General features: G+C 38.5%; 4 protein-coding genes and 1 non-coding gene across 12 annotated transcripts; 2 read left to right on the top strand and 3 right to left on the bottom strand.

The window, feature by feature from the left end:
* The first annotated feature begins 30134 nt into the window (after positions 1-30134).
* Positions 30135-121715, top strand: TIAM2 (TIAM Rac1 associated GEF 2). 3 transcript variants are annotated; one of them, XM_027716877.2, is made up of 26 exons: positions 30135-30223; positions 31282-32484; positions 38874-39309; positions 44361-44533; positions 45572-45796; positions 55168-55353; positions 56313-56459; positions 59980-60042; positions 65011-65175; positions 67880-67984; positions 68408-68486; positions 69348-69440; positions 70480-70728; positions 89892-89995; positions 108436-108615; positions 110059-110127; positions 110501-110626; positions 111758-111866; positions 112448-112627; positions 113963-114081; positions 115181-115289; positions 117006-117064; positions 117903-118008; positions 118741-118828; positions 119446-119600; positions 120463-121710. In XM_027716877.2, the coding sequence occupies exons 2-26, from the start codon at positions 31288-31290 to the stop codon at positions 121101-121103; spliced, it is 5163 nt and encodes a 1720-aa protein (XP_027572678.2). In that variant the 5' UTR covers positions 30135-30223; positions 31282-31287; the 3' UTR covers positions 121104-121710. The 3 variants fall into 3 exon arrangements, with proteins under 3 accessions (XP_027572678.2, XP_027572676.2, XP_027572679.1); XM_027716875.2 differs by having other exon boundaries at positions 65008-65175; XM_027716878.2 differs by lacking the exons at positions 30135-30223; positions 31282-32484; positions 38874-39309; ... (9 more) ...; positions 70480-70728; positions 89892-89995 and adding an exon at positions 92198-92394 and having other exon boundaries at positions 120463-121715.
* On the bottom strand, positions 43497-43567 carry TRNAG-GCC. The gene has a single exon. It is a non-coding gene; the product is annotated as a tRNA-Gly (tRNA).
* On the bottom strand, positions 121645-147360 carry TFB1M (transcription factor B1, mitochondrial). 5 transcript variants are annotated; one of them, XM_027716879.2, is made up of 8 exons: positions 147268-147360; positions 146508-146665; positions 144828-144979; positions 141312-141420; positions 139430-139581; positions 135235-135354; positions 124829-124956; positions 121645-122572 (listed from the first exon to the last, which is right to left on the bottom strand). In XM_027716879.2, the coding sequence occupies exons 2-8, from the start codon at positions 146638-146640 to the stop codon at positions 122308-122310; spliced, it is 1059 nt and encodes a 352-aa protein (XP_027572680.2). In that variant the 5' UTR covers positions 146641-146665; positions 147268-147360; the 3' UTR covers positions 121645-122307. The 5 variants fall into 5 exon arrangements, with proteins under 5 accessions (XP_027572680.2, XP_027572681.2, XP_027572682.2 ...); XM_027716880.2 differs by lacking the exon at positions 147268-147360 and adding an exon at positions 146953-147018; XM_027716881.2 differs by lacking the exon at positions 147268-147360 and adding an exon at positions 146928-146950.
* On the top strand, positions 123165-133848 carry CLDN20 (claudin 20). 2 transcript variants are annotated; one of them, XM_039387387.1, is made up of 2 exons: positions 123165-125074; positions 130960-133848. In XM_039387387.1, the coding sequence occupies exon 2, from the start codon at positions 131028-131030 to the stop codon at positions 131685-131687; it is 660 nt and encodes a 219-aa protein (XP_039243321.1). In that variant the 5' UTR covers positions 123165-125074; positions 130960-131027; the 3' UTR covers positions 131688-133848. The 2 variants fall into 2 exon arrangements, with proteins under 2 accessions (XP_039243321.1, XP_027572687.1); XM_027716886.2 differs by lacking the exon at positions 123165-125074 and adding an exon at positions 127029-128988.
* A 21462-nt stretch (positions 147361-168822) lies between the features above and the next one.
* NOX3 (NADPH oxidase 3) lies at positions 168823-207125 on the bottom strand. Its single transcript, XM_027717047.1, has 13 exons — positions 207081-207125; positions 206316-206411; positions 206012-206122; positions 204151-204235; positions 195515-195660; positions 192290-192471; positions 190469-190598; positions 187220-187312; positions 185892-186145; positions 182464-182626; positions 174901-175047; positions 171201-171325; positions 168823-169031 (listed from the first exon to the last, which is right to left on the bottom strand). The coding sequence occupies exons 1-13, from the start codon at positions 207123-207125 to the stop codon at positions 168905-168907; spliced, it is 1704 nt and encodes a 567-aa protein (XP_027572848.1). The 3' UTR covers positions 168823-168904.
* Between the last annotated feature and the right edge of the window lie 25380 nt (positions 207126-232505).

The following is a 232505-nucleotide window of genomic DNA, read 5'->3' as shown; positions in this document are numbered from 1 at the left end:
AGCATCAACAGTTTGTTTGTCTTATAGCAGCGGATGTTTTTGAAGTGTAGAGTGGTTTCTTTCAGTGGGGTAGAAAATGCTGAGGAAAGGAAATATCGTTATACTGTTATAATACATTAAAAAGACAGTATGATTGTCAATGCATGTGTTGTTTTTATAATAATTTGTATTCTGCCAGTATCAGCCAATATATTTCAGACATTTTGTGACAGGAAGGGACCCACCTTAGAATTTGAAAATAAGGGAAAATAGCAAAAGTTTAATCAAAAGATGTGGACAGGAACCAGTTTCTCCACTGGTCATCCCCAGCACTCCAGGAACATTGTATAAACTGTAAAGCGAAAGGGCACCAGCAGTATCGAACTCACAGCTGTTCCTCTTGCTGCTAAGTTTGTTTTCTGCAGGAACGCTGATGAGTCCCCAGCAAAGTATGGTAGTTACTATGTAGGGTCTCTCAGCTTCAGAGCTTGTTTTTAATTTCTTCTTTCCCTCCCCCCCCACAAAGTTGTTGCTCTGCTAAAAAAATTTAAATTAAGCAGTCTGTGCCAAGTGAAATCATTCAATTACTGGCACTTTTTGGTCTTTCCTTTGAATAAACAGAGCCTTCCTGACAGCAGGGCAGTTCCTCAGGAATTCCTTTATGGTGAATTAGACAGGACAGTGATGAATAACTGGGAGCAAAGGAGAGTCTGAGCAGCAAACCAAATTAATTACCGAAGTCCTCAACTAACTACTTTAGGGAAATTTTGGATGGGACCGATATCCTCTAAGGCATAGGTGGAGACTAATCTCACCCTGGGGACCTGCTCTTGTTAATGTTCTGTCCTGTTATCTGCTATGCCTGTGCGCAGCTTAGGAGGGTCAGAGCTGCATAATGAATTAAGGGTTTGCAAGAAAGACCAGGAGCTGGTGTCTTTGTACAGTCATGCTCATGGACCCTTGGTGCACGTGGGATGGTGGTGACAGGACATTACTGTGACACACCATGCAGCTCCATGTCACCATCCATCTGCCTCTTCACCCTCTCCTTCCATGTGAATGTGCTCCTGCCAGGCAGCTGGTCTTGCTGCTGGTTTGACATGACGGCCTTCCCTCTTGGCACATCTGTGATGGTTCCAGCAGGCTCCAGCTTTGACAGACAGCCATTCCCCATCCAGGTGCTCAAGGGGTCCAGGAGCTGGAGACTCCAGTCCAGCCTGCCCATGCCCTCACTTACTCCTGTGCCCCAGGCACAGAGTATGCATCTACCAGAGGAGCACAGCAACACTATTTCACCATCCTGCTGTGCTTTGGCGGGAGGTTAAAGCTGCTGTAAAGAAATGTAGAAAGACCCTTTACCAATATTTTCTGTCTGCAGCAAAATTGTAAGCTGGCATATCTTGTTATAGGAGAGAACAAAGCATCATAGCACGGACTGTTTTTAAGTACACTTTATTTGGTAACAACCTAAGATGCTCTCTACCATCTTGAGAGACTTGTCATTCTCAGCAGTCCTTTCTTTTATTTTTTCCTTTAACTCATTCTGGCTACTGAAGCTATCACTGTAGCAGCAGAGCATCAAACCAGTCTATGGGAATGTAGAGCATGATCTTCCCCCAGTGTATCCCATACAAAAACTAGCAGTGCTGTCTGATCACTAACTTGAAAGGCTAAGGTGAATCGAAGGTTGTTTATTACACGTGGGTTTTTTTTCTTCCACTGTCCTTTCATCTCTTCTGAATGATCTTCTCAAGATTCATTTAAAGAATGACCCATTGTTACCCATCTGGTTGTGTTTGAAGAGGCCCTGCATTTAATATTGAGTGCTGCTCCCTGGTGAATACATGAAGATAGAGTGAGGAAATGGGATGTGGGACTCAGAATGAGAGCAGGAGGGAGTGATGATTTCAGCCATTCCTGTTTGCACTGCCAGCTTACTGGGCTGCTAAAAAGCTACTTCAGCACTGTCTGGTATTTTCAGAATTAAGTTGATGATGAAATATGCAACTTCTCTTGGAAACTATATAGACTTACTCTGAAATAAGCTTTGAAATGGATTTGGAAGCATCCCCACTGTTGCTTTCCAAAGAGCATAGACTTGGATGGATACATCTTAGTTCCTCCCTACTAGAGCAGAGCAGCAGTGGAAGTGGCAGTGGTCAGGCTGGGGAGGTTTCCAGGCAGTGGAAGCAGCCCCTTGTTCCTTACCTTTCCTCTGAAAGAAAAAAATTCAAAGGGTGCCAAGCTTCGAGGGTAACTTAAGCTCACAAGCTTTAATCAAACCTGCACCTCAGAGGCCCTATATAGTACAGAAATTCAGTGCCTGCTGGTGAATAATTCTGGGTTTTGATTATTTATTTATTTTTCAGATTTTTTATTTTATTTTAAATGGAGTGTTCTGAGGGTAAGAGGAGGAACAGCAGGTGGAAGATACACATGACAGCAGTTTCTCTGTTCCTAAGTTCACTGGTAGCAGACTGGCATGCACCATTTGGATTTGCTCTTGATTTTCAGCTTTTTGCAGTGGCAAGTCTCAATTTATCCAGCAAATTTCTGAAAGAGTAAATTTTTTCTTGGAGGAAAGAGAAAGGGAAGAGTTGAAAGAAGCTGTATTTCATTATCTTGGATATATTGGACAGAAGTGAGTTGTGACACTGGCCTCTCCTGCTTCTGGGATTAAGTTCTCAGAAATATTCTCTGGGACAATATGCTCCCCTCCAGTAAATATTTTAACTAGCTGCATTTTCATCAGAATTAAACGAGGAACTATCCTGCTGTAGATGGCACACATTTATTTTGGAATCTGTGCCTGTTGTTCGTTCAGATTGTGCAGAAATGGTAGATAATGTGTGGAGAGATGGGAAAAGGGGAAAGGCTGAGTGGGAAATAAAGTTCATAGACTGTCCAAATCCATTTTTTTTTCTTGTCATGCAGAAAGTCAGCCTGATGTAGATTTGCAGGTTGCCCGGTAAAGAGGTCACACACAGAATAGTTTGTCACATGCTAAATTTTCTATTCAGTTTTTTGCTTCTTAGCACTATTTGTTGGAGAAGTTTATGGACGGAGCATGGGAAGCTTGGCTGGGCTCTGGCCAAGGAGTTGCAGCTGGTCTCCTAATTAAAGAAAAAGAAGATGATATACAGGCCTGTGGGGATCTCTTAGACACAGATTTATTGGGCAGGATGGAGAGGAACTTAAAGCTATTGCCTCCTCTCAGTCACCCACACCCCATGTGCATGAGCTCTGAGTTTCCTGATACTTTTGCAGCCTTGCAAAAATCATCTGGAGCACCCTTATCATTTCCATTCTCCCTGGTTCCTGCCCAGTTTGCAGCTTGTCCAAGTTCCACTTAATGGCTGCATAATGCAGAAATAACATGTAAGATAAATTTATGCATATCAAAGTAAGGGATTCTGCAGGCGAGGACTTGTTAAGTGATAGTCCAATTACCTCTGCTGTCTCCTGGTCCTCCTCAGACATCAGTAAGGAAAACCACATCAAGATTACCATTGTTGAGAACAAGAAGAACCCGTGTGTGCTGGCTGCTGCAGCACAAGATAGTTGGAATAGTTAGAAAGAAAAAAAAACCCAAACAGAACAAAACAACAAAAAACCCACAATCAAATGTTTTTCAAAAGTGAAATTTGTTGATTTATACTGACTTCTGCAATGTCTGGGACATTGCAGAGAGAGGAAGAGGGACCAGTTCATTCTGGTAGATTCTGCACTCTTCTCTTGAAGGATTTTCATGCAACTTCCCAATTGGGGGGGAAAAAAAGGGGGGGGGGAAGAACCTTACAAACAAAGTTGACAAAAACCTGCTTATCATTACTTTGTGCAGTTCTAGGCTTTAGCTAATGTCCCTTGGACTTCTCATTGCCTTTGCTCTCCCTGCATAATCCAGCCTTTCCACGGGGACTCAGGCAGAGGTACGCAGAGAGGGCACAGGTTTTGTACCAGTTACCTAATAATCTTGCAACTCTGGGCACACAGTTTCTCCCAGGCTAATCTGAAGAAAATTCAAAGGCGGAAGTGAAATCTTGGCTTTGCAGGAAGTGACCTCATGCTAATTTTGGTCTAGCTGGGATTTCACCTTTAGGAATATAAAATAAAATAAAAAAAAAAAAATCAAGCACTAGTTCAAGGTACATGACATCAATAGGATAAAGATGTGTTAAAAGTTAAACTTGTGCTTGAAATGCTTTTCTGAGATTTTTCACAAATAGAAACCTGAGTGCTCCAGTTGTGTACTCTGGCTGCAGTATTCTGCAGTGTATGCACCACCCTAACACATGTTTTTCAAAGCTGGGAGAACTATTGCACATTGTGTCATTTTTTATTTCATGACACTGTTGATGCAAACCAGGACAGGATGCTGTCTGGGATCACAACATATCACTTATTTCTATTTTTTTTTGTCTCTTCTCCTTGCTTGCTGGAAGGAAAAAAGCATTAAAGCAAAAAAGGGAAGAACATGCTTTGAAATACAAGTGGAAAATGCTTCCCTTTTGTAAGAAACTGTACACATTTTCTTTAGTCTTCTGTATAATGTAACTCTTAAAGAAAAAAAATCGGAAGTAGTGTTAAAAATTGTTTTATAGCTACTGTTTCCTTTTTGACTTTGCTGCCTGACTGTGATTACAGGAGAAGCTGATCAAGAGATCTCAAGAGTTGCGGCTTCCTGGGATTGTCTGTCAGAGGAATGAAGAGCGAAAGAATAACTTTCCGTCGTGAAGTATGTGCCAGTATATTTTCAAGTGTCCTTAAAAGACTTTTCCTTGGACATAATCAAGTGGATTCAAGGACCCAAGAGGGCAGACCAACAAACAGATATCAGTCCTTAAGCGGTCTGGTTTTTTTTTTAAATTAAAGTCAGCAGTTGATCTCAGTAACATTTCCTGTGTGAAATACTGGCATGCCTTTTGGTGCTGGTTTGCAATTTGGATTGTTTACATTAGGAAGCAGAGTGACCTTTAGAATTAAGTATTTCTTTGAGGAAACATTGTTCCTTTATGGTGAATATATAAAGTCCTCCCTTCAGCAAGCAGCTGGAATCCAGCAGCAGGAGGCAGTAGGATTGATCTTCTGCTTGTCCTTAACACCCCAATCTGCTTTTCAACTATCACTGTACTGAAACAGCACTGCCTTGATTTATCTCAGGGCCAGGACAAAAGCATTTCCCTCAATGACCTTGAATTTCTTCAGACTCCATCTGCTGGTTTGATGTTTCAGGCTTGATGAGCCTGAAACATTGTCTTCCCAGCAAATGCAGAGCCCAGCTGCTGACTGGCCTTGCTTACAGTCTCTATTTGCAGACCTTGCAGCTCAGATGCTTTGCTCCAAAAGCTATACATGGATGAAGGGCAATTATGCTCAGCAATTTTGGTTAATTTTTACTTGGAATAATAATATTTTTATTTTCTTACTTCTGGCAGGTTCATTGTTGTGTAAATGCTGGTGTACATGCTTCACTGTAAATGGAATTGGTACCTAGGGTTTTAAGATGGAGCCCTTGAATGTTCTTTTCTCTACTGCTGTGGTATCTCATCTGTAGTTGAGTAGTTAGCTTCATTGTGAAAATTTTTTTCATCTAGAAAGTTAATTTGCAAGTAACAGTGCCACAAATTGATTACATCCCTTGCTCTATGAAAAGATATAAAGGGACTGTACCCTGCCCTTGGGGGGCTTGTGTGCAGTCTTTCCTTCTCTTTTCAAAATTGGGTTTATTCTGGTCTGGAGCAATGACAAAAATAAGTGTTAGTCTTCTTTTCAGGTGGATACAAGATTGTTCAGAGTTAAATGGCATTGCATATAACTGCTTTGTGAGAGGAACAGCCTTGGAAAAGGAGAGTTTTGGAGTTGCCTCCTCATGCAATGCCCGTGCAAAGAGGCCCTCATCTGAGTGCGGCTATTGTATGAGCGCGAAGCAGTAAATGGCATTTGGTCTGATTCTTATTATGCATTCTCATTACCTTCATGTGTGGCCTGGGAGGGAAGTGGGAAGGGAGGGCAGAGGAAACAAACCCACTTATCTCCCTGGTGGTAAACCAGAGTTTTAAATGTGAACTGATTTAGGATAGGACAAAAACAGACCAGCATCTGGTGTGTCTGACTGCAGGCTTTTTCTGTGTCCAAAATCCTGTACATTTGTGGAAACTGGGCTTCATCAACATGGGAGGGTTACTTATGTATGGTAGTAGTGAGTGTGTTAAGCTAAGTTTGTACTGGGTACAAATTATCCTCCTAGAGCTGGGTTGGTTCTCTATGGTTAGTTACCATGCAAAATTCTGTTTTGTAACTGAGAAGCTGTCGTCATAGTTGTCTTTTGGTTTTTTTGTTGTTGTTGTTTGTTTTTTTTTTTTGCATATCAGTAAGTTACATTATAAGGAATCATTCTTATTTATACATTTGGCCTAATTTTAGCAAATTGTTAATTTGGCACTTTTGTGTATACATTTACATCTGACATTTTCATGGCTTCCTAATCTGTTAGTTGAGTCAAGTTCTGGTTTTTTGTGTTTTTTTTTTTTTTTTGAGATTTGAGTTATATATAAAATGGATAAACGATATATTCATTTTATTTTGTTGGCCAGAATGCCTTTAATGTGGTGGCTAAAAGAGGGGAACAGAGAAAGTTTAAAAAAATTTGTAGTTATTTAACTGAGCTGGCAGAAGTTAGTTCAAAAGATACATGGAAGTGTGGTTCTGTTACCCTCCTTCCTAGCCCCTTCCACACCACACTGGTTGCTGCCAGTGGGGAGAGAAGCTAGAAATCTGCAGAGCCCTAGCCTTCCAGTCCCACTATACATAGACACTAGGAGAAGTCCTAGCCTCCAGCCCCTTATGAAAAGAGAAATTATAAGTATGGAGACAACTAAATGATACCTGGAAGCCACATGATGTTGGCCAAAGAGGAATTTATTGTGGAAGAAAAGGAGCAAGTGATGAGTGATGAATATTTGATGAGTATTTGAGGACAGAGCTGAGTAAAAAGGTTAAAATTTGCTAGGCAGAAGATGTTTTTAAAGTAAATAAAAAGGAGGCACACTAAGATATGTGGTCTGAACACCAGAGGTGTTGTTTTTTGGATTTTTTAGTAATATAATCTTGGCAAAATTGTCTTAAGTGCTCTAGAGTCCCCCTGCCCCACACTCTACAGATGTTTGTTGAAAACTTAATGAACACTGAGCAGTCCATGAATTTTGTCCAGGTCTTGACAACAATTTTATGGACTGATTAATGACCTGTGTTACTGTAGATGCAGGTTTCCTCTTCCATCTGCTGGTGGTGTAAGTAAAACTTGCAGATATGGCTTTTGCAAAACAAACCAATGAACAAACCAAAACAAAAGACAAACTACCCCCAAACCCAGAGATACCTTCTCTTAAGGAACAGCTTCAGAAGGGAAAGCAAAATGGAGAACTTTCCTCCCAAAAGCTGAAGAAGGAAGAATATGTAAGTTATAGGATCTGTAGGGTAATGTCTTGTGACCCTTAAGAGCTACTTTTTTTGAGTGCTTAAAGCAGGAAAAAGCAGAGTAGATGCCTCCCAGTGAACCAGCAGAGGAAGGAGAGCTGTGCTACTTATTTTAACTCTTGGTTAGGCAAATAGGATTAGCTATGGGGGGTTAAAATGATCAGATCTGAATTTTACTTTAATGTAAGTAGGACCATATGTCTTTGGGGAACCCCATCTGGTTTCAGGCATTTTTAGTGGGAAAATCAGACAATTTCGATACTTTTGTCATCTGTTGTGGGATTTTCTGGGATGAGTTGGGGGTTGCCACAATTTCAATTTGTTCAGTTCATGAAGATCATGCTGAATTAATATTCTGTGAGTGAAATGTTTTGGTTTTGTTTTCCCACTTGTCAGCTTTACACTGTCTTTTCTAAGGGGACAGAGTCAGCTTGAAAATAGAATGTTCTAGCAAAGACAAAGGAGACCTTTTAGTCCATCTCTTCACTTAGCCTTCATTGTCTTCAGAAAAATCTGGTGTGACCATCTTTTTGGAAGGAAATAGGTGTGGTGGTGGTAAATAATGTAACCAACTTACATAAGTCATGAAATCTTCCATGTGTTCTTGAAACACATTTCTCAGCTCCCCTGTGTTCCAGGGTTGCTTCATCTAATATACAGGGAAAACAGAGAATCAGATGAAACTCTATGAAATAGCTGAATGAAACTCAGCAAAACAACTTGGTTGTCCTTTTCTCCAGCGTTTCCTTTGCTTCAGAATAATTGCATAGATTTAATTGAAGTTACTCCTGATGTAAAGATGACAATCTGGCATTGTTATGGTTGCCTATCCTACAGGTGGACTTGTAGATTTTAACAACCAATTTGCTTCAAAATACAACAAAAGTGATTTTAGTTTTTTTAAGAATAACATAGTATTCATTTAAAATGAAAATCTTACATATGACCTCATGGTTCAGACTTAGCAAACATGTTAGTTTTTCTGAGAAGAGGTTTATCTTTTTGCTGTCTTAGCCCTCAGTTCTGCTGTTGACCTGAAGCCTGCAGGATAAAGTTACTGTTTTATCTCTCACCTCGTTTGGATCCTAAATGGCTACATCACCTCATAGAGTACAAAATAGCCATATGAAACACAAAAAGCAATACTGAGAGAGACTTGTATTATAAGGGAAAGTGAAAGGACCTGGTGCTTCTAGTCCCCAGGGATGGGAGAGGAAAAAGCAATACAATGGCTGAGCAGTACAAGCCAAGCACAGGAAGAAAGTTGCTGTTTATTGGCTTCTGAAGAGTACCTACATAAAGCTTGGTAGTATGAAAAATGCAATAATACAGAAAGAAAGGAAAAATTAATAGTTCTAAATACAAATCTGTGCATAGCAGAAAAACCACACAGTGCTTTTCTCCAGGGAAATTGCATTTCCTGGTTAGTAAATGGTACTTTTGGGGTCATCAGAAATTCTGTTTCACAGAGTAATGACACAGTGTGTGTTTCTTAGTCCATGTTGTACACTTGCCAGAAATGCCATCCTCTGAGTCTGTGCTCTGAACTCAGGTTTTTATTTAACACAGTATTTTCAAAAGACTGCTCTCCCTGATGATCATAGTTGAGACAAGCTTGATTATAACTTTTTCTTATTTTCTCAACCAATAAGAATAAATGACAGCGGCATGGCCAGATCTGCTGTTTCCACTCCATTCTTGAACAAAAACTGATTAAAACAGGGAACATCTTTCACTATCCTTTTATCTTGTGCATTCATTTATGCTAATACGAAGCAGGGGAACAGTGCTACATACTATGACAGGTTAAATTTGATGCTCAGCCTGCACTTGCAGAATAAGAGATAGTCTTCTGTAGACAGTACTTCAAGGGGAGATGGATTTCTTCAGAGGAAAAAGTTTGATCTGTAATTCTGTCCTTAGCAAATACACATGCATCCATTTGTGTTTGTTCATAACTTCTTGTATTTCAGAGCCAAGGAGAGAAAGATATTTTGCCTATTACTGCCAAAGAATGAGCTACATGTAAATAGAGTAACTGCTTTCTTTCATCCATCATCTATAATGGCCATACAGAAACCTGTAGAAAGCAGACATGAAAAAGGGCAACAGATGTTGGTAAGCCAGCAAGCTACATGTACTAGCTTTGGTTCACAGTAACACTGGGCTTTTCTCCATATCAAGGCAGAGGGGCCTGGAGGGGAGCTTTGCAGCACAGCTCTTGACCAGAAAGCTCTAGTCAGACTCCTGCTGTGGGGCTTGCTGGCACCTCCATTTTCCCATAAGCCTGTGGCTAGCAAATGGTCATAGGCATTTGGCTTAAGGGCTTCTCAGCCTCTGCTGCCAGAAAGTGTGAAGATGAGTTTCTGGTTCCCTTCCTTTGCTTGCAGGTTTCTGTGAATACTTCTGAACCTCACCTCTTCTGCAGTAACAGTTTTTTTAAGCAATAGTAGCAAAAACACCCACAAAAAAAACCCAACAAAAAAAAACAAAACACCAGACAAGCAGTCCTCCTGCTTATCTCTATCTCTAAACTCTGGTGAGGCCATACCTGGAATACTGTGTCCACATTTAGGCTCCTCAGTACAAAAGAGAGATAGAGGTACTGGGGAGAGACTGGAACACATCTTGGATGAGGAAAAGCTGAGAGCTGAGATGGTTCAGTCTGGAGAAGAGAAGACTTAGGGAGGTCTCCTTAATGTGTAGAAATACCTGAAGGGAAGATGCAAAGAAGATGGAGTCAGACTCTTTTCAGTGGTGCCTGATGTCAGGACCAGAGGCAATGGGCACAAACAGAAGCCACAGGAGGTTCCCTCTGAAAATCCAGAAGCACTTTTTTTGGAGGTGAGGTATGACCATTGATTAATTGACTGTTCTCATTTACTAGTAATGGAATTGCTCGTAGTTTAAATCATTTATTTGCGTGCACCTTGGCAAAGTAACAAGGAACAAACTCAAAAATGCTTGCAATTCTACAAGGGTCACTGCTGAGTTTTCACTTTTGTTCATGTTGAGGTGTTAGCTTTTTTGCTCTAACAGCTACAAACTTTATAACTGAAACTGACCTAGTTTATTAAAAGCACTGTACTGTTGCCACACTATTGTAGTTTTGCTCAGTTCTTCAAATGCTGGTGGCCCTAACAAGTGTCCCCACTAGAGAGGACTTGTTGCCTGTCAGGGTCATTGAGCAGTGACAGTTTATCTTAACATCATAAATACAGACTGTCACATGGAAAATGAGGTGCTCTACATGTGTTTCTCTGTGTGTGTGTTCATTTATCAGTTTCATAGTTATCATCCATAGTAGTTTGTTGTTGAAAAATGGTAAGTTACCAGAAAATGTTGCAGATTTTTATATGGACTTCCCCCCCCCCCCAAAATCTCACATTTCAAGAAAAGAATTTTATCAAACACGTGATTTTTGAAACTTTTTCAACTACCTCCACTCACTAAAAGTAGCAATTTGACCAGATTAAAATATTACACTGGAAGCACTTCGAAAATGTAGAGCTGAAGTGCAAACTAGACTGTAGAGTTGATTTATTCCAGACTCAAAACCTTGAGATCCAGACATTCCTAGTTTTTGAATATTATTCAAAATCTAAGTCCAGACATGAATCTTGCATTGGAAGGTTGACCAATTTATATACATCTCTGGAGGATATTTAACAAGGTTTGATTGGACCTGGAAGGTAATGACTACTTAATATTTTTGATGAGTAGTGATGAGTAGATGAGGAGTTAAGGATTTCCTGGGGGTGGTCCTGAGGTCATCTTGCATTTCACAAACACAACCTGCAAGAAGACGTTGCAGAGCGTCTTATATATTGCAAAACTGATAAACTCAGTATGTAGTGAGTGTCTCAGGTGAACAGAGTATTCTTTTTCTGTATTTAGCAGAGTTAAACAAAATGATAGTTTGCTTAATGTAAAATTTTCTTTATTTTATTTTTATTTATTTTTTCTGCAAATTTGAGATAATAAAGATGCAATAATCTGAATTTAAGCTTGTCTTAATATGTTGTCTCAGTGTACCTTACCAGCCTACCATAAAGTCAAGAATAAAATACCTAAAGTTAGGCATATTCTAAGGACCATTCTGAAATGAAAAGCAGTGACTTCGTCCTCTGGGTACTTTCACTGCTTTTGACCTGATCCAAAGCCCCAGAGAATTCAGTAGTTGGCTTGGTTTGGGCTCTGTCTGGGCAATGTGATTATGTCAGCAATAATATTTCAGGGAGCTGAAAAAGCAGCTTGATAAGGAGGGAGAGAGCAGGCAGGACTCAGAAATCACTACCATAGAGCAGACTGTTCACACAGGCATGAGTGTTGTTTAGGGAGCACTGAGCACTTCAGAAAAATGGATCTGCTGCAGCAAGTTGCTTAGGGATACTGAAGTCAAAGAGCATCCAAACATTGCTTTGTGAGTTGCCTTTACTGCAAATAGAGTTAATGTTTCGTTATATTTGGAAAAATGCTATAGAATTCCCCCTTGGGCCTCATGGAAAAACTGAACCAACAGGAACATTAGTTGTAACCCTCTTCTCAGATGCCAGGAAAGAGGAAAGAGTTCTCTGCCATAACGTAACAAGACGTCCTGTTGAGGTCAAGAACATTTTTTACTTCCGTGATCTCTCTACCTCAGACAAGGAGAAAGGAACTTAAATTAATTAGAGAAAATAGAAAACACAAAATGCCAATGCTCTGCTTGTTAATTCACATAAAACTGGGATACACATGGAGAAAGGCTTGTGTCTTTCCTGCAGGCTTCACAGTTGCAGGGAAAAGGCCCCTGCTCTGTGCCTGGAAGATGGATGAAAGTAGGGTGACTGTGCCTGGCTGACTTCACTCTCAGGAATGCAAAGGGGACTGGGCTAGGACCAAGGTATGCAGAATTTTACAATGACCCAGACATTATGAACTTCTGCACATTGGGGTATTAAGGATTACATCCTTAAGTGGCTTAGCTTTGAAGGCAGTAAGTATGGGCAAAGAGGGCCCCAGAAACCCCTGGTCCCTGATTCTCTTTTGTCCCTGAGCTGGGAATTAAGTCCGGCTCTGCTGACCACCACGCAGCTCAGACTGGAAGTGGGAAAGGATGCCCAGTACACAGCAAGGGAAAGAGGAAATCCCTGGCCACATGACTTTGTGCAGATGGTCTTAGGCTTCTCGCATAATCCTATGCTTTTGTTTCTTGGGAGAGACCCCACCTCTCCTTTGCCTGAGTGTAAGCATGTGTAGGAGGCTCAGTGGGGGAATCTTGCTGATTTAATCATTCCTTACATGTTGTTTGCCTGTGTATGGGACAATTGAGCCTGTAACAATCCATCTTGCATGCTCTCAAATAGGAAAATGCTACGTATGATCTAAGCTGCATGCTGAAATGTGGTTATTGGAAATGAATTTTATGGCTGAATAGGCCAGCATCATGTTGTCTCTTTGCTTTTTTGGGGCTTTTAGTTATTTAATTACAATGTCATGCCGGCAAAATATTTTATGATTTTTCATTTAGCTCGCTGACTTAATCTTCTGCTTCTGGAAATGTTTACACGCAGATGACAAAATAAAGATTTTGTAAGTAAACTGGTGGCTTACTTTTTGATCATGTTAACTGAAAGGCTTATCTTTGTGGCATCTTTTTAAAGAATAAGAAAGAAATTTTCTGAACTCCTATTATATGTGTTAAGGTAATTAATTTTGCAGTTTCTTATTCATATTGTGGTTGCTGAGAAACAGAAGTAATAATATTAATTTGGAAGTGTTCTCCTTCCATTTGTCCTTCCATCAAATTGGCAGTTCCTGATTGTTGTGTTCCGTATGGTACTCTGCCAAATATTTACATGTCTTCCCTTATAGCCTTTGAATGTATTTGTAAATCCCTTTCTTTGCACACATGGTCTGTGTTTTGGTGAAAGAGGTCTATTGAAGGCATTCCTAATTACTGCAGTAGCATTCCTTACAAAATTTACATGAGAAGCTCTGTTCAGATCTTAGGGTTTTGAAGAGATTCCGGATTTTAGAGGTCACCTAATGCTGTGAAGAAAATAAGACAGTCCTGTTGATTGTAAGATTGCTGCACTTTTTCCCACAATGAGGAAGGCTAGTATTAGGTGAGATAATTACTGCTGCAGAGCATGTTTGGTTGCTGTTAAGTGACTGAGAAATAATCCATCATAAGTAAAGCTGCTGTTACTAGCAGCATTTGCCTTCATTTCTATGTGTATAAGAAATGGGAACATGTTTGAACAATCTGACTCTTTAGGTATGAGTGTCTTTTGCCTGTAACTTCTGTGCTGTGCTACAGTAGTTTGTTTATACCTGTCATCTATCATATGGCAGATGAGAAGGAAAAAATCAATACATAGCTATTTTACCTCCCACTAACTTACCATATGTTGAGATGCTTACTGTTGCTCACTTAGCACTCAGGCTTCAAACTGTGTGTTTCAACTTTCTCTTTAATGTAATTTACTTCTCTACTTAGTTCGGTAGGTGTAGTGCTCATCAGCAAGACATATCCTCTTTGTTCAAACTTTGTTCAAATTTTTAAAAAAATGTGGAGATTATGTATCGTGCTGCTTATATTTGTGGAACCTGGCGCCCTCCATCTTTTGTAGTATGGTGGGGATAATAGAAACCTCTTGCCTGCTTAACTCATGTGATTAAAATGGGACACATTGTGAAGTTCTCCTCAATTAGCATGATAGGCTCCCGGGGAGCTGATTGAGATGGTTCGCATTTTCCTCTCTAACGAGTAGAAAGAGTCTTTTGAGAATTGCTAAATAATTCAGACCATTAGGAACCTGTCAACTTAAACAATGCCCCTTCTGACCAGAAAAATGGTTGTGAGCGGTTGGACACCCTGGCAGATGTTGAACTTGTTCTCATTGTTCGCTCTGCTTCAGGCAAATAGCTTTGCAGCAACTTGCAGTATTTCTGCATCACTCTGTTCAGGCGGTGCGTGCTGGTGTAAGCAACACATGTTGGACAGACTTCATCTAGCTTTTATACCCCAGTATTTCTTTTAGTTAGTTTAATGATACTGTAATAAGCTACTAATATTGCCATTTACCACTTTTAGTACATTTGCCAACCAGATCTAATGAAAAGCCACAATCAAGACTTTAAAAAAAAAAAAAAAAGCCAACAACCTCCCCTCCCCAAATTTGACTTTTTTAATATTCCTTTTGTTGTGTTAATTTCTTATTTTTCATTTTTAAGTGCTTCTCTACAAAAAGAATGATTAGAGATATTGTTAAGCAGAATTTTCTATATACTCATCTAACCCTAGGATCTGAAACTTCTTGGGAAACATTCATGTCTTGAAAAATCCTATAAAATCATATGCATATGCAGGACTACTTTAGTTAAAATTCATTATGCAACAAGAGTTATTTCATATGCCTTTTGCTTCATGCAATTGAAGCAAACAGTGTTTTGACACAATTTTCCTAGAAACCTTGCCATAATTCTCCTTCTGTAACATTTATTTATGTCTGCAGATTTTTCTAATTTCATTGATGAACCAATGATCAGTATTTTAAAGAAAAATTGTTTAATAAGTTGGTTGGAAAACAGCTTCTTAAAGCTTCCTGTCCCCCCGGTAACTGTTTGCACTTTTGTCTTGAATGGGTGATGGCAAATAGTCGATCTTGCACAAGCAATTAGCTGGTCTGTTGGATCAGTTAATGGAACAAGCAATGGTAGTAATGCAATGAGACGTAACATGTGTGCTTTGTAAATATTTATGTTGTAAGATCTAGTATATTGTTGTGACAAATGACTCCGCCTTCAAATATTTTTACATGTTTAATAGGCAAGATTTTTTTAATGACATGTGAGAAGGCTTCAGTTCTCATTTTTCAACCTAATGCATTCAAAAAACCTTTCCACTCTTATTTTTATGAGATTTGTCCAGGTTTTGAATTTTTGTTCCTACAAAGTAACATTTTTACATATATCTATTGCAGTAAAAGAGCTTTTAATTATAGCTCAGAAGACACAACTACCTGGTTAACTAAAATTTGTTGCTGTCCGCTGTGTATTGAAAAAGTGTATTGCTGAAGTAGTGCTTATCAAAAAAAGATGCATCAGCTCTGCTCTATTGATATTGAAAGTATTTCCCAACTTGATCTTGTGTATCAGTACTTCTCGCTTTGTGTTTCAAAAATGAAGCTTTTACCATAAGTTCTGAAGAAAAAAGACTTAAAAAGTGTGAGTCTCTGAGGCTGTGCAGGACGAGCCTGTCCATCGAGGTGGGTGCCACTGCTGCTGAGGGCAGCCTTGTTCTTGGGGGTTAACTGTTGTGAGTGCCTTGTTGGTTTCAGATGTTGCAATGAGAACCCTGGCAAAACAACCCCTCTTTTTTTTTGCTGAGCATGACATTATATGGTATGGGATATCCTTTTTTCTGTTGGGATCAACTGCTGTTGTCCTCTTGCCCAGCTGTGTCCTCTTGCCCACCCCAGCCTTCTCACTGACAGGACAGAGTGAGAAATGCAGAAATCCTTGATGCTGTGAAGGCACTGTTCAGCAGCAGTGAAAACAATGGTGTGCTATCACCACTATTTTGGTCACAAATCCAAAACACTGCAACATAGGGCCTACTGTGAAGAAAATTAGCTCCATCCCAGCCAGTCCCAGTACTGGCTTACTGATGGATCATTGCAGGCCAGGCTTCTTGCATCTAGCGTGCAAGTCACTGAAACTGAGGAGATAGATTTGCTGCATAGTTGTTTTTTTTTCTCTGCTAACTTCCCATTTTTCAGTAATCCTTATGCCACCTGCCTTGCCATCATGTGATCATGCTTTATCTTTCTTCATTTAATTCTACTGAAATTAATAAGACAGGCGCTATAGGCAGTTTGATTCCCCAACTATTCTCTGTAACACTTGAAAATAGATCATAACCACAAATAGTAAGCCCTTGTTGACAGCAGTGCTAAAGAACCATGCAACATAAAAGTAAAGGAAAAATTTCATCTTGCTTTAAACATTAAATGTGGCTAATTGCATGCTTTAAATGTTAGTGGATTCTCCCTGTTTTTGACACGGGGAAAACCCATTTGAGGGGAGCACAAGGTGTGTGTGGAGAGTGTAGAGCAGTTCCTCTCCCCTGCAGAGCTGGACAAGGGCACAGACTCTACAGGGAGGTGAGGATGGGGAGAATCCCTTGGATTTGTTTTATTACAGCATTTCAAGTGAGAACAGGAGATTCTGCCAGAAAGATAGTAGGCACTAAGGGCTTTGTTAGTCTCTGTGATAACTGAGAGTACATGTACATCACATTTTCGTTGTTTAACATCTATTCTGACCTGTAGCCAGAGCTGTTAGGCTTGTGTTGATGCTGTCATTTGGTAAATGAAATGACCTGCTTTCTGGCAAGCAGGAATGGGCTAACACACAGGCTCGTTTACTCTTTTCCCAAACTCCTCTGAATCAGAATTAAGTAATTAGTGACTTCCACTGTTTTTGTCCTTTTGTGTTTGACAAACATTTTGAGAGGAGACTAGGAAACTGAGTGCATGAGCACTGGTTTGCAGAAAGTTGAGTTCTCAGAAATAGAATTGACATCTTCTAGAGGAATTTAATGGGGTGTAAGGTTTGCCTTCACCACTTGCTCAATGGGAGACCACTGTGTTTCTTGTGCAGTTCCCCTTCAAGGCAAAAATACCAAGAATGGACCTTAAGTACAGTTTAATGAGAATATTTCTTTAGCAGATGTTGCATGATTCAGATGTTTTAGTCATGAGATAAACAAGGCTTCGAAACTCATCTCTAGTTATTATCTTGTTGACAATAACATGCAATTATTTTTTAGCATTAGTTACACTTAGTATAGCACAGCTTCCCAGCTTTCTTGAGAGCTCCATTAGAGGTTTCTGATTTGAGAAACCAAAGTTCTTACTTCAAACTTCTTTAATTCCTACACAGATCCTGTTCCAAAGAGCATGGGAACATGTTTTGGATTTCATGGGAAGACTCTGTACACATCTGCCAGTCTGGTTAAGCTACTGATATCTTTCCAGATGTGCCCATCCAGCACCCATCTGTGGAGCATTAGTCGAGAGACCTTATGGACCAGGGATTTTCACACAGCTCAGCTGTATCAGTGTTAAGTGAGCTAGGCAGGAGAGGGCCAGAGGCAAAACGACGAACTGATCTTTCAGAAATAGACTGAAGTGTGTCTAGCAAAACATATAGGGGTGGCATATGTGTATAAAAGTAAGCAGACTTTAGGGAAGGAGGTGTGTCATTATATCAGCATGAATACTGGGAATATGTGCATTTTCTATGTTTTTCTTCATGGATCTCCATTGCTTAGGAAACAAAACCATGGTGACAGTGTGATGTCCTAGAACTTTCAAAGTAAAATCTAAGTTTTTTTAATGTAAAAGTGGTAGAAAAGGTAGGTTAAATAGCTGTCTTTTTGAGAATTCATTTCTCTTCATCTATAAAAATAAGTTAGGGGCTTTAAAACATCTTTTCAGAGGGAGAGAAATGAACTGTGAAAATTAATACACAGAACTTTATTTTTAATTCCATTGAGGACTTCTCTGCACAAACTACAGTTTGTTTTTACTGCAAAACAGATGTTAAGAGCCATTAAACTAGCAGAGGCATACATTAACACAAGCTATGGAGTTTCCTCTTGCTGTATTGAAATACCCTTTAATTTCCTGTGTGACGTAGCAGCTCTCTAGAAAATAAGGATAATGGCACCCTTCTCTTTCCCAGCGATGTTGTGATGATGATACTTTTGTGGAAGATTGTGAGGCACACAAATACTTCACATAGTAATAAGAGATTAATTTATTGTTTTCACCATGGGGCTTGCCTACTCTTTGTTTATCTCCAGAGAATATCTCATCAGGTTGTCCCAAGTTGCTAATGGCAAGGCAGTGGGTGAGAAAAGGGGGACAAAGTGGATGTGGAGACTCAGTTTTGGGGATGTAATAAAGAAAGATCCTCATATTGTAACCCACAAGCTAGACTGTACCAAATAAATCAAGTAGAAGTCAGAAAAGTATGCCTTCAACATGCAATGTCAGTCATCATCATGGCTAAGCTTCGCGAACGAAGATTTGGGAAGGGCTCTACCCACGTTTGTTACAAGCGCGTTGGTGGCTGAAAAGGCCAATACGAGATAGGCACGTCCGGTTGCAAAAGGTACAGCAGAAAGACTCCTTAGGTGGTATATTCTGCAAGGCATGATTCTTTCTGCGTTGTCTTTTCTCCTCGAGAGTGATCCTGTGTGCTTTCTCAAAAGCATCAGCAGCGTTATAGATGGTGTGTCTCCAGGCCTCCCAATTGGAGGCCAGAGTAGACCAGTTATGGTGATCAATATGGCCAAGGCTGAGATGTTGTTTCAGGGAGTCCTTGTATCTTCTCTTTGGGGCTCCTCTCTTGCAGCAGCTGGTGGCAAGTTCACCATAAAGCAAGATCTTAGGGAGGCGGTGGTCCTATGAAATGTCAGTAGGCTAAAAGTAATCAGTTAAGTATGTTAGAGGTGAAATTTTGAAAATAAAATTTATTTGAAGATAAAAGAACTTGGGGTATCAACTGGAGTCTTGAGACCAAACTTAATGAATGTTGATTGCCTTGTTACAAAAAGTGGGAATGCATCAATGGAACTGGCTGATAAAAAGTGAAAGACATAGTGAATACACAGGTGGATTAGAAATAATGTAGTAAATAGCTGAATGACCCCCAAGACTGGAATGATCAGATACAGTGAACTTGAAGAAGGATAAAGTACTGGGTTGAGTGCTTTGCACTGATAGCAAGAATGCCTATTCACATTTGGGAGTAACTCTGAAAATGGAAGTGAAAGGGAATGGACAGCTTTATTACCTGTTACTGGAAGATCGCGAGGCATTAATGTGATTCACCTGGGTCCAAGGTTATGTTGGTCCAGGTATTTTTAATTGAATTGAGGAAGAGTCACTGTCATTGAAAAGGATGCTGGAGAGGCATCTTTGGGAATAGTATTTATACTTCTGAACATGCATCTTTAAGAAAGATAAATTCAACAGAATAGGTGATGATGAACTGGTTGGATACTAATTTTATCTAAGGAATCATTTGAACATGTTTTAATGACCTAAGAGATGAATTTGTGGGGAAAATGCAGTACTCTGTGTGAGAAGGGGGGTAGGACCAGAGGCCAACTGTTGCTCCCCAGAGAGACCTGGTACTTTGACTCATGAGCTGTCATTGCTTCCATGTTAGTCCCAGAACTTGGATCTGGCCTGTTAGTGAAATGATTGGACCACAGCAGTGCTAAGGGAAGAGAATATAACCGTACCGGGAAAATGAAAAAGAAAATAGTCTGCTTTGCACAGAGAGTAAAGTTGTTTCCAGAACAAGCGGATGTGAAGCCCCTGGATGTATTTTCAGTTGTAGAATTAGCAGTATGGGCATAAGTCATGTTCTGCTGTATTAGGTTTTACAAAAACTGACCTGTGGAACTCGCTTGTGGAAAACTTAATGGAGGTCAGTAAAATTCAAAGAAGGATTTAACCTTTGCTGTGATGAGGGGAGTGTATTCAGTGCTAATATTGTCGACCTGTGAAGTTTGAGAAGAGATCCGAGTTGTTGCTATCCAGTGGAAGAGTTAGGTATAACTGGGCTTTGGAGATGAAATAAAATTTTATTCTGAATTACTCCAAAGCTCCTGGGTTCTGAAGTTTCCTATGTAATGAGTCAGGATAGTGGACACAGTGGAACAGGGGTCCACTTTTAGGTGGCAATTCCTCTGTTACTGTGCAAATCATTATTTCATTTTTGTGGACATATATAATGATTTTGGGCTTTTGTGGGTCACTAATGATTTTTATTATAGTGTTCATGTGTTTCTTTTCAACTGAACACGTCATCTGCAGTGTAACTTGGCTGTATTTTCACACTTGGCACTTGAATGTAACTGTGCAATTTTATTAGAATATTTGAATAAATGCCTTGTTTTTTGGCCGAGTTTGTTCACCAACTGTTGCTGCGATCAATGAAGTGTTGAGCTTTTCTGATAATAAAGCAATTGTGCATGCACCTAACTACAGATTTAACAGCTTAACTCTGTATATTGAAACTTGGGGATTCCATTTGCAAGTAAAGAGACATTTTTTATCTGCAGTCAGTTATTAGAAAACAATTCTTTCCACGGGAAAGTATAAATGTCTGACAAAAGAAAGTAGTAAGGAAGAGAGCACCAGAGTTTACGGTTGTATACATGATGCTGTTGTGTAGAGTTGTTGAACATAACTGAGAGCTGCTCTTGAGAGTGGGTTTTCATAACTACAACATTCCCGCTGTGGTTGGAGGAATTACATTTTTGCCAGGGTGTCTCACTCAAGGATGTTGGGGATACTCACTCCCTCCTAGCAAGCTTGGAGGGAAAGAAAAAAAAAAAAAACAAACCAGGGGGAAAAAAACCCACACACAAAAGAAAAAAAGAAAAAAGAAAAAAAAGGAAAAAAAAAAAAGAGGAGACCCTGGAGCTACCCTCAGGCAGGCAAACCCTTTGCCACTGAGCAGCCTTCCAAGCAGCTTTTCTGTGGAAGCAGCTTGGAGGCTGAGGAATGTGGGGTCAGACAAGAGCTCAGTCACGGTGTATTCCCTGGCGGCTGCCCGGCATGGTGGCAGGCCGGCCCGCGTAATCGTTTCAGACGGAAAACCGTGGAAAACCACTCTCTGGTTAAGTCTGCATCATGCTGTTCCACCAATGGAAAAAATTGAACTGGAGGAGGGTGTGTAGCCTGCAGACAAAAATACATCCAGCCTCGCGCAGGATCTGTTTTTAGTTCCTAACGGCTCAGCGTTTTGAAGTGTTAGGCACAGTTTCCTGGCATGCCCAGGGCAGGGACAGTCCGTGTGTCTGCGTGTCCGTGTTCCCGTGGCAAGACTTGGGGCAGCCGGGAGTCAGCGCCCCATTCAGCTGAAGTCAGCGCTCGGGGGAAGGTAAGTAGGAGCGGGAAGTGGAACTGGAGACGGGGAAGGGGGATGTTGGGGGAGAACAGTCAGTTCTCTGCTCACCGGCTGCCAGCCAGACTTGGAGCACTGAAAGAAAAGCGGAGAAGAACTTGGGAAGCCTCTGAAACCCGAGGGCAGAGTGAGCCGCTGTGATGCCAGGACTTGCAGCCCCTGTGCTATCAGTGGCTGCACTCAAGATGAATGGTTTTCCTCTAGAAAAGAGTTCTTGGTGGTTATCTGTCAAACTCCATTAGCCTGAATTGCTAAATAAACCAGTGCTGGGATTATTTTACAGTTCTGCAATGACAAGGCTGGATTTTTTTTTTGAGGCAAAGTATGAGAAAGTATGATAGTACTATGGTTTCTGTAATGTTAAAGTGACCCTTCCAATACAGTATGTTGAATAATCCCTCAGAATCTTTTAATTTTTTTTTATTATTCTGTCTATTCTTGGTAACACTTAAAGTGATTTATGACAAATAGTGTAGCCAAGCAAGGGTGTTATGATGGCGTAGTGTTAGAGGAAAAAGTTTCAGTCAACATTACTACCAATACTGAACTGGGATGCTATGGAAAACCAAAGCTTCTGTATCTGGCAGAGGTAGGTCCTGCACAGGTTATCATCTTTCTATGTAGATTTTCAATACATAACTGTACACCACTTGTGAAAATGCTATGTTCTGTGGCACAGACAAAATAAAAAAGAGACAAATGCCCAAGAAATGGAGAAGTGTCTTTCACCCCTTCCCCCTTTTGGGTTTGTGTGGGTTTTTTTGTTTTGTTTTTCTTTCTTTGTTTGATTGGTTTTGTTGTTGTTGTTGTTGTGTTTTTGTTTATTGTTTGTTTGTTTGTTGGGGGGTTGTTTGTTTTTGGGGTTTTGTTTTTTTTTGTTGGTTTTTTTTTTTGGTTGGTTGGTTTTTGTTTTGTTTTTTGTTTGGGGTTTGGTTTTTTGGTTTGGTTTGGGGGGAGTTTTGTTTGTTTTGTTTTGTTTTGTTTTTTTAACAGGAGTGATTAATTGCTTGTGCAATGCAATCAAAGTTTGCAGCTTTGTTTATCCTTGTTGCTGATGTGGTCACTGAGTTAATTTTGTACCCTGGTGACTTCATTCTGGTAATCATACATTTCTTTCCCTTTAGGGTGGATGATTTGATAATGTTATTCAATATATAGCAAGTTACAATTTGGAAGAAAAGGCTGGAATTTTTTTTATCTGATCACCTTCAATGGGAGAAGGGTATCCATGTACCATGGAGGAGAGGACCCTCTGAATAGGGCACTCTGTAGCTCTGAAACTGCAAAGCAAATTTTTTAGTGGGGAAACATAATCCTTAGTGTACTCTTACTGTTCTTTTAATGTGTGAGTAACATGCTGGTACTACAGGGGTACAGGAAAGGAAGCCTTAAGCTGTGTTACTGCTGTAGAGCTCTTGGCATGCAAAAATCAAGATCTGCTTTCAATTTTCCAAGGAACTGTGTCTCAAGTTTACTTTCGGTGTCTAAATCCTAGATCCTCTGTCCTCTTCAGGAAGTCTCAGAGCCAAAGGTAGGAAAGCATTTACTTTGGAATCGACACCCTCGGGTGTTTATGAATGTGTAAACTGAGAGTAGAAAAGACCATCCCAAACATGACGCGGTTTCCCCCTCCCACTTGTGGAGTGGACTGTGTAATAGGTGACAGGCAGGAAGTCCAGCCCCTGTCCCTCAGCCTGAAACACACTGTTCTGCCAGTTGCTAATGGAAGTTTTTCTCTGGTGTCACGGTTAAGAGTTGGTCCGATAGACTTGGAATGTGTTGTGCCAAAAAGAACCTTTATGGGCAGAATGTGTTGATGTTCCTGTCTTGGATTGTTCATCCTTTCTACCATTTGCTTCTTGTTTTGGTAGGGTCTGTGGGGCTACTCAAGATATGGTGTTTTGAGCTGTATCCTAGTCCAAAAATAACCTTTCTCCTACCTTCACCAAAGCTGATGTTTGGGTGGGTATGCGTGAGAGAATATCCCCATAGCTACATACCAAGTATGGTTGTATTTGATATGATGAGGTGGTTATTACCAGAAAAGACAAGAAAGGAGAAAGGTAGATGTTCTTGGCAGAGCTTTGGGAATCCTGGTTTGACCAGAAAGCCCCAGTCTCCCCTCCTGTTGTTATCATAAGTGAGGAGGGCTGAGGCAGAGACCTCTTCAGGAGTTTGTCTAGGTGAAGATTTGAGCAGATTTGAGCTCAGTCTCCAAAATGTTGTTACTCCACAGCTCAGGGTGGGCAGTGATGCTGGAGCCCAGTTGTGGCTCCTTTCAGGCACACCATCCTCCCCATCTGAGGCCTCAGGCCTTGAAATCCCTTGAAAGCACCGTGTTAATCTGCATCAGGACCTGCCAGTATGCTTACAGCTGGAGTAGGTTGAGAAGAAAAGACCTTTCAGATCACTGAGTTCATTTCCCCTTCAAGGGCAGGAAATAGACCCTTTGACATATCAACTCTTTAACTACTGCAGCTACTGCATTGAGCAAAGATGTCAGCTGGCGCTCCTGGTGTTGTGTGTTTTTTGTTTTTTGTTTTTAACAAGCTTAATAGCTTTTATTTAAATGGATGTGCACTTTAGCCATTGTGTATAAATTCAATAACATTTACAAATGGTGAAATTTGTTTTTGCTGCCAAAGAAAAATAAGACCCTAGAGATTTAGATTATATCAACACTGGTGTAATATGATAAGGATCTTCAGGCTTGACTCAACCTTCCATATTGCACTAGCTTGAAAGCTATAAGGCTTAATTTAATTAAGCTACCAGTATCTTGGACCCAGAAGAATTGGGTTGAGTAAAAGAAGGAATCACATCCCAGGTAAGGGATGTGTAATTCCGTTGTGATATAACTATGATGCAGTATAGACCTGTTGGAATTAATGTTATTTTAAGAAAAGTAACCAGAAAAGGAGATTGTCCTTTTCTTGCTTCAACTGTGAAATTAGAAGTCCATATGCAATGTACTTATGAGTCACAGCATGAAAAGAATCGTCTGGGGTCATAATGGCTACTTATGTTTAATGAGAAAAACGATTGGCTTTAATTTGATCTGTAAGCTACCAAACAGTTTCTAATACTGGAAGCTAGAACTCTATAGAGACTAATGAGTCAGTGAGGAATTCTGTCTTTAAACTGAATTTTTAAGGCAAAATAGTCCTTTTTTTTTTTTAAATACAGGCATACTTGTGGTGTTTTGGTTTTTCATTCTTTGAATACAGTGATATATAATGCAAAGTATCTTGCCAAGAATACCACAGTATAATTATTATGGTATATTTTTATAATAGGAATGTGATTGAGATTGCAGGAATAAGAAATCTGCTTCTGATTTGTAGAAGCGTGTAACCAAACTGCGTAGTTCTAAAACATACAGTAAATTGTTTCCAGTAAGAAACTCCACATTTAATCCAGCTACAGTGTTGTGCTAACCTGCCCCCCTCATTAATTTCACATATCCGTCCATACACAGTCATGCAGGAAGGGGAGGGCAGGTTCACATTCTAGCATTATGTATTACTTTCAGATTAAAAGCCAGAGTAGATTAAAAGTCAATTAAAGCTTCAAACCTGCAATTCTGTATCCTTATAAGAATTCACAAAGCACAGTGATTCTTTTGAAAATTTATGAACACGTTAGTATCTGAAAGTTAGTTATATACAATTTCAAAGACTTTGTAACCTATTTAAAATTGACAGTGTTTTAACCATTAGGTGAAAGAGGATGTAAAAGTAGTTTGAGAGAAAGGGTAGGAATTGCTGAGGCAATTAAAACAAACAAAAAAACAACACAAAAGGCTTTTCCTGATGTGAAAACCCACTAGCGTAGTTGATGTACATCTAAACATGCAACATTTCTAACTTGATCTGCCATTAAAAGAAAACAGGTTGGTAATTTCATATTAACAAGGGGATTCTCTGTTTCCTTTTTTTTATTACTTTGAAATACTTTCAGATTCTCCACTACCTCAGCTCCTCTAATCCTGATGACAGTCTCTTGTGGTGCGCTTATGAGCCATGCACTCAGGGCAGCTGCGTATGTAAAGACCCTGGCACTGTGTTTTCTCCTCTCCATGCCTTCCTGCTCCACATGCGCAGTCCAGAGGTGCCATCACGACCCTGCTCTGTGATTGGGAGTCTTTACCTGCCCTTGTAGAAATACAATTTTTAAACACAGCAGAAAGCACATGACTCCTCTTGCTTCATCACTGGAGAGTAGTTGATGAGATACACTCTGCCCTTAATATATAAAGGGCCTCTGGAAAAGTAATTATGTCACTGCAGAGTGAGCTGAAGCTCTGCCTTTCTTTGGCAGATGTTTATACCCATGTGGATGGCTGTGAGGGACTGTGCCCAGTGGCAGGTTCTCCTGGTAGGAGTCCTATCCCCTCTTGAAAGGAACTGCACTGGTACGGGTAACAATCCTCTTGCTGGTGAAGAAAGTCTGAAGAGGTTGTGACATGTGGTTGCTGCTTAAGCTACAAGTGAAAAATAAAATTCTTGGCTAGTTTCTTTCTTTCTTTCTTTCCTCCCTCAAGAAAAGGCTTTCTTAAAACATTTAAACTGTGTCCTGGTGTGTCATTGTGAAGAACTAAGAAGATGGGGGTTGGTCTCTTCTCCCAGGTAACAGAGGAAATGGCCTCAGGCTGTGCCAAGGGACGTTTAGATTAGATATTGGAAAAAAAATTCTTCATTTGAAAGGTTGGTCAGGCATTGGAATAGGCTGCCCAGGGAAGTGATGGGATCACCATCCCTGGAAGTTCTCAAAAGGCATGTGGGTGTGACATTATGGTTTACTGGTGGACTTGTCAGTGATGGGTTAACAGTTCAACTCCATGATCTTAGAGAGATTTTCCAACCTTTGTGATTCTATGTGGATCTTATTTTATAGGGACAAGGCAGCTAGTTCTAGCTATTACCTATTTTTTTAGCTCTTAATCTAGCTATTTTTTAAATGCCTTTTCCTTGTTAATGATAGGAAGTTTTAAATTTAACCTCTTCTACTGTGCATGAAGATTTTTATTCCTGATAGCACTGGAGACTCTCATGAGTTCCTGCATTTCTTAATGAGCCTTCACTCAGTGGTGCCTGTTTGATGGGATGATGTTATCCTCCTCTAGACCAATCCATTCTGTTCTCTTTTTTTTTTTTCTTTTTGTCATTGTTTTTGCCACTTTTGCATGGATGCCATGTTTAGTAAAGTAAGAATCAACTTCCCTGTAAGTCTTCAGTAGTTTTGTGAGGAAGTTCAGCAGGGTTTAAATGGTTAATCGTAGATCACTTATTATTCAACTGCCAGTGAAGATTGGTTTTAACCAGCCATCCAGAGGAATTAAAGACATCAAAATACATCAGAGAGAGAGCTTCGGTACATGTGTTTGTCTCATGAGGGTAACTTTTTGATCCAGGCTAAAGTTTAACCTTGCTAGGATTGACGTTAGTTGAGCTTCTCTAATGTCCTGGATGGTGAGTCTCAGTCAGGGAAATCTGATGAACCTCCCTAGGAAGGGCATAGTCTCTTCCCTTTTAGTGACTGGTATATGACCACTGTCCGATGCTGACTGTGGCTGTGGAACATTCAGCCTGGCTCTGTGCTTGCTTCCCATCTAGAAGCTTGACATTTTCTGACCTGTAGTTTTAGAAAGTCTCAGCCTGGTTAGTGTGACTGTATGGGAAGCAGATGTCTGACAGTAGCAAAATTGTGTTTGGTATGTGTTCCCGCTGTAGCAGATGAAAGCAGTGCAGGAGCCCATATCCCTTTACTCAGATCTTCCACCAATTCATAATGCAATATTTCCTAGTTATATCTCATATGCAAACGTAGTACTGGGATATTATTGCTCTGATTCACTTTTGCTTGCAATATGGTTAGTGAGTCGTTTGTACACCTCTGAGAGATTAAGACTGGAAAGGAAAGCACCCCTGCAACTGCTGAGCACTACTTGTATGTGTGCTTACCTTAATCTTAGAAAGTAATTTTCTCATCTAACTTTCATAAAGCAGCCTAGCTGTGGTGGTAATAATTAGGGAGTATAGGTGGCAGGCGCTTCTCCGAAATGCCTGAGCTCATGTGTTTATTTTTGTAAGTAAAAAAAATCTGGGAGAACTTTACGTTGAGAAACCCCAAGGTGGGGAAATGCATTTTTAGCTCTAGGGTTATGACTGGTGTTAATGGTTGGGTGTGGTGGGGATGGTGGGATTCCCGGATTAGTATGTTTGCATAGCTGGGTTTTTTTGAATGTGTCAAGGGGAACCAGGGTGAAGACTGAAAACTTCTTTTTTAAGGAATGTGGTTATAATTGAAAGCAAATACACTCTTAATAGTCATCTTCAGGCACAGTGAGCTGCTTTCTAATTATGCTGATTATAATTGCTGAAAATATTCATAGAAACTGGTTTTGCTCACAAGAAGTATTCATCCCTCTGCATAGGAAGCAAGAAAAGCACCTTGTCTTCTGCAGTGATAGGTTACTGTGAGAAAAATAGTGGAAGCTGAACTCTCTGCCCTGCACTGTAATTTCCAGGGCTTCCACAGATCAATAGTGTAAAACACCATGAGTGTTTGGAGTGAGCACAACCAGAGTTTGTACGTGACCACCACCCAGGCCCTGTGTCACACTGCCTTTGGGTATAAGCTGGCTTGCTTTACTCCTGCTTCACCAATTGGAATTAGCAGAAATAAAATTGTTTCGCACAAATGTGAAGCAAGCAAAAGGCATGACAGCTGATTTCCAGGGTGATGGTCTTTGTACAGCTTCATAGATGCCCCAATGGGCTATCGCAGCGTGCGCGGATGTTGAGCCTATCATAGCTTTTTGGATGACCAGAATGCTGAGGAAAATCCCTTGGGGCTATTTCTATGGGATTTATTGACTGTTCTGTTGTAGTGCAGACTGATTCCTGCACAGACTGAGACACTGTTTTGTAGACATTGTACCCTGAGATAAATTTATTCGTTCATCCATTATGTGGCCTGTATATGGGATCAGACATGTACAATGGACCCTGGTAGCAGCAGCTCAAGCCTTAATGAATTGAATGTCTGTCTTTTGAGTTTCACAACAGCAGCTTGCTTACTACCTACTCTGTTAAAAGGATTACCTAACCATTGCACAATCACTATGGAGACCAGATGGTCTTTTTGCCTGTTTCTTTAGACAAATTGTATTTAGTGTTTCCTTATGAATAGATATAAGCCCTTCAAAGCCCCCTTGTTGAATGTACTTTCTGCTCCCAGATGAAGAATTCTGAACATAAACTCATTGCTTGTTTGTGGTCTGTGCCTCTTAGATATAGGAATGCAGTTTTGCTGGGTGTTCGCAATTTGTTCAGCAGCTTGGAGCTTAGGAAGTTTGTGTATTTTCTTCTGTTAACCTTGAATCAATAGTCTTTTGTTCAATCAAAGTTGTATATGACACTTTAAAAACTGTTTACATAAAGGAGTGCACTTAGCAGCATAGGCAAATCAATCCTGCAAGGCAAGCGTGTCATAAATAGCAACCTTCCAAATTGTTGGAGAGAATAAGCAAATTTAACAGATTTTTTTGAGTGTAAAATGAAAGTTCTGAGACTGATCTGTTTTATCAAATATCTTCGTGATAACAGCTGTGAATTTATCTTTATAGGTCTGTAGCATCTCTATCATGATATTCTTTTCTAAGTAATTTATTTGCTAACCTTTTTCTAGGCTTGCTGTTAAGACTGTTTTTGGTTCTAGTTTGCAACCTTTACCTTTGTTTTTGGTAAGGTTAGCAAAATACCTAGGTTACCAGTGAATTAATTTAAATATCTTCAAGGTTCTTATACAGTGAATAGCCACAAAAAGAGCAAAATCCGGCATGTTCAAATCAAGTAGGTAGTCAATTGAAAATGATGAAGAGTAGCCACGGAATTTAGGCAGAAAAGAATAATTTTGGTGGTAGTGTATTAAGAATGGTTTCTAGCTGTAATGCATTTTCCAAAACTGAGTCTAAGATGTTGTACAACTTCTTTCCTACTAATGTTTCAATCCCTACACTGCTGGTGTGTTCTGTGATCCAGCTTTGGTTCTTTTGCTGTGAGCTGCAGCCTTTGTGTGCCAAGCAAAGAGCCAATACTTTCAGAGTGTTAGGAAGAACTTGGGTCCTGTTACCTTTGAGTGTGTGCAATGCTTGGTGCTGCCTTTTTCTTGTTTTACTGGCAGATTTACTTAAAATCAGAAGAAACCTAAAGAGGGAGGTTGCTGGGTGGCTGCTGGAGTGAATTGCATGGTGGCCTTTTGCTGCAAAGGTCATAGTTGGAATCCAGGCATGGAGAAGGATAAACAGATGCTGTAGGACATTGCTCTGATCAGTTTGGTCCACATTGTAATGATCACTGCGCAATCCTGCCGACTGTAATTGGTCTTCCAAAACGAAAACTGGAGGGGGCTCAAAGTTTATCTTTACTTGTCAGTGAGAGGGGAGAAAGAAAGAATTAGAAAATAAGACACTTAGTGACTTATTTGTACTAATTCAATTCCAATTGATAAAGTATGTTTATAAAAACGTGTATCTTAAGTCCAGGAGTCCCCTTCACCAGCCTTCTCCGTTTGTAAACTCTGATTTTTTTTCTTATTCATTTTGCTTACAGTTGGAGTAAAATGTAAGTTCTATTTGACCGAAAACCTTTTTTTTGTCTGTTTGGTGTTTTCTAGGAAGGCTGCATGCAACTCATCCTGGGTTTGGCAAGCGTAGTAAATGGCCACGTAGACGATGCAGAGCATGCTAACTGCTAACCGCGCCCATGTTTGAGTGATCCTACAGGTTTGCTCTTTGTTTTATACTATACTTTTAATCTGTAAGTGCTCAGGGCTAGAAGTAGGGATGTCAAAACATACAAACCCTAGAAGATAAGAAGACTGTGCTTTCAGTGTGGCTTATTTTGATGAAATTTTAGTGAGGTGGCAATGTATTCTCCTACGGGTGATAGTCTGAGATCCAATGTGTAAAGCAGCATAGTGCCAGTGGAAAAAGTACATTAATGTTGTTTCTGTAAATTGCGAACAGTGGAGATTCACTCCGAGTAACAAAAGGAACAGAACAGTTTTTTTACTTTAGGGTGCACTTCATGTAGGTTTGAAATCTTCAGTCACCTCACTGGGGCAATGTAACTGCTCCGCTGTGTGCCATTCACTGTGAATTCTGTGAAAAGCTGAAGAGCGTTTTACTAAGTGAACTATCGAACTGCACTGTGCTGAATGAACATAATGCAGTTTTGTGCTGTAGTGGAAGATGAGGCTATTTGCTAACTGAGTTATTTTTTGTTTGATTTTTGGCATTTTTTTTTTTCCTTTCTCCTAGATTAACTCCATTTAAGCACAAAGCTGGGGTTTAGTGAACATTTTGTTGAGGCAACACTTGGTTGCACAGAAATCAGTCAAGCTAAAACTGCAATGGGCTTTCCTCCTGGCAGAAGGGATTTCTCTGAAAGTACAGTTCACTCTACATCTAAGTTATTATTATCTTGCTGTCTCCCTTTCATTATGCCGTTGTTCTTGGGAGCCAGAGATTTTGTAAGTTATAAGGACGTTGCCAAGTGTGTGGGTGGAGAAAGGTGTTGACATGATTTCAATGGAGTTAGATTCCAGCATTATAACAGCAGGGTAATGAACCATACAGAGAATAGACTTTCCTAGGCTGCCCTTAAAATAAGTTCAGTTATGAATTTAATGTTGTAAATGGCTATTTAATGGCTTTTCTTGAAACAATTGTTTCATGTCATTTTTTAAATAGACGTTTTCCTGTGTAAAGGGTAAAAATGGTCTGTTATTTTTTGCTCTGTCTTCTAACCATTGTTTCTAATGAAACTCTTCTTGGTTTAGTGGAAAATGGGGAATTCAGAAAGCCAATACAGTCTTCAGGGATCAAAAAGTCATGCTGCTGCTACAGCTGGTGCCAAGCAGAAGCCTTGCTCTCTGAAAATTCGCAGCATTCATGCTAAAGATGAAAAGTCTTGCTCTGTGCATGGATGGGGACATACCAGCAGTGGCTCAAACTACAAATCAAGGTCCCTTGCCAGAAGCTGCCTTTCACACTTCAAGAGTAGTCAGCCTTATTCATCCAGACTTAGTGACACTGTGATGAAGGTCCCCAAAAGCAATGCCCATGCCAAACACAGGACAAATGCCTCAGGGGACTACTGCCAAGGAAATAATGCAATGTTTTTGCCGGAGAATGGTTTCCACTATATTGGCCTTCAAGCTGGAAGTAATCATGCTGCCTCTCGAGAATGCAATGGCCACATTTTAAATTGCTATGGAAAGAATGAGAGTCTTGCATCAACCTCCCCATCAGAGGACAGGAAGAGTCCAAAAGTTCTCATTAAAACACTGGGGAAGCTGGACGGGTGCCTGAGGGTCGAGTTTCACAACAGCAACAACAGCAAGGTACCGACAGAGGAGTCCAGTGGACCAGTGCAGTTGCTGAGGTATTCACCTGCCTTGGAATCTAAGCCAAATAACCTGCTGGATGTCAGGAGGAACTCCAGTGCAGACTGTTCTTCAAGCCATCGTCTGTCACCTACTGATTCAAGGCTTCGATCTAGTAAAGGAAGCTCCCTCAGCTCCGAGTCTTCATGGTATGACTCTCTCTGGGGAAATGCTGGGGACATTAATGAGCTGGATGGTTCATATTTGACCAGGAGCACTCCGGATACAAGCATTCGAGCCAGTTTCCCAGCAAGCGAAAACAAGAAGTCCTTCAACCAAAGTTCATCTCTTTCCTCACTTCGAGATCTCTATAAGGATACAAATTTGGAAAGCACTCCTCCACCTGGGATCAGGCTGTCTGATGAGTATATTGGCACTCCTGGTAGCCTAAGCAATCGTGTCTCATTTGCCTCAGACATTGATGTTCCCTCCAGGGTAGAGCAGGGAAGTCCTGCACGTTACACCTCCTACACACTCCCATGCAGGAAGTCTAAGCCTCTCAGTGAAGATGCATCCAAGAAGGATACATTAAAAAACCGAATGCGACGCATCAGTGACTGGACAGGAAGTCTGTCAAGGAAGAAAAGGAAGCTGCAGGTATGTACAAACCCCAACCTAAATGTCTGAAAATTGGTTTGTAGATTCCTCTTATAAGCATAGCGATTGCATCATGTTTGTCTTTCTTGCAGGATAATTACTTGCTTATCTCTTTTAGTACTTTGCGGAATTCTGAAAAGTACTGCATCCCTGGTGCTGTCTGAAATGTCAACAGCAAGAAAAGATATATGTTTCTGTGTGCAATTTTCCCTTCTTAAGTTAACTCCAATCTTTGCAGCCTAATGTCTCAGTGAATTTGCTTTTGAAATCATTGCATTACTTAAAAAGTGCCTTGGGAGTTTTTAAGACTTCTTTTTGTTTCATCTATGAAAATATAACGCTATTATATATGTGTTATGAATCAGCATACATTGTCTAAAGAGTGTAGAAGGAGTAGTAGAAAGAGGACATTGTAACTATCTTTGCAGATATTCTCTGTCTGTGTTACTGGCTTCACCACTCACTGTGATTTCACTATTGGTCTGTCTCTAGCAAGGCAAGCAACTGTATTGACCAGAGCTGCTGGTTCTGCCTCCACCTCCTCTGAAGACATTGCATGGAGCAACCTCCTCCTCCCTGTGTGTCAGCTTAGTTAGCCACATGGAAAAGCTTGAGTTGCCATCTGGCTCACTGGGAGATGGTAGTGTGAAGAAGGAGATGGGAAGAGGGCAAGAGGGAGAGAAAGGACGTTTCCTAGAAGAATTGAAGACTAATCCCATTAATAGGACTTTAGAATGCCTCTGGTCAGGAATGAAATTCTCATCTCTAGCTGTAGGCCCCACAGTTGGGCTCTTTAAATACCAGACTGTGCCTGGACTCTGCACATGAGTTTGCAAGCTGAAATGGAGGGCACAGACCTATTTTTGTTTTGGTTTGGATCTTTTTTTTTTTTTATTTTATTTAATCTTCCTTAGTGTTTCTCATACAGGAACAGTGACTGTGCTTCCCTAAATGAAGGGTGCTCCCTTTCAGCAACATTGAGGAGGTTCTGGCCACTTCAGAAGTTAGCAGAGAGTGAAGGGAACACCCACTTCTTCAACTTAGGCAGCAGCTAAGCAGTAGATCATAATACATGCTTTATGGGGCATGTAGAGCAAACACTGTCTCCTGTGCTGGAAATTCAGACAAATGTTGTGCTTAACAAGCATCTGTCATTGCAATGTAAAACTCTATCAGACTCTTAGGCTCAGAAATGAGGTTTGCCAATGTGGATCCTAGGTAGCAGCTACAGAGCTGGGAAATGAAAATGAAAGCCATTTATTTGGATCACTTCTTTTATGAGTTGCTCCTCATGTGTTTTATCAGATGCTATCTTTTCACCTTCTTACTCAGCTATGAAAGAGAAGGCAGAAAAAACTGGAATCACGGAGGAGCCTCAGTGCTGTGTTCCAGGATTCTTCACTGGTTTCAACATCTCTAGCAGTTCTGGATTTTACTGCCAGGCTTTACATATGATTTCTGCATCCCAGACCTTTGCCATGTATTACTTAGTTATGACATTTTCAGAATGGTATTTGTGGTGTGCGATTCATAGCTGTTTTGAATTCACTGTGCAGTGAACTGGCTTCAGACACAGCAAGGAAGTTTGGCTGGCGAGATTACATCAAGCTTGAATCAGATTCTGGTAGAGGGAGAACAGCCCTAGCTCCAAAAATGGTGGTTTCTTAGAAAAAAGCATAGGAAATGGTTAGTCACTGATTTTAATCAGACAAGTATCCAGCAACAGGAAGGACAAGAGGGAAGTAGTGAATGTTTATAGTTTTGCAGTTCCTTGTGAGGCTTGGTCGGTTCCTTTCCATCTTGCATGCTTTGAGTAAACTGCTGTCTCTTCAGGGGTTTGCTGTGTTGTAATTTGGTAATGATGATACTCTCACTAGGCCCTTTGGCTTAAAAATGCAGAAATATCATGAGTGGTTATGATCTGTTAGATGGTTAGTCCTGTTTGCAGGACTGTTCATCTCAGCAACTGTGCCTTGCTCTGAACATTGTGTCCCTTCATCGTTACATTACTAAGAACTGAATATGAGTCACTTGGGCTGAACGTAGGTGAAAGCTGGAATATTTCCCTATAAGTGGGCCTAAGTGGTGGTGCTGGCTGGGTAGATAGTCCCTCCAGCTGCCCCAGTGGAAACAAGTCAGCCAAACTGCCTGCTTCATGGGGATGCAGGACCAGGAAGCACAGGTTTGGGATATTGAGACCAGACCCTTGACTCTTGAAAGGCAGTGGAATTTAATCCTTTTTGTGAATGAATTGCAACTTAAACACAGGTAGACTTTTCCCCATCTTGAAGGCTCTTTCCAAACCCTCTTACTCTGATGCTGGCTAACTGGCAGAGTAATTGTAGTCCCAGCCAGTTTTTTCTGATGTCAGTATTGCCTGTGACATTAGTTATTTTTCCCTATTAATTAATCTGTTACAATTTATTTAAAGGGAGAAATGATATCTTTATTTGGTCCAAATTTAGGGGGCTATGCAGACTCTCCTTGGTCTCCTGTGTTAAGATAGAAAGTCTGTTTCCTTTTCCTTCTGGCACCCTTCCTCTGCACCTGTTTTAAATCATCCATAAACAGATTTGCATATGGGATATTCCAGAGGAGTCCTTGGCTGTGCCCTGTCCACTTACTTGAATGTTTCCTTATGTCTGACTTGATCTGATATATCCTGGAATTCATAGAATCATAGAATCAACTGGGTTGGAAAAGACCTCCAAGATCAGCAAACCCCACCCTTGATCCAACACCGCCGTGGTTACTAGACCATGGCACTAAGTGCCATGTCCAGTCCCATTTTAAAAACCTGCAGGTACAGTGAATCCACCACTACCCTGGGCAGCCCATTCCAATGCCTGATTACCCTCTCTGTAAAAAATTTCTTCCTAATATCCAACCTAAACCTCCCCTGGCAGAGCTTAAGACTGTGCCCTCTTGTCTTACTGCTGGTTGCCTGGGAGAAGAGACCAACCCTTACCTGGCTACATCCTCATTTCAGGTAGTTGTAGAGAGTGATGAGGTCTCCCCTGAGCCTCCTCTTCTCCAGACTAAACAGCCCCAGCTCCCTCAGCCTCTCCTCACAGGACTTGTGCTCGAGTCCCTTCACCAGCCTCATTGCTCTTCTCCAGACCTGCTCCAGCACCTCAATATCCTTCCTGAACTGAGGGGCCCAGAACTGGACACAGTACTCCAGGTGTGGCCTCACCAGTGCTGAGTACAGGGGAAGAATCACTTCCCTTTGAGCTTGCCTTTCTAATAATGGTCTTGCATAAAGACTTGCAGTTCATTCTGTTCCATGACCCAGGTTTTATTGCATGAAGGTGTCCTAAAGTGTTCCCTCAATGCATCATGGATGCTCTACTGAAGAGCATGTCCTCATTTAGTTTAATCCATGCTGAAGTGGCATTGGGATGATGCTATATCACAATACACTATGTGTGAGCTGCAAGGTGTATGATGTGATGCATGTGAGACTTGTGGACAGAATTTAGGCAGACTTGCTGCACAGTCAGATACTGCTATAGGTGGTGGTGTAAACTCAGTATGTAACTCTATAACATGGAGAAAATTAGCAAATTCTGTGTAAAATGGAAATCCAGCCACCAGAAACAGCTACTGAAGAAAGTTCTTCAATGAACTCAAATAGCCTCTTTATAGGAGTCATATCTGAAATTTTATGACTTTATAAGCCAGAGCCCTTAAGTGGTAAAAAGAGAATGTAAAAGAAAAACACATTGAGTCAACCTCTTTATTTGACTTGAAAACTGGTATTAGATTCTCCTTTTAGCTGGGATCCTAAGAAATGTAGCAGGCTGCATTGTTTCCTATGCTGTTCTTTACAGATAATTATTACATGCGTCACTTTGTCTAATTGGTATCTTAGCCCCTTTAACTTTTGTATTATCTATAACTATTCCAGAGTATATCTCAAACATTGAGAGATCTCCTTAAATACAGCTAAGCAGAAACAGTGGTGGTTTTCTATCATCACTAGATGCAACAGAGGGAAAATGGGCAAAAAGTTGCCTGACAGGAAAACCACCAGGAGCAGCAACTTGGGTCAAACCTTTTCAGCGGTGACAGATACTGCTACAGTGACAGCCTCCCCAAGAACCAACAGAGACTGCCTGACTCTGCCAATTCAGTTCTTTAAGAAAAGAAAAATACAAGTGATGTTGTCATGGTGAAGTGGATTCGTTTTGGATCCTTTGTCCATTTACTTCCTCATTTCTACACTTTCTGTGTGTGTGGAGAAAACATAGGCTGTGGATAGTGGCTGTTCATGGACAGGTTGTATCCCACCCTTTCCATTAATGTTTGTTGTTCCAGTGGTGGGTCTTCACAGCAGACACCTTCTTATGTATGTGTCTTGTGTTGTTTCTCTTACTGGTGCTTTGGGACTGAAAGAAATACATATTCTTAATAAGCTGCATGCTAATGTTTTCTAGGGGACGCTAGCATTTCCTGGAGAATAGTCAAACAATTAAAATGCAGGAATTTGGCACACAAGTACAGTGACAGTAATTAAAACAAGGGTGGAGAAAGCTGTCAGTTTCTGACTGAACTGCAGATGGCCAGTGCAGTTGTATAATCCATGTTCTACAGTCACTTTGTGGCATTAACGCATTACATGCAGGATTATTTCCTGGTTTGCCACTCCCTGTGTCTATTTTCCTCCCTTTGCCATATAAAAAACAGCTAAACCATTGATGTTTAGAGAGTTACTCCTGGAGAACACTGGTTAGCACTCTGAAATAAGATTTGAGGAAGATGCTCCATTATCAGGAGAACTGGATCCTCATCACCAAACAGTGATCTGAAAAGCCAGACTTGAAGTTCAGTGCACTGTAAGGGAACATGGTTTTCAGTTCTAACTGGCTTTTGTGAGGCCACAGCTAGCAGTGTCCTGCTGCTTTAGAAGCGGCTTGTCTGGCATTGCTTGGGAGGGTGTACAATCCCACTGTTGTTCTTGGCCGTGTGGTGGAGGTCCTGATGCTATCAAAACACAGCACAGCTTTTCCGCTTCAGTTTTGAAGAACATCAAGTAAGAAGCAAAAGAACAAAAAAGTAGTTGCTTTCAAAGCTGCTGGTGAGAACAGCTCACAGGAGACCGATGTTTATTTACTTTGTTCATGTACAGTAGTCTATGAGCAACAAAATGCTTTTAGAGAAGCAGTCTAAACTTGAAAGTATAATAGCTTTATTATTCCTGAGGGTAATAGCTTCACTTCTTGAATCATTTATAGCCATCTCTTCTTTTCTCTTCCCTCATACTTTTACTGGAAAAGGCAACGTGTTTTATTTTCTTGTGTCTTGGTTACTTTTAAATTGCATTGGCAACACTTGAGTTTTGAAGACAATAAATGGCTTCTTAGGATGGATGGTGTGGTTCTTGACAGTGAAGTTAGTCCAAGGAGCTCTGTCTTGGGTAGTACAAAAATCCTTGTCCATCACTGGATCCTGGGAGAGTGGGGAGCAGTCAGCATATCGCTGGGAAAGGCTTAAGAAAGAAAAGGTCCAGTCTGGCAACAAGGTCCCATGTTGACAAGCAGTGGCAAGAAAATCATACCATCAGGCCTGAGTATTCCAAGTAAAATTGGCCAGCCCTTTCAATCCAAGGGATGAAGTTGCACAGTGCAGTAGGAGAAAGGCCCATCAGTGCTTGATGAGATGATCAAGCTCTCAGGGGTTTTACAGCAAGTCAGAAAATACACACCTCTGCAGTCTGGAGACTGGATCCATGCCAGTCAGCAAGTGTGCCTTTCTATTTTTAAGTCACGTATTCTATTAGATTAGATTTTAGTCAATTGATCAATACTAACAATCTTAAAATATTCTCAACTTTTGACCTTTTTTTTGTTGGCTAAGCACAGCTTATATGACAAATAGAAAATGGAGGTAAAATCAGCCTTGCTGTGCTGAAGCTAAATCTAGCCACCTTGCACAAATAGGATAGCACCAAAGTATTGAAAACCCTACAATAATAAAAAATCTATTGTGACACTGTTCCTATTTGGACTCAAACAAGCATGTAAGTGGTGGTGCCTGGGTTTCAGATGGCAGATATACTTGTCTTCTAAAATACCTCAAGTTTCAGGCAGTAGAAGCCACAGTAGTCACTAATGAAATTTGAGATTATTCACAGGTGTAAGAATTTCCAAAGTGCTCAGACTTAGTAGTTGGGTTTTAATGGGGTTCTGCTGAAAAAATTGTGAATGGTGGCACTGGCGGTGTCAGTGGCTACTGAGGCAAAGCCTATAATGTAGTGGTGAAAAGAGGTGGGCCTTGATGAAGGAACTGGAAGTGGCTATTCATGAAACAAGTTTAATTGCCAAATGAGATGTGTCTTTGACTGTAGCTCTGCTGACTGATCACTGATAAATTCCTTTTATGCACAGGAGCCAAAGTGTAGAGATGGGAGTGAATACTTAGACAGCAGAACGGACAACTTCAGTACGGACACGCTGGCACCATCACAGCTCTCCAGCTTGCTGTGGTCACCTGGCTCCAACCATGTCCTGTCCCAGAGAAGCGAGTCCACCAATGCAGTCAGTAGTGATGCCTTGAGGCAGAACATTTATGAAAACTTCATGCGGGAGCTGGAGATGAGCAGGATGAACTTGGAGAATACCGAGACCTCATCAGAAACAGAAGACTCCAGTGGCGAGTCCCTCAGCTCCTTGGAGCAGCTGGATTTGTTGTATGAGAAAGAGCAAGGAGTGGTGCGCAAGGCAGGGTGGCTGTTCTTCAAACCCTTGGTGACCCTGCAGAAGGAGAAAAAGCTGGAGCTGATCACACGGCGGAAGTGGAAGCAGTACTGGGTCACACTCAAAGGTAAACCACCATGTTTATCATTCAGCTTGGCAGCAGCAGTTCTTTCTGTCATGTCTCAGGAGCCTTTCATGCATGCTGGCTTCTGTTAGCAGGTTTAAGGGGATCAGAAAATTATACCTACCTTTACAAGATCTACCTACCACTTAAAGTGGAGCATGTGCCTAAGCAGCCCACTGAATTGAGGTGATGCTCAATGTTTTAGTATTGCACATGCAACCTTGTGTTTCATACCATAGTGGGAGTTGTTTTGTCTGATTTCCCAGTTTGTGTATTCATGCAGAACTGGGGATTTAGAAGATCCTTTTGGATGTTTGAAGGTCAAAGACCAAACTGAACCAAAACTGGGGAAAATACCAAAGTTACACCTCTGTCTTGGAGGGACTCAAAACATCAGGGTCAGGAGAGGTCACTGGTGCCCAGTTTCCTGTCACAGACACACAGTTCCTTAGGCTCTTCTATGAAGTTTATTTAAAAGTAGGGTAGGTTAATATAAAAAGTTTAATTTATTTCCAGTGCTTTAGGTGGCAGTATAATGAAGAGGTGAACTCCACATGCCAAAACATTTACACAAAAAAGTATGTGGTTCAGGGCAGAGGAGACTGAAGCAGCAGCAGCACAGCAAGGCCTGTGGTGCCCAAGGCATAGTTGCCATGGACCATTCCTAGGACTTGCTTCCCATCTCTCACAGCTACTGCTGCTGTGAAACAGCCTTGTGGGAAGGCAATTCACTAAAAGGGGTGGCTGCAGATGTGATTGTACTCAGTACTGCTTTCTCCATGTATATTGATGGCTCAGAGTGTGCTGCAAGAAGTGTATGGATGTCAGGAAGTGTGAGAAGGAAAATAACATCTATTGTGGGAAGAGTGAGTTCATAGGCCTTTTTTTTTGGAATTGCATCCAGAGGATTTGCCTTTCAGTAAATATAATGCTAAGTTAATGAGTAGGGAAATGATCAAACTTAATAATTTCCTAGCATATATGGGACTAGAGGAGAGAAAATAACAACTTTCCCACAGGTTACCCTTTTCAAAATTCTGCGTGGGTGTAGACCTGAAGAAAAATGAACAGCAAACATCAAGTTCTGGTAATGTTGTCCTTGACAGTGCTGATTTAAAAGAAGCAAACTCACTAGAATGAGGCAATTCTGCCTAATAATTCGGAGACTTGTTATCAAGGAATCAAAATGTAGGCAGTCTTAACAGTTTAAATCACTTACCATGATCATCAGATAGCATGATTCATGCTTACAAGAAGTGTATACAAAGGGAAAAACAGTATCTGAATTCCACCCTCTTATTGTGTGTATTTGTGTTACCGAGTATGAATATGAGTTTGATCTGCCTCTTCTAAAATTCAGTTAGTTTCTAACAATCCTATCAAAACTCTAAACTGAAGTACATTATATAGTAGTTCTTCATGTATTTCTGGAATAATGAGGCTTTGACAAGGAATTTAGGTGCTTCACGTTCATTTTTTTGCTATAAAATTGGCTTATTGGTGACCTTGAACAAGTTACATCCCTTCTTGCTAACTGAATTTCTGCAGCTACAGGAGAGGAATAATTCTTTGTAGAAACCATTATTAACTTCTAACATTATAAGTTAATATATAAGTTAGATACAATGCTTTTTACTTTGATGGTTGATATGGCTGCATTTATGGTGCAGAGTTTCTTCCACTTTGTTAGCTGTTTTAAATATACATTCCTCATTTCCTTGATCTCTTACCTTTATTGTCTTGTGGAGACTTCTGATGCCAAAATAAACTTGCATGTCTGGATATCAAGGCATAGTTCTGTTTTCATAATATGCTATATCAAGATCAAGGCGCTTGCTTTGGTTCTCCTTATACAAGGTTTTGAATAAATCTGTATTTAATTTGTTCTTGAAGTTTAAATAGCCAAGATATTTTAAAGTGTGACTTAAAATGGCCACATATGCAAATGGAGAACAGCATGTTTCTTTGCAGTCTCTTGAGATGTGTTTAATTATAAATATGTAGAAGGCTTACAACCATCTGGTTACCTGCTAGACTTCAAAGTATGCATGTCCTGAGGCCTCTGCTCTACTTTGAGGGCCACCAAGACCTGAGCTCGAATGGTAATCCTGTACCAAGAATAACTCTCTTTTCCATCTGTCCTGTCTAATTAGCTTATTTTAACGAGGGAAATTGCTTTCCCATTGCCCTCTCCCTTCAGTTCAAGTTTTGATTAAAATGCTTGGACAATAATCAGTTCGAGTGGGTCTAACAGAGCTTATGAAGCTACCTGCTTCCAGAGATCACTTCACTTGACCTGAAGCTATACTTGGGGTGCCATACACTTGAACATACATGCATATCCTTCAAAACGTTTTATTTATGTTCATGTAAACTATCAGGATAAAATATGACTTATCTTCAATTATAGCAAGTAGGGGAAATATAGGAGTTTAAAATAGAACTTAATATGCAGTTTCCTGAAATGCAGAAGTGGAAGTGGCTGTACATTCCTGCTGCTGCTGCTGAATATAAGGAGACTTGGTTTTGTTGGTTTAGTTTGCCCTGTTATGTTCAAGTGATTACAGAAGTGCTGTGCCTGATATGCAGAGTGTAACAAACCATGTCCTTCTTTTCCAGCTGCAGAGATCTCCAAGTGTTTCAGTATCATAAAGAAGGTTAAGTGAGGGATGGCAAGGGGAAAGGATAGGACCAAATCTATAGGATTTGTTCTTACCCAAGATATTCTGCCAGACGCTTTGGACAGTAATAGGAAAAGGTGCACTTACGTAGTATAGAGACATTTCTGTTTATTGGATTCCTTCATTTGAAAACTTTTCAGTCAACAGATGATTTAATCAGTAACATCTGATATGTGTTTCCCTTTCTCTTGTAACTCTTGTGCTTTCATTGAAACTGGAGAATGTGATGAAATCCCTCTGATGGATCTCACTTTTCGTACACTTTGGATTTGGATTGTATGAAGACCAGTGTATTCCACCTCATAACTTCTCACAGCAAATGTATCCCATGCACTGTAGTAGGCCCAGCTTTCCCCCTTATCAGACAGAAGAATCAAAACTCCCCTTGATTTTGGTTCTGATTTCTGATTTTACCTTAGAGGAAGCTCCTCTCAAATTTACATGACTTTGGATGATGTGTCTGGGATTTTTAATGCAGTATTAAGTCTAAATGTTAAAAAATTATTAAAATAAAGGTTGAACTCTACTTTTACCTAACTAGTTTAAGAGCACCCACCAAGGAAACATTTCTATTTTTCAGGTTTAGCTGTGTTCCCTTGATACGTATTTCCTAGGCATATTTGCATGTGCATAAACACAAACAGTGTGTCACATAGAGAAAAAACAGCAGCCCTAAAATCAGCGAGTCAACTCGAAATCTCAGTTTTGGTGCTGCCCTGTGTTGTGTTGCCTTTTTGATTTAAAGGAAAAACAACAAAAATGGGGCTGGAGAGATGACAATGCTGTAGCCCTAGCAAACTCAGTCCTTGTATTGGTTGAATTTCAAGCTGTCTACTGGATACGTATTGGGCTTGCTGCAGTAACATATTCGTGGATTACTAGTGATCATTTAATATGACTTTCTATGTAATGCAACCATAGGTCTTCTCTAAATTCATTCCTGAATTTGAGCATATCTGTTGGAAAAGGCTTGCCTTGCTGGAGAATCTACCATTAGCCTCAGATTTTTCAAACTGCTTAGGTTATCCTCCATTTTTAAAATGTTTCTGTCGTACCTATCTGGTCTTACTTCTTCCAGGTTAAACATTCAGGTGTAGTATAGAATTTACCTTCTAAATTTAAAAAAACACCAAACCCTCTGCTGTTAAACTGCTCTTTCATTTCACAAGGGTGAAGTGAAGGTTACTTATTTTCTCTGGATGTGCAGAGAAATCAGTTTAGCCTAAGAAATTCTTGAGAAATCTAGTTTATAACTAGATTATTTTCATAGAGTCATAGAATAGTTTGGTTTGGAATGGATTTTAGGATCATTTAATTCCAAACTCCCTGCCATGGGCAGGGACACCTTCCACTGGACCAACAGTGCTCAAAGCCCCATCCAACCTGGCCTTGAACACTTCCAGGGATGGAACATCTCTGGGCATCCTGTTCCAATGCCTCACTGACCCACAAAATTTCTTCCTAATATCAAAACTAAACCTACCTTCTTTCAGTGTAAAAAGACATAGCTGCATTGGCCAGGAATTGAACCCAGGCCTCCTGCATGGCAGGCAAGAATTCTGCCACTGAACCACCAACACTGGTGTATTGTATTTGTATTTTGGTAATAATAATAGTAATTGTATTTTATAATAATAATAATAATACAATAATTCTAATTGTATTTTAGAAGTGGAGTTCAGTCTGTGACTCCTTGAACAGACAAATTGGTGCATCTCAGAGGACAGTGGATTATAACATGAGGCAGTAAGGAAAAGGCTGATGGGAATAAAGACAACGGGCCCTTCTTTAGACAACTTCACTGCCGAAGGCAACATGGCACTGTAGTCATACTGCTGTGGGCAGGGATCAGGTCTCTTCTGCTGTCTTCCAGAAGTAATTGTTACTTGGGGATTGTCATCAGCAAGGATGAAGTTTATTTTCTGAATGCAAGTTTCATACCTTAGATACTACATTATTTACAAGACTGAACATGCTCAAACTCAGCCCCTTTAAACTGTTTTAAGTTATTCAGAATTGTCTTAGTCTCCAATTTGCAGTTTAAATTTGAGAAGTTTATTCACTAAGCATGTTGTATGAAGACAAAAGATTCTGCAAATCATTTAAACAAATACAAAGATTTCTTAAATGGCTGTTTTGAGAGAGTTGGTTCAATTTAATAAACAAATACAAAAGCCAGTTTAACTAAGCAGAAGTTAATCTCTTCTACATGCCTTTACTTTTTAATAGGCTGAGCTTAATGATAGAATAACAGAATATTTCCTTTCTCTGAAGGGTGTCTTAATTCACAAAAATATTAATATAATAGAGCTCAAATGGGAGATCCAGAACTTACTTTCTCCTTATGTTTTTTTGTCCCTCTGAACTGCAAAGGTTGTACTCTACTGTTTTATGAGACCTATGGAAGGAACTCAATGGAGCAGAGCAGTTTGCCTCGGTATGCCCTGTTTGCAGAAGACAGTATAGTTCAGTCTGTTCCAGAAGATCCCAAGAAAGAAAATGTGTTCTGTCTCAGCAATTCTTTTGGAGATGTCTACCTGTTTCAGGTAACAGGATGCATGCATAACTTTGTTGTTGTTTCTCTTTTAGGATGTGTTTTTGAGTCTGCACATGCATGTATATGATTACATATGCACACACACACACACACATTATGCTTCTGCCTTTGACTTATAAATAATAGCATAATTACACTATTGTGCTATACTATTATAATATTAAGTGTATGTTTTGGTTTCAGGGATGTGATATTACACCAATTGGCTCAGTCAATAATGGTTCAGAAACAAAAGAAACAATGATCACAAATCTGCAAGACACTTTTGGTACCTGGTTGATCACAAGATTCTAGAAAATCACCTTTATTATAAAATTTTTTCACATCTATTAGCATTCCACCCTTACAGAGTGGTGTGCTCAACCCCAAGTCTGCTGGCCACAAAGAGAGTTTGCTTGAGCAAGATGCTTAAGAAAGAAGGCTAAAAATAATCTAAATATCTTGACTGCTTAAGTGCACCACTGGAAATGTTAATAAAGAACATTATTATGTGGAACTGCCTCCATAGAAACATGTTGATTCACAGGCACACTTGTACATATCTCCAGAGACACTTTGTGCAGATTGCTTTCTCTTTACCTGGATGTCTTCTCTCCACTAACTTGACGTTTTTTAAGTAAACATACCTCCCTTCAGAGCTTACATATAAAATCTTCTCTGTTGTGTGCTACTTGCAGAAGTGGAGGTTTATCTTTGAAATCTGGTAGGTTTTACTTTAATTATTTGGAGGGATGAAAGATGCAAGTCACATCTTTTCCACAGCTTATACAGCTCGGTTGTGCTTCTGGGGTGTACAGACCGTGCAGGTCTAAGAAGCAGAAGCTGAAGTTTGGAGACAAGTTATGATGGAGTGCAGGAAAGCTTACATTTCCTTTATTTACACAGTTCTAAAGAAAGCCTTATTTCACTCAGTTAAGATAAAGTGTCTTAAGATAATGAGAACCGATCAAGCACTCCATATTCTAGAGCTGTTGGTTTTTTTCTCTTTTATGTTCTCATAATGCTGCACCATTGATTGGTTTCACAGGCAACAAGCCAGACAGATCTGGAAAACTGGGTTACTGCTATACATTCAGCCTGTGCTTCCCTTTTTGCGAAGAAGCTTGGGAAAGAGGACACTGTTAGGCTGCTAAAAAATCAAACCAAGAGTCTCTTCCAGAAGATCGACATGGATGGCAAAATGAAAAAGATGGCAGAGTTGCAGCTCTCAATTGTTAGTGATCCAAAAAACAGAAAGGCCATAGAGAATCAGGTACTGGAAATAATATTTTTATAGGAACATAATTATCATTACTTTTGCTTTGGGATCTGTTTCTGGTTTCTAGGCCTGAGAGTAATTGTCTTGGGGATAGCTGGCATGGTAGTTGTAATTATTGCCAGGTTTCTACAGCAATCCAGAACAGTGCGGGAGGTAGGCTCCTCAAAGACCAATCTGTTTTATGACCACAAAGCTATTTCTTTTCTTTTCTGCAAATGAAAATGTAATTAATGTTCACTGCTTTATGATATACTTAACTGTGAGTAATATATAGCTGTTACATTGCATACCACAGAATGTTCAGTATGTTCTGTGAATAATCTAATTTATTACTGAATTGCAGAAGAGATTGAAGTATAGGTACTTAGCAATATTATTCTGCACTTTAAGACAAGACATGAAGAGTACTTAGTCCTTCCTCCAACTTTATTTGGATAGTGGCAGACAAAACCACGTGCTTCCAGTTGAAATTTAGCCATGACTGATGATCACCTTATTGTCTGTACAGTGGTGAACAAACATGAAGCCTTACTCTGCTCTCACTGCTAGCGTGTGAACCAGGAATCTCTTCACTGATACCCTATGGAAGTATATCTTGCCGTGTTGATGTCTTGCCCATGTCCCCAGTTTTACAGGTAGCAACTGGCAGATGATGTTTAATTAAACATGCTTAGCATTCAGGCAAAGACCTCACTACACAGGGTCTCTTGTGCACTGAACGTGTCTTAGTAGTTTAGCCTAAAGAAGTCTGTGAACTGAGCTTGCTGTATCCTTTATTTTATTAGGCCATTAACAGAAGACATCTGATAATATGAACTTATTGACTGGTCTTTGAGAGCCCATCCTTACCTGCCTTTCCAGTCAGAGTAACTCTTCCTCTGTCACTACTTTAGGCTGCACATTATGGCCCCTTAAGTAGCAACCGAAGTTTATTTCCTTTGAACCAACAGAGCATAATATTTTTGTTTGGTTAGTGAAACACTTGTAGTTTCAGAATCTGATGCTTATAATATTTAAAATTCTTACTGTACTGGTTTGAACTTGATGAAGAGCAAATTGACTGGTACTGATTTCACTGTCAAGCTCTTGTGGCACACTTCAGTCTGAAGCTATATGACCAGAGTTCAAATAATATGCAGTTTTGTGTAGGGATGGTGCAGATGTTCATAAGCCCTTTGAGTGCTCAGACATTCATACTTTATTTCCAGGTCACTTTATTTCATAATCCAGAGCCATGTGAGGTGAATGGAGAAGGAAATTGGAGCAGGTTTTCAGACCTAGAAGAATATACAGATTTCTACAGATTACATGTTACAGCTTGTAACATGTAATGCACTGAGGAAAAATCCTGATGTATATTAACTTAATTTATCCCTTCCCCCACCGTGCTACTAGTTGATTTGGAATCAGATGAAGAGTATTAATGATCTATCTTAATATCTGCTAATTAGATGTTCTGTCCTTGAACAACTGCTGTTGTTTTCCAGCTTTGGAGGAAGTTGGCTTCATTCTGAAGAACTGAAATCCATCACTGGGTCTGCAGAATATTTATTTCTGTTAATCTTCTGTCTATGCCTGTCTCAGAATATTGAATGGGGGCAAACCACTGACACAAAGAATGAAATAGATCATTGCAAACGTCCACTAGTTAGCAAAGAATAAATTTATGAGATTTTTCTCCATTCTTGATCTCTTTGATCTCTTTAAAATCTCTCCTTACAATTGCTGAAGTTTTGTTGGCAAAGTTGCTTCAGAGAGAAAACAAGAGATAATTGCGTTTCCTAATCTTCTGATTTGTTGTCTTAGAGATTGGCTTTTGCAAAGAAAAAAGAAAATCTTGATTTAATTAGTAACCTAGAATTCTTAGTATACTTAGTAAGCTAATGATATTGAGAAAACATTACACCTAAGGGAACAGTTTGCATATACGTAACTCAGTTATTTAGTAACTGTGGTTGTTTAGTTGTCTTTTGCCCATTTTGATTAAGAAGATGAATATAAATTCTGGGTTAGATTTTGTGTCAATTTGATGGTGTTTTCAGTCATGTGGCAGTTATGATTCCTCCATTCTGAAGTACATAATATTGCGAATACTGCAGTTTATAAGCATTCTGTACTGGAAATTTTCACTAGGGATTTATTTTGGGAAGTCAGTGGAAATAGTGTGATTGACTTCAGGAGGATCGTGGTGGTTTTTAATGCAGAAAGATGAGACATAGTCTTAATTTATTTCCACTGGGAGATTATCTTGGAAATTCTGATTTCTATAGCCTTTCTCCTTTTCCTTCCTCTTCCTCAGAAAAGCAACCACCCAACCTCAGTTGGCTATTTTCTTTCACATCTGTATAGATTTAAAACCAATACTTCTCTGCTGAAGACTTAAAAATTTAATAAAAATAGGGCTTTACAAGCAGAAAAGACTTTTCTTGTTTCACAGTTACCATCATCTGAAAGGCAGTTTTACTAAGGAAACCTAGACTTCTAAAGTTGCTACAGGTAGATATACTTATATGATTCTTTTTGGTGTTAAGCACATGGAATGGAGAAGCTCATCTTGTAAATCTGGTGAATTTGAAGGATATCAATTGATAAAGCCAGTGCTAAGCAGAAGTGCAAACAAAAAAACTACCGGGAAAATGTTGTTTTTCTGTGGAAATCATAGTTTTAGAGACTTGATGCTATCAAACAGGTTGGGAAATGTCTTCAACCTTGTGGCTTACGTGAGGGATTCTCTCTATCAGGTTTTACTGGTCCAATAATAATAACAGACTTAGTTTAAGAGAAAATGGCAGCCCTTCCCATGGCTATGGGTCATGTTGGTCAGTTTAGAAGAGATCGGGGAAGCAAGCAACTGCAACAGCAATGTATGTACAGCAGCCACCGCACTGGCAGTGTGGCTGGAAATCTCAAATCTGCACATACTACCTACAGCCACGTACATTTTTATTAGTATGTGAAATAAATATGTTGTGGGTGGTGGTATTCCCCCAGCGTGTAACTTCTCCCCTAAACCTAAGAGAATTAGGACAAAAGGTAACAAGTTTGAAAATCCCCTGGTGCCGAGATGAATTTCAAAGCCTGTCTTTAAAAAAATTTTAGTTTTCCTAGGTGTTTAACCTGCCAGAGAGACCACAGAGTTTGCTGTGAAATATGGAGTTCTGTAAAACTCGTAGGGAAGTTAGTGAAAGGGATTATTAGCATTTATTCAGAACTCTTTTAACAAAATATTGCACATTAAGTCAAAAGTGGAGCTGCCTCTGCCTGTAGAATTGGTTTTAGTGGGATGGAAAATCTCACAATGAGGGTACTGTAGCCCTGGGTATACTTCTTTTTGTACTTGGTAGATAAATCTTTCCTGTTATCTCACTTTAGAACAATAGTATGAATAATAGTTGCTTGAAAGCATCTGGAGTTTTCAGATTTTAATATGTTGGTATAATCATGATTTCCAGGCTATTCAGGTGTTTCTGAAGTGATTCATATTTTCTGTGCACATGATACTTAACTTACTGATCAGGTGGGTTTTGAACATAGGTATTTACTTGCAGACACTGAGATGATGAGGTATAAATGAGAAGAACAGGCACATGCTTGGAGACATTTTTTCCAGAAGTTTTCATATGTGTCCTCCACATAAAAGTAGTAGCCATAAAAAAAAATAAGGGGATCTGTAAGGTGGTGGTCTCTTTATTATGGGTAGTCATTAAATCCACTAGTACCTTTCTTCCCTTCCCTATAGTGGTCTTCAGCTTTTTACAAAGAGCATAACTTCATTACCTTTTTTTTTTTTCCAATTTACTTGACTCTTCCTCGTTTCTCTCACATTTGAAGGAAGATGATTGGAATGTGTCTGGGAATTTATTCTTCAGGCTCCACAAAGCCCAAATTTCATGTCTTAACTTTCTGTGAAGCATCAGATGAAATATTGTCTGACATTGAGATGAAAATTCACAGTAACAACACTCAAAGAGAATCTTTTCAGGAAACTAACGCATGCCAGTATTGCCACATACAAATTCAATTTGAATTACAGTACTCAGTAACTTTTTTTTTCTTCTATATCCTCTTAAACTAAAAAAAAAAAAATTGTCTACACTTGTTAAAACAGATCTTCAGTTTGTGTGGTCTCTGAACTGGCTAAAAGCAGAGCTCTGCTTTCTGAGAGATTCAGTACAATTTCTTTTCAGATATCACTCTTCAGTAAGGATGGTTCTTCCCTACATCATTAGCAAAATACTTCTCTTTACTAGTAGTAGACTGGGAACAAAATGAGTAGGCAGTCAGAAAGTTAGGGATGTTCATCTCCAGTCTTCCTGCACTGCAATTACTGTTTTACAGATGAGTGAAATTCCATCTTTGTTTTGCAAAAATTTGCCATAAAATAATGAAAAATTATTAAACTATTACTGAACTTGGAGTTGGATAGCATTATCTCATATGATGAAGCTGGTGGGGGAGAATGTGCAGAAAGGGCTGGAGGTCTGGACTTTGGGGAGGGGCAGCTGGGTAATAAAGTTCAGTGGCTTTCTTACTTACATCCCTAGCTATAGACATATATGTGGTACCACCAATTTCAATCAGATTATCGACAAGAATGTAAATTAGGTAGATGTACATGCACTTTTGTGCTATCAATGGTATTGGAATAAGATTTCCTCTGTCTGCTTTGGTTAGAAATTATGACAATTCTGTCCTTCCAAAACAGCCAAAAAGATGGCATTTATTGGAAAAAAAGTCTTGTTATTTCAGGAAGATATCATAACTTTTTTTTAAGTCACCAGGTAGAATGAAGAATAAAGTATTTCTACTTGTACATCAGTGTTACCGTACTCTATTATGCTGCCATTTTTATTTCTTTGAACTGAAAGTTATGACAGTATCTCAGTGGCATTTTTAAAGTAATGGGATTTCTGGGAGAATGATGTTTTTGCTTCTTCCAGTTCTCTTTAGGAACTAATGACAATAAAAATCTGTTCCTTGTCCCCAGAAACCAAGTGACTCATTTTTCCAGATGGGTACAGTATGAATTGTGTCTGAGAACCAGGGACTGGAATGCAAAGAGTTTAGTGTTGTTTGTAATGTGGTTGAAAAGCTGTGCATATAAAACAGCAGCAGTTTCTTTTCAATCCATTGAGTTCCCTACATCAGCATGCAGAGACACTTTCCATCTGGAAATAAGATGTTGTGTAGGGAAAAATTTTGAATTTTTACTGCTATAGATAGTGAATTGTGTCAGCAAGGCAGTCATGTTTCTGCATGGTATAAGAACTTTTACTAAATAAAATCAGTTTTGAAGCACTTAGCTTCATTTAAGCACTGAGAGAAGGACCTCCTCTCTGCGCATCTCTTCTTTTGTGCTGCTTTAAATAGGTGCCAAGTGAAAAACCAGTGTGTTGTTATCAGATCAGCTGTCCAGGAAGTTTCTTCCATCCTTCTTCTAGGTCCTTGAAGTATTGCTACACTGAGTTGATATAGTGTCATTTCTGGCACTGCTTTACATCATTTGCGTACTGGTTTGGGTTTTATCTCATTGAACTCTTTTTACTTTGTAGAGAACGTGTTTGAAAATGAGACAGTTCTTCCTCAACCCCCCCAAAAGATACTGTTTGCACTGTAGTGTACGAACAACAAGGAGCCACGGACTGTCCCTGCCTTCACAGTGCCTGCCCTGTTGGCACTGCCTTCACTGGAACATTGAGACCCTCCGTTTTGCAGTCTGCAAGCCCTAAAAATGTTCCAGCTGAGGTGGTGGTGCCACTGTAAATGTCAGCTGCAGAGACAACTGTATAGCACATAGGAACTATGGATACTGTCACCTCTGGAAACCACTGGTCTTTCCCAAGCTCCCATTTTAAAGTTTACCTTTAAAAAACCTAGCAGGATTATTGAATTGTGAGAGACCTGTTTTCAAGCAACTTCCTTTAGCTCCTCTGTTTCATGATTTAAAATTTAATTAATTCGCAATTTTTTCTCAGTGTCTGAATAGATTTTTCACTAACCTGGAGGAGAATTGACTATTTCTGTTCTGAAAATGATCACTGCTGCTGAAGTACTGCCAAAAATACCATGCTGATGTTCCTTTGTGTGTTAACTCTTAATAACTCATTCCTGTACTAAATCTTTGATGCGAAAGCCCATCCCCTCACATAATTACTGTCTTGTCCCTGCACCAGACTTCCTTGCTTAAGTTCTCCTGGAGTCCCAGGCTAAATAATTCTCAAGGCTTCCCACATTTTACTCCTTTCTACCACAGCTTCCTTTTTCTGTCTGCCTTACAGGATCCTATTAAGTTCAATACATTTATTTGGATGGCCTTTCCATACCTTTCTTCCAAGCTTTTTCATGCTGCCACTAAACCCATGAACCCTTGCTTAACATTTGCCTGGATTGAGAATGACATCCTCCCTTTCCTCTTGAAAAAGCCTTTAACGTTTTCACATTTCACGTGTGCTTGCTTGTTTTGGTGTACCTTATGTTGGACCATATCTCTTATCTCTTTGCGGAATCACTTCATGCTGCTGTTAACCTTTGTCACCCATTCCTACTCCCACAGCTGTCTGCTGCATCCACGTCTTCCTTTTTGCTTTTGAGCAGATTTCAAAAGGGTTGTTTTTTCTATGCATGATGAAGTTAAGTCCTTGAGCCATCTTTTGGGCAGTCCTCCCACGTGGGGCAGAGATTTACCTCACACAATAGCAGAATAAGGCTTGCAGCAGCTAGTCTGCAGGCTGTAAATTAACTTCATGGACCAGGTCGTACTGTGCTTTGAAGTTGTTGCTTTTTTATTTGTGTGCTTCCCCCATTTAGTCTTCAGGAATATAAATCTTTAGGAAGAATTATCATAGTTTAAAAGGCTTAGACAAATAGCAGCTGGTATTGGTTCATGGTCTCCAATTGGTTCCAGACGTCCCTGGTTTTGATAAGGCTACAAGACAATCTCAGAAATTCCTTGCCTACAGCTTTTACTAATGCCATTAAATGTAACATTGTGATTACCGATGCTTTGGGAGCTGATTAACTAGTATCCTGCGTGGCTGATAAACACTGTAATTTAATTATTTCTTCAGCATGCCCTAATGTTGTACCCTACTCCTCCTTCTTTGATTATCTTTATTTTGAAATATAACTTAGAACAAGTCTTTAATGGGGATTTTGAAGAAGGCCTAAGAAACACAAGTATTCCTGTTTAGACTGTGCTCCATGGGGGCAGGATGCTCCACTCTAGCAGTGCCCAGAACAAGCCTTGCTCTGTTCCTGAGGTATTAAAAGTCGACTTGGCACTGTACCCACAGCGGTTTCATCTCAAAGGGAAGGGCATCACCTGAACTTGTTGCTTTTGGCTTTGTGAAAAGCTGACGACCATGTTTTATTCTAGCTGGGTGTTGACACAGAGAAAGAGCTCATCTTGCATTCTCCTTTTGGAGTTGTCACATGCATAAAGTACTGGAAGGCAGAAAAATGCTCTGTGGGGAGTGTCTGAGAGCACAAAGAAAGCAAAAAAAAGGCAATGATCAAATAAACCTAAGGAAAAAAAAAAAGATTATTCTTTCTGAAGTGCAGAGGATGCATGTTTCGAATGTCTCTGGTAAGACTAGATAAGGCATCTTTGTTATGAATATGTCTCTGTCCTTTCTCACTGGACTTCTGAGAATTGCTCTCATTATAAGCTTTTGTAAATTCCTTCTTTTTTCCTTTTAAGAGTAGTTCTTTGAAAGATTTTTTAAGTGTATTACAAATTTGCATTTGTAGCTGAACAAAATGGAATATTGTCTTCCCTTTCTTCACCCTACCTGCCAAATAAGAACACCTCTTACTTCCAAAAGTATAGCCACAGCTGATGCCGCACTTTGTGAGCACATGCTCCTAGCTGGACTAGGAAGGGTCTCTATCAGTTGTAGCACAAACTTTAGCACTGTTTTGTTAACAGGGCCTTTTTCACCCTTTCGTTACTTACTTCCTCATTGTTTAAAGTAAAGAGGCAAGATACTTGTTTAATTTTTGGGGTATTTGGCAGCATTATAAGGAACCCGAACTGATTTTGCTTCTAGATGAGCCTACAGGTCATAGTTCACCTGTGATTTTTATATTTGTTGGTTTGTTTCCTGAGTCACAAAGGGGCTTGTCCCAGCCTTGGCTAATCTCAGTGTAAGGTGATAACGTCCTGTGCGTGCAGAGACAGGGTGCGCCAGCAAAAGATATGAAGCCAATGCTCATTAGAGAAAACGTGATGAACTTTCTCCACAGCCCTAAACCACCTGTTGAACAGCAAACATGCAGTGATTGGAGCTGACATTGGAAGAACAGCATTGTCAGGGATTTTAACAGTCTTCAGTACATAAACTTGGCATATGATAACGTAATGGACGTGGCTTTTCTGCCTTGAGTCAATGTGCTTGCTGCCTTTTATTTATAGGTACTATTTGTAGGTATTAATGTATGTTGTACATTAATTGTACAGTCTGCAGGTCAGATTGTAGCTGCAACTACCATTCTGTCATTTGGGGAAATGAACAGCAAAATTTGACTTTGATGCAGTGCATAAGAATATGTGTTTGTTTAAATGAGTGTATATTTACACAAATACTTAAAATCTGTCATCTAAACCTTGGTTCAGAACTTTGTCTGGTAAATACTTGAGTCTTCACTTTCCTAATTTTACATTGAAACTGAAATAAGTTGTTACATCTGCATGTACCTGTGTTAGATATGTTTAAAAATTGCATATATGCATTCCTGCTTTTGATCCAGTGGTCTGTATCAAGTCTATATAGCTGGTTTTTGCAGTTTGCCTGAGTGTGTGTCTTACCCTATTACTAAGAACAAGAACCATGAGTATTGTCTCCTGTTTAAAAGTTATGGAAGCCTTGGATAGTAGTAAAGAATGAGCAGGACCTACCACTGTAGTTACTTCGCTTTGCACAGTGCATTAGCATAGCTATGCTACTTTGCTTTCAGCCAGCCAGCTAGACAATCAAAGCTAAAACAACCAAGACTAATTTCCAAAAAGGAGAGAGAAGAGTGGGGAAAAAAAAAAAAAAGAAAAAAGAAAGAAAAAAAGCCTTCCTGAAGCACAAGGTTGTGTTTTTATGTAACTGTTTTTGTGGCTATCAAACTACCCGAAGTTCATGGTATGTTCATCTTGTCAGTATGCATTTAAGACCACCAGCTTCGTTTTGTTTCAACTCATCTTTTGGGTTGATGTAACACAATATGACTGGATGTGTTTTGGCAGGGAATAACTAATCTAATCCTTATACTACCAGATGAAAGTAATTTACTATGGGTTTGGGGAAGAGCCCAAATTTTCAGTGCAGGCCGCAAAGATATTTTTCCCCTTTTAATTGTCCCTTCTTATATCTAAACAGATCCAGCAATGGGAACAAAACCTGGAAAAATTTAACATGGACCTTTTCCGAATGCGATGTTACCTAGCCAGTTTGCAAGGTGGGGAGCTCCCAAACCCAAAGAGCCTTTTGGCTGCTGCCAGTCGTCCTTCAAAATTGGCACTGGGGAGGCTCGGCATTTTCTCTGTCTCATCCTTCCATGCACTGGTAAGTCTGAATGCACTTTTCATGGGTGTGTTACACAAAACCATCATTAATATTGTGCTCAGATGTGGAATTGTGCTGGGATAATACATGGCTGCACCCACATGTGTTGCTCAGACAGCCCTGTTTCTTTCTCACCCTATCTACCTTTTCTTGACTGCAAATCAACTTTCCTCTGCAGGATATGGCCATGATGGTTTTTTTGGCCCCTGGGAAGTTCAGAATTGAGAGTCCCTCCTAAAAAGGAAGTATTCTTGGAATAGGCTAAAACTAGAGACAATTCAAATTATAAGTCCCTTTTTTAAGAACTGTAGGCTGTGTTTCTAAAGAAGAATGAGTGAGATCCTAAGCTGCTGTAACCTGTTGTCACGCTGTCAGCTTTAAGGGAAGTACAGCAGTAGCAGGTTCACCTCTGCTCTTTAACCTTAATAAGGGCTGCAAGGCTGATCTTGGCAGAGAGATCTAGACCACATTTCCTGCATGTGAAGTCTGAACAGTGATACTGAAAGTCCTGCCAAGGAATGTGTTTCTCTCTGCCACTGTTTTTATCTATGTGGTTTGTGCCATTGCTTGTTAATAACTCAATGCCACAGCACATTTATCTCCTACGTTTGGCAATTTTGAGAATGTCTTCCTCTAGCAATTTTGTATCTGAATGATAGGTTATCATTCTTCTTCAGAGCCTTTTCATTAAATGCCTTTGTTGTACAGAGCAATATTTTCTCAGTTCCTCCTTTCCTATGACTTCTAATTTTGCCCCATGACAAAAAAATGTCACTACCACACCACTGGAATAACAAAACAACCATCACTTCTGAAAGTTTAAAACATTTTCCTTGTACCTTGGCATATTACATTGAGGTGAACTGAAGTAACCCTCATTTGATACCTCAGGTTTAAAAAGCTGACAATATTTTGCTGTTGCGAGAATGATACAGGAAGACCTGTCTCTGTTTAAATAGATCTGCTCCAGGGATGAAGCTGCTCTCAGGAAACGTACCCTGTCTCTGTCTCAAAGGGTTCGAAATAAGAAGGGTTTATTTTCTTCACTAAAAGGACTGGACACATTGGCAAGAAAAGGAAAAGAAAAGAGACCTTCCATAACTCAGGTAGGTCTTGCTGCAGAGAGCATAGAACGGCTTGTTTCTCCTGGAGCTCATTCTGCAAGGTGCTGTTGGTACATACAGTAGAATGGTTCAATAGGTGTGGCAGACTTGCAGTGGGATCATCACTTGTGAGTGTATATATCTAATTTTGTGTTTCTTTGTAATAAATAAGATTGGTGAATGACAGGTTTTGACCCACTAAGTTAATTAGTAGCAGCCTAAGACCTTCAGATTTTAATTTGTAACAAAACTTCTCTTCTGGCACATTGCAAACTGTTTGAAATTAGGGTTTCTTTGGAGATAGCCTGTATGCACAGTCCTTAGCACAGTGTGTGCTTGTTTGTGACTGGAACTCTGAAGTACTGTTACAATTGATTATAGAGTAACACAGGTGATTTTTCAAGGAGAAAGGAGGAGAGACTGCTGCAAAGACAGCCATCTTTGACATTGGCCTCTCAAAGCAACACTTGGAAGTACATTTTAGCAAACAGAAGAAGAATTCTGTCATGCAAGAGGTCAGCTGTTGGTGTAGGCAGCTAACAAATAATGCCAGGCCAATTTACAGCAGCTGTAGGCTTGGTGCAGGTTTGATGTTTCTGGGTCAGGCTGGCTCCTGGGAGAGGAGCTGTGCTGATGCATGGTCCCACCAAAGGGCTGCATTACTGGTGAAACCACAGCATCTCACAGCAACTTTTTCTCTTTGTGAAACTAATGGTCTGTGCACACTTTCAGTGTAAACCCCACACTCCAGGAGTCTGTGCTTTCTCAATAAAAGCACAGCTATATGTGAAACAAGCATTTGCTGCTTTTTCCCTGAAAAAAGGTAAATAAGAGCAGAAACACTTGACAGTGAGGCAGAAGGCGTAGAGGTGTACCCACACTCAGATCACTGCTGTTTTCATTAGCCTCTGCCATGTCTGCTGTTACTTCTGCAAAGCAGTATTTCGTGCGTTGTTCGTTAGGTAACTTTGTTCCTATTATTCCGTGGCCCTGTATTTTGATTTAATTAGACAAAGATCTGTGATTAGCACTTGGAAATCGGCTGTTCTTGCACATCTGCTAATCTGTTGTGGAATATTTAAACAAGCCTATCTGTACGCATCTTGCAATAGCCACAAAGCTGATGCAACAGATTCAGTGTTGCAAAATAACACATAAGGATTTTCTGGTTTAGTGGTTTGTATTTTTAATAGGTAAATATCTATGTGTTCCACAGGCATTAAGCTTCTTTAGGTGGCTGTTACACATTTTAGCATATTGATCAAGATGTGTTAACATGGTGAAATTGATTAATAAAACTCAAGTCTGTCTTACAAAAGAAGGAACTGAAGGAGAAGTTTTCTCCAGGTCATCCTTTTCACATAATTTTACTCCCTAGCAAGTGAGTCTGGTCTGCGAGTCTTGCACCTTTATTTCTTTATTAATGCAAGCCCTGAGGGAAGAGATGTTATGCCCCTTAGCTCTGTTCCCACCAGAGCTGATACCTCGCACAGTTTTTAACTGGGTAATATGTCTTCTCACAAGCTTTATAGCCCATGAAGGGGATCCTGTGGAGCTCAGGGACAGGGAATCTTATACCTGTGGCAAGACGAGGAGGTTCCTGCTGCCCTCACAGCGCTTTTCTAAGCGCAGAGAAGGGGGCTCTGTCACAGGCAAAGGTGCCCCTAGTGAATCTTCACCCTTCTTATTCCAAACCTTGCAACCAGCTGGTCCAAAAATGTGTTCGTTTTCATACACAAGCTGAGGTTCTTGACGTTTTAATTTTTTTTTAATTAAACATCCTAAAACACAATTATCCTAAAACACAATTAAGGAAATGTAAATGCTGAGTGTTGCATATGAAAAACACCATGCAATGATTCATACCCATAAAAGTGAGGAATTTTTAAGGGCATGGCTTGAAAATTGACCCATGAACCTAGAATCGGACTGAAAAGAGAGCCACATCCTTGCTCAGACTTGTGTATATACACATACTTTTATATCACAATCAGAATAGGTCTGAGGCTGACTTTCTTGTCTCTTTCAGCCCACTGGGAAGCTGGGTGAATCAGAGAAGTGGAGTTCATTTCTCTGCTCATTGTGTTGCGATGTTTCTGTCAAACAATCGATTAAAAAAAGTCTTGCTTTCTTGGATTTAAGTTCATTTGACTGTAGCTGGTATGTTTTAATCTGACATACCTTAGCTTCAAAATCAGATGGTATATTTTTCAACATTGTTGTGTCAGAGAATTTTTTAATTGTATCTTGTTTATTTTTATGGCATTAATAAATAATGTTCAGAGTTTCTGTGCTCAGAGGCTTTTGTAAACATTAATGTAGTGGCTCAGTCTTTTACAAATCAGTTAATAAAACTGCACCGTAGCAGATGGGGGATGTCTAGGCTCACATTATCCTCAGTTTCTTAAATGCTTATCTTCTTTCTTATGTCTAAATGGTGAACTGTTTTGAGAAATAATAAGCAATAAAATACTTTGATTACGTCCGTGGGTGAGACAAGGAAGTTCAGAAGTGGTACCCTTTATTTGCATTGGCAGACATTGGCTTTTGTATGAAATCTTAAGAGAGAGTTTTTTGTTGTCTTGGATTATTTGAAAGTCTTTTGCTAGTACCAAAAACTAAAAAAAAAAGCTCAGATATAAGTCTGATATTATCCTGGTTTTTTTGTCTGCAGAAGGAGTTAAAAAATGCTATTTATATTTGCACCTTGGTAATGTTATTATTTGCAAATCTCAATGTCCTGTATAAACTGTACAGATCTATCTATGTGTTTATACCAGCCTTATCACCAAAATATCTGATTGTATCCATATGCATTTATTGGATTTTAAAAATTTTCATTAATAAGTCTAATATCTTCGTGAGATGCTAGTAGTTAAGCTTCCAGATGGGCAGTGTACGTCTCAGTTTCTGCTTTCATCACTTTCAAAGCAGACACAGTAGTTAGTCAGCTATTTTCATTACTTAATAGTCTGGAGTTTGGGTCAAGTATGCCTTTAAAGCTAAGCTAAAAGTTTCAGTCAATGGTGTCAAGCAAACTGCTTGGTTAAGAGGGATGAAAAACTGTAGGATAGGAAGTTTTAGAAACCAGCAACAATGGTTTGAAATAGTTCCTTGAAATCATGATGAGATTTGTAACTGTACTTAACAGTATTCTGAAGGTGAAATTTATAGCTTCCAGTGTAGGGCCTATTTGAAGGTAAATGACTTTAATCTTATTGCTAAATAGTAGATAGGAAAACAGCAAGGACATGAATGTTTTTATACATATTTGAATATGTATGTGCGCATGTAGCTTGAAAGAGAAAATCTGCTTAAATTTTCTTTATAGATTTTATTTCTTTATTAATTCTAGTCAGAGTAAAGCAATCAAAAGTACAAAAATACCCCCTGGATTTAGCAGGTTTATATATATTTATTAATTTAATTTGTAAATTTTTTTTGAAGGATTTACCCAACACAGATAAGAAGTAAATGTGTTTATTTGTTTAACCTACTTATTTATCTGTAATATTTTCAATAGGTTTTTGATTCAGCTGGAGGACATGGATTTGCTGGTGTTCAGAATTCAGCCAACTCTGCTGAGGTAAGATATGCCTGTCCTCGTTCCACATCATCATGTTTTTGAATTCCTGAATGTATTTCATTAAGTGTATGATTGGGCTGGTTCAGAAACCCTGAAGAGGTTCATAAAATGGGGTTATTGTTAGATGACAGGATTGTAATTCTGCTAATGAAACCACTCTAACAAGTTTCTGAACGTTCATGTAGTCTTTAAAAAAACCAAACAAAACCCAAAACAAAAAACTCGTCTAGAAGCTTCTTCACAGCACTAATCTGTACAGTCTGTACACTGTCTGAGAAAGATTTGGGAATGGGATTGTTTGAAAGCATCCTTCACAGTATGGCAAATCATAGAATGGTTTGGGTTGGAAGGAACCTTGAAAGGTCATCTAGTCCAACCCCCCTGCAATGAGCAGAAAAACCTTCAACTAGATCAGGGTGCTCAGGGTCTCATCCAGTCTTACCTTGATGGTTTCCAGGGATGGGACGATACCAAAGGTATATTTTTCCCCTTTGCCTACTTCAACAGAACCTTTGTATTTTGAGTATAAAGGCAATAAAATCTGTGTAAAGTCTGTAGAGCATACCATCAGAGAAGTGAGAATTAATGTATAGCTGGAGATTGCCCAAGTAAAGGAAGAGAATGCAGCATCCCCCCAGCAGCATTATCCAGCTGTGACTGATGTTCTCTGGTGCCCAGGAGGAGGAGAGCTGCTGCTTGTTCCTGCCTGGCCTCAGTCATGGTCCCTCTCCATTACTGCAGCCTCCTTAGGGGATAGCACCACTATCCCTCAGTCTGGAAGCAAAGCAAGACACTCCAAAATACGTAACTGCATATCTGTAGGACCAGTGAATGTTGTCTGTGTGCTGCAGGGCTTATGAAGACAGTATCCTCCCTCAGTAGGCTTGTGCAGGCTCCAGATAAAAACATCAAATTAAGTCTTAGGCACAGGGTTTCTGGACTTTGTTTTCTGAATGGTATAGCTGGATTTCTTTAAAAGCAACATGTGTCAGACTCAAAGGAGTATTTTTCTTCCCATCTACCCCCTGCCCCTTTTCCTCCTTTATGCCCTGAACCAGATAGTTTCGTGATGCAGTTTAAATCTTGAAAGACTTTAAAAAAATCATTCTACAACACTGTTCCATTTCAACTGAGTTTGTATACCAGGTATTAGACAAGAAGCCAAAATCTGCATTTAAACTGCAGTATTGCTCTGGAATGAACTGTAATGAAGAGCTTTAGTGAATCTTGTGAGGAAGGTTTGAACAAAGTTCATCATTTCTCATAGGTTTTTATGAGGGTTTTTTGTATCGTTATGTAGTACATGGTTTATTTTCTCATCAAGTGCATTTTTTTAATGGCTAGGTAAGAAAGAAATGTATAATTACACAGAAGTTATGCTACTGGGAGAGACATCTCCTATTGACAGCACCTACCCCTATAATGCTGTTTTGCCTCCTGAAATTATCTTCACATTTTCTCTGTTCTTTGAAAAAGTGTATTGAAACACCTGAGGTCCCTTTTTTAATTGACCACTTGCATGTTATTTCCTGGGCTAGGAAAGTACTTAAACTAAATCACTCCTCTCTTTTCAAAATAAATTATAATTATGAGGTATTTCTGGTTGATATGATCTCCTGTAGAGAACACTTACAAATTCCTCAAGAATGTAGCTTTGGATGTGGTATTAGATGGCATCCATGTCCCATCTCGGAGACAGCAAACACAATTTGTTCCTATTCAAATCTGTTAAAACATGGAAAGGTTTGCCACGTGAGAAGTGGCAAAATCCTGTGGGTGCAGCCCCTTAAGGTTTCTCCAAAAGGGTTGTGACACCAGTCCCTCAGTTGAATGCTGATTCCTTTGTGTCTGTGAGGGTGAGGGAGCTGCCTTATGCAAGAGTATCTGCTGTGGGTCTCCTGTCCCCTGGCCTAACTGGAGCATTTGCTCTTCCTGGACCCTTCTGATGAGACAGAGAAATGTTTTGAAGGGACTAGGGTGCAGGCAGAATGAAGTCCTCTCTCTTTAGTGCTGTGTTGGTGAAGGGACAAGGTCTGTCTTCTTGTCCCAGCTCTAGATAAAGCAGCCTTCTCCAAATTCAGGTAGGGGCTTACAGCCTGTTCCCCAGGCAGAGGGGGACCAGCAGGAGGGCAGTGTGGCTGCAAGGTTTTGGGCCAGATTTTACAAATTTAGCAGGGTTGTATTTCAAGACTAGAAAAACCCACTGAATTTAGGTGCTGAGCAGAGCTCTGGAGCTAGAAAAACATCATTATTATTATTATTATCTCAACCCTATTTCTAAACCTTTTCTCAATGGGTATTAAATATAGCGTAGGCATTTTTAAGATCCTGACATTTTGATGAATCATACGACAACTCAGAAATGATTCATCATAACTCTGAAAACCGTTACTCTGGCATCAGCCTGGTTTCACTGGCTGATTAAAAATAAATAAATAAATAAAAAAACCAACAGAAACAGCATCAAAACTTTTATAAGATGCTGCCTGAGGAGGGTAGCAAATGATAAATAGTGGAGTCTTCTGGAGAGGCTGTATTTTCTCTGAAAAGGATGATAAAACAGAAGCAAATAGTGGGAGGAAATGATGAAGTAACCTATTGGTCCTGCAGCAGCCCTGTGGCACAACGTGTGACAGTCTGAAAATCCTGGCGCCTCTCGCTGGAAAATTGGATGGCTTGTTATAACTTTATGTGGCAATGAATGAATGAACTATTGTGGAATTAGTCACTGCAAGCATAACAGGAAAAAAAATCTCTTTTCATGTCAGATTTTCTGAGACGGAAAATGTGGATGAAGCAATGGTACCTTGACTGCAGTTAAGGAACACAGTCATGTTTAGTAACAGAGGCGAGTTTATCTCAAGCTGTATGCTTGAGCATCAGTGTACATGGCAAGGAATGGACGTATCTCACATTGGCTGCAGAGCTTTCTGTCCTGTCTTAAAAGCTTACACCAAAAGGTGGCCTTGAATGTAGTTCTCATCACCTTAATCCTCTATGATTTGCGGTTTGTTTTTTTTTTCATCTCTGGCAATAGTGAGATTTATTTCAGTTAGGCATATTTGAACAGCTGCTGTTGCAGTGCAGTAAACCATTGTGGTAGTTGCAAACCTTTGAGCTGCTGGGAGCACCTCCCTTGTTGATGCAAGCATAGCATTGATTTTCCCTGGAGGAAGCCACCGGGGAATTCAGTCTGACTCACTTGTGCTTCACTCTCGCAACCTGCCTGCCTTGCCCCCTTTCTCCTTTCTCTTATTTACACTGTGAAGGAAGGTCAGCTTTTATTCCCAGGCACTAGATTTAGTGCTGAGAGAACTATGCTTCTAAGGGAATTATCTTCTTCAATATCACCAGTGTTACGAGCAGTCTACAACTACAGCCACCGAGGTCAAACTTCACCTGGTGGATTTCATTGCTGCATTAATTACAGTAGCATAACATGATTCCTGTTTTGTATAAGTAGTAGCTGAATTTTAGTAGGATTACCATGCACCTGTGTTAATTGAAATTTCACGTTCAACTAGTTAAAAGGGACAGTTGAGCAAGATAGACAAGATTCATGAATGCCACTAGTTCATTAAAATCATTTCACCAAACCAAAGTTATTCTGGCATCAAATTATAACTATGCCACATTCTGGGTCAGCTGCAACTTGAATTTCTGCATTGTTTGGTAATTACCTGGATAGCATTGCTTGCTTCATCATTTTCACAGCCACAGTTGCTATATGGAAAAACAAAATAGTATTGGTCTCTCTGTTACTACTGGTAGATTGTTGTCAATAACTTTGCTGACTGCAACAAGTGAAGCAGCTCTGTGCAGTGATTTTACAGCAGCTTTTAATTGCAGTGCGCCCCTGGGCTTGTGCCACTATAGAGAGGAGGAAGAATTACATAATCAAGGGTCTTTATATAGGCAACAATCCCCCCAACCAACAACAAACCAACCAACCAAAAATACTAAGGAAAAAACATTAAGGATGTAGGCACTCCAGAGAACAGTTCAGGATATCTTAAGATATGTCTTGGGTGGCAGTTCTGCCACTTCATGGTGTTATTGTCCCTTTCCAGTGACTGCATGGGGAATCAAGGGACCTTGTCTGCATAAACTCAAATGTCTTGATGTGGGTATTTAAGTGATATGCTGAATAGGCAGACCCAAATATACATGTGAAACTTCAAATTCTGAACAGCTCTTGGTGTTTTTCTCCTCCTTGTGTGGCTTCCTTTGAAACATGCAGCCTCAAGTGCAGTACAGGAGAAAGTTTGAAAGTAAAGGGTGAGAAAGTGACAGGGAATTTATTCAGGGTGGATGTTGTTATTTGATCAAGCGGAGTGGCTTTGGAATGAGAGAGAATGTGAAGCAAAATGGTAAACAGGCAAATATTTTTGCCTATGAAACAATATGTTCTTAAACTGTAAATAGAATGGGAGCACTTTATTCCTGCTTTAGTACTTTATTATGTTATGACTAGCCTTGCTCCACAGTGCTCTCTGCTGGAAGTTTACTGTATTGTCGTTTTCTGTCAAAATTACAGTAATTATGTTTATTTATTTATAGAGTTATTTATAGAGTTATTTATAGAGTTATTTTACATTTGTTAACTAGGTAAAATTGTAGTAGTCAATTCTTCTTCAAGATTTACTTCCACTGTGATATAATACCAGATAATTACATATATCCACATTGAGTTAAATCAACAATTATAATGTAATAAAGATATAAAATCCCATAATGGGAATGTACAGGAAGTGCAATCCGATCTTTAGAAAATAAGATCTTCTATAGTGAATAAGAGAAGGTAACAGAATTCTTTCCCTGGCTTGCCATGTTGGAAATTCACAGCACTGTGTCTAAATACATAATCAGTGCAAGCTGCTAATGTAATTGTGCTTTTACTTGTTTGTTTTTTTGTTTTTGTTTTTTTAATATCCATATATCTTGTACATTTCTCCCTTGTTTCAGCAGCAAGTTGATGATTATTTGAATATCTACTGTTCAGTGCCAGAGAGCATCCAGAAGGAGAATGCTTGGGAAACACAGACATATGTTCATTTCTGTGATGGCCAAGGAGTGGCGCTGACACTCAAGCCAGAGCACAGGGTGGAGGATGTTCTGTCTTTGGCATGCAAGGTACTTACTTTTCATTCACAATTGCACCTTATTAATAGTCGTGGACTTGAGAAGGAACATAGTATATCAGAGGATGCCTAAGTAGTGATAAGATTATCACTATTATATAATAATCATACAATAATTATATATAATATTAATAATACATAATATTGTAATACCAGCATCTCCCAGTCACTGTCTCAAGGCACACTGCTCTCTTTCCTGTAGTTGTGTTATTTATATGTTGTAGCCAAGGTTGCAGGATTGTGGAAAGGTTTTTCAAAAGGTGTTGCTCAAGACAGTGCACAGTTGATACTTAAAGAGCAGAGGCAGTTTGCCAGGTAGTCAGCCCCTGAGTAATCTCAGCACATGTCCACTCTGCGTTGTCCTTGCAGCAAACCTGGTTGTTCCGTGCAAATTAATCACAGAGGAGCGAAAGGGAGTTAATGCCAGGAAATTAAGACAGTTAAGACTGCTGTGATAAAGGCTATCATATATGTTTGATTTTTAAAGGAACTTTTTAAGCTTTTAAATACCAGTTCTATTTGTGAATTTCAAAGCGTGAATTCCCTTGTGAAAGTCAGTGCCACAATTCGAGAGGGATTGCTATAGATCATGGGACAGAAAACTGAGTCACAGGGTGAAGTTGAAATAGAGATGCTAGTTTTAACTACAGACCAAACATCAGCACCTCTAGAACATCACAATGTACCTAGCACTTTTGTCTCCACACGTGTCAGTGCTTGAATTTAGCTCTAACTGCAGGATTCAAGTCACTTAAATTATGCAAACAAGCTTTTTGGAAAAACTAACTTTTTACCCCTGAGTTCTGTTTTCTGGTAAATATACTGTATTTATTTCACAAGGGGAAAAACAGGAGAAGAAGGAGTCCTGTGCTGTACAAGATCCAGCTGTATCTTTTGGCAGAGGTTAGGGTGAATTTGTAGGTGAGGTCATTCAACTGGCTTGAAGTTAATGAATTTTGAGGCTTCTAATGAAGGAAAGGACACATTTAATGGCTTTTGCACCTGTTAATATTGCAAACAAACCAACAAATAAAATTAAGTTATACAAATTTTTAAAAATCCAGGGTAAACTATGGTTTTAAAAATCAAAATAAGCACACTGGCTTAGCGAAGTCCCATTGTGTCTCCATGGCATCACTAAGAAGAAATTATCTTCTTGTGGATGATGGAGACTGAATCCTGGAGAAAACATTTAATGCTTGCCTTTACTTTTAAAACCTTGTCAGGCAAAAGGGTGTCTGAGTCATGATTTGGCCACCAGGTGGCATGGTAGAGCTGAAACATTTTGAAGTCCTTAAAGTGATGTGCAAGACCCCTAAAGGAGGAAATAAAATTAAGTAAAATTAAGTTGAAAAGGAAATTCCTTACTTCTCTTACTCCATCATTCCAAAATATTTGTAATTTTCAAGCTGACTTTTAATTTTCAGTGTCTGTATCACATGAAAATTTAGTTTTAAATTATTTGATTTTTTTCTTAAATGTTTTTCTGTTTTATTTTGTCTCTCTATTCTATGTGTAAAGCTTTTCATAAGCATTCTCTAATGCTGAATACTTTCTGCTCATCTATCCTGGTTCTTTTCCTTCTTACATTTTCATTCTGCTCTGGTGAGTGTAAGGAATCTTTCTTCTTAACAGAACATGTTTGAATGTTATGTGGATAAGGATGAAGTTCACCGGGGTTGCTGGTTTGTTTGTTGGGTTTTTTTTCCCTTCACCCACGCTTTATGGGGTTTCTACTTTTCTTATTTCTGTTTTCCATCTGAGGTTTTTGAATAGCATGTATACAAAATCTTGTGCATTTACATTGAATTGTTCAGGATACAGAACACATGCAACTCTTAAACTGTAACACATAATAAAATCTTAAGGTAATTACTATTCACTCAGTAGATTTAGATTTTGTAAGCTGCAGAGATGCACTAAAGGGGTTAAATAACCCTCAGGGAGCTTGTCATTCCTTCTCTTTCAGAAGTGTTGCTTCCTCTTGTTATAGAATTATTGCTCTATTAATATGCTAAAGTCAAATGTTTTGTGCCATGGTGTCACCAGTATCCTGATTTTTCAGAGCCTCCCATCAGGGACTCGGCACTTTCAGACTAATATCTTCGGGGAATAATCCTGTTTCCCTTTACTTCCTGTTGAGATAGGATCTTTTCTTTGACCTCATGGTGAAAAAAAAAATACGTGGAACTCTCTGATCATAGATGAAACCCAGCAATAAAAATAAAGTCCAATAAAGGCAAACCCTTAGGGAACCTACTTGCTATCCCATCCCCTCTCCTAACTGCCCATACATGCGTATGCCTTTTCTATATAAGGAGCAAAACTTACTGAACAGAACTGAATCATTAAAAGTAGTCGTAGAAAAAGGTGGCTGTGAGTGTTAAATTCAAAAGGACAGAAACCAGTTGTGATATCTTTGGAAACATATATTACTGCTCAGTTAATCTAATAGCCAAGACATCATGTTTACGAAAGGATCTGGAGGATCGTAAGGCAAAATGGAAATTGTTCTCGAACCTTATCTTTTAAGCAATGCATCTGATTTTGTTTATACCACAAAAATAGTTGGAAAACTACTTTTGAGGATTGCTTTTGCATGGTTCTAGAAGCTTTTTGTGTGTGTGTGTGTCACTTCTTTGTGTTCTAGGATTCTGGAAATAAATAACGACTTCCAAACTATTTTTCTTCCTTAGATGAAACAGCTGGAGCCAAGACACTATGGCCTTCAACTCAGAAGACTGGTTGATGAAAATACTGAGTATTGTGCTCCTGAACCATACGAGTACATATTAGACCAGGAAAGTGTGACTCCTTTTAGATAAAGCTCTGTCTGCAGCTGCAGTTGAATTGTCACCTACAAATATGTGAAATTTAGATCTAAAATAAGGTTTAAAGCTGTTCCCAGACTGCATTGTGTCATCCTTATTCACACGTTTGGGTGGCTAGGCACTGCAAACACTTTCTTCAAGAACTGTTTGAAGATTTGAGTGAGGCTTTTCGTACAAAAGCAGAGTGTCAGTCTCTACTTCAGGCTGAGTTTTTGATCTTTAGCTTTAGTCTCACTGATAGCGGTGATGCTTACACAGGAACACAATGCTCTGTGTGAAGACAGCAAGTCTTGATGCAAAGAATAACATGCTTGTTTCTCATGCTGTATCTTTGGGTTTTGATGCTTATATTTTCATAATTTGATGACTTGTGTTACTGTTTTTTTCCAACAGGTGTATGATGAAATAGAAATTTGTCCATTGAACGTTTATCATGTTCATCTTACAAAGACTGAAAACATAAGTGATTATGGTAAGCTGTCAGGAATTCTCTTGTATTCTTCTCATTGCTTGCTTTCTCTCTTCAGGACTTTTCTGTCTCTGAGAGCAGGTAGAGCCATCCTTGATAGATCAAAGTGTGAGCCTGCAAGTGTCTTTCTTACGTTTTGGAAGAGACCACTTTCTAATTTTGCTAAAATGACCAAATAATTCAAGCATGAACTTGTCAGAAAACAAAAGTCCTTTGTCAGGATTAATAAAAGTGCTGTCAGTCAGGCCATGGTCAAGGTCTGCCATTTTTTTGTAGTGGGATCCTCTCTTGGCACAGTATCAACAGTGTCCTTTGGAACAAGCTCTGACAGGCTTTTTGTCTGTGGGAGGCAGTTATGCCTAGGAATAATTATATACCTTGCAAGGATACCCTTGTAAGGCAGCTTTGTGCTGTTTTTTAGCTGCAAATCTGCAATAAATTATTCCTTTCTGGGCTGTCCCACTCACTGGTCTGTATAGTTTGCTGCTTTATAGTTTGGGTTTCCAGTTTTTGGACCTGTTTAAGACACCTCTTTGTCTGATGGACATGCTGCAGAACTCTTAGCATAATGATGAGCTGTGCCTGTTATTGAAATGTCATATGGAGTGGAGGTAGAAATTACTTTTTGCAATGTTTTGTTTTTTTTTTTTTTAACAGCAGAGTATGACATTTCCTGGGAGTTGAAAAGTCCTATTAATTTTAACAGGCTTAACAATGACTGGGAAACAATGTAATAATTTCTGTATGCTCTGTGGGTGTGTTCTCACAAGAAGTATACAAGAAGTATAGAGTCTACTAAATACACAAAATAAAAGGGAAATGTCCCCAAGGAAGTTTATTTGATTAAAACCTCTTTTATTTCAGGCTTTGCTGTCACAGCACAAGTTGCTGAAAATGAGCATCTCACCCATATCTTTGTAAGTGATGTACTCCCTGATGGACTGGCATACAAGGAAGGTACTGTATCACGGTTGTGTTTAAAACTGTTCTTCATTATCTTTTTGAAGTCCAAAAACTTAAAGAAGGTTTAGTAATGCTGTCTGAAGCAGTTCTTGGCTTTTGGTGTTCACAATTTTCTTTCCTGAAGACCACTGGAAATATGTGATACAGGAAAAATAGTGTACACAGTGTAACTAAACTATCCTTTCAATATAGTGGAGAGAGTTCTTGTTCAGCCTTGGAGACAAAGTCTGTATTCAGTCATCCAACCAAGTACTTTTGTGCAGAGGAACAGACTGGAGAAAGATTTCATCTCACAGGGGCTTGATCAGTTTCTATGACCCATCACTTCCACCTTTTCTGGCAAGGAAAAGTAGCCTTTCTCCCCACAGTAGTTTTCTGCATATATTTCTGTGAATAGCTTCTCCACGGCACTGCTCAGAAACTGTGCTTCTCTTCATCAGCACATTTGAGGATCACCTAAGTTCTGCTCTCTGAAAAACAAACCCAGAGAAATGGAGACAGAGATATTAATTTGCTACTTGATGGTGATGTCTACTTAGTTGTTGCTGACCTTGAAAGACAGCATTTGCCACTGTTTAGATTTATATAAAAGCTGATAAAACTCCATCCTATGTTGTTCCAGTTTTGCATAAATAATTTGATCTGCATGACTAATGTCGTGCTATTCCCAGATAATGAAATATGTGGTATGGTGCAGTATACTGGTGGTATCTGGTTGTGAGAGGTGGCTCTATTCTAATCTTCTTGAAAGCTGTGTTGCTTTCCCACCCACCCATTTCTCTAACACCTTTAAACAGAAACAACTCACTTGCTGTACTATGTGTAACACCTATCAAAGTAAGCATGAGGTCAATCTATATAATTATAGCACAAATAAAGCTCCCATTGATTCTAATAGACTTGTAGGATTAGGCTGTTTGAATTCAAACCAAAAAAGTAAAAGGTGAATCACCATAAGGTTTGGTTTGTGACCCTTTATGTTTTATATTACCTCTTTTTTTATTTTTCCTTCTCTGCTTTCACATGCTCCCAGGACTCCGAGTAGGCAATGAAATCCTGAGCATAAATGGAGAGGCTGTGTCTGTTCTTAACCTCGGGCAAATGGAGTTGCTGTTTTCACAGAGAAGTGTAATGCTCACAGTGAGAATGACCCAGCAACCCTTATGTGTATCCTGGTCAGATGGTGACATTTCCCGGGATCCAAAGAGTTTGTTGCCTCCTCCAAACCAGTCACAGCTCCTGGAAGAGTTTCTAGATAACTTCAAAAAGAACACAGCAAATGGTAAGAGGTTGACAATAATTCCATTACTTTCATCTCACTTCCAATATCACTGTTTTTTAAAACTCAGTTATGTTTAAAATTATACGGCTTGCCTTAGAAACACAAGTATAAACTGTTGAAGTTCCATTTATGCTCAATATCTGTCTGTTATTTTATTATTTTCTAGGGAGTAGAAGTGGAACAGAATATGATTATGTCTGCAGGGAAAAGATATTATTTTAATCTGTTTGGCTGCACCATCCGGTATTATCAAGTGCTCTCTTAACTGTTCTGTGTCATCTTGGGTGCCTCCAGCATATCCATTTCACAGGCACCAGTGGCTGAAATGTTGTGATGACTTTCAGAGGCGGAGTATTGTTCTGTGTTTACCATGTGGTAAAGTAGCACATACATTAAGAGTACCTTCAATGCATGAATCGTCACCACCTCAGAAAGGAGTCATTTAGCTCTGCTCCCACCCAGTGTTCCTGTTGGGTGCAGCTGCCCACTGTGTAGAATAAAGCCCATGAAAACAGCTTTTATAGGGCTTGTCTTGTTCATATTTCTTACTCAATGTAACCGCTGTATTAAGCATTGAATGGAGGATGTATCCTAACAGTGTGTGTCAGGATGTGATCCTCATGGGTTTCTGTATGAGGAGCACCAGGCAGGGAAGGTGCCTACCTGGTAAGAACTGCTCCTGGATGACATCACAACCCCTTGGCTCCAAGGAAGTGCCGATGCTCACTTTTGGGTTGCCTTTTTGGCTGGAAATAGGAGGTGGCATGTAGGGGGGCTCTGCCATGTTGGGTGGAGGTGAGCCCTGGTCACCCTTTCCTTCCTTTAGCTGATCATACTTTGCTGGAGAACTACAACTTCTGATACCGGAATGCTTGCAAATGTCTGCCTAAAATAGAAAGTACATGGGGTTTTGCTTTCTTCCCTTTCTTCCCATGTCTTGACTATTTTTCAAACAAGATAGAAGGAAATTTAACTAGTTTCTTACTTTGAAAGGTGCAGTTTCCTCACTGTACCTCTGGAGGATGCTAGTAAAATTCTGCAGGAAAGCTAGCCAGGTTGCACTGCTGTGTGAGGGGAACAGCAAGAGGTACAAAAAGGGATCGCTGATTTTTATGTATAATTACGGTGGCAAGTGTTTTCTGATTGGAATTTTTTTTGTAATTAAAAATGGAAGAAGAGAAAGAATCACATAGGAGAAGTTGCTAGAATCGATTTAATTATAAAGAAATTTTATTAGGTCATCTTTTGAAATTAAAAGAAAACTGAATACAAAATTTGTGATTCAGTAAGTAGCATCTCTCTCAGGGGCCTTATTTCAATTTAAAATGCCATTAAATTGACTAGTGGCACATGAAAGTTAGTGTCATAAACCAAAAATTATGATAAAGCTAATTAATTACACAATTATACCAGGGCTATCATCCAGCTTATTGGCTTGATATCATAGGCCAGCACTACCTGGAGTATTCAGTGTAATGAATGTATGTGTCCATTCACTAGATTCCTCATTCCTCCGGGATAAATTTGCAACCTGTGCAAATATTCCATTATAATAGGAAATTACTGGAGTATATATTATACTTTAAGCACTAGTAGATAAAGGGACATAGTATATTTGCTTTTCTGCTTAAAAGCAGTTAAGAAAGATTTATTTTCTTCTCAAAGAGAACAAATAGTTCTAAATTAAGCTTCATGAGAAGAATTTTTATGTTTATTGAATTCAGTGCTTAGTGTCTGATCACCTGATCAAGTTCAAATGGAAACAGAAAAAAATGGCATTACTTTGAATTAATAGATAATCATAAAGGGTTTAACTGTTCTGTGTCCTGTTACTCACTCAGGAATTGAATAAGATTTTAGATAAGCAGAGGGGGCATTTAATGATCCAAGCAGGGATTTGGAGGCTAGGAACTCTTAAATTCATATCCAGTCTTTATGAAATCGTAGAATCATTAAGGTTGGAAAAGTCCTTAAAGGTCATTGAGTCCAACCTCTGACCGAACACCACCATGTCAACTAAACCATAGCACTCAGTGCCATGTCCAGTCATTTCTTGAACACAGGGATGGTGACTCCACCACTTCCTGGGCAGCCCATTACAATGCTCAACCACCCTTTCAGTGAAGGAATTCTTACTGATGTTCAACCTGAACCTCCTCTGGTGCAGCTTGAGGCCATTTCCTCTTGTCCTGTCACTAATTCCCTGGGGGAAGAGGCTGATCCCCACCTTGCTACACTCTCCTTTTAGGTAGTTGTAGAGAGCGATAAGATCAACCCTGAGCCTCCTTTTCTCCAGGCTAAACAACCCCAGCTCCCCAGCTCCCCAGCTACTCCTCATATGACTTACTTTCTAGACCCTTCTCCAGCTCTGTTGCCCTTCTCTGGACACACTCCAGGACCTCAATGTCTTTCTTGAAGTGAGTGGCCCAGAACTGGGCACAGGACTCGAGGTGAGGCCTTGAGTGCTGAGTACAGAGGCACAACCACTGCCCTGGTCCTTCTGGCCATGCTATTCCTGATAGAGGCTGGGATGTCTTTCTTGGCCACCTAGGCACACTGCTGGCTTATGTTCAGCTGACTGTCAACCAGGTCCTCTTCCCCAGTCCACTTTCCAGCCACTCTTCCCCAAGCCTGTAGTGATGTATGTGGTTGTTGTGAACCAGGTGCAGGACCCAGCACTTCACCTTTTGAAACTCATACAGTTGGCCTCAGCCTGTTGATCCAGCCTGTCCAGATCCCTCTACAGAGCCTTCCTTCAGCAGATCAACACTCCTGCCCAACCTAGTGTCGCCTGACTGATAGTGTGCACCCAGATCACTGATGAAGATATTAAACAGGACTGGGTCCAACACTGAGTCCTGGGGAACACCACTCATGACCTGCTGCCAGCTGGATGTAACTCTTTTCACCACCACTCTCTGGGCTCAACCATCCAGCCAGTTTTTTACCCGGCAAGGAGTGCACCTGTCCAAGCCATAAGCAACCAGTTTCTCCAGGAGAATCCTCTGAGAGACAATCTCAAAGGCTTTACTGAAGTCCTGGTAGACAATATCCACAGCCTTCCCCTCATCCACTAGGTGGGTCATCTGTTATAAAAAGAGATCAAGTTGGTCAAGCAGGATATACCTTTCCTAAACCCATGCTGGCTGGACCTGATCCCCTGGTTATCCTGTTTAATACTACTCTGTCTCCTTTGGTAGAGTTGAGTGGGTCACTCTTAAGACTGCACTTTTCAAACATAATTTCTAATGTTTGCTTGTCCTTGTTGAGTCTGTTCTTCCAAAGCAGCGCCTTTGAAAGTCAGCTGGTGCTAGCAGAGGAGACCTCTTTCAAAAATCAAGCACAATTTGGCTCAAGATACAAAGAGTTGAAAACCTTCTGCTGTTGCCTCCCTGTTTTTATAAAATTTACTCTGTCTTTCTAGAGTACTGTGAGGATTAATGTGCTAAAATTAACAAGTGCTTAGAAAATGGAAATTTTCAGCACGAAGTCAAACAGTAATGCCCTGCCTAGCACTTAGTGATGACCACCAGACAGAAGCAAAACAGAATTTACTTTAAATCACTGGCTTCATATAACCTGGGTGGTAATAGTTTGTCCACATTTGTTTACAGTTTTGTAGCTGCTCAGCTAACTCTGGTGAGTGCCTTTTTCTACATATTCTGCTATGTTGAGGATATCAAGTTATACCTTGTGGCAAACTTTGGCAACCTTTACTGTACAGAAGGGAAGTGATTGACTTTCTCCAAAGCCACTAACTCTGCCACTCCTGAAAATCATTCCCAGGGAATTTTCTGAGAGTGATTCATTTTCTCCAAGAGGTTGTTATACCCTTGTAGCTGTATTTTGGACCTGCTGTGGTTGTGTCATTTGATCTACCACATGGCAATGCTATATTCTTGCTGCTTAGCTGCTTGGCTAATCATGAGCTTATCCTGGAAAAGAAATGAGATGAAATACTTTTAAAAAATGCACCTATAAATGTGGAAACCCAAATAACAGAGCAACTAAATTTGCTCCAAGCTCCAGTACTAAGGAAATTAAAAAAATATTTAAGTAGAATTAAAAAATGAGGGAATTGGATTAGAATTCTTACAGTTGTGGAGGAAAAAATGCCTCATTTTAAGATGGCATGGGTATCTGAGGAATAAACAACAGAGAGGGCACATGAATGGATAACTATATATTTAGGGCAATGCTGTGTGGGTTTATGGTATATCTATGGAGTGCTGAGGCAGGAGGTAGAAGCATTAGTTAGTAGGTGTGAAAACCCATTGCAGAATGCAAGTTGCTGTCAGAGTTGGATGGGGTTTTTTTCAACAGCAAGTGTGTTTTTGCCAAAAAAAGCTGTCATTTTGGTTAGCTGACACTGTTGAAATCCACACTAATTTGTAAATAGAACTCTGTGATTAAAAGCAAAAAAAAAAAAAAAAAAAAAAGGTGGGAAAGAAACAATTAAAAAAAAAAAAAGAAAAAAAAATAAATTAACATAGTTGTTCCTGTGCTCCATGTTGTACTCCTCATCTGTGGGGTAGGGTCTGGGTTCCTATCTGGCCCACCTTTCTAGAGGTGTAGTCCCAGGAGCAGTGAAGAAGGCTTGGGTGCTACTTACCAGGAGAAGGCTTGCTCCTCCTTCTCTTCCTTTAGCCTTCCTTTCAGCCTCACAGCACTCCTCCCACCCCTGTGCTGATAGCAGCACTTGCTGGGGCCCTTGAAGCTAATTAAGGAGAAATCTTTCTCCCCCAGCCCAGCCCCTGCAAACTGGGGTTGACATGATGGGTGCAGAGTCCTGACAAGGGCCAGAGCCAGGTAAGGAGGAGGAGCGGGGAGTAGGCAGGTGCTGGGGGAGAGAGCTGGTTGTAAGGAGAGTTACTCTCAGAGGCAGCAAGCTCTCCTTCAGTTGACCTGCCCACAGAACACCTCTCTAGCCATTTTGGAGCATGGATTTGCCCTCTGCTTTCCCTCCTCTTGCACTAATCCTTGTGCAGCGGTGTAGTCTGGGACATGCCAGTTTGAGTCACTCCCGATGAAGCTATTTCATGCTCTATAAGGCATGGCTGGAGTCAGGGAGAGAGAGTCAGGCTTTGTGCTGTTGGACAAGTGGCTGGGCTATGTGCTGGAGAGGAGCAATTACATTTCAGCTCCTGCTCTGCTAAACATTGAAATACTTTTGCAAAGTGCCACTGCTTCAGGAGAAGGATCAGTGGTTTGAATCCTCACATGGAAAAGTAGCTCTTCTGTTTACCAAGGCTTAAGCAGCTTCTGATTTTAATCATAGTAAGCACACACAGAAGCAAAGCACATAAGTTGTCCACAAGTTTAATTTTGATATGACCAAATTATTTTAAAAAATATATTCTTAATAATAACTGGTTTGGATTCAATTCCAAGGTACCTTCTGTTTCAAAGGCAATTTTCTGGGTGGCTTAGGTGCCTCTGTAAAGCGTAACTACAACTCACTGCTTCTTCAGAAAACTCCATTCAGCTTCATCAGATACCACTGAGTTAAGGGAGGAAAAGAAAGACAGAGGTCAGCTCTGCCAGCTGTTTCTCTGCAAGTCACTGTGCACGCCTTTCCAGGTAGCAGTCCTTACATCCTCTGTGTGTACCACTTAAGAGAAGAGAGAAAGTCAGGAGGATGTAACACTAAGCTGGTCTCTAGCCTCAGACAGCTGGGGGCTGTGCCTGGAGCACTGACTCAGACCACTCTGCTTATTGCTGTTTGCCTGTAGTTTTTCAGAAACGTCTTTAATGTAATGTTAAAAGCATTTTGTAAACAAAAGTAAAACTAAAACTTAACTGAAAAGCATTTCTAAAATAACTTCTACTTTTAGTTCTGCCAGATCAGGTCCTGTTTGTCTAGCTGCTGTGTCAACATTTAAATTCTCTTCATCATGCAATAGGGCACGTCCCTCATTGTGCTTCATGTGAGTGTAATCAAAGAAATCTGTTTTTATTCTTTCACAAGAAATTCTTTTGAGCTCACAAAAGGTGAATATTGCTTCTTAGCTTCCCGAGTCCTAAGGACACTCACAATCCTGTTAGATATGGGCCCTGATCTGTGTTAGTTGTGCAGGTCTGCATACATTGCTACCTTTTGCCTACTGAATCTAATACCAACTATCTGATGGTTTTGTGTGGTGTGAGGCAACATATTAGTGCCTCTCTTTAACATAGATACATAGTTGTCTATGCAGCATGACTGGTTATCTGCCTGAAGTTAGATGACTCTGCTGGGTTTTCTTTTTTTAGTTATTAGCCAATTCAGCAGGAAGCCACATAGATGTGATAGAACATACTCATCAGAGCAAGGTTAAGAGGTGAGGTGTGTGTTGACAGTAGTCTTGGACAACTGTGGTAGGTTGGCTCCTGCTCCAGCTGTTTGTGTGCTGTTAACACAAGTGTCTTTGTCCTACCCTCTTGTTAATCGCTGGGAAAAGGCTAGGTCTGGCCTGTGACAATACATGGGACTGTAGCAGTGTAGAGGTTAATTCAGAGAAAGCATTTGTCTCTTCAGAAGCTGAATCCACAGGAGCACTTGTTGCCTATGCATGTTTTGCAATACAAATGTTTCCCAAGAGTGGTGGTTTAATGAACTCTTGCTGCTGCTAAACTGTCCCGTTGGCTTTCTGCTAGATGTGTGTATTGCAAATTAAAAGATTACTTGTGCTATAAAATGGGACAGTCTTAAATGCTCTTCATTGTTCTTTTCTACTGACAGAGCATTCTGTTCTGCTTTGCTAAATGCTGCTATGATTTAATCCCTGTGAAGTCAGCGGGCCAAATTGTTTTTCTTTTTGTGGCGTAAACTCCATTAAACCCTGTATAGCTGCATCTTCTGGCTCAGTGATATTTAGGCAGAAATCATCATATTACCCTTCCTACTGAATTCTGTAGAGTAACAATATGGATAGCAAAAAGATTTATTAATTGTGATAAAGTTAGAGACATCCACATATAGACTAGTGCCTTAGGCATGATTTGAAACACATCAAACAGTGGATGTTCTGTGTTTCACAGAGGAAAGGCAGGTTGAGTAATTATAAAAACTGCCTAAGCTAGCCACACATTCTTGCTAAACTATTAAGTAACTCTTTTTTCCCCTTTTTCCTTTCTGTTTTCATTAATATGAATCTGAGATGGAGAAGCAAATGTACCACTAGGGCGGTACACTTGAAACCTGGGCAAGTCTAGCTCCATCAGCTTTCCAACTCTTCTCAGTGCAAATGACCTCTGACAGTGGTGAAAGACATCACACATGAATAATCCTGCACTAGGAGCTGTCTAGCAGTAGCAGCCTGGAAGATGTAATGGCAGCAGTAGGTTGTAGCCTTTGCTGACTTTTAAAGAGGATGGTGGTGACCTAACATGGGTTCTGCTGTGTCTTTGTCCTTTGTACTGCAGCCACACATCTCCAGTTGTTGAACTGGAATAGAAGGGTGATGCACTAGCTGTGGCCAACACTGGCCTCCAGTGAGACTGTGTGCAAGAAGGCATTTGTTAGGAAACAAATGCATTTAGTTAAAAATTGGAGAAGCTAGTGTGAATTGTTAATCTTAAAACTGAAAAGCCTAAACAGCTGTCTGACTGGCAGATACTTAGACAGAGAAAGTTTGGAATGTTAAATTACCCTGTAAAAACATACTGCTGAGATGCAGGGGCTAATCTGGCATTGCTACAGAAGTACAGGCAGATATTTCCTATTATGTTGCTAATTTGTATCTCCTATTGATTCCTGAATTAGCCAGTGAGTCAAATTACTTTGCCTCACTATGAGCAGTTGATGGACAAAGGAACTTCCAAAGAATCTAAAGGACTCTGCTCCAGCTTCAAAATGGATGTTTCTGTAGATATTTGGGGGAGGGGGGAATAATAAAAAAAAAAAAAGGAAGTATAAAGCAGCCTACAGAAAGTCAAATTTGCACATGTAGGTGGCTGACTGGAGCTAAGCCACTGTTCAGCATGTGGCTCCACATGTCCTAAGCAAGCTGTACGACACAAGAATATTTGCACGAACATACTGGCTTTTTCTATACTTAAAATTATAGAACGTTTGAAGAAGTGTCACTTTCCTCCCTGAAGGGTGAGAACAGTGGATAAAGATTTGTCCTGCTTGAGCATTTCAGATCCTAGCCCAAAATATGAGTTTCTCTTTGTCTAGGCAGTATCACATATGCAAAAAGAAGCAGCCTAGTTGTTTGGACATTAGGAAGCATGTAAAGCGCCTTCCTATATTTCACGGTTTGCTCCCTGAAGCCAAAACATATGGATGAGAGGGGCCATGAAGGGAACATTCTTGTCTGGTCTGTAATTGCATGTCTTGTTTGGTAACAATTAGTCTTGTTAGTGACAGGCATCTAGTAATTCTATGTTTAAGAATCCTATCTAGGAAGTCTGATGTTATGACAGCTGTATGCTAATTTTCTTTCCAGATTTAACAGCTTGAACGAATTCCTGAATGAGTTTCTAGCTATGCCAAAGAGTCAGTTTTTACAGCCTTGAAGATAAGCTGAGAACATACTTTCCAGCCAGTCCCAAAATACATTACAAAACACCCAGAACACCAACAAGTGATAAAAGCCAAAATATCTCTCCGAGATTTAATAATTCCTGAATCACTGAATTTAGTTAATTTTATTTGTGTTTCTCTAACATGTTTAGTTTTCTAGAAGCTGAAGTTACTCGTACTAGTAGGCTCTAGTCATATTAATTTAGCAATGAGAATTTGAGCTAGTTGTTATCTGAAGTTACCTTAAAGCCTTTCAGAAGAACTTGAAAATTTTGTAAGCGAAAAGAGGAAGGTTTTTTTGAAATGTTAATAAATTTAGTATTTCAGTATCTTTTTAACAATTGGTTAAAGCAGCATGAAGGCTGTAAACCCCTGTACAGTTAACCACATAATTTTGAATTTACTCCAGTGTTGGAGTGTGACTGCTTAAGTACTAATATTTGCCTGTGAGTACCAACTGTGGGGAAAAAAATGGACTGGCACTGTGCAATAGTTTAAAACTTACATAAATTCCATTAATTGATCTAACGTGAACATTCATTTAAATCTGGAAAACTTAACTGGAGATTAATAAGAATCTGCAGTTGGGGTCTATTGTACCTCAGTCTCCTGCCCAGATTCACAGAAAACCTCAATGAAGATAAAAAATTAATCAAATTGCTTTGACTTTCAGCTTGAAGTGATAGAGGATATGGTCTGTTTCAATGGATATTTCTTATCTGTAGCTGCAACCTACCCACATTCCCTTAGACCTGTTTTCTTAGTGCAGAAGTTGTCTGGAGAGTTTTTGGTCTAAAAACCATAAATCTCTTAATGAATAAGCCCTGTGTGTAGCAGTCATTTTTCGTATGTTGAGGCTTGTACTAGTAGGATATGAGTCCAAAAATTGATTTGTTTGTTTATTTATTTGCTACTATGACATGTAAAAGAAATAGATGAATAGCTTGCCCACTTTTCCTAGGTGGAAATTAAGCTCTCCGCGTGTGACTTGAGCTGGACCATTCCTGTGTTATGCACTCTGAATTTTTCTTCAGCTGATGTATCACCAAATTTCTAATCATCCTTCTCTGGCAAAAGAGAGTTTGAAGGAAAAAAACTGCTTTTCTATGAAGGCCTTGAAGAACTCTATGCTTCCAAACACCTCCTGATGTTTCCTGACCTGGGCCTTCATGATGGAAACCCTGGACCAACTCCAGTGTCCTCCTGTATCACAGCTTTACTAAACCTTACCTAGCTGTATGCCCACACTTCATCTTCTAGACACTCCTCACTCTTTCTAGCAATTTCTCCAGTGCAAATGGCCATTGTGAGTCAGTTAATGAATCTTCCATGGAATCTTCTATTGCTTTTCTTCTTCCTTACCACTGTTAATGTGCTTTTTGCAATCTAGACAGAAATCTAAAAGGCTGTAGAAATAGTGTGGGCTCTGTCCTAAATGCCAGCTGCTGGGTGCCCTTTCCATGCTGATCCTGGGGATAACATGAGCCAAAGAATTGAAAGGTCTTATCCTTATAAGCAAGACATCTAAGTTATTCATAGCTGAACTAGTGAACCCAGAACCCTTCATATCTCTGGTGAAACTTGGATGCCTTCTTTAACAGAGACTGTGAGAATGTCTCTTGAAAGTCATTCAATAAATTCCTTTGGATCAACTGTTACTTTTTGAAAGCTCTTTCTTGTCTTTCAGAAAGGAAAAGGCTACAGAAGGAAATGCTTACAGACCTATTTTTTCTACTTCATTACGAAAGAGTAAATATACTGTTGAAAACCTGAAATATATTTAGTTGTGTTGAACCAAAAGAAATAAGCACATGTGTGTGTGCTGCCCGCCAGGTTGAACTGTTCAATTGAAGCTATGAGTGCTGGTCTCTGAGGGAGCATTTTTAGAGCTCACTACACTGATAATTCTCTTCTCCAGGCAATACTGGAATGGTTCACCTACCACTCCCTGTTTTTCAGTAAGTCTAAAGGCATTAAGACCACCAAAGCTTTGTTCCTTTCTGAGAGTTGGCTCAGACTTTGGTATTGTTTGCACCAGGGATTTTGGAAATATTTGTTATCTTCTCTTGGAAGTTTACTTTTGTCTTGGTAGTAATATTGGCTAGAAAAATATGTGAACTGTAAGCTTATGATAATTAACTGATCAGTCTGGAGAATTTGCACAACAATGAAAAATGCAGCTTTCCATACACCTGCCTTAACTTTATTGCCCAAATGTAATATCTCATTTCCAGCTAAACCATGCAACTGTCTTATAGAAACTCTCTTTAATGGGGAGAGGGAGAATATCTACATGCTGAAGGTTGGCTGTGTTGTGTTTTACTGGCAATTTCTAGAACATTTGGGAATTAGTGAAAATATTGAATTCATCTTTTCCTAGTGGACAGCCTGGACCTCTTACAATTCTTATAATTGTTGATCCTACTTTTTTTCCAAGTGAAAATTCATATTAATATTCCAGAAATTATGCCCACTTCATTGCTGTTTTGCCACATCTGTCTGAAATCATTGGACAATACTAGTGTTTAAAAATGGTGTCAGTTGCTTTGATCTGAGATCAGGGTATCAGTCTTCTACAGACTGGACCAAGCCCATCATAACTGTTTGAAGCAATGTGTGTGTGTTGCCATATCTGAAATATTTAATTACTGCACATTAAAAACTGCAGCAGAGAGAACAGGAAGTGAGAGCCCTGTTTCACTTTCAAGTGCCAGAGAACTACAAATAAGAAAAAGATTAGTTCGTGGCAGTGTAACCACTGGAGTTCTTAATGAATATCTGAGACAGAGTCAGCAAGCAGCTGGGGTGTAGGACAACTGTCAGGGCTCATCACCCACGTGCACTTGTGATATAAATATTCTCTTAGTAATAAACATTCTTTGTGTGGATCTTTATGGACCAGTTATTATGAAAGTTAAAGTATTGCTGGTGATAGACAAACCTAGGATGGGAGCGGATTTTGAGGCTTGGCATGTCCAATCCTCTGCTAGTTAAGGCTTTGGACAACTTGATACATTTATCCTATTCAATTTTAAAATAGGGTAGACTGTTTGCATTCTTTGTGCCCAGGTAAGCCTGTTCCAGAAATTTGTTCATATAATGGTTGAAAGCCAGTCTTCTAATTGTCACCTTAGACATATTCCTGGCCAGTGTTATGACTGATCAGTATCTGCTGCCCTTGACCATTGCTTAAGTAGCTCTAGCTCACAAGTACCTGTTGTTAACCCCTTTTTCACACTTCCACGCTTTTCTTCTCTCATGTTTCCAACTCATGAGTCATAGATTATAGAAGGAATTGTTCTTACTGATCCCTGAAACCTTGTTCTATGTGATTTCATTCTAGAACTGCCGCTTCATCTTCAAGGTCATCCTGCATTTCCTTTATACATCTCCAGTCATGCTCTTAATTAATGCTGTATATTAACTTCAGATGATTAGAGTATTTAATTGGAGTACTTCCTATTGTACTTTATTTGCTGAGACAAATAATGAAAATATAAAGTAAAATTTGTCCCCAAAGTCACCTTGGACAGAATCTACAATCTAATTTACCAGGCCTAGAAGTTCATTCAGACCAATCTATTGTTATCTTACTTGATAGCCAGTTTTGCCTTGTTTTAATTCCTATCCTTTTCATTTTGCCTGAAAACTTCCCTTGGGATATTATAAAGGTTTCTTGTTTCTTTTTTTTTTTTTTTTAGACAAAGTTTCCAGAAGGTTGGATTTATCCTATGTTCTTTGTCTTTAAAAGCATATTTTATCTAATGCTGATGGCAGATTAGTTTAACATAGTCATCTTAGCCATACTGTATGTACATGATATTCCATTTCTCTCCACATTTTTAATTTTCTCTCCTTGAATTGATTGTGAAAGCTTTAAGTTACTACATGGGTTATAGATCTGTAGTTTCCAATGTTAGATTGCCCTAACATTCTCATTCCTTCTTTAAACATAGCTGTATAGCCTCATCCTCTTTTCCCCATCATCGGTTGAATAATTTATTAAAATCCATGTTCTTGAGTTTGAATTTTATATTCCAGGTTTTATATGTTGAGAGCTAAAGAAAGTTTAGTTCTCTGCTGAGCTGCGTGAGTGCAAATTGGCTTGCACCCACCTCAGACATGGACAATTTTTAGTCATTAATTGCTGTCCTGCCTTACTCACCCCTGTTGATTACAGACAGATTTCAGCCTGGTTCAGCCAAGTCCTATGGGATGAGCTTTACTGTGACCCTTGGAGTCTTTATCTATTTGTTGTAGTGAATGTTTGGTGATGTGATTAAGTGGAGCAGGTGAAGTCAGGAATACGAGGAAAGACTCACCGCTACTAGCTGTTAATCAATCATACTTTAGCTGAGACACACCTAGGTGCAGTTTCCTTACTTGAATCTGACAAAACATGTGACTTCATCTACCTCTCCCTCTCTCTCCTACCACCGAGGATAGTTATGAAGTCATGCACAGAACTGCAGCACCCAAGGAAATGGCCTGAAGCTGTGTCATGGGAGGTTTAGGTTGGATATTAGAAAAAGGTTCTTCACCCAGAGAGTGGTTGGGTGCTGGAACAGGCTCCCCAGGGAGGTGGTCACAGCACCAAACCTGACAGAGTTCAAGAAGCATTTGGATGATACTCTAAGGCACATGGTGTGACTCTTGGGGATGGTCCTGTGCAGGGCCAGGAGTTGGACTCAATTATCCTTGTGGGTCCCTTCCAACCCAGCATATTCTGTGATTCTGTGAAAATGATGCCCAGCAGTGATCTTGGAATTTCTCTTGGAGTCAGAGACGGAGTACATTTAATTTTTTTGTGTTGTCTTCTCCTGTAAGAGGTAGAAGGAATATTTGGTTCAATTTATCACTGTCATTAGAGTGGCAAGTGGAAACACATGCTCTTGCCATAGTTTGATAAAAGGGGTGGTTACACTACCTACTCAGTGCTTGACATTTGCTAACACTTGACATGCTTGTGATGGTTATTTGTCATTTTTTAAATCGGTGAGAGAAGTCTGAAACAGAGCAAATTCTGATGCATTATGAAAAAAGAATTATAAAAGAAACAGGATCCTTGATTCCTACTCTCTCCTCATGATGAATCTACCTTTGCAGTGAGCAGCTAAACTGGTAAGAACATTGCTAACTAGAAAGTATTTAAGGCTTCTTCATTAGTTAAACAGAAAAGAGAGATAAGTGACATTTGCATTTGTTGATGACTTCTTTATGGTAAGTGAATTGCCGGATGGTCCATGTTGATGTTTTCTGCTTGATTTCCTTTGGTTTCTTGGCTGGGATTGCAGCACAGATTATTATTGTCTCACACATCTGCTAGAGGATGCATTTCCATTGTACCTTACTGCTCACAAACACATGAAAAACTTCCATATTCACCACTTGTACGTGTATCGCTGCATCAACATGGAAAGAGACATTCCCTTAGGCGTACAGAGCTCTTGGATATTTCTAACCAACTGTCCCATCTGTGTGCTCTGTGCCTACTTTTAGTTGAATGATGAGCAGGGAGGAGCATGACTTAGGAAGTATTCTTTCTTTCAGTTTTTAGTTGTTACATTATAACTTGTCTTGAATGATTGTGAGTAACTTATCTGCCTGCAAGCAAGGCACAGGGTTACAGGAGTAGTAGCATTCTTTGGTGATACTCTTGGTAGCTAAAGGTGCTGAGCGGATTCTTAGTACTTGGTGGTTCATTGCTAGAAACCTAGAAAAAAGTTTAGTATGCATTTCATGCAATGTAGTTAAGCTTTTCACACAATGGCTTTTTCCCCCTCTGCTTTTCTGGGGATTCTAGTGTTTGTCTGAGGTTACTACTCTTCTTGTTTTGAACAAGTGGATTGTTTTGGGTTTTTGTGGCAGGTTTCTGGTAGCAGGGGGCTACAGAGATGGCTTCTCTGAGAAACTTCTAGAAGCTTCCCCTGTGTCTAATGGCTGGCACTGGCTCCAATATGGGACAACACTGGCCAAGGCTGAGCCCATCAGCAACAGTAGCTCCTCTGGGTTAACATATTTAAGAAGGGGAAAAAATCCTGCATGATTGCGGCTGGACAGAGGAGTGAGAATGTGCCAGAGAAACAACTCTGCAGACAGCAAGGTCAGTGAAGAAGGAAGGGAAGTGCTCCAGGTGTCGAAGCAGACCCTGCAGCCCATAGTGAAGACCATGGTGAGGCAGGTTGTTCCCCTGCAACCCATGGAGGTCCAAGGTGGAGCAGAGATCCACCTGCAGCCTGTGGGGAGGACTCCATGCCAGAGCAGGTAGATGCCTGAAGGAAGCTGTGACTCCATGGAAAGCCCACACTGGAGCAGGTTTGCTGGCAGCACTTGTGACCACATGGGGAACCCACCCTGGAGCAGTTTGTTCCTGAAGGACTGCACGCTATGGGAGGGACCCATGCTGGAGCAGTTTGTGAAGAACTGCAACCCGTGGGAAGGGGTCATGCTGGAGAAGTTCATGGAGGACCGTCTCCCATGGGATGACCCAACATTGGAGCATGGGAAGAGTGTGGAGTCCTTCCCATGAGGAGAAAGAAGTGGCAGAAATGACAGTGTGTGATGAACTGACCACAACCCCCATTCCCTGTCCCCATGCTGCTCAGGATGGGGAGGGAGAGAAAACTGGTAGTAAAGTTAAACCTGGGAAGAAGGGAGGGATGGGGAGAAGGTGTATTTAAGGACTGGTTTTATTTCTCATTATCCTACTCCAATTTGATTAATACATTAAAGTAATTTTCCCAAGTCAAATCTGTTTTGCCCATGACTGCTGAGTGATCTCTCCCTGTCCTTATCTCAACCCAGGAGCCTTTCATTATATTTCTTTCCCCTACCCAGATGAAGAAGGGGGTGATAGAGCAGCTTTGGTGAGCACCTGGTGTCCAGCCAGAGTCAAACCACCACACTGACTTGGTATTTTAGCATCTGGAGACACTCGTATTTGCTAGACCAGAAGAAAGAATCTGCCTAAGAGGTTCCTGTATCCCAGATGGAAGTGGTAGACATTTTAATTCATCAAACATGAATGTGTGTGTGTGTGTGTGTGTAAACGGGACAGAGAGGTGTACTGCAGCAGAGAAAAAAATATGTTAAAAAATTTAAACCATGTTTTGTTTAACTCATCATTATCAGTCCCATTTTTCTTCCAGACAGGTTTATCACAACTATGTCAGTAGAATGAATCAAATGTGCTACTGTAATGGAGCTGCATGGGCAGATTTAGTCACAATATACTCACCATTTACTATACTGGAAAACTTCTCAAGCAATGTTTCCAGCAAAGTAGTCCATGGTTGCTATAAGTAGACAGATGTAATTTTGCCCATTTTTATAGCATTTGCTGTTGTGACATCAAAGATAGTCTGTGGCGCTTTTTAAAATAATAATAATTTAAAAAAAAAAGCCAGGAAGTGCTGATTTGACCTTGAATTTGGATGATTTTTAGGAATATGTATCTCCTTGCATACTTTTGTGTGCTCATTCCCAGCAAAGATCCAGAATGTTATATAGTGGAACAAATTTGTGCTTGCATGATAACATTTTTCTTTATTCTGTGGATATTCTCTACAGTTTTGTTGCCAGTTTTACCTGAAAGAATACTGGTTACCCAGCCTCTAAGATAACAGTTTCATATTATTATTGGTGAACATCTTTGATAATATGAATTCCACTGTAGAGTTAAATCCAAATTTGAATGTTTAAAGACAATACATTTTGTAGGGGTTGGCTTTCTTACTCCCTTCCACTTAGTACTAGAAGTAGAAAGAATTTAAATATTAAACTTGTTCCTGTGATTATGTCCTTAGGCTTTGCATTTGAAATTACTCATTCTCTAAGGTAATACTAATATTTTAGTATTTCCCCCTTGATTTTTTTTTTTTTTTTAGTTATTCAGCTATGATGATGCTTCTGTGCTCTTTGGGAGTGGTTTGTAGGAGTAGATCCAAATCAAGTCTCCTTCTACTGCAAAAGAAGGAAGAAGAGACAGGATATGGATGCTAAACTGAACAACAAACCATACATCCTTCCTTCCTTCCTTCCCTCCCCCTGTTAGTTCTGCATACAATGTGCAACAGGATGTCTTTTTTCACTTTGGATCCTTTCCGTGTAACTTTTTTAACTTTTGCCATTTAAAATAACATTTACTGTTGGTTCCCCATCATCAGTAACTCGTTCTGCCAACAGCAAATGCTACAAAAATGGGCAAGACTATATAGACCTACATCTGCCAGTCCTGTAGATTACAAAGCAAAAACAAAGATGAGGGTGAAGGGAGGAAAAGACGGGTCATCTGGTCAAAGCAATACAATATTCTGTTTGCCTACTTTCAGTGTGTTATCCTGATTTCTTCTGTTTATGTTGTCTGATGATCATTTTACCCTATTTTACTCTTCCCACATTTATGCTTTCTCCTGATTGCTCGTGTATGTTAGTTTTACTGCTTTGTAAAGGACAAATGTGTTTAATGGTCACTTTGTAAAATCAGGGAAAGGACATAGGGTTTTTTTCTTATTAGCTAGCTACCTGAGATCAAACTCTAGATCCTTTATGCTACAGTAAAATCTGTCTCAGGTGCATGTTGCTTGGAGGTATGGGGGAGAAGGGCATTAAAACCCAGAAGGCAAGTAAAAAGAGCACAACTGGGAAACAATAGGAAAAAATATCCTTTGCATCACCTTACCCTGAAGAAAATGTTACTTAAAAGTCACTTTAAGTTTTAGGGGTTGGCTTACCTTTTGTATACCCAGGAGTGACAGTGGTGGAGGTCGGTAGGCATTCATGTGTACTCATATACGGAAGGGAGACTCAAAATTACTTTAAAAGTCCAGAGGGAAGGAGAAAATTATTCAGGCTTGGTGAAGGAAGAGAGGTAAAAGCATAATAAAATAAACAGACAAGGCAGACTCTATGTTAAGGTTTTAAAGACAATGGATGGTTGTTTGGTGGGATTGTATAAAATGCGTTTTTTCTGCAAAAGTGGTAACTCTTGGGGTATTGCATGTTATATAGGCTCTGAAATATCAGGAACCACACATGACTCCAGGAGGAAAAGATAAAAGAATTCCCTCAAAAAAAGAGTTTGAGGGAAGAAAAGCCATGAGGCATTGGTTCTGCAAAGATAGGGAAATGAGAGAGTAGTCAAGTCTTTGGCATCTGTGTGGAAAGTGTCAGTCTTGATATTGAGCTTGACCTGGGCACCTTAATAACATATGGAAAAACAAAGTATCAGGATGACATCATGCTGAGTTATTTGCATGTCTTTCCCTGACTTTCATTTGGAGTCTGTCTACCATGTTTTTTCTTCCCAGAAAGTCTCTTCATGGGCTGTAAGCTGCTCTTTTGGGCCTAAAATTTCCATTTCCCTCCCTTCTTCAGTCCATGTTGGTCAATTCTTGCCGAGAGGAGCTGGTCCTGCTCTGCATGGACAGGACAACAGCAACACCCAGGCAGATAGATTGTTGTCCTTCACAATTTCTTTATTGCTAGCTGTCATGATTTTACTGCAAGATGGGTGGTATTTGTTTTAATTACCATCCCAGTTGCTGGTGTCAGTGATTAAAGGAGAATCTCAACTTTCACTTAAAAATAAATCTCCAGCATTTGTAGCTGTTGAGAAAGAGTTTGAAAATGTGGTAATGTGGTGTGAATTATACTCTAGAGGCTTAAAGGCCAGGAAACAAAACAGCAAATTCTAAAACCTCTTTATTTTATTGCTATTTTATCATCTTAGGTTGCTTAAAATCCTCTTTTTTTTTTTTTTTTGGTGGCTCCTTTATGATTTTCAACTATATGGATTGAGAGTACTGCAGAAAAAAATTTCCACTTCTAAGAATTTTAATTAGAATTGCCATGTAAACATCTCCTCAGCTTTTAAGCAGCCAATTGAGGAAACATAAAGAGAAAGAACATCATTTTTATATGAATTTTCACCATTGTTGGATAGATTTTGAGCTTACACATAAATGTAATTGAAAGGTACAGTTTGTCAGTAAGTAGAGCCGGGCAGTGCTGCCTCTGGCTTTTACATTGTGCCAGTTGCTATGTAGATGGACTCCAAACTTAGTAAAGTTGCTAAACTATTGGTAAGAAGAAGTATTATGAATTGTGGTCTTTGTTCCAGGGCAAAATTATCTTTTCTTCTTAAAACTTTAAGGGATTCAGGACTAAGTGGTGTTGTCTCAAACAATGGTGTGCTCATCCAAGGAGAACTGCAGAGTGCATTTAATTATCTTCACTGGTTCTCTCAGCACAGACAGTGCTGATTATAGATAGTACTCCTTCAAAGCAGCTTTTAGCTGTTAGGCTTACTTTGGTAGATCAGATACGCACATTGCTTCAGGCAGTCTCAGATGTCCAGCTGCTGTTTGGAAAGCAGTTTCCAAGCATAGTTGCTCCTTGCTTTGACCTCTTCTGCAAATTTGTGTTCCTTCTGGGTGTGGCATTTATTGCCATGGTCTAGTTGACATGGTAGTGTTAGGTCATAGGTTGGATTTGATGGTCTCAGAGGTCTTTTCCAACCTTATTGATTCTATGATTCTCTTCCCCTATTGTAATTCTACTAGACACTGAAAATATTTGCAGGTAAGAGCAAATACTTGTCCTCTTCCTGTCCTGTAACCCTCTAACTTATTTATTTGTTTTCTTTCGAATGCAGATTTTAGTAATGTGCCTGATGTCACATCCAGTTTGAAAAGGAGCAGTACTGATGGCACTCTGGACCAAGTGCCACACAGGGAGAAGACTGATCCACCTTTCAGGGTAAGAACATGTTGGACATAACAATCCTTATGAAGAAAAAGATAGTGTTGTAGTGTTAATGCTCTGCATTTCGTTGGAAAGAATTAGGGTTAATTCTTTCCACTAATTTGGAAAATTTTGTATGTATATTAACTGTACTTAGCGTTTTATTATCTTGAGGTCACCCTGACAAGTCAGCAAGATACAGCACAGCTGCTGCATCTTCAAGAGCAGTTTGACAGGGGAAAATGGCAAACAGATAGAGAATTATCAGATTTATCTTTCTGTGTTCCTTGAACCCTGTTTCTGCAGAGAACACTAAAGCTGTTACAGCTTTCTATTTGATTCAGTTTGGTTTGTGTTTTCTTTTTGCTGATAATTCCAGGGCTTGCTGTTAAGATTGTATTGACCACAGCAATACTTATTTAATGTCAGTAATTTTAAACTGGACTGCAGACTTTGGAGAGGTGCAGTGTTTGAGAGCGAGTGATTCCCACACTCTAATTTGGAGAACCTTTATGTGTCTGCAGTTACTGTTTGACTTCAGCTGGAGTAACGGATGCTCAAACCTTCTCTCTGTCAGGACTTTGGAGGTTGAGGCAGGAAAGCACAAAGTGTCCACCTTCAAATGCACTGCACTAGGAAGAGCAATTTTTCATTCATTTTGCTCTGAGTCAGGCAAATTGCAACCTGTGCCCAGCTCAAGTGCATATTGTTTTGAACCTCCCAACAGCTAGCATGGGTAGTGTTTTCACGTTGGTGGCTGTGATTTTACCAGGCACTGCCATTCTGACAACAGAAATGTTTTTTTTTTAAATTCTTTTGATGAGTTGATTGTATCTCCAAGCAAATTTGTGATAATACTTGTGTTACACTCTTACATAACAGGAATGGAGTTAGAGTTTTTATCGTTCTGGAATATATTACTGTCTCGTACAACATACTGGTTGTATGAAAAATTGGTGGAGATGAGGCAGAATGTAAAAACTCCTAAGACTGGAACAGGGAACATATATTGTACCTCTAACCATACATACTGAGAGGAGCTATTCGTCTCTTACTTTTTGAATTACTTTGTAACCTACTTCAGTCCAATACAGGTGACTTTATGCCATTTCTCTAGAAAATAAGGAGAAGCCTGGTGATTGTGGGTCTTCAGACCATCTCCTGCTGCACAAGGGGATTCCCACAGAGATGATCTATATCCTGTATAACACATTGCTTATGCTTCCCAAAAGCCTTTGCAACCACACAAGAATAAACTGCCCCCCATGCACTGTGTGGAAATATATGGCTGACCTCCTGCTGGAGGGGAGTAGATTCTGGGGCATCAGCTTTGCTTTAGCAGAAGAACAAAGCCAGTCCTGATCGTCTGTGTCCAAGACACCAGATGCCAGAAAATGAGAGAGAGTTGAGGAGGACTTAAATACAGAGAGAACAATTTATGTACACTAGTCGTTGCTCTGAATGCACTAAATTTGCTTCAATGCTTTGAATTACATGCTGCAATTAAAGGTCAAAAAAAGAGGGGAAAACAGTCTATTCCCTATTCTCTCTCCAGCATCAAATCTGTCAACATCCAGCAGTTATTATGCTTTTGCATGATTTGCTGAAATAACTGCCCATGCTGTATTGCAGTTCACTTCTTGGGTTGACATGTGGGTCTGCTAGTGTCATTCTAAAAATTACCTGAGGCTGTCCTAGTTTTGTAGGTACAAGGGGGGAAAACAGCCTGGCAATCAGAGGCAGTCTGATTTGGACTGCAGCTGTAAAGGAGTCTGTGACAGCTCTACAATTTCTGCAAATGGTTTGAAATTGATTGCTGTCTTTCTGTTGGAAGGTGCCTATTACTGTCAGAGCTTTTTGTCTGACCCTTTTGATTTCTCCAACAGATGTAGAATTAAAAAAACCCCAAACCTAACAGTAAGTTTAGGTGGCTTATTTTGTATGTGCTTTTGTGATTGTGTGTAAAAGGAATTAAAATTATTTCTGTTTTCATAGCTGTGATTTGGGACTGCTCACCAGATGCACAGTAGCTATTGCTAATAAAAGCTAGTTTGAGGAAATTGTGCAGCCTCGAAAAGCATAGCATCTGGATTTGGGTTTCTGGGTTTTTTTTCCTTTGCCTTCTGTTTCCTGCATATGCTGACTTGACCTCCCACGCCTGCAGGACAACAGTAGTGCAGACACCTCAGCAGTAGGCAAGTAGGCGACGTTACAGAAGTGTGGGGGAGAGGAGATCTGTAAGCACAGCTCTGTGGAGGAGACGATTCTGAGCACAGCCTGGAACAACAGGCAGTTTGGGATTATTTCAGGGAGACACAGCTAGAAATGCTCACTTTCCAGTTGACAGCAACTGTAGATGTAATTTTTTGGCTCTGAGGGGCAGGCTCCTTTGAAGTTTGGTTGTCCTGTAACATGTAAGTAAATAAAAAAAGTGGTCTTAAAGCTTTGGATTTAATGGTTGCATGTCTGATTTCTAGATTTCATGTTTCTCATTTTGAGCATTTTTGTTTCATTGTTTTTCTCTATTTTCTTCATCTCATATCAAGCTAAGGTTAGGCATTATCGTCACTGAAAGTACAATAAGGCATTTCAGAAGTGCCTTGTAATCTCAAAGAAATGAATGTTTTGCTGCATGTGTACTACATTCAAACATGCATCCGTTCAGTTTAACTAAGAGGGCAAGAGAGGATCATATCATTCCAGAAATAGAAGCTGTTCCTTAAGTTATAAAATATTATTAAAAACACATGGACATCGATAACCATCCCTTCCAGATGCTCATTAGTTCTGACAGCTCTGTATTCTCTGGGATACCCCATTTTTACTTTAATACCTTTAACCTTATTTTCTGTTTTATTTAACAAAGATAGATATTATAACTCTAACACATTCTGTTGCAGTACATTTTCAAACTGTGTTAAAATATTGTTTCTGTGGCAGCAGCATCTCATCCTTGCTATTGTTCTTCAGTATGTAGGTGTATTGTTGACAGAAGAATAGGTGACCTCAGAAAATTGAGAGTTGAGTATGCCTGTCAGTGTAATTAAATTTAGTGGTGTTTAATCATTTTGAGAACTAATTGTCTGTGCTCCTAGTGCTCAGTTAAATCCTGGTATGTTGACAGTTGACAAGAATCAAGCGCTCTGTACATCAAAGTAGCACAAAGTCGAATAAATGAAAAATGCAACTTTCCCTTTAGCTGCTCATGGTTTCTAATTGCAAACTGTATTGGCTAGAAATGTTTTCTCCAGCCCACAGTTTATTTTAAGATGAAGTTTAATAGTCTGTTACTAACTTGCTTATCTTTACTTTGTATTTCCAGTATATTAAAAATGCCCTTTTATGAAAGATAAACATAGCTAAAATGTGAAATTTTACTATATAAGTAGTTATTATTCTAAGGTCTCTTGAACAAATGCTGTGATCTGACTTCCAGTTGTCCTGAATCTTTTGAATATCACCAGAGAGAGGTATTTCTGAAATCATATTAAATATTATAGACAGAAAGAAGCAACTTCATATAAATGCATGTGTGAGAAGGGGTAGATGTATTTTCACTTTAAATATTTTACAGGTCATACCAAAAAAAGGTCATAAGAAAAAACCTTAAAGTATACTCTGCAAATATTTCACATAACTTCATTATACTACCAGCTGTATCTTAGAGGTCTTTAAGAAACTCAAGAAACTCAGTAAAATTAGCTAGTCTGATGCTTTGTAATCGTGATAAAAATAATCAGTGAATGCAGAATGGTTTTATAGTAGCATCGTCAAAAATTAACATTGCAGATGCGTAAGTGGAAGCAACTGTGATGAGAAACCTTGAATGTTAACAATAATTTGCTTTCTAAAGAATGGCCAACTAGTTTGATTTTGCAATGCTTTTGAAGTGGTGCTATATTTCTCTCAAACAATGAAGTAAAATTGATCCCAGGACTAAGCTGGGTATAGAAACTTAGGGAAATTGCCTTTGCTGTTGCCTCTTAAAATAGTCACTTTGCTCTCAGAATGGGTTATTGATCATACACCAATCTGTGTGTATGAAAACAAGTCTCTCCGTAACATCTCTTAATAAAAAATAAATACAAAACTCTATACACTGCAGAGACAAAAAGTGAACTTTTTTCCCCCTTGGGAATACCATTCTTAATGCAATGAACAGAAGTTATGGTTGAAATTCCTAAACACCTTTCCCTAGTTTGAGCTTATTCAGATTATCTCAATCACCCTCCTCTTCTGTTCTACAACTGTGTTCACTTTCTCTTCACCTGGTAAAGAAGTAGGAATTCATGACAAGTCTGATCAGCAGAGTTCATGGCACCTTTGGCAAATGCAAATCTGCATCTCCTGCAGGATGGAGCATTTTCATCAAAGCTTTCAGCTTTTCATAGGGATGAGGTGCAGGTCAATATAATGGCCCTACTTGAAATGTCCATATTGATAGATATAGGGGGAAAAAAAAGAAGGTAGCAAAAAACATATGCTTGTGTGTTTCAGAAGTCTGATTTTTGGACCTTTGAGTTTCCTATGTCAAATCATCCTTCCAGTGCTTTTGAAGCTTGTGTATTCTGTTTATTGTGATGCCAGTTGTGGACATTCCTGCATTTGCCAGACAGGAGCATTTGCCAGTGCAGTGAGAAGTACATGTTTCCATGGAGTCTGCATGCCTTGGACCATAGCGAGAAATCTGGATTTCCCTGCGTGAATCTCCCTGCACGCAGTGCCGCTTCTCATGACAAGGAGCCAATGTGCAAATGTGCCTGACTTGGCAACTCTTGAGGGTTTTTTTCAAGCCCTTCCAATCTAAAGTATATGTGCAATTGAGAAACTCACTTGCATGTCTGATGGTGCCCAAGAGGTGTGAATCCAGAGCAAGAGACTGGATCAGAAAGCAAACCCATCTCCCGAATTCTACGTCATTCAGATACCTCAACAAGCTTCCCAAAACAGTGCTTTCAATAGATGCAAAATACATGTGTCATGGTTTCTAAAAAGAAATCCCTCTGTTACCTATTAGCTGATTTCACACAGATATTTCTGTAACGAAAATCAGCAAGTATTGTAAAGAGTTTGATGCATTTTGTGATTTTGGCCTCTTGTACATACAGTATAGCAAAGTACTGGAGAGATGGTTTTCATAAGTTGAAGAAATTAATATTTTGTCTTCAAACTGTCTAAAACTGATTTCAAAACCCCTTCATTAGCAGCAGCACTACATCCATCGACTTCTTATGCAGATAGAATAATTTAAGGGCAAAAGTCCTAAGGTATAATATACATTCAGGCCTAGGTTCAAAGCTGTATGAAAGACTGTGTATCCCATTTCTGGTCTGTCTAAATGCTGAATTGTTAATGGTTTGATTTTGGTGAGAGGAAAGGGGCAACTGTGACAGTTGTCATGGAATGGTAGGGGTAGAAAGTAGTTAGTAATTATTACACATACAGTGCAATCCCAACAGAAAATTTATACAATTGTTCAGTTTTCGTGGATGATTTGAATGGTATTTTATCTTCCAGAGGAATGCAAGTGGATGCTAGGAATGATTTATTCCTCTGATTTATTACCTAGAAAACATTATATGGTATAAACTGTAGCAGATGTGCTGTGGAGTCGTTCAAGGCACCCTTATTCAAAACACACCCAACAGTCTTTTATTGGCACTGTCAGTAAATGTAATCCTATATATTATCTGAATCATATATATTTTATATAATATATATTATATATGTTGTGGCTCATTTATTTATTTTGGTCTGATGATGACACTCCCACTCTCAGAAATGAGTTTGGGATCATCAGTCTGAGTGCATGTATATAAGCAGTGGATAATTGTCTTTTAGTGTGTAGATGTCAAGAAATGTTTATTCTTTCCCACCAAAGTTAACCAGTTTCCTAGTATGGCTTTTCAGTGAGAAAGTTAAAGATTTAACAAAGTATACTGAACTAGAAGGAAGATTTGCAATTATATGGTGCATAAAACATAAAACCTGACAAGTATAATTTGTACCTTGATTACATTTGGAATGGTGTGGTTATGTATATATATCTGCATATGTCTGCTAGATTTCAGAGCTGTATTTCTCTCCATTTGGTATAAGTGGCATCATTCTTGCTAGCCAGTTAGTGAACCCTACCACCAGAATATCCCTTAAGAAACATTAGCATTGAAATAAAACAGTGGGAAACTAAAAAAAAAACAACAAACAAAAAACAACAACAACAACAAAAACACAACAACAACAACAACAACAAAAAACTAAAAAAGTGTATGTGGAGTAATTTTGTTAAGCAGATTGTAAAAATTAAAAATCTTGGAAAGTGAATGTTATTACTAATCAAGTAAACACCAACTGTTTAGCTACATTGAAAGAAAGCCCAGCAGAAATGACCAGAAGCTCACCAGAGCCCCAAATCTATGTCTTACATGGAGGCAATTCCAGTTAAACATGATAGCTTCTCATTAGCTCTATTTTGCATTGCCCAGGCAGTTCCCACTTGCACAGCGTGTCATTAATTGCGGGAGAACTGCCTCCCTGAAGGTTATTCAGCATCCATAGGACATTGAGGATCTTTCCTTTATTTTAATCGTGAGAACTTCTCTATAGCAGTTGATGAGATCCAAAAGCTTGGGGAGTAGTCTGCAATTAACATCCTTTTTTTTGTTCTTTGTTGGAGAAGGATTAACAACATGGCACTCTCAAAATCATGTATAGCCTCTGCAATCCAAGTGTCATTTTCTTCCAGATGTGACATGGATTTAGGGAGTCTTAGAGCTAACATGGGAAAATAGCAAGTTTCTCAGCAGTGGTTTCCTTGATTCATTTGTGCCTGGAGGGGACAGTTCTGCATCAAAAGCATGACAGAAGCCTGTGGGGAACTCTGCTAATTATTGTGCTTCCCTTGCAGATAGCCCAGCTTGTGGTGAGCCAAACCAGAGTTGCTGGGTCCAGCAGTGTGGAGCTGCTGCCAGACCCCTGCTGTCTTCATGTGCCTTTTGAGAAGGGTATCAGTGATATGAGTGAAACTGTAGCCTGTTAGAAGTCCATAATAATTTTTCTAATTAATCTAGGTTTCAGTATATTAATCTATCACTCAGAGAAGGCACCAGAACTGATGGGCTATAGGTTACCGAAAACTTGCTGTAAGCCTACCAGTGGTGCTACTGCCCAGTCCTGGTTTTCACTTTGTTGCGTTAATCCTGCAGTTCTGCATCCCTACGGATGGCCCAAAATACAAATATAGGAGTTGCCTGTCTTGGCTAACAGAGTCAAGGAGCTTCAAGACCATAAAGTATGGAAGGTGCTATATCTAATATGAACTTGTAACCAGACATCAGGTCAAGCTGTAGATGAGACCTGCATGCACAATTACTCGTAGGGAGGCACAAGAACAGCAGGAAAGAAGACCAAATGGAGACTGTGCAGTTCTTGCATGCAGAGCTGTGACCTTGTGGTGCTCTGTTTTATGCTATTACATTCAGACACTGGGGTCTAGGAGGGAGCTGGTATTTGTTGTCTTTCCTCTGACTGAAGGAAACGTCCTCTCAAAAGTACTGACACAGTTTTTGGTGTAAAACATGCAGATGGTTTTGATCAGGAAAAGAAATTGTGTTGTGTTGATGCTTGCAAATTAAGGAAGCCAGTGGGAGATGACTTATAATGCAGCTTTTCTTTGTAGTGGTCTGGGAAAAATACATAAGGCTTACCTGCAGGTGAAAAGGGAATCATATGACAACAGTCCTGAATCATTACAACAGGATATGGTTAGCAGTGGCTCTCGAGACGCCTGTGACTTCATTGATGAAGGGCAGGAAGCTGCCTGGGAGTCCACCACCCTGGGCCTCCAAAAGCAGCCCCGGTCACCTGCAGTGCAGGATATGACGGCAGCATTTCACTTTGCAATGAAAGGCAGAGATATCTAATCACACTTCTGACACACACAGGGAACTGGGTATCCTCTCTGTCAGCTGCAGAATATTTGGAGAGTTTTTTAAAATTTAATCAAGATACTGTTCAGTTACAGTGCTGACAGTAACATATGTGTTTTTTCCTTGCAATGCAAAAAGCATTTAAGCTGATTTGTAATGCATGCCGAGGTATGTGATGTGTCCAGCAGTTACCCATAGGACACAAAGTCACTTTAAAGTTGCAGAAAGTTTCAATAAAGGATTTCAGACAAATACTGCATCCTGGGTACCATCATATACTTTGATGAAGCTTTGATTCCTATTTTGATCTGTCAGGAACATGTAATGATAAAGGTAGACCTGAAATGCCAAAACTGAAAAAAAATCTGCTACCTGCAAAATCCAAGATAACAAAAAGACACCTGAAAGGATGGAAGAGGGAGGAGAATTATAAAAAACTAAGGGGTCAGTTAAGTCAGATGCACAGGGAGATTCCACCAGATTTTCATGTTTCATTACCTGTTGCCTCTTTACTTGTTAACATACTGTGGGCAGACATAGACATCCTCTCACATGGTATTTATTTCCTTCTGTGACAGCAGAGTCCTTTTGTAGTAGCTAAACAAAGCCGTGCAAAAATCAGGGGAGAGGTTGATGTGGAGTTCAGAGAATCTATATTTGTCTTTACAGGGGAGTTATTGCATCTTTTAACATTTGAAATGCAATATGCTGGCTACTAACAAGAATAGATACTAGTTGCCTTCTCTGCCTCCAAAGGTTGCACACTACAAAACTGTATTGTGAAACATGAGTGCAACTGCAAAGATAATGTTGCCATAGTTTCTAATTCAACACTTGAGAAAAGTTTTTGCGTTCAGCATGAAACACTTTGAGTGAGAATGTTACAAACAATATTTAAGATGCTTAAAATTAGAAATAAAACAGGAATTCATTTTAAACGTTTGGAATGCTAACTAATACTTTTTAGCACTGGAATTTATAAGGAAGTGTCTTCACTGTGGTCAGTTATGCTTTGAAAATAGATTTTGAAGGTGTTTAAAACCCATGTTATTAGTATAATAAGCATGATAGGAAAATATTCTGAAAAATCATCCACCTACAGTTATAAAAAGTAAAACACAGAGTCTCTCTAGACCACTGTAGAGATCTGGAGACCAGCTGTATTAAGCCAGAGCTTATAATGCTTGGGGACCACTAATGTCACAGAGCTCCTGCTGATCCAGGGTATGTATGTACATATTATATATATTTATAGATGTATGTGTGTGTGTGCTCACGTGTGCGTGTGTGTATACATATATATGTTGTGTATACGAATTATGCTTCTGTGTCACCAGTGGTCCAGATGTTACAAAGTGCTCAGTTGTCCTAGAGGCAAGCCACTGTTTCCTTTTATTCAATGTGAGCAAAATTAGCCTTTTACCTTCATGCATTAAGGGCAAAAGCAGGATGGGAAATGAACTTTATGCAGATAAGCACACCTACACGTATCAGGACAATAGAGGGAAGCCTGCGTTATGGAGGATGTTACTGTTATGGTAACTATCAAGCCTGGTGCCACTGAAATGGAAAGATGAAAACCAGATGTCTGTAAAGGGAATGTGTGTTACTGAAAGTACACAGGAATAAACAACAAGGCTATGTCATTTTTCCAGTGATCTTAAAAATATTTCAAGGTGATGGATAATTTTACATGTAAATTTTACATAGGAGAGATTTTTGAAAAGGGCTTGAGTGTTTATTGTGTGCTTCTAGAGAACGAAGGCTAAAGAAAACACTTTCATTCATTTGGTTTATTATAGTTTATGTTGTTCCCTTTTTTGATTTGTCCAAGTTCCTCAATAGGAGTTGGAAAGATTACTGAAACATAATTGTCTTTTTTCTAATGAATGCACATTTAAAAAAAGCTGTTAATTGGTAACATCTTTTAGCTGGCATATGGCTAGCTAATAATGCAGGCTTAATTAACAAATCTGGGGAAAGAATAACTTCCTAATATGGAATAAAAAAGGCCTGTCATTGTTTTTCATCAAATTGATGATATGGCTTGGACCTGAAATTTAGCAACCTTTTTTTTTTTCCTAGTCCCAGCGGATGAACTCTGTTTTAACATGTATCTGTTACAGAGTTTGAAAGTGCCACAACTAATGCAGATAGGAAAGGAGAAAACAGTACCTTTGAGAAAGTATAGTCATAGATTTAATAAACATAGATCTGGTGATCTGTCTTCTGTTATTTTAAAATGCCATATGCAGTACTGTAAGTCTTTAATTTCCACAGACTACTTATTTTTTATTTTTTTTCTTCAGACTTGCTCTTTGGATCCCTAGGGTCTGTGGACTACTGCAAAGGCAACCACTAGTTGTGTATAAGAACAGTATCCTTGTACATGTTACAAAATAGTCCCTGTAACTGGGATTTCTAAACCAGGCTGTACATCCCATGAAAAATGAAATGTTACGGAGCAGGCAAAACCTCTCTCAGTCCTTTGAGACCATTTCAGTTTTGTGTTATATAATCATCTCATACATTGAACTCAATATCTGTTTCCAAGAGAAAGAAAGAGCATAGCTAAACAAGAGGTTCCTACTACTGTGATGCATTCTGTGTGCCTTATCAGCAGCATGTTGTTTCAGGGCTCCAGAATTGTTTTTCCTCTGATAGGCAGCCTCTCAGTGACTGAGTTTGGCAAATGTTGAACTGTCAAGTTGTGCTAATGATTTGGAAAGAGATGGATGTAAGTTTAATTGCAGTAATTAAAGGAGAAAGCTGTGTTATTCCCTTGCTTGTATGAAGGTGAATGTCTGAATATCCTTGAAACCTCTGAAGCAGTGCACACATAACTAAAGATACAGATACCCAGGCTTGGGGGTTCATTTGGATTCAAGAGAAGGGTTTACTAGAGAGCAATAGGCAGTGGCAAGGGCGGTGTTGAATGAAGCTTCATATAGCTGAACTTCCCTGCACTCTAGGAGTGCTGTGGTAGGGGCAACAAGGGAGTTGATGTGTTTTATTATGCCACTGCTGTAGTTCTCCTTTTATTAATGAGTTGCTTCTCAGTCTTTTATCTCTTCAGCTCAGTGTTGTCATGTCCTGTAATGTTTTATTAAAAGTTACATTTTTCTTAATCTATCTATAGACTTGATTGGTTTTGTGTAAATATATCCACATCAGGACTTTTACTTTCAAGCCTGAATTTATTACTGAGCCCAGCTTAAATTTCTTTTTATTGATGTAATTATGGCTAAAAAGTTCAAACAAAGGACAAACAAAATTATGTAAAGAAATCATCCAGAGAGCTGCCTATTTGTTTTTCACTTTATCATTGTAAAAGTATTTGTATGCCACAACATTTAGCAGCATATACCCTTGAGAGAGCATCAGTCTATTGATAATTCATGTTGACCTTCAGGGCAGTCAGCACCCTCTAGATATTTTTAGGTATTTGGCTAACTTTCTCAAAGCACCTGATGTTGTGTTTATGCAGTAAATTTCACAGGCACGGAGGCAGGTATATTTCTAGGGAGATTAAACCCATCCTCCCTTGCCATAACTCCACTTTGTCCTGCACTCACTACATCAAGATATAAAAAAAACCCCTCATCTGGCACCTTTTCCCTGTATTTGTAGCAATAAAGGGAGGCACGGCAGGTCTGTTTGTGCTCTCATGCACTGCTTAACCCCGTTGCACTGAGATGTTGTCAGTGCCTTTGATTTTTGTTAATCGGCACAAAAGAGAAATTTGAGCAGCTGAGCTCAGAGAGAAGGTGTGTTCGTGGGGGATCACAACGTTCATGACTTCCTTCCGAGGGCCCTTTTCCTTTGGCAAAGTTTGTATTCACAAGCCACAATGCCTGCCTTCAGGAGGAGTAAAACCAGAGCTAAGAGTTTAGCGTTGGCTCGCAAAACCCAGCAGCAGGCAGCAGCAGCTTACGGCTCTCTGCACAGGATGTTTTCTGTGGTGAGTTCTGCAGTGGCATGGGTTAAGCTGGGGGTGCTGCTTAATCAGGCTAAAGTGATGGGGCTGCAGAAGCATGCTGAGCTGCCAGTACTTGATAAATAGTGACTGTCCCAGTAATCAAATAATGGATTCTGGTAACATGTAGTTGGTGGGTGAGTTTATACCAGTAGTCTGCATGGGAAAATGTTTGGACTTTGTGAAGTTTGAGGGATGGAAGGGTGGGTTGGTTGCCTGCACTGTTTGCTGCTAGGCTCCAGCAAATCGTTATTTTTTGCATCTGTCAGAGAAAGGACTAAGTAAGATCCATATTTTGACAAGAAGTGGGATGGTTTTAAAAAGATTTTTGAGGGAAATTTGGAAGTAACTGTAGCATGAAAGTTTTAACTGTTTCTCTTTTTTTCACAAATAAATTAGGATTGTGGAAATAGGGAGGAAAAAATATGATCTATAATCAAGATATTGCTGGGGAAATATAAGAAGGCTGTAAATATGTTACACAGGTGGTAGAAAAATACATGAGCCTTCTGCAATAAAATTGACAACATCAGGATAAGGACATGGGGAAGGAAGAGCCTGAATGTTTTCACAGAATCAGGGTTTGGGAAAATTTTTGTGTGTTTTGATATTACCTGATGAGAGTCTCCTTTTTGTGACCGGGGTTTTAGGGTTCCTCTCTCTTTGTTTTCCTAATGCTCGCATCCTTACATTTTGTACAGTCAGGATTTAATGTTCTGCAGTGGAAATTACTTTGTTTTCCTTTTGACTTTGGTGTGAGTTGGGTCAGATGTCCCTGGGGACTGATATTAGAGAAGCTGAGCCCAGCAATTCTGACCTCAGTGGTTGCTGCTAGTCCTGAGGACCTGGTCGATGCAGGCTCTTGGGCCCAGATTTATGTTGCGTGACTTGGTCTATAGCTAGAGATTCAGTCAAGTACTTCAGTCACCACCGGTACTTCTTTTGTACTCAAGGAGAAAGAGGGACATCTTTCTGTGTGGCAAGTGAGAGGGAAGATTTGCCACCATGAAAATATCAATAGCTCAGGCACCACATCAGGTGGGTTGCATCTTAGCTGTTTTACACAGCTGTATGTTCAGCCTTCTCTCAGGCCTTTGTGCTGTCCAGAAAGAGTTATTGGGTCATCAACCCTTCTTATTGTACTTGTGATTTCCAAATGAGGTTGGTGACATCTACTGACTTTGCTAACGTAAATCTCCTTGAAATTGGGAAATTCTAACTCAAAGACAGAAGTTAATTCCTCGCCTGTTCTATGGTCTGGTAGTGTCTAGCATGGCAATATCTCATACTGCGGTGTGTAGGGGTTGCTTCTCCCTCCTTAAAGCATAACTCTAACTATGCTTCACTTATTGCTATGAAGACTCTGAGTGGAGTGGACGTTTCAAAAAATATCCTTCTTTTAGCAATGTTTTAAACATTTCAATTAAAAGACATGCAATTAAAAGAGATACAATGAAACAAAACAGACCCATAAAATTTCAGCAGTGAATGGCCTTGAAGTTGGGTAAAGAAGGAGAAGGAGCAGAAGATAAGTGATGACTGAGGCTGCCGCTTTGTTTTAGCTTCCAAAAGCTTTGTTTTAGCTTTGTTGCTGCTGCAAAGCTGAGTATCGCTCTTGCCCAAACATCTATGGTGAAAATCCCACAAGGTATTTTTCAGTAAAACACTGCTGACATTTTTCAGTTTTAATGAACAAATTAGAGGAGTGATGTACTGTATTGTAACAGTGTATCGTAAAGCAACCTTTATCAGTGGTCTTTAAGGAAGCTAAGGCCTGCAACTTTCTAGCCTTTTATGTGTCTTGGTTACATCTCTGAGGAGATGTCAGACATGTCCATAGAGTGTTGCAACCACAAAAAATGGAGGCTGTTAGGGCTATACTTTGTTTTGGAAAGAAGCACCTCCCAACAAAGTAAAAGTGATGGACATCTCCAAGATGTCCCTTTACTCAGAGTGAGAGATGTAAAGGCATCTCTGGCCAGTTGTTAATTTCTCAAAATTCTATGTAATTGTATTTCTTCTGCTGACTAGTGCATTCGATCTTCCTTGAATTACCTATATCAGACAGAGCTGAGCTGTTAGCTGTTCATTTGTAGAGGGCACAAGCCTAATCTGTTTCTGCAGGATTTTTCTGACCAGGTTTCCTCTTTAGGATAGGAAAGGACTGGTGATCCACCCCATAGATGTGGTCAGTGCCCTGCACAATGATACAGAAACCTGAAAACTCTTCAAAGGGCATGCATGGTTTTCACCTCACTAAGGAGTCTTTCTTAAGCTGTGTAGAGTTTTCTAAGACTACTCAAAATATTCCTTTCCATCACTTTTTCAAACAAATCCTGACAGACTGATGGACTACATGATACGTATAAATGAGGGTAAAGTAAATAGCAATGTGCAGAGACACCATAACACTAATTGACCTTGTGCAGCATTTATGCTCCATCAGTATCATTTGGTAGAAAGTCACAGGGTAGCCATGAAATCATTGTGCTAGTTCTTAGCCACTGCTGATTAATGTCTTCTGCTCTCTCACTGATTAATTTTATGGAGTTTTGTTACTCTGGTGGGGATAGCACAGCCTCAAATGATGATACGCTTGTCTGCAAGGAGCAAAGCAAATCTGTAAGACATCCTTGTAAGATTATCCTTTTATTCTCTTTAGGGGAATAATCTGTAGTATTTCTTATCACAGGTATTATTGCAAATGAAATGTGTTTTCATGTCCATCTGACAAGCTGAGCACCTCTGCAGTGGTTCACTGCTGTGGGTCAAGGTTACAACTGTGGACTGGCACTTTTCCTTCTAAGGTTACTATGGGCAGTCCACAGTCACAGGGAGTACTCCCTACAAAAGGATGTGGGACCTAAGTCTGAGTCTCAAAGATGCAGGGATGACAAAACTGTTTCTCAAGGCTACTTCTAAACATCCTTCTGTTTTCTTAGAGGCCGAGAAAGTATGGGACAGGAGGTTGCTTCCCCTGACTGCTAGATGTGTGGAAGGGTTTATACAGCTTTGTTAGAAAATCTTTAAATATGGTCAATAAAACAGCACAACACTACTTAGCTTCCTTCTACTTGAAATGCTTGGGGTTTTTTTCTATAAACCGTGTATAAACTCCATTTGTCTTTCCCTATTCTAGCACTGTTAGTCTAAATTTTGGATATTTAACCTTATCTGTCTGCACTACAGTGCCAAAGGTAAGCTGAAGCTGCTTGCAATCCCCTATACATCCTGCTGAAAGTGGCATATGTAAGCTCAAGTGATGGATTTTTGAAGGAAGTTTGCTACTTCCACTGTACTCTCTTTTCAACTTTTATCTGTACCCAACTACTTTGCAGCCTTTCCACAGTAAGTCATCTGGACTTTTCTTTTTACCGATTTAAATGTTTTTATTCTAATGAGCTGCACACTATAAAGGTTGGCATAAATACTTTTTTTACCATTTACTAAGTACAGGCAGTCTTGGTCTTCTGCAAATAAAAACAGCAGCTGTGTGCTCTCAAGGAATTTATCAGTTGCATCTGAGAGTCAAATCTGCCTGTGTTAGACATTGCAATGTCAATGTCAGGACAAATTCAGGGTTAATTCCTGCCTTAGTTCAATATTACAGTGGATATATGTAGTATCAAATGGGGGTTCCTCTTGAGACTTCTTGGCTTAAGGGCACTTGATTGCCAAGCTCTAATTTGACATCCAGAATGCCCAGGTGGCTTTAAATCCCAGCTGCAGCCAGTAACAGGGCAGAGGCTGAGCTTCCCCTGCCCAGGCATACAAGATACAAAAGAGATGTTCTTAGGGGTTGTCACTAGTTTTTCTAGAAAAGATCTGTTTTAAACAGTTTAAAAGAGCAGGAAATGGTTTAGTGTTGGAGGCAGAAAGTAGCATCCAGGGCACTGGGGAAAAAAGGTAGAGATCCCAGCCTGGGTGGTAAGGGAGTTTCGGGAAGAAAGATGAAGCAGGAATTGTTTTTATACGTACTTATTTGTTACTATGAAGTTTCTCATTAATGCTAAGCTCTTTGTCAAGAAAAAGTGCTTCTACTGGCAAAAGGGGTTCCTGCATCTTCTATGGTCCATGCAATGTGGATGAGTGAATGTGAAATACTTTTGTGATCACGTAGCATTTCATGCTTGCTTTGACCCAAATGTAAATACCACAGTGGGTACAAAGGGTGATGTCTGGATATTGCACAGTCTGGAATCTCCACATAAAGGGAAGGACAGAGAGCAGCAAGACTTCAGGAAAGGACAAGATCCTGTGAGCAGCAGGGGAGGTCAAGAGCAATATTTTTAATGCCAAATTTGCATGTATTTTCAGGAACATATTAAAGTTTATAAAAATCAGTGCTTGTTTGCTGTACCTGAGAGGGAATCCTGTGCTTTGGGATTAGGCCAGTTATACAGAATAATTTCTGACATCAAAATTACATGACCAAAAAGTATCTATGTTGAGGAGTATCATGTATTTCAATATGCTTTCTTATCCAGTTTTTCTTGGTGACAGATGCAGCTCTGACCTCAAAACTGAAGGGGATGTAGAAATAGCATGTTCCCCAATGTCTGCCTGCTCTCTATGGGAAGGTGGTTGAGGAGGAATAGAGGACTTCTAACTGTGCCTGGTGATGATGCTTATGACTTTCTTTCAACAGGCTGCTTTGCATCCTTGATCTTGGTGTCCTTGATCAGTCATCAGGCTGATGTAAATCAAGCTGCCCACGTGCAGCTTGAGCTGTAGAGAGTGTAACATCTGAGACATTCTGATGCAAATACAAACCTTTCTGACATAAGAAACAAAGAAAAAAAACTGAAGTACTTTGGCATTCGGCTGTTTAGAAGTTGCTTTAAAATAACATGCATACACACATACCCCTCTTCCTAAATTAAGTTGTGATTTGTTTCCAAACCACTAATTAATTTTAGTTTCACAGACTGACTCTGATTTTCAAATGTATTTCATTGGTGTGCAACTGTAATTCCAACAAACACCATTCAATTTTTTCTGTTGCATTTTGTTGGGTCCTACTAAGTGTTGAAAATACTAAATGTATCTAAATTTTATAGTCCTGCAAACTGTCATTATACAAAACCGTGAAGCTGGTTGCATGTATCCGTGAGGAAAGTAACTTAATTTTTTTTAGAGTGGTGGCATTGTTTAAAACTGGAAGATGTGAAGCTACAGAGTAATATGGACTACATGGCAAATATCTGAAATTTTAACATTTATTTTCATCATATAGGTGTTTTATCACAGGAATGGTTGAGATTAAATATTGCAAATTCATTTAGCCTCCACCCTACTGAAGGCTTTGTATAGCTCAACTCATTTGTAGAATAACTTTTGCACTTGTTCATTTGATGCCCTAGTATGTTGGTGAACCTAGTTACACAGGTAATCAGTAGTGAACCACCCAAAAAGGATCACTTGAAACAGCATGTGGAGTAAATTACTACAGACAGTTCTAAAATGCACTCATGTCCTGATACCTTCACTGAAACAAGAGTTACACTTGATGTAAGTCCTTATTTGAATGCATTTGATAAATACAAGGTGATAAATGGCACAACATATGCAACTGTCCAGTTTCTTAGTGAGTATCTGAATGACAGAAGCACTGAAGAATTATTTCATGTAGTATCAAGGTGTTGTTAAGGTAAAATTGGGTAATGATAGTGATATTTTAGCTTTCAGAGAAATACTTTGTAAGAAAGAGAACAGTGGAATAATTTTCAAATTAAGCATTAAAGATTATTGCCTGCAAAAGTTGCTCTTGGATATTAGTGGTGGTCATACAAGAGAAAATTACCTATTTCACAGTGTCAGAAATATCTCCTTCTCTTCCATCTTTGCCTTACAAGATTAACCGTTGTTGTTCTATCTTCAGTTCCTACCTGGCTTGAAAATTTTCTGTTTTGTCTTTTTTCTCATTTTTATCATTCCTCTAAAGAATCTCAAAGATTTAGGTTTCCATTTGCCTGTTTTGAAAGCAAAAGATCCTGATATGTAGTTGACTCCTTGGAGAGAAAGCATCTGAACATCTTTTGACAATGCAGGACATTGGAATTTGAATCCTCAGTTCCATGTTTCATTGTTTAAAATGCAACAACAAAACACACAAAATATAGGTAGCAGATGACAAATAAAAAATTGTTCTTGATGCTTATAAGATATTTATCTACTGATTCTTTCTATTTTTGATCCAGTGAGTGTTGCAAAATAAGAGAGATGGAAAACAGTGTGAAGCTACTGTCATAAGAATCAAAGTATATCTGCTCTCTCATCTTTTGCATCTCACAAGCTTGTCTCTGAAGACTGAAAATAATTTGCACTGGAAAATCACTAGAAAATTTTAAATTAATTTTACTGCTGTGATCTGGATCTGCTATAAATTAAAGCTGTTCAAAGCTATCAAGATACACATCAGACAAAAATCAATGGCAAGCTCTGGCCCCTGAATTTGGAACAAGACCAAAATTGGAGGAATTTAGAAATAATTGTAGTAGAGCTTGTATTCTGAAAACATTGGCGTTTGTCTCTTTCTTCTGACTTAACAGAGTGCGGAACAGATCAGTGCATTGTGCCGGAACTTCCAAGAAGTCCAAGCAAGCAGTATGGAAGGACAGAAGGACAACCAGGATCCACCTCCACGACCACTGGCTCGCCACCTTTCTGATGCAGATAGATTGAGAAAAGTCATCCAAGAACTTATGGACACTGAGAAATCTTATGTCAAGGTAAAAAAAAATAAAGTCTGGCTCACTACAGCCTTGTTTTTGAGGCTGACCATAACTTGTGGATGTTCTTTAATATTTCATGCTTATCTTTATGTAACCAGCCCTCAACAAGGGCCATAAGCTACAAAGTCTGCTTATCTACTTGTTCCTGTTGTTTTCAGCAGGCTTGTTCCTGTAACAGGGGCTGCAGGATTTGATGTAGTAGCATTAGTTCTAGTCAATTTGTAGTTACATCGGAGAGTGCTAATTTGTGGGGAGCAGATACCTGCAATACAAAAACAGGTTTTAGGGAATGTTGCCCTAGTTTTCAAGATGCAAATAAATCTGGTAGAAGAACAGATTAGTCGCCTACAAATCAGAAAAAAAGTTTAACCGTGGAAAATAGCTAAAAGTCACAACTCCAGTTGGTTGTAGCATCACACATGTTATTTCTCTTCTGACTGGTAAGTCCGTAATTTGCTAGATATATCTCTCTTCTTTTTATAAACCCCAAATTGATGTGACTGGATGCCAAAAGAAACATGAAAATGTTGATTTCATTGACCTTTAGCACAGAGGAGTCATCTTCTTTACTGGATCTCAAAACACATAGTTACAGATGTCGCATTTGCTGCAATAATGTTTGCAGAAGAGAACACACTTTGTCTTTGTACATCCACCAATATACTGATACAGCCATATGCTCTAAAGCTTGAGAAAGCTTTATGGAACATGGACCCCCATGTATGTCCTGATGTTTCTGTTCGAGGAATTGCTTGAACAAAGCATGACCATGGAGATCACTGATTTATATGAAATTTTGCACCAGGAAAAATCCTGGCAGGTTGCACATACTCGTTGTGATGTTCTCAGGTAGTTGCTTGTTACTCCTTCTACATAGAATTTCTGGTGTTTCTCTTCTCGGAGTCGGAAAGCCCTGCAGGGGGCCCCAGCTCTGACATCATACTTTGGTGTGGGATAGTTAAAGTCTTCAAAAGTAGCACCAGTTCCTTGAAGAGGTGACTGAAAAAGCCCTTGATCACATCCACCTGACAACATAACTGAGTACTTTATTAACTAATAGGATTTTAAAATACTACATGTCCCCCTGAATTTTACTGCAGATGTTTAAATGAGTGGCTATTAATATGGTTTGTCTAACACACATGAACAGAGGGACTCAATAGAAAACCATCATCTGTAACATTTTTTCCTCATGCTAGGGTAAAATATAATTTGTTATAATCAAGCTGTAAAGCTTTAAGGATGAAACAAAAACATTATACTGAATCAGTTTGTGTCTAATTTAGCAGTAACTTCAGTGCTAACAACATGCAAGTGATTTTGTTACTGGAAACTAATTTTATCTCTATTTCGTTCCCAAAACTTACCCCTATCTCAAGGTCACAAAAAGAGCAATTTCAAAATGTTACATAAAAAGTGAACAAATACTCTTTCTTGCAGGACTTGAGCTGCCTCTTTGAGCTGTACTTGGAACCCCTTCAAAATGAAACCTTCCTCACTCAGGATGAGGTGAGGGATAACTGAAATACATGCTTTTCATTCTTTTATGGGTTAAGACCTTGGCACTTGGGTTTTTCATTACTGAGAGTATGATAGAAAAAGCAGACAACAAAGATAACAAAAAAGGAATTATACCAGTCAGTGCCTTTTTGTCTCGTGTGTGCATCACTTCTTTTTCCTAAAGGGTAACTGTTCTTCTGAATTAACTGCTAAGAAATCTTCACTTCTTGTGTGGATTTTTTTATAAAACCCCTTTGAAAAGTATTAACAAAGACACTAGTGGCCTTTGCAACTTCTTTGTGTGTTACGTCTCCTTAGTCCACTGTTTTCACAAGACTACTCTTATGGAGTGCTGTACTTCATAGCCTGATGTTTTTCACAGATGGAGTCCTTGTTCGGCAGTCTGCCAGAAATGCTGGATTTCCAGAAGGTGTTTCTGGAGACCCTTGAAGATGGAATATCTTCTTCCTCAGATTTTAATACATTGGAAACACCATCTCAGTTCCGGGTAAATACTTCATCATTTCATACTTTGTAGTGTGCCTGAAAATGTTTGTGAAAATCTGGCTTTAAGAAGTTTCTGGCTCTAAGAAGTTTCATATGGTTGCTTTTATGTTTGAAGCTTTACTTTGGCTTACAGACTTCTACTCAGCAATGAAAGATATGTGCTATTTTTCATGGTTTTATCTTCCCTTAGCAGAAGATGCAACATGGGAAAACGCAGAGTAGACTTTGAGTACACTATAAACTAGCAGAACTCCTTTTGTAGAAAGGTTATTGTTGCTGTGCTGAATTCTGCCCTGCCCGTGTTTATCCCTACTGTTCTCAACTTACCTGCTACAGACTGGGAGCTTTTCTTATGTGAGGTCCAAGAAGAGGGCCTACAAAGTGTAAATGGCTGTAGCACCACCCAGTACCTTCCCTAATGGGAAATGGAGTCACTGGCTCAGGACTGAGCGAGACCGCTGGCAGGTGTCCCAAACACTCGCTGCATTTTGTGGAGCAAACATTGATTAAAAAGAGGGGAGAGGGCTGCTCTCCTCCTCCCTCACGACTCCTCTTTTTTATATTTGCTTTAGGAGGCATTTTCTAAAAACCTCTCTCTTGTGATTCAATCCCTCCCACATCTTCCCAACCTCCTCTTCATCCAAGAACATCAGAGGTGCCCTGTAATTACCACCTGCCTGAAAAAAGGAAAACAGTTGGAAAGCAATCCTGTATTTGTTTTACACTGTCCCTTCTGGCTTTGGCACTTTTATGCCTTGCTTCCTATTGCTCATGTTTTTTTCCCAGCACAGCATAGTTACATGTCTGTTGATTTTTGTTCCTGTGCTGCCTGAAATATATAGTAAAACAGAACATCTGCAGTGGTGTTACCTGCTCAGGAAGAAAGGAGAAAATTGGAGGCTATGCCTAAGTAGGCTGACCTCTATACTCAGCAAAATACAAAAACATCATTGAATTACTACCAGTAGTATACTCATGTTATATATGTGTATGTATATATATATATATATAAAAATACAAGATATGTGTAGAAAGATAGCAGATAATCACAACATTGAGTCTGCATGTCATGTTCCTCAATATTTATTTAGGATTCTAGCAATGAATTAACATCTGATTGTGTTGATTTCAGAAATTGCTGTTTTCCCTTGGAGGCTCCTTTCTGTATTATGCTGACCACTTTAAACTGTACAGTGGCTTCTGTGCAAACCACATCAAAGTTCAGAAAGTTCTTGAGAGAGGTAATTTATTGTCTTCATTATTGTAATTTATTTGCATGAATTCAAACTGCAGTGAACTACTGTAAAAAATCTTGCAACTTGGTAAATCAAAGAATGAATATTGGTACAAAACAAGGACTGATCAGGTATCGTTCAATAGGAAGAGCAAAGATCAGAGGTTCTGCTGTAGTATGTATAGACCTGAAGAATGAGATTCCTTTTGTAACCTCTAGGCCGTAGCCTGGATAGCTACAGAAACATCTTCCACAAGTTTGTGCTGTCTGCAGACGCAGACTCCAAAAAGCAGCAACAAATGGTAGAGTAAGTTCAGGATTACTTCCTCTACCATTCATTGCAGTTCAGTGGAAAAATTACATTGAGGAATAATCTCACCTTGATAAAATTGCTCTCTCAGCCCTTAAGAATGTTATTTCATGCAGGAAATTATTATGAAATGAATAGTGTATACTACTCTGTAAACCATCTATTGAAAAGGGTGAGAGTTTTGGTGCTGGGTTCAAGTTGCAATCCCATGCTTTCCAATTATTGTAGCTTCTATGACTTCCATGTTCAACTGACCAACTCTTTTTTTTTACATCTAGCCAAAACAGATAGTGCCTTTAAGACCTTTCTGGATGCTCGAAATCCCACAAAGCAACATTCTTCTACACTGGAGTCATATCTCATAAAGCCTGTTCAGAGAGTGCTGAAATATCCTCTGCTTTTAAAAGAACTGGTGTCTCTGACAGATAACGAGAGTGAGGAGCACTATCATTTGACAGGTAACTTCTTCCTTTCTTCTACAGGAATGAATATGAGTTAAGTTTTATTTCCTCCCCTTTCTGAAGATACAAGTAGGCATTCTGATGGATAGCACAGAACTTGTCAAAACCTAGAGAGAAGTCCCTCCCTCTCCTTAAAAATAATTGGGTTTTTTGTGTTTTTAGCTACCTGGTGTGTCCAAGTCCCTTTGAGAAGTAGATATGCCCAGTATTTGCCTTGGCAAGTAGGACTGGGGTCTTTATCCTCATGCACAGGAGCATTTCAGGTCACAGTGTTGCTTTTTTTTCCCCACTTGAGAAAAACTGACCAAAGCTCCATCTTGTGGTTATTATTTAATTCTTGAAATGTGTCAAAGTTTAAGAGTACCACAGAAGGAAATTTTTGTTGTTTGAGGTTTTTCTGTGACTCTTGCTTCCATAGAGCAGATCAAAGCTTTACAGTCTTTCTATGTAGAAAGACTTATCTGTCTAACAAACAATTAAAGTGCTTGCTTTTCTATGCTCTGACGCTTGGGAGTTCACCCTGACAAATTCCAGTTCAGGTCTGTCAGCACCTGGTGGATGAAAATCAAGACATTTATTTTATGGATCGATTGTCATTTTCACAAAATAGATTCAGGCAAAAGTCCATTGTCAGCAAAAAGTCATGAGGCTGTTACTGGCTTCAAAGGAGTTGCTGATATTGTTCCCTTGCCCAAACAAGCTGGAGGTGATTTACTTTCAGGTCAGGATGGATACCAAACTGCTAAAAGGCTGCAGCATTAAGAGCTGATGAAATGAAGCACCCTTTTCCAATTCCATTCTGAATTAACACAAAAATCTAATGTAATCTTGCTTGCAAAAAACCCCCAAAACTTAAAATCTGAACACTAGCATTTAATTTCACGTATACAGTCCACAAGGAACTTTGTCCATTCTGTGGCGACAAAAGCAATTTCTTTCTCCTAAAGCTCATCAGGTAACTTATTCTAGAATGAGTGTAGATTACTTCAGCAATCCTAGTGGCCCTATATCTATAAGATGCAAAATTTAACTGTGGTTACTATCTTATTGCTATACATATTCAAACATTTGGAGGCTTGTCAGTGGAATGCTTATTGCAACCTTTTTTAGGCACTTAAGACACCAGATGAGCATTTTTTACTTGCTCTGATCAAGAAGTATTCCCTCTACTACTATGAGAAAGCACTGATGTAAAGCTAAAGTTCAGTTCACCAGAGCTTGGGAAGACAGCATTATTTTACCTGCCTCAAGGGGAACTCAATTAAAGAAATGTCACGTTTAGAAAATACAATTGAATTACATAGCTGTCTATAAAATTTTTAAACCTTATAGAAGCACTAAAGGCAATGGAAAAAGTAGCAAGTCACATCAATGAGATGCAGAAAATATATGAAGATTATGGCACTGTATTTGACCAACTGGTTTCAGATCAAAGTGGAACAGAGAAAGAGGTAAGAGAATAAACATGTTCTATTGACTCTTGAAGCATTATCCAGCTTGCTGTTGGGGTTTCATCTCTTCTTGAGGTAATTTTGGAAACTTACTTTTGCTGTGCGTCCTCCATTCTCCTTTAATATTTTGACTTCTGTTTTGTATCTGCCTGTCAAGTTTCTTTTTGTCAGTAGGTTATGGTAAAATTTTCAGACAGCTGCCAGAGCCGCCTTCTGGACTGACATGAATTGCAAGCAGGACTAGACATAGTTCTCAGTAGGAAAAATCCTTCTTTTTTCAAAATGTTGCAAAGATTATCCATGCCCTAAGGCATTTTGATTTCATGCTGTAGAGTTCTTAAGTTCTTAAGATATTTTTTCACCCGTATAAATGAAAATGACAATTCAAGGGGTTTCACATTAAGATCTGTTATTCTCATTCTCTACACTTCCAGTGCTGAGGCATCCATGGGTATTTGTCAGAGCAAAACCCATTAGTTATACAGAACTGTGTGCACTCATCTCCCAGAACTGGGGCAGCAAGGTCTCCACTTAGTCATTTACATCAAACAATCACTAAGCGAATCAAATCTGTAAAGTTGGATATCAGATATGAGAGATGTCAGCTCAGTTGTTTTATTTCCGTGTGGCTACCTGGTTTCTCATCACTTATGGGAAACAAAACTTGACAGCCTGTGAGATTCTTCAGAGTTACGCTGTGTCCCCAGAAGAAAGGAGCCTCAGAGTACAAGACCTCCATTAATTCTGCCATTGGCAGTGTCATTAATACTAATTACTCTATACTTACAGCTACTAAATCAGCCAGTTCACAACTGGCTATATGTAAGTGACAGGTTATTAGGTCAATTTAATATTCTTCTAAGTTATTAATAGTAAGAACTTCTATCCAGCTTCTATAACTTAGGGGCTATTACTTAGTAAAGTTGTTACTTCTTTTAAAAAGGGCGATTACTCACACTTTTCCTGCTGTAATTGTAGATCTCTTTCTGTACATAGAGTAAATACAGAAAACAGATCCTTAAAGTTACTGATATGTACTCCTGAACATTTTATATTTATACTGTTTATTTCTATTATCTACTGTTATAATTTAATACAGGTGACAGAGCTTTCAATGGGAGAACTTCTGATGCACTCTACAGTTTCTTGGCTGAATCCGTTCCCATCACTGGGCAAAGCAAGAAAAGACCTTGAACTTACAGTGTTTGGTAAGTGCCTTCCTTAATGACTCTGCTCTTTCAAATCTAAAGATTACCACATTAAACCTTCTCACAGGATAAAAGCCCCAAACCCCGCTCCCTGTAGCCATGTGATATCTGGGGTGGACTTATATTTGAAAAATACACAGTTGTATTTCCTAACATGAGAAAAGTTTCTATTTGTTAGCTTGCTGGTACTGTTTGCTCTGTGAGCCACCTGCAGCTGCTGTCTTGCCTATATTTAAACTACAGAAATCAGAGATTTTCAAGAGGCTATATTATCTTTAGAACAATCTGTTAAATGAGGCTTTCAAAGGAAGTTGGTAGGAAAATCATGATTTATTCTACTCTTGTGAATTCAGGCTAACTTCTGTTTTACAGCTACTGCATTGAAATCCACATCCAGATTTTTTAACCTGAAAGCAAATGTGGAAATGAGAGCATACAAACAAGAGTTTTATTTAATAGAATAGATATACAATTAATCATTTACTCATTACCTAAGTAATTAAATCTTTCAGTGAAATATTTTAGGCACTCGTCCCTTTCTTTAAAAAACATTATTTTAATATTTCACTGAATAAATACCTACAAAAGAACTCCAAGCTGATGACAGACATGTTTCTCTTTCTCAGACAAGTTTATCTTTCTCCCTTTCTCTGGGAAGCATGACAGGTTAGGGCAGAGGATGCTTCGAACAGAACAAACATAAACTACCTACCAGGCTCCTTGGATGAGCTTCTTGGTGATCTACATATGCTGGACAATTCCCAGCATGACATGTGCGAATGAAAGGACTCTGGCCTGACGCTTAACTTGGACCGGTTGTCTGCCACTTGGGAAACTGAATTTTATTCTCACTTCAAACACCCTGCAGGCAGCCTAGAAAATGTATCCAGTATGTATAACTGAAGAAAGCTGCCAAGCTTTGGGGTTAATGCTGTGCTTTGCTATGGCTGCATCCCAGCTTCACATAGAGACAAGACTCAAATTCATACTATTGCCCCTCTCTCCTCTGGAAGGAAACGTGCATGAGCAGGGATAGAGCTGATTCTGCCCTAGAGTCCAGTCTGGGATCCAGCACTGCCCTGAAGAGCCATCTCTCGGTTCACCTGCAACTTCAATGCCTCCATGTTTCTATTCCTCCTTACAAATTACACTAAACATGTCCATCTCCCTGGAGGCTGAAAGATTAGATAAAATTAGTGAGACACTCCGCTTGGATGTTGTGGAAGCCAGAGATCTCCTGCAGAAGGAAAGTAGGAATTGAGATGTCTCAGTTTCCAATTAATCCAATGTTGAACTGTAGGAAGACCAGACTTAGTGTCCTTTTTCACAGCGCTCTCTTGGTATAGGCCCCTCACTACACTTGAAAGTGTCCACTGATTACAGAAAGAAAACTTTCTGTGTAATCTACATCTATTGTATTCGTTTATGTGAAGATTTACAGGAGATAGTTTGCTGGTAGTTTCAGAATAAATGTATAGAATTGATTCATCCTAAATGTTTGGAACAAAATATGAGGAAAAAATACTGCCGTTGCATGAAAGTGTAGGATGAAAAACCAATTGTCATCTTAATACAGGGCAAGTGCTTTTCAATGTTTGCTTATCTCATCCCTCACATTCCCATGACTACAATAATCAGCTTCTCCAAGACAGTTACAGGTGTAATAATTCAATGAAAATACTAACAGTCTTCCTTTTTTTTTCTTTATCTTTTTAGTTTTTAAAAGGGCTGTTATACTGGTGTATAAGGAGAACTACAAACTTAAAAAGAAAATGGTAAGTCTGGTATCAATGTAGGTGGTGGGTGTTTATGATACTACTGCAATGTGAGATACTGGTGTTGAAGGTGAAGACACTCAGGTGAAATGTCACCTTCTCTCACTAGGCTGGAATTCTGACTATCTCAGCTACAAGAAGTGCTCAGTATCTGTGTAGCAATAAATATTTTTTTTTTTATTTAGTAAGCAGCAGCATCTTCTCTGTGTGAGCCCCTTGTTAGTTTTGTCAGGTGGAATATGAAACACTGCCATGTAGAAATCATTAATTCTTCCAGATGGCATTTAAGATGGTCTACCTTAACACAGTGTGTAGATGAAAGATCTTGGTTTTATAGACCCTCAATCATCCTGGAAGGAAAGGAAAAGGGACATTATAAACATAACCTTCTCTGTCCCCACTTACAAACCTGGACTGCTGAAGTCAGGTAGCAAGTTGTACATCCCAAGTACCAACAGTGATGTACTGCGCCATGCTTATTGTAACAGATGGAGGGGCTCTAAAAGCAGCAGCAGCAGCTACATGATTAATGTAGTCTGTTGATCAACAGTCTGCATGTTCTTTCATGGGAAACTTGTTCCCTAGTAGTATTTATATGCAAGATATTACTTTTATCCATTAAAATCAAATGGTTTTAAAAGTTGAAGCAATTATAAATCCCAAAGGTTGTGTCTATCACCATTTCAACTACACTTACAAGCACATTTTTAGGGGACTGAAGTAAAGTGTAATGAATTTAGTTTCTCTTCAGAGGCAGGCCTTTTAAGAGTAACACAAAACACCACTACTTTTTTTCTCCTACTTCTTAGAAATATCCTTGCTGTTTTTTTTTTTGCAGCCTACTAATGTTCGTGCTGCACATAATTATGGGGACTTGGATCCATTTAAATTTCGTTGGCTGATTCCTTTATCTGCTCTTCAAGTTCGACTGGGGAACACAGCAGGTAACTCTCTTGCTCTAAATACTTGAGTATTAAATGCTTTTCTGGGATTCTCTAATACTGCTTCTTCCATATGTCTCTCTGGAGCCTCTGGGAACAGGCAGGTGTAGAGAAAATACTATGCACTGTTGTCTCTGCAGTCAGGGAGTACAGGCTTGAAACATTCACAGACTTCCTTAGTTTGCTATGTTGATTTCTTCCATGAGTTCAGGAAGATGCGAAGGAATGACAGAATAGAAATCCCCAATAACAGGAAGGTGATTTACCATAGTTGACATCCTGGTGACACCCTGATGCTGTGTGCGCGCTGATCCTCATGTTTTTCCAAACAGGGCAAAGTTGACTGTAATTTGTGGTAGTAGAGGCCCGTGTTTTTATTTTCAAGTTGATCTTTATGCTCCTATTCATTCCTGTATGTTCTATAAAGTGTCACAAGTTCTTTAAACAAACAAATGCTTTGCACACCTGGGTGAAGGCATTCTAAGGCTGGAAGGCATGGAGAAGCAGGAAGAACGGGGGAAAGCAAGTCTTCAAGAGAGAAGTTATCAAAGGCAGTGCTAGGCTGCCTCAACAGGAGCACTCAGGGGACTTTTTGTTGCGTTCCATCTTGGGTGAGATCTTCTGGGGATACACATGGCTATGTTAACACTGCCTTCAGGAGTGAGGAGCTTGGTCTTTCTACTGCCAAAGGCTTTGTGAGGTATATACACAAGTAATGTTTCCTTCCATGCATAGGAACAGAGAACAGCTGTATCTGGGAACTGATTCACACCAAGTCAGAACTAGAAGGCAGGCCAGAAACAATTTTTCAGTTGTGCAGCAGGTAAGCTTTACGTGGAGATTGTATTTCACAAATCACATTAATGGAATTAAAAAAAGGTTTTCCCCCCATGTCACCTTTGCATCAGCAGTTTTGATGCAGCACTCACTCTTTGAAGCCAGACACTACATCAGTGTTTAACTGCATAAAGTATAACAAATTCAAAAGGGAGTGAATTGGTGCAGTGATCTAACATCAGAAATCTGTGCACATATATGAGCATAAGTTCCAGTATGGTATGGGCAAAGTAATTGATTTGATCAGTTGGTTAGCAGAAATTACTTTCTTATAAAGAACCACTTAAGGTGGTGATTCCTTGGTACAGAATTTACCTGTGAGGAAGTAATCAAGATCTCGAAACACAAGGTATGTGAAATGCCTAACAACACGTCAAGATATCCCTGCATGTGTCAGGAGAGTTGGAATTAGATGATCTTTGAGGTCCTTTCCAACCCAAAACATTCTATGATTTTGTGATAGCTGCAAGCCCACTACTAATATAAGCTATTAAAAAAACTCACTGCACTAAAGTACATCAGCAGAAAGGAAGGAGGCAGATTTTATCCCAGTGTCTTATTTCAGAGGGGAAAATTAAGTTCTCTGTTTTTTTAAACTTGCAGTGATTCTGAGAACAAAAGTAACATTGTGAAGGTGATCCGTTCTATTTTGCGGGAGAATTTCAGACGTCACATAAAATGTGAGCTACCGCTGGAGAAAACCTGTAAAGATCGCCTTGTCCCACTCAAAAATCGTGTACCTGCAACAGCCAAATTGGGTAAGAAACACCTTCTCAAAGTGAAAAATAGTCTGGACTTCAGTGCTGGCAGAAGGTTTCCAATTATTACCATGACTGTAGAGTGCCGCGTGTCAGACCCGCAAATCCCATGGCTTTATTTAGGCTGGGGAGAAGGTAGTTTCTCCACCACTCAGTGCGTGACAAGGGCTAGATGAGATAAGCAAGTTTGCTATCCCCCCTCCCCACACTGTGATATGTCATTAGCTCTCTTCTTAAGGGAAGACTTAATAAGGCCTAAATTAATTTTGCTGGGAAGGAACAGACTCCCTTTGGCGTGGTATTAGTGTTCTTTCCTCTGTTCTTTCCCTTTAGTAACTCAGCCCTCATACCATTTATAGCTAAAACAACCTGAAAAAGGCAGAGGTCTTGCTTCTTTCAGTGCACTAAATCTGCATCCCATCAGATATTCTAATTAAGTATAGGCTTCAATTAAATGAGCACCTACTAGTATTTCAAGTTGTCTTTCTGATCAGTCCTCTGTAAAATCCCTTTAACGTCACAGGATCTGGAAAAGTTCAACTTCTGCCTACATTCTGACCCTCCAGTGCTTGAGGTGCCTGAATCAGTCTTTCTTTCCTGCAGAAGTGTGTAATTTATGACTACAATTTGTGGAGGATTTTTTACGTATTACACAGGAAGGCAAGCACATAGCTCTGGGGTAGTTGTAATGAAAACTGTGGCATGGGATCACTGTCAGTATCAGAGTGCTGGCACATCTGACTTGGAATGATTATCAAATGAGACTACATACACTGTAATCATCAGTGAGCTACTGAGGTAGAAGGTGTAACCAGCTGATGTTTTGGTGAAAAAAATAAATCTACATTTTTCCTCTGCACAGCTTCCACAAGATCCTTAAAGGTATTGAAGAATTCGTCCAGTAGTGAGTGGAATGGTGACCCGGGGAAAGGTACCTTCCAGGACTCTGATGAGTGCAGCCTGAGCAGCAGTACTCAGAGCAGCAGCTGCCACACTTCTGAGAGCATACAGGAGCCCAAAAACTCATCTCCCAATAAACATGTAGAGAGCTGTGCATCCGACTTTTCTAATGTTCTTGTCAAAGAATCTGATATTCTCAGTGATGATGAGGAGGAGGAGGATTATCAGAGCCTGAAGAAGGGCAGTCCTACAAAAGACATTGAAATACAGTTTCAGCGGCTGAAGATTTCAGAGGAACCCAGTACTGACTCTGAACGGGATCAGGCTGCTGAAAATGAGGGAGATGGCTTTGAGATAGGACAGCATCCAAAGCTTGTGCGTGGCCATTTCTGCCCAGTGAAGAGAAAAGTAAACAGCACAAAGCGTAATAGAGGAACTTTAATGGCAATGCAAGAACGTCACCAGTCCCTTGACAGTCACTCTGATGCTGCAAACCTGGATCTGAACTCTATTTTAGAGAGAGAATTTAGTGTTCAGAGTTTAACATCTGTAGTTAATGAAGATTGTTTTTATGAAGCTGTGGAGAGGCATGGAAAATCCTAGCTTTCTAAGCAGATTATTTAAAACATTCATTTGAAGTCCACATAAAATTCAATAAACATTTTGTTTTAGAACTAGTAAATTCATGGAAGCTGCAGGAAAACTACTATCTGATTTTGTGCACTAATACATTTTTCCACAAAAACAGCTGTAAAGGATTCTTAAGTTATTTTAATTTATTGTGGATCAAAAATAGATTAAGTTGGCCAAGGTCTGTAAATTAGTTCATCCCTTTCTAGTTCATCCCTTATTAAGATGATGTAGTGTTCTTGGGGATGGCCTCATTAGTATTTTAAGTAATGTGGAAGAGGTGCTAGTGAGTGGCAGAGGGCTTCACAATGGGAAGTAGCATTGCAAAATTAATTTTTCAATACCTTGGGCATTTTATTTCTTTGGTTTTCATGTTTGCTTTATTTAAAGCAGAATTAAGTTATTTTAATGTGTTTTAGTGCACAACAGTGCAGAAGTTTCATTTTGTATGTTTCAATGCTGTCTATACTTTATATATATGTGTAAATACAAAAACAAAGCTTGGCCTGTAATCTTTTATTTGACTGTATTTTTTATTTTCTCTACCAATCTGTACAGTAAAAGACAAATAAGTATTGTACTATGTTTTCTTCTTTTTATCGTGCTGCTTTTCTACAGTTGGAGTTTTAAATACCAAATTCTTTGCTTCTGCATAAATGAGAAGAGTATTAGCAGACCTTGAGGCAATTGGTGCACTTTATCCTCCCATAAGCCAGTCACTTGAGCGTATTTATAAAAGCCTTGGCTTCTATTTTTTAGATTACTGTGTACAGTAGGATGTTCCAGGATACAAAAGCACAAAAACCCAAACACCGTCTTACATGCTGAAGTATGAAAAGTATTTTTCTTACATTTCAGTAATGCACTTTCATTCATAAAAAACCTCAATTATTTCAGAAGTATCACAACTTAATTACCTGTCTCACAACATACCTTGTTTCCTGGTACGTGTTCTAGTAATTCCCCTCAAGTAAAAATAACCTGGACTGTCTTTTCCCTTTTGTCTGCAGCTGAATGGAATAGAGAGAGCTGCCCTCTCTCTTTACCACTTTCTCAAAAGTAGTTCTTCCATACCCGCACAGCTGTAGGAGTATAGAAGCCTCCTTTTACTGAATCAACACCTCTAGATCAAGGAGTTAAAACTAATAAAAAAATCGGTCTGCTGCAATTACAGCTGTTACAACTGATCTTCCTCCTCTTCAGTCTGTTCAGGCTCACTAGTACTTTTAAGTAAATTCCTTGTCGTCTTCTTTTGCTTTAGTTCTTCTCTGTAGTCAAACACAAAAAGGCTTGAGTCTTCATCACACATTTTCCTGTATGTATTGCACAGATTTCTAAACTGTGACATGGAGAGCTGAAAAGGACGCAAAGTTGGATCAACATTTGCTGTCATCATCAGCTGTTCTGTTCTTTTCAAACGTCCACTTTCAGGAAACAAGGTCCTAGAAGGTGCGGGGAGAAAAAAACCCAAATTCAAACAATTCAGACAGACAATTAATTTTCCCTTAAGAGTAACACAGAATTTACTTAATATAGGTTTACTATTAGCTATGTCGTTATTTTAGCTCTGGCACTCTTAATATAACTCATTATCTAAGCAAATGGAAACATATGAGGGTCTTTTTTCTGCAAATGCAAATTATGACACCACAGAAAAGCACATACATAAATATATTAAACCCGTGCATGTGTGGTCCTGTTTGCTAACATTAAAAAGAGCTTTGAGTATGGATACAAGCACAGAAGCTTCTTAGAATTAGTCTCATATTTAGAAAGCAACAACAGATTAAACTGTGCAAAACAGATCAGATCCAAACCGTATGACTTTCTTTCAGACCATTTCATTCCAATGGGAAAGATATTTGTTATCACTTGTCATTAATATCATAATTCTAATGCCAGGAAAAAAAAGGCAAAGAAGTAGGAGAAGACTATTTAATTAATCATACAATTTTTAATATTTAGAACCTGGAGAATACGGCAGGAGTCCTAAATTTTGGGTTCAGCTCTGTCATTCTTTATAGATAAAGGCATGGTTTATGTGTGTGTCTCAATTTTCAAGTTGTACCTATGATACATAAATAATATCTAAAAATGTTGTGCATCTAATACAGTAACACTCTCATACGCCAGATGTGTTTTGCAGGTTGGCTAGACAAGTTAATCAAAAAGCTCTGTATAACCCATTAGTTCAGCATCCAAGTCAGCAAGGTTAAAAATGGATCGATCCTTATTTCAATATCCCTCAAGTAATTCTTTGATTGGGTAGTTAAAAGACATACCTGGAGCCAGAATTTACAGACAAATGTGAACTGATTCTATACCTTGTTTTTATACACTATATGTGATAGATAACCTTAAAATGAACTTAGCAGCTTTATTGTACACTAAAATTTGCTATTTTTTTCAGGTCAGCTAAAGAATAAGAGGATTGTGTTTCTTAGCTGCATACTAGGGCTAAAGTATGATAAGCTGCTAGGGAATACGTGACGTCCAAAAGTTCAGATTCCCCCTCCTTGCCTCAAAAGAATGTAAAGCAGTTATTAGCAATTTGAGATTACACAATAGTTGGGTTTCTTTTTTTTTCAGCTTTGGCAAAAATATTGTACGTAACATATATAGGATGATTGCACACGCCTTCTGCTTACACTGTCGCTGAAACATTCTTTCACACACAAAATAAAAGAAGAAAAAAAGAAAGCCACCACCCCCCCGTAAATCAAATACAAATCAATCTAGACTTTGGATACTTCTTTTTCTAAACACCTCCAAATGCATACTCAAACCTTAACACAGGCAAATCAGTACTCATTTTAGATCCAATGTCTGCATCCCAGACATCAGTGGCATTCATGGCCTCAAGAAAAAAAACCAAAGCAAAACTAGAGGCAAAAGTCTTTGTTCACCTTCAAAATAGTGACATATAAGGCTTGTAGTTCAGTAAGGTGGCATCCACTCTAATTCTAGACTGACTCACCAAAACTATGCCCAACAAACTCAGCTAGCCCAAGCTACAGGAGCATCCTTCTAGTCCTAACAGCATCTGTCACAAATTCTACAGTGTGGAGTGCTGGGTTTTGCCCATACCAAGTCAGACACGTGGCTCTGTTGGAGTTTTAACAGGAACTCTGGCGAAGAGACTGCAGGTTTCTCACATTAGAGAACCTAGTAAATTTCCTCAGTAAGACATGGGGATTTTAAAAGAGCCAGTAAGAGCTCAATAAAAGGGCAAGCACAGAAACAAGAATTTGACCTTTTGACATTATCCCCAAATAAGTAAAATTTGCTACAGATGATGTTCTCTTCAAACTTCCATCCAAACCTCCTCACACTGCCATCTTTGATTCTGAATTTTGATACTTTTGGTTTTTAACTTAATCATGCAGTAATTTTTGTGGTTGGGCTGTGTTGTTTTCATTTCTGAGACAGACAAAATACTGAAAAGATGACCAATTTATTCTAGTGATTTTAACAACTTCAACTGCACTAACAAAAATGCCAAGTAATTATTATATAATTACATCGGAAAGATATTAATCTCTGAATTTGTCTTCAGAAATTCTGAAATGGAAAGATCTAATGAACTATAATGACAAATGTAAACTGGGAGGAATAAAATCAAATGCATAGCTAACTGATTTAGTAGCTGATGCATTTACAAAGACATTATCTGAGAATTTTTCATTAAAAATCCTTACTCAAGTCCACGGAAACAGTATTTTCTTCTAAACTGGAAAACACTTCGAACCACTTTTTCTACTAGCTCAAACGGCTGCTGTATCTTTGGTTGCACCAATGGAGTGAAATGCACCACAGCCACATCCACCTATATGGAAAAGAAAGATAAATTTGAGTACACATATTCCTTTGGCACACATTACTTCTCAGTTAACTGGCCAGACATCAGAAGACAGGCACAAGATAGGAAGACATTACTGCAACAGGTAACACAGCTGTGCAGTGACCAGTGTTGTAGTATTGAATATAAAGATATAAAGATTTAGCTTTCAAGGCCCTACGTAATTTTAGTCTTAGTTATCTACATATTTCCAATTAGTTCAAATGCCATTAGTACTTGGTTCTTTTTTCCCCATGGCACTTCCTCCATCTAAAGCAACTTCCATATAATCTGAAAAGTAATTAGCACTTCTGTCTTCAGATCCTTCCACAAGACAATTCTGACATAATACACAAATTAGACAATATTGGATATACAGGCTGAAGGGCAGCTGGAGAAAATTGGTATTATAATTAGAAATCAAACCCATTCCCTGTTATGTTTTCTGTTGCTCTAGGGCTTTTCTAAAATGTAAGCCAAGGAATTACTTTTCAACATACTATTAAAATGCTAGCCTACTTAAAGGAATAGTAGGTAGAAATAAGTTTGCACTCATCTTAAGTGAACAGACAACTCTGTATTTAAACTGTGTATCACGCTTAATCCAAAGTTATGTTTGAAAGATTCCACACAGGTAAGCTTGTATATATTCTTTTATAGTTCTAAAATCAGCTTGGCTGACAGAATAGTCACTTTCCCTGTGTCTGAAAAGAGACTGAGGTTATATGTGCACATTTTATGGTTTTTATATGTATATATCTATATGAGATGCAACTACAGAGACACTGTATTATATAGAAATGCCTTGAATTCAGACTTCTGTATTAAAAAACAGAAGCTGAGCTAAAAATCCAGTTCTGCACAGCAATGAATAAAGAAGTTTGTCTTCCAAACTAAATATTAACAAGAATAAAAAGGAAAACATTCTGTGGAAGAGCACACTGAAAATTTGTACAATTTGTACAAGTACTGGTACTGAATGATTAAAAATTTTTAAGTACCGGATTTTAAAAGATATTCAGTCTCTTATTAAAAGAGTCTGCTAATATGATGGACAATCATTCATTTTTTTAAAAGGTCTGACAACCAATATTGGCGTTCATAGAACAGATTCTATGAATCTGTTCTATGAATGCCAATTGAACAGATGATGTTCAATTGGCATTGAACTGAAGATGTGCTAGTTCTGACTGAAATAAGAGACACACACAGGCTAAAGAACAGCTGCTGCTCTAAGCACACACTTAGTGTACCAATTGAGATAGCCCAGATCACGGGGGTACTTGAAAGGTTTTTCCTACTGCTTCAACCAAAACTGCTCATAGCAACCTCTGATGTGGACATATTCTTCTGACACAAAAGTACTATCTATCCAAATTGTTCTTTCAGTGGGAACAGCTCAGCTGTCAAGTACATCTACGCAGTACAACTGCTTCAACGCACAAAGTACTGTATTTCAACGGAATCATTAAATTCAAACAACATTAGGTTTTTCATGTAGACAGAACTTACAAAGCTGAACAAAAACACTGGCTAGAGAAAGGAAAGAAAATACCAATTAATGGTGCTGATGAAGGAAAAAAAAAGAAACAGAGCACGTTTCCAGCATTAGCACTACTGATCTCAAGTTTATGTTACTGAATGTTTTTTCTCTACTTGTCCACCTTTTCTGAGAGCTAGAATTAAGAATAAGGCAGAAAAAACACTTAAAATTACTAAAATGTGAAGTACAAGAACTTACTTAAAAATCAGGTGACAAAGAAAACTTGACATATGGAATCTGCAGTGAAATGCACAGTATTTTCCACAGCAGATTTTTAATTTTCAAGTATTCTTAGCTTTTGCCTTTGCCACAGGTTGCTGTTACCTATGAGGAAGACCATAGGAATACAGAAAAAACTTGTGTTCACACTAAGTTAATCTTTTTGAACAGAGAAAATACATACTTCACATGTACTAAGGGCTTATTTACACATGCATTTGTGTATTGTCAAGAAATAAATCTAGGTATTTCCCCCACAAAATTAGGGGTAAGAAAGAAAACAACCAGAGACCCTGTGGCATCTCCTAGTCACCTCAATTTTGCAGAACTGCTCATGAGAAACGAGGGCTCTCTGGGAGTTAGAACTGTGTCTTTAACAAAAATTTCTGAAGGAGAAAAGAACACAATCTAGATGCAGTGTACCACTTCAGAGCCAAACAGCTCAATTTGCAATCTCAAGGCCAGTGGGCAATAATTTCTGATTCTGAAACAAAACACAGCACTTCTCAGTTCCATTATAGACGCTGTTCCATTGGACCCCAGGAAAGCTGCCTGGTTACTATAGCAACAGATATAGGGGAAAACTTTTCACTTGTAATTGGTCACTCCTTTAAAATTATACATGCTATTTTTCCTTAACCTTTTTAATATGCATAAAATAAAGAGTAGAATTATGAAAGCCAATAAAGTACACAAGAGTACTTAAAAGACACACGTCAATTTGATGACAATTTTATGAATAACACTTTTCACCCCACCAAGTATGTTAAAAATATTTACAAAATAGCACTCCAATATTACAAATTAATGAATATGAAAATCATTCAATTGATCTATCCTGAACTGTCAATAGTACAGGAACTATTCATCCCTTACTGTTTTAGTGTATCTGTACAATGAAGATTTATGTTCTGGTAGGGTGGGAGGAATACATGACAGAGTACAATTTAATCCAGGCAAGTCTGCTGCCTTGCTAATGAAATCAACACTTTAAATCAGAAAAAACTCAAGTGAGACAGTTTTTACTAATTGTTGACAATAAAAGTCTCATAATGGGCAATACATGTATCTTGGGACAGGGCTATATTAAAATCAAACCCACATAACCTTTCCTCAGGCTGCAGTTTACTCATAGGGAACTGAAACCTAAGCAGAACATATTACAACTTCATTAAAACCGACTGCTTGAGATCCTACTGAGATAGTTCTAAGCCAGCACTTTCACAAACCAAGCGTTCAACAGCAGCATTTTATCTATCTACTACAGACAAATATTAAGTCTAACATCAGACATGTGCCTCTCAGAGCAAACTTGTTCCTATACAAAAGTTTACTTCTGGTTCACTTCCAGCACAAAGTAACTACGCCACTCACTAACAGCAATAATTTCTGGTAAGAACAGCTTTCTAATAACTCCATTCACACTGGGCTCACACAGAATCACAGGAAACCAGAAGTCAGGTACAGAACCTATGGGTATATCATTGCTGCAATGAGCAAGACTTTTCTCCTAACTTCTTGATTTTGCACACCAACTTGTCAAGCCCACTTCTCCAATGTGCTGCAGTTACCATATAACCTTTATTAGTAGCTTTATTCCTTCATTCTTTTATACAGCCTCATACAAAGGTGATAAGTTATAAGATGACCTACGGAAGGCTAAAGCTATCAGGAACAGATAAATAAAGCCTGCAGTTGAAGAAAAATGCCCTGCTGTTTCAACTACAAATTAAAATAAATTGCACAGTTTTTTTCTAGGAAATTTAAACTTTTAATAAGATTATCTGTGATGAAAAAAACAACAACTGACAAACAAAAAAACTCTTTGGCTCTCAGTGCAACTTAAATGATTTCCTCCCCCACTCTATAAGTCTACAGTTTCTGGATTCTCAAGATTTTACTTTGTTTAATCACTGTTCACACTTTTCATCATAGAACCTGAACATCATTATGTATTTAGGACTAAGGGCCTCTGTCTGTTTTATTCCATAATCTCTTTGCTTTCCCTTACTGAGTGTTTTTCAAACAAAACTCATTAAACAAAGTACTCCTTTATTCTCGGGTAGATGGAACTAAGAGAGAGAACAAACAGCAGTAATGCACTTGCTGTAGAGAACAGAAAAAAAAAAACATTCCAAGAAATTTTGTTAATACATGCCAATGCAGTTTTATATGAGAAGGGATAGTTCCATTCAAGAGAAACTGCATTTTCGAGGACATCTACACTGAAGAAAACATCTCAGACCTCACATCCAGCAGTAAGTCCTACACAAACAGGAATGAAACATGACTGTATTTTTAATTACAACTGTAGTGCTTATACTTGAATTTATCATGCCTTTAACTTGGTTCATCCAATTAAATGTAATGTATGGCTATCATTTGCAGTGTTTTGCATTTATGCTTGCATGTTTGTATATACTGAAATTTTAAAAGGGAAGCAATGAAAAAGGCTGACTCAAGACCCTAATTTAGCTGTTCCAGAATATGCTTTTGAATGAGTTTTGAGCTACCCGGACGCGTCAGTTCCTTCTGTAAAAGGAAGTTAAGCCATCTCTTCCATGGGCCTGTACAGCAAATAATATGTATTTGCCACAGCACTTCTTCACAATCTGAACAAAGTGGAGGGATTTGGAAATAGGCAGTTCTTTGAAGTAAGATTTTAAAAATGAGTAGTTGTTAATATTCTCACCTTAACTATAAGCATTTTTAATATAAATATGCTGGACAGAGTTAACATATCCTTGAACCATTACCTGAAATAAGTACAATATAAAAATTAAAGTATAAATATATAAATTATATATTGTATAGAGGATCTAGAGGATTATATTATACTATTATAGAGAATAATAATATTAAATATAATTACATTTACAGATGATAAATATATTAATTAGTTAAGTAGTGGCACTGAAGACTGATAGAACATGTTGATCAAAACCTTGTTGTCTTATGTATCATGAACTGAAATGAGTACAATGCTACAGATATTTTGCATTCCGCTTATTTCAATTTTATTCCCTATTATTATGTTTTTTCAAAAAATTCTAATGCTAAAGACCAATTTTAATGTTATTGTTCATATTTAGATAGAATGTCTTAGCATAATCCAGACTGAGGTTTGCCCTTTTTTTATTTATGATAAAAGACAAAACCTGCCAAGTATACAGCCCCACGCAAAAGGCAGGGCAGGGCACCACTTCTAATCCTCCTCTCAGACGTTTCAAACCATTGTTCTTCATCTGCTATCCCAACAGTCCAGCTGATGTAACCACAGAAGTTCAATCTTCCCAGGTGCACAGTTATCATACTGCCTAAAATGTTTTCATCTGTCAAATGAAATTGGACTCTTTATGCAAGAATAGCAGGGAGCTTTTTTTAATGAATTTTTAAAACTGTCACTTCGTGGAAAATCTGCAAATTATTTCAGGTAGGAGACTGATTAAAAAAATACACTTCCACAAATGAGTTGTTTCATACCAGTATTAAAAAAAAAACGTTTTAGAGACAGAAGCAGATCATATTCACTCTTATGACTTGCTAAATACTGCTGTTCTAAGTCAAGAAATGGGAATCACTGACTGAAAATAAAATATTGATTTAGAAAAGTCACATGTGACTAAATTGTGAACATACTGCAAAAACTAAATTCAATTTTATTCTCTTTCAAAACTAAGAAATTTTGTAACAGTTATTAAAAAGCTGAACAGGTAATATTTAAGTAACAGGAACAAAGGGTTACCTTTAACCGCAGTTTACACAAGAGAGTGTAATACTATACATTACTATAAAATAGTCAATAGTCAGGAGCTGACAACAGCCATCAACACAAATAAGGTACTTGAAGAATATATTTTCTACCAGTGTTTTTCTACCGCAATGACTTCTAATCTGCAAGTTCCTAATGTTCCCCTTACAATGCATATTTATCTAGTAAGCCTGCAATCTGTCTGCTATTATCAAAACCAACTGCAGTAAAATAAGTTTTGCTTGATGGCTTGCAATCATGTATGAAAGGGCAGTAGCTCCTTTTTACAAGCAATTCTAAAACACTGTCCATTTGCCATCATTTCTGTTCAAGTACCTTGAGTACAGCTGCTGAGCTGCTGCAGGGTCGCATTCAGATATTCATTCAGATAGCTCTGATTTTAAAGGCAAGTGTTTTTTGTTTGCTGATTTCCTTTTCCCCCTCGTACTTCTCCTCCCCCCCCTTCCCTATTACACAGAGGGCTACAGCTTGGCACTCATTTTCTCGAGAGAAAGGACAGACAAAAGGTGACAGCAGATAATCATCATGGCATCAGCAAGTCTGCAGTTCTTTGCTTTTATTCTGGCTTTGTTTGGTGTTTTTGGAGATATCGCGGCCACCCTGCTACCAAACTGGAAGGTAAATGCAGATGTTGGCTCAAATATCATAACAGCTATAACACAGATGCAAGGACTTTGGATGGACTGCACATGGTACAGCACTGGGATGTTTAGCTGTACCCTGAAATACTCCATTCTCTCTCTCCCCGTCTACATCCAGGCTGCACGGACCACCATGGTACTGTCTTGTATCCTATCAGCATTTGGGATCTGCATCACTACAGTTGGAATGAAATGCACGAAGTTGGGAGGGGACAGTGACAGCAAAAGTCACGCTTGTTTTGCTGGAGGAATCTGCTTCATTCTTGCAGGAATCTCTGGATTAGTACCAACATCCTGGTACACAAGAGAAATTATTTCAAATTTTCTGGACCAGACCATTCCAGAGAGCAGTAAACATGAACCAGGAGGAGCAGTTTATACAGGATTCATTTCAGCAGGCTTTCTGCTTATCGCAGGTGTGATTTTCTGCACTTCGTGTTTTAACAAGCAGCAAGGAGGATGGATTTACCCTCCAAAGCAGCACCATTTCCCATCCACAGAGCAGGAGAGCAATGAAGGTTACAATCTGAAGGACTATGTGTAAATAGTTATTTCTATCCATTCAAGGGGTTTTTTATGTGCTAAGTGTAGTTTGATTATTTCAAAGAATGTATAACCAAGCACTTAACTTTTCCTATATCTGGGTTGCAGTTATGTTTATGCAAGGTATTTAATTCATAGGGGCATCCACAAAAAGGAAAGAAGTAGAAAATGATATTTGTCTGCTACAAAAGTACTTTATTTTGCTGATTTTCAAACCATGCTGACTTTCCACGTAGCATTTACTGAAGAAAAAGGAACTATCTTCAAACATAACTGACTGTACAATTAAGGTACCGATGTCTTGTTATAGGAAAGATGATTAAAGACTAACTGCTTTCTATTTAGTGAATCAGGCTTTCAATAATGTAACATTTTATAGTATATTTTACATTTTTATCTCTGTCTTAGTTATGATGCAAGGAAAAGAAGCTCAAACATTATTTGTCCAAGAAGCCCAATTCAATGGTTTTTAAAAAGCAGACACATCTGCCTTTCATTTTCAACTGTAAATTGCCTCGGTAACTAGATTTCATAACAAACAAACAAACACCAGCACAAAAACACCCAACAAATAAAAAAAACCACAACAAAAGCCCATGGCTCCAAACCTGAGTTGCACTGTATACTGTATACTGATATATGCATATCAGACTGAAGAATCAGCAGTACCATTTAGATCTTGCCAAAGGCAGCTCTCGCACCCCAAACTGCCACCTGCTGTGGGTTTCATTGATTATTGTTAAGAAATGTCTGCTGGACATTCACCAATTGCTACTAATCTATCACTGCACAATGAATGTTAGAGGATGAGCAATACAACAACAGAAATGTAACCATAACTCTGAAAACACCTGCAAATTGTAACAAACAGCATATAAACCCCTGTAGGGTCTCTTTCAGGCCCACTCCCATGTATTCTCTTACTGTAAAATGTAGCATACAACAATCATAAAGAGACAGCTCCTTTATTTATTTTCTTAACTCCCTTATTTTGAATAATTATCTTAAATCCCTTAACCTTTTCTTTCACCACACAGATTTTGTTTTGTATTGGTCACTGGCAAGGTATGTTGTATCTAAATACTTCCCTAAACAACAACCATATTGATGAAGGAAAAGGGGTACGATTCAGGCCTTTAAATTTAGGAATATGGTAACACTGGATGAGTCTTTCAATAAAACCAACTGCTATTTATTCTGCGTATTTATATACAACTTTCATTTCCCACGTTACTAGCCTGAAATTTGCTAAAGCAGTATGAAGGAGCCTAAACATTATATGTTCATTAAGTTGGAAGAAGTAAGATCTTCTGCTATAGCATTTTGGAAAGTAGACTGTTTTGTGAGTTTAACATGTACAGAATCTATTCAGAGAGTCTTCACTCTTCATATATAAAATGGCATTACATCTGCTTTTTTTACTACCGTTACAGTCATTTTGAGTTTCCTACGTATTAATCAAGGAGTTTGTTTTGTACTATTCCTAATATTACTATCACCAGTTATTTGGTATTGCAGAGTCTTAACTATGACCAAAAAGCCAAATTTTCTTTTCTTAGACACAGTGTCATAGAGCACTGTTCCATTCCATAAACCAAGTCTTTTATGTCTCAACATTCATAGTATTGTTGAAATAATATTTATACATTGTGAGAATTGAGGTAAACAACTCATTCTCACAAACATGCATCTCCACCTTTAATAAGGGGTTTGACATGACACTTAGATGTGATCATTGTTATGTAGGTTAAATAAAATTAACATCTGTAAAATTATAACCAAAAGGCATCAATTTACAGGAGGGCGTAAGAGAAAGGTAATAATTGCATCCTATGAGCAAAATGAAGTATTCATCAGTTACATGCACTAGAAATTTTTCTTCCTGAAACTTTATACAGAAGTACCTGAACTTTGTATAGCTATGAAACAAAAAATCAAGCACTGAGCCTTTCATTCACAACATGCTGAAGGACCTTTCCAAGGAAACAGGTTCTATGAGAAGATGTACTGAGAAAATCAATCTACAACAGGAGTTTGAAGGAAACAAAATATAGTGAAAACAGGTGCCAGTTCTGTCTGAAAAAATTGTGCTTTCTGTATTTGCAGTATAAGCAATTCTTGTTTTAACTCAAAGAAATACATTAAATAAAAAAATGCTTGCATTTAGTGGTACTGCTTTTTTTATTCAACAGAGTACCAACTAACTGTAGGACGTGCTTAAACTAAGATATTTGTCACAACTTTGTAAGTTACCTCTCTCTTGGTCAACTATGGCCTTTTCAGTACAGGAAAATGGGAATATCAGTTATAGCTTCCCACTGAGAAACCACCACCACAAAACTGGAATTTTGTGATAAATGAGAGAGAATAACCTTCCAAAGGTTCTCAAGAGACATGCCTGAAAATCTCTTGAGAGAGACTGCAATAAGATGAAATGGAGATGTAATGAAGAGCTGAATCAACCAGTTTAAGAGGGACTTTAAGAAGCTGCAAGTTCATTTCTGAAACAGAACAGCAGTTTGACAGGACATAAAAGAGAGCTGATTTAAATTAGATATAAGGAAGAAAATTTTTACAATAAGGGCGGTAAAACACTGAAACATATTGCCCAGACAGATGGTGGCTGCCCCATCCCTGGAAACATTCAAGGTCAGATTGGACTGAGCTCTGAGAAACCTGATCCAGTTGAAGATGCTCCTACTCATTGCATGGGGATGGGACTAGATGACCTTCAAAGGTCCCTTCCAACCCAAATATTTCTATGATCCTATGATTTCCACATGCATTCAGGGGAAACAGACCTCACTTAATGTCAGGCACAAATTTTTACAAAAAAAACCCCCAAACCAAACCAAAAAACCATTCTTGTCCAAAATAAGACTAATTTATTAATTTTTGATCCCTGTAATCATATGTCTATTAATAAAAACCAGTGACAGTAGATAAGAGGACAACAAAGAGACTGTTCTCTACTCACTCTGCCTCACACATAGGAAGTAGAAAAGATGGTTACTTTTTTAAACAGGCAAAGGGATATAGGTGACAAAGTGCTAGAGCAATCAGAAGGGAGTATAATATGCTAAAGATGACTATGGCGAAACAAAGATTTATAAACATGGTAAAATTAGAGATCTTTGACAAAGATGACAAATTAAAAGCAGTCTTTCAAAAGACCCATCAAATTCTCTAGGTACAATTCCCAAACTGTTTATAAATGCAAAATGTAAAACAGCAGGTTTTCTAAAAATGCTACAATAGTAGCAGCCTATCCCACCATTAAATCCTAATCTCCCTCTCCACAATCACCCAAAGAAGTATGCTGATCTTGCAGACAGGTTTGAAGGTCAAAGACAAATTCTGAGGAACCAAAAAGAAAAGCAACTTCTTAAGAGTAAGCACACTTGGTTTACAGGAACTTCACATCACTCCACTTCATAGCGTGGAGATGTTGAAATAGAGCAGCCAACTGTGTTCCTTACTCAAAATGAAATACATTGCTTGACTGACAAATTAACAAAAAACCCCCATATAAATACAGCAAAACCTACCTCTGGCTTTGGAACAAAAGCTTCACCTGGAATTATGAAACAGTTTTCAACACTGCAGAGATGCTGAGCCATAATGGACAGTCTGCTACGTTGTTTACCTCCTGGATTAGCTGTAAGCCTCTACGGGAGAACCAAAACATGCACATCAGTGATACTGAATTGACCAAGGGATCAGTTACATTAAAGTTTGATTATCAGTATAATCAAATTAGAAAAACCACCACTAGTTAATAGTTAAGAACTCACATGAAATTGTACCCCTGGTTGATCTACAGTTTTTTTCTCCAATATAGCAGCATTTCACTAAGATACCATGCTGATTCACAACATTAGTCCTGCAATCAAATGCACATGAAAAGGAGCTCCTTGAACTTCTGCAGAACTAAATGAATGCCAAAAGAATTTTGTATGGACACAGGAGAAAACTAAAACTATTCTGACTGCAGGATTCAGAACAAACATTACACCATGTGACAGTACTCTCACATCCTTTCCTTCCATTGTTTCTGGATCAAATATTACTACCTTTTTTCTTCTTCAAGATGAAGCAAAGCTCCATAAACTCAAGATCAGCTAGAAACCAAAATTTCTTCATTATTAGCTGGTCTACATTTACAATACTTGCAAGGAAGTTGCATCTACTTTACATAAATTTAGAATGCCTAACATGAGAGCATTTAATACATAAAATTCAATTTAGTAACCCTCTGATTTTCCCAAGAATTTTTTTACAAAGACTATTAAAATACTAGCCTGGTCAGAGGTTTTCTACACTTTTGTGACCAAGCAAGAAATACATTTTATGTGCTTTGCTAGCACAAACAAGATTTAAACACAAAAAACAAGTCTCAAATGATAAAATACATTACACTAACTCTGCAGAAAGAGAATTTTGAAGATTCCTGTTCTTCTTTACCACCACCTCATAAAAAATAAAAACTATTTGCATATCCGGTAACATCTGTACATCATGTAGTTTCATATAAAAAGCCTACTCGTGAAATGCTGCCATGCTTATTAAATATATCCCTGAAAAATAAAACTAAGCCTATTGCTGAAGATTCTCATTTTTTTAAACAACTCTTCTGAAAGGCAGTTCAGCACAAAGCAAATAAATACTTTTCAACGACTTTTTGGAAAGAAAGCTCAGTGATTCTTTTTGCATATGCCAGCATTTAAAACGAGCCTCATTGCTGTTTCAGAGGAAATGTAATAAGAAAAAAAAAAATAAAAACCTATTCACTATCATTATCATTCTCTGAAAAAAACCCAGACTGCAAAGTCTAACAATGCAGTAAGATATGCGCTTCCTTAACCTCCACAGTGCAAATGAAACTGACCTAATGGCAACACTTTTAGTCCTTCCAATGCCAATTCAAACAAGACAATCTCTACTTCTCTCAAAAAAATCCACCTAGCAACAAGTGTTGCTCCTGCTTCTCAGCTACAGAAAGGGGTAACTTAACATCATCAACCTCTGGGTAGTAACATCTTAAACCACTTCAACCATATCAGCAGGAACATACCTGTGCATGGCACACATACACAGGTCATCTAGTCATGGGCAGGGACATCATCAGCTAGATCCGGATGCTCCGAGCCTTGCCCTGACTGACCTTGAATGTTTCCAGGGATGCGGCATCCACCACCTCTCTCAACAGAAATACTGTTACAGTGTTTCACCACCCTCACTGTAAAAAACTTCTTCCTTATATTTAAATCTACCCTCTTTCAGTTTAAAACCATTACCCATTGTTCTATCACAACAGGCCTTGTTAAAAAGTTTGTTTCCATACTTCTGTAACTTGGCCTATATTTGTATGTTTTGAATCTCAGTTGTCAAAATTTTCTTTGTCCCTACTTCTAAATATGGATAGCACCTGAAACTACTCTAAGTAAATCATTCTGAAACTCAGCTAACTAGGTAACATTTTTGCATCTACTATTAAAACTTTAGCAAGGCATGAAGCAAAAGAAAAGATTCATAAGCCTAACCTGGAATACAATCAAGGTGATACTTGACATCTCTTCTGATGCTGCTCACTGTCAACCACCCTGAAATGGCCTGAAGTTGTGTCAAGGGATGTTTAGGCTGGATATTAGAAAGAGGTTCTTCACCCAGAGGGTAGTTGGGCACTGGAACAGGTTCCCCAGGGAAGTGGTCACAGCACCAAGTCTGATAGAGTTCAAGAAGTGTTTGGATGATACTGTCAGGCACAAGATGTGAGTCTTGGGGATGGTCCGCTAAGGGTTGGACCTGATCTTTGTGGGTTCCTTCCAACATGGAATATTCTGTGATTTTGTGTTTTAGGAACAGCTATTTCTTTTGTTCTCCAATAAAAGCTGTACCACGAAATTGTGCTTTAAATCAACACATATTAAAACCCCATTATAAATGAATCTGCAAAATCTGACACAGGAAGTAACCTACATGAAGAATTAGACTGGCAAAGTTGATCAAATAAAGGAGTATTTAACACAAGTATACAAGCCACTTTTTGCCAAACAAGGCAATTTTTTAGGGAAGGCCTCTGATGCCGAACAAGAATCAAGAGATCCCCGAATGTAAACTCAGCAACAGTTAACATTAATTTCATTGCATGACCTTGAACAGCTGACTCAATTTCCTAGTGTTTCTAACTTCTCAGTGTTCTAAGTGCAAGAACTTAAGCATGCATGGTATTTGGCATCTAATTGAGCTACGCTGGGTGCAGAAGCACTATAATCTGTGTGTCACCAATGATGTATGCAGATGGTTACTGCTATATAAAGTACAGAGCGCTCTCATGCAGTGTTAGGCCAATTTTTTTACTGCTGTCACAAAACTATGCATCTTACCCATCATCACATTGCATTTTACATCACAGTCCATGAGCCATGTTTCGCAACAAGGTCTAATCCCATATGACATGAAGTCCTTCTGGAAAATAGATCTGGCTTTTTTAATGCCTGAAACATGAGCCCAGAACTGAATTAAGAAATCTGGTTTATTTCATACCAAATGTTTGTCCCTGGTGTCTTTAGAGCCACCTACTGGAAATACTTCACTACCTGTCTTGAATGTTGATGGCAAAGCTAGAGTAATGACAGAACAATATGATTTTCTTTGACCCCAAAAAACGACAGTAGACATGGCACTTTCATATATCATTATGACTAATTTACGTGCTGGAAAAAAAGCAGAGCAAAATTTTCCGATTCAAATTTTTACTTTGAAAGATAAAATTAAAACAACACACAGAGGTTGCACAGAGAAAACCCAGTATTTACAAACACTGGAGTAATTAGATGGAAATTCAGTTTTCAGATTGACGCGCAATTTCTTTTTACCTTTTTAAAAGCGAGATGCACGTGAGAAGCCAGACCACTTCCATACATACAAAGCAAAAAGCCTTCCAGTCTCTGTTATTACATGTTTCATACAATGACAACAGAAATAAACTGTTAAGTCTAAAAGCATTGTGCAATAAGTCAACCTAGTATCAACTGATCTAGCATTAATACTGCATCACAGATCAGTATGGCCTTCTTTTAAGAAAATAACTATTAATAAAAGTAGAATCTCAATTTGCCCTAGGACTTGTGGTGACACAACTCAATTGATGCCTTTTTACACCCATAAGAATGGCAGCAATACATTAATAATTCTAATAATAATTCTAATATCAAGTCTCTCACGCTTTAAGTGTTTAATCACAAGTGGGAATAATGCTAACCTTCCATTTTTCCTTATCTCAAGGAAGGTGTTTTTTTAAAAAATGTGTTTAATAAAGAGGACAAAGGAAATAAATGTAAGTGTATTTCTTGAGATAAACGAAAGGTAAGGAAAAACTGACTGATGAAATGGCACATGAATGACTCTGAGAGAAGAAAGATATTTAAAATCAGAAGAGTGCTGTGCAATTCATTCATGCCAAAGAAGTCAGACTTCAGAAGAGGACAGAGCACCTCAAGGAAATATATCCTTCCATAAGACATTAAAAAAAATAATTATGCGCTTGTGAAAGGATCAGAGCAGATGATTAACTCAACATCAAAATTTGTCATTTACAGTCATATAAGCTAAAAATTGAGCAACCCTTTCCTCTCTTTTTAAAGCCGACTGTGTTTGCAGTTTTAAACAAAAGGCTGCATGTAAACAAATTTTTGTTCAATTTAGCATCTGTACAACTTTGGGAAGATGTTAAAATCTTACCTCCCCAACTTCCTTCTGAAAAGTCAGTGTCATCTGTGTCCTGCCATAAGTAAAAGGTCCATCCTTTTTCGAAACATTCTCAAGCCATTTGATGATTAGAGGAGTAGAAACACTAAAGGGCAGATTCCCAATGATGTGTATATCTGGTGGTTCTGTTGACATTTGATGGAAGAAAAACAACTGTCAAAAAGTTTTGATAAGATTTTGCCAAGAAATAACACAAAAGAAAAGTACGTGCCTATCAAACTAGACTTAAAATATGAAAACAATTTTTATCACGCCACACTGAAATTATGCCTTTCCATTTATACTTATCTTACACTAACAAAACTGTGTTACTAATCTCAGTAATTACTTGGAAAAAAGTGGTTAGGTTTGGTTCTCATTTACATTTGAATAAGTCAGTAGCTTTCAGACGACTTGCAGCTGATCGGTAAATTTCAGCCGAGCTACTTTACAACAGCAAAGCTGTAACAACAGCAAAGCTCCAACAGCATTTCTGTCATTTTAAACTATGATTATTAGGTACAGAGTAAATAGCCGTACTCATATTTCTGTCCGACACATTCCTCCCAGGGGCATTTTACAAAGCCTTAATAACCCCCAAATCAACCACCTAACTCATACTGGATAGAGCTCTCCTTCTGTATAGAGCCCTCTGAAACCAAAAGGTGTTAAAGTACAGGACTTGTCCATAAGAAGCGATACCTATTTTTCAATCATGGATCATATCAGTATACGCACGTGTTGTACAACACAATGCAGGCATTTCATTTCAATGCAGGGATCCTTATGTGGAAACAGGAGTGGACAAAAACCAAAAGCAAGTGTGCTGTTTCTTAGATACTACAGATGATAGTATAAAATTCAAGCTGTTTTTCTGGCACACTTTACTTACTATGCACTTTTTAGGCTGTGGTATTTCTAGCATATTTGTCATACGACACATATATCAGAGATGGCTAAGTACCTTTCTAAAACCCATCAACCTTTCAGATTTTCATATGGCAATAACAAAGATATACACCCTATCTCTAAACAGTCAGATCCAAAAACGACTGTATGTTCAAGAAAGGTAAATTTTTACAAACTGCATTACACTCTCATACATGCATTTGATCATAGTTTTGTTCTGTGAAGCACTTACCTTTTGCAATGGGCAAATACAGCCTGGAATTTTTTGAGGTGAAGAACATAATGTGCCATATGGTCTTTCATGTCCTAAGTCAGAAAGCAGTTTACTGCTCTTCAGGCAGTGCAAAGAACGACTGTACCTTAAATTTAGAAATTTGGGAAAGGGGACTGGGAGGTCATCTCTGATTTATCTAATAATATTACATGTTTTAAAAGGTGGGTGAAACAATGTCCCATGGGAAAGCCAGATTTAAAAAAAACCCAAAACCACACGAATCCAAATACTTTTGCCAAAGACATTCAGCTGGAACCAAAACAATGCGAAAACTAGGTTTTGAGGACAAATTTTCTAAAAATTTCAAAGCAAATGCAGAAAGTTCTTCAGTGGAACAACAGCAGTGGTCATTTCTGGCTTCTTCAAAAAGAGGAAGAAGCTAGGAAGTACACCATTTGATCAGCTTTTACACTTTCCATGAGTTGTTATTGTACAGTCAAGATGCTCTAAGATTAATAACTGCAAAGCTACACACTGTTGGCTAAGGTCAATGTCATACCAATTCCACTGTTTCGTCTTAGAATAGGAAGACAATTCTGTTTCCTTCTAGGGACAAAAAAAAGTTAGGTTGCCTTTTCTTATCTTCAAAATGTACCAGAAGAGAGTAACACTTGCACTGAGCGAAATTCAACTTTATCATCACACTAACTCAGAAGCCCTAAAAAATGAAATAAACCAAATGCATATACTCACCATCCTCCCAGGCCTTTTTTAAGTGCTTTGGAAAAGCCTTCTCCATCTTATAGGTCAGGATATCTCCATGAACGATGCGCACTTTTCCTGGAGCTGCTTCAGATAACATCTGTTTATAAGCAAGCAAGCAGAATTCACAGCGAGTATCAACCAAACTGATTTCCAGTTTCAGCCACAACAGGAATGAAACCGTTGCTGTATTTTTATCTTCAGTATACAACAAAGCACAATAGGAGTTTAAACTGAGAACACCATCAGTTAGTATTTACTTTCAAAAAGTAAACACTAGAAAAATGTTTAATGTGCAATTGTGTAAACACTATTCACAGCTGTAGAAATCTTTAAAGGGAATTCAAACTTGAAAAGACTGCCAAGAGTCTCTTCAACAACAACAATTAACAACAACAGGCCACTAGCGGGACCCCACCTGATTTAAGCAACAACGCAAGCAGAAGATTTTGAAAAGTTTTTAGATCCATCACCTATAAAACAAGGTTCGTGTTGTTTATCCTGTCTCCCCCACAGCTTTAGGGCCTATCATCAAATTTTAGTCATTTGTGATATAACACTACAAAAATATTCAGTCATTTTTCTTTTTACGTGAAAAAGGTGAAAGAGATTCCCTGTAGTAGTCTACACTTGTAACATTAAATACCAAGGAATTTCCCCAAAAGAGGGAATGAGTACCTAACAGTAGAGAAAATCTCAAAAATTTCTGTCTTTCTAGACATTACAAAATCCACTGTTGTCAGCTTCTCCAGGCCACTTCTGCAGCTTATCTTAAGTCAGAACTAGTTGTGGTTTGACAACCAATTCTTTAATTTCTGATGTCAGTTCCCAAAATCAAAATTAGTTAATTTCTGTTTTAATGCTGTAATAATCTTTTCTCTATGAAACTACACACAAACAGCACAATTCAAAAGCAAAGACAACTTTTTCAAAGATGACATTTGGGGTTATTTATTGATCAGAATAATGAGAAAAGGCTTACTGAACAATTTTGCTTTTGCACAGAAATCCAAACCCATAAACAGTTAAGTGCCAGTGGCCTAACTGCTGAAATAAACTGCTCACCATTGTTAGTTGCATCTTCAGTCAGAATGATGCTTATATGCTCAGGGGCACAAACAGCTATCATCAGTCTCTAAGTCAAAGGAAAGTGCTGCTTTCTCATACTGTTCACAAAATATCTGTGTGAAATTTTTTTGAGTAAAAGTTTGGGGTTTTTATTTATCAGAATAACGAAATTTTGCGTAGAGTGCTAAAATAAAAGCTTAACTAAAAATTAAGTGTTCCTACATGTTTTAAGTGCAATTACTTCCAAACAGAAAAACAAAGCTAACCTCAATTCCAAACCACTTAATGGATTTTTCAGCATTACACTAGCAATTATATGGCATACAAATTCCTACTTGTCAAATCTTTCTTTGACACTATTATAAATGCTACAGCAGGATGAAAGATAATGTAAGATAAATAAAGTTAGAAAATAGTGTCATTTTTTAATAATGGTTTTCATATCAAAAAGAGTTTGGGGGTTGCTGAATACCACATGACATAAAAGAGAACTGCATTTAATTTGTAAACAGAAAATCACAGTCATATATTTCTAACTCAAAATACTTGGAAACCCATTGAAGCTTTTTCCATTTTAAGGGAAAATGTGTGCAGCTAGCACAGTTCCAGGAGCTGCTGTGCACCAAGGACACCAGCCAAGAGTGTTCCATCATACAGATCCTCTCATTCTTCACACACAACCAAAAGGGCACAAAGGAAACACAAGGGGCATAGTTTAAAAAATAAAATGGTGTTCCTGCAATCATTTCATATTTGATACACTCTCTTGCTCCCTTTCTCTCCTCATAAATCTTTCCAGCCTAAAAACTACCAGGGCATGTGGCATAGGGCAGCTATGATTCTTTAAGAGGGAGACAGAACACTGGTAGACTCTCAGCTTGTGTAAACTTCAACTCTGAACACATATGTTCTTCACTGTAATTCAGTTTTGCAGTAAAGAGAATCCGAACTTCAGTTTTGCAATAGAGACTACAGCTTGGAAAACAGAAAATGAAAAATGCTGTATGCTTTGCATCAGTGATTTTAAATGTATCTAAAGAGACATTTTTAAGTAATAGTCCTCAATTGTTATTTTAATTTCTGACATTTTGTCTTATTAAAATCTCAACCCTTTTATGAGCATCTGGTTTTGGTAGTTTGCAATGAGAATCCAGAAAAAAATAGGTATTACAATCCACATTATCAGAACAGAAAGACTCAGTGTTATGTATCTTCTTACTTGTAGGGAAAAAAAGAATACCAAATTTAACAGAAATGGATGCAATGCATTTCTTGTTTATTCACATTCACCATTACCAAGTTATACCGTCTCTATGTTCAATAACCTCATTCATTTCTACTGAGGAGACTGCTAATTAAAAATAACAACAAACATTACTTCATTTGAATAGTAAAGATAATTACATACCAAAAGCTCATTATAGACCCTGGAAAGTACAGTTTATTCAGAGAAATCTGTTGAAGTGGATGTATTTTGGGAGATCAGAAAAAATGTCCAAGTTACTTAAAAAGTTCTGTTAACTAAAGCAAGTGTCTTTTCATTTCAAATCCTCTTCAGTCCCAAACCAGTTCTCAAAATCTAGAATTTGAAATCTAGAATAGGTAAAGACGGCATAGTGTGAGTTATCAATGGCTAACCTAAAAAGACATTCAGGTTTCAGGATTCATTCATACCTTACATTGTTTTTGTCATACAAAGAAATGGTAGCAGTCCTCAAGTGAACCACCTACTTATTTAAATGCCGATTTAGTGCAGAAGACACAGGGCAATATAAGGAAAGCCCTCTGAACAGCTCTAATCTGAGACTGTATAGGCATAAGAAAATAGTCAAATTTTAATATTTTGTACTCTGTTTTTCTTGCTAGATTTATACAGCCGATTTCCATAAACATGGAAACTTAATAACACAAGTAAATGGAATTTGAAAAATGTCACAATGACTTGTGAACTTATACTAATTTTAAAAGAAAGGAAGAAAGTTTGAGTGTTTTCTTGAAAATGTAAAATAAATGTTTGCTTTATTCTTATATCTGGAATGTATTAACTGAAGATATGCTTTCCCAATTCTATAAAACTTAATTATTAGCATTAAAATGAAAATTAAGACCAAAGGACATTAAGTTCAACCTTTTGACTGCAATTTTACCTGCATGGTGAAATGCACCCAAAACGTCTCAACCTCAAAAAAAACGAACAGGCTTTGGCATTAATTCAGTTGCAGGATCAGGTCCTGAAGAGCTATGAGAAAGCAGGAGCAATTAATTGCTACACTGTGTATCTTCATATTCAAGCAAATTATAGCTCCGGTTTAAGCCACTGAACCAAAACTATTTTTAATGCTGAGATCTCAACGAGACACTTGGAACCTTTCTGTGTTCTTAAAATGTTCTTATTCAATGCTGTGGATACATTTTTAAAAATTATTCTCTTTTTAATACCTGCAATCCTGGAATAAATCGAGCATCTTTTTCAATTAAAAGGAGTTGTTCAACATCAGCACTGAGAATGGATCTGGTAATTCCTCCTGGCCCAGGGCCCACTTCGCAAACATGGGCATTTTTCAGCTCACCAGCCTGTTTCACTATCTTGTCTGCAAGACACAGAGAACATACTAAGCCTTTATTTTCCAGAAGATCCAACTCACTAAGATAAAGTAATTGTTTATTGTTAAAACACAGGCGTGCTTATCTCAGGACAGACACAAACAGTGACACATCGCAGTTAAATGATCGCACACCCGCTAGGCTGAACAGAATTTCAGACTTCTTTCATACTACGAGATACACTGAACTATTTAAAAAAGACTATTTTTAGTTTAACGTCTTTAGTATATATTGTGCTCATTACAGAATCAAATAAAAAGACATTATTACTCATCTGTAAGCTAGCAGTATTATTGAGCTGCAAACAAGCATTTGTGTTCAACATCTTAAAGTATCGCTCCTCGTCCTTATAAAATTACGTTACTTATGGTATCTCTATTTCAAGGAAATTTAAGCAAGAAAAATAGAGTGAAGCTCTATCAAGATTATAATATGTACAGAACAATTTTATGAGGGAGGAACTGGACTAAATTAAGAGTTGGAACACATGCAACTGGTAGTTATACAAAGTGGGACAGCTGAAAGGTGAGGAAAGAATATCTACACATAAGTGGAAGGATACAACACTGGAAGGTATTACAGTCAGGAAAGAAGACAGATTAAGGACTAAAACAAAGATTAAAAATATAGGCAATGAAACAAAGGGATCCTGAGTAGGCATGGAAGAGAATATGCTGACAGGAATTATGCTTCTCACTCCACAATTTATTATGTATGCAATAAAAATAAGAAATATCTGAAGACTTGTCTACTTGTAAGGCTTTACTAAAATGCATGCAGACATTTTTATTCCGGGGTAAGAGTTCAGTTTTTCAGGAAGTGGAACTGAGTTTCATGTTCTGAATTTTTATCAGCCTGAATCTTCAAATGTATTTAAATCATTAGCTACATGAAGCTGTACCGAATTTGTTACTGCACAACCCAGCCACCACTAGGCCAGTAAAGACACCCACCACTGACTGAACAGTGCCAGCTTTGTCCCCCACTGCTGACATGAAGCTGGAGAAAACCGAATTGTTCAGAACAATGTAACTGGTTCAAAAGCTACAACACTTCTGATAAACTGAAACAAATTACCTTCCTAAACACAGCATATAGCAAACTAAGCTGCACAGTGAGTTATAGTACTTTCCCTGACACATAATAATCTGAAAAAACACTAATTTTTAAATTAAATATATAAACTATAATAGCACCCTAATGGTAAAAGGCTTGGATTTTTGCACTTCAGCCAATAACCCACAAATTATATAGGAATGTAGTTTCACCTTAAAATTATAACTTATAAATAAACCTATTTTTGAGGCATTAACAAGTAAAAACAATTTGTCTAAGCTAGAATTCAGCTAAATTTCTCTAAGCTAAACTTTAAAAGAAGTCTTTAAAGGCTTCCCATTGAGTAGCCATTAGTCTCACAGATGTTATTATGCAAATATCTCCTTAACCGTACTGTGGATTCTGAAGAAAACTGGGACATGTGTTATTAGCTAAAAATATTAGAAAAAAGTATTTAACCTGTCAATCGCAAATCCAGTAGAAAGTTCTGGGAAAGCTGTCTCTGTGCTTTAAGGCGATAGAGTTTAATAATCTCTCCAATTGTTGGCAGGGGAGGCAGACGGAAAGCTGCCACCCTTCCTAGGGCAGCCATAAGCCAAAACTCTGGTTTCTTTCTCCTAGAGAGACATTGTAAAAATGATTCTATTATATGCAGTAAATTCTGATTAATACTAAAGACGCTGCTTTACAAACCAACACATGATTTACAAATCATGATAGGAGAGCTAAATTCCAAACAGTAGTATTTTGACTACTGGATCCAGTGCTTATGCTCGGCATGAATCCGTGGGATTTGGGCAAGACCCGTTTTGCAGCTTTGCCAAAGCAGCAGGTAAAACAAAGCCCCCTCACAACTGCTCCATGTCAACCTTTAATTACTTGAGAAAGGACTCGTTACGGATACCGAGTTCCCGGCGTCACACACAGACAGGGTACACTCAACCACCGTGTCCCTCAACCGGAACCTAACGGGCTCCGTCCCCCGCCGCGCGCACCCCGACCCGCACTGCGCGTGCTCCCGGCGGCGGCACCGCCCGGCTGCGCATGCGCATTAGCCGCCGGCGTTGCTGGGGAAGGCCCAACGCAGGATCGGGACGGAACGCGGGCCGGGAGCGCCTCGCGCCCGCACGCGCTTTCTCTCCCCCCCCCCAAACCCGTCCCCGGCTCTGGCGGAAAGGGACACTTCGAGTAGCGCCCCAGAAACGCCGCGGCTCCTTACGGTACACGGCGGGCGCCGACCCGGAAGAGGAAGAACCTCTGCGCTGCGCACGCGGTTGTCCCGGCGCGTGACGGGACTCGGCGCGGCGGAGGCGGGGCCGCGCGCGCGTGTCCTGCGGCGGGCGTGCTCATGCGCGGTGGGCGCCGGAGCTGCGGCGGGGGCGGTGCTCAGGCCGGGCCGAGGCAGGCGGGAACTTGTTTGCGGCTCCCAGTAATAAGAGGGTGCCTGTGCCAGCCTGGGCCCACAGTAAAAACCTTTCAGAAAGCTTTCCCTTTCAGGGAGGAGGCTTCGGAGGGAATCACAGAATCAGTTGGGTTGGAAAAGACCTCTGAGATCATCGAGTCCAACCTTATGACGGAAGCACCTTGTCAACCAGAAAATCCGTCTTTCCTTAAAACACCTCCAGGAGCAGTGACTCCATCACCTCCCTGGGCAGTCCATTTCAATGTGTAATCACTCTTTCTGTGAAGGAATCATTCCTAATGTCTGACTTGAAGCTGTGCTCCCCTGGCACAGCTTAAGACTATGACTTAAGGCTGATGGAAGGCCCCATTGAAACCTTAGGCCCTGCTGGCAGGGATAGACACCGAATAGCACTGTCTCCGTGTGTGCCAGTGTGATACCACAACAAAGGTGATTCTAGGCAATAAAAAACCAAATACTGTTTTCTCTCATCACTGTGCATTAGAATGTAGTTTATCCATTTCTGTGGCAGAGAGGTTTGTCTGACACTCTTGTGTACAGGTAACCTTTCACCTGCAGGCTCCAGGAGCAGGCATAAGGGTATGGAAAGGATGCTTTTCCAAAAGCCATGGAAGTCGAATGGAAATTCAGGTTCACAGATTTACAGATTGGTCTGTAATTTAGTTGGTCTTCTGTATTTACAATGGAGCTTTATTTTGTTTTAGTTTGGTTTTTTAATCTGAGTGAACGAATATTTAGGCTATTTTTCAGCTAGTCTGAATACTGCACAACTGTCTGCTCATTTCTGTGCATCGAGATTAATTCTAGAGTGTGATCAGAACCTGTAGTTCATTTGCTTCTATGTTTTTGTATGTCTGAAGTTTACAATTGGAGTCATACAATACACATCTTAATCCGAGTAGAAAATTAGCAGTGAAGAAACAGGTTTAGTAATTTAGTGTTCTTAAGAGTAATAAATTATATAATTGAGCAATTGCATGTTGCAGCAGAATTTTAGCTACAATATACTGTGCCAACACAGAGGTACATGTGCTTATATGTATGTGCATGTATATCTGTATCTGTGGATATATTCTGAAGACATTGTCCAGTTTTGCTCATCCTGAAATACACTGGTAGCAGCAAAAGCCGTTTTGGCAGAGTATTTCTGCAATATCTTTTGTCACAGTGGATTAAGGAAGTTCCCTTCTGAACAGCACTTTAAAACAAGTACTGGATTCTGAAGTTCTTTTTCATTTTGCCTGTATCATTCCATGCTATTATGACAATGCAACTGAATGCTAAGAAGATATTTCCAGAAAACTAGAATGTTACTAAAGAGATAGAAATAAAAAAGGTTATTGTTAGGTAGATATAAAGAAATAAACGCATTAAAGGATTTGCAAAACGTAATTTCTCAATCAGGAGAAATAATGGATGTAATTCTAAAGAGCTTTTTGCATTAGGCAAAGCTTCTGCCATCAATAGACTGTTCTAGTTAAATAATAACAGCAGATGCTGCAATGTATGTTATTGTTGTCCCTGGAAGAAGTAAGTGTAAGGGGGCTGATACACAATATCCACATCAATATGTCTTTATAGATGCGGGTTCAGTCGTGTTCTGAGATCAATCAAGTTTCTTGCAGTTGAAACCTATGCATGGGAGATAAATATTATGTGTGTGAACACCAGGGAGCAGGCGGAGTCAATAGGAATATAGTGAGAAGGGGCCACATTTACAAAAAAATGAAAATGGACCTAATTACACAGTCATTAAAAATACAGAGAACTTTGCAGTTGATATCAGCGAGAAAAGGATTTGGCCTAGGGTATTATTGTTTGCATACAGTGGAATATTGGAATAAAATCTCATGGTCCTAGTCTTATCTGAAACACTGGAGTTTTGAGTTTGTGACATATAAAGTATTTGGTTTAATATATATTTTTTGAGTTTAAAGTCATTATAAATTAAATATAAAATGTAAGCTCCACCTGTCGGTGAAAATGTGGGATTTCAAGTGATATTTTTTACTAGCCCAAAGATAGTAGCTCAGTTCCAAAAGGGTTTTGCAAGAAATTAATAGAATGATGATTTTTTTTTTTCTACTTAAAATCTGAAGTCATTTGAGGGAATATGGGCTGTGTCTCAGGAGGAACAAGTAGGAAAATGGCATGGGATCAATCAGCTTTATGACCAGCTGAGACATTCAGGCTATTTTAACTCTCAAGCAAAAAAAGATACCAATTTAAAAGTTTTTCCCTACTTAAAAAATGTCATGTCAGAGCATTGTTTTAATAATGCATTTCATACTTGATTATCACCAAAGGTGAGCTTTTTAATCTCACAACCTCAAATCTACTCAGTATAGAGTATACTTTCTATACAAATATTGTTCTCTCATGGTTAAAGTACACACTTTTTCTTGATTAGATGCACATGCCTAAGTTTGCAGGTATTTCATGTGGCCGTGACTCTTACTGTAATAATAACAAGCTATAATAGATTTATACTGAAATACTTGAATGTAATACAGTAATCTGTGCTAATAGGTCTACTCGTAGAAAATATTTGATAGAAAAATCGCTTGCTAAATTGCTTCCACTTTATTGCTAAAATGTTTTCAGACTCCTAAAGTTGCTATGAGGGTAGTAGTGTATGGGTTTGAGAGTGAAGATGGCCCCCCAAAACTCACAAAGAAAAAGTGTATGAGTAAAGCCTTAACTCATTGCATTAACTGGTCATTTCTAGAAGATGTCTCCAACTAAGTCTTGCATATTATGCAAGAGCAAAAGTGAGCCTTCCTCGCTTTCTTCTGTTTGTTCTACTTATTCCAGCCCTTTCATGCCTTTGCGAGTTAGGTAGCGTCTGCAGAAAGAGCACTTCCTTCTTATGATCCTAACAAAGTTCACAGAAAAGATGTGAGAGAAAGAAGCTGGAAGGAATTTTTCCATTCCTGTGAATGCCTGACACCCACCCTGTGACTCAGTCTCTTTCTCTCTTGATGTGTTAGTGTTGCCCCTTCCAGGTATTTCTGATTACTTACCACAAAGGTACCTGTGTAACAACAACAAAGGGTTATGAGCACCACAGTCAGGAGAGTCCTTAAATATGTAGAAAGAGGCTGCAATATGAAGAGCACTACCATAAATAGCAATAGTAAAACTTCCATGACCTCTCAAGTTAGACTTTGGGCAATTACATTTTCATACTGCAGCTCAGCCCAAGAATCTATTAAACACATTCTTAATCTATTTTCTTTCATTCCTCTGAGGTGAGAGGAGTGACAAAATCATAAACAAAATAATACAGAATTTTGGAATCCTGGAGAAATACTTTGTTTTGAGAATAGCAGCGATCCACCATCTGACTTATTTCATTATTCAATTATGTCTTGACCTGCTAATTTTGAAGAAAATGAAACATTCAGCATATATTCCACATATCAGGTAGATGCCAGGGAAAGATAAACTGGGCATCTGAAGAAGTGCAGGGTCAGGTTCTGAGATCATTGTGCAGAGACACCATTATGGGATTTCTTACTGTTCTTTTCTTGACTACAGCTTTGGTTCGGGTTCACCTGCCAGCTTTGCAAGGGTTGAAACCAAAGTTATGTCCTTAATGATGACAAAGCATGTTCACCAGTGGGAAGTTATAGACTTGCTGAGCTCATTAATGGATACTAATTCTTTTCTGGTTCTATGTTCAGGTTTTTACAACTTAAAAGTAGCTCCCTCTAACAGCAAGTACAGTATTACTGATCTAAAATGATTTTTGTTGCTTGGGAGTATTGTAACTAGTTTTATGTTACAGCGTCACGTTGTGGAAAACAGGATTCACACCATGCTTTTGAAATGCCATACTCTACTCAATTCTGACACAGAAAAATCTATTTGACAATTATTTTCATCAAATTAAGGTAAATAAGATGACAAGTTGTAAATGTCCAGATTGCATTGTAAAATGATAAGGAAATATAACACCTAAAAGAGGTTAGATGCAGAAAATCTTGTATTTTCCACATGCTGGAAAACAACATCTAATACCACAAGGCCTCTATTCTTCAGCTTGCTCTCAAAGACACTGTTTTCTATTGTTTGTTAAAATAAGATGTTTATTATTTCTATAACACTACCTCATAAGGATCCTAAATAGACGTTAGGATCCCAGTGCACCAGGCACTGTACAAACAACACAGTGACTGCCCTCCCTCAGGAAAACTTCTGTGACCAAATAAAATGCTGAAGAAAATAAATTAGCAAATGGGAAGAAGTTTAGGTAATATAACAGCAGAGAGATGTACATTTGCATAGTCACAGTAATTTTAGAAAGCACTGCAAAAAAGTGCAAAACTGTTATGAAACCTCTTCAGTATTAACTCTGTAAAGGATCTGTAAGATGGTTTCTTTCTCTTTGATGGTGTAGACAATGCATTTTAGAGTCCCTGTTTTGAAATAAATGTTCTGCTCACTGCAATGTTTACACTGAATGTGAAATAAACCTGAATATTACTACAGCCATTTCTTCCCATAGAGCCAAACAATCCAGTTATGGGGGAAATCTTCCTACTTTTGTCAGTCTACCACTAGGGATCCATCAGGCCACATTTGGATCAAGAGCAGTATTTTTCTTGTTACCATTTCAATAATGTCATGTAGCAAAAACTAAACACTCAAAGAACAAAGACTTTGCATTATCAAAAAATCTGGCAGAAATTTCTGACTAGACTGCTGAGGTCTTTACTAACACATCTCAGGAAGTGCAAAGATCCATGGCTTTCAGTATTGCCATAGCAGATGTCTAAAAATCATTATATTTGTTTTAAAACATTTGAATTTCTTTTAATGCTCAAATCATCTGATGTGCCTTTTTATTTGTGAGCCCCTTAATCAACTCAAGTCACATAGTAAAACTCTAGCTGTAGCCATCCACACTAGTTAGTTTATTTTTAGTTAATAGTTTTGACTTTCACTTGATCATACCATTTTAGGTGCTAGACCGTTTAGAAGAAATACCAGTTAATGCAGATTTTGGGTTAAAATTTGAGGAATGCCAGGAATGAGGAGAATCAAGACTACTCTCACTTACACTGTCTGCTGGCCTCTGTAGAAATGGGGATTTTCACACTGCGAATAGGGTCTAAAAACGAAAATCCAGACATAGCTCTGCAAGCAGCTGTACTTTCATCACCCATTTATCATTGGGAATTTTAGACCATTTTGAAACATTGGTTTTATAGTGAGCTTGGTCTTGCTCACCCAACAACACCCAAGTCTCCATGTTGGAGAATGTTCCCTTGAGAGTTTGTGTCTTCGGCTTTCTGATGGAGGGTTTTCAGAACTGATGTTCCAGTTTTAAGCATTAAGTATTCCCAAGTTAAAGAAAGAAACAGAGTAAAAGCTTTCTCACTTGCAACAGCACCCACAAAGAAATTCATTAAAAGTACAACATACTGCATAACTGAAATGCAGACTTTTGTACTCTGATTGTGTTATCATGAAAAATGAATACAGAATTACTTAAACCTCTGAGAAGCACATGAGATGTGTTCTGTCACACAGGTAACGGTGTTCATTGCCACACCATGTCACCATCTATGCCTCCGTTCCAATAATTTCAACTGGTAAAACCCACCCGTGGGCTGGGAGCGTTACAGAGCCCTCTCCATGAGGGGAGATCACAAAGCAGGCTCTGTCCCTGGGTTTTTCTTTCCTGCTGCCACATTTTTTGGCAGGGCAGTATAAAAATATGTGTTTACCTCATCAGGTCTACTGGACAATGTGTTAGAGTTAGATGAGGTCCTTGAACTCCTCTTCTTCCATGTTTGTCCGTTGCTATCTGATACCTCAGAAATAAGCAATACCCTTTATAAATGCCTAATGCCTGTGGTGGATTCTTTATGCTCTCAGAAAACGTGACACTCAAAAAGAGTACAGAGAGGAAACCTTTTAGCTTCAGCTCTCTAGTTTCTGTCTTTCAAGTCCAGAGGTGGGAATGGGGTCTGGGAGCTTGAGCATGAAAGGATTTCTGTCTTCAAGGAAAGGGATTTATAAAATGCAGAAAGCAGAAACTTCAGGACATGAATTTTGGACCAAGCTTTCTGGCCACTGGGTGCCACTCTTGTTCCACGACAAGTGAACTGCCATATCTTTAGCAAGGACCAAAAAGTTTACTGACTCCACTGGATGTCCTTATGTCTAATCAGGCTGCCAGAATATGAATGCCATATAGTCCGCCTAGCAGAAATAAAAAGCAGAAGGTTAATGCTAGATGCTTGCAGTAAACAAGAAAGGAAGATTCAGCAAACAAAATCCAAGCAGTAAAACCTGGAGATTCAGGTTTGCTGAATATACCACATGAAAGGGTAGGTTGATAATCATGGTTGCTCTGCTTTTTGGGAGCTCCTAAGAAGGTAATATCAGATTTTGTATTTTCTGTTTGAACCATGACATATTTCTATCATTAGGGTGCCGTAACTGCCACAGCATTCTGACTGTGCATTTCTAAGGGGACAAACAACCACCACTGCTGTATGGGAGAGTAAAACTAACTGGAATAATTTCTCTGTCCAGACTAATAGAAGTGTTAAAGAGAAATCAAAAATCATCACTAAGAGATAGCTCCCCTAATCAACAGTGTGAGTTTTTCTAAATATATTGTTCTGAGGCTTTACCTGGCATAAAATGCTGCAGTTCTGTTAAAGTTGTGCTGACTGTGCTGATTTCTAAAAGGTAGGAATGCTTTTTAATTCTTTTATGTCTTTTCAGTTTGATTTGATTTTAAACCAACATATTCTAACATCTTAGAAAATGCAACAGTGACCTGCTCACTTCCAGATACATTCTGTCATACTGTGATCTGAAAATGGAGGTGGATGGGGGAAAGATTGATTTCTTTCTGGCTCTTCACTTGCAAAATTCTCGTTTGAAGTTAATTCGGAATCATGCCTCTGCTTGGACCGCTAACGAATGTGCCTGTCTAACCCTCTGTATTAAATAGATACTATTCGATGTTGTATTCAAAGCTTATAATGGATTTTTTTAATTGTAGTTACACCCAGAGGCCCCCAGCAGAATTCTAGCATGTCAGAACTTGTACTAGCACAGCAGAAGATATGACCTCTGTTAGGAAAACCTTGCCATATGAGTTGAAAAGAATAGGTAAAAGCAGATGCTGACAGATTAAGAGAATAAGGAGGCATTGAGTTAATAGTGGTCAGCATAACAAGCTATGGTCTCAGCAAGGCAGCATTTTTCCCACAGAATCACAAAGTGTACTCTAAAGAGTACAGTGGGGGAACTTTGCAGATGTTTACGGGGAAGGTGGAGGGGAAAAAACATCAAGGTGCTTCTTTGAAACACGAGCTGCTCTCATGAACCATGGCCTCTCGACAATAAGTTTCCAGGAAGCAGGCTCAGAAATCTTTGTATAGAGGCAAGTGAATGTGAGAGTATGTGACATATGTTACAATATAAAAGGTGAAGAAGTGGAAGATATAAAGAGAGGAGGGATCAGGCCAAAGCAAGAGGTAGGTAGATACGTGATGAAGGATGGATATGACAGGTGGGACAAGGAAGCATTTATAAAGGCTGGAGAGAGGGTTGTTTCATTATCCAAGATAATAAGAGTTGAGAATTGGATGAGATTTTTAACTACATTAAGAAGTAACTTACAGGTGTTGTGCAGAAAGATCTACAAGACAAATGTTGAGTATGTGTAGCAGGAATGAGGCCCAATTAGAGATCCAAGATGATAATGATAATCTGATTATATGAGTAGATGTGAGCACGGTGATAATATTATTGGCAGTGATGAGAAAAATCCTGTGCTAGGAATGCGCAGGAAGAACATTTTAAGGAGGTTTTTGTCCAGACCATGCCATCCCAGGCTTCATTCTGGGTACAGAGTTACACACAGGAAGTTTTACATCTTGCTCCCCACTCTGCTAAGAGTGAAGTGAGACTGGGATTAGAAAGCACTTGTGAAAGACTCCATATACTTGATAGAATAGAAAGAAGGATATAGAAAGAATTTAGGAAAATATTTGAAGGACAGGAGGAGTCTGCTAGAACTGAAGCTGTAAAAGAGGAGGATATGAAAGCTTGGATCTGGCTATGATCTAGGATAGCTGAGTATTAGAGAAGATCCAGCCAAGACTCTGAAGGTTTATTGCTCTAAGTACCTTGGAAGCTTTGTTTCTGTGTCAAATAAAAGGCCTTAAACGGGAATTAAAATCAGCAGGAATCCAAGCATGGCTTTACCTGGGTAAGTAGCTCACTGACTTGTAGAGTCACAGTAGTGCACAAGAGATCATAATAAGACTGGAAATAGGACATTGGGAGACTTTGGGTGAAGACAAGTGGCTTATATTTGATGTGAGAGAAATGGAGACTTCCTTTGATTAAACCCACAGTAACTAGGCTGCACAGGGTCTAAATACCTTTTTAGATATTACTGAAACCTGCAGTCAATTATGTGACACCGCTGGAGAAAAAGTCCTTAGAGACTTGAGGAGATTTCTGTGCAAAGACTCAGTTTGCAAGATCATATATCAAGATGTATGTCTGGATATCCATAGTATCAAAGTACCTCATCCACAAGTTCCACCTAGTCCTAGCAGCAGGACATGGAACACGTACAGCAGATATAGGAACTAGAAAGGCAGTTATTGTAACTCTTGGTTTTCAGGAATAACAGAGCTTGCCAATATCCCTTCATTAACTCAAGGTTGTTTTTTCAATGGCTATTCTCCAAGTCTCTTGCATTTTATCAGTTCAAAGCATCAGAGTGGGTCGAATTGGTTTTCGGTACCCTTCTAGTAATCAATACAAAATGCAGATACTACAAGCTGGTACTTTTCAGAGATCTTAAATGAACTATATTCTGCAAGTATTTCTTGGTTGTCTTTGATAACCCCCTCACAAAATGTTCTCTTACACTTATGTAGTGATTTCATATTGTTAGAAAGGCACTCAGCTGACCTGATTATAAACACATCTGACAACATCTTAACCAGTCATGTAGCTTCCTCTTTGAGATCTATGGTAGGTTTTCTCTGAGGAGTCATGTAGATCCTCTACCAAGACCCATATTTGAATTGGTAAGGTTAGTTTCAGCAGTGCAACCTTGAATTTAACAAATCTTCTTTGTTTTCCAAAATTGCAGCAGAGTATCATAGCCCCATTTCCCCACCAAAAAAATGACATTTTCAGCTTCTACAGTGACCTTGGTATCTCAAATGAGACATGACAGTTACTGACACTTGGGTGTTGGTTTTCATCAGAAAGCAAAACCTGATCATCTTTTTGGCAAATGCCACTCAACTCTGAATTATACCCCTATTGAGAATACTGTGTAGGATGTAGGTTACTGGCAAAGGATCCAACTCTACAACTTCTTCAAACTGAGTTTAAATCAGATCACATTTTTACTTCTGGTCCCTATTTTTTTCTCTGCAGGTTCAACATTCCCCAGTGCTACCTTATGAAAAAGCAGAAAATTACATAGATGGCCCTGAGACTTGTAAAATTGCAAACAGAAAGTACAGCAATGTCTTTAAAGTATCACAGAATTGTTTAGATTGGAAGGAAGCTTTTGAGATAATCTAGACGTGTTTCAGTTTGTGCCCATTTCCTCTTGTCCTATCACTAGGAACCACTGAGAAGAGTCTGGATCTCTTTTTCTTTATTTTCTCTCATCAGGTAGATGAGAGTTAAGACACTGATAAGATCCCTCTGAGCCTTCTCTTCTCCAGGCTGTTTCAACCTGCTCACTCATAAAAGATACTCTGGACCCATAATTGTTTCAGTGGTCCTTTGTTGGATTCATGCTGGTAAGTCCATATCTTTCTTATTCTGGGTAGCCCAACACTGGACCCACTACTCCACATGTGTCTGACCAGCTCTGAGTAGAAGGGATCACCTCCCTCAGCCTGCTCTTCCTAATGCTGTCCCAAATCCTATTGCAATTGAATGATTTGATATTTGGAAGTCCTGAGGTGTCTCTTCAGTATCAGTGTCTCATGCAGGTCCCACTACCCACATGGTGGGGTCTACTGCTGCATCCCATAAACATTGAGTCTATTACTCAGCTTTGGAAGCTTTTGAGTTATCTGCTACCTGTCTACTTCTACTGTAGTTCTATAAGCTCTCCAGCAACCTTTGAGATACACTTACGGGTATTCAACATGAGAGAACAATAGATTGGGTTTTTGACTGCTCACAGTGAAATCAGTTAAGGACCTCTCATTTCTTCTGAGGTATTCACCTGTCCTAAATCACTTATCTACCATGATTCCCTGGTACCCTGATACCGTGATTGTGTGTGGACAGAGAAAACTAGACCATGCTCAGAAGGAGGGACAGACTAGAAGTTCAGGAGTAGCTGACAAACTTAGCAGCTCAAGATCTTAGGCTTTTGATTCCTTTGTTTGTCTTAAAGCGCAAGTCAAAATTCCTAGAGACATTGCTGGAAGTGAAACTTTTCTTTGTATGGCTATTTCAAAATCAGTGATTCATCAGATTAATATGCTTCTGAGTGAGAAGAACTCCTGAGCTGCAGGGATTTTGTCCTGGATATGAGTCTTAAAAGAACATTCCCTGCCTAAATCATCATCAGTAGGCATCTTCAGTCACGTTGCTATAGTCAGGGATGGAAGGTCTATGCCCGGTGGCACACACCATGCCAGTCACATAAAGACAACCTATTCACACCCAGGACATTTATGGGCCTCAGAGATCATTATGAAACATCTGCGAAGGAGCTGCTGCCATGCTAGTATTCCCTCTCCTTATGTGACACATCTGAAAGAGACTTATTGCTAGGCCTCCACCTGCAATAGAACAGCCTTCTGCAGTTCTTGTTGCCCTATCACCCATTCTGCCACTGACCAAGACCTTGTTGCCCATGTTTGCTCCACTTTGGGAAGGTTTTCATATCTTCAGACTATGACAGAGGATTGACAAAACGATGCTGGTTTGAGTCTTGTAAGCTGGCTCAGTGTGCATGTCACAACAAAAGCAAACGCCAGACAGAAGAAGACAATAATCCTCCTTCAAGGCAGCATGAGAAAACCTCCTAACTACTCCTGACAGAAAGGAGAACCGTACTTCCATAAACAATAGTCTCTACAAATGCTGTGCCCCCTGTTTCTCTTTCTCTTCCCCTTCCTTTCCCTTGGCTTCTTCCCAATTACAATGTGCTGGTTCCCAACACAGTGAAAGGCCTCATGCCTTTGACACGGCTTAGTATTGAAAATACTAATCTATATATGTCACATATTTATGTCATATAGATGCCTGCATTGCATCGAAAGTCAATGTGATTTAGTCTCGTAATTCAATTCCTTTTGAAATGTTACCTTTGATAATCCCATGTATTTGATGAAAAATCCAGTTGTAAATGTAATTTCGATGTAGTTGATAACCTAGACAACTAAATGTTATAATTTTCAGCAGCTGTATCATCATTTAAAGACGTTAGCAGATGTGGTTTTATAGTCATATTCATCTGACCATCTTCTCCCAGCCTAAACACACATGGAAATGTTGTCTATTTCAGAAAGCACACTATCCAAACAAGAGCATCGAGGAATGCAAATGAATAAGAAGGGCTTGAAAGCATTGTCATGGACAGTGTCTCAGTTAAAGTCATTTTGCAAAATGTGAAAATAACTTGCAAATATAGATTCATACCCTTCTTAAGAATGGTGCCTGAAAATTGGGAGAAGACTCACCAGGCAGTATTAGTATAGATAAGGTAGAGAGCAGGTCTTTAATAAAGGCCTTCTGGCACAAGGAGTACAAAGGCGTGTGCCTGTGTCCAAGGGTTCTACAATTTTATAGTACTATCCATCCAATATGAGAACTATCCGCCCCCAGATCCACCCTGGAATTGCCCCCCTGGCACCCCTCCTTGGAATTGAGTCAGAGGTCTCAAGACCCCCTTCTTCCTCATCTTCCTCCTCCTCCTTCTGGCACACATTATCTCTGGAGCTTCTGGACCTCCAAGGCTATTTTGGCTACAATCTTGTCGGTGATATCTTGTTGTTCCAACCTAGGGTGCATATGTTCTTAAACAGGATGTGTTTGCAAGAGACCTTCCTTGAAAAAGAACCTAAACAAGCTTAGAGAATTTAGACAATTCAATATGAAGTGTGAGAATATGTTTGATAAATGTCAACTGCTTTTCCAAAGTGTAAAAAGCTACACAGCTATATTAAAAATCTACAAAAAGCTAAAAATCCTAAGGCATCAAGAATGATCTGTGTTTTTTCCTACTCCTAAGGTAAAGGGATCTGCTCAGTCTACCCTTGGTTTTTATTTTCATATTTTCGTATTTATATTCTTCCAGACATCTGCACACGAATATTATTCTATTTAAAAAAATTGCATAGTTCATACTGTCAGCATCATCATTATGCTTTGATACTAGGATATCCAAGTCCTTTACTGAAGCACCTATGTAAGACTGAGCTGTCAAAAGTACCTTTTCTAGAGCTTCTAAACAGAGCTGTACAAGGAGTAAGTCTGTGCAGATAATGAAAAGATGTTTTCTTCAGAAAGCTTTTTTGCAATACAAAGTCATTCTGTATTTAAATGTCTTAGATAATCTTTGGGGTTTAGGAGATTTTCACTTTAATTGTCCGTCTTTTCCCTTCCTGTAGCACAATTTAATCATGTGCTCCATCCTTTTAAAGTGACTGGGTGGAATTTTAAGTGGCAGCATACTAAAAAAGTAATTCAGCTGTGGAGCTGCTGTAATTCTGATGGTTTGGGTTCAACCCTACATGAGAGCATTAATTAGCTTCAGTTCATGAAGCAGGCTTTCAATGACTGAATTTCTAGATTGATATTGTCTTTTAGAGTAGTTTTCATTCGTCATCTTAACAGTATGCCCCAGTGCTTTGTGGTGTTGGCAGCTAGTGGAGTTGAACTTACACAGTAAGGTATAAATTACGTTTCCCCCCCTCAAATTTATTTTATTAACAGGAAATTTGGAAAATGCACAGATCCCTTTTCTCCAATGAGCCTTGGATCTTTGTACACTAGTTAACACCAATCAAAAGAAATAGGATAAAATCAACATAATAAAATGCCTTCTGTTCTATTCCTCCCATCACAACTGCAAATGTTCATAAATGTTTTCTGATTACTTCTGCAGGATGTGAAGTGTTCTAAATCCTTCCTCCCATAGCATTAATTTAATAGAAAATACTAGTGAATAGAATGAGAAGGAATGAATTTACTCTTGTAAACAGTATTATTGCAGACACAGCTTTAATGTACCTTTAAGCTGGGAAATAACCAAATACCATTAGTCTGGATGACTATGGAGCCAATAAGTGAGGTGATAAAGAGTCACGATGAAGACTTCATATCTGGTTATGTTAGAATTTATTTTAAGCTGTTAATGGAGGATAGACATAAGAAATAACCAGGTCCCCTTTGCAATCTTAGAAAATCCTCTAAGCGCAAGCAAGTGGCAGAAATCAAAAAGCAAACAAATGTGATATGGCCTCAAATGGTTATAAAGGGAATGAGTGTATCCCAGGAAACTGAGCAGAATGTTACTTATTTACCTAGCCTTATTATTTTTATTGTATATTCTTTACATGAAATGTTTAAAGAGGGGCTTTAATACACTTGAAAGTATTCTGATCTGTCCTACATGAAAATGAAATCTTAGCTTTCCTGACAGCACAATGCTGTGCTGTCTGGTATTTAGCTGGATCCTGTTACTATGTGAAGCAACAAGCATTTTCCTGTGTTTTTTGTTCAGAGTAGGATCAGACTTGAGTCCAACATCAAAATCTATGTTCAGATATTGGATAATATTTCTTAGTAAAAAACCCCAAATATTGTTTCTTTTCTGATAAATATTATTTTTTGTTTGTTTTAAACCTCCTATTTTATCACAAAAATCACTTGTTTTCTGACAGAGGATCTACTTTTCCTGTGAATACTTTATCTCATAGATAGAATTGTAGGAGTAAGTAAGTATGTATCATACTTGTCCTGGGAATCAAAATACTTGCCTTTCAAACCATGCTGCCCAATAACAATATTAACCATTGCCATTAAGATAGAAAATAATTCAATTCAGTTTTATGTTTGGTCAGAAAGCTCATAGATATTTTTAAGGGTCATGTCAAATAAATGTAATACAGTTTATGGGAGATGAAGATTGCTGTCACAGTTCAAGCAACAGTCTTGGTCCTGAAAGGCTGTGGTTTAATCCTTGTTTTGCCGTTCTTTTGAGAGCTTGGGGCAAATCACTTAGCATTTCTATGTCTCAGTTTCCCATCTAAGACTGGAAGTAATAAATTTTCCACTTGACAAGGGTATTATGAGAAAACATACATTCAAAGCATTTTGAACCCCAAAGGGACCACTATGCCTTTTACCCCTGATTCTTAAATAGCAGCAGCCAGTGATTTGAACCCAGTTACCGAGCTGTACTTCTACTTAACTGAGACATACTTGTGTCTGGTTAGGATGGATCTTCCAGAGTAGCACTCAGGCCTAGATTTTCTCCACATAAAGGTACTTGTATGGCTTTTACAGAGTAATCTCTTAATATATTTTTTGATGTGCTAAACTGATTGAGCCCTCTAATTGCAAGGTATTTTCTGAACTCCTTGAATACTTTTGTGACTCTTTTCTCTACCCTAATTTCTTAAAATCTGAAGATGTTCAACAGAACAATTTGCAATATACCAGTAGTAGTCTCCTCTCTCTCATCTACAAAGGAACAATTAGCTCTTTTGCCACATTATTTTACCAAGTGTGTGTGATATTTGTCTAGTAAAGCCTCAATTTCTTCTTCAGTGTCACTAATTTCCAAGGTCCAGCACTCTCTGGAGACAAAAGTCTCTTCTAATTTAGCAGAAACTTCCCTGTGGAGGCATTTTGTGTCTCACTTGAACAAAGCTCTCAAGATACAGACTGAGCCTTGAGCATGTGTCTAACCCCTTGAAACAAACCCCCCATATGATTTCAACTAAGCATAATGAAAAACGCTCTGCTGAACTGGATCCTGTTATAGTAACATTATTAATATAATATATATTATATATGTGCATATAGTTGCATCCATCCCCAAAAAGGTGTATCCCCACTTACAAACTTTATTATTCATGGATATCTACATGTATAGCAATAAGACAATTGCCTGTAGTAAAGCACTGGCTATTTCATTATAAACAAGTCAGACAGTTTGAAGTAATTTTTTTTCTTTTGAAGTTCAGTTCAATATCTGCACTGATATTGTCTAATTGAGCCAAATTCTACTGTCCTCATTTTGGCAAAAACTCTGGTTAATTTTGTTTTCTGGACTCCAAAGGTCTGATTCTGCAGAATGCCAAGCAGATAGTTTCTTTTGGTTTCACTAAAAGCTCTTTCAGTTCAGCACTTCCCAGCATCAGACCATTTTTAAAGTGTTTGCAGGCTCCTTTATGAATGCACAATGCTATAGAAGGATGATGTATGTGCTCAAATAGACATAGGGCAGCCAGCATCTGTGATTATGCTTGATGACTCCTACTATTGATACATCTTTGTAATGCCAACCACATAATTAAATAGTTGATGTACATTCCTGTCAGTGAAATTGTACTTGGGCACGTTTGTATTACACAAAGTCCAGTTCAGTCAAATCTATCTGTTCTCTGCATGATTTATATTTGAAGTAGCTTCTGTGTTGACCAGTATCACAGCATACATTTGTTTGTTTCATCCTCAAACCTTTGATATTGCATTCAAAGTTGTCCAACTGTGTCTCTTAACTATCTTCCTCTTGCCAGCATGGTAAGGAATCTGAAAAGAGTGATCTTGAATGGCTAACTCTGCATTGGTATGCATTCTGCATAGCCCTCTGAATTTTCTTAGCAGCACACAAACTCAGAAAATTGCATGGATATTTTAATAATATTAATGAACAAATGCAGACGTTCTTCAATCTAAACATTTTTATCTAAATGTAATGTAATTGTATAGTAATGTATAATTAATGAGTGTGATGTGTTGCAGGTTGATTATGTGCCTGCGACCTTTTGAATTCAAAGTTTGCCTTTAATTTTTTTAACCCTGATGAATTCCTAGAAACATGAGAATAAATACATCATGCTTGTTACAGAAAGAGGGAATTGTGTGTGTGTGAGATCTAAAGAAGATAGGTACCTGCAAATTTCCTGTGTGCATCCACGCTACAGCTACTGTGTGTTAACTTGGGCTTGTGCATGCATCCTTATCTTTGCTCACAAAGTCTCATTTAATTCAATTTTTTGACAGTAATGACTTCTGTGAGGGTTTTCGCAGCCTTAGCAGCAGAGAACCTGTCCCAAGCAAGTGCACAGGAGATTCAATGTTTAAGGCAACGATGCTGGGAAATGGTCACCAGTAGGCTGGAGACCAGAAATTCTGTCTCAGAGGACAGGCTCATATCTGCCCTCTCTCCTGCTTATTTGCATATATCCACAGAATAAAATGTTCAGATCTGCATATTCATCATTTGGCCTAAATAAAAAAAGATAAAAGCTCTCCCCAAACACATTTTTTTGCTTAATAAAACCTGTAGGACCACTGAAAACCAGGCCTTTTATTAGGGTGTATAAATGCAATCTTATCTGTGTCCCTTAAGGCGAGTGTGACTGTAAGTTGTCTTTCATATTCAGAATTACTGTACCAGAGAAACGATCTCTAGACAAGAATCAAGACAGTCTTGTAGTTTAATAACTGAATAATAGAGATCAGCCTTTAGGACCCAGCCTTGAGCCTGACATCAGTTCTCTGTGCATGAGCTTCAAAGGAAACCATATTTAGTCCTCTAGGACTGTAAAAAGATTGTTTGAACTTAGTAAAGCACATGTGTAAGTATTGGCAGGCTCGGGGCTTTTATCCTCAATGAATACAAATGTCTTACTATGTTAAAAGTCATTATTGTTTAGAAATAATAGATGCAAATATTTGCAGCAGATAGCCTTTGAATTATGCTGGTTTGAGTTGTTCATTATACTATACAACTTTTGTTTCCTTCTATGTATTCTGAAAGGATACTAATATATCTTTCAAAGAGTTTAGGCTTCTTTGTCCTTTCTTGCTTTTGAAAGGAGAAAAGTGTGTTTCCATGTCAACTAACACATTTGTTCCCATATATTAAGACCATCATGTAATTGAGATTTTTTTTCACTGCAAGAGATGACTGATTGAAGGACAAGTAGATTCCTGTTGAATAGACTTAACTGGTTAGAGTTTTAAAATGCAAATCATCTGCCCACTCTCATTTGACCATATTCTATAATATGTAAGTAGATAGTCCTGGAAAATGTGGCTGCAGCATTAGTGAAATGGACACCCGATTTTATTCTGCAGGAAGGCAGAATTTCTGAGACAATTAAGTGATCACAGGAGGAATTGGAGTTGCTGCTGCAGAACAGATAACCTGACTGAGGTGAGAAAGCCTCATCTCAGACAGGTTCCAGCACTAGGAAGGTTTAGGCCAGACAGTCCTCAGTAGGCTACCCTCACCAAGGTGACTTCATGCCTGGTACTTGATTGCCTGAGAAGTCTGAGGAGATGAGATGACGGCCTATGGACAATTTCCCTCTGCTGCCCATTGCCTGCTATGCTGCTTTGACCCTCTCAGGTTTGCATTCCTCGTTACTTGGCTGACTATGAATGTTTCATTTAAGCTTTTGGTATTTATAGGGCAAGCAGGGTGGAAGCACTGTCACTTTTTTCTCTTTTTTTCCTCTGTTCCTGAAGAAATTCAGGTGATTTTCCCTCAAGAAAAAAAAATCACTGAAATTGTTGACCAGTCGAGATTATAAATCTACCATGTCACTTAGTCTATTACTTTTCTGGAACAACAAAGCTGCCTGTGAGGCTGTTCTTATAAAATCTCCTGTTAATCAGGAGTGCTCAAACCTTTGAAAAGTTTGTCACTTTTTTGCAGTTAACAGTATTTCCTCTAAACCGTTTAATTATACCTAAAAGCAGGAAAGAAGCAGGAGAGTCCTTGTAATGGTGATGATACGGCACAGACACCGTATGATGGATCTCCTGTTAAGAGTGGCAATTTCTCTTTATTTATTGTAAACTAAGGAACAAAATTACTTAAATAATTTCTACCACATACAACTTGGGAGAAGGGGGAGAGGGAGGAAAACCAGAACATATAAACCCGTGTATTTCAATTTACAATTCTGAGTGAATAAACTTAAATTATCATAACACAGCTTCAATCATTATAATACCACTCTTTTTATTGTAAGAGCCAAAGTAATTAATGTGTGTATTTATGATCCTTGTCTATGATTAGTTTTCTGTCACAGGATGTGGTGAGTCTGTGCTGTTATGACTGTATTTTATTTAATAATATTTTCCTACACAGTGCTGAACACTTCCTGCTGAAGCAGCTGAATGGACAAATCCATGAAGATATCTTTCATTTTCCCTGACAGTGAATGATGTTTCCATATATAAACACAATAATAGAGTCATTACAAATGCACTCACATTATCATAGCTGCTGTGTGCTCAGTGTTATTCAAAACAAGGCAGGAAGCCAAATCTTCCTAGTTCCCATTTTGATTCAAATTGTATTTGTAATAAAGGGATTTTCATTCAACCTAAATGTAGTTTCATCCTAGTCCAACAAACCTCCCCACTTTTTTTTTTATTATTATTTTTCCTTTATTGTAGGTCACTCAGTCTTGATACAAGTGAAATTCTCCTCTGGTGGTGATAACAGCAGTGCTACTCAATGAACTATAACAAGGGCTCTAAATGCATCTCCTGTAGCATACCACAGTGATTTGCAAAAGTGGGAATAAATCAAAGCAGTGAAGAGATGCCATGTTGAGCCAGAAGCTAAATGTTACATCTTGTTGCATGAGACTGAGGGGAGAACAGATCCTGTTTTTCTGGCAGCACAATGTCTTTGTGCTTGTTACCTCCAATCCAACTGCATTGAAACAATCATTCAGAATCTGCAGGAAATTGTCACCTCTTTCTTTCATGTAATGTCAGCTGGTATTGGTGCCTACACACATTTCTCATTTCCTTCAAGATTTTCAACACACATAAAAAAAAGGAGCTTAATTTGTATTAGAAAATGTGTCAGCTTACCCCTAGGCTCAGCATGGGCGCCAAGGGAAAAAATAAAAGATAAGTGCCTCTAGGTGAACTGGCAGAGGCTCTAATTCTCTACTCACTCTACTGCTACACAGTATGCACCACATTAATCATCTCACATAGGCAGGCATTTACAAAAATGTCAACAATTTTAAAACAAAGATGCATTGCCCTAAACTTAATAATAATACAATAATAATACAACTGTATCTTGTAGAACAATCTCAGTTCACACATACTGTATCCCCAGTATAAGATGTATAAAATAATATTGGAATCTTCTGTCACATAATTTTTACTGTTCTGTTGCTTTTGTCTATACAGTTATGTCCCCTCTAGTGGGCATTTTTGTATCTGTGGGTAAGTGTACATATCTAATGTTGTCATTTTTTATTCAAGTGCTGACATACACAGGATGTTTTCTACCTCCCCTTTTTATCATGTGGCTGGATAAATGTGTTATGTGATCCTGGTGAACTCTGTTATGCCTCAGACCAATTTGAATATAGTTTTCCTTTAACTTTCTGCGCTGGGATATAGGGAAATATTTTTCTCCCTTTAGTAGCTTATCAGAATGTTACATGATGGGGAGGGAGCGGATGACGAACAATCAAATGAGGAAGTGGTGGACAAAAGCAACAAGTAACTTGTGTGGGATGATGTGAACAGGAGAGATTTCACAACTAACAAAACAGGGCAGAAGGGGGCCTACTCCAAGGGGATCCACACAAACAAACACGTGCCTACGGAAAAGCAGGGTGGGAGAAGCTCTAACACCTCTTTTGGAAAAATCACGATTGGAGGCCTTTTCTGAAGTGCCTGTACACTAATACACATAACATGGAGAGGACACTGGAGGAATTTGATGCTTAGAAGTATCCCATGCAGTATGATCCTAAAGAGAAGAGAGATCCAGGAGAACTGGTGGATTTTCAAGAATCACCTTCTTCAAGTTCAAAAATGATCCCTTTTGCTGTGGACTAAGTCAATCAAGTGTGGTAGGAGGCCTGTATGGTTGAACAAATCCCTCCTGACACAACCAAAGCACAAAGGGAGGCATACAGGAGATGGAAGAAAGGGCATGCGATGCAGGGAATATAGAGACAATGAGTGTGCTGGGATGGGGTCAGGGAAGCCAAAGCCCATTGGGACTTGAATCTGGTGAGAGAAGTGAAGGGCAAGAAGAAGAGCTGCTATGCATAAGTGAATAGCAAAAGGAAGATTAGGAAAATGTTGGTTTGCTTCTGAATGGGGTGCTGACTGGTGCTCAGGGCCATGGAGAAAGGTGGAGGTACTCAATGCCTTTTTCATCTCAGTCTTTACAGGTAAGGCTGACCTTCAGAGATCCCTGGCTTCTGAGGCAAGTGGGAAGATCTGAAGCAATTCATACTCACCCTTAGTGAAGGAAGATAAAGTTAGGGAGATTTTAAACAACTCCATGGAAACTGATAGGATGCATCCACAAGTGCTGAGGGAACTGGCCATTCTTTATTTTTAAATAGTCATGGTGATGGGAGGAAGTTCCTGAGGATTGGAAGAATGCAAATGTCACTCCTCTCTTCACAGAATCAGCTCTGAGCAAGAAGCTTGGAGGAGATGCTGGGGGTACATTCCCACCTCACTCACTCTATCATGAAACTTTTTCCTGCAGTTTCAGTTGCATGTCTCAGGAGATCCATTTGCTGAGTGCAAAAATTTCTGGAGTGTCCTTAGCATATTAAACCTAAGTACATATTAGCCTATGGCATGCACAGCCACCATTGCTGTGGAAATGACAGGTTTAAATGGTGGTTAATTTGGTAGGGCAGAAGGAATTCATTGGACAGTGTGTATATAAATAGTATTGCTATGGCACAAAAAGTGATGTAGATGTGAATGTATGTGCAGTGAGAGACTATAGGAGTGTAAAATCAGAACACCAGGAAGGAAAATGCTTTCAATGGGAGTGATTTAAACAGTAGGAATGTATCACCTGCAATCATACACAACAGTGGAGTACAGTTCTAAATGTCCATTTTACTCATGCCTTTTTCTTCAAAGTTAAGTGATTCGGGCTTGTTTTCACACAGGTGTAGAGAGATTCACAGCATCATTAAGTAAGCAATGGAGAATTGGCCTTTCAGTTCTGTGAAGGAAAGGATAAGGAAGGGGTCCAAATCTTTAGTTGGCATAGATAGCATTTTTCTACTGAAGTCAATACACCTGTTTCAGTTTACAACTCTTATTATCTGGTGTAAATGCTGCAGAATGAGTAGAGGAGGAGAAAGTGAAGGGAAAAAAATACAAAATTTGGTAATACTATTACATAGTTTAGAAGTACAGCCTAGAAACTTTCTTTGTTATAGTGAAACTGAACTCCTCTTGGATCAACTGACGAATATGAGTTGCATGTCTTTTGCAGGATCTTAGAGAGAGTCTTGGGTCCACAGAAGAATACGCCAATACTGTTGCTGTAATTGCAATAACAACAAAAACATGAGAATAGCAGTGTAAATGAATAAACTGTACCTTTTGGCTGCCTCCAGCTTTGCATCTTTTGAAATGGCTTTTTGAGAAATACATTTGAAAAATTTTGTGTTAGTGTATACTTTGTGTTATGTACTGTATAATCTGTGTTACTGTATTGCAGTATAATTATTTTAATACTTTAGTGTTTATTATATCTTACTACATTATTTATTAGGATTGCTATATTAGAGGTCACAAACTATTTTAAGTGGTAGCTTTTTGGTTTTGATCTTCATAGCTTTTTTTTAATCAGAGAAGCAAACATACTGTTTGTGCCGAAAATTTTAAATGCTTTTTCTCCAGATAAATTATTTTTTTTTCCTAAATGCTCAGTTGGTTCTGAGTTTTCTTCACCCCCTCCCTAACACTTTTCTGCCTAGAGACAATTTTAAATGGCTGATTTAATAACAAAATTTGTAAATATGTACTTCTTATAAAATTAGAACAAGACAAATGTAAAAAACAATTGTGTTCATATGCACGAGTGTTATAGGGAGCTGGTAACCTGGTTACCTGCTACAAACTGTCTAAAGGTTTTGTTACTAAGTACATTAAATGTATTGTTTTAAAACATACGTGCAGACAGATTCACACACGTGCTGTGCTAGTGGGGCAAACTCAATCTACATAAGCGCAGTGCAAGTGACAAGTGAAGCATGAGTTTCAAAAAATTTCCTGCTGTAAAGAAAGGGCTGTAGGTAAGATTTTTGTGCCCAAGCCATAGCCCCCAGAAGTAGCAAGCATATTGCTCTGCTGCTGGATTGCACTAAGTTTAACCTGGAGTGGTATATTCCTGCTAATCTGCTAAAAGATGGTATTGCAGTGAAGGGGAGCTCTATCAACCTAGATGCAGAGACTAAAAATTTAGTCAGTTTGTAAAGCTGATTCTACTATCACACAGTAGAAACTCTTCAGTTCCTTTGCTTCTTGAATCCTCTATAACAGAGCAAGAGATAGGGTATCTTTTTTTCTCATAATGAATCCCTATTTCATGCAAGGTTTTCATTAAAAGGTTCGACACTGATCATAAACATGGGCATATGCAGATTTTTTCTGTCAGTTTAGCACTGTCTTTGTAAGGAACTACCTCAAGATCCAGTATAGAAAGTTAATGCCCCTCTCCCCATCAAGCAACAGAAAACCATTTTTTATGTCATCTGTACTTAAAAGTAACTAGCAAAAAGTAATGTTTCAACTATAACTTTAAAAGCTCTGTTTATGCAGTAGAATTCCTATGAAAGGTCTTTCAAAAGTCATACTTTCTATTCTTGGCCTTTTTATGGTTTTAATCTTTCATATTTCCTGATTGTATTTATTTTGACCTCCATCAAATGGTTTCTCTATTACTGTTATTTTTGCAATTTTATGGTATTCTTGTAGCTTACTGTATTCTCTTTGATCTCCTCCCTTTCAGCTTTTTCTTGGGTCTTTTTCATCTTTTAAAAAAAGTTTTCTCCTTTTTCTTTTTGTATCTCTGTCTCCCAAGTGCAAGCCTTTATTTTGCGTTAGCAGGTAAATGTTTGGAAATCATAAAGAGTCACAAAGATTCTGGAATTTTGTACTGCTGAACACAAAATATTTCAAATTCTTGCTTCAAAGGCTTTCAGGAACAAAGAAGCTTTTCTCAGACCACCAGCAAATGCACCAAGTTCAAATGAACTCTCTTTGCCAGCAGAGATGAACTAATAACAGAATAGCAAAGTCTTGCAAGAGTAGCCAAATATGTTAGGGGAACAAACATCCCTGACATCATAAGAAAAAAAATCACAGTTTATCTCTTTAATAACCATCTTCAAGGGAAATTAATGCTACTTTGTCCTTTGTGCAGAACAGTAATTGGATTGTGTGTTTCAATTATATCTGGACAAAGGCCAGGATATTGAAATACTTCTAAATATTAGATTTTCTTGTCCAAAAATTAGATTTTATTGGCATTCTCTTTCCGAGATTTCTTCATTAAAAGCTTCATTAAGCATAAATCTTCTTTCCACACAGCAAAAAAGAAGAAATTATTTTAAAAGGGTCATTTAGAAAGGTTTGCTCTCCCCTCCTCCCACTGTTTATACTGAGAGAAGAGTTACCTAACAAGGTTAGAAGCCAGCCTGCCTTACCTAGGATGGTTTTCAGCTAGTTGCTTGAACTCATTGTCCCAGTTTGGCCTTCCATAACAGGTTTTCTGTCTCAAACCAGTAATTACATCCATCTTGTCATCACAATGTAGGGCTATGTGAGTAGCCTAAAGGCAAATTTGCAAGATAATAATTTTAGAGTCAACAACATATACTCCAAGTAAGAGAAGAAAGCAATAATGCTGCTTCACTGTGAAAGATGGAATGAGGGAAGAGAAGCTGTGTAATTATCAAATGGTAGGAGAGGAGAGGCAAGGTGAGGTGAGGCGAAGAGAGGCAAGATGAGGAGAGGACAGAGAAGGGGAGGAGTATTCAAGAGTTTGCAATATGACCAGAACTGTAAAAAGCACTTCCAAAAATACCCAAGACCTCAGGAGGAGCTCAGTTTCTTGATATGAAATATTTGAAATGAGTTGAGATTACATATCTGTCTTTACTGACCTGGGCCTAGTGACTCAATCACTTTTAGAGGCAGGTCTTAGATTTCCAAACCTCTTCTCAACGTTTGAATATCTCACCCTACACTTCCTTCATTGGAGTTCCTGAAGTGACACTCACCATTTTAAGGCCAAGTTGGAGTTTAGGAAAGAGAGCAAAGTTTACTGTAAGAGAGTTTGACAATAAAAATTAGCAAGTACATGCACCTTAAGTAAGTCCAGAGCATTCTGTTGATGAAAAAGACAGTGGATGTATCAGCTCAGAAAGGGTAAAAGCAGGGTCCAGTAGGGGGCTACAAAGATGATTAGGGGTCTGGAGCATCTGTTATGAGGAGAGACTGCAGGAGCTGGGCCAGTTCAGTCTAGAGAAGAGGAGACTGCGAGGGGATCTCATCAATGCATATAAAGATCTCAAATATGCCAAGAAGATGGTGCCAGACTCTTTTCAGTGATGTCCAGGGACAGGACAAGGAGCAGTGACCGTAAACTAAAACACAGGAAGTTCCACCTCAACATGGGGAAGAAGCTTCTTTACACTGAGGGTGGCAGAGCACTGGAACAGGCTGCCCAGGGAGGTCGTGAATTCTCCTTCTCTGGAGACATTCAAAACACACCTGGACATGTTCCTGTGTCACCTGCTCTAGGGGACACTGCCTTGGCAGGGGTTTGGACTGGTTGATCTCGAGAGGTCTCTTCCAGTCCTAAGAATTCTGTTATTCTGTGTAAAACGCTCACTGTTTTGACTCTTCTCCTGAGGTGGAGGCAGGTGCAGAAAGCAGATCAGCTCAGGTGAAGCACTGAACTGAGCGAGCTGCACAGCTCCCAGTGCCAACAAAAATCCTGATTTCATGGGCATTTACTGTCCTCCATCTCCTGTACTACACCCATTACCATGCTATCTGAGTACTTCCCAGATGCATTTAAAAACGAAATCCACCATCGCTCCTAATTGTACTGCTATTCTGTAGGAGTAATATGCTTGTTTCCTCTACAGACTATCATCATTACCGTCACTATCAAGAAATTACCAGAGGAAAGCTAAGTTTAAAAACGGGCTTTGCATTTAGTCCAGGCCTTAGCATCATCATCTTTTGCAGAAGTGCTTGCTGAAATTTAGATCCATTTCCTGACGGTACTGTATATTTCTTCTGCTAATGAGTCTTCCATGTTCCTTACCAACACAATTATTCTTGTCAAGTTGTCACAAGAGGTCATGTTTCTAAAAGGTTAGTTAGTTCTTGTTAGTTAGTTCTTGTTAGTCTTGGCCAATGCCTTGAAGGACTTGGAATAGTCTAAGAAAGAAGGTGTTTGGTGAGAGTGGGAGGTAGAAAACTGCAGGATTTGTTAATTGTTTACAGCAATTACACTGAACAGATGAGCTGTTTCTGTTCTCATTAAGTGGAACTTTCCCACATGAGGATTTTTGGTGTTAGCCTTTGCTATAGTTCACAGCATTAAAATTGCTTAGGAATCTCAGGGGCACTGCAAGGAGCAATAGGCTGAAACATGAGTGCTTGTCCAAGCAGAGGAAGACGTGTGCCATATCTGCTTGACCATCTGTTGCCAACACGGAATCTGCAAAGAGCTCAAAGCATTGAACAAACATGTCTGAGGAGTAAACACCTGTCAGTAACGGAGGGTGTACTAGGAGGTGTAAATTGCCCATCCTTCTTGGGTTCAGCTTCACTTGACCACTGATAACCTGTGGTGAGACAGGGAGAGAACGCACAGAACGTTGTTTTGTTTTTTGCTAAGGGAGAAGTAAAGCATCATCCAAATATTACTGGTGCTGAGGCTCAAATTTAAAGGAGTGATGAACAGGAATTTACTAAAAATAAGTAAGTCCTGTTAGATAATGATGTCTGAAGATGAGGCTTTTACTGAGCACAGTGCCCAGGACTTGGTCAGAATAGGGGAAACAGTCACTAAAGAACATTCCTCTTCCCCTACAGCCCTGTAGAGGTGGGATGCTAAGGGGCTCTAGAAGCAAGAGCAGTACCAGTGTAAGCAAGGAAGCAGCACAAGACACCAAAGCAGTGCTGACAGGAGGCTGGATGATGGGGTTGAAGAGAAGAAGAAGGGACTTCAGAAAAGTACAGAACGCATGAGTGAAGAGAGACAGGTGCCCCAGCAAGAATAGTTGTTTACCTGACTTCTGGCCTGACGTTTGCCCAAGAGGGAAGTGAGATTATGATACTTGAGAGATAAGGGCAACTTTGTGTTTTGTTAGGTTCCTCAATAGCTTCTTTCAAAAGAGGTTTTAGGTAATACCCTGTAATATTGCTAATGCAGAGTGGTGGTTTCTATAACTGCCATATACTTCACAATGGGAGTAGATTTTTCTGAATACAGCTTTATGCACATACCTCCTTACTTGACAGAAACTCTAAGGAAAGCAGAAAGAAACAACGGGGTTTTTTGTATCAGCAGAGGCAGAAAAGGGAAAGCTGTATGAAACTTGTATTTTTTTTCATCTCTACTAGACAGTCCTTCATTCAACAGAGACAGCAGGAAATAAAACAGTAGAGCAAAGACTTTCCTGTGAGAGTTTTTCTGGCAGGAGCCTAACTGATCACTGCATGGTCTAAGTGATCCATTAAAAAAAGGAAAAGAAAAAGAGAATGAGAAAATCAACACATTTGGGTTTAGGTAAAGACCAAAGAATTTCAATAATATTGACCCAGTCTAAGGATTACGTGCCTGAGGTGAGATGATCCAATGAAATTATGAGATGGCAAATTTAAAGTCAATCAGAGAAAATGTCTTTTCAAACAACATGAATTAGACCACAGAGCTGGTTGCCAAAGTGTTCTAAGCACAGTAGGTTTCAAAAGTGCACTGATCATATATGTGAACAACAGAAGTTATAGTAAATAATAAGAGTAAACAACACTGACATTTTTTATACAGTCCTCCATATTTCTGTTCAAAAATGCCAGAATCTAATGAAAGACTGTTCCAAAGATGTGGACAAAACATCCCTTCACAAGCTCCTGAAAGGCTCTATGCACTTTTCTGTGAGACACCTGGTAATCATCTTCATGCAAGACAAGAATCACTGGCTTGATTACTCCATTCCTCTTTTCCTAAATGTGAAGTGAAAACAGACGGCTTAGTGTCTTCATATTTACAGTTTTTTGTCTCTCTGCTTCATCCGTCATTTATTCAGCTGTTCCTGTTCCGTATGTTACCATACTGAAAAAGCAAGGTACGTTAACTCAGACTTGTAACAGTTTCATTATTACCTGACTTTCATCCCAGCCAGTAAGAAATATATGATAACTTAGAAAATCATTTTTCCATTTTTCAGTCATTTTTGTTTCCAAATGGAACAGAAGATCAGCAAACCACTCAAATGCTGATGGGTCTCGACAAATCCAGTAAAAGTAAACCTGTAAGATAAAATTAAAGAGATTTAACAAAAAGCAAACTTTCAATAAAACTTCCTAATGACTGGCTCGACTCATTAACCATATAGTGTGTGACTCTTCTCCACTGTAAATTTAGACATAATTACACATCATTTTGATTATGTAGTTTCTGTCTTCTAAAAATTTAATTTTCCTCTTAAACCATAAATGAATGTATTAATGTGTTAGTGAAGATGAACATCTATGTCATGTTTATGCATGTCATGTTTAAACTGGAGCATATAGTTCCTAGAGAAATGTGACACTATAATTTTAAAGTTGCCAAATGTATAAAATGAACCAATATTCTATGATCATTTTTCTACTGGTTGAAAACCTCCTCTCTATGAAAAATTGACACTTTTTTTCATCTAGATTTCTCTAGTTTCACTTTTCAGCTTGTTTTGTTGTCTATTTTATTGGAGAACCTGGTATTAAAGTTTTGTTCCCCATGTATACATTAGAGGCTGGGATCAAGTCATCCTATAATCCTCTCTATGACAAACCAAACATTTCTGGGATCTGTCGCGGAGAAGCATCCTTTAATCATTCCTATGGCTTACTTCTGTCTATTCCTACTCTACTGCAGTCAATCATAAATATAGCAATGAGTTTGATTTGGTTTGGTTGGTTGGTTGGTTTGGTTTGGTTTTAAGAAGCTAATTTATTAATATCTTGGCATAAGGTAATGCTTGCATAGGGAATAAGATCTCTCAAAACAAGATGGTTAGTCACTGTCCATGTGGTTATGATAATTTCCATTTCAAGAGTCCTTCCTGTGGCATCTTCAGCTGGAAGCACAGAATATGCTGAGTTGGACCCACATTGATCATCGAGTTCAACTCTTAGCCCTGCACAGGACCATCCCTGAGAGTCACACCATGTGCCTGACAGTATCATTCAAATGCTTCTTGAACTCTGTCAGACTTGGTGCTGTGACCACTTCCTTGGGGAGCCTGTTCCAGTACCCAACCTTTGAAGAACCTTTTTTTAATATCCAACCTAAACCTCCCCCGACGCAACTCCAAGCCATTCCCTTGGGTCTTGTCACTGGTCACCACAGAGAAGAGATCAGTGCCTGCACCTCCTCTTCCCCTCAGGGAAGTGGTAGACTGCAATGAGGTTTCCTCTCAGTCTCCTCTTCTCCAGGCTGAACAGACCAAATGACCTCAGCCACTCCTCGTATGGCTTCCCCTCAAGGCCCTTCACCAGTGAGACTCCACTTTTTCTGCTCAGTTTTTATAGCTAGCTGACACAGGGACCACTCCAGCATGTACAAGATCTAATGTGATCTATTGTCTTAACTGCTTACAAAGCATCTTCTAACTAATTTACTATGTATAAAAGGCTGTCCTGTGTGACCACTTCTGCAGGAATGGTTTCTGATGACCGTTTGCAACTGTCTTATCTGTGTGCAAGTTAATACATTTGCAACAGGAACTGTGGAGCATCAGGACTGGTGAGATTCCTCCCTCAGGATCTATCAATGCACTGTCTCAGGCCCTCCTATGCCCATCAGGAATTATTTTAGGGGGTCTTCAGCACAGTCATAATTTCCTACTTGGACATCTCCTCTAGCAATGCTGTGCTGTGGAGAAGACTGGGACCAGTCCACTCCTCTGGTTTCAGCTCAGTCCCTCGTCTTAAGCCAGTCCAGCTGTGGAGATGACTCAACTGAGAGTTCCTGCACCGCCCAGAGGATGAATGTCTGAAGTTCTCAGGTTGTCTGCCCGGGCGCTACCCTGATGGCAGTATGAACCACAATTACAAGACAAATCTGATTGCAATTCTTATGGCTCGAATTCTGTAGCTCTTACCACACATTCCACCATTACTTTTGACCAGAGGATGCCAGACCTAGAATGGGCCTCTGCAGGCAATGTAATTTTGAGTGTAATTATTTTTATAGTGTGTCTAGAGAAATAATTCACAAACGTGGAAAAATTCTAAAATAAAACAATTTCAGATGAAAAAGGAACAGCATGAAGGGCAATGTATAAGCTTATAAAAACTGGATGATTGGAATTTATTTTATTGTGACTGATTTTTATTTTGTTACAAAATCCCATAGTTTCCTCCAGCCTATCTCTCTTTGTGCTCACCAGCCCCTCTGTCTTTTATTGTACCACAATATCAAAGGTGATTGGAAGGTATGTCCCCAAGGCAGTCATTGCGATGGCTCTGATATTTTGGAAATTGTAGCCCTTTTCCACAGGATCAATGAGATAAAATGAATATTGGACACTTCTGAAGTGAAAAAACAGAGAAAGAAACCAGAAAGCTGTAAAGAGATTTCTCGAAGAATAAATATACTAGGCTGTCAGACTTCTGGTAAGGTGGTGGGAGAAAAATGTGGTAATACCATGCTTCGGTGCAGATTTGGTGAAAAAGACTAACAGTAATTTGAGATGTTTCCTGTATCTGAGTGTACTGTAAGGGACCATCTGTGGTTTCTGTAAGAAATATAAATGATGTATGATCGCAGACACAGAGATAAAGCATTCAGGGTTAAGCAGGGTATTTTTACAGCCCAGGAATAGGACTGTCTGTAGAACTTGAGTACCAACCATCTTGGCTGTTTGATTTTTTCCCTTCTGTTTCAATATTTTGCCTTAAATATGACCTCATTGCTTTGTGTAGGGAGGTTGCTGCTGATTTACACTGGCATAGATTATGAGGAAAAAGCAAGCCCACTGACTCTATTGCCTTTCTTTTTTTTTGTGGCCAAAACCAGCATGATTTTAAATTACCGAAACTAGGTAAGATTTATTACCTTAACCTTTATGTAGTTTTTTGCATCTGAATTCTGAAGTCACCACTTGCTCTACATCCTCAGCACCTTGAAAATCAGCCCACTGAGTGCTGTCAGTCTGTGTCCCACCACGGCTGTTGATTTGTAGAGAGAAATTTCTTCCCCCAGACTCTACTTGATCATCTTATTTCTCAAGTCTGTTTAGCAGTTCATTTTATGGAAATGTATACTTAGTACATGTGTGTGGAGAGAAGGCATGTATTTCTAAATAAATAAGGAATTTTGCATTGGGTAGCAACTGGGAGCATGTGGGCAGGACTGGGAGCCAAGAACATTCAGGGGAGGAGGCAGAAAAGCCAGCCAGTGAATTGAGACAATATGGTTTTCAAATTGGGGAACTGGTTTCCAGACTATGGAGCTTGAAGGAGTGCTTTTAATTGGTTGCAGACCTAGCTGTCACAGTAACAGCCAGTCCAACTGGATTGGGTCAAGCTACTTCTGACACAGTCCTCTCGAGAAAGCATACAGCTTTCTGAAGCTACAGAAATTCTGTAGGCTCATCCCTGGTACAGTTTTGCTGAAGCAGGACCCATTGTATTGTCTGATTTTTACATGTTAGAGGTGGAGACCATTTGATAATGAAGAAAAAGTGTCATTATAAGGAGTATTTTTGGCCACGATTATAATCTTAGAAAGAAAAGAGGTAGTGAAGAAGGATGACTTATGGGTAAAAGGAATTCGTTTCCCTTAGATCAAAGAGGACTTCTAGTACAATATGTTAAAAGAAATGGCGGCTACAAAAAAGTCTTTCTTTCTTTACACTGACTCCCATAGCATAGCACAACATATTACATATATAATTAAAATACAATAAATGCACAATAAAATTAATCCTTATTAAAACAGTAGAATAAAGTCAGCACCAGTGCATTTCTATAATTAAACAATTATTCTGAATCCTGCTATTTTTCTTGTAAGCCTCATACTATTAACTGACTGCAATTATTTAGGACCCTTAAAACTCTGGTTTAGATTTATGTTTCATTAGTCTCCACCCACCCTACCCATATTGACTGCATTCATCAACTTGATGGCTTGCCCAAGTAAAGTGTCTTATATTTTGCAAATGCCCTTTTTTTCAAATTGAGTTAGATGCAGTATTCCTATTAATCAGATCTGTAATGCAGGGGTTTGAGTAGTCACTTATTTCTGTAATGCTCTGCTCCCTTCCAACTCATGCATATTTATCTTTTGGTTTCCCACATCCTGAATTTTGTACAACAGGCAAGAGCAAGAGCTCTGATACATCTTTCCTGTAAGGTGAAAGAACATACTTTGTAAATCAGCTACTCTCACGTGGAAAGTCATTAATAATTATCTGTTGATGACCATCCATCTATTTCTCCCTGCTCCCTGAAGGCAGAGTTGGAGCTGCAGCTGTGGGCAAAGCCAGCTTTTCACCAAAGGGGTGTAAAAGGCGATGAAGCAGAGGATGCAGGGAGGTACCCTCACCCCTGACTCTTGCTGCTCCCTCTTAGGCATGACTAGTCCTTGCAAAACCATCTTACACCTGCAGCTGGGCATCTCCCAGCAAACATCCAGCCCTCCCTGCTTTTCAGTATACCACATTATCTTGGGCTGTAGCATACAAAAAAAAAATCCTAGATCTTCTTCAGTGTAATTAATTGCTCCAGTGGACCACTCCAGGTAAGGCACAGGAGTGCCTGCAGCCTGGAGCATGCGGGAGATGGGGGTTTGGCAGCCTGCATGAGGCATTGACTTAGAGCTAGGGTGGCAGCAAGCAGCCTTTCATATAAATACAGGGCAAGGTTCAAATTTATATCCCTGAATTTGAAGCAAGAAGCCTAAAGTGTTCTCAAACACAGCTCAGAAAGATGGTTACATTTGACAGCAAAAAGAGGCCAGTTTTTTAGGTCTTCAAGACAGAATTTTTGTAGAGAAGGCTGTGAATTGGGACAGAGCTTGAAGCAGAAGTTTGCCTCAGGCCCGGCAGTCGGTCTCAAAGCAAATGGAAGAGGCTGATTTTGTTTTCTGCACAGTATGTAGCCGAACCTATTGTCTAACGTGCTGTGGTTTACTACAGTCTACACAGATTAAAAAAGCAATTAGATTAATTCATGGAAGAAAAATCTGTGAAGGGATATTAAACACAGAGGTACAGATCTTCTCTGAAAGCATTACTGAACTACAAGTCATTCAAAGGTGAGAAAGTGGCCCTAAAAACTAATCACCATATGATTTCTCTGGTCTGCATACTTTTCCCAAGGTGTTCATGAAGAGACACTGTTGGAGACAAGATACTGGGCTAGATGGATCTTTGGTGATACTCTGCAGGACCTTCGTTACATCTCTTGTGGGGAAAAGAAAGTGGATGTTTGCTAGTATTAGCATCTGATGAATCAGTACAGTTTTATCAATTTCAGCAGCAATTGATCTGAAAAATGAGACCACTAATGTGAAAAAAAATCATATTATGCATGACTAAAGCCAGTAGAAACTTTCCAGCCATGACTAGTAGTAGTGCTCTTCCTCATTGCAAAAAAATGATAGGGAAATGAGGGCTCTAAGGCTATTTAATTGTGAAGAAACAATTAGATAAATGTGTATTCCTTTTGATTTGCTGGGTTTTTTAAATTATACAGCTGCAGACATTATGGAAGCTGTGAGTATTTATATCTCCACTGTATGTGGGCAACACTAAGAAATATTAGTTCAATAAGCATAATGATAGCTGTACTCAAATCCAAACGAAGTTGTCAAAAAAAAAAAAAAGAAAAACCTCTTATTTATTTCCTTAATAGACATTTCTATGGTACTCATCATGGCAGAAAGAGAGTGCTGAATACTTTGAGGAAGATTAAATTATTTGTAATTATACCACAAGTGGAAGCTTTTAACCAATGGAAAAAAAAATGTGGAGCTACCCTGAAATTAATCACTCTCACTGAGATGACTACTAAATTTTTTTAGGTAATGGTGTGAACTTCCCCAGGACCTTTCATCCACACTTTCAAAATATTTTACAAGCACTGATGAAATTTAGCCTCATAACACCTGTGAAAAATAAGCATCGTTATTCCAACTGCACCAATAAAGAAGCCAAGATATAAAGAAAAGACATGTAGAAATCACGATAATCTTGTATTTCAGAGGAATTCAGAAAAACTGAACTCTATAGCAGAAAACCATGGCAGAATGCACCATGCATTTATCTTTGCAGGCATACTTACCCAAGATTCTACCTAAGCTATGAATGAACACCCTCAGGTATACTATCAATGCATAGCTAAATTCTGTTCTTTTCCCCTTAAGAGATCAACAGCAATGAAAATAATAACACTTTCGCTTGTATATATGTAGAATATATATAATGTTCATATGTAAAGTGTATATACATATACATAGCTCTGCTTCCAGTGGAAAAGATAATTCTGGTACAATTGTGGTGTTTGCAAATACACTTCTTTTCACATATAACACATATTTCCATTTTTATTTCCCTCCGTTCTCAGTGCTTTTGCTGCCTCAAAGATTCCCCCTGGCAATTTGAACCTGTCCTCAACTCCTCAGTTACTAAAATCCCAGATGCTTTTTCAGTGGCAGCTTGTCATTAAGATGCCAGTTTTAACACTCTTCCATTTAAAAAGATCAGCCCCTTGGTCCTGCAATCAGCTCCATATGTATTGACCCTCTCAGAGATCTGTCCACTCCAATGCAATTTCAACAATTGTCCTTAAATGTGAAATGGTGAACGGTTCCTGATTTAGCTTTTACATTGGAAAATGAGCTAAAAGAAGCTGTAAGGCCCACAAGCTACCACTTGCCATGATGAATATGGAAGAGAATGTTTAATGCTGAGTTTTTTCCTCTGTTACCTTGTTGTCCCTCACCTCACTTCACTCATTATCTCTTCTTCACCTATTTTCCCCCAGTGCTGCCTCACATACCATTAGCAGAAGAGGTATAACAGGTTAGCAAATAAAGAGTATGTTAATTGGTGCCATCCATGTCTTATAAACCAAATTATATTTTTTCAACCAAATAATTAAAGTGGTTTGAGGTGGTAATGTGCATCTTGATATATGCATCTCCTCCAGACCTTACATGCCTTTTTTTATTCCTTCTGTGCTGGCTAATATTCTGACTTTGCAATGTAAGAAAAACAGCTAATGGTTGCTGAATGCAGCATTCTAGACCAGGACACTCAGCTGAAGGACCCTTGTGAAACTTGCAGCTGGACAAGGAGCAAGTGCTGCCCTTCACTTCTGACGGAGATCACCTTGCAAGGTTTATTTTTTGTAAGAAAGAGGGTAAATTTCTCTTCTAGCTCTCTATCTGTCTACCTATGAAAGACATTCCACATTTACTTCCAATTTCTATTGAAAATCTGATTCTTCAGTTTTGCCGAAAACACTGCAGCTGGGACTACCTTCTTTCTCAGGGAATGACAGTGAATTCAGGAGACTCTACCCCAGAACAGTTTCTGAAGCAGCTGGAAAGTGAGTGACTGCTTCTGAGAGTGAGTTAAAGCACTCAGGTGAGCTTCTAGCTCTGAATTGCCTCTCTGCCCTGACTAAATAGGTGCACTTGTGGAAATTTTAATGAAGAAAAAGTTTCCCACCTACCTTCTGCAGTGCCAGTACTGTGTTAGGGTTGCAGCATTTGTACCAAATGGATTTTAAAATAGAGGCAAATGGTGTGACTCCAATTCCTGCTGCAATGCACACACTGACTTGGTAGTGGAAGATATCTGTGTTTGCAGATCCGTATGGTCCATCCACAGCCAGTCTACAGCAATAAGACATTTAGTCAAGGGTCAGCAACACATGAAATGGCAGAAAGGTTAACATTTGTTGGGCTACGTATTTTCAAAACTGAATTCCTGTTAAAATAAAAGAGAAAAGGCATGTTTAAGATGGCATAGAAATTGCTCTTACAAATACATTTAATTTTCATTGGGTGCCATTTAATAGCAAAGCAACTGTCTTTTCTGAAATGAGAGAACAAGAGCACCCATGTGGATTTGGGGCTTGGCCATCTATTTAAGCATGCAATTGCAATTTTCTGGCTTTCTGGAATGTGATTAGTCATATAATTGCATGTCCAAATTTAGCTGTGGAATTTGCATATTTAATTACGAATTACTGAAAAGCATCCTGTTTTAGAGCTTTATTTGCTATATTATATATATCAAAGTAAAGAGGAACAGATTATATTAATAATTTTGAAAAGTTCTGTATTTGAGTTAAAGTAATAACAGAGAAGGCAAGAAAGAGGTCATTGTATGCAGGGAAACTATTATTTTCTCAGCTCTTATGTATTTCAGGAATACATTTTTGGCAATAATACTGTACTTAGTATCTGATGTAAAGGCAAAATGTGTAAGGGGAAATGCTTGTTTATGCTACTACCTCCTATAATCAATGTTGCTGATGCCAAGGAATTAATTTTGGTCAAAATTAGAGATGAAAAAGATTATTGAGTAATCAGATTCATTCCTTTAGCTACATGAAATGTAAATATGCACAGTACTTTGTAGTGCTCTTTCCAGACTGTTTTTATACAACATGCATGCTCTGGAACATGGTTTCACTAACACCAGTCCTTAGAAAAAAGAAGTTCTTTCTTTCTTCCTTTCTTCCTTTCTTCCTTTCTTCCTTTCTTCCTTTCTTCCTTTCTTCCTTTCTTCCTTTCTTCCTTTCTTCCTTTCTTCCTTTCTTTTCTTTTTCACTCCTTCTCATTTAATGTTGTTTTGTGCACTTTATTGCAGGAATCATCCTTAAAATTCATCTTAAATACTAGAGCCCTGAGCTTTTTGAACACTCAAAACTTCCTGTAAAATATGGTTCATTTGTGGTATATATGTAAAATGCCTAAGAAACGCTTTTAGGTAAGTTTCTATGTAGTGAGCTTCGGAGCAATTCTCATTGTTGTCAGTAGATTGAGAAAAAAATTAATCTGGAAGGAATTTCAAGAGATTGTCTAGTTTGTCTCTGTGCTATAAGACAGGTTCAATTATTTCCAAATCATTCCTTAGAGAGATTTGTCTAGTAAGTCTGCTCCTAAATCCTCAGGTGACTGAGATCCCATCATTGGTTTGAATGCCTTGCTCAGCCATAGCTAGAGAGCTTAGCCAAATACAAAGCCTTAGAGGAGTAAGGAGGAGAAAGAGAAGAAGGAGAAACTGAGCTTTGCAACTCATTCATTTGATCTAGAGAGAATGGAGTAAGGTAGGAAGATAGTAAACAAAGTGACAAAAAAAATATTACATTTTCCAAGGAGGAGTAGAATATAAGGCTATAGACTCTAGGTATGGTTTGGATTGTCCATATTCTCTTAGTCCATGTCTACAATTTCATTAGAAAAAAAATTACACTTTTTGGGAAGACAGGAGAAATATTTAGTTTTGAAAAAATATCCTTAATGCATTCTATGATTATTTTTATAATTTAAGCATTTGCTGATCAGCATGATTGTGTAGTACTCCTGACTGTAACAGAAATCAGATTTTGGGACAATGTACTAAATAAGCAATTAAGTGAGCCAAAAGCCTGAAGAGGCATAATATGGAACTTGATTATTTTCATGGGAATAGTCAATTCTATGGTCTTATCTCCAAAATTAGTCAGAAATCACAACTAAATGTCTTTGCTACCTATATAAATGCACGTATTATATTTATTTTATATTTATTTTAATCTTTTTTATTAATTAAAAAATGCATATTTTAATTTTAGAACCTTACCTAATCATTCAGTTGCTAGTTCTTCTGTCCTCTGCTCAATTTCTGCTGTATGTTATTTTTTAGTATAGTCGCCAATTTGGTGTTTATCTTTAGATATTGAAACTTGTGAAAAAGACCTGTTTTTTGCTTTATTGCTAGCTTAAGTATTGAATTATTTCTTTTAGTATATTGCAAGAAAGCAACTGAATGATGTCATTAGTCACCCTAACAAGAATAAAAAGAAGAGTCTTTGTATATGACAGTGCTGTTAATTTCAACCCTGCATTGTGGCAAGCAACATTTGATAAGATTTTTCTCTTTTCTCATTTTTTACACTTGTTGTCAATTGCTTTGAACTATTTTTGCTCTAGTTCTGCTGAAATAGCATACTTCTCATTCCATTTGCCTTTAACAAAGGCATGGCTTTCATTTCTAATTCTTATTAACAGATATGCAAGGACTGAAACAAACTTTCTTCTCTGTGCCCACTCTCTAGTATACCCCTGTAGCTCAGTTGTGCCTGTAAGCTTTGCAGGGGGAAATAAGTCCCTCTGGTCTCAGGCTCCATACTCTCCATCAGAATTTAAATGATCCTATGCTAGTCTCTTCTTTGCTTAAAATCTCCCCTATTCCTGCAAGTAGCGCAGGAGTAGATCTACATGGTTTGAATCCATTACACATAGAGCCAGAGGCTTAACTGGTTAAGTCAGGATGACTCCATTAACTTCAGAGGATCCCTACTAACTTGCAACAACAAAGCATGAACCTTTGCTTGTATTAAGATGACACAGATAACAGAATGTGAACACAAATAACCTTTATAAAGTAAAGTAGGGTTGAGGGAGGCTATTGAAAAGAAGTAAGGTTCAAGCAGAAGTGTCAGGAACTACCTAAGTAACTGAAAGGAAAAAAGGACTGGAATTTTGGATGGCAGGTGATGGGTGCCATCAGAGCATAAGCATACAGGCACAAAGCTAGCAGACAGCTTCCAGCATCATTTTAATTCACCTATTAAACACCTATTTATCAAAATAGGTATCTTTAGGTGTAGATATAGATGTTAGAAGTCTAGATGGTAGCAACAGAGATAGAGATATTAATATGGACTTTAAATCTTGGATTAGTCATCACACGTTGGTAGCTGCTGACCCCAATTCATAGCTGTTTATTTGTGGGGGTTTTTTGGCATAATGTTGTATTTATGGACCCGAAGCACAATCTAATACTGTATCATAAAGAACATACACAAAATTAATTAAAGTTAAAATGTTAACATTTATTTTAAAATGTAGAGGTAACATTTTAAAATTTATTTTTTATTATTCAAACCTTGGTAACATCCACAATTCCTTGAAAGCCTTTTCCTCTGCTCCGAAGGCCTTGAAAAGGGCTGCAGTCCAATCCCCGACAAGGCGTATGTGAACACTGAAGTAGTCCTCCTCAGGAGCTGAGGTGAGGGTGAAAGGGTGCCACTCCAGCAGTGAGACAGATGGGCACTGTAGAAAGATATATTGACCAGGCCCCATTTTAAAGCCATGTTTCTTCATGTGAAGCTCAAGGACTCCAGAGGAATGTGTCACCACCTAAACAATAATAAAAGGACCTGTTTTATTTTCTTTCAGAGGAATAAATGTTTGTTTTCCTTAGGTTACAGGTGACTTTGCAATCATGTTGATGCAAATTGGGATGCACAGTGATTTTTAATCTGCAAGTTGCTGCCCAATAGCTTGAGAGCATGTACAGTATATATCGTGGGGCAGCTTGCCTTCTGAGTGTAAGAGGGAGAGGAAAGGTTGTAGCAATTCAAAAATTTGTCAACTTTCTTAGTATAACCTGTGCAAAAGTATTTCTTAATTGATTAGAATAATCTCCCAGTTTTACTCTCATGTAACACCTCCAACATTATGGAATTATGAAGAAAAAGGCAAGGTGAGCTCAATTCTAATATACTTTTATAAAGTGGTAATCTCAGTTAAGCAGCAGTTTTATGTATCACACATAGTATATTGAGATTCTCAGATCACAGCCACTCTGTGAAATCAGCAGCAAGACTTATCCAACCTGCTGTTCCCCTCACACAAGATACGCCTGTTTCTGATCCCGAGCTTGATAGGTGTGGACTCGGCTGCTTCAATAGCATCATTCTACATCCATTCTGCTGTGACTTACATAGGTCCTTGGCACATAGAGATATTTACAGCTGGGAGAAATTGTTACAGTAGTGTTAGTGAAGCTTCTGCTATATATGTTAACTGATAATATAATCCTTCATCTCCTTGGGAGCCTCCATATTTTAAAGTAAAAACTGTGCACTACTGAAGTCGAGGTCGTCTCTGGCATTAACTGCACTGGAACGTGGTTTTAGTTCATTGAAAAGAGAGGCCCTCTGCACAAATATTTGTGTTATGGTGGTGTAAAGTCTCGTACTTCATTAATCAAATTTGGTTCCATATGGAATACTCTTATGGACTTGCTTTTGGAATAAATGCAAAGCCTAAAATCAATACTTGGCTGAAACCATGGTAATGATGGAAGAGTTGCTGAAGCTAGGAGTGAAAAATGATGTCCTAATATAGAAAAGTTACCTATAAATGATAAAGAAGTCATTGACATAATGTTTTTTTCCTTAATGCAGACATGCAAACTATGTTACATACCTTAGTAATGACCACCTCCTGCTGAAATCTCCAAAGCCTAACAGTTCTTTCACAGATATACAACACCATAGGGCTTAAAATCCACTTCCAAGCCTGTAGAAAATTGTGTATTAAAAAAACAACATTTATTTGAATGTCTACAAAAATACTTTTCTGGTTTAAATCAGCAGGTAACCTAAAATGAAATTACTTGATTTTCTTCTGTGATTTTTTGGTTTGTCTTTCTCAGTAGAGTATTTTTGCTGCTGCTGTAGCAGTTCTGGCTTTCTTGTGGAGCAGACATATGGGACTCCCTCACAAACACCCCCCAAAAATGATGCTAACATCTATCTGTACTCTGGCCAAGAAGAGTCCTTTAAAATCTTTTCCAACTAAAAGGAAAAATGATTAATCTATTTAGGTGTTACATATAGATGTCATTGGACTTGAAGCCGTATAGATGCATACATTTATACAATATTACCCATAGCCTTACTATTTTTCTTCTCTTCAAAGTCTAAAGTATTTTGGAGAGGTCACATAGAAATAACTCTTACTATCAGCTGTGAGTTTTCTGATGGTGCATAAGAAAATATTAAGTCCCAAATATTCAGTTAGAGGCATGGGATACATTTCCATTTAATCCATTAGTCAACTCTGTATCAATAAGTGATTTGATTTTTTTTTTTTTTTTTTTATCTAGGATACTAAACTGGTCATACTTTAAGTATTGCAGATGATTGCTGTGCTTATACTTGCTAATCATATGTACTGATCACTGTAACAATCAGAGAGTCTTGGCCATTCAAGTGTACTAGCTGATGATTTCACTGAGTTGCACTGATAGCTAAGATAATTAGATGTAATTGAGTCTTCATGATTTAAAAATAATCTTTTTCTTTTTTCTGAGAAGAGATACTGTTTTATATCCACTTTTGTTAGTTACACAGCTCATTCTAGCAAACTGGATACTCCACAATCATGAACTTTTAAAATCTCCAAAGAATAACTTTACTTGCTGAAACATTGACTTTGCTCCACAAGCTGGGTAACAGGGGTTATAAAGTATGTTTTATGAGAAGCAAGCCGTAAAATTATGTGGCTTCCTTAGAAAGTGCTAAGAGGATGGAGCAGCAATTTCCCAAGGTTAAGTCTTGAAAATTAAATTTAAAAGAAACCTGCATGATTTAATAATGGGAAGAAACAGGATAAGCCAAAAGATTCTCAGTTAAAGCAGAAACTCAACATATCCGTTGTCCCTAAATACTACAGGTGTCTCTTCACAGTGGGTAATCTTATGTTTTGAATATATTTGCATATATCAAGCAACAGTAATGATGAGATCTGTTTTTCCTCCCTTTCATTTGTGCTACCTGTAAATAAAAGCACGTGACAGGAATGATAAGGTTGCAGGCTACCCTGTGCAAGAGCTCAGCTGATATTTTAAATGTGCCATTATTCCAGTGCAATGGAGCATTCAATTCAAGATGTCTTTTGGCTGGGTTGGGACAACAGAGCATCCACCAGGAGCAGTAGGCTCCTAAGAAACACGTCTCTGGCTGGCTAATCAGGTCATTAGTATTCTTACCCAAGTATAGTGTTTCCTTCTGTAATGAGAATGAACTGAGATGGGGCAGTGATGGCTCAGGAGAGGCTATGAGGGTAAAAGTTAGGTGCCCCAGGTGCAAGAGAAGTGCTTCATCACCCTCAGCAGGAGCCAGATTGGTCTCCTTCCTACCTAGTGAAATATGAAGCAGGGGAGCAGATGTGGCATGACTGAGAGAGAGACTCCAGCATGGTAGCCTCCCCCAGGAGCCATGGCCAGCAGGATGTGCACTCCTGTCACTTCACACAACCCCAATTGTGCACAAGGCAGTCCCCTCCCTGCTCAGTCCCACCTGCGCCTGCCCCTGCCAGTGCTGCAGAAGCCTTACCATGGCTTTTTAACCTCTGAATAGATTTCTGCTATTTATCTGTGGTGTCTAGCAGGTATCACACCACAGCACATTACCCATCCAGCAAGGCACTGTTCATATAGATGATCTATATGCCATATAGTATTATTACAATTCATTTAAAGTAATGTGACTTTTCAAGTATGGCCCTGGGTAGGCAGGAAAGTGTGACAAAATAGGTTTAACACAGAGAAGTGGAAGTTCTTTCCAGCTAGTTTTATGATAATGAATGTCAAGACATGCTATTGGAAGCAGGCTTGTGTCTGTATTCATGGTGTGCAGCCATGTATTGATTTTTATGGTGACATTGTAGCTGAAATTTTTAGAGAGGCATTCATTTTCTCATTAATATGCAGGTTGGATAGTGGCTAACAATAGTTTAGTTTAAGAAAAATCTATGTCAGCCGTTAAAAGAGCTACCAGACACTGAATGCTAATTTTCCTCCTTTAGGATTTCTTTTGGTATGTTTTCTCTTTTTGGAAGAAACAACAAAAACTTGCATATGAGCAAGCTAAATCTTGAGCTGAAAATGTTGAATGATTTTGTTTGTATGCAAGACATCTGACATACTGTACAAATCTGCTACTTAATTACCCCCTGTGGATTTGCAATCTTGTTCTAGCAAAACCACCCTTCCATGGGACATTTTTCCTGCCTTTTGCCTTTCCCTTTCATAATTCATTGTTTCAAATTCTCTCCTTTTTACCTAACTTAAGACATCAAGGCTGGACAATATGAAGCGTGTGCCCCAAAGCAAGGACATAATTTTCTCTCCAGCTTATTCTCCCTTGGTATTTAAACTGTCCATACTAAAGTACTATTAGTTAAAATAGTAATATTAATTTGCATCCCTAGCTTTACAGTCCCATTGTATTTCCATGTCTCTACCCTCATAAGGTTTTCTCTTGGAGGCTATCTTTTGTGCAATGAATACATCAAGGATATTGGTGATACTGAATACTTCAAAATAAATGTACGGAACAGATTTAAATAGAGAACAATGCTGATATTCATACCCTTCAAAGAGAATGTTCACTAACTAAAGGGTCTTCCAAAACTGAAAATCAGTATTAATGACACCAAAATTGTATACAACACTCTTCATCTGTACCTGTCTATATTGATTATAAAGGAGGTTGGGATCACTATCTTAATGCATGGGGAGAAGTCATGGAACAGGAAAGTGAAACTAGTCTCTAAATATGACACTAAGTGCCAGTCACTGGCATACGCTCCAACCCCCTGCTTCCTAAGACATTTAGCCTCCCAAGGAAGGACATAAAGTTAAAAACAGAAGACAAACATCACTCTTACCACAGGTTTATTGCCGGAAAACTGAGGCAAAGGGCACTGAGTGGCATTCTCCCATTCCCAGTAGTGATCTTTACAGTAAGTGACATTGTGAAGCAGCAGACTCTGAGGCGTCTGACCTCGGACAAGCTGACTTAAAACAAAAATGTTCATCAGTGATATGCTTCTTTCCAAGGTTTCTGTGCATCTCTAGGTTTTGCACTAGTAGTCAAATGCCAATTGTGAGATAAATGAGAGTTCAAGAACTGGCCATTTCAATCCTGTTCTCTCTCCTGTTCAAATTACCTTTCCTTTAGTTTTGCCATGACTTTTTGACCAAAGGCAAGAACTGTATTATAGTATTAGTATACATCAATGCAGCTGAACTGCAGAGAGTCCTTGCATAGGAAATGTACATTTTGCAGTATGTGGCAAAATTTGACTTCCAAGTTCTCTGGAGCAGGCTCTTTGACCTCTGTATTTGAGCATCTGGTATTGTTCAGTAAAATGATAAAATTTAATAGTGACAAACTTCTCTTTCCTTTACTGCTTTCTAAATGCATTTTTAAAAGCTACAAATAAAGTTGGAGGAGTGTAATTAGATGTATACTCTCAAAACATATTAAATTCTAGCTTCTTTACTTCTGAGAACGTTAATGATGTGAATTTTTCCAAAGACATCAATCCTGAGTGTTCAGTTTAAATGGGTTTCAGCTGGTGTTGATTACGGTAGAGAAGGAAGATTTTTATGAGAAAACCCTGGTTTTTTTCATATTGTTTCTCTCAATTTTCCATTCCATACTTAGTTTGGCTCTGCCACCAGTTCAGACAGAAACACAGAAAAGTAGGTAGGCTTGAGTGAGTTTTGTTTCACCACTTGGGAAGGACAAAGAAGTGGGAAATGGATGAAACCTTGGGGTTTGACTCCTTTTCATAAACAAGGTAGTGGTAGGTATGTGCTAGGACCAGAGGAAACTGCTCTGTTGCAGTGCACTCCCAGCCTGGAGCAAATAGCTCATTCATTGAATGGTATTGGTAGGGCTGTTAAGTAAGTGTCCACTTTTCAGGGAAGTCTCTTGCTGAGGAATGTTGTTCAGCTAGCTAGGTAAAGGGAGCTTACAAAGCTGAAGGTTTTAAAGGGTTCATCATGGTTGTTTGAAGTTAGATTCTAAAAGTTCTGCCAGAGAGAGAGGACAGGGGATTTTTTTAATCAGGCTGGGATACAGTTTACAGCATTTGTTTGCAGCTCTGCCTCACAGTGTTTGCTGGCAGCTCTGCCTCTGTAAATTGACTAATTAATTGGGCCAGTTTCAGGAACGCTGAGAGCCAAAATGGATGTGGCAACTCCCAAACCACAAGGAAAGAGGTGAGAAAAGTAACACACCACAAAATATTGTACTGGCCTGTTGCCTGCCTCATGGTGATGCCATCCATGTACCTCCAGAAAACAGAAACATGCACACAGTGCTGTGGGTTTGAAAGTTCCTCTGTGTCAAACAGTAACGGTCTGTATGTATTTTAGTGGTGGACAATATAATCTGCATGTGTGAAATAGATATAAAAAGTGTATTATGATAACAAGGACAGGCTGATGGGGTTTTTAGCAATCTGGTCTAGTGGGAGGTGTCCCTTCCCATGGCAGAGGACTTGGAGCTAGGTGATCATTAAGGTCCCTTCTAACACAAACCATTCTGTGCTTCTGTGAAAACCGAATGACTGCCCTCAGGTCTGAAAAGCTTTACTACTGATTGCAGCGATGTGTACAGGAGCTAGTAAGCAGGAAAAGATCTGTGTTTCATCTCAAACTGTGTACATATACCCCATGTAGTTTATGCAGACACCTACCCCATACCATGGATTATTAAACCGGTGAAGAAAACCACAAAGAGGTGATGGGTATACCAGAACACCTCATAGCATGACCTTCTGATGAGCTCAGTGGATGAAGTCATTATTAGAATTAAAGCCACAGTTATCACAACTCCAGTTATTCCAGCTATGGTGGTTAGTACTTCTCCTGTTGTGTTCTAGAATAAGAATACATTATTAGTATTAGTACTAGTAGTTATTGTTGTTATAATTGTTATTTTTATTACTATTTCTTTTACTGTTACTATGGTTACTGTTGCTGCTATTAGATGTGATGGCAAAATCTAAGATATATTTTCAGCATAGAAACAAAACCAGAACAAGACATGGAGGCAAGACAAACCTTCATTTTATCACAGAACAGCACAGAAAACCATCCCTCTGCTCCATTTCCACTCAGGCTTATCCCAAACAGATATGCAAATGTTTGCTGACCCTTATTTGTTTCAGGAATCGAAAGGAGGAAATTAGGCAGTCTCATTAGGACTTTTATCAATTTTGTTTACATAAAAGGGCCTCAGAAAAAAAAAGAAAAAATATTAGGGGAATGAAGAGATTAGACCGAGAAATGTAATAAGCAAAACAGCATTAGAAACCAGCTTATTCATGTGATTGTGTTAAAGTGAGGTGCTAAGACACCTGCAACCACAAAGGTGGGGAATTCTTTTGTGCTTACTTTGCTGCAAAGTAAGGGTTGTAGGGTTGTAGCAGCCCTGAAATGGTGCACAAAAATGGCATACGCTCTTCTATTTAGACAACATATCTTGTTTACTTGTTCCTTTCATTTATCTGGAGATAGATTGCATAATACTTGGGTTTATTTTTTTAAAGACATATTTATTTTTATGCTTTTCAGTGATGAAATGTTAATATGCTGGACTAGAACAAGTTCCTTCCTGTTCATGACTCACAGACATCAGCACAGGTCTGGTACATCTGTCTAAATCCACCAAAATAAACTAAAGTGAGAGTGAAGGGGTATTTTGAACACAACAGTCAGATGCTGATTGCAGTTATAAAGTGCACATTGTGAAGAATGATGATAAAAATCTCACATGCAAGATGATAATCAAACTAAATGTGCCAGCAGAGTGTAAATGAAGTCCCCATTTGGCCTGCAAAGCATGTATATCTGTTTTCCTGGTGCTGTCTTCTGGGTCCTGAGTTGGTTCTACAGCTTAATACACTAGGAGAAAAAAAACACCCTATATTGTACTTGTAAAGTGCACTTATTTGATATGGAAATCCTAGAGGTGGGAAAATTCCACAATGCCATTTTTACAGTCACTTTTTACAGTAAAATCATTCTTTCAAATGTTCACCCTTGACAGCACACAGCACAGTTTCAAATTGGTACCTGTGAAGAGTGTGTTCAGATCCTATTACATACTAACAGGATTGATCTAGGTGATATTTTGAACATTTCCACTACAGTGGCTAGTTTGAATGTTGAGATGAAACAAGGAAAAATGTCAGAGACACTTAGTACATTACTTCTACGGGAGTAGGATGAAACTGAAAAGAAAGCCTGAGTTGTTGATCTCAGAATTTATTCTCTGAAGTGAGAAGCAATCTTTGGTTTGCTTTCCTTCATAATTTATGAATTCTGAGTGTAGCTACTGAGACACAAGTGGGTGATAAAAGAAATATAAATATTAGAGGTTAGAGTAAAATCTAGGCTGTAAATTGAAAGGTAATTGTGGAGTATATTACTGGGAAAGGATCTCGAAAATTTCTAGCCTACCTCCTCAAGGGTATTTAGGATCTTAATGCTAATTAGAGGTCTACCTCACAATTATATCACCATGGGAATGCTCAGTGGAGAAAAAAATGCATACTGAAAGATGGTAAGTTCCTGTTCAGAGCCGTGAGCTTTGTTCTGCTCCTCGGGATCATGTCACGTGCATGCAGTGAAAGTGGTCACTGGGTGTACTGAAAGACTGTGCAGCTAAGCCCTTAGCTTGCTGTCCTCTTTTGATAAACCTGACTACTTTGTCTATGCTAACGTGGAGACTTTTCCATTCATACCATTGACTGCATTAATTTGCTTGATTTTCTTCAAATTTGAGAATTGTTTACTTGTTTGCTTTGAAAGATGAAAAAACCCACACTATCTAAACTGGAGAGGAACTAAGAAAAAGCAGAACAAGCCTTGCATCTGGAAAGTACTATTGAATCCTATCGAATGGCTATACAGCCACTTTGTTTCTTGTTTCAGTGGAGAGCATCGCTGGTTGACAGAGCCCCCCTCTGTGGTGTTCAGGTAGTCCTTATTTCATGCTGACTATGTGGAAATTTTCTAAAGAGCAGAAACAATATTATGGGCATCTCACTAGGGCCATTTCAACCCTGGAATATGTAACAGTATGCAACAGGATACACAAGGAAACATATAACATAAATGTAATGTGTACTATAATGGAATAAGGAAAAAAAGCTTATTAACTTTTGCATGGTTTGCATGCCTACCATGCAGAAAGGCTCTGCTTTTTGTTATATTATAAATATTATAAGGAAGAGCTTATAATGCTGTTGGGGTGTATCCAAGGAAGTGGACAGGAGGCACAGTCACTTCTTTCCCCAAAGCAAGCAGAACCATTTATTCGCAGGGTTGAGAAGCCAGTAGTTCTGCTAGGCTCTGAAGAGCACACAGCAGCACCAGCTTCCCCCTGCACTGCTTCCTATATGCAGCAAGCCTCTGCATGGTTTTGAATGTGCTCTTTCCTGGGCAGCCACACTCTACATGTAACAAGGCAGAATCAACCCCCAGATTGCAAAGATGCTGCACAATCATGGGGAGAGACAAATAGTAAATGTGAAAAAAAATACTGTGAAGTGCTATTGCTGTTTGTTTTTTTCTTTCTGAAAAAAATGTTGTGTTTGTTCCATGTATTGATAATTAAGTTTTGAGGTTTTTTAAAATTCTTTGCAGGTTCATTTAATTGCCTACTATTCACAACACTCCTTATCCTCCCCCCACCAGCTGCCTCCTGACAAACTAATTAAAATACTGTAGACATTTCTTTGAGCTGAGTAACCTGAAAATTGCAGCTATGAGTAAGTGTTTTCAGCTGAAATTGAGGTTAACCTTTGGCAGCACCTTCTCGCTCTGGTTAAAAGGCTTTGAAACACAGTTTTACTGACAATAGAATCCACAGAGGAAAACTTTGTAGATGAGAAAACCAAAAAGTGACAGCTTACTGTTTCATAGGTCCTGATTGGGTTCAAGTAGCTTTCATTTGGGCTCTTGCCAAGACCAGAAAGTTTATTCCGTAACTCCCCAGCTTCTTTTGACTGGCTAGTATGATACCGCTCGATGTTGATCAAGTGGGCAACAATATGGATGGCTGCATGAGAGAAAGAGTAGTGTGAAATTACAGACACACTTGTGTGTGTCCACAGCGCCAGAAGGAAGTTCACTATGCACACTGTGAGCTATTTGAAAAGCTTGGGCATAAACTATGAGTTTTGCTTGGGTTAAGCTGACAATAAAAAGAGAATTTTATCAAATGCATGTCTAATTTGAAGCAACTGCTTCCCATTGGAGAGGACCAGCTCCAACGTCACCTCCCAGGTTTACAGTCAAGTGTCCTGCAGTCTTCAGTGTCATCACAAGGGACCTCTTGCGAGTTGATGTAAAAGTGTGTGCCACTGATTTTGAATTGTTCAAAATTAGGTAAACTGATTAAAATTCGTATTTTTTTATTAATATACTGGAATGTGCAATGGTTTACCCTTGCTACATGGGACACTGAGTTGACTGTTTTAATCACGGACCTGTTTGCAGCTTGCACTACTGATCTTTAAGAGATGCACTTAAAATCCGTTCCCTATTAACAAGTAGCTGTAGCATTATTTTATGTAGATGGAGCCTGGGGAAGCCACAGGAACTATGATTTTAAGGGAGAATTGCGAATCACAATGTTAGATCTGATTTGTCACGAGCATCATACATTGCCTCTGCTTCTGGCCTGCTCCCAAAAGGTATATGAAATGGTCAGTTTAGAAAAATGCCTCAGACTGAAGTAAGAACTCTCCCATAATTATTTTCCTGGGTGGAAACAGGGTTATTTCAAGAGTGGAAAAGGAAGAAATTTGTTTTATTATTGGCTAACATAGATAAAATCACAAACAAGATAGGTACAGAATTTCATTTTTCAATATGAGAGATTCTCAAATCCATTACAGGAAAGCTGTAACTAATGCAAAATATTAAAAGCCAAAGGATGAAAAAATGACAATGAAAAATAATTATATGTTTACAGCAGAGCTATTAGGATATGCTATTTCTAGTTCTTATAATTAGCTTGCTGTTATAATCTCTCCTTCAGTGGTTATCTGTTTCTGTCCCTGACTATTTAAAAAAACCTTTCTAAAAGGCAGCATTTGTAGTAAACCAAATATGATCTGCTTCCCTGAACAATATTCTCTAAAAAAAGATTCTTTTTTTCTCTTTTCTCCTCTCTTTTCTCTCATCTCTCTTCTTTCTTCCCTTATTTTCTTCTTTTTCCTTTTTCTTTCTGCTTTCTTTCTTCTTCTTCTTTCTTCCTTTTTCCTTCTTTCCTCTTCCTCTTGTTTTTTTCTCCCTTTTTTTTTAATTGTAACTACATGCATGAAAGTAATGTCTCACTGTGCTAGTCACTGTATAATCATGGATGAAAACACAGGATTAAATGCATAAGGACTTTGGTATTGCTAAGTCTTTTATGTGCCTACCCACTTACTGAGCTCCCTCATTCTACGTGCTGGAGTCCAGCTCCTCTGCAGCACCTGGGGAGAGCTGTGTGCATGGGAATATGTGTTAAGGTAGGATGCTGTCCATGGAAGTGTTTAAAGCAGCCAGTGCAAAAAGGTAGAACATTGCACTCTTCCCTCCACCAGTAGGTTATCCCAAATGTCCAGGCTGGAAAGAGACTATTTGCACTCTGTACTTATGTGGTGATCCTTCTAGAGCAGTAGATGTGCTGTCGTTGGTTGATTGTCAAGGTTGCGCTTCATCCAAAATGTCATATTAGCTTCGGGACTCCGCATTGCCACTCATTGACACCTGCTTCACCTCATTGCCTCATGCTTAGACATTTACTGGGAGATGAAAGACCTACTTTAAAATCCTAGTTACATTAAATTTAAAGTAAGGCTTTAAACCAAATCACATGTCCTAGTCACTGGGCTGACTGATTATTCTCTTTTGAGCTGTATCCTGATGAAACCCATAATAAAAATAATCAAATATTTATTGACACAGTCATCCCAAGTGAATATTCTGAGCACCCAAACTGCAAAATCAAGCTCCTATTTTTTCTGAATCTTTGGCCCAATAAATAATAAGTTATTTATACAGGCTGCAATAGCTTCAGTAGAATAGAGACTGAATCCAAATGGGTATGAACTGCACAGAGATAAAATGAGCTTGGAAATTAGAAGACAGATTCAAGCCATCAAAGGAATGAGACTCTAAAATAACCTTTCAATAAAGGGGATAATGGGATCAAGCAATCTAAGCAGCTTTCAGCTAAAGGTTGGTCATTTTATGAAAGAGTGTCTATGATGTGACTGTGAGCATCAGAGGGTATTGGATTCAGTGATCGGGCATGTCCTGCACACGCTGTTATGGATAAGGTGCTGCATGTGAAACAATCTGGCTAGCATCCAGTGGAAGATGCTTCCCAGAGTCTGCACGTGAGGGTGCTCCCAGCACCTCAGCAGCTCTGAAGAAAGGTTACACCAGACCACAAGCAGTGAGTGAGATGTGTGAGTTCTGATTGTCAAAACCCAAAAGCACAAGAAGCTCTGAGCTGCACGGTTTAGGTGGCAGCTGTGTGGGGGCTGTGGCAATCTGTTCCCCAGTGTACAACTGATGTATAAGCAGTATATAAACACTGTTGATGTATTTAAGTGTAACAGCACTTTCAAGTGCTGAGTGGGAAGGGAGGAACTGTTGCTACAAGGGTCTTCTTTCAGAACAGATGTGTTGGCCTGGTAAGGATGTTATCAGGTCCCTCTGGAAGGGAACCAAGTCATTGCTTTATGAGATCCTGATGTCTTTGACATGTAAAAGAGCTCACTTGCAGGACAGGAGTTTGGAGTAACAGACTGCTGTCTTTGGTAAGTTGTGGAGTTACATGCTGAACATAGTCTGGTACTGGACTACGAGAAAGAGGAGAGAAAACTTTCAAAGGATGGAAAGTCCTGACAACGAATCTCTGAGTGGACTTCTACTAAGCAGTTTTATTTTGGCATCCACTTATGATTAATGTAACTTGGGCCTCTTGCCCTCTATACCTGCAGGATGCTCTTTATAACTCTGATGTAATAGTCACCATAGCCTTGGGACCATGTGAGTTTCACACAGTTATGATCCATAGCGGTGGTTTACCAAGGGTTCCCTACGGACTCTCAGCTGGAGGTTTTGGACTATCCTTACTAATTTAAAATAGCCACATTGACTAGATGTGGAGGTTTGAATCTGTGTTCCTAGTAAAACACACTCTCTCCCATCCACCTCCCGAACAATAGTTTTTTTTTTTAAAGTGATAGTGCAAACTGTGAAGCACTCACATGAAATGATGGCATTTCTGTTATTTAAAAGGCTATAAAACATTACACTTTCCTCAAAGTGAAGGGTTGTACATGATTTGTACGAATTCTAGTCATGTCAGCAGTGACAGGAAATCTAGTGCTATTTAGTATATGTTGAGTGTTGAGAGTAAAATGAGGTGGTAGTTTCCTCCAGACAGACAGAGGTTCACATTTCCTAACAGAGTATTTCTCGTCTTGGACAAAAAAATAATGGGTTAAATGGATATAGTTTCTCAAGAAAGTCTCAAGCCTAAGGTTTAATGAAGAGTAGTCATGTTGCAACTTTTCCCTGGAGGAAGAGATCCACTTTCTGCAACCTAACCTAGTAAGATTTTTCTGCAATCCATTAAAGGACACTGGTTTTTCCATCTGTATATTGTTCTGTTTCACTATAAGTGTTTCTGTCAATGGAAACATCATCTTCTTTGGGATTTACTCCAATGTGCCTTCTGGGTGGCTTCTCTCCAGCTTTCATCTGACAGGTAGAGGATATTACAAGTGTAGAAGACTTCCGGAATGAACAGGAGAGTGGTTTTTTTGGTTTTTTTTCTGCAAGTTTTCTGTAGTAGATTTTAATGTATAGCGCATAATGATACATTGAAAAATATTAACATTCAAACTAATGATGTACTGATATGTTAGTTTACCTGAGTCTTCCATGATCTTACGTATTGCCTGGCATGTTATTAGATTAATACTTATGATGGTTTTTCATGTGCTGCCAGCAAAAAGGATGCACTCTAAAAATTAATTATAGCTGGATGGTAAGAGTAATGCAAAGATTTAATTCCATTTTCAGTGCGGTTCATTTAATGTACAATGGTTGTAGCAGACTAAAAAGTCTGGCACTGAACATATTGCCATTAACTAAAATATTTTACATCCCTAAAGTGCATTTTCTGAAGGTTTGCAGTGTATAGAATTTACTAAGCAATTCCAAAATTAATATGCAGATTTCTGAAATCTGAGCTTACAACAGTTGGGTTTTTTTTTTCCCTGCACCACTTAGATAAGTTAACCATGAGAGCAAAGTTTAAGGTACTACATCTCAGGATTTTCAGTTCAATTTTTCCCTCATTCTGCATGACCAAATATAACATATGAAATAAATCATCCAACCTTTCAAACAAAATCCTTTTTTATAGTGTTCGTGAAGACTGAAGGATTTTGACTGTTGTTTATAACAACATCTGGAACCTCTGAAGCACTTAACGTACATTAATTTGTATTTGACCCTGAGATGTTCTATCTAGTCCATCTCTGAGATCAAATAAAAGATTTTATTGGGAGGAGAGGGAGGAATAGGATTGCTATTACAGCATGGTGTTTACTGTAGATATTCTTAAATACAAAGAGATGTAATTAAATTATCTTGAAAGTCTGGTCAATTTAGCTACTCTTATTCAGCCAATTGTGCCTTCAGTGAAGCATGCATGACTCTCATTGAACTAAACAGAAATTGCATGTGTTTATCTGAGGAAAGATTTCACTCTTTCTTTTTCTGCATGCCTGTACAGGATAATAATCAAATTGAAGCTTGCTGCTAGAAGTTAAATGTTTTGGTTAACCAGCCTATCATGATAAAGTAAAAGGGTCAAATCTCAGCCTTTCTGCCCACACTGAAGAGAACAGCTTTGCAAGCAGATAACCCAGACATGGGGAATTCTGCCCCCGATCAAGCTTGAGTTCTTTCTGCCACCCACTGCCTCGTGCCATTTCTGGTTACACAAAACCCTTAATTCAACTACATGTTGTCTTTGTGGACTAAAAAAAGCACACACTGTGTAAAAATTACAGTAGTGACCACACACATACTTGCATTGGATTTTTTTTTTTTTAAGAATGGTTATAAACATCAAAGAAGAACATGACTTGGATCACTTTTTTATCTTAGCTGGAAGCTTATAATCTTTAATTTAATATAGTTTCCTTCCTAGTGCTTGCACTAAGTCTAGATTTAAACAATCTGACTGGAAAAAAAAGGAAGTTTAATGGAAGTTTGATTTTCTGTAATTTCTGGAAGTACAACACTGAGATATCAGCTAAACCTCTTTGGAAGATAAGCATCTAGTTCCCTGAAAACTTAGTTGCTTACACAAAAATGTGACTCAGATCACCAAAGCTCTTCTCATAGTCTACCAAAAAGTGGTTGAAAATTGAAAGGTTTTCTAGTAATTTTAGCTATAGATTTTTCAGTGCTTGTCAGAAGCCAAACACACCTGGCATCACCGTACTTCTATCTGCAGTTTGCACGTTTTTAAGGAAAATCACACTGCCGGAATTGCTGTTCTTCCCCTATTTTTCCTTAATTGCTTAAACTTTATTAATATCATAATTCAAAGATTGTTGGAGCAAAATATCTATATAACCTTTCTGTAAACATCAATACAATGCAAGAATCAGTTTAATTCTTCAAGATGTGCACAACATGTCAAAGCAAAAAAAAAATATCCCCCATAACTCTACCCACTTCAGAAAATGTATGAATATACTTTCTTAAGAGGGTAAAAACAGTAAGAGGGAGGAGTTGTACAAAACTTTATTTGCTATCCTTTGTAGGTATCTTTAAGTTTCAGACCACTGCTTCTCAACTGTAAAGCTGCTTTTGCATTAGAAAGCAGAGAATTATTTGCACTGATCAAACTGAGAGTGCATGAAACTCTGATTTTATTCTAGTAAGGTTACGACTCTATAAGGAAGATTTATTAGTGTCTGAATAACTCCCAGACAGCTCTTATCACAGACAGGCATGCAGAACGCAGAAAGCCAAAGTAAGCAGAATTCCCTTTACTGAATTTTCAATGATGCCCTTGATTATAGATAGCATTGTTTACTCTCTCTCTTTCCTCCAGCTTCCCTGTTCCACTATTCTCTAATTATATCCCTTTATGACCTGACCAATTAAAGCCTGCTCTTGAATTTGTATTGGACGTGATGAAAAATTAAAGGTGCAGATGTACTTTTTCCAGGGCCACGCACACCTCAGCTGAGCTGGCTGCCTGTTAGAAACCAGACAATACTAATGTTGCACTGACTATTTTTAGCACGCCATTAAATAAATATGCTGGAATAACACCACCTGGCAAGCCGAGATGAATACATGTTACTTAAATAATAAAGGAGTTTACGATTTTATATTGGGAGGCTAAACTTACTGATCTGATCTTCAAATTGGTTTAACTTCTTGCTGCCACATTTAGGCTATTGATCATAGAGGGGAGAACATTCATTTAACTAAGAATTACTAAATTGCAATAGACTAATAGGAGTTGACTATGTTTTTGTGTAATAAAAGGAAGTATAGGTAGAACTTGGAAAAATAATGTGTCAGTTGAGAGGAAAATGACATCTATTTACACATCATTTTAAGTGTTAGATTTTATTAAAAGGGATTCAGTTTACTTGTGGGTACCTCTTTACTCTGAAACATTGCTTTTCTGTCACAATGTGTGCTGTAGACTTTTTTTTAAAGGAATTTTAAACTTAATTTCAGGCAATTGAGTTTCTGGCTGTTCTTTACCCAAGTCTGGCTATACAGCGATGTAATGTTTTCCTAAATGTGATAGTTTTTTCTCACTTGGCTGTTAGGGAAGCACGAATTCATAAGTTGTCATGCTTTGTTCATTAGACCTCCCCGTACTGTGTTTTCTTCCTGAAATATCTTATCAACTATTTGTCCATTTTATATTTTAGAAAAAAAACAACAAAACCAACCCAAATAACAACCCAACAATGAACACTCATTTTCTCCCTGGAGAGTGATAGAATAAAATGATAATGCTTTCTGTCATTTCACATCAGCTCCTGTGTCTTTTTCCTTGGAATTACTGAAGCCATAAAGTAATCACTTTTCTGATAGACTTGCACTTCCCAAACTGTCCACCCTTAATGCACTAGGAAACATTTTAATATGAATGTAAAAGCCAAAAAACATGAAAGGTTTGACTGTGCAATTTTGCTTTCTTTTTGGAGCCTGACCTATTATACGCCAAGTAGAAGTTGGTTAATTTACATTTCAGGGTTGATTTATTAATTAAAGAAGCAATGTTGCATTCTGTAGGAATCTGTTTTATGCTGAAACTGAGTTCTAATAAATGAATGGACATGACAGATAAGTAAATCATCATAGTACACGACAAGATGAATGTTTGCATCCCCTAGCCTTCTCCTCTGAATTCTTTACCATGACATGCAAAAGACAAACTTTAGCTATTGATTCCTATTGGCAATCCTGACTTCATATTCTTGTCTCACTGCATGAGGACATTAACAGCCTATACATGCAAAAGCAGCTCCCTCATGCAGGCTGAAAAAAATATTGAGACCAAGATCCATCCTGACAGCCTGGGGGTAGAACTGTTACCCTGCAATGTCTTATGCTTGCAAATAGCCCTGATTAATTCCTCTGTCTCCTTCACATTTTCTAAGAGAACCATCTGCCTCAAATACCTCTCCATCTCTAACGCGCTCATGTCCTTCTTCATATTTGCTTTTGTACATTCCTCTCTGCACATCCCTCTTCCTCATGCTGTCTCCTGTTCTCCTTGTCTTCTAAACTCCTACAAGCTTCAATCTTCTCCAGGTGCTTTAACTACTTGGAAAGCAGGAAGGTGCTATTCTTCCCAGTCAGGTAAACAAACATCTATAGCTCTGTAAGTCACTAGGATCAGGAGAAGAGATACATTTTGATCTTAAGATCCTGTTTTTCCCTCAAGGGGGCTATCAGTTCCCTGTGCCCATCACCTACTTAAAATAAATATGTAGGAATTCATTGGTTTTTTGAGACAGATACCTCTCTCAAATTCAGATTAAATTTATTATCTAGTTGAAAAATTATTGAAGAGGTATTGATGGAAAGATGTGTGGTGTGACTTGTAAGCATCACTTCCTCAGGAAATTGGACAGTAATGCTGTGTTATCTCCCCAAACATCTACACTCAGGGATTTAATGAGAGTTATTTACACTAAATGTTAAGAGCACATAAATTGGTCAGATTAATTACGTGGCAACTGATAGTTACTATTCAGGTTGAAAGTTTACTGCCTTAATAGTCAAACTTTTTTCAAGCACAAAAGGTTGCAAATGGTTAATCAGATGGGACTCCTACACATATTTAAAACTGCAGTCAACAAATGATTGCACTAAAATAGCATGTCTCAGAGCTGATGGGGATTACAGCATTAGGCAGAATCACTGTGAAATTCAGAACAGTTTGAAGGCAAATAAGAAAAAAAAAATAAAACCAAAAAAAGCTTACTTGCATTTACAGCTATTCCATAGGCAACCATCTTGTGAAATGTGATGTTTTTGTCAAGCTGTCTCCTCAGTGCTCCTCCACAGCACTTGGTGAAAAAGCAGAACTTGTTTTATATCATTCTTTTAGTGTTTAGAACTCACAGTTTGGAGAGGGGAACAGAAGAGTTCAGTACATTTAAGAATGGAATGTTGAAGGGATTCAGCGAAAGTTTTGGGCTAGTTTTGGGTCTCAGGTAACTGTTTCCAGCATAGTGACACTCCTGGATTTCTGAAGCTATTCACCCTATGTTGATGGCTCAAAAAAAGGTTTGACAAAGCTCTGCTACATTTAGCTGTGATTTGTGAGTGGTTTATCTGGGCTGGCGATTAACTGATTTGCTGTAAAAAACACTAGGCTTGCTTTGCAAGCTCAGGATTAGCTGCAACAGCACAGCTGAGCTGCTGGTAAAGAGCTTGCAATGAAAACATTTTCTCTGCTTTCATGAAATGCACACCCCTGGGGGGTGAGGCTGTCTAGACCTCAGGTGGCTGCATGCTGATCCACTGTTGGAAGTGGTGGATCAACAGTGGTGTGCTCGCGACCAGCTGGGTGCTTCTGCAGAGTCAGCCCGGGGCCGGGTGCTGGCTTCAGGAGCCAAAAGTAACATGCTCTGCTGGAACCAAGACAGCCTGGACAGAATTCAGTTTCTGAATGGTGGTGTGGGTGTCTGGATTGCTGATATGACCTGGCATGGTGCCATGCCAAAGATCCTGGCGTTTATCCACGTTGCTTCCCAGCTAATACGTCTTCCAAAAATCTGGAGCACTGCAGGGTGCAATACACAGCACCTCCTTGGAGAGTCACTGGATCTAGCACACTGCTGACCATACTAGAGCCAGTCAAGTTGCTCTGTACCATGCTCCACAAGAACAGAATATTGTCCAGAAGAGCAAAATATTATCTGTGAGAAGAGTTCCAGTTCTCTGAGTTCTTATTCAGCAGCTAAGTGGGCATGCATATATTTTGTGTTAATTCACAAACTGATTCAAAAGGCCAAGACAACTGTTTTTTTGTTAAATGCTGAGCTCCTGGACTCAATTATATAACAGTGTTGATTCCCAGCCTAAAGACTGCTTGACAGCTAAGTCTAACAATCAAGGAAAAAAAAAAAGGCAGAACTGGAATAAGAACCAGCTTACAATAAAATAACTGAATGCTACCATTTCTAAATTCTTGTTGTTCTTGGAGTCATGAAGTGATCAGTGATTTTTTTTACCCAAACATGTGGCATTGGAATTGCTCTGACTATAATAATTCAATGCAAGTTGAAGCTATAGTTAGTAGAACTAAAGCCTCAAGTACTTCCTATGTGTGATTCCAAGGTTAATGTAAATGCCTCTGAGCAGATGACCACTCTGTTACAAAAACATGTTTACCACAAATGAAGACCTGACTGGTGGTTACTCAGACAGAAGGGTTTAAACATATGCCTTAAAGCACTTTTATCTATCTGTGCATTTTCTTTCTCCAGTTTTCACTTTGCAGCTACACAGAATACACATGATGGATATGTATTTTCTCTATTTGGCCAAGTTGCATTATTATGTCCCTTTTTTGTAGCTTCTCACTTTTCTCTTCATGACACCATGCTATGCAGCAGCTGCCAAAATCAGTGTAGCATTTAGAGTACTGTGTTAAACAAGCCATTTGTTTCTCTTCAGTCATGAATACTGACAATTTAAATGGTAATAACTAGGCAATAGTGTACAGACTTCTCTATAAAAAATTAAAATTCCTTGGAAAATGTTTGATATGGATAATTCTGCTGAACTACAGAAATAAAAAGAGAGGATAATATGGCTATTTGAGAAATGGTACTTACAATGCTTGCTCCTCTTAAGAATGAAATAAGGTTTCTACAGACTGGTAACAGGATTAGCATGCAGTTAAAATTAAGGCACGTTGCAGAAGCTCTTGCCCAAGCCAGGGTTGACTGTACATATAACAGTGTAAAGAAATTAAATTACAAGCTTGATATGGAAGTGCAAAAGAAAAATATTAATATAATACTCTTATGTGGGAAAATTACTGTTGAAGCATCAAAAGTTTTATGAAGGATGTATGTAAAATCAGACTATGAATACAGTCTTCCTGTGGAGCCCTTTAACAATCAAACTCAAACTTACTCCCAGCATAATCCGTGTATAAATGTAAGCATTGTCATCTTCATACCAATGGAAGGTATCAATAAACAAATAGAAATTCAGTGCCAGCCACACCAACTACAAAGCAGAAAGACTACAGGTTAGTGACACTTACAGTATTTTTTAATGCATTTAAAACTGATTATGGTTATAGTTTTAAGAGTATCTGAGAGATGTTTCAAAATCAGTGTGCAGTGCAGTTCTTGATCACAGATGACAGAAATCAAAAATGCCTACTCAAATGAGACTGTCTTTTAGCAAATGCAGGATTACAGTCGTATCCTCATCCCTAGTAGAGGATATAAATGACATTTCCTGTGTCATGGTAAACTTGCTTTTAAGCACAGGGCTTAACCTCGTCTCTAAAAAGGCAATAAAAGCTAAAATTAAAGAATCACAAAAATAGAGGGAGTTAGGAGCTGAGGAAATTCCTTTCTCTGCTCCGCATGCTCAATTCATCAAAGCCTCTGAAAAATAATTCATAATATAATTTCAATTAGAATTGCAACCCCCTCCTCCCTTTATCTGAGGACTAAAGTAAATGGACTTAAAAATAATTAAAAATAAAACAGCGAGCCTTTAAATTGTTTTTTAAGACTAGTTATAAAAAGACTGCTGAATATTTTATAGCAAGTTTTACATTAAACTTGGGAACATTACTGTAAGCAAACCATAAAATGTCTTTTAAACAAGCTTAAAATATTTATATATATCCAATTAGATTTTTTTAATGCTAAAAATACTCACTAATAACAGCACTGAAAGTTTTTCATTCAAGATCCAGCATCCCATTCTGAGTGCCTCTCCCTGTGCTAGCAGCAGCTGACTCTTGCCTTCCAGCGTCCTGAGTTCTCTGTCACTTCCTTAGGCTTTGCTACTAACTCCTTTTGTCTTTAGTTTTTAATAAGCACCTAGTGGGAGCAGGAGCTCTCTCTAGGAATTTTCTAATTAAAGACTGCCTGAGAAGAACAGATCACCCAAATGTCTCATGACCTCTGTAAAAAAATGCTGGTCATTGTCCAGTCCTTTCTCTCTGCAGAGTTATTTCTCAGTAAATGAGAGATGCTGTCATTAAATTGTCCTCTTGTACTAATATGTATTTGGGTGGTTTTTTTTTTTTACTTTATTTTTGTCGTTTGAAGAGAGTGCAGCATTTCTTCATGATTCGTTTTTTTATTCAGTAACAAATGGCAGCATCCCTATGTGTGTATAAGATGGGAGCATGTCCTGGTGAGGGCACTGCATTTACCCTTGACTCCTCTTGCCAGAAGCTCTGCATATTCTGCCTGTGGTAATCTCATTCTTTCTCTAGTAAAACCTTTTCCTTAAGGCTTTCCTGACTTGCCTGTGAAGGAGACCTTTCTGTGACAAAATAACTTAAAATTTCTTAAGGTTGAAATGCTGTCAAGCTCAACTACTTTTTAACCAGTGCGAATGGCTGTTAATATAAGTTAGCAGAACCATGAGAATGTGGTTATGAATACTCTAAATACAAGTGTTTACAAAGGATTTTCTTTGAGCTTTATTTTTCCTGGATGGTAAAGTTAAGTATTATTTATTAACAAACTTTATGACAAGCCATGTGCAGTAATTGGCCATTATGTAACTTGATATAGGCACTCGCATAACCACTCTCTTTATAGTAGCTTTGGTAATGTAGGAGCTAAAAAGACAGTGAACCTTGCTGTATTTTTCAGAGGTCAAAAGATTAGGAAATAAGGGAGAAGGGAGGAAGAATGTGCAGATGGTGAAGAGAAATACTAGTAAGGTCAGATGCCAATTTTAACTACTTAGAAAAAAGGAGGGAGAGAAAACCCACTATCTGGATTAGCTGCACTTCAAAGGGAAATGCAGCACCGCGATGTTCTGCTTTGAAGTTCAGCCGATCCAGACAGCAATTTTCTAAACTGAGTTAAAACTGGCATCTGAAATAGATTTTTTTTTTCAGAGTACAGCAGATTCACATGCTAGTTTAGGCTCCAAAATTTGTCTGGATCAGCAGCTGTACTTCAAAGCAGCACATCTCAGTACAGCATTTGACTTTGAAGTGCATGTGGTCCAGATGCCAGTCCTCTTAAAGGAGCCAATGAATCAACTACACTTTAATTTTTGTCTGTTGAAACAGCTATGTTGTTTCTCATATATAACAGTAATGTGTGTGGTCTCCAGTATGGTATCTATCAATAAAAAAATAAAGCTAACCGAAAAGCTCTTTATTGCTTCATTTTGTACAAAGGAACTGGTCATCAATTTTATTATACTGATTTGCAGTGATCTCAGCCAATTTCTAGCACAAACTATTCAGAAAAGACTCAGGAAAGGACATTTTATTGATTTAAGTTATAATGGTATTCCATTTTGCTGTTGTGTTATCATGAGCTGCAACTGTCCCAAAAAGGATATAGAATAAGAACAAAAAGGAATTCACTCTGGCGACTGGGGAACAAGCAGTGCTGGGCATGCTGAGTTCCCATGCAAGAAACAGGCAACTGTCATTAGCTTAAAAGGTCAGTTTTTGCATGGAAAGAGGTTTATGAGGTGCTGAATTCTTCCATGTAAGTATCTCAGCATTAATGTCAATGTTTGTATCAATTACTGATACAGACCTCAATCACAGTTAGTTCTATTCTGTTTGACAGCAACCTCTATCTGAGGTTGTTAGTAATTGTTTCAAAGTACTTTCAACAGTGCTTACCCTTTGCAAGACAAATTAATTATTAGCCTGAGACTGCATACATATACCTATATATATTTCATTTTGCTAGGCTATCTCAATTTTACTATTAGATATGCATGCCTTGTTTCTCAAAGGCCAAATCATTTTGGTTGACTCTGAACACTGCCCTAGCCCTTTCATAGTTTTCCTGTGTGCTTGACTTTATGTCTGTTAGTAACCTGAATTAACTTAATAAGCTTCACTATGATATTTACAGAGGTAGATATAGGTAAAAAAGCGATCCAGAGGATCAGACTGCTTTAGTTTTGCAGACCAACTAAATCCATTTAATTGCTGACTGTGTCAGAGGGTATGCTTTGTGTTAGACTGTACAAAATGGTGATGCTGCTGTGTTATCTAATTTTAATATTATTTGCACATAAAGTTTTAGCATTGTTTGCACAAAAATGTTTAAGAAGTGGGAGTCAGATTTGTCTCTGTTGGATGAAGAAGCCATGCAATATACTAGATAAACCATTCAACTTCTGTGGAGAGAAACTGCTGAAGTTGATTTGTTGTTTTTGTTGTTTTGGGTTTTTTTGACTGTTTTTGTTTTGTTTATGGGGTTTTTTTGTGTATGTGGGGGGGGGTGTTGGTTTTTTTCTGTGGTATTTTTTTATTTGGTTGGTTTTGCTTTGTTTATTTCCCTCGAAAGACACTGTAAAGGAACAGAGGTCAAGGTTCAGCTTTCATTGTTCTTCAGTGCTCTGATTCTAGCTTTGCAAAAGAACACTGAATTTCTGTAAACAGTGGCTGAGTGACTAGTAGAAAAAAGAAGCTATAGAATTTTTAGAGATTTTCTTATAGTGGGATTTTATTTTTTTTAAATTTAACTACCTCATTAATGTTAATGGATTTTTTTTCTTTTATGAACTGTACTCACATTATGGATGGGGGAACTGTTTTGCGGTTTGAGAACATTCATAAAATCCCTAAAGCTCTGAAAAACTAATGTAATATGAGTCTTGTCAGTGCCAAAGATTCAAAAATAATCAGATTATTCTAAAATTTATGAATGTAAAAATTAGAGAGTGTGCAGTTTGAGGCAGAGTACTGAGTGTTGAGACTACAGGGGTCTGGCTTCCTATTTACAGCTTTTTTCAGTAACAATGTGTTTATTTTTTTAATAAAATATTAAAATTTTTTTCCCTGGAAGTGGGCTTGAACAACAACAAAAAATGCAGTTATCAAAACACTTGCGATGCAGCTGGCAGAACTAGCAAGGGTATAGCAAGTATTGACTACATCTACAAACCCAATCACTGGTTACAAGGCACAAAATTGAGAGAAAAACTTCTACCTCTATCCAGAAGAGCAAAATAAAATTTCAGAACCCCTTTAAAAAGAAGAAAAGACTTTTGGTTGTAGATCTAGCTCCTCTTGAACTCCATAAGCCAGTGCAATAAAAAGACAGTGCAATAAAAGAGTTTCTTTCCCTCTCTTAGCAGACCTGATACTGGTATTAAGGATACCTCAACTGGTGGGCAGTGCCAGGATCTGGGATTGCAGAGCACACCAGTGATGGCTGCAAGAATTAAGAGCAGGAGTCAATAGAATGGCAAAATGCAAAGGGTCTGGGATTAAAATAAAAAATCATGTTGGAGGCTAAAAGGGAATCTTCCACTGACCAGTGTGGCAACAACTGTTGTTTCTGCCTGAAACGGGGCTCAGCACCCCATTTGCAGAGGGCAACCCCAACTCTGACTCTTTCCTGAAGCCAGCAGAAAGGTTTATCAATGAGAAACCTAAGAGCTCTGGCTTGGGAAATAATCAGTTCCCAGCCAAACAGTATAAATATCTGAATCCAAATCTTTTCTCTCTCAAGGAACTCTTTTATTGCCATGGTCACGCTATAATCAAAATATATTTAGGAGCAATTTCAGATGTTCAAAAGATATTTGTTTCAGTAAGTGCCAAAATCTCCCAGCTTTTGACTGTGCATCTCCAGAAATAGAGTATCGTACCTTCCTAATTATATGTGCAAAATGCTGCTTTTCTCATAAAAACTGTTTTCCAGATTAATAAAATGGAACAACCTTTCAAAGCAGCTGAAATCTTGTACTAATAGATGTGTCCACAGGTTAACCAGAAGAATCATCCTTTCAGCTATTTTGTGGGTAGCAAGCTGTGGAAAACATCTAGTTTAAAGATGAGTGGAGAAAAGGGAAGAACAAGGAGCAGAAGGAAAAGGGGATGACAGCATCCATGATTCACCTTCCCAGAGCCAGGACATCACCAACACAATGAGAAAGCATTGAGAGAGACACCATATGGATATAAAAGGGTTGTTCCATATCAGCACACAACCAATTTCTCTATACTACCGCACATAATCCTCTCCATGCTCTCCAGGGCTGGCCAGATTGGGGATGAGACCTGGTGACAAGGGACAGGGTGAAGCTGAGGTACTCAATCCCTTTTTCACCTCAGTTTTTACTGGTGAAACTGAGATTCAGTTATTCCAGGACCCTGGGGCAAGCAGGAAAGTCTGGAGCATGGAAAATGTACTTTTGATGGAGTAGGATCAGGTTAGGGAACATTTAAACCAATGAGCATACAAAAGTCCGTGGAACCTGATGGGACACACTCCAGAGTGCTGACCTGGCTGGTGTCACTGTGTGAACACTCTTAATCCTCTTTGAAAGGTCATGGCCACTGGGGGAGCCTCCCGAGGGCTGGAAGAGAGCAAGTGTCACTCCTGTCTTCAAGAAGTGCAGGAAGGAGGATCTGGGGAACCTGAAGTGGTCAGCCTCAGCTCAATCCCTAGGAAAGTGAAGGACCAAATCTACCTGGAAACCCTTTCCAGACACCTGAAGGACAAGGTGACTGGGAACAGTCTTTACAATGAGCTGGGCTACCCCATACATGAAAGAGGTACTTGCTGGAATGAGTCCAGTCAGGGCCACTTTAAGGGACTGGAGCATCTTTCGTGAGGGGACAAGCTGATGGACTGTTCAGCCTGGAGAAGAGCAGATCATGTTAATATGTATAAATACCTGATGGGAGGGTCCAAAGAGGATGGAGACAGACTTTTCTCAGTACTGCCCAGTGACAGGATCAGAGGCAATGGGCACAAACTAAAACACAGGTGGTTCTGTCTGAACATCAGGAAACTCTTACTATGATAGTATCTGGCACAGGTTACCCAAAGAGGGTATGGAGTATTACTCTTGGAGATATTCAAAAGCCATCTGGAAATAGCCCCAAACAGCCTGGTGTAAGGGACCCCACTCTGAGCTCTGAGAAGGGAGGTTAGACAGGGAGATTTCCAGTGGTCCTTTCCAATGTCAGACATTTTGGATGTCTGCAATTTCCCTTTAGTTTACCAGAACAAAGTGAATGGAGCATTCTGAAGGTTTTTTTACCCAAGACTATGAGCATACTTAATTTAACTAAATTAATTTGTCTTTTGTTAAAATTTTCATGAAGAAGTTATTAGATTAGATTTTATTTCTGTTCTAATTCAGAACATTGTGATCCCATTAGCAGCCCATTTTTATGAGGCTGATATGTTTTGGAGTGCTAGATTGAATATTTCCAGTGGAATATTTTGTAGAAATTTTGGTTGATGCAGTCTGAAATTCTTTCTCTGCATACACTGAAAACAGTAAGAAGGACACATAGGTATTTGGGAGACTTCATATATCCTTAAAATGAGTAGCAATGGCACTAATAAAGACTTCAATTTAATTAATATAAGGACTTGTATATAGGTATGTTTTTATGACTGTGTGCCACAAATAATTTTTCCAAAAAACACATCACCATGCAAATTCCTTATTTGCATAGTAGTAAAATCACCAGAGTTGATAAAACTGTATGTTATCTGAACAGTTTTCAGTGAATGATTTCTCCTCATTTAGACTTTATATTCCTTCCCAAATTCATTCTAAGATTATTATTAAACCCTATTTCATATTAAATTAAAAATGAAATACAGTTTGCCCAGCATAGGAGCATTAAAAGGTCACTCCTATGGTACTCCTTGGTGTCAGTAATCATATGCACATGCAGGAGAGTAGCAATACGTACAGCCTTTCCAGATGGCTATTCACAACTGCACACAAGAACAGAGGTCAAGAGCTAAGAGTTCACTTACTTGAAAGCATTTTTCTAGGCTGTTTGAATTGGAAATTGTACTTTAAAGTAATTACAGGCCATCATTTTTAACACTGCAGTATAGCAATATATAAAAGCATAAGCTGTAAGTGTCCTGGATTCATTTCTCTGCCACTAAAATGTTATTTGCTTCTATTACCTGAAATTCAAATAAGCCAGTGGCACTGTCTATGAAGTATCTCTCTGTTGTGAGAAGAAGCCATGAAGAGGTATAGGCGGGAGTGGAGAATAAAGATTGAATACACCAAGAAAGAACTGGAGAAGCAGTGAATAAAGACAAAATGGGAGGATGACAGATATTTAAAAAGTATTTCCATAGTCTAAGCAAGAGTACTCTTGTGAGCAAAGGTTTCCAATTGATGCATGATTCTATTTCTCCTTTCAACATTTTCTCCCCATTTCTTTCTCCCGTCTCCTAAATGTATTCAAAAAGCACTGTAAGTTTTGGCAACTAAAAATAATTAGTCCTATGCCAGACTTCTCCAGTGTCTCATGGCAATAGTACACATAAGTAAGAAGTCTTTTTCTTACAATTTGTGACACATTTGATTTAACTCTCTATGGACAAAGCAATGAAGTTGTAGGACATAAAACCCATCACAAAATACCAAGTGGTTGTACATGTTTAACACATCTCATGATTTGGTCCTCACAGTTAAATTTTGAGCGATTGCTTCTAATAAGACCCTGATTTCATTCATTTTCACCTGTAGTGAAGTAATTCCCTTGAACTGAGCCTAAGTATGGAGAAGAAAGCAACAGACCAGCTCATGCTCTTCTCTCACCTCTCCTCCCCTTTGGGCACGGTGTGGGGGCTTCCTCCTCCCATTTACAACATATACAGGTTGGTCTCCTGCCATGCTTTATTAAGAAGGCAACACAAGCATCAAAATCAGCTCCCATTTCCTCCAGCCAGGCAGTGACAAACAGTGCATCTGCTGATGCAGCACCACCCACAAACACCAGCCCATTGCCCAGGCCTTACCCCAGCCATACCTGCTCTCCACAGACATTACCCCTCACCGGGGCTCCAGGAAGTCAGCTCTTACATCATTTTCCTCCAAATTTAGATTAACATTGCAAGTGCTTCAAGGCTTTGAGATACCTGCAATTTTTGTGGAGCTGTAAATTTACCTTATTGTAAGTCTGAACATATAGGTAATGGCAAAGATGTGGTGATTGTAGTATTTAATGTATGCCTGTTTATACTGTAGTTACAACTTAGGCTAATGAATTCGATTTTGTTAAAGGTTTCCCCAATATAATGCTTTAAAACAGAAGATATTAAAGTTGGTTTATATTCAGATATTGCTCATTTCAGATCTCATAAAAGTTCTAACAACTGCCTATGGTTTGAGAATAAAGAAATTAAAAGACACTTAAAGGACTGTCCATAAACTGCTGTTGCTTTAAAAGTTGAACAAAATTTTTAAAATTTATTCTATAGAAGTATAACCCCGAGGGAAGCCTATTTACAAATAATGCTAATTTTTAAATAGTTTTAACAAAAATTCTGTTCAAATGTTCTATTTCATTTACTTCAATATTCACTTGATAGTGTTTGAATTATCTCTAATTTACTGTTTAATTATATAATCTTTTATTCATATAACTTTATTATATAATAATGTATTTTTCATTCAAAACATACACCCATTTTTTGGTAGCTCTTGCTGTACTGAAAGTGCTGTTCCAACATTTCTATTTAGTCTTTACATCAAACTCTGTAAGGCAAAGATAAGTTATTACTAAAAGGAAAATCAGAGGGGAAGAATAAGTAACTTGCCAAAGAGTCACAGCAACTGTTAACATGTCACGTCTCATAAGCAGTTCACAAGACTTTTGCTATTTTTTATGTTGCTTTGAAAAAAGCAGAAATATTCTTCATATATGAGAGAATTAAAACTGCACTGTTAGTTGTTATTATAGTAGAGAAAATTATAATGGATGATCACTAGACCCAAATATTTTTAATGTGATTTGACAGATTATGTGAAAGAGTGGCAGCGAGAAACAAAAAGGAAGATGACAAGAGATTTATTGCTTAATTCATTATTTGTCTTCTAAAGTCTTTTCACCCCACATATTACTAATCCTTGCTAAATGGGAAACTGCTACCATAGCTTGTGAGACCTGCTCCAGCATCCCTGTCCTGACATTATGGCTGATGTTGGCTTTGGAGACCTGCCCTGGGGCAGGATCTGCTGTGTAGAGAGCATGTCCATCCCCGGCCCAGCCTGGTAAGGATATGCCAGCCACATTCACAGGCTGCAGTCTTGGCCATCTCAAACAAAACGGACTCTGAATGTTGATCTATATATATAACAATAAAATTGTATGAACAGGATGAAGCTTTGTTTCCTGGCATACAGTGATTTCAGAAAGGTTCATGGTCTAGAGTAGAAAACTGACTCATTCTGAATTCCTATTACAGTGAGTTGGCTGAGCGAAACAATGGTTGTGGGAGTCCTGAGTAGGAGAAGGAATATGACATGCTTTATAGCATCGGTAAAATCAATAGAGGAAAATGCACCCAGAACCAGTAGTCAAAAATTATGTAGAAAAATTGGTAACAATAGAGAAGATGGCCACAAAGATCAGGGCTGAAGATAATGCCATCATTTGAAAAACTTTTGCACAAACTCAGTTCCAAATATTTTTCACCCCTTCCCCAGGAACAGTGTTGAAGAATCTCAACTTTCAGTTGACAAATAAATAAACCGCATCCTAGACCTTGTTGTGGTGACAGCCTTGAAAATATAAATCAAGGATAAACTGATCCAGTGATGTTTCCAGACCTTAAAGACATCACAGGATGATTGCTGAGGAACATGAACTGTCCTACACATACGGATGAACTATTAACTCAAACCTACAAATGACAGCTTATGGTACAATGAAAGCTGAAGCTGCATGGACAGTATACAATAAATGTAATATCAGACACATCATATAAATCATGCTGCGCACAACAGTATGCACTGCTATATTTAATCAAACAAAATAATCCTTAAAAATAAAAATTTGCCATAAAATTCTTACTGCATTTATAAAATTGTACAAAGCTTTTCTCTGATTGTCCTTCCAAGACAGACAAACCCCCTGGTTGCTCCGTGGTAAAGAGAGTGAATCTTCCATGAAGGCTGGCCCCAGTTTAGTGACATCATCAAGAGTGACAAGTTACCGACTGAGCCTGTCAGAGAATGGGCGTATTTATTAAAATGTGTAATCTATCTCTGAATTTAGGTGCTGCATTAGACTTGTGTAGATTGAATGAGATAGGGCAGAAGTGCATATAATAGAAAAGCAATAATGAAGGTAGCTAATTAAAGTTCTAAAGGAGCAGATTTTGACTTACGCCATCCCGTAATTTGCTTTTCCTTTAATGACTTTTCTCTGTCTCCTATACATGTAAATTACACTGTCTGAATGTCCACTGAATGCTAAATTGTACATTTTTTTTTCTACTCTTATTCTCTTTCATCCAAACTCTAGTTCTGAAAGCAATTAGAAAATTTGATATTCCATTTTCCATCACAAAATACTATTTGGTCCAGTATGTGTTGATCAAAATTATGATATTACATTTGGTAATGTTTGTTTACACTGATATTTTATACTCAAAACATGTTATATTTTTGTAATGTTGAATTTTTATTTTTCTCTTTGAAAAGAAAAATTATCAGAAATTACATTAAAATAGTCAAACCCAAATGCTTATATTTTAAATAATTAAAGTAGTTTAACTGTCTTAGGAAAATTTGGAGTTGAGTTTCATTAAAATTGTTTCCTAACCCTGTTTTGAATATAAAACATTCCACAATCTGAATTTTTTTGCAATGCTGTTTATGTGCAAAGAGTAACTAATAGTTTGGTATGTTTGTTAAATATGACACTTCTCACTAAATGTGGCACCTATGGTCATATACCTGGTGAAGACTTCATAATTGTGACTCTGTGTTTGTTTATTACTTTTGGCTTTTATCCATGAATTTTACAAATACTTTATTTTTTTTTTATGTGAAAAGTGCATGCAAGAACTCGAGATAGGAGGTTATTTGTGCCCAGTGTCAATTACTTTCCTGTTGATATTGAACTGGTCTTAGAATTTCTGCCTAAAATTTTCTTTCTTTAGAAGAATGGACTGAAGGTGAGCTGGTTTGTACGTTGTCTACTCCTTGCCCAATGGGCAGTGAATGATGTGAATCTGACAATCAATTGACCTGACCAGTGACAAGCTTGGGATAATGATTTAAGGAACCTGTCTTGGTTTTGGCTGGGATGGAGTTAATTTTCTTACTAGTAGGTGCTACAGTGCTGTGTTTTGGATTTGGGATGAGAATGCCAATAACATACTGATGGTTTAGCTGCTGAGCAGCAGTTACACTAAGTCTAGGACTTTTCAGCTTCTTATAAGTGACTTGCCAGCAAGTAGGCTGGGAGTGCACAAGAAGCTGGGAGGGGATATGATAGGACAGCTGACTCCAACTGACAAAAGGGATGGATATTCCATGGCATATGGTGTCATGCTGAACAATAAAACTGGGGGGGAGCTGGCTGGAGAGGGGTGGAAGCTTGCTGCTCACAGACTAGCTGGGCATCAGTCAGCAGGTGGTAAGCAATTGCATCACTTGTTTTATATATTCTTTTATCATTATTATTTTTTTACCCTTCCTTTTCTGTTCTATTAAACTGTCTTTATCTCAACCCACTAATTTTACCCTTTTTTTGGTTCTCGTCCCCATCCACTGAGAGGGAGTGACCGTGTCGCTGGCTATGTGGTCTTTAGCTGCCTGTTGGGATAAACTGCAACAACAGTTTAGGAGTTAAGACTGATTCTAAGAATTTTTCAACATATTAATTTGAACATAAAATCATTTTTTTGCCCTGGAGAATTAAAATTGGAAAGATGCAGCCACCCTGTATTTGTGGATGCCAGGGTAAAAGCTGTTTGTCTTCATAGGTCCTCTATGAGCCAAAATGTCATTGTAAGAGGAAGAACTCAAGTTTTATGAATTTTCATTAGCCTCCTACTTACCCAGCCCCTACCTGCTAAGGGATGATGGGTGATGAAGTCAGACTGCAGGGGAAGTGGACTGCGCAGGGGCACAGGAAAGGTGCATATGTAGAGAAGGAGCACATGCAGTTTCATTTCTACATATAATTATTTCAAATCTTACTCTTTGGACAGAGAGGATTGCCTTAGATTCAAGGTTACTTTGTAATTGGGCAAATAATATGCAGTTGATAAGCTTAAATTTGTTGTACAAATGAATACCCCATCTGCGTATCCACCATGAGTGCTCCACCAAGCCTTAGAGAAAACTGGGCAAATCTCATTGACTCCCTGCAATTGAAGGAGGTCTGTTTGCATCTGGTCTAAAGAAGGTGCCTCAAAGAGACTGAGTTGAACTAAATACAATAATTTTAAAAAATAGCCTCAAGGTGACAAAGGAATAAGGTGGAGGCCATGCAGGAAGAGTTTGACCTTTCTTTTATGTGTATTAAGCTGCAGGTCTCTTCAACAACAGGGCAGAAAAGCTGTGAATTCCTTGCATGTATTCTTAAACATGAATGGATAAACTGAGAAGGCTAAAAGGGCCCAAGTTGCACTGTTTTCTGGAGGTTTGTTTTTGAATGATTTGGCAGCTTTATCTTTCTGAGTAAGAAGTAATGATGCAAGCAAATATAATCTATTATGGCAATCTGTGGTGCATTTGTATCTACCTATAGATTTGTTTCCCTATTTGCTGTATGTTTATGGTGTGCCTTCTAGAGATCTGACGTGGAAACCAGCCATCTCACAGGTTTGGCAGGGATAATGGGAAAGGACAAATTTGTAGTATGGTGGAAGAGTGTTAAAAACAACTAGGTAACAGGAACAAGACAAGAAGACAAAGTGTCCCTTGAGGGGAAAATTGAGGGAGGGTCCTAACCAGCACAGCAACATCCCCTGAATGAGCAGGGGCAGTAAAACACAGACAGCATTTGGCCCCTGCTGAAGTTCTTGGGGCTTAAAATATTTGGCTGATAGAGTAGCTGTTCTCCCTGACGGCAACCTGGTGATGAGAAGGCAGGGAGTGCTAAGCCAGATGCTCTTACAAAGGTATGGTTTCAATGTAAAAGCTAGAATTGTGCAAATATTTAATTAATGGGTAGTGTTTCCAAGGTTGACAGTGCATGCACCCTTTAATCTTTTCTTCCATGCCTTTCATAAATATATTGTGAAAAACTTGCCATAGATTTATTTTTCTCAGATTAAAAATGGCATTTGCAACTTACTTTTTAAAACTACTGTCTTCTCATGGGAAATTCTGAAAACATTTTCTATAGAAATAATTCTATTTCTAGAGCATATATTTTTTTTATCACTTTTCCCTATTGATTACCAGAGATATTTGCATAAAAATACGCACATAGGAATTTATCATGTGCTGCTGCTTTTTTCTGACTTGAAATAAAAATCCCTGTGGAAAAAATGTACTCCTAAGCAACAGAGATTTTCATAGGAGTATTTCATTTTAAATAAAAACAATCAGAGAAAAAAATACCCTGAAAATATTACTTGCTAGTTTTGGAAAATAGTTTTTAGTAATGGTTTCCACAAAGCTTTTAATACAATAATCATGCTTTTAAAGCTCTCTCCTAATTTACTTGCAACCAGCATAGTTTAATACAGAAAAAATAATGGCATGTCCCATATTAGTATTGTTGTGTTCAGAAATTCTTGCTCTACTTGCAAAGATGGTCTTGCAATTAAATTTTTGTCCTACATCTAATGCTGGTGAAAAGAGTAATTTTGCAAAACTGCCCATGCTGGGTAGAAAAATAGAGCTATGTTTTATGAATATTTTCCCATGATATATTTTTAGTATTCTCATGTCATCTGTAAAGGCAATTCATTAAGTCCGTGTACAATCATTTTCTTGTCTGAGTGTCTTTCTAGGTATTTCACCTTTGTTTCTTTAATAATGACTGAGCACAGTAGGAGACTCCTAACTAGTCAAGTTATTTTCAAATCCTTTTTCCTTTTCCCCTGTTACAAGTGTTGGTATTTTTTTTATTCTTATCCTAAACAGCAAGATCCTTATTCATAGTCCTAGACACATAAGGAAAAAACAAATCTAGAAAACATTCCATCTTGAAGATTTCTAAGACTTTAAAAGGAGGGCTAGACCATGTAGGACTTCTAGCTTCATGTAACCTGGCTGACTTTGGATTGGCAAGGATTCTGCTCGCTGACACGTTCTGCAATGACAATTTAAGGAACTGTTTCTTCTCGTCTCCACCCAAACTCCTGTGTGATTTCTCTGCCAGCCCACCCTCAGGGCTGCTTCAGGGGCAGCCTGCAGGCACAATTAGAGGACAAAGTGTAAACGTCGCCTTCTGACAGTGTGCATGATGGGGGAATTAACACTGGTTTGGCACAACTTCTCCAGTGAACTTCCATTGATTAGAAATGAAAGCTGAATCAGTAGGACACTCCCTAACTATCACAGACGTGGTGAAGTTTTGATCTTTGTAGAAACTTCATGTGTCTTTGGGAAAGTCTAAAGACTAGAGCACACCACAGAATAAATAACATATCCTAAGAAAGGTACTTCTAAAAAAACAAAAAACAAACCAAACTTATAATTACAAGCAAGCCCTCTTCAAGTTTACTTCTAGGCTCCAGAAATCTGAAGAGCAATTGGAAATCATTTCACTGTATAATGTCAGGTGGCACCTTTAGAGGTTACCAGAATGATACAGATAGGGAACATCAGTGTTTTCCTTGGTTTAAAATTTTTACTTAAAAAAACCCTTTTTAAGTTATTTACTGGTTTATGGTCTATCATGGTAAGTTCAAAAAGTAACTTTTTCTTTATTTCTTTTATGGTATGAAATTAATGTATTAGATTTGGATACTAACAGACTAATCAAGACGTTTCATGTAAAGATTAGAGATATATGACAACATAAATTCAATAAGCTTAAGGCAGAGGTACATAGCAGGGGGCTTATCCTCTGACTGCCTTTGAAAGTAGTCTCCAACAAAGAGGGGAAACCAGCCACGTTGACCTACTAAGGGACAGTCACTCTGGAATGCATCGCTGCCAACGGAACCTGTACCAGAACCATTTCTTGTGTTTGCTCTGTAATGGTGGCACTCATATTCAGCTCATCCCTGCTTTGAAACAACTGATTACAACATTACCCTACTCCCAACTGTTTGATGTGCAGGCGAAAAAAGTATAGAAAGCGAGGAGAAAGGAAAATCCATCTGAGCTTCATCCAAAAGCACAGACAAAGAGGGGTGATGGTTCATGCTCCCCAACTGTATTGTAGCTGATGAAACTGAACTAAATCTGCTCCTTGAACTAATAAAAAAGTCTGCTGTGCCTCTCATTTCACTCCCTAATGGCTCTGAGGGAGATGATAGCCCATGGATACTTCTTGGTGTGCACCCCAGCTGAAAACAGCAACTGGGATTTCCTTACTTCCTTCCGAGGAATCACTTGTATGCCAGAAGAAATTGCTCCCTAGTATGCTGATGTAACTTTAAAAAAGATGATTGAGATTATTAAATGAACTTTTCTATATTGTATAAAAATATTATAAACCTTTCAACACTGGAGAACAGTACAGGAACTCTTATTTTTAAAGAATTCTAAAAAGAACATGGATTCTCTTAGTTCCACTTACTATCAAATTAAGCAGAAGGTTTTTATATGATTATTAATTATACCTAAAAAAAGTGTAATTACATTTTGCAATTAGATTAGTGATACAAAAACCTTAATTTGGCAATTTTTTTTCTAAAAGGACAATATGTAATCTTTTTCAATTCAAGTGAGTGATAGTGGGCATCTTTGTGTCTTTTTCTTCAGTTTAAGACCAGTGTAAAGTATGTATAGGTAATATATGACCTCATACATTGTTTTTAATCAGAACATAACCTCAACAGGGTATGTTTGGTGAATTAGTAAATTAAATGATTTCATCCAATTTTTTAAGATTCTGGAAAATAAAAGTAGTATAGTCTTTAGTCTTACATATGATACAAATATCTGATACTACTGAGGCAGTTTTTGTACTCTATGGCAGCTAAAAACAAATAAAACCTGGAGTATTGAAATTCTGCAAGACATCTTATGGAATTTCTTGGTACTCCACAAAAGAGTCCACCACATCTCTGAAAGTAAGATGTCCACAAGAGGTTTCTCCTCAGATTTTTTTTTTTTTTCACAGCCCTGAAGTCAGTCATACACTGGGCACAGGACTAACTTTGCCTGAGTTCAATCATATAGAGTGATCTTTAATCTCTGTAAGTGCTTAATATAAATTCAAAAGTTTAGAAATACAAAGATGTTTGTATTTTTTGTGAAACTGTTACATAATTCTCTAATGGCTAAAGTCAAATGGGAAAGAACACACCTGTGGGTTTTGCTGCTCTACATGTATATTAGAAGGTTTTGTCCAGTGATATCAACAGATTTTGTAATCATTGAATGATCTCTGTCATCATACATTGTGATAAAAACCACATAGTAATTTTCCTAATGAATTAGCAGTATACAAGGTGCAGAGTCATATTACAAAGATGCATTACTGGCTTTGCTGATTTCTGGTGCCATTTGCACAGCTTAGCACCCTACTTTCCAGCCACAGTACTTTATCTGGTTTGGGTACTGAATTACTCAAAACCCACTTTACTATGATAGCTTCAAACTTGGTGACTTTTGAAATAAAAAACAGAAGGAAATCTTTTATTTCACAATTTAGCTTCATTATGAAGTGGTTAGAGAAAATTTGTAGTTAATGATGGTCCAAATACATGATTTAAATTCTTAACGTAAAAGAACAAGTCTAGTTAATGAGTTTTCACCTAGAAAAAGAGAAAAGTATTTACTCAAAGCTGGAGTTAGAAAGTTATTTCTATCAGTGTAAAAGATCATAAATCTGTCTCACAACCTTTCAGCAATTTAGATGTGTAATTGGGCCTTCAAGACACACTTTGCGTTGACATGTGTAATATTAAATTACTATCATCGTGATTTATATACCTAGCTAGTAGTTCTGCAAGCTACTAAGTATAAACATTGAATTTAAAAGCATGCCCCTACACATACTGATTGAAATTCTGTTAACTTTATCATTGACTCAAGCAGAGCAAAGTTATCACCCAGTGATTTTCAACTTGTCATGAAGGTATCAGGGTTTTAAGAGAAAATCAAATTACTTAAAACTAGTGAAGAAATTGCAGACAAAACAGCAACTATTTCGCTATCCATTATAAAAAAATGGCAATAAAGAAAAGGAAAAATGTAAGAAGCAACATTTTTAAGCCTCTTAATTTCTGAATTGTAAATTCTTTAAAGAAAATAGGCAACCTTAGTAAGATTAAAAGGTACTTGAGAGCATCTCCTGAAATCTAATAAAGTTATTCAATTGCATTCTGTTTCACAGAGTAAATCTGGTAGATAAGGCTATGCCTGTGTTCTTTCTGCTTCATACTATGTGTCACAAGTTATGCTTTGTCTCTGGCACTTCTGGATTCCAAAGGGTAATGTATCATTAGATTAAATTACGTCCTCCTGAGATAAATAGAAAAAATATTAGTTAAGAAACCCAAAACAATAAAAGATACACATCTAACTATAATACTGCCTTTAATGCAGTATGGAAACATTGATTGTAACACTACAATCAAGAGCTTATTCCTGAGCACTTTTGTAATTTGTATGCTTTTTTTGTTTAATATTATGGTGATATTAATCTTTATAAACATCTAACTGAATCTGAATTGGTTTGGATTACATTCAAATACTTAATTTTAAATTACTTCTATTAGTGCTATTTGGCTGAATGGACATAATAGTTGTTCTGATGTCAACTTACCTGAAATGAGAGGTGGCAACTTGATAGAATTTGTCCAGGCAGTCATTTCCCCCCCTCCCCCAGTATGTTGAAATGTGATAGTTGGAAATGCTTCCTAGTAGCAGAAGTACTTTGGGAATTTCCACAGGGACACTGCTCTGTCTGAGAAATATCTAGGATGTGTGGTTCTTGAGAAATGCTCCAGGAGCTGATTGTATTGTCTGGAAAGGTTTGGGAATGCTAAAATGAGGTTCAGATGTGCTTCCCATCTGGAGGGAGAAGAGGAGGAAGGAGAGGAAGTTAGGACTGTTGTTAGCAGAACTGTTCACCAGTTTGAGAAGGAAATATTTTCAAACTGGGGCTTCAGTGTAAAGTGGCAGATTGGACTAGATGACCTTCAAACTTCCCTTCCAACCTAAACTATTCCATGATTCCCTGAAAATGAGCTCCTCAGCCTTAGTCTGCAAGTCAGATGCCATGATTTATTTGAGAACTAAAAATAAATTTTTTATGTGGGAGCCTCCAAGACCTTTTCTGTCATGCAAGTGAAGCCATTATAAAGGAAAACTACATACTGAGGGAGGAAAGGTACAAAACACCAAGAGGTATCTGCTTTGCTTTCCATCAGCCTCACTGCCTTTAGCTGTTCACTCTAAGTGAAATCAGTCCTTTTGGGAAATTATTAACAATGTCAGACTTTGTTGTCCTCAGAATGATGTAAGAAAAGGAGCACAAACATACAGCACTGCAGGCAACTGCACTGACAGGTAGAATTGCTCAGAGTTTCTCAGAAATTACTAAGAACCATTACAGGTTTCTTGAAAGGTGCAGATCAGGAGAATAAAGATCTATCTAGCACCACTTTGCCGGACTTGTGCTTCCTCTGAGCTGTAGTGTATAGCCTGTAATGGAGGCAGCAGCCTGTGTTACATCATGCCCAAAGGAGAAGGAATCCAGAGGGTGTATCACTGTTGTTGGAAGATGCACATTCTACAAACTGGAAAAGTTAATATTTGCTATGATAAGCTTCCCCTACAAATAAGTCTATGTGAACTGGAATTAAATGGTTAATTTTGCTGATAATGTGTCTGCTATAAACTTTAAGTCTATTTGTTTAAAGGGCAACTGATTACAGAATCACGTCTGGCTTGTACCACATGCTTCAAATTAAGAGTAAGATCAGTGCCAAATATTGTTTGGAAGTGATTTTCAATTTCTGTATCATTGATCCCTAGGGAAAAAAAAAAGAAGACTCTGGTACATGCAGTTTAACTTCTGTGGCAAGGAGCACTTTTGTGAATAAGCTTGAGACTCCTTGCTGCCTGAAAAATAATATCTGTCTTTAGGGCTCTGTCTTTATACATGCAGTCATTTAGAAATAAACATTTTACCTCTCAAGTGTCTTGAGAACAAAAGATCAAGAACCGAAGCTCTACACAGGGGGTTTCAGAAGAGAGAAATTATTTCATCTGCTTATCCCACCTCAAAAGTACATCCTCTCAGACACCAGGTTATGACTGAGAATCTTGCAGAGGTTTATGGAGAGCTTTATTCTGGCTTCTTACTTACTTTTTTAAAGCATTTCTGGACAGGAATTACAATAGATGAGGCATTAAAAATAACCCGTAATACTTGTAAATTGAGTCACAGCCTCTACCTTCTCCCCCTCTATCTTCATCCCTGTAACAGACATGTATATGAACCTCCCCCATGTAGGAATAGATCTCTTATTTCTACTGGCAATGCAGAAAGAGTTGACACTGCTTCCTCTTGCTCAGCCATTCTCCTCTCTACTTAAAAAAAAAAGATAAGAACTGAATACATATATTTCTCACTGGTGACCTACATATATTTCACTACTTATATATCATCTTATCTTCCACGTGGTGACTTCTGCTTCAGTAACGACCATTCTATAAACTTTAGATACATTGATACCAACTGCATTCCCAGCCTCTTATTAATAAAAAATCATTTGCTTAAACTGAGGCTACAGTGTACCTCTAACACATACTTTGGCTGATTTGTGAAAATGTCACCATTTCTTTATAGTATAAATGGTGTTGTTTTCTTTGCTAGGATTTAAAATCAATATGAACAATTCAAATCTAATACCTTATCAACTAGTCCAATCTGTAAAATAATTATAAATGCATTGGCAAAATTTTCACATTCACAGAACAGATTTCAGACCATATGTCTGTTGTGATGCAACTGAGAATTCATCCTTAGTTCTCAGACAAGGTATGTTTAAAATTACTGTGTCATATGGCTTTGTGTGTTAGGCATTTCCATAACAACATTATCACACCATCATTTCAGATGCTTTCAGTCATAGGTCAAATTTATCTACTGACCATACATTCACAGTAAGATATTTAGGTGCAAGAATTGCAAGCTGGAAGCCTACATTTCTGTAAATATTCTGTGTGGAAAAATGTGCAAAAAAACACCCAAAAACCACCAAACCAAACAATTTCTGTCAAAAATCTTGGTGCTTCTAAATAAGGATCATGCAGAGAAGAGGGATGTTGGGATTGACCCCGGAAAATGGACCACTGAAGTAGCTGAGCAATAGTAATTTAACTCAATTTTGTTGCTCCACCTGGGAAAGTAATTCCTGTACTTAAACAATGTAGTAATGAACTATATAAACATACAAAGAAGGGTGAAATATTTTGGTTTATTAAACCAATCTACTACAGGATTAATAAAGATAGGACAGACTTTCCATTGGCAGAAAAGCTACTAGGGTCTCTACTAGAGTCTTTAAGGAGAGCAGCATTGTTGAGAAATCTTTGAAATAATAAAAATAATTTCTTACTGTGGAGAGATGTTCAGATTTCACTGAAACCTGTGGGTAAATGCCTTGCAGGTCACTTTTGTTGGGGAAGAGGAAATGCATCTTTCCCATTGTTTTCACTTCCTTTGTGTTTTGTGGGATATGGTAGTAAACTCTTCTGCTCCAAAATAGCCTAATTGGTTTAGATTTTCAGAGCTCCTGCATTTTTCCAGTCCTAATTCTACTGCAAGAAAAAGAAGTCATCTTTGAGACCTGCGAGATAATTCTATGGTGTTGCAACCAAGCTTTGTGCACCTGTTTGTAGAGGCACTACATGGTCAGGTCTTGTGCTATGCAAATTTCAGCCAACTTGGATGTGGATTTCTGTGACCTTAATTTTCCTGGGAGCTGGAAGAAATCTGATTCTGATAGCTAGCAGTCTGATCTTTCTTTTTCTGAATCTCCTAGTGACGCTGTCAATTTTATCAAATGCAGATCACATCCTAGAACTTAAATCATTAGCCATAATTTTTTGGCATTTAATTTTATATATTCTTGTGTGCAGTACACTGTAAAATGTTTAATGTTAAAACGAATTTCTGTGTTCATCCAATGAAAAAGGAAAGGATTTTACTGCTGCCTATTTCTGATTTTTGACATTTTTCTGTAATCCTATTTATCTAAGATTTGCTTCATAATTGTTTCTAAATACATGTATTTGGAATGCCATAAAAACTAGTTATCATCAGCTCACTAACAAAGGTAAAAGAATGCTTTTATATTTTTCCTGTTAATTATTAGCAATTCATAGTCCTTTTACTAGCATACATTTTACTTAAACAGTACAGCTATTACTGGGTAAATGTACTCAAAATAACCACATTTGAAAACTGGTAATTTCTTAGCACTTAATAACTGCTTTGCTTGATCGTTGAAAAGGAGCTAAAAGTAAGATGTTCTAAGCTCTATTTTTAGTTGCAGCTTCATAGCTTTTTTATTTATTCACTAAGTATTTTTCCAGTAGTTTCTGAAGTATGGCATTTTGTCTGAGTGTTCAGTTAGAGATGCTCCATGTGTTCTGGTGCTAACAATCCCAAGAAGTCCCTAATACCTCAGTGAGGTAGACTCATGCATGTAACTGGAAAAACTATAGAAGTAAAATTCGCTTTTGCAGTGAGCTGATGGAAAGCAGGGGGTTTTCAGTCCATCTGTTTAAAGTGTATGTGTAAGTCTATTGGTTACTTTTGCTATTTGTTTTACTTTAAAGATTTATTCAGACATCTCTCCACAGAGCTTTCTAGATATGTCTGAAAATTATTTCTGCCCTTTTTTTAGAAATAGATTGATTACCCAAATTTTCTCTGTAGCACAGAGAATTTCTGTTAGAACAGAACATGTTAAAAGTGGTCTTATTTGGTTACATACGGCTGTCTGTCAAGGAACTGTAGCCTTTTTTTATTCTGGAAATTTTTACTTTAATAAGATAACACTTCAAATAATGCCAATAACTTCAATAACTTCGAATCTGCATACACTGAAGGCCTCCTTGTGTCACTTGCACAGTGGCACAAAAGAGAGGCAAAATGTCACTAGAGCCACTTGTGCAGAAAAAATCTAGCATTGGCTTCCCTGCAGCCACTCTCCCTTGCTGACTGTGAGACAGCGACAAATTTGGGCTTGGGATACCTATTCTGCAGGGTTCCTTTTCAGTTCTCCCCTAAGAGAGGAAATTTTATACTCAAGAGTCTTTTTTTTCATTGAGCAGTAACACCTGATGGTGTCAAGTACTTTAGAACAGTAATTTTCTTGTGAGGACTGGTGTGAAGGAAAAAAAAGAAGTGTCTTCAAAGCACTTTAGGTCACTAAAGCCTTTGGGAGTTGATGGAAGTTCGGGAGCTTGATATCTGAAGATATTTGAAGATCTAGGGATTAGTTTATAAGTGAATGGCCTGTGACTATAAATTGCCATATGCATTCCAGCATTTACAGAGACTGTGGATACAAGCAAAAAGTTTTGTAACTTTAAAGGAAAAGTTTCCTAACTCCACCTTATTTAGTGAAGGGTATTGCTATGTGGTTCAACATATCTCCAGGAAATATGATGAGATAACTTCTACTGATATGGACTACAGGACTCTTGTAGCTCTTCATTTTAAGTTGAACAGATGCATGAACTTAGAACCAACCTTTCAAGATTTTTGATTTTTTTCCTGGAATTTAAATTAAACAAGTTGAGTAAACAAATCATGCTCCCCAAACTCGGGCCAAATGTTAAGAATTTTGGACACCAGCTGGGTGGTGATTCAATGTATAGACATATTTAGCAATCTAGAGCCACAAGCAATTCTACTAAAAAGGGAATATTTAAAGAAACGTCTAAGAATAGTTTCAACACTCATATAGAAACATTCTGTCATGCAGGTACTCATCCAAAGGTTGGCAGGCATTCAATTCAGTACCAGAGGAATCCTGAGGAGGAAAAAATACCATGATGCCACCCACCCACTTAATAATGTGTAGTTTTTGCTGTATAATTTGCTATAAGCACTTTGAGGCTGAGAATGTTCCCACAGAAGTTAGGACAAGAATGATGCTCCCCCCCCATTGTTTAAGAAGTGATTAGGGTTGTCTAAGCAAAAAGTATGTGCTGCTAACAACTCTTACTGAAAGGGTTTTTAATGTTAACAGAATTCCCAGTCTCATTTTTTTACATTTAATTCCGAAATATTTATCTGTGCTCTTTTTGCACCTCATGTTACTACATTGCTGATGTGCAGGATGTATGCAGGCACAGCGTAGATTTATATTCTCTGACTTGGTTCAGCTGCATTCAGTGTACGGTGAAGGGTGGAGGATGCAAATCGCCCTTTCCTGCTGTGACCACAACCCCGAAACAAGCCATCACTGCATTGCTTCACCCAGCTGCGGAGCTTTCTTCTGGAAACATGCGCCTCAGGGGGCTGTGGAAGGAGCCCTCACAGTCACCAGCTACAGCTGGCTGCTTGCTGCTCTCTGCACGAGCAGGGCAGGCAGCTAGAACAAGTGCCAGAAATGGTTCCGTGGAGCCCAATTTTGGATCCATAAATTAAAAGCACTTAATGTGAACTGGTCCCCTCAGATATAAACCACAAATTGTTAGCAGAGCCTCATCCATTTTCAGCCATCCTCAGAAATCAAAAGCTTTTGTCTTCTGGTAGGCAGCCTTTAACTCTGAAAGTGTCCTGAATACTGATTTCATGGGAAATATGAGATCAAGGAGCTTGATTCATACTAAGATGAAATCTAATTTGAACTTGCTATAAATCAGGAAAAAGAAGGGTTAAATCAGTGTACTGTTAGTACAGCAACAGAGAAACCGGGATGTTCTACCCAGCATTTTATAGCAGGGAAACAATTTTTCTGTGGAAATAGCTTAATTAGCCCCTTTTTTTACCTTAGAATCTTTCATAAATGGTTGCACTTCTTGTATTGCAGTTCATATTCCAAGATGTGCTAAATCTTTTTTGCATTTTACAGCAATACCAAAACCTCAACATTCAAGTTACAATGCCTAACCCTGTTAAGTCCCCATTAACTAAGATGAAAGATTGACAGTGTATAGCTAATGTATTTGTTGAGTACTGGTTTTATATTGTTTTTCACATTTCAAAGCACAGTCGGTCAGTCCTTTGTATCGACTGAAATTATTAATAGAATTACAATCATAAGAAAATCAGAGGTAATTGGGGATATAAGGCTGAAATAAATTAAATATACAGCAGTGTCCTAAAATGAGTTTCAAATGCTGGTATTGAACTCAATAAAAGGCAGGATATTTTGAGTGGAGCAAAAATCAATTTATTTGGGTATTAATAATTGCAGATCACAGGTTGAATATCATATTGCTCCAAAATTGTTGACAAGTCAGAAATGAGTCCATATGTGTTTTTCTTATTTTCTCATTTTCTGCGATGAATTTTTTCCTCTTGCAGTATTGCTAAAAAGATTTTTTTAACGTTCAAAAGCCTTAACATTAAAGGTTTGAAAACATTTATTTTGAAAACATTTTATTTTTCAAATTTATAATTAGTGTTTGCGTATACTTATGTACATTTTGTCTTACAGAAAAAGTAGCAGTGACTTCAAAAACTAATGTTAAGTTTCAGGATGCAACAACTGGAGAAACTTAATTCCAATCCAAACAGATTTTTCCAGTTTAATATGTCTCAATTTGTAGCCTTGTATTGTTTTAAAATATTTATTGTATTAGCTCTTATTTAAGCTGCACTAGCAGTTGCTGAAAGCTTTTACTCTCAGTAATTTTTTGTTTTAAGTGCCAGTTGCAATTCAGCTAACATTTCGAAAAATGAATAACATGGTCCTGTATAAGATGAGATAGTAGTGAATCAGATAATATAAGTCTGTGAGTTTCTATACATTTTAACATATTATCGTGAATTATTCAGTATAATAATTAATCTTTTAGCATATTCTTTATCTTGCTTCTTACATATAAGAAGTATCTTCTACAATTGCAACAGTGCCTTCTCCAGCTTGGCTTTCAGAAAGAGGTTCTGCAATACTTTGAAAACAAACATGAAAGCAAACGTTTTAGTGAAAAAATGGTTGGAGAATATCTACAATGAGTTAGCTATGGAAGGCACCATTTACTTTGTGCCATGATATTTTTAGGTCTAGAATTAGAATTTGTTTGTGTAGAGTGGAACTGTCTGCCAACAAAATGCTTTGTACAGAAAAACATTAACGGGACACATCAAATATTTAAGTGAATTTGTATTTTGAATAGTTAAAACTTCCATTAATTCATGACTCAATGTGTATATCTGTATCAGATGAGCTAAAAGGGCAAGAATGTTTTAATTTCCTCATAGGTTTGCATTCCTTTATTAGAATTTAATTTGCATTGTGGTGAAAATTACTTATCCTAGCTCACTGTTCCTAAGAACTGTTATGTATTTTAATGCCATTGAAATAAAAAAGCATTTATTGCCAGCAGAAGACTGCTTGAAAATCTCATAACTTTGTTGTAGTTTGCTCACATGTAAGTCATATTTCATACAGAGAATGATGCTAAGGGAAAGATACCTCTGAAAATATAAAGTATTCAGAAATTAGCAAGTACAAGTTTTGCCATGCAGTCAAAATCCTTTTTTATCTACCTTCTGATAGCCATCACATATGCACTCTGTGATAGAACCACAATTACATCTAGCTTTTCTGGGCTTTTATCCTGTGCTGTAACAGAAGGTGCTTTTTTTCCTACTGTAAAACATTCTTCCTTTAATCACAGTACATTCTGCACACTTAATGAGGTAGGGGTATGTTATCATGTCATTAAAGACTATATCATAATATATAATAAATGGGAGCTGATTCAAGACTGCATCACCTTTGATGTGCTCAAATTTGCAACTGTAATTTTCTTCTTTTTGTATGTTATGTAAATATAGAACCAAGTTCTGTTATATGCAACTATATTGAAATCATGTAGATCACTACCTGATTTACTCAGGCTGTCTACTTCCATGGTTCTTCATAGACTTCGGAATTTCATAGGTTTGTAAATTGATTAACTGTATATAGTTACTTACCCCAAAAATTTTTTGATGGGTGACCATCTGCCTATATTTACCTGTAGTGCATTTTTTTATAGCTTTGTGTCAGCCTTTAGAAAATATAATTATTTCAAGATAAA

The sequence above is a fragment of the Pipra filicauda genome, unplaced genomic scaffold (assembly GCF_003945595.2).
Source record: "Pipra filicauda isolate LSUMZ 115617 unplaced genomic scaffold, ASM394559v2 scaffold55_size4083901_pilon, whole genome shotgun sequence".
In the NCBI taxonomy this organism is placed as follows: domain Eukaryota; kingdom Metazoa; phylum Chordata; class Aves; order Passeriformes; family Pipridae; genus Pipra; species Pipra filicauda.
This window is presented reverse-complemented; position numbering and strand designations above follow the sequence as displayed.

Bases quoted from the DNA above. Each gene is read 5' to 3' on its own strand.
- TIAM2 (XM_027716875.2), top strand. From the start codon at position 31,288: ATGGGGAATTCAGAAAGCCAATACAGTCTTCAGGGATCAAAAAGTCAT. The intron at 67,985-68,407 runs GAAAGTGTGACT...TTTTTCCAACAG, and splicing joins ACGAGTACATATTAGACCAG to GTGTATGATGAAATAGAAAT. The intron at 117,065-117,902 runs GTAAGTCTGGTA...TTTTTTTTGCAG, and splicing joins ACAAACTTAAAAAGAAAATG to CCTACTAATGTTCGTGCTGC.
- CLDN20 (XM_039387387.1), top strand. From the start codon at position 131,028: ATGGCATCAGCAAGTCTGCAGTTCTTTGCTTTTATTCTGGCTTTGTTT.
- TFB1M (XM_027716879.2), bottom strand. From the start codon at position 146,640: ATGGCTGCCCTAGGAAGGGTGGCAGCTTTCCGTCTGCCTCCCCTGCCA. The intron at 144,980-146,507 runs GTTAAATACTTT...TGTGTCTTGCAG, and splicing joins ACTGGATTTGCGATTGACAG to ACAAGATAGTGAAACAGGCT. The intron at 141,421-144,827 runs GTATTAAAAAGA...GCTTATAAACAG, and splicing joins GATTTATTCCAGGATTGCAG to ATGTTATCTGAAGCAGCTCC.
- NOX3 (XM_027717047.1), bottom strand. From the start codon at position 207,125: ATGGGATGCTGGATCTTGAATGAAAAACTTTCAGTGCTGTTATTA. The intron at 206,123-206,315 runs GTAAGTTTGAGT...TTATATGTACAG, and splicing joins ATACACGGATTATGCTGGGA to TCAACCCTGGCTTGGGCAAG. The intron at 187,313-190,468 runs GTAAGAGTGATG...AATTTTCTACAG, and splicing joins TTTCCGGCAATAAACCTGTG to GCTTGGAAGTGGATTTTAAG.